At 48.5% G+C, this 288,358-nt stretch overlaps 1 protein-coding gene and 1 long non-coding RNA gene across 5 annotated transcripts; one reads left to right on the top strand and one right to left on the bottom strand.

Moving 5' to 3' along the window:
- The first annotated feature begins 16,976 nt into the window (after nucleotides 1–16,976).
- LOC142576144 (uncharacterized) lies at nucleotides 16,977–163,091 on the top strand. 3 transcript variants are annotated; one of them, XM_075686104.1, is made up of 6 exons: nucleotides 16,977–17,666; nucleotides 72,035–72,302; nucleotides 134,137–134,286; nucleotides 151,338–151,414; nucleotides 159,740–159,960; nucleotides 160,556–163,091. In XM_075686104.1, the coding sequence occupies exons 1-6, from the start codon at nucleotides 17,269–17,271 to the stop codon at nucleotides 161,416–161,418; spliced, it is 1,977 nt and encodes a 658-aa protein (XP_075542219.1). In that variant the 5' UTR covers nucleotides 16,977–17,268; the 3' UTR covers nucleotides 161,419–163,091. The 3 variants fall into 3 exon arrangements, with proteins under 3 accessions (XP_075542219.1, XP_075542221.1, XP_075542220.1); XM_075686106.1 differs by having other exon boundaries at nucleotides 159,743–159,960; XM_075686105.1 differs by having other exon boundaries at nucleotides 134,140–134,286.
- LOC142576143 (uncharacterized) lies at nucleotides 41,520–46,888 on the bottom strand. Of its 2 annotated transcripts, none has more exons than XR_012826794.1 (3): nucleotides 46,508–46,888; nucleotides 45,622–45,748; nucleotides 41,520–43,249 (listed from the first exon to the last, which is right to left on the bottom strand). It is a non-coding gene; the product is annotated as an uncharacterized LOC142576143 (long non-coding RNA). The 2 variants fall into 2 exon arrangements; XR_012826793.1 differs by having other exon boundaries at nucleotides 45,635–45,748; nucleotides 46,508–46,887.
- Nucleotides 163,092–288,358: the final 125,267 nt, after the last annotated feature.

The raw sequence follows: 288,358 nt of genomic DNA on the forward strand, positions 1-288,358 counted from the left end.
ACGCTCTCTGCGATGCCTGTCTTTGCGAGGAGACGCTGGAACACATTCTGTGCGACTGTCCTGAATATAATGCTCAGACACAGTCCATGGCGTCCGTTCTAGCGCAGCTGGACAATAGACCATTGTCAGTTGCAACCATTTTCACATATCGCCGACAGAAGACATCGCAGCTGAAGGCGACGAAGGGACTACTTCGGTTTATGAAGGATACGGGCTTGGACAAGCGGCTGTGACAGAGATGTCGCGTACCGCGCAAGAGTGACGAACTTTAACTGACTATGTGTTTGCTGTGTTATGTGCTCTCTCTCTCTCCTCCCATATTTCATCCCCCCATCCCGCTCCAATGTGTAGGGTAGCAAACCGGTCAGGCTAAACTAGTTAACCTCCCTGCCTTCTTTCTCCACTTTTTCCTTCCTTCCTTCCTTGGAGAAAGCGTAATGGGCTCCTAAAGCGTTACATGTCCTTTGAAGCTGTAGCCAAAGCTTCGCGTGTCGTCCGCCCAATCACCGTCTACGATATCCACCGAAACATAGATTTGCAGAGCCGCACCGGTGTCATGTACATACACTGTAAACACAGAGGCAACGCAGGCAGCTGAGGCAAGCAATGCACGCTGCAACACGTGATCAAACATGGCTGCGCCCACAGGATCGCCGTGAAAAGGGTCAATAGTCGAAAGTATAGAGCGCCTTCGAGTGCTTTGAGCAGTAGCGCGGCGCTCGGAAACAACCATGTTAAATGCGCTCCGAATGCTCGATTTCGACCCTGCAGCCGAATGCATATACAATGCGTGCCGCCGAAGCACTCTGGAACGCTCGAAAACGACCTGCCGAATGCGTACCATGCGGAATCGCGCTGGCCGAATCTGCGTGTTGCGTGCAAGTTCTCATTTGCATCCACAAGAAGATGCGCAAAATGCGCACGTTCGGCGAATGTGACCGTGGCGTAAGGGGGCAGGCTTTGGTTTCCCTCTTGGTGCATGCGTGGCAAGACTTGAAAGCGAGTCAACCGCAGGCAGTCATCAAGAAGATATATGCAAACTCCTCTCCAGGCCCCCCGCAGCAAACTCGGAAGATCTCTCGACTTTGCCTTCAGCTATGAAACGTAAAAATGCACGCACGTGCGTGCGCATGCAATCTGCAGTATGCACGCAGAACCTATTCTTACCTTTCAAAATATGAAGCGCCAACAGAGAAAGCACACTAAGAAAGTGCATGCGTACTGTCTAAGCGTACTGTCTCTGTTGGCGCCTCATCTTTTGAAAGCTACATATGAACCAAGTAGCCCCACAACGTTTTCTATTGCAATACCTATTCTCATCACCACGTAAGATCTATACATACATAGCGCCACTGACGTCAGGGAGCTACAGTAAGCAAGCAGACTGGAACAATGTAGATTATACTTGGATTATACACCTATATAAAAACGCTGCAGGAGTGGAAACGATTGACTGAAAGAAAGAAAGAAAGAAAGAAAGAAAGAAAGAAAGAAAGAAAGAAAGAAAGAAAGAAAGAAAGAAAGAAGGAAAATAGGCTCGAGGAGTGTTCGCGACTAGCTGATGAAGAAACATTTTTGGCAATACATGGCGCGCGCAGGCGTGTGCCGAAGATCCCGTAATATACGGTAATGTCTTTTGCATTATCTTCGTCGCGCTGTTGGAGGATTAAAACGTGTAAGTATTTGGTGGTTCTGCAAATGGTGGTGATTCCGTAACCGTGACGTCAAGCAGATTCATTTCGCAAACGGTCGCGAGCTGTCCGATAGAAAAAAAAAACATAGAAAGAAAGAAAAAATTACGTCAGATCAGCCGATATCACAGCCAAATAACATACATTCGGACATTTATCGGCGAAGGAGTGGACAACGCAGAATTCGTTGCATAGAACTACGCGGATATACAGATGCCTGAAATTAAGTTTCGCTAACAGGTATACCATGTACAAAAAAACAAGAAAAACATGCGTAACCTTATTTGGCAGGAAACGAGAAGGAACTTTCCAAGGTAGCGAGTCACTCAAGAATAAGGTACTCGAAACAAAATTAATTTGCTAGAGAAACAGCAAGACACAAGCGACCTTCGACCAAGATTCGCATTGTTTACTCCTCGCTCATTTAGCGCATAAAAGCGCGCTTCGGGTTCTGAACAGAGTTTGCAGATGCAAATCTAAGGCACGGACTCTACATCGCACTATTAATGTGACCAGCCGTCTCGAAAACGCAGATGCCAAGAAAACATGTGCAGCAAAAGGAAAAGGATCGACACGTGGACGCGGGAATGCGGCGGACACGCATGCGCATATTAAATCACGCTGTTATCAGTGTCGCACGCAGCAAGGAATCTTTTTCCGGGCCCTGGGAAGCACATGTGTTGCCCCTTGCCCCCACCTCCCACCCCCGCAGCCCTCACAGCTTTTACGCTCTGGTTAGTTACAGAGGTTTGTTTCACCCAATACGTAGCAGTTATCGCCAAATATTTGGGAGGTAATAGATTCCTACACCACGTTTATTTCGTTCTCTCTTTTTATTTAGTCTTAGCAAAAGGTTGCAAAGACTGTACACGAGTTTGCAATCTTCGTTAAGGGTACATTACAGAAAAGCTTCATATCAATATAGAGAGCTTTAGTTTCTCTGCACGCATAATACCATTTACGGAATGCCTGAGAGGTATGGAAGCGATAGTGATCTTCATGAGGTATAGAAGTGATGTTGATTATGATGATAGCGAATAGCATCCTCTTTAATAGTCACCTATAGCCTGTGTGAGCTAGTTAGGTTTGCTGTGCGAATATTCATCTCATTGTTTGTAGTATTGAGCGATATTTTTTTATCCCCCCTCCCCCGTTCCTTCAAAAGCTCCGCGGGCCCATTAGTGTACATAAGTAAATAAAATAAAACTCTATAGATTGCAATTCACCATTTTTCCTACATACGTCAATTGACCTTGTAAAGTTACCTACCGTATTTACTCGAAAATAGGTCGAACACGAATCCGTGTTGACCCCTATATACTGAACTCACCGAGAAATAATTTAAAAATAACATTGTAATTCAGGTGTAAGTCTACCAATCGCTTGTTAGGAAAGCAAGAAAATTTGAATATAACATATCTTTATTTACCGTAAGCTCGGCTGCTCAACCTCACCAGTAGATGCCGCCATGCTGCATCATCGTCAGAACTGCCAGAGAATTCGGCCTCTTCGGATGATCCACAGGTATAGTCAGCACCACAAACGACGTCGTCTACAGTGCGGTTGAGTGCGTTAGATGCGCAACATTTCTTAAAGCCAGTTTGGATAATCTCCACCAAAACAGATCCGGCAGGAGTGACGCAGGAACTCCGTTAGCCCGGTACTTATGCTATATCTTTGTTTACGAATATACAAGCCGAGGTTCTTTGGTCGCGAATATAGGTCTATGGCTCTTTTTAGATAAAATTTTCGAAGACGAAAAAGAAAAAAGAAGGAGTCGACCTATGTTGGAATAAATACGGTATGCTTTTGACGAACCAATCACTACCTTTTTTGTTTCCTCTCCCCAAGAACTCAAACCGTCTCTTGCGCAGATCTGCACCACCGAGAAGTTACCCCATTAACTTCGAACCCCATAGCACTTCTGTAAAGCATAGATGTGCCCTTCCGTTCAGGCAGGACAGTGATCATCGACTCTGTTAGAATCGGCTGAGTCGCCTCCACATTTTTCCGATGACACACGGGTCTCAACCGTGTCGCGAGGGTCTCCTACTGAATATGCATATGGCTCTTGTCCGCAGGCAGCCAGCTCGAACCTCAAAAAGCATGCAAGGCTCAGCCTTTTGTCCTGTCGTAAAATTTTCTTTTCATGTTTTCTTGTTTGCCGTCCTTGTAGAGCTCTGTGAACTGTTTGTTTGCTTTCTTTCTTTTCTCTTCTTTTTTTTCATCCTTTACATTCAAGTTTCTCTCACTTTCTTTTTCATGACTCCGGGTTGTCAGCACTTGTACACTGTAAAGAAAAACAGAGCGTAATGGGAGTATACATCGCTCGTCCAGTATCGCACTCCTGTTTCTGGGTTTTTTTATGCTTACGTACCAGTTGGGTAAAAATTTACTCCCATGCCGACCGTGTTTTTTGCATGTAAGAACGGGAGTATTTTTTTCATCCGCGTGAAGGTTGTTCGGGAGCATATAGCGGCACTTTTCCTTTTCTTCACTCCCTTCGTAAAGTTATTGCGGCTATTCTTGAAAGTTATTTCTGAGAGCTCACCGGTTATGCCGCCAATTGTAATGTTTTCGAGAATACGCCGCCTCTTCTTGGATAGGTGGAACCATATATTTCCTGGCAGCGTAGGAAACAAAGATGCCTGGCTTGCTGCGGCATGCTGGAGCTTCAGTGGAATTGAAACAGGCGTACTGATTGCAAGCGCGCGTAAACAAACAAATGCGGCCATGCTCCGACAATTATAAATTGTTCAGTCGTGCGCACTCAAGCAAGCACTTATCCGCACTGGCCTACGCACTTCCCTTGGACCCCCCCCCCCCCCCCGCTAAAGTCAACGCAGAAATATTCTGGCCGATGCACCGCCAGGCATTTTGTCCGATAGCGTGATTGTGCCTGTCGCCTAGTGTAGCCTTGACTGGAAGGAACGGAGCTTGTGAGGGCTTGCGTAGTATAAAGGTAGTATTTACTCACGTGATCTGGAGCAAGGTTCCAGATGACGTGGTTCTAAACTCCCTATAGATGGTTTCTATTCATGTGATCTAAGACACCGTGCGTCGTAAAGTCGGCGAATGACATCCTTTTACTACGTTCTTTACAGGTAGTACTGAAACGATGTAATGTAGCGCATTTTCCTCCAGCATGCCTGAGTAATCTTTTTTTAATACAAGGGAGTTTTCAAAGCGCACGAGAGGCAAAATCTCGGCTAATTTTTTGCTGACAGTGTACTTACAATATACCTTCTGTACTTGCTTGCCAACTTTCTTGACCTCTTCCTCTGTTGCGTGTATACACGCTATTGGGGTACAGATGCCTACGCGTCTCGTATGGTTTGCAATTTCTTACCGTTAATGTTCCCGACTGCTTGCTCAAAATTAATGTCGTTCTACGCTTATCTCATTTCAACGGAGCCCCGCCTGAGCAGGTTGCCGGTGGAGCCACCTTCTGACGTTCAGCTCGTGTCAGCAATCGATCTAAGTGCCTTAAAACAGTCACGAGAGCAACGGATAAAGCTTAAGCAGTTAGATTCGGAAAACAGACACCAGTCTAGTCAATAAAGATCGCAGTCGCATTTTCGGTCTCTTTAGATATGACACAATGCGCCTATGTGGTGCGACAAGTAATGGTAGAAGTACGGTACTCCTGAATAAAACGGACTGTTGGTGACTGTAGCAAAGTACGGGCGTGTACGGGATCATGTGAACACACACACACACACACACACACACACACACATTATATATATATATATATATATATATATATATATATATATATATATATATATATATATATATATATATATATATATTGTTACGGTTAATGTTAAACCGGCTTTATTCAAGGGACGAGATGGATGGTAAAGTCAAGATGGCGTCCTGAGGCTGCACCAGCTCACTTCTTCTTCCTCTTCTTCTCGCCCGGCTCATGCCGTAGCAATCCCCGGTTGCCAGACGAAGCCCGCTGGGCAAGTCCAAATCACTCGGAAAGCGTAGGGTGAAACCGCTTCAGACGGGCAACATGTACTAACTGGGTCCGGCTAGACCGACGACCAGTCGACGTCAAGCGTGCCACTACGTACGTCAAGTCACTCAAGCGATCTACGATGACGAATGGGCCCGTGTACTGAGGTAAAAACTTTTCGCATAAGCCACGTTTACGTTGAGGAGCCCACAACCACACAAAGTCTCCTTTGGCGTACGATACAGACTGGTGTCGGCTGTCATAGCGCTCTTTCGATCGGTCTTGCGATGCCACAGTACGAAGACGAGCGATACGCCGGGCTTCTTCGGCAAGACAAAGCGTCTTGGCAACAGAGTACTCGCTGTGAAAGTCAAACGGTAGTATAGTGTCAATGCAGCTTAGCGGTGAACGTGCGTAAAGGAGATAAAAAGGACTGTAATCGGTCGTCTCATGCTTTGCAGTATTATACGCATAGGTGATGAAGGGGAGTACGTCATCCCAGTCCTTGTGATCGGAAGATACGTACATGGCCAGCATGTTAGTTAGAGTTCTGTTCGTACGTTCTACAAGCCCATTTGTCTGAGGGTGATAAGGCGTTGAATGACGGAATTGCGAACTGCAGAGACGAAGCAGTTCTTCTACGGCGTCCGCAACGAACTGACGACCGCGATCGCTAATGATCACACGGGGGGGACCATGTCGAAGAATAATGAATCGAAGCAAAAACGTTGCAACGGACGCAGCTGTTGAAGATGGCACGGCCGCCGTTTCCGCGTAACGGGTCAGATGGTCGACACATACGATCACCCATCGGTTGTCGTTAGATGATCGGGGAAATGGGCCCAGAAGATCGATACCCACTTGTTCAAATGGCAGGCGAGGCGGCGGCAGAGGTTGGAGAAGACCTGGCGGAGCGGTCGTAGGGCGCTTGTAGCGTTGACATTGTTCGCAACTGGCGACGTAGTGCTTGACCGTGGCCCGCATTCTGGGCCAGTAAAAACGCTCCTGTGTCCGGTTCAAAGTTCTTATGAATCCTAGATGGCCAGAGGTCACATCGTTGTGCATGGCTCTCAGTATGTCCGTTCGCAGACTCTGCGGCACCACCAGAAGGAAGCGTGCGCCTTTAACCGAATAATTGGTCTTGTAAAGCAGGCCGTCACGGACACAAAATCGACCGGTGGCTCCAGGACGCGATGCGGCCACAAATAGAGGTTCCAAACCAATATCATTTTCCTGCTCTGCTTTGAAAGTCATCGAGTCTGGGAATGTAGAAGAAATGGGAGCAAAACATTCATCAAAATTGTCTTCGTCACACTCCGTTGTCGTCAGAGGAAGGCGGGAGAGACAGTCCGCATCTGCGTGGCGACGCCCGGACTTGTAGGAAATAACGAAGTCGTACTCCTGCAGTCGAAGAGCCCAACGTGCCAGTCGTCCACTCGGGTCACGGAGATTCACCAACCAGCACAACGCGTGGTGGTCAGTAATGATAGTGAACGGGCGTCCGTAGATATAAGGTCGAAATTTGTGGACAGCGAAAACAGCTGCCAAGCATTCTTGCTCGGTCACAGTGTAATTGCGTTCCGCCTTAGTCAAAGAGCGACTAGCATAAGCCACAACGTGTTCAGCTCCTTGATGACGTTGCACAAGTACGGCGCCGATGCCGATGCCACTGGCATCAGCGTGCACTTCCGTAGGTGCGCATGCATCGAAGTGACGCAATATGGGCCCTGATGTTAGTAGAAATTTTAGCTGACGGAACGCGTCGTCGCAAGCCGATGTCCAGTTGAAAGGGACGGCTTTTTGGAGAAGACATGTTAGGGGGTACACCACGTCGGCGAATCTTGGGACGAAGCGCCGAAAATACGAGCACAGGCCCAAGAAACTCCTCAACTCCCGCACTGACTTCGGTGCTTCGAAGGAGCTGACTGCCTCAATCTTCCGTGGATCTGGTCTCACACCGTTTTTGTCGACCAGATGCCCAAGTACTAACGTCTCGGTTTCTCCAAAACGACATTTCTTGGAATTTAGGATCAAGCCGGCTTGTTTGACACAATCCAGAACAAGATTGAGACGGCTGTTATGTTCACTCAATGTGCTGCCAAAAATAACCACATCATCGAGGTAGCACAAACAAATTTCCCATTTAAGTCCTCGGAGGATAGTATCCATGAATCGTTCGAATGTTGCTGGCGCGTTACAAAGGCCGAACGGCATAACGTTAAATTCATAAAGACCGTCTGGTGTCACGAAGGCCGTTTTCTCCTTATCGTCTGGGTGCATGGGTATCTGCCAATACCCCGATCGCAAATCCAGTGATGAAAAGTAGGCAGCGGAATGTAGACAGTCGATGACATCATCAATTCTAGGAAGCGGATACACATCCTTTTTGGTGACCGCATTCAGTTTCCTGTAATCAACGCAAAACCGCCACGATCCATCCTTCTTCTTTACTAAGATTACTGGTGCTGCCCACGGACTAGAAGACCCTTGGACAACACTTTTACCCAGCATGTCTTTCACCTGTTCAGCAATAACTGTCCTCTCTGCTGAAGAAACGCGGTAAGGCTTTTGCCGAATGGGGTGCGCAGATCCGGTGTCAATTCTGTGGCGAGCACGAGAACGCGGGAGTGAAGCCTGCTTGTCGCCTTGTGTGAAATCGAACACAGAAAGATGTGCCCACAAAACTTGTGCGAGAGCGCGGCGCTCATGTGAGGGCAGTGCCTTGTTGATCATTCGTAGGATCTGCTCTTCAGAAATGCTTCTTTGGGGATCGCTAGTATGAGACTGCTCCTCCTCGCTTAGAACTGTAATGGAGCTGTAAGTAATCTCGTCAAATTCAGCAAGCTTCATATCACGCGGGAGAACGGCAGGGACGCAAGAACAATTGAAAGCCCATAAATTGGAGGCGCCATTCACTACTCTCACGACAGAGCGTGGTACAAGTACATCTTTCTTTGCGCAGCTCGACGTAAGTGGCTGGACTTGCGCGTCAAACGATGAAAGGTCGGCAGCAGCGAAATTGACAGGGATACGTGACAGCGACCAAGGCGGTAGCAGCAAATCGTTCGAAACAACACAATAATTTTTCACTGGTAAGGATGTGTCGGCAAGGGTGGCGAGAAGCGCGCTATTCAAAGTAATTTCGCCTGTGCCACAGTTAACGGATGCACCACAATCCTGAAGAAAGTCAATCCCGAGAATCACATCATGAGTGCATCGCGGTAGTACGAGAAATTCTGTTTTAAGATCTTCTCCTCCGAATAAAACACTTGCAACACAAATACCAAGGGGAACTAGGCACTCTCCGCTGACACCACGAAACGTCACACCATCATTCCACGGGAACGTAACTTTCCTACCCAGCCTCTCTTTGAAAGTCACACTCATGACGGAAACGGTAGCACCAGTATCCACTAATGCTGTTGCAGGTATACTATCAATTAACACACGCACTTTGTTCTTCACCATCATAATAGGCAGAGGAGTATTTCGCAGATACACAGACTGTCCGGCGACCTTACCTCCATCGGCCGCGCCGGCTAGTTTCCCGACGGCGGTGGAGACGTAGCACGTCGCCGTGGTGACGGTGAACGGCGTTGGCGACTGGTTGGGGGCGTCAGGCTGCGGTCAGAAGCTGGCGAGCCACTCCTTCTACTATACTGACGGAAGGTATTCCGAGGTGGCGCGCCTGTGGTGTTTGCGGGGTCTATCGGCCAACGGTCGTCATAACTATCACGTCCAAAATTAGGCCAAGTTGGTGGTGGGCCATATGTTGTTGTCTGTCGGCGCCGGCGACAAAAACGAGCAATGTGTCCTGAGGCGCCACAGCTGTAACATACAGGAGATGCGCGACCGACGTTGTATGCCTCGGAGTCAACCCTGGGACGCTGCGAATAATAAACGCGATCTTCCGAATTCCGATTCGTGGTGGTAGCTCGACGAGTTCGTTGATCGTGCGTCATGTCGTCGGGAAAGGTACGTCGGTGCTGTCGCAGCTGATCACCTCGACAGTCTGCAACGCCTGGCATGACAGACAATGCTGACACAGCAGATGCATGTTCTTGAGGTTGGTTGGAAGCGCAACCAAGCTGTTCGACATCCGCCCCTTTGGTGTGTCGTTCAAGTTCTTCGCGGACAATTTGCCTTATAGTTGCCGCAAGGTCAAATTGAAAGCTGTAGTTGTCGTTTTCGTCAACGCTTGCCACCGTTGTGACATTTGCTAGCCTGCCAAACTTTGGCGTGATACGGCGCAGCTTCAAGGCCTCAAATGTGCGGCAATGCTTGATGAGGTCGGCGACCGAGGCGAGACTCTCCTTTCCGATTAAATAATTGTAAACATCCTCGGCTATGCCTTTGAGAAGGTGTCCAACCTTGTCCTCTTCGGACATTCGAGGATTGACAGTCTTGCAAAGCTTCAGGATCGCCTCTATGTACGTAGTACAGGTCTCACCTGGGACTTGAGCGCGCTGAAGCAATGTCTGCTCCGCCCGCTTCCGTTTCGTGGTGGAATCGCCAAAGCACTCTGTGAGGTGAGTAACGAAGCTGTCCCACGTTGTGAACGTATCTTCATGGTTCTCGAACCACACTAGCGCCGTGTCTGTGAGGAACAGAACCACATTGTCGAGCTGAGTCGTGGAGTTCCAGCCGTTGTACTTGCTCACACGCTTGTAGTGGGTGAGCCATTCCTCCACGTCTTCGCCGAATTTTCCAGAGAAAGGGCGGGGCTCCATCTGATGCATCCAGGCGCCGGTTGTTCGCACTGGAGCTGCCAGAGAAGGCTGTTCGTCGCTGCTGTGGGACATCGGGATCTCAAGCGGTGTTGGAGGCAGTCGAGCGAGGCGTCGGCTCCGGCGTGGCACTTGCTGCAGCAGCTCCGTCGTCTTGGTCGAAGTACCCAGCACCTCCACCACAAAACTGTTACGGTTAATGTTAAACCGGCTTTATTCAAGGGACGAGATGGATGGTAAAGTCAAGATGGCGTCCTGAGGCTGCACCAGCTCACTTCTTCTTCCTCTTCTTCTCGCCCGGCTCATGCCGTAGCAATATATATATATATATATATATATATATATATATATATATAAGCAGCGAAGGTACTTTTATGCCCTTCATTGTCTCTCCTTTTTCATCGGTGAATGGCCAGAAGCCAAAGACCATCTTCCTAAAGTTGCATTTTATTGACAGCCTAAATAGGCTTTACTTTGACTTCCACATTGTCGTGGAACATGCAGATTAATGATATTTGTTCTTCTGCTTTCCGCAAACTCTGTTTCCTAAAACACAAACTGAAAAATGTCCCTCCTAATGTGAAATTACTGTGTTATTTTTCATTTATTAGACCAAACTTAGAGTATGCATGTATATCATGGGATCCTTACACTAAATCAAATATCGCGCGTCTTGAAGAAAATACAAAGAAAGGCAGTTGGGTTTATATTTCATAAATTCGCAAGACAGGACTCTCCCTCCAAAATTATGACAGAAAATTCCATACCCACTCTTGAATCACGCCGAAGGCTGCTAAGGCTTGAATTCCTTTCCCTTCTTCTCAACAACAGGTTTGAAATGTTAACCGTCGACTTACATAACGCCTGCAATAACACGACACACAAGACAGCATCATCCGGGCTCACTAGCACCCTATTATGCTCGAACTGACACGTTTAAATTTTCTTTTTTTCCCAGAACAATATCAGACTGGAACGACAGTTTACAGACACAGCGTGACTAAAAATTGTATAAATTTGTACTTCCTTGGTCCTAATTTGTTCTCTTTTGTTTGTATGCATTCTATAGCCCCTCCGCTTCGACCGAAAGGTCTGCAGTATGTACTAAATAAATGAATAAATAAATAAATAAATAAATAAATAAATAAATATTAAGCTCTTATTAGACGGTATCTAGGATACGGAGCTCGCGTTGTACCTTGGTACCTGTCCACACACGCGTGAGCGATTGGTTGAGAATCTTTCGTCGAAGCGGACTTTTCTGCAATACGGGATTTAGCGAGGAGAAGCCCTCCTCTCGAATTCACTTCGTTCCGCAGGTCACTCTGATTGGAAGTCTTCGTGCGAGAACGAAAAAAAAGAAAGCCCCACTGTTACCACGGCAACGGTAAGCACAGCGGGCAACCCGTATGCCACATGCTGAGCATTAATTAATTTAAGGATGCGCGAATTTTCGAAATTTTCGAATAGCGAATTGGATGGCGTCCTATTCGATTCGGTCTTCAAATGCAATAGTCGCTATACGAAAGTAGGAATGATTTTCTCGAATAGTTTGTGAATATGTCAGAATGTGACCTGTGCCAAATGGAACATAAGATTGGAGCAAAAGTACGTGAGTTTAATCTCCGCGGCCACATAAGGCATGTAAGCTTACGCAGTGGAGCAGGCTACGCCACTCAGGGATTCAGACTTCTCCGGGTATACACAGCCATCATTATTCTCACATTGCTAAGAGCCCTTTGTATGCGAACGACCAGCTTATTTGTTCCTGATGCTTCATCTTTGCTTTCAATGAGCAATAACTCATAACGCGCAATGTGCCGATGGAAACGTGCTAACGTTACGTCACTGCGTTATACCAGTTACGAAGGCGGCTGCTCATTATTCGAAAACTATTCGATATTCGATGCGGTCTCTAGAATTGCAATTTGCACAGCCGTATGCTAATTGTAGTTGTCGCTTCGAGATACGGGATAGTTGCCCCAGAAATATAAGGCTATCGAAGATATTGCAGGGGTGAACGAGGTGCAGATCGGAGGCGAGGTTGTGTGAAACGCACGAAGGCGAGTGTATAGAGCAACGGGATAATTGTCAGGGGTCGAGTCACAGGCCATTCGGAGGAGGGTGAAGCAGGTCTATCAGAAGCATCCAGAAGTATAGTGTTGCGGCGGCTCGAAGTTTCGAAACCTGTAATGCATTTGCCGGCTACGTCCTCGCACGGCACTATCATAAAATGACTTTTATTGCAGAATGCACCTTTGTCTACATAGTAACGCAACGTATTAGCTTATTCCGTTTGATCTTGACTGTGCTGATTAGGACAAATAATAACAAATAGCGAATGAACAGACGAAGGCAAACGCTAGCTCCCAACTGTTGTTCTTTCACACGTGAGTGTCTTTTTTTTTTTCTTAAAACAACTGAGACATAGACATGTGTTCAATTAAATACAAACCTCTGGGGAAACTACAGAATGGTACAGTGCTCAAGGAATGAAATGGGACATGGAGCATATAGTAGAACCCTACATATGTGCAAAGTACGCGAGAACACCATGCCATGTCACTAGGAATTTGGTCACCAAAGGTGACAAGGACTCCGATGTAAATGTACGCGCCAGAATTACGTCGATGTGACACGAACTGCAGCTGGTTGAAACGAAAGTATGCGCATTACTTAGCCCTAAATTGACCGGTTTCATTCAGTGAGAATTGTACATGTATGTTTGCCCTTGCATGTTGAGAGTGACTGAAGTGAATGTAGAACGGTGTGTCTGAAGTCATGATGCTGAATGAGACCCGTTTTATATGTATTCTCTATGCAAATTGACGGTATTTTATAAGTGCTTAATGACACACGGGTGCAAGTTTCTATCACACGTTCAGTGCGACGTATAGTTCAGATGAAGTTTCAAGCTTATCTTTGCCATCTTTTTCTCTCTCGGTCGAAGGTTTGCTGCACAAATGCGCGTATAAACGACTGAATGTCTGACTAAAGAACCCGTGTATAGTAGTGTTTTAGTTGACGAATTTTCGCGCAAAGAAAGGAAGTTGTGCTTGGTATGTATAAATGTAATTGTGGTCGAGGAGCGTATATCGCAGCAACCAACATTCGCTTTTCATCGATGGACTCAAATGCGTGAAGAGCGGGACTCTCAGATATCGACGTACTCCACCGACGACAGTCAAAAGTTTACCGTTTCTCATATTGCTCAATCGGCCCACAGTGCGGAAGGCGACGCAATGAATCAGCAGCGAGCGAGAAATCAATGATCCCTGCACGTAGTTCGCTACTCCTCTCGTAGATGGCTCCACGCGTCGCAGTGCTCGGCCCTCCGGTCCCAACTATTCCTGCGAGTCCCCTTTTAAATGGCTCATCGATTTCTCACCCCTTAGAAGTAGCATTCGACTCTGGAAGGCAGGGCGCCGAATGAAGCTTTTAAATCTTCGTCTTTGGAAGCGCTATAGTTAAATGTTTAATCGGCAAAGTTCATTAACGCCCGTGACGTATAAATTTAAACAAAACTAGTACGTAAGTTGACCGTGGGAATTTGCTCTAGGAATGACGTAGTTTGGCTCGGTTCGTTCCTTCTTTCTGTGCCTTTTCGTAGCTTTTCTTTTTCTCATTATTATCAGTAAGATGAAAATTAGAAAAATAAATTTAATCATTTTCGAATTACGCTTGCTATTGTATCTTACAATTACGTTTTACAACGCTAGCAACAGCTCTTTTTCACACAGCGGACATAAAATGTGATTACGTGTTAGCGTGTTAATACCATTATTACGTTCCCGAAACGTAGTGAAAGAGCATATGTCAACGTGTTCCTTTTAGCCTCTGCGGGTGGTTCGTCGATAGAAACTGGGTCTGATGCCCGTGCAATGCCAAGCATGGCGTGCTAAAGTACTCGAATTCTTGCTTTAAGAAATAAAAGAAGGGGATTTTAGTGAACATGAAGCTTGCTATATATATAAAACCATGGACATAACCTATGCGTCCTACAAGCGAGCGCCTTAACATTAAGAAGACGCATTCAATTAAGTTAGATCCCTCTCTATTTCGAGAGCGCATCACACTTCTAAAATGCCAGGTGTTTCTATCTCACCATTGGCCGAGACTTGGGGTGGTAGGTGGTGGTGAAGCGGCATAACAATTTCTGCACCAGCAATCCGTGACGTAATGAGTGTCAGTTCGGGGCTAGTTAATAGTACACGACAGTAAAGATTACGTTGTATGACCATACTGTAAGCAAATGTCGAACCTGGAAAATTTGCCAGCCTGATTGCTCAAGTACGAGAAAACGCTGCGCAATCTGCACCGCTTTTATTAAATGCGCCAGACGGGGTTTTCACCAAATTTCACTGCGAATAGAAATTTGCGAAAACAGCCCAACAACATAAATTTATTTAATCGTCGGTATATCGCTTATATTATGTCGTCTGTTGGGGCACTGGGCATAAGCGATGCTCAATTTGTGCCATTTCGCATCTCAGAGCTGCACATCGAAGTATACGCCGCAATGGGGACCTGCCGATTCAGTTATGATCACGTGATGCATTTTCTAGAGGGCGCTCATATTTCTTTCGATGTTCTTTCGACGAATGCGTTCAACCTCGTTCGAGTCGCGGTCACTGTATGCGGCCAGGAAGCGACATTAGTGACAGACAGGCATGAAAGAGTGATTGCATACCTTTATTTGGCGGCTTCATAAAAAATTGGCTGAAGGCTTAGCTTGGTTAAGCCTGGAAGATTGCGAAAGCAATACCTTTGGCTGCGCCTTGGTTCGGCTGATGGTGTGGACATGGTTGCCCTTTGTTAAACTTATGGCTATACATCATCCGACATAGCGCAAGGCAGCGCCGACCACTGCGAGGAGCCGAGCTGTAGCCCCAGTTATCCTCCTAGCGTGACGTCACACCAGCGAGTGCCCTCTGTCGGTAGCGCCGCAGCAGCGGCTCGCAAGGCTTCGCCTCCACCATCGATGCCGCGAGCTGGGGCCCCGTCTCTCGGTCTGGCATGACGTCACATGGTCACGTTACGCGCAGCTGCGTAAGGAGGCGCCACGACCACCGATGGGCCGAAATTGCGAGCAGTATTGCTTTCGCCATAAAAATACGCGGTCACGGCGGTGAGCTGGGAAGCCACAGGCTCCTCAGACGCCATCATCATCCCGAAACAAACACGCGTCTGGTGGTGGCGTGCTGCCTACGGCGCACACGAAGGACGCACAGAAGGCGTTCGGCACGCAAGCGAGATACGTCAGCTGGTTCGCGGAGTGCCTGCGGCGGCGGCCAGTGGATATTTGTAAAGCTGGCGCGCTTCCCGAGTAGGCGTAGCAGGAAAGCTAGCCAACATCGGGCCACAGGATCGCCGCCACCCACGGCGAAAACAATGGACACAGCCAGCCTCGTGAGAGCGGCGAAGGAGAATTTGCGTCTTCGGATTGAGTGAAACAATGGGAAGGCAGCTCGAACGGAACAGCGAGGAGCGTACGGCGGGAGAGGAGGCGGCACCGTTACGAATCGCGTTTGCCGCCGAGCGCGTCGTTTCCCGACGCCGAGCCCGCCCGCTTCGCGGCGAACGAAAGACCATCAGACGATAACGTCGGAGAGCGCGCGCGCGCGTCGCGAAGTGGGTCACGCAAAATCGCCACTCACGATACGTGGATGAAGAAAGGTAGACGGGGGTGAGGTGTTGTGCGGAGCTTCAGCGCACGCGAGTGGAGACGAACAACGGCAAGGCCGAGAACAGCGGGAATGTCCAAACGCCGAAGCACGCCCAAGCGCGGTCACTGCACGAATAATCGCCGGCTCGACGAGAGAAGAGGCAACGCTTCCGGCGAGAGAACGGAGCCACGACTGAAGGCGGCGGTGAGCGGCGGCGCTGCCGACGCCCCCGGATCGCGACGTCACGAGTGACGTAGCCCTTCAGGCACCGCCTACTACAAAGCCCCGCCTCTATCGAGGACGACGGCTGGCGGGGGAGAAGGGGTGATGGGGGTGACAGCGGCGGCAGGTTTCGTGTCGACCGCGGCAGCTTTGCCTTCGAAAAACGCTTCGTTTTAGACCGCTCGAGAAAAAATTTCGAACGCATCAGTTTCGATCGGCTCTTGGCCCGGTGGCCAAAGAGAAAGAAAGCGTATAGTAGACTCTTCGCGGTGTTTGCCCAGGTGTATACCTTCGGCAAGGACAACGGCGGTCTCTTTCGTGCTCTCTGTTCACTAAACGGCGTTGTAGGTTTCAAGATTGACAGAACGAAAATAATAAAGAATGAGAGAGAAGAAGGAGAAAAGAGTGCCGCTCTCAGCACAGCTGGCGTTGCCGCCTAGCTCTTGAGTGGCGCGGCGCGAGAGAGGCGAGGTGGCGTGGTGAGGGGGTGGCTGCCGCGGCGGCGTCGGAGGTGGCGGATTCGACGCCCCTCTCATTATCCGGGCCGGTCCGTTCTCCGGGGCCGGCGAATGGCGGCGTCTTCGGGGCCCACGTCACGGCCCCGGCGCCGCTATGGCGGCGCCGGCGGCGCCCCCGACGCGAGAATAGCTAATCACCACCGGCACCCCCTACCTTCCCGTCACTCTCGCATCGCGCTTCGGCCCCCCCGACTGCGCGCGTGAAGGCCCCCGGCGGCGCTCGGTTGTGTGCGTGCGTGCGTGCGCAGGGGGGCCCGTCATTTTCGCGCGGCGTAGGCACGCCTCCGGCCACCACAGCAGCAGCAGCATCCGCGCGTCGCGTCGGCATCGCTCTCTCACGCGCCTGTGCGAGTGTGTGCGTCTGTGTCGCGGCCGTGTCGCGCCTCCCGGCGCCCCCACAGAGCCGTGGCGGCTGAGCACGGTGACAGAGCGGCGGGCTGCCCCTCGCTGCCTCCTGCGCCGCCGCCGCCGCTGGAAATGCGCTCGTCGCCCGCCGAAGCCGCCGCTGCCGCAGCCGCCGCGATGGCGTTCCAGCCGTTCCTGCGACCGACGCCGCCGGACTTCTCGGTGCACTCCTTGCTCAGCGGCGCCGCCAGTGCCCAGGCCGCGCCGTACTTCGCAGCGGCGGCCGCAGGATTTCCCGCCGCGCTGTTCCCCAAGTTGCACCCGGGGCCGGGACCCCCGCCGCTGTCGGCCGAGGAGTTGCTCGCCGCGGCAGCGGCCCACCGCGGCGGACCTTTGTTGCGACCGCCCCCGGGGCTGGAGCCCGAAGACGATGGTGTGCAGGACGACCCTAAGGTGACGCTCGAGGCTAAGGACCTGTGGGAGAGGTTTCACACGTTCGGCACCGAGATGGTCATCACCAAGTCTGGCCGGTGAGATGACGACGCCCCCTATGTACCGCGTTGCCTACTCTTGTCGCTCTATGTGTGTGACGCCATCTGCCCCGAGTGTGTCTAGCAGTTTTGTTGCCCTGCGAGGACGCGTTGGCAGTGTATGCCGACGGATTGACTGCCTTCGAAGTTTTGCGCTCAATCGTACAGTGAGGTTGGCTCGAGAGTTCTACCGGAGTGTCTATGACCGCTGTTCGAGCAGGTGAAACCAATAATTCGCGATCTACGTTGGTGTAGCTGAAAATGAGAAATTGAGATTGCAGCTGGTACACGTGCCTTGTGAATCACGACAACGTTAGAGCGACCGTATGCATTTGTATTGCCGCCTGTATTGGACACGACACAACTACACAAATACGCAGGGAATTGCATCACAAGTACAATCTTACCCGAGCGATAACTGCCGCTAACTGCAAGTTACTTATAGTTAACGCGACGCGGGCCCATGTATTCGTGTACTCACCATAGAATGAAATATTCTAACTTGCATACGTTTCGCGGTAAACCTCGCTACATATACGTATATATGCGTAGGGTCGATCAGTGGGCAACACCGATGTGTGATGCATTCTATACGTGCTGTGGCAGCAGTGTGTCGGTGACCACAGAAAACTTCCGGTCATTCATTTTCGACATCAAACTAGTCAAAGAAAAAGAAGTATCTTGACTCATTATATTTTGCCATGGGCACATTATTCTTGATGTGTTCAGATATGGGCAATGTTCCCCATGTGTCGAGCTCATGTATGCAGCTTAGCAGTAAAAAATCACTGATCGAACATTGTAACTGAACAGCAAAACTGCTGCTATAGCTGGAGAGCTTTCTATGTGTACATGGACTGTTGTAAATTGGTTTCGGGGAGACGGCTAACCGGAAATCTTTCGTGAACGCCGTTTAAAAGGCTCTCATTGGACCACTCAGACACATGCAAGGAATTGCAAACCTGCCGTAGTTGTAGTTATTTACACTATATGGGAGAACGGTTTTGGTTTTCACGGTAATCTATCCATGCTTATCGCTATATAATGTCGCTCTGCATAGACGAAACACATCCACGTATTTATAGAATGGCGAAGCACTATATAGCATCATATCGATTGTTCTTTCGTTTTCCTGTAATTACGTGCGCACCTGCAAAATCTTTGTACAGCTGCTTCAGCTTACGGTTGGCCTGGTGGAGCAGTATCAACTTGCATCGAAGGATTTGTTGTGCGCATTAATGTGGACTTCGTATTAAGAGACATTTGCTACAGGAAGATGGAGCGGAACATAGCGATGATTGTTGATTTCATAAACGGTGATCATAGATTGCATCAGCTCGCGGGACAGGTCTGTTTTCTTTAACATAGCCTTTTCGAGTTTCAACTGATGTTTCTTAAAGGCTATGAATTCAGACAACCGTGACATACCATCTAAATGGCCGCGAGTTCATGCTCTGGTGCTTGACTGATTGTTTCGGATAAGTTGTGACGGACGATCTCCGACATTTTTGTGTTATCCGTGTACAGCTGCGCGAACTACAGCCAAACGTGCAAACTCGGAAGGCGCTTGCAATGACGTCAGCAGCTCCATGAAAGAGACGAAGAAAAAACACTATTCTTCCGTGCTTCCGTAGGACGTCCTCGATACCGTGCCTCTTGCGTAATTCACCGATTCGATGGGGGCGTGTCACGTGTAACGTACGCTCCCTGTGTTTATCGCAGTGTGTATCGCTCGGAAAGCTAATTTAACTCGTCCGTCACTTTGGCCATTAATGAACCACTGTTGAATGGTACAAAAGACAACGCACAAGAACCTATTTGAAACTTTGGACGCGGCATAAGCTTTATGTAAATTCATTTATTCCAGACGGAAGTGAACACCATAGTAGGCGCAGCACATAACTAAACCGGCAAGCTACATGCTGCGTATAGTCTTTGCTGCTTTTATGACGGCATATTAGATGGTTGTCTATAAAGAACGCGAAATAGATACATATGTATACCTGCGGTCCCGGCGCATCATATTTCTTCTGATATGATGCATCGCTTCCTGTGTTACTTGTGTTCAGCGGTGCTAGAATACAGCGAATTCTGCAGGCTTTTGAGATCGAAACGCACTGCAGACAGCTGCGCAACATACGTGCAAGCACGAAAGTGTACATCTCTTTTACGTTTTACAAAAGAGAGAGATATCGTTATATATGTAATCATTAAAACTGTCGTCCCCGCTTTGAGCTGATGTATCTTAGTCGATCGTGCGCGCATCCTGCAATAGCCGCAGACGAAAATGCAACGAATATTGTTTCTTATATTTTCCTATACGCATTTTTTAAAAAAGCGAGATAAATCTAAAAAGTCCCACCTTAAAGTTTCGTCTTTCTGTCGGTTGAAAGGACACACACGTCTTTAAATTTTCGGGTTGATTCGTTCGGATGAAATTGGAATGTTTGGCGACTATCTTGTCATCGCCTTCTCCTCAAACAATCGATCATTACATGATGAAGAATGATAATAATAAGGTGATACGAGAGTATTCCGGCAATAAAGTAGTTTTCTCAAACGTGCGTGGACGTAGAGAGTCTGTTGAATAATAATAATAATAATAATAATAGAAGCATAGCAGTAAATCGGCGCTTATTACATCAATTCCTGCGACTGGACACAAGTCATTTAGCATCAACAATAGAAGCTCAAAAGCCGGTAAACAATATTTTTCCTTTTCTTTCAATACATTCAAGGAAACTAGCAGTTCAGAGATAAGTACACACGAACAAAGTTCCAGCGCATTCAGCACAAGGCGTCATAACGCCGCCAAGACATATCAACAAGCGAATATCAATATTAATGCCATAGGGCGAACGTTAAAAATAAAAAAAGAAATAGAAAAAGACATTGTTATTAATTATCATGAACATAGTCGCTGTAATGTATAAATGTGAGAACGTACGTAATTGAATTGTTTTTCCATATTTCGTGTTTCTTGTTACCCAGAATATACAACAAGCTGCCGTGGGCTCAGTCACACAACTTAGAAAGCAACTATAACGTAGCACGAGAATTGTAGCCAGCATGTATGCGGTAAATTTCACACATATACTATAATTAATGCGAATACTTTTCAAACTACTATCAGCGTAGCGTGCCCGCAACTTTTCTAAGCTGCGTGTAACTTGCAGGCTGCATGCATGCAGTTGAAGATACGTCGACGATGCCGCTTCCTATGCATGCCGTTTTCGCCTCGAAGTGACTCAAAAATATACTATATTTTTCATACCCTCAAGGTACATAGCTGTGCATCGCAGAGGGGAGGGGCGAAAAATGCAATGCAAGACCGAGAATACGGTATTGAAAACAGTAGCACGCAATAAGGAGGGGGAAAGGAAAAAGAAACAAAGAGAACGGACAGAAAAAGTCGGGTGATAGCACAAAAATAAATGCACAATTTGGTATCACAAGACGCACCAATTTCTAAGCTAACAAACATGCTCTTTAACATAATGGGCACTGCACTGAACTGAGGTATACTTCAGTTTATTTTGACGCGTGCCGTATATGTTATTTCGTGTAAGTAATGTGCTTTACCACTATGTTTACTGATTCGCGTCCTTATTCAAGTGTGGCGTCGACTCTCGCACATTCGTTCAAATATACAGAAGACGATTTCCTTTAAGGTGTCAGAATACAGGACAACATTCCACATGGTGTCGTTCCCTCTAATCCCCTTTTCGTTCACCGCAGTGATGCTTGTGTTTCGGTATACAACTCGTATTTCTTATCTATGTAGCCAGGTGTACGAAGAGGTGCATTTCAGCGAGCTTTTAGGTAAACGCTCCAGCATACTCTCGGTCACCGAAATGTCATTCCTTGACATTGCCCACTGTCGTTTCTCGCTATATAGGCAAGAGTATTTGCGCAGCAGGATAAACCACAGTTCTTTCTATTGACGAGTTCTTAAGACACACTGTTCGTATCGCGGCGGATTGCTCGAAGTACATAAATTACACGCGTGGTGGGCACGTCGTTCCTTCGAAATACGTGCGCGAGCTTTCAGTTAAAGATCGCCGCTGTGGATCGTGTTTGTATACGGCGTTAAGCTGGTACACATATACACGAGGTTGCGGGTTCGTGTTCCCGGCCGTGACGGCAGCACTTCGATGGTATAGCGCGGAATGCGAAAACTCTCGTGCACACCATGGCTTGGGTGCTCGCCAAAGGACACCAGGTGGTCAAAACGTATCCGGAGCCCTTTACTATATTACCGCGCGTCCCTCATAACTCAGTGTGTATAGCTCCAGGACGTTATAAGCCCGACGATTTAACTTTTAAGCTTTCCGTTATCACGCGTTCTTTTGAGATGCATCCGCCCGTTTTCAGGATTACGTAAGTATATAAAAGGGTATAGACCCTACGTTTCCTTCCCAGCACGCAGCGGCTTGATAAACGCCGATGCTTTGGCAGCCTGTAACTTGTGCCGTTGTATACGTGACACTTAGAGACGGGTTATACGCAGCTTGTAAGCTTTAATTGGCTTGTGGGTTCTGCAGGCTTGCAGATTCAAAGCTCCGTGACATTGGTTTGTCCTTTACCTTGTGCAAAACATTGCAGGGCCTGAGCAAATCATCGTTTCACGCTCCCTAAAGCTTAATCAGAGCGCAATACAAAATAGAAACAAAATTATTTCCTTCACTGGGTTTTGGAGAAAAATCGTTTCGGCTCTCCGCTCGTATTGAGATGCGAAAACTGTGAATTGTATAGCTGACCTCGGAGGTAATTTTAGAACCACACGGAATATTGTACACGCTCAGTCGATACACTTTCTTTTCGCCGATCTAGCTCCCGTGTAATGTCCGCTCGTCGCTTTATTGGTCACTTGATGCGTCTGCCAACTGCGTCCTCAATATTTTTATCAAGATTAAATGCGTATATATATATATATATATATATATATATATATATATATATATATATATATATATAGTTGCCAATAAGGCTGCTGTAAATCTGCCAAAATGCCGAGAAACCTTTTCAATCACTGTCGCAACTGTCCCTTTCGGGTTTGATGTATCTGAGAACGACAGGGCACCCGGTCTGCTGTACTCGCTGTCAGTGCTGAACTGCGATTTTCTTGTAAACCCTGATGAACGTCAATCCATTGGTCGAAACTTTAGAAATTAAATACTTGTTCTGTTTACCTTGTAGCATCGCTCAAGTTCTTTTCGTGACAGCCCGAAGAATTTATCTTGACCCACCCATATATATATATATATATATATATATATATATATATATCTGTGTGTGAACTGTTTGTTATTGGCCGGTGGTATTTGTTGATAACGTGTGCGTCATTACGGTTGCTTGGCATCCATTCCTATTTAAACGCTTAGTTCCGGCGTGAGGGCTTGTTTGGGAATATCGCACCTTAGCGAACAATACTGCCGTAGAATTCATTAATAAAGTTTCTTCTCTCTCTCTCGTGATATAAGAATGCTCTATATACATAGTGTTTAGCAAATGGTGATCGAGTAAATGGATGACGTGTGACGACGACAAACTAGCTGTGAGAGCTTGGCTGGAAGCGTCTGCGGTCAAGTCAAGTCAACCCCTTCGTCTATATACGAAGGGGTTGAGGTATACCGGTAATCGAGCGTGGAATGGCAACCCCTGTGGGAGGGGAGAGACGGAGAGGGAGAGGGATGCTTAATGAAAAGTTGGCGATGTCAGCCTGTATAACGGCCTATACCGTCTGTCCCAGCTGACGTTACCCAAGCGGCTCAACGAAACAACAACAACAAAACGATTTACAAAACACGGTGCAAGATATAATTACAAGATCATCCGCCTTGGTGGTTTAGCAGCTATGGAGTTGCGCTGCTAAGCGCGACGAGGTCGCGGGATCGAATCACGACCGCGGCGGCCGCATTTAGATGGGGGCGAAGTGCAAGAACGCCTGTGTATGCCATGCGTTGGGTGTACGTTAAAGAACCCCAGGTGGTCAAAATTAATCCGTAGTCCCTGCACTACGGCGTGCCTCATAATCATATCGTGGTATTGAAACTTAAAGACTTCAGAATTTAATTCATTATTTATAAAGCCTACGATGCTCAGCTGCCACAGGTTGACGACCGAACACCGTATACGTCTTACGAATGTATACATATATATCTCGCACCGCTTGTTTTGTTAATCTGTGTTATTAGTATTATTTTCATTGAAAGTTTGGCTAACGTTAAACGGGGCACCATATATGGAATGATACCGTTATTCAACTAGAATTGTGACGTATATAAAACACCCAAACGACCATACGTTCACACACACACACACACAGAGCGAGAGAGAGAGAGAGAAAGAAAGGCAGAGGAAATACAGGGAGGTTAAGCAGAGGTCGTCTCCGGTTGGCTACCCTGTACCGTGGGAGCGGCAAAGGGGCGCGGTAGGTGAGAGAGTAAAAATTGCAGACGCCCCTCCCCCCCCCTCTCCGCGCATCCCACACACACACATCCACACAGTATAGAGTGCTGTTTCTGTGGGCATTGTCACGCAGTCCGCGAAGGCTTTCCTAGTGTTACACAGCGCCACCGTCCCATCCTAGGTCGCACAATGTACAGTCGTAGTTCGTCACAAAGTTCTGTGTCATTTAAATAACGCAGCAGTGCCATCATAGCGGCTCGCGCTGATGTTTGCGTATAGGCCAGTTTCCAAGGAAGTTGTTTTCCGTTATTACGCGCTTGTCCAGTTGATCTGCGGTGGCGGAGAGGGCTGCTGTTTGCGGTTTCAAACACTGCACCCACCAACAAAGTGCGCGATTGTTTCTTTGCGCCGGCAGGAATTCAGAAAGTGGGCTTCTGGCCATTCCGATAAGGAAGGAGTACGCGCTAAAGCTATTCCCTAAATCCTCAATAATTAAAGTTTGTAGCTCTGAAGAATACGGTATAGCGGCACCTCCTTCGTGCGCAAGGCGCAGGCGATGCTTTCCCAAGGGTCGAGAATGTCCCGCAACTCTAAGCTTCAGTTGCTGCGCATTGGTGGCAAGACTTTAGGCGATTGCCTATCTGGCAAGTAACCATCTATAGCAGCGTCACAGAACGTGCTGAAAGTCCACGAGTACATTGCACACTGAGCACATCGACCAGTACGTACACTAATTTTTTTTTTCATTTTAAAGCTGCTTGATAGATTATAGTTAAGGTATCTGACGTAATAGTTCTGCAGAAATCCGCAAGGTGGATAGGAGTCCCGGGTTCGAGTCCCAGACCAGGACGAATTTTTCCTCAACTGCGAAGCTTTTCTTTCGAGGAACCCGTATAATTTCCCTTTGTAGCCCTTAGCTACGTTTGGGTGGATGTCCGATTTTCCCTTTAGTTAAAGTATCTGTATTCTAAGGTACAGCCCCATTGAGCCTTATATATGCGGTAGCCGGATGCTTTTCTGTATTCTGATGCCTCTCGGCGTGCGATAGTCGGAGGACGGATAAAATTTACGGAAGGATTCTCCGTATGCTCAAGGCTTGCCATCAGGTTATTTGGAGAGATCTCTGTGATGCAGCGAACGCCAAGCGACACTTGATACCCTGCAGGGTCGCCGCGTCTTTTCTCTCAAAGGCGGTGCCTGAATCGATTCCAGCGAACTGCTGTACGCGGCTCTGACACCGCGAGCAACGTGAACGTTGCTTGTATACAACAGTGTATAGGGCGAGCAACCACTGTCACGCAACATAACGCAACACAAACGGACAACCTTTATCCGTACATCTCTTCGAAATAGCGAATCAAGAAAAAAGAAATGTTGAGCGTGAAGTGACTGCATATACGATTCCGTCCGAGTCGTATCCATCTGAATGCGAGTCGAGCGTCGCCTCCACGAGTGTAATCGGAGATGAGGAGATCCTCAATACCTTTGATATCGTGAGTTTTAGTGGGCTGGCCGCAGTGGTCGCGCCGTGCATTCCAAATGCTCTGGCATGTGAGAGTACAGACCGTGACCATAACCAAAGTTGCCCGATGCGAAGGGTGAAGGCACATGGTATTTTAAGTCTAAATCTCTGCATGCTTTACCGTTCTGTAGTTATCCCGTTTATCCTCGGCGTCCTTATATAAGAAAGTATATATTTCCCTTATAGTAGTGTCTGTATAGTGGTTGCAGTTACCGGCCAATACGATCGACTGTGGCAGCTTTGACCAGCGTTTCACCATGCCTCTGAAGCTGAAGGACATAGTACATAACAGCCCCGTTTCTGCCGTAAGACATTGTAGTGATATCGTTGGCGTCGTACTTATAAACACGGACCGAGGTTTCGAGTTTGGCACGCGACAGCGGACATGTTTGTTGGCGGGGATTATTGCTCGTGTAGAATGGATTTATCTCGTGCGACTGACTGGTCACGCGAACAAACCTTATACGCAGAGCTGGATTGGCAAACTAAAAGAACAACATCTGCAGAAGGTTTGTGTTTTCTTTTATGTGCTAAGTAGTCGTGTGGCCGTGGGCACAAGATCCCTTCGTTAGAGTGCTTTTATAAGAAACATTGTCTTATTAGTGCGCCAGTTTCCTGCATCGACGCTCCCGTAATTTGCGCGGCAGGCCAAAAGATGGCGGTTGTTTATTTGCTCGTTAGGCGTTCCGGTAGTGCTTGTGCAGAGAACGCTTTATCACCCCGTGTTTACGCCTCACTGCAGCTAGCGCATCGGACTCAAAAACATCATGTAGATCCAGCGCACATCTTGGGGCCTATATGTGAAGCGAAGCGTTAGTGAAGCGGCTTAGTCAATTTCTTCCCTTTCTTATCTCTTGCGCTATTTAAACTAAGCAGAGGAAGGGGGATGCCGACTGCAGGCGGATCTATAGACCCTTGCAACACATGCCGGCAATTGCTTCGTCCGCGCGCCTCCTTCCAGAAATGTTTTAAGAAACTGGAAAGCTACGGGTATCGAAGACATTGTAAAGAAGGATCAATTTATAGCGGTCTTTACACAGTGCTATTTCAAAAAAAGTAAAAGTCTCAGCATTTTTCGATCAGCGAGAAATAAGACAGGAAGTAATAAGAAAAAAAAAACAGATTACTGGGACGACAGAATAAATATAGCGGCAGATTTGTCACGATTGTGATCACGATTTCTTAACTATAGGTTGCTACTGCTTGTGTGGGTGGATAAAGCTCGTGTGTCGGTAACGAAAACTCCATATACAGAATGAAGGCACTCCTGCGTAATCACACTACACGAGAGACGCGATTTGTTCATTTACGTAGAAAATAAGACAAGTCCACAAACACACACACACACACACACACACACACACACACACACACACACACACACACACACACACACACACACACACGCACACGCACGCACACACGCACACACACACACACACACACACACACACAAAATGAGAATCGGGCCCCTTGGTTAATCCCCGTTCTTCTCGTTCATCACATAACGAGGGTCTCGAATCCGGCAACATTGATGCCTTCAGGTAGCATGTGTGGGTTTATTGACCAGTTGCCTTTACTCAGAGAGTTCACGTATACACGTGACGCCTGCAGCAGAAAGGACGTTCCACATCCGCCGCTGAGGTTTGTGAGTGGTAGCGCTGGCTAACACTCCCAGGGCTAGTTCTAGCACATAAACACAAATATCCCAGAAAGTGGATGAGAAAACGGCAGCGCTGTAGCTCAATTTGTAAGAACATCGCGCGCGTAATGCGAGTACGTGGGTTCGTATCCCACCTGCGGCCAGCTGTTCGCTTCATCCACTTTCATTTACATTTATTTAACATTTATTTATTTAAATTAAGAACTGTGGATAATTTCCCATATGCTGTCCTTGGCTGTCCGAACTATCATGCACCAACGTTTAGAGAGAGAGAGAGAGAGAGAGAGAGAGAGAGAGAGAGGAAAGGGGAAAGGCAGGGAGGTTAACCGGAGAAAAAGATCCGGTTGGCTACCCTACACTGGGGAGAGAGGGAGGGGGAGGTAAAGTGGTAACAAAGTAGAGATAAGGAAAGGAAGGAGCGTAGACACACAATCACCATCGGTGACTGGCACCGAATACTGTCATCGCACAGCACAGTGAAGTATGCGAATATCACGTACCTGAACAGAGCCAAGGTAATGTTGTTTGCTGCAACATTGCCGCGGGATTGGCCGCGCGAAGCACTTTGTTAACCTTTTTTTTATTATTGAAGTGAATGTTAGGAGAGGTTGGCGCCTTTATGGTGGCACCGGCTACTCCTTGTCACTTGGCAAACGAAATAAATTTGCGTAAAAAGGGAAAATAGCGTTGAAAATTTTTGAGTGATGGTGATAGAATAATGATCGAATAATTGATTATTGATCTTATTGTTGATCTTACAATCGATTGTTGATCTTATTCGCTTTGTTCGTTCTCTGCAGGTTATTAGTGGTATTACGTTCTTACTGTTACTCTCTATCTTCTTTAGTCTCCATGTCCTCGATGAACATCGGGATTTTTCCTAAATTGTATTCTTGTGCCGTAACTAAGCAAACTAATATTTGAGTGAACGCATAGCCCACTAAGGAGTACAAGAGCTCCAAAAAAATTGAATACGCTTTCTTGTTTGCCAATTTATCCGCACTTTTCCGCCTGTATGCCTATATCTTTCGTATACAATCGCCTGTTACGGTCCATCCAGACGCAAGAAAACTGCCAGTTAATCTGTGGTTTTCATTTTTATTTCCTTTATTTAATTTGCGTCGCTGGCTATGTATACATAACCGCAGCAGTACGTTCCTTTCATTGCTCACGGACATTTCGCAACTGTCGTTCTCAAGTTATCTTTCGCCTTCTATGAGCTTAGCCAACGCCGTTCCAACGTGTATAGTCGGTACAGCAGCCGTCAGTGGCGCTCATAGTACGCTTGATCGCTATCCGCTCTTTTCCCTCCATAAGGTTATTTCAAAATCACACCGACGTTCTTCGTCCGCCTCTTCTTTCTTTTTTTCTGTTCTTTTTGTCTTGCCGCTGTTTAATCGCACCGCGCATAAATGTGCCGCAGTACAAAAAAGCGTGCCGTCTGACGTTCTCTATCAAGGTGAACTGAAGGATTTTCCGAGCTGCGCGCGTGCCTGACATGAAAAAGAAAACACACACACACACAAAAACACGCATAGAGACAGAAATATTGTGTCGTATATGGCGATCAGCGCGTCCGATACATTTTCGTTGTGCAGGTATAGCTGTCAGCTCGGCTAAGGGAACATGGCTTCGCCCCTAGAGATAGGTATGCTGCGCATGCGCGGTGCGAGAGAAGTGACGGAGAGGATGCGAAACAACGCTGAAATAACAAGCGGCTAAAAAAAAAAAAAAACATGCGCGATGCACCTCGACTCGCTTGATGAATGTGGACACGGTCTCATTCAAGGTTGCGCAAACAGAAGTCAGCGGCACCAATATAGCCGGCGGTTTAGGACGTATAAAGTTACGTCGTCCTGTTCGGCGCTGGCATTAACACATGCCAACGTCTATACAGCACGTGCCAACTCTCGAAGTGACGAAATCGTTCTATTCGCGTGTGAGCGCTGTCAGTATACCTCACGCTTCGGGGGTCTTTTCGGAGCCTATAAGTCCTGACGCTCCCGTTTCTAAAGGTACAGCGACAACTGCTGCCGCGGTGCCTCCTGCATGGTTTGTGCCACGAGAAAGATTTAAATTGCGTGGGCCACACGAGCCGTTTTACATAATGTGGTTGTGTGACATTAGGCGGGATATTCCCTAGATCGGCGTCTCTTTCAAAGCCGTTCGCTTCTAGCTTTCCCTTTTCACTTTGCGTAAACGAGAGGAGGCGAGACGGGCAACTGGACGAAGGGCGGTTAGCCACGTGTTGATCTATCCTTATCTTCTCGATTGCAGAACCTCTGTATGAACATTTGCTGATTCGTCGCGAATGGAGAACAATTACACGGCGCGGCACGTGTGACCATGGCCTCCGAGATCACCCCGCGCGCCTTTGGGGGTGATCTCGAAGGCCACGGTGTGGCGTGCTAGCTACTCCTGATTCATACCAAGGGGCGCTCTGTAGTTATCGTCCTATCACCTGGCCCGGCGGCGAGATCAAAGCCTTTCGCCATCTTTTAAAGATCCGGGGACATTAATAAGCGCCCCCTGGTGGTCGGACAGATTTTATAAGCATCTTCTTTGGAACGGCGTGGTGACTCGTATATGGGCTGCGCCTATACGCATCCCATATACGCAGAGGTGAAGAACAAAGAAGAACACGTGTGCATGTGCACAGGCTGTATATGTGTACGAGTCATGTTTTGGGGCAATAATTACTACAGCTCCGCGGCTGTGTAATACACTGAATGCCAGGAATGATCAGATACTGGCGGGGGGGCTTTTTCTTTGCTAGCATGCGCGACTGAGCGTCTGCCGTCCAGGGATCGATGACGTTGCATGACAGCAAGTATTCGTTTGCGAATGAGTTATTTCAACACATTTCGCCTTTCTGAGTTCGCGTGCCGCGTTATATTCGCCCTTTCTTGATGTACCCAGCTCTTCAGTGACGCGAAGCTTCCTTCGCTAAGTCCTACCGTGGTTTCGCATCGGTCGGTCTGCCGATCGCTATCTCGCATGATACACACAGCTAACCGGCGCATACGTATATGAACTTGGCGTTGACCCACAGCAAAAGACCAGTGAGCCCACTTGTGTTCTGCCTAGTAACACGCTAAATCAGAGCGTAAGGCTTCCACATATAATACTTAATTATAGTAATCTCTAAAGCGCAGAGATCTCGTAATGAAATAGACCATGATATTGTGCAAGTTCCCTGATTTTCTTATGTTTGGGCTGCGTATACCTAATTCCTGCACAGCAGGTTACGCTCTGTTGTATAAATTGTGGGGTTTTACGTGCCAAAACCACGATCTCGTTATGAGGCACGCCGCATAGTGGGGGACTCCGGACGTATTTCGACCACCGGAGATTCTTTAACGTGCGCCCAATGCACGCTACACGAGCGGCTTTTCTTTTTTTTTTTTTCATTTAGTCCTTGCCACAATGCGGCCGCCGTGGCCAGGATTTGATCCCGCAACCTCGTGCTTAGCAACGCAACGCCCTATATAGCCACTAAGTAACTGATTGGATGCTTCGACCTATATATAGTACTGAATTTTTCAGCGACGATGTATCATGAGTTCCAGTGAGCACACTTGTGTTCTGCGTAATCAAGTAATAAATAAATACAGACTTTTCTGGTCTCTCGGGTCTATTATGTGCAACTGTGACAGCTACAGAGCCCTTCGTGTTAATCGAAAAAAGTGTTACGAGCATCTCTATGTATACGTTGCCTAACATAGAAAGAAATAAAAGCACCTGCTTTGGCAAACGCACATAGGGATCGCATACCTGTGTTGATAACGCTCAAATTCCCCTCGCAATACCACTGACGAGTTCTTTTTGCACTGGCTGTCCGTATAGCGCCGATTGAGATATGTCCACTTGACTTGCGCCAACGCTCATGTCGCGGGTCACCTGCAGCTGCTGCTGTCTAGTGCGCATCCATGGCATGAGATGGACGGGAACACCAGAGGCGTGTACACACAATTCACTCCTTCCGCCCTTCACGCGGTCGCATTTCGAAGCTCGCCCAAGTTGCCATTAGCTGCTCGAGCGCACGCAACAGCGCTATACGCATACATGCACTCGCGGACAACTTTCTGTGTCAACGAAGGGATGTATCTACAAATAGGGCGGAGTTCACGTGTGACAGCGCTTCTAACAATAGTCCCTCGGTCTAATTCTCGTTTTCCTTAAGCCGGGGAACACAAAACACAAACATCTTGTTCACTATACAGAAGAGTTGCAATAAAATAAGGCTTGTGACATCGACAAGCGCTTCTCTTCGATGACATTGATCCAGCTTTCTGCGTTTCTCCATCGTCCCCTCCCGTTTTGCTTATTCTACTCTACTTATCGAAACGCAAAAGCATGTTGTACCACATTAGCTATTCCAAATCATTCGTTTCTATATAGCACCCATGCCTGCGAGCGAGCCCAGCTTCAGAGGGCGCGGCGGTCGCGTTCGTTCGAGAAGCCTGGCAACCCTGCCTGGAGGCCATGGAGAGGGACGAACACGGTGCAAGGAAAGGAACTGTGGGAAGGAACATGATATCGCGCTGAAAACTCTCCTTATAGCCGTTCCCTTCGCTTTTGCTCTCTCTCTCACGCTTCCAAAAGTCAGCCCACCACGTGACCTCTGAGTCTCGGGTTCGCTTCACGGACGGTGAGCTTGGTCCTCAGTAGTACATAGGTTTTAATATATGGATGCACGCTTAATCACTGTCCCTTCGACAGACGCGGGCACTTGAGCGATTACGAAATTGAGCGTGCCGTAAGCCCTACCTCCCCTTCCCTCTAAATCACTGCATGTTTTCATCTGACCTCACACCTATCGCCTTTGAGGCTGCCCTGGATCCGGCCCTTCTTCTATAGACCGTTTTTTCGTAGGCGCCGCCATATTGTGAACGCAGTGGCGCCGCCTATGAGCAGTGCCCTACTGGCTTGGGTGAAAGCGGTGTTTTGCATGGCAGGTATACGCTCCGCGGTTGTTTCTGGCGTTTGTTTTCGCGGTCGCGCAGTTTGTTTGGTATGACGTGCATCTTCTACGTGGTAAACGGTTCTGTGACACGTGCTGAAATGGTTTAAGGCGTCATGGCCGGAATTTCTGCTGGCGTTGAGGTGGACGGAATACGCAGCGTGATGTGTGCGCGCATATTCAAGTCTACAATCAGCCTCGGAGATCAATTGTGTATATCTTAATGTTCCAATCACTAATGTGACCTTATTGCAGTACTATCCCCTGTTTCTAAGCTGCGGTTTAGGAGCCATGAAACATACGCGACGATCGTAACACCGTGGGTACCGTTCTCCTACGATAGGAGCTGTGATGTTATACTTTGACAAGCGTTCAAACTGTTCGCTGCAGGTTACATTGCGTGACTGCTCGGTTCGATGGATGAGGATTCCACCCCTGAATAAAATAGTTTGTCAAATAATAGTAGCATACCGTACAGTCTGAGTTACGCTTGTCCAGCAAAGGGACTGTTTACGAACTGCGCGAGAGTCCAAAGTATAGTGGTATAGTTCTGGATTACATATATCTTTGTTTTATATACCGCATGGTCCAAGCATACGGCATCAGCGATTATATATTTATAAACGTTGTGCGGCGTGACTATGCGAGGCCCTATTGCGGCTTTAGCTCGTTTTCTCTTGCTTTTTCGAGAAAGAGGATGATAACCGAATTTTTTTTTTTGGTTGTGTTCGTTCCGTTCTCTACGACGCACTCACACGTATTACGGAAATTTTGTCCTCAAAAATAGGCATCGCATTCTTTTTATGCAATCTCTCATATATTATGGCTGTATGCAGGCCAAAAAGGCAATGCCAAAGCGCACAGCTTACATATGTATCGTGCTGGTTCACCAACCGCAGTGATCGCTGTGTTGAGCAGCGCCATCGGCCTCATGCAGGAAGGCTAGCGTAGACACATGGTAATTTGAAGCCTACTAGACTTGAAATGCGCGAGAACGATGCCGGTGCATCACAAATATTTGATAGCGCCTGCCGCTTAGATGTTTCGTGGTTGCCTTAGGTTGGCCGTGCACGAGCATGCGCTCTTATGCTTTATGTTTTACTCCCTATGCCAAGCGATCAGATATTGGGCAGATTTACCATTTCATGCTGCTAATACAGAGATACCGGTTTTCTTTGTTGAATTAAAACCGATATAAGCAACATAGTTCACAACACATACACACACCGCGACTGATAATGTGCGTACACCGCGGCTGATAAAACGCGTCACATTTTTGCGCCCCCAAGAGATATTTCCGCCTACTGTAGTTACCGATGCACTGAAATGTTTCCCTGACGGCCTTATATGAACGGATATGGCGTAAATTTCACAAAGTACCATCTAAAACATCTTGAAATCGTTCCGCAGCACGCGACAGCAATACTTTCAAGCAGCGCCGCGCCGGATCGCCCAAGCCAGAGAGGAGGAAAGGCTCTCCGCGCGTCCTGTCCTCCTCGCCCGATGAAACCGTCTATAGCGTCTGCTCCGCTTATGATGTCGTGTTGCTCCTTTCGTCTTGTTGCCTAGCACCGCGGACGGCTGCTATATATATGGCCCTTTCGTAAGGCACTATATACCAATAAATCAGTATACGGTGTATATAGGAGAGAAAGATACAAAATGAAAACGTGAAATAGCTGATCCACGACGGTCGTCGTAAAAGCGGCACCGCAGATATTTCCGTAGTGTCTGGCTCTGTCATTACAGCACGCATTTGCCGGACGGAGATAACGCGCCCGAGGTGGTAATTACTTTCGTGACTGAGGAATTTCATCCGCGCTATATACGCGACGTGTCAGGAAGTGTCCGCATTATATAGAGACGCACAGACGTACTTTTGGTCGACAGGCATGCTATACTTTGGGCCGATCGCACAGGCACAGGCATGCTATATATACTATACACGCACAGGCATGCTACTTTGGGGCCGACGGGAGGTATTGCCAAAATGCTCAACCTTCGGAAAAGTTTAACTCCCTCGAAACCTGAGAATGCTATAGCAGAAAGTTGTCACACTGCGCGCGCTTGTGTGTGTGTGTGTGTGTGTGTGTGTGTGTGTGTGTGTGTGTGTGTGTGTGTGTGTGTGTGTGTGTGTGTGTGAGAGAGAGAGAGAGAGAGAGAGAGAGAGAGAGAGAGAGAGAGAGACGAATGTTTGTCATATGAGGGTTTGTCCTTTGTGCAGTGGAACATGAAGAAATGGGAGTTGGGCGTCGAAAACGTCAAAAATGAAAAATGAAGGAAGAGGCAAGAGACGACGCAGCTTGGTAAAGCGGTTACTCAAGTCTGTGCACTGTATGGCACACGTTAGCAACGCTCGCGTAGCTTTCTGGGTTGATGAGAGATAAAGCCACAAGTTTGATTCCTCAAAGGTCAGGCGCTCAGTAGTAGCCTTAGTATGTGCAGCAGACCGCTTACGTTTCTCTGTTGAAGAGCTTTTCGCGCCTCTTTACGCATGCAGTTGTGTTCGTAAAATGTTTACTGCACGTATATAGAGTTCGGAGAACCAGACAAGGTGCCTCCTAAGCAGGTACATATTCGCGTCATCATTCAGTGGTCGCACGCGCAAGAAGGGCCAGCCGTTGCAGTTAAGAGAGAGCATTAATTTGCAGAGCCCCCCCATCCTCTCCCTTTTTCTCTTCCCTACTCATTTACGGCAGTGCTGAATGTCGGCGTGAAAGCGCGAGTGTTATTTGTGACGGTGAAGCATACGCAGTGCACGATCAACTCTCAGATATACGGGCGTTTTCGTGTATATTCCGAAAGCCCCTGTGTAGAAGACACCAGATTCCGGCTCCTAAAATCTTCCCATATACGGCAGAAAACTATGTCGCAGTCAACACTGCATGTGTAGCTACCGGCAATTGCTTGACTCTGATTGTACGTGAATGCTTTTTGTTCAATGTAAATATTTGATGTGTTTACAGGACTTCTTCTACGGTTTCGCACCGCACTGCTTTTGCACTTAATTGTGACAGCCTACTCACGCCTGTGCTCGATATAACAAAACTCATACAGGTTGAATAGGTATATACTCGCTCTTTTCCTTTTCGTTCTTTCGATAGTTAATGCACTGTCTTCTCCGCATATTATTTCAGCATTATTATTTTTGCGTGTGGGAAATCTTTGATTGTTCACGCTTACAGGTATTCGTGGCACTCGTACGAACGGATTTAGTGCAGTCAAGATAGAAGAAGACGATATTATGACACAATAGGACAAATTATGTCAGGCTGTCTCATAGCGCCTTTATCGCGGACTGACGCAGCCCAACACTTAAGCAAGCTAGCGCACCGTATGACATTGGAGAAGCGGCACACATCTGAATTCACCCAACATCGACTGCATCCCCTCGATCCATCTATGCAACTGCGGTTGTTACCATGGCTTCCGCGTAATGAGGAAACAAGGCTGTGCCGCTTACGCTTGGGCGTCGCATTCACCAATGCATATACTTTTTTTTTTATTGGAATGGCTCATAGCGCCGAGTGCAATGCCTGCGGTGTCGAGGAGACAATAGAACATCTACTGTGCTACTGCCGGTCTTTTTAAAATGAAAGACATGACCTCTGCACAGCTCTAAATCAGTTGGATAGAAAACCCTTCACCTTGAACAAGATTTCGGTACCATGGCTTCATATATCGCAGCTACAAAAGGCCACAAAAGCGCTGCTGCGATATTTGAAAGCTACCAGATTGAGTCAGCATCTGTGATCCGAAATGAGTGACCGAACCATATCCCCAGTGGACTCTCTCTTCTTCCTTTAATCTTTCCCACCCCTTTTCCCCCTCCCCAGTGTAGGGTAACCGACCGGGCTCAGTCCTAGTTAACCTCCCTGCCTTTCATTTATCATTTGCTCTCTCTCTCTCTCTCTCTCTCTCTCTCTCTCTCTCTCTCTCTCTCTCTCTCTCTCTATCCATCTATCTATCTATCTATCTATCTATCTATCTATCTATCTATCTATCTATCTATATCTCCCCTGCAGGCCTTATGCAGCATTATTTTATGATATGGCGCAGTGTAGTATAATATTGCCTTGTATAAGGCATGAGAGAGAAAGAAAGAAGAAAGAACTGCGGTCAAGCAGCTATAGACGAATATTCAAATTACTTGAACATGGTGCAGTTAAAAAGATGCAAGCAGCGCCATGGGCACTGCCATCGCTCTGGCTCGAGACCCCTGCCCGTGTCGTGAATGCCAAATAAAAGCTAAGACTGTTCTTTCAGAGGCTCTTTCGCTGCCTTGCAAACGCGTTCTTAGATACCCCTATCGATGGACAATTGCATTTTAGCGTAGCAGTCAACTCTAAAGCTTTGCGATACGTTTGTGTTACGCGGAAGTTAACACTCAAGTTAGGCGAAGCAGTTCATCGGATGTTTATCGAAAGCATAATACACGAGTGAATCTGTTTTCATAATGCGCTCAGTCGTCTGCAACTCGCTCCAGAAGGAGTTGCATACGACTGAACTCATTATGAAAGCATATATATATATGTATACAGGGCGTCCCACATAACTTGAGCCCAGGATTTAAAAATGAAAGGTGCGTCGGAAGCGTATAGAAGCGAAATTATACTATTCGCAATAGCGTGTAGTAGCAGCTCAGTCAATTTTTTCCCCATAGCTCACTAATTAATTAAGTTTAATTACCCAACTTTTTCATTATTGGCTGAGGACCCCAAGTATGATACGCAGATTTGTAGAGCACCTTCAGAAGCCACCGATCGAGTTGTTTCCATTACGATACGTCTCACGTAATCCTTCATTCCGGGTTGCAAAGAAAGCCCGCGAAATACTAAAAAAGCCACGTGACGGAGCGTTAGCGCAGTGGTATTGTGCTGGCCTCAAGCGTGCGTTCGGTGAACAAGCTCGGCCGCATTGTGACGGGCGTCGAGGAAGCGGCAGGGCGTTCTTTATCTCATCGGCAGTGCTCGGCCAGCAGCATGCATTTTCTCCGTCATCTGACGGGAGCCGACCTTGTTCACCGAACGGACGCTTGAGAGCAGCACGATACCGCTGCGCAAGCGCTCTGTCACGTGGCTTTTTTCATATTACGCGGGATTTCTTTGCAACCCGGAAAAAACGACTACGTGAGACGTATCGTAAAGGAAACTGCTCGATCGGTGGTTTCTGAAGCTGCTCTACAAATCTGCGATCATACTTTGGCTGCTGTTTTGGATCGCACCGCTGGTACGATCTGTTGGGAACTCGGCGCTGACGCCCGTGGTTGTACCTGGGTCGCAAGCCCCAAGGGTAGCGTTGACCTGGCGGCCTGGGGTACAACTGGAAGCATCCGAAGGTCCCGGCAAAGCATGAGTCGACTGGTAACAACAAAACAACTTGTTTATTTTAACATCGCAAAGAGTTGGCGGTCAGGTTGACCGAAGTAGAGAGACGGGAGAGCACTTTACTCAACAGAAGAAATCGGAGCCCTCCTTCTTGGCGTCCGGGGGCAGCTGTTTTTATACTCTCGCAGTTGAGGGCAAGAAGGAACCCCTCAAAAGACGAGCACGTGAATGTACAATGGGCTAATGGTGACGCACACTGTCGTAGCGCTGCCGTAGCACCATGTCGAGCACGATCTCGTAGCACCCTGTCGTAGCGCTGCCGTAGCACCATGTCGAGCACGATCTCGTAGCACCCTGTTGTAGCGCTGCCGTAGCACCATGTCGAGCACGATCTCGTAGCACCCTGTTGTAGCGCTGCCGTAGCACCATGTCGAGCACGATCTCGTAGCACCCTGTTGTAGCGCTGCCGGTCGGGCACAATGACTGTAATGAGAGGATGATCCCTGCTTTCGCATCGCCTGGTTCTGGCACAATGACTGGAATGCGAGGGTGATCCTTTGCGGTCGCATCGCCGCAGTCGCGCCTGGAAACACCTGCCGATGAGTGTTGCGGCGACGACGACCGGGCCAAAATGTCTGCCGCCCCGCCGCAGTCGCGCCGGCAAAACCACGTGTCGCAGGCGAAACGCAACAGACCGCCCCGCCGGGGGAAGGAGATCCCGATGGACAGGGGACTGCATCCGCTGTCCGGAGGGATGTCGCTCGATGATGCTCATAACCGAAGTCGGGCGTCCCTCGACGTTTCTTGAGCGCAGCGCACAGAGAAGGCCTCGTTCTCTAGTTCAGGTTCGCACGGGACACTGCAAAGTGACTTCGGGAGAGTTCACATTTTTGTTCTCGTTCCCGGCAAGCGTTAGAACTACGCTGAAACTCAACCGCTCAGTCAGCAAGCACGGCACAACCCTCACTAAGCCCTGCCAGGCTCTTTCCCCTTTTTATACCACTGCCTAGTTCCTTACAGTAGTCTAGCATCACTCAGAACGCGTCCACAAATTGAAAAATTGCACTAGAAAGCATATCATCACTTTGAAACACTAAACAAAAGCAATATGTTAAAAAAAATCCTGCCTCAGGAAGAAAAACATCAGTAACAAACAATTTTGAGGCTGATTCCTACGTTAGGGGCTTCGACTTAAGCCATCGGCGTTACCGTTGAGACTCCCCTTTTTGTAACGCACCTCAAAGGAATATTGTTGTAAAGCGAGGCTCCAGCGCAGGAGGCGGCCATTTTTGGGAGAGATGGTCTGCAGCCATTGGAGAGGGCAGTGATCCGTCTCAATGATAAACCTCGAGCCGGCTAGATAGCATGACAATTTCTGAACGGCCCACACGAGACACGCACACTCTTTCTCGGTGGCGCTATACGCCTGCTCACGACTGGTCAGCTTACGACTAGCATACAGGACGGGGTGTTCTACTTCTCCATTTTCCCGTTGGCACAGTACAACGCCCATGCCTCGCTCACTAGCATCGCACTGAACAATGAACCCTGTTGTATAGTCTGGCGATCGTAGCACAGGCTGGCTTGTTAGGGCACTCTTTAGGGCGCTAAAAGCTCTTTCCTTTGTCTCGTCCCAGACGACTGTTTGAGGCTCTGTCTTTCTTAGAGCATCCGTCAGGGGAGCCGCGATATCAGAGTACCTAGGGATGTACCTCTGATAGTAGCCGGCGACACCTAAGAACGACCGAATATCGGTCTTTGTGCGCGGTTGCGGAAAGTCTCGCACGGCGGCCACTTTTATTTCAGAGGGGCGGCGACGACCCTGACCAATCACGTGACCGAGGTAGACAACCTCGGCCTGTGCTAACTGGCACTTAGGAGCCTTTACTGTCAAGCCCGCTTCGCGCAGGCGGGTTAGCACTGCCCGCAAGTGTGTCATATGCTCAGACCAGGATGCGGAGAATATCGCTACGTCGTCTAGATACGGTAAAGCGAATTCTTGCTGTCCCCGCAACACTTTATCCATGAGGCTTGAAAAACAGTATGGCGCGTTCTTCAAACCAAAACTCAACACTTTAGGACGGAATGTTCCCATTGGTGAAATGAACGCCGCATACCTACTAGCCTCTTCTGTAAGTGGAACCTGCCAATAACCCCTGACAAGATCTAGGGTGGAAATAAACTGAGCGCTACTAACTTTCTCAAGGCGCTCCTCGATGTTAGGGATCGGATAAATTTGATCCTTAGTGATGGAATTAAGCCTGCGGTAGTCGACGCAAGGACGAGGTTCCTTGCCCGGTACCTCAACTAAAATCAAAGGGGAGGTATAATCACTCTCACCTGCCTCAATAACACCGAGCTGTAGCATTTTCTTTACCTCAGCCTCCATAATATCGCTCTGGCGGGGTGACACCCGATACGCCTTGGATCGTACTGGCTCTGTGGAGGTAAGTTCTATATCATGAGTAAGTACAGAAGTCCTACCAGGCCTCTCAGAGAACAGACCTTGAAACTCTTGTAATAGCTGGTGTAGTTCGGTTTTCTGCTCGGGCGACAGCGGTGCTTTACTGATAAGGTCACTAATGACTTGACCGGTGTCTTCCCTGTTCGTCACTGAGCCTAGTCCCGGAAGCTCGACCGGAAGCTCTTCAGGAACGTTTACCATCATGCACACCACTGCTTCCCTTTGTCTATAAGGTTTGAGCAGATTACAGTGGTAAACTTGCTGTGCTTTCCGCTTTCCTGGCAGACTTACCACGTAGTTAACGTCCGACAGTTTCTGAACAATTCGTGCTGGGCCCTCCCACTGCACGTCTAGTTTGTTGTTTAGCGATGTGCGCAATATCATGACCTCATCGCCCACCTCAAAACGACGGGCCCTGGCTGTCCGATCATAATAAACCTTGGCCCTCTGCTGGGCCTTTGTCATTGCTTCACCTGACAACTCCTGTGCCCTTCTTAAGCGTTCGAGGAGCTTAAGTACGTACTCCACCACGACTGGGTCGTCGCCCCTACCTTCCCATGATTCTCGAAGCATGCGAAGCGGAGATCGAAGCGAGCGACCGTACACCAGTTCAGCTGGCGAAAACCCCGTAGCCGCATGCGGCGCGGTTCTTAACGCAAACATCACCCCAGGCAGACACAGCTCCCAGTCAGTTCGATGTTCAAAACACAACGCTCTCAACACGCGCTTCATGACGGAGTGGAGCTTCTCAACGGAATTCGACTGTGGGTGGTACACTGAGCTGTGTAGCAGCTTTACCCCACACCTTTCGAGAAAAGTTGTCGTCAAAGCGCTAGTAACCCTTACAAAAATTTTTAATGTGTTTTTTTAGAAAGTCTTTTGAATGTTCTCTATAGAACTCTATTGGGTTTATTTTGATTGCCTATAGGATTTTCCTATAGAGTTTCAAAAGTTATTTGGCCACCGCATTCTTATAGGAACTCTAAAGACGCATTTCTATGGAACATTTCTATCGAGTTGCTTTAAAGATGCTAAAGACAAATTTCTATAGAATATTTCTATCGAGTTTCTTTAGAGATGCTAAAGACAAATTTCTATAGAATATTTCTATCGAGTTTCTTTAGAGATGCTAAAGACAAATTTCTATAGAATATTTCTATCGAGTTTCTTTAGAGATGCTAAAGGCAAATTTCTGTAGAATATTTCTATCGAGTTTTTTTAGAGATGCTAAAGACAAATTTCTATAGAATATTTCTATCGAGTTGCTTTAGAGATGCTAAAGGCAAATTTCTATAGAATATTTCTATCGAGTTGCTTTAGAGACGCTAAAGACAAAATTCTATGGAATATTTCTATGCAGTTGCTTTCGAGTACCTACAAGCAAATGCCTATAAAAGCTAGGCCGATATGTGTAAAGAACTTGCAATTTACCAAAGTTCTACTGTAGGCAATAAGGACTACAGTAAATGCAGTGGCAAAATAATTGGTGCTACAACCACAAAGTATTCAGTTTGAAATGTTTATTGCACTTCAGACTAGATACATACTTCATATATGTGACATACACGCTTCAGACTAGAACTTGCAACACACAAACTGTAGCTGCCAACATGCTTCTCAGGTCAAGCTGGTGGTGCAAACACACGAAACATGAGGTAAAAGAATCAGTGGCAGACTTGATTACAGTTGACACCTGGCAATAACAGGCTTGACTAGGACAAGAAACCATACCATTAAAACTGCAAAAGGAGTGCCTGTTCCAGCAGTGCACATTGAATGGTTGGATACTAAAGCCTGAAAATAGACTGATATGAATGTGCACTGCAATGTTGTGTCAGCCTGACGAAACGACACAGCATTTTAGTTTGTTTAAGTGCAAAAATAACACTGGCAGTCGCTGCAAAAATGTGGCAAATAATGGCTTTCACAGATAAGTACACCATATACCGAAACCACACAGCATATTAGTCTATGTTTATGTGTAAAATTAGCACTGGCAGGCCCTGCAAAAATGTGGCAAACAGTGGTTTTCATAGAGCAGTACAGCATATATCGTACAAAGTTTAAAAGCTTGTATTTCGTTGTAAGGGAAACAATTTTGAGATCAGAGCCAATATTCTAATTAGGGTGAGAAATACAAACCAGACTGACACACGCAATGAATAAAAAAGAGATTTAGCTCAGGAGCTCCTATGTAATGCACATAAACAGTAAAATAGTTTTTCTCGGCAACTATGGAATCAAATTTGATGAGGTTTGATACATTTAAAAATGTTTAAATCATAGTTTTACATTAAAACCATCAATATTTATTAAAATTTGCTGACAATAGCAAAACTTGAAGGAAAAGGACTTAGTTTGCAACTGTAAAAAAATAAAGAAGAACTAGCACAAGTTCGTTAATTCTGTAAATTTTCCTACTCAAATACATCCAAAATACAGAAATACTTTTGAGACAACCACAGCACTAATTTGAAGTTTGTGGCATTTGAGAATTCAACTTGTTGCAGGAAGAACTATTAGGCAGGTTTAAGAAAAATAACACCACGAAGCTTACTAATCCCCGTCTCTGTGCCAGAAAGAGATATCACAGTTCTGCAGACTCCATCTGCTATGTCTAAAGTCAACAAACTTTATATATGAATTTACAGCTTACATGAAATTGTTGCAATGTTTGAGAGTTTCGCACATCTACTCATAAATTAGTGATTGTATATTAGAGCAGCATATGGTATCTCTAATTTGCCAGATTAAATTATGGTATTAGGTCCAACAGAAATGTGATCTCATTTTTCAGTTATGAGTAAGATTTGTTAACCTTACTGCTCTGTTTCTTCAAAATTTGCAGTTTTCATGAATTCGTATCAAAAGCAGACTAGTTGTCTGAAAATGTTTTATCATGGTACTGTGCTACGTGAAATATGCTTTTTCAAATAACATGTTTACTTTGATGCAATGATATTTCTTTATTTTATCTGATTCCCTGCTGAAAAACTGCACAGTATTCACGAGATATGAATAAATAAATATTAAGTGAATAAGTAAACAAATAAATATTGCGGTTTGTCTTATCATTCCACCACCAGCATGACCTGTATGGAGCTTTGGCTACTGCTCACATGTTGCAAGTTCATTCTTACATGATCACCTGCTATTTCACTTCCCAGGAAAGGAGCGAGGAAAGGCTAGTTTTTGGCCTCATTTGGTCCGTCTAGTAACGGCGACGCTGGAGCCTGGAAAATACAATTGAAATTAATTTTCAAAAGGTGTAATGAACATTCAGCCATAATGTATTAGCAGGCACAAACATGCCACAAATATCTATATAGTTGTACCATTATGCTAAGTTTCATTTCAGTATTTCAGAAAAAAATTATAACAGAGAAGTTGCAGAACATCCTACCTCCCCACCACTCTGCCAAACAGCGGCAGTTCTTTTGAGAATCATTTTTGACAATATCTTTACTTTCCCAAGATACTGTGACATCAGCACTGGGTCAATGTGCCTGGCAGTAGAATATCATTGCTGATGACAAAAAGCATCTCCAAACGACAACAGCCTAGTCACACATTAATCTCATCTTGCAATGACAACACATTCCCCATTTATAAGATAAGCAAGCAGGAACACCCATGAGCTAAGAGTCCTATACAGACGTCACACTGTGCATAGGAAACAAATTTTTTGAAAAGAAGGGAATGACCTACTGGCTTCTATTGCTGAGCGGTAGACAAAATTAATATTCCATCCGCTGTTAGCCATAGTTGGTATGTACTATGCTTAATATGCCAATAATAAATTTCTCACATGGAGCTTGAGCAATCATGATGATGCATGTAAGTATCCATTGTATGGGGAACAATAATGTTTTAAGTTGTTTTCGCAAATTATGATGGATAACTGCCAATTAGTGGTATTTGGAACACAGTCGCAGTGTCACTCTCAGATACAATGGACACAGTATATTCGTGCTTTTTGAGTTATTGAAACAATTAGTTTCTAATCTAGTACAGGTATGTACACTGATATGTATCCTAAACGCAATGATAAGACTTCCCAATTGCAATTGAAAAGTTAATTCAGTTTTAATTAAGAAGGGTCCTTCTTGCAACATGGCATGTGAAAAACAGAAAACAAAAATTATACTAATCATGTCTCTTTGAAAATTGATTGCATAACTGCTCTGTAGGTCAAGCAGAAAAGTTAACAAGAAATAACGTGCCTAAAACTAGTTGCAACAAGCAAATTTGTTCCTACGAAGGTTGCAGACAATTCAGTAAACAGATTGTGACCCAGTCTTTTTATGTGGCATTCCTCAGCGAATTTGTTGGTCAATTGGTTGCCGCAGCTGAACAAAACAGATGAACAGTCTAAATCTGGCGTGCAGCCCCAGTCCCATCGGTGCATGGTCAAGTGGGACGAACATACTGATCCGGGGAGTGAATTATGGTGCTGTGTTAGGCAGGTGTTGAGGCACCGGCCAATCTGCTGCATGTACATTTGACCAAATATACACATGATCACAAGAATAGACTACACTACCTCTGACAGACACAAGACAAATTTAGTGGTATCTAAGCAAGCCTTTCTTGTCGGGGTGCCTATATGCACAGCAGTGTGCAAGAGAATTGAGAAAGGCAAGCAGGCAAGGGAGGCTTGCTCGGTGAAAGATACCACCAAAATTGGCGTGTGTGTCACAGGCAGCGTACTGTATCCCTTTCACATGTGGTCAAGTGTACATAGGGCAAACTGGCCGGTATCGTATGTATGTGTATATATATGTATGTGTATATTTCATTCAAAAGACCAGTATGGTCATCCAACTTGGCCGTACATTTCCACAACGGGGCTTCATGTTGGATTACAATCGTTCATCTGTTTCCATCCACTGTAAAAATTGACAAGTGAAATCGATGAGGCATACCACATATATAGTAAGACATGTGGGTGAGCCGCCATTTTTAATGCAACAAACAAAAAAGACATCCTGTGTAGGTCACAAGGTATCCATATCAGTCTGTGCCTATGTACTACTGAAGTAAATGCAGCATAGTAAATACTGACCATCATATTAATTTTCAAGAAATTAAAGCTCACCAAATGTGTATTTTGCAGTGGCTGTTACTAAGGGAACAGAGAAGTAACTGTAAAGATATCAATGATAAACAAAGGTGTGCACACTATGTGCTTAGACCTGTGACATATTTAGTCCACTACACTTCGAATTCCTACATGCACAGAAAACTGCACGAGATTGTAGCACAACCAGAAAAAAAAAATTATGCAAATAAGGGGTACAGAATAGGAAATAGTTTTCAAAGAATAAAACCACAATAAAAAGGCATAAATACACTACGTACAAAGCAAAAATTATATTTAACTTGCAGGTAAGCAACTTACGCAAAAGAAATACTAAACATCAGGAAAGGTTAGGTATAGTTTTATACCGAACACAATAATGTGGGCATAATGGCTATGAACACAAATAAGTAGCAAGTTCAATAAGGTTGCATAAATATTTAGTCTCTTTAGTAAGCTGCAGTATGGAATGTGTTGACAAAATTCACCATGAATGACACCAAGCCCCCTTTTTGGAACACACACATTTCATACACACCTGACATGACCATCCAGATCACACGCCATGCTGCTGCAGCCATATATCCACAGAGTCTGCATTTCTGGGGGCTCCTCGATCTTGTAGTTTATGTTGTGGGTCACGGCCTCGCCACTACAAAATGAGGTCTATGTTAGCTTATAGCAGTGGCACAATAAAGCTGTGATATCGTGAAAACATGCAATCAGCACCTAAAAGGGTCATGAAAACAATGTCTGCACTAATGTGAAAAGAAAGCAAATGCTTGAAATTATCGAATGTCATGACAATAGGGACCTCTACATCAAATAAAGTTTTGGACGCGCCGCAGCAGCAGATTACAATCTAATCTTAATGTTTTTTTCCATTACTTAGTATAGGCAACGTTCCCCTGTCATGTTTAGTTAAGTCAGTTATGTCAACACATCTTGTCTTGGAAATAAAGCTGTACTAGTAGCAAGCTGTGATTGGCTTACATTTTTTCCCTAGAACTGTTCGTTAGCCAAAAACCTCGTAAGCAGAGATTGTGCACAACGTCGAAGCATTTATAAGTGAGGAAACGTCATTGAAGAAAGAATCGATGAAGAGGTAGACGGGTCGTTACTATGCAACTTTAGCAGACAGGCGGGAGCTCACGCACAGCTGCACAAGGTGAACACGATTTCCGAAACTTTTCTCAGCGGAAGCAAACGCTTATCAGTATTATCAATTCCGCACTGCGGCAATAGAGTTGCGTACACAATTTTTACAACCAGCGCGTAGCAAGTATCAGCACAGGGTTCACTGTTGACGTGGGTGTTCCACTTGCTACGTTCGCAAGGCACTCTATACACACACGGGAAGCACACACAACACGGATGAACGCACGTGTAGTTGGCGAGCACGATTGCTTACCGTTTCAACAGTACGGCGAGGTCGAAAGGCGCTCTCCAAGTTTCCAGTGATGCGTCTGCGATGTTACTTGCAGCAAACAAGCCGCTGGGTAGTGGACGAGCTGAGGCACGCTAATAATACGCATTACTTCTTTGCGCCGTCCACCAAGCTTTCCACGACAACCAGCGGAGACAAAGGGAACGCACTCCACGGCATGAAAATCGTTGGTCCACATTTAGCTGGCGCGCCACGCATACGGCGTGCTTACAGCGAGACTCAAGCCATCTTCTGGCACTTTCGTGCTTGCGAACTACGTCTCATTTCATTACAGCAAACCTAATAACACACGATCAAACAAACACATCGATGCAGCTCGCACAACAACCGTTGAAGACGGAGCAATTACAACACGCCGTACCTTCGTATTCAACCTGTCGCGTTGAATACGAAAATACCGGCGCTGCCAGCGCCGTCTGTAAATAGTGCGGCTGTTGTGGCCTCCGTGATTCCTACAATAATACCCACTACAGCAGGTTTTGTGCCGTTTTGGGCCGAACTACATACATATGTTGCTAGACAAGAAGAAACATTGACATGCTCATATTGTGTGCTATAGTTTAGGGCAGAAATAAATTACATGCAGTATTCTTGCTTTTGAATCGCTTATGCCACGTGTAGTCAGCAAAAAGCATGGCCTTCAAGATCCGGACAATTTACCCTGCGTAAGCTATTGCTGGGGTGTGATTTTAACGATTTCAACCTCGGTCACTGGCCTTAAAACCTTAACTGACTTTATGCGCAGCCGTTACCTGCACTACATGCGCCCTCACTTCGTTTCTCATTGAAGTAACTTCCTGCTGTCGTTTAAATGTAGCCCAGAAATTGTCCACACAACCTCGGAGGTACACATGTGCAGTGTGTGATGTTTCCGTGCGCTTGTGTCCGTCGCACAGCAACATATATACGATGATTTTTAATTTTACCCGTGAGGCACAGGTTACGCTTATGTGTTCCCTATCTTGCTTTCGTGGCGATGTGCTTATTATGCGCGGATCGCGCTCATGTGGTCCGTGACTTTTCAAGATTCCTTGAAAAAAAAAATCGTTTCTGCAGCGTGCATTTGTCGCATTTGAGTAATGTGTGCCAGAAATGTGCGGCGGCGTTCGATGTGTTTCCGCCCCAAGTGCTGCAGTCACTGCATGCCAGCAAATAGATATGACGCGATTGCTAAGGCGCAGTTTTGCTTAGTGTTTCTTGGTATACATCTTTGTGATTTACCTGCATATGCGATATAAACTACAATGCGCGCTTCCGTTATATTTCTTTGGTTTTCCTAATTTCGATTAGTGTGATGTTTGCCTTCGTCAATGAGTGTCTTTTTAACGATGCTCTTACTTCATAGTAAAAAACCTCGGAAATGCCGATTGCAAGAACCAGCGTCTTCCAGTGCCTTTCAGTGTGAAATCAGCGCGTTGTTATTTTTTTTTTTTTTTAAGCACTGGATCGCACTGGGTACGCTGGCGCTCGCTGGGACTCACTCGAGACCAGTGAGAACGCTGGATAGGAGCTGGGCAATGCTGGGTCACACTGGAAGAGACGGTCGCATTGGAAACTGCGCTGGTTGTGTTTGTGCCGCGCTGGCTCCAGTACGCAAGGACGAGCGCTGCTGAATATTAAATGCTTTATACAATTTCATCACTTCATACTAGTCTCTTGTCCTAAATAACACTATATCTTAGGGTCATAGAACTATTTTGTGTCGCAGCATGGAATAAAGGTGCGTGAGCTGCCTTGTTTATTCCTGCACATGTGACAATGAAAATCACTTTCGTTTTTTGCATTTTGCCTTTTGACAAGGCGGATAGCTAAATTCTTGAACGAAACCACGCAAACGCAGAGGACGCCGCTTTTTTAGTAGTTCGCACGTAACATATGATTGGGAGTTATCGCCATTGTCGCAGTGTTGTGGAGTGGACATGAAATCCAGAAGTCGTTCAGACGCGCTCGAATGGACCCCGAGTTCGAAGCCTACCGCTGCTTGATATTATCGCACCGATAACAAGGCTGAGGCGATTCGTGCGCTTCCACTTTCCCTATTGTACTAAAAATAGTTCTGAGGCTCAAATACACACATTTTAGCTTTCGCCAGCTACCCGCGCCGATATCAGTCCCCACCGAAGCTTAGGCATAGCGTATCCGCCGAGTCCGTCTGCACGCTATCGGCGCGTCTAACCTCAAGAATCAAGGAGTCTAACAAGGATAAATTACTTTATATTTCAGATTTAGCATCGGTGCTTTTAAATAAACAATTTTTTCATGTCTACAGTGCCAGCACAAGAAGTGAGGAGCGCCGATGTGACGCGTCATAAACGCAGATATATGTGCTGTCGCCGAAGGCTCCCAGCACTAGCCTGCGCTTCTCTGACGAATATATATGACTAGACAGACGTGTAGACTGAAAGACATCACTGAACTAAGAAAACATAGCATACCCCTCGCGTGAAGAACAAGAAACGGCTATCGAAATCGGCAGTAACAGCCCATTCATGCAGCGTCCCGGGTCGGTGGTTCATTTAGGACTTTTTTCGAAGTTAAAATACCAATCGCAAGTGAAAGTCGATGTTATGGCACTTCCGAGCACACTATTGAATACGGAAAGCAAAATTTTCTTTGTGGTACAGGCGTGAGTTTTAGTTGCTGGGCGATAGCGCATCTACCACGTCTGTGCAAGACTTCTCTCTGTGAAACTAAAAGTGCTTCTCGATTTTGGTATGCTAAATTATCCACCTGTGCTCGTATGCTGGCGTGGCGTAGCGGTAGTGATCCGGGCTGGGGATCTGCAGGTGCGACGATCGAATCCTGGTCGGAGCACTTCTGTTTTTACATGTTCTTTTTTTCGTTTTTCATTGCACTAAAACGCTCTCTGTTGCTTTCTCTATTCAAAAAATACATACGGTGTCTAGGCACCGCGTATTTAACGCGCTACACTCTAAGAAAAAAAGGACTAAAAGGGGTAGGGAGGTTAGTCCTTTTGGGGACTAACTGATTTGCCACAACCATTAGTCCTTTTGGGGACGAACTGACATGGGATGAACTGTTACTCCCCATGCGCTTACTCCTTCGGGGACTAACAGTTGCCCCTGCCCGATGGTCCTCAAGGGAGTAACTGTAATTCGTTCCGATGCTCCGCAAAGGTGTAATTAATTAAAATAGGCATTTATACCCTAATAAAAAAATTAATGAGCTGAAAAAAAAACGTGCCCGAAAGCAGGATTCGAACTCACGTCCTCTCGCTCACAAGTCAGGTACTCTAACCACTTCACCACGCCGCTTGCTTGGCAAGACGGGCTATTTCGACAAGGTTAAGCATGGGAACGCAAGTGCGGCAATATAAAAGTGACTGTATTTTGTGCAAGCTATGCAATCAGAGTCTAACGTTGAGTGTACTTGCAACCATAAGCGACTGCGAAAAGAAATCAGCCCGAGTATTTTTTTAGGGTGATTTAAACTGAGGCACTACGCCATGTATACGTGTAGCGAGCTCAAACGGGGCACCGAAGACGACAGAGAAGGGCAATTTCTCTGTCGCTTAGCGCGTGCCGTTTGAGCTACACATCGCTTCAGTTCGAAACCTCCTTGGAACGGAAGGAATTTAGGTACTATGGACCAAGAAAATCTAGCCGTCTATCAGTGACTTGCGCGTTTAATGTGTATCGCTCACTTATGGGGTGAGCACGAAGGGCATGCCTCTTCACATTCCAGTTTTAAGTTTCACGTAATTTTCTCACGAAGAGGCAAGGTGCTGCTTTGCATGTAGTTCAATAGACAATGCACGAACTTCGAACCATTCACGATTTATAGACAATACCGTTTTCGCCGCATCGCTCCATGACACGGACGAAAACAGCGAAGTGCCTGGGGAGTAACTGTTGCCGTTCGTCCTCCCATTGCTCTCTTTCCGAGCAGGGACTAAACACTTACTCTCCGAAATTTGCACACGGCCCGCACATTCATGCAGTTAGTCCTTTGAGGGACGAAAGCGCCCTTTTTAGGACTAACGGCGCAGTTACTCCCGTTTTCCCCGGGATTTTTCTTAGAGTGTAGAACTGTTTTTCGCACCAGTAACCAGCGCCTCCAAGTACGCCGCGCTTGCCCAGCGCCCCATGCATCCAGCGCGCGGCACTGGACTCATAATCCGGCGATGCACTGGATACTGGGTACTGTTTATAGAGTGAAAATATAGAGCCGTTCTTAGACAGGCCGCACTTTAGCTTCTTTAATGTCCTATAAACGTTCCTTTATAGAACTCAGTACATATGCCATATGATGGCACATTTTTAGAACGGGAATGGAAAGCCAGTCTAGAGACAGGCCGCATTAGAAGTTCCGAAAACGTTCTATAAATTTTTCTATAGAATTGGGTGCATAAGATGTCAACACGACCTCTATAGAATTATTATGGTGGATGTAGAGCCATTCTATAGACAGGCCGCATTAGAAGTTCTGAAAAGGTTCTATAAACATTTTTTCTGTAGAATTTAGCACATAAGATGTTAATACGACCTCTATAGAACGTTTCTGAAAACGTTCAATAAAAATTTTTCTATAGAATTTGGTACATAAAATGTCAATACGACCTCTATAGAACATTTATGGAGGGTGAATGGAGAGTCGGTCTATAGACAAGCCGCATTAGAAGTGTTAAAAACTTTCTATAGACATTATTTTATAGAATATTGTACATATGATGACAATAAACCCTCTATAGACTGCTTATAGAGCGTGAATGGAGAGTCAGTCTATAGAAAAGCCGCATTAGAAGTGTTAAAAACTTTCTATAGACATTATTTTATAGAATTTAGTACATATGATATCAATACACTCTCTATAGAACATTTATAGAGAACGAATGGAGAGCCATTCTATAGACAGGTCGCGTTAGAAGTTTTAAAGACATTCTATAAAAATTACTTTATAGAATTCAGTACATAGGACGTCAATACACCCTCTATTGCACATCTATTGTGTGTGAAATGACTTGTTTCTATAGAAAGGTTTCTATAGACTTCTTATAGAGATTCTATGCAGACGACTCTATAGGTCGCGAGTTCCTATAGAGTCCCTTTTGACTCCATAGGAACTCATTAGGAGTTCTAAAGGAACTCTAAATCCATTTTCATAAGGGAAACACTGTGCCCTGATCTGATTGGATTTCCGCAGGGAAACCAACTCGCGCAAATATGGACAGTAGTGCATTAACTATCTCTACTGAGCTGAGTTCTTTAAGCGGCACTGCTTCAGGGAACTTTGTCGCTGGGCAGATCACAGTCAAAATGTGTCTGTACCCCGTGGCTGTTACCGGCAGAGGTCCCACAGTATCAATAACGAGCCGTCTAAAAGGCTCCGTAATGATAGGTACCAATTTCAACGGCGCCCTCGATTTGTCCCCTGGTTTGCCCACCCGCTGACAAGTGTCACATGTCCTCACGAAATGGTCTGCGTCCCGAAAACACCCTGGCCAATAGTACTCTTGCAAGAGACGGTCCTTAGTTTTCTTAACTCCAAGGTGTCCGGACCACGAACCCCCGTGTGACAAGCGCAACAGATCCTAACGATAGCATTGAGGCACGATCAGCTGATCGAACTCCACTCCTCTGCGGTCTAGATACTTCCGGTACAGGACTCCACCTCTTTCCACAAAACGCGCAGTTTTCCTGGCGATACCTTCTTTGACATTGCAGCGCACGTTTTCCAGGCTGCCATCCTTTTTTTGCTCGGCTATCAAAGCCGTCCGGCTGACTTTTAGCAACCTATCAAGTCCGTCTGACGTAGGCGCGATGAGCAAATCAGTAGATAGCTCTTCTAACTTTCCCGCGTCGGGCGTTTCCTCTCCAGTATCTGGCGCCTTTAACGTTACAGACTCAAGTTTATTCAGTTCGGGCGTGCTCGGAATATCAGCTTGCTGCGCCTCTGACCCTTTTTCGTTGTTTGATAACGTCGGCCCCGCAACTACCGCCTTTGCAGCGAGCTCCCGAACCTTCGATCTGGTTAAGGCCTGAACACTAGCTTCACCAAACAAAAGCCCCTTCTCGCGCAGGAGGTGATCGGACCTGTTTGAAAATAGGTACGGGTACTGGGGGGGCAGCATAGATGACACTGCCGCCTCCGTCTCAAGCGCTCCGAAAGGTCCTTCAATAAGCACTTTTGCTACTGGCAGACACACGCTATGAGCTTCCACGGCTTGCTTGATCCATGCGCACTCGCCCGTGAACATATGGGGTTCTACGTAAGACGGGTGAACTACATCCATCGTAGCTGCGGAATCGCGAAGCACTCGGCACTCTTTCCCGTTCACGAGGAGGTCTCGCATGTAAGGCTCGAGAAGCTTCATGTTCTCGTCAGTGCTGCCGATTGAAAAAAACACAACTTTTGGTGTTGTTTCCGGACACTGCGCCGAAAAGTGACCCGGCTTCTGGCACGTATAACAAACGCCCGCTCGCCTCATCTCGAACCGCTTTCTGCGTTTGGCTGCCGCCGTCTCTTTACGTCTGGTCGGACTGCTTTCACTCGCATCCGCACTACGCGTGTCCCCCTTTAATCTCATGGGCGTGAACCTCGGCCTCTCCAACTTCGAGCCAAATTCACCCTTTTGACCGTCCTTAGCTCCGCGAGCCCGACGCGTCACAAACTCCTCGGCTAGCTCAGCGGCTTTAGCCACCGTACAAACGTCTGGCCTATCCAAGACCCAGTATCGCACGTTCTCCGGTAACCGACTATAAAACTGTTCTAGCCCGAAGCACTGCAGAACTTTATCGTGGTCACCAAACGCTTTTTCTTCTTTGAGCCACTCCTGCATGTTTGACATAAGCCTATACGCAAACTCTGTATATGACTCACTTTTGCCTTTCTCATTTTCCCGAAACTTCCGACGGAACGCCTCCGCAGACAGCCGGTACTTTTTTAGAAGACTCGATTTCACTTTGTCGAAATCCTCTGCTTCCTCTCTATCCAAGCGAGCGACTACGTCGGCCGCCTCGCCGGGTAACAAAGTGAGCAAGCGCTGTGGCCACGTTTCCCGAGAGAACCCCTGCTTCTCGCACGTTCGCTCAAAGTTAACCAGGAACAAACCAATGTCCTCTCCAAGCTTAAACGGCCGCATCAGGTCAGTCATTTTGAACAATACGCGTTCTCCTGCACCGTGTGCCTGACTTCCATTACGAGCGCGTTCCATTTCTACCTCAAGACGCTTCATTTCCAAAGCGTGTTGACGGTCACGCTCTTGTTGCTCTCGCTCTTTCTGTTCTTTACGTTCACGCTCTTCTTTTTCTTTTGCAGTCTCCCTCTCTTCAATGGTCTCAAGGCATTCCGACAGCTCGTCATCCTCAGCCTCTAACTCAAAAATAGCCTTTAGCAGTTCTGGTTTTCTGAGTTTGTCCGAGACATCCAGACCCAACTCTCTTGCAAGCTCCAACAATTTCGGTTTGCGCAACGACTTCAAATCCATGGCTGCTCTGAATGCTGCTTTCTCTACTGCTTACTATTGTCTTGCCGCAAACTAACCCGGCAGCAACGACAACCACAATTACCAGCTCTGTTTCTGACACTAACAAAAAGCCTGGCAAAGCTCAGAAGAAGAAAGTCCCGCACTCACCAAACCTCGCAGCCAAGAGTCCAGCGCAGTCGTTCCGCTGCAGGCAACCAGTCATCACACAGGGCTCGTTGCACTGCTCCCGGATCGTCGATGAGCTGCTCAGCATACAGTCAACTGCATCTCTTCGCTGCTGGCCTCCGTTGTCGCGATCCCACCGCTGCCACCAGATGTTTTGGATCGCACCGCTGGTACGATCTGTTGGGAACTCGGCGCTGACGCCCGTGGTTGTACCTGGGTCGCAAGCCCCAAGGGTAGCGTTGACCTGGCGGCCTGGGGTACAACTGGAAGCATCCGAAGGTCCCGGCAAAGCATGAGTCGACTGGTAACAACAAAACAACTTGTTTATTTTAACATCGCAAAGAGTTGGCGGTCAGGTTGACCGAAGTAGAGAGACGGGAGAGCACTTTACTCAACAGAAGAAATCGGAGCCCTCCTTCTTGGCGTCCGGGGGCAGCTGTTTTTATACTCTCGCAGTTGAGGGCAAGAAGGAACCCCTCAAAAGACGAGCACGTGAATGTACAATGGGCTAATGGTGACGCACACTGTCGTAGCGCTGCCGTAGCACCATGTCGAGCACGATCTCGTAGCACCCTGTCGTAGCGCTGCCGTAGCACCATGTCGAGCACGATCTCGTAGCACCCTGTTGTAGCGCTGCCGTAGCACCATGTCGAGCACGATCTCGTAGCACCCTGTTGTAGCGCTGCCGTAGCACCATGTCGAGCACGATCTCGTAGCACCCTGTTGTAGCGCTGCCGGTCGGGCACAATGACTGTAATGAGAGGATGATCCCTGCTTTCGCATCGCCTGGTTCTGGCACAATGACTGGAATGCGAGGGTGATCCTTTGCGGTCGCATCGCCGCAGTCGCGCCTGGAAACACCTGCCGATGAGTGTTGCGGCGACGACGACCGGGCCAAAATGTCTGCCGCCCCGCCGCAGTCGCGCCGGCAAAACCACGTGTCGCAGGCGAAACGCAACACTGCTCAGCCAATAATGAAAAAGTTGGGTAATTAAACTTAATTAAGTAGTGAGTTATGAGGGAAAATGTCCGAGTTGCTATAGACTACTGCGAATAGTATGCGTTCAGTTCAATTCGCTTCCGACGCGCCTTTCATTCTTAAATTCTTGCCTCAAGTTATGTAGGACACCCTGTATAGTCCAGTGCGTAGGTCAGAGGTCTTGCGTGTTGGCTGTGCCACTACATATAGGCAGGCAAGGACTATCGCTCCAAGAAAGGATATAGCACCGCTGATATATCAGTACTGTATACTGTTCCGCTACGCTGTACTTGCAGCGCAGTATAGACAAACAACAAATGTGCGAACGGCAGCAGATTAGTCGCATCTGCCTCTCGCATCTCCAGGGGCACCTTGCACGAACATTTAGTACCGAAAATAATAACGAATTTAACAACGCCTTCTTAAATGTTCCGTAGACAACGCCTAGACCACACAAGAACGGGTTCTTAAATCTTAAATTCTTTATTATTCGCGTTACTAAATGTTCGTACAAGCCGCCTCAGATCGCTCTGCATACAGTCAAATGTATGCACGCGGGAAAAATATAAAAGCATTCAAATAAATGCGGTCGGAAGCGTGAAAACAACCGAAAGAAGTGAACGGGAAAAACAAATGGCACGGCAGGGTAAAACTCGGTTGTGTGAAACGCGTATACGAGGTTGGCACAAACGCACACACGCGCACCTGGGCGCTTGTGCTGCGCGCCTGCTCAGCACGTGGCTCTCGGCTAGCGCCGCGACAGCGCTCGACGACGCCAAATGCGACAGCTTGCGCGTCGGGCGCGACGCACAGCTGCACGCCGTCAGACCGTGGCTCACACGCACACACACACACACACACACACACGCGCGCACGCACATATAGATAGAAACGTCAAAGTTGAACTCTGTGCCGTGGCTAGGCACAAGCTATAGCGCAGGCCGCCTATAGTTGTTTGTGCGTTTGCACGACACGACGTTCTCCGCGAGCTGCTTTTTTTTTTTTTTTTTTTTTTTTTTTACCGTGTTACCGCGGGGGCCGCAGACTCTGTACACAGCGGCGCGGCGCGTTTGCGCGTCTGGCTTATCTGTTATCGCACCTATTTCCTTTCCTCATTGCCGCGTTATTATATTTCTCTTTTCACTTTCGCCCGACACCGCGCAAGAGCGCGACGCGCGCAAACGCGCACTCCCGCGTCCAACACGCAAGCACACGACGCGACGCGACGGGCCACGCGTCGCTCATAATGAGAGGCCCGTCACTTCTCGTTCGCTCGTCCGGCTTATTTTTTTACGCTGCGGCGCGCTCTCGGGTTGCCTTCTTTCCGTTCTCTTGCTGGCGTGGCTGTGACGGGCAGGACGTTCTTTATTTCGCTCTATTTCAGTTCGGTGGGACCATCGGCTTCACTTGCCATACATCATTGGCGCTTGTGCTATATATATATATATATATATATATATATATATATATATATATATATATATATATATATACGGAAAGTGTTAGAAGTCAGGCGGCATCTGTTTCTGTTCCCGGGTCACGCTAGGTGCCATACACTATATAGTGAGAAAGAATGTTTATTTTGGGAGATATTTAGGTTTGCGTCGGGTCTTTTGGCTTTACGCAAATAGGCAGAAGTGCCGCCTTTTCACTCACTCACTCGCTCACTCACTCACTAACCGGGTCTGACGTAACACTGTGCCAGTATAAAGCGCCTTGCAGGCACCACACAGAAACCACTAGCGCAGAACAGCGTTTGTGCCATTTGTGCACACATAGCGGTTGTGTGTCGTATATGTGCACGCGTGCCTTGTGTAGATGTCATGAGGGTCACTTCTCATGGCTTCGTGTGGCCCGCGCGTTAGCACCGGAAGAATGCAATGATTGTACTTTTTTTTTTTTGAAGGACACTGGCAAGCTCTTGCAGTCAGAATTTGGCAATGCCTGCCATATGCGCTCCAGCCCATTTTTATCGTTCTGTAGATTTCCTTCTCACGACCTGCGGTTCCCCTGAAGCCAAATTGTTCTAGATAAACGTCTATTCTTGCGTACAGATTCCAGAGGCGGGCTGCCAACCATGATATAACAGCCCTTTGTGAAAGCAGTTTCACGCAAGCCGATAGCCCATCGCGAGTGTCGCTTGGTCAATGCAGCCAGCTGTCTTTTATGCCACTGTTGGTTTCGCGTCAAAAGGCAAAAAAAAAAAGGGGGGGGGGATATATGCTATCACAGACTGGCGGTGCGCTTGATGCGGCGCGGTTATGAAGGTGTCCAGCTGGTCCATATATCAAACCTGGTCTCGTTGTCTCAGAGACGCAGTAATAGCCGTAGTCGGAGGACCCAATTTACAGTGTAATTTGCGGCTCAATATCTCGGCCGAGTGCTTGGCATCGTAAATGTCGAACACTGCGTTCAAACCGCTAGCAGCACCGTATACACATAGGCAGCAGTCAGGCGCAGTGTAGATGATATGTGGCCAAAAAGTGATGTGGAGCTATTTTCCGTGTCCTTATTGTTTATGTATTCTTTTAATCGAACAGTCTGCGGCAGATAATAAAATAGGAACAGAGCCAGATATGAAGGATGGCGTTGGGTCAGCATGCCGATGGAATGAGTGAGATAGAGAGAAAGTGTGTATATGTGTTGTGTGTGTGTGTGTGTGTGTGTGTGTGTGTGTGTGTGTGTGTGTGTGTGTGTGTGTGTGTGTGTGTGTGTGTGTGTGTGTGTGTGTGTGTGTGTGTGTGTGTCATGGCATACCATCCTTACTGCCGATCGTAGTATGCGACGAATAATTTGCTTTTTCTTCATAAAATTATGTACACTACTTACGCGGACTTGGATAACATTTTGTTCGTAATTTATCTCTCATCGTAATGCATATCTAAGCGGACAAATTGTAGCCGAATAGACGGCCTGCACGTACCTTCGACAGTATTTAAGGTAGTATTATATATTGTCTATCCGTGGCAGAGTGCGAAAACGTTCCATGTCTAAGCAATCAACCTTGTCTGCCAATAAAACAGGTCGTGTGAATTGGGCCGTAACACCTCAAGGAGTGTCGCAGTATGCATACGAAACGTGGGAACAACCAGGAAACACTGTGTGCTATAGTAGGCACTTAAGTTCAAAATGTAAGCAGACGCTTTACACACCGGGATACTTGTAGAGCCACGCTTGTAGCATTTAACCGAGAGACTGAAAACAGACTTTGACCACATACTGTCGATCGCCGAGCGATTGTTCATATAGATGAGCCCCACCCCCCCTTCCCCTACTCCCCCAACATAAGAGGTGACGAAATTATTTCTGGATGCTCTTTAAGTTGTTACCAGCGTTCATCCCGAAGAAGAATAGTGCGTCGATGAAGGAGCAATGGCAGCGGCAGATTCAAATCCTGTAACTCTAGCCGTGGCTGTAGGACTCCTTGGAAAGTTGCGAGACTTCGTGTCTCAGCAACAAGCTGGGCCAGAGGAAGTACACAAATACTCTGTGCACAACTTTGTTGCATCTTGCGCCTTAAAAGCACCAGTGCAAATGAAAATTACAGAGATTTTCTTTCCTTCAAAATGAGATAGGCAGCAACGTAACTGTTACCACTTCGTATACATTTATGTACATAACTTCATAAATTGCATCTCACACTTTTCACTCTATGTCTGCTGTGCCATGTGTTGTTCTGTATTCTAGTGAATACTCAGTTTAGTGAACTTTCAGTCAAGTGAACTGTTTCCTTGGGTCCCTTGAAGTTCATTCAAGTCAGAGTTCGCTGTAGGGAGTTTCTGAACATGCTCTAGAAATTCGCGTATCACGCTTGCGGTCTTACACCACGAATTAAAAAGTTGCGTAAGTAACTAATTTTCAATTGTTTAATTAATTAAACAAATAGTTATGCGAAAATAATGAATAGCCTCAGGTACTCTAGGGGACTGCCAACGCTATACGTTCAGTTCAGTTTGCGTCCGAAGTTCCTTTCATTTTTGAAGTCTTGGCTCTCAAGTTACGTGGGAGAACCGGCATATACATGACGTATATACACAGACAATGCGCCTGCCAGATTGCTCTTGCATGTAATCCGACGTACAGCGCACGTCGGACTCTCTGTTCTTTACGTCTTCTCGATATACATATTAGAGACGGCTCGTCTCACCATAGATATGTACAGTCACGTGCAATGTGAGCTGCAACACGGCGGCGCCGACATATGAACAACAACAACAAAAAAACATTTGTTTCATAATTAACAGTAATCGGAATGGTGTTTACATATCTGCAATTTATTGTATGTCGACGCCGGACTTGCAGACTCGGGACCCCTTCAACCACGGGCACCGTGTTGCAGCTCATATTGCACGCGACTGTACCTCCAGTCAGAAGCGCGCTTACAATTAAGAGCATGCTGGCTGGCCGTAAAAAGACGCGCGCAGAGGGGGCTTGCTCGCCACTAGATTATGGCGCAACGCGTGCGTGCGTGCGTGCGTGCTTGCTTGCTTGCGTGCGTACGTAAAGTAGTGAAGGTTATTGGTGATGGGAGGGGGGGGGGGGCGACCAGCAAGCGCACGTAAGAGAGAGCACGATAGAAGCTGCTATATACAAGCGCGTCGAGCAAATGCGTTGAAAGCCGATTGAGAAGAGTGCCACACGCGCACGTATGTATGATACACACACACACACGCACACATGCTCAGCTGCTCCTGACACTGCGTCGGTGGCGTCGCCACCGGTACGCGGAGCAGCAGCGGGAGCCATTGACGGGCACCGCAATCCCGTAATGACAGCCGGGTGTCAGCGACGCGCACGACTTCTCTTCGCCCTCGCCGCATCCACGTAGCGAGCCACGTAGCGAGCCGCCCGCGTGCGTGCGCGGGAAGAGCACGGCCGGGTCACCTCTTGCAGGAAAGCGAAGGCAGCTCTTGCGCCGCAGGACGAGAGAGTGCCGCGGGACGTTGAAAGCCTCTATATGGGCCGGCGGCGTTTGACACGTCTTCATTAGCCTGCGCCCCCTCCCCCTTTTCGACCAAGTGGGCCGCTTGGCTGCCGATCACGCCCCGCGGAGCTCTCCTCTTTTTCGGCCCAGGGAGGGGGGGATCTACACGTGCTCCACGCGCTGCCTTTCGATGTGCGGGCACTCTCTATACATATGCGGTGCGTGCCCGTCACATTTGGGAGTATGGTTATCCTTTCGCCGAGAACACCTAACGTCTTGCAATGGTGCGTTCGGTGTCCACAAGGCGCGCTGTAGCCTGAGTTGGGGATTCTTGCAAGAGCAGAGCTTGCGTGGTGGACCTGTTTCCGTCAGTCTGATTAGAATTTTCCGGCTTGCTCACGCCATCTTGCACAATTACGGGGCACACGCATAAACATGCGTGCATTCACGTGCACACATAGGAGCACGTGGACTCGAACATAGTGCACGTACGTTTGTGCGTGCATGTGCATGGTGTGTGTGTGTGTGTGTGGTACGTACGTACGTACGTACGTATGTATGTATGTATGTATGTATGTATGTATGTATGTATGTATGTATGTATGTATGTATGTATGTATGTATGTATGTATGTATGTGACGCACATCAGAGGCTATAGACGAGTTGTTTGCAGCTCTGAAGACGATGGGATAAAAAAAAATATTGCTGCTATATTTCACTTCGAAATCAAACTGCGCGAGCCACTATGCGCTCGTGGACTGTATAGCACTTATCAGCCGGTGAGAAGGGTCTGCGCCACTACAGGACTTCGGTATGCGCGAGTACCGCGGTCACACTGTTTATTCGTTTGTTTCGGAGGCCTTTCAGGTGACTGTCCGCCTGCATGTTCTTCCGGCCGTTCCACCTGGCTCGGTTACAATGCAACTCAAAGATGCTAGCGAAAGGGAAGGCCAGCTAAAATGGAACGAGGACGCTTATCGGAGCGGGTGACGTGCACCTCTCGCCGTAGATTAAACCTCGTCGCCGCCTCTGGCGCGACAAAAGCGCCCCACTACAGATAAGAGCGAAGGCGGAAACGTAAGCAAAACGGAAGTCCACTGGCCTAATAACAGGAAGGAAATCAAGGTATAGTCTTGAACACAATTAGACAATAAATAAAAAAACAAAGAATAACGGTGCTCTCTACACAATCACTCTTAGCAGCTCTTTCAAAACACACGTGCTAAATAGCTGAGTATGTAAAGGTAAGAGGGAGGCGTGTGGAACGGAAAGTAAAGATAACAGCCGCGGAAAAAACGGACTAAGCAACAAAAGAAAGTTCGGAAATACAAAAATAATGAAAGAAAAGCGAATGAAAACTATTCCCAGCACTGCAGTCCTGTCAAACTACGGGGAAAAAAGAAAGAATTGAGCGCGCTTGACGACGGTGAGACGTGAGCGTTGATCCGCGCACACCACCGTGCGGGGCTTCACTCCGGGATCCTCTCGTTATATCATTTCGCCATCAAGGTTGTGGGCGTGTGGTGGTGTTCGTTACTTTTTTTTCTTTTTTTTCGCCGCCTACGTCGGAGGCGTTTGTCAAGCGCCTCTTTTATTTTTCCATGCCGTGTCTGTCTTTTTGATTTTTGTTTCCCTTCCGAAGTTCCGTTCGCAGCTTTCTTTTGTATTTCCCGCCGCCCCCCCACCCACTTTGCCCAGCGTTGCGCACTGCTATCTCGCTGTCCGTGTTCTCGGCCGCGACAGCCGTCACACCGACGAGCTCGCCGGCGCCGCCTTCCACGCTCTCTTGCGCACGCGCGCGTCGCTTAACGTCGTCGCCCGTCTCTCTCTGTGTGTGCCGCTGGGTGGCGCTGGTGGCGGCGGCGGCGACGCGACGTGCACTGTCCGCGTACGTAGCGTGCAATTTCCGACAGCTCCGCCGTGATCTCACGTCCGGCGCTCCGACGGCAGCGTGTCATTTGGACCTAAGTGTTTTTCACTGACGTGACGGTTTCTCCCTCGCGTACGGCTCTGCCACGTAGCGCGGGGATCCATCCCCGTGTACCTCCCTGTTGGGCGCTCTTGCTCGGCGTCGTTTATCCTGTCTCGGCTCTTATTGTGTCGGCTTCCCGTCGCTGACGCGCGGAGCGACAACCACATCGGAGCGTATATCCGACGTATTTGCGGCGCCGTGGGGCCATGTGTGTGGTATACGTTCGCTACGCGTGGTGTCTTGTCTCCCTTTGCGCGTTGACCACGCCGTATAATTTTGGAGCGAGACACGTTCTCTCCGAGCGCTAGGTGGAAACAGCTTACTTCGGCCGTGAGAATAATGCTTTAACGTTTCCGCTGCGCAAAACGTGCATTTGACGATGTCTACGAGGCGCCGGAAATGCGTCGAAAATACGCGCCATCTGGTTGGCGCCTATATATGAGGCGCTTTCGATAGTGTTCGACCCATATCTTCACTGGCGCCAATTTATTGCGCCTTAATGTCTTTCTCGCATTTTGCAGACCAATGCCCACCCGATTATTGGTTGGCGCGCCTTGTAGAGCCAAGGTTTCACAAGTGGGCGCTGCCTGTATAAACACGGAGCGCTGTGCCTGTACCGTTATGCAGTCACGTGTGCGCTTGTTCCTCTCGTTTATATATTATTGCTTCGGTATTTACTCATCACTTTACACTATCCGGACAGCTAGCTCACTAAGCGTTTGAAAAGTATGCAGCCGTGTGATACACTTGACAGTCCACAGGCTCACGAACGTGGCGCCACAATAGGCACAACTGAGAAAACGTTATGCTATAACTTGGTGCGTTACCATTGTCGCCAAGCATCGTCCAAAGCTCAAGTAATATGTGGTGCGAAGAATGACTTGCAGAAGCAACAGTAGCTAAACCGCCACTGTTCCAGAAATTATCCCTGCGATCATTTGGAACTTCTAATTCGTCACAACGCGCGTCCGTTGTTTGCAGTCTTGAACATTTACCGCCCGCCATTTATTCAATTAAAAGAAGATAAAGCCCGAAATGTGAAACACTTGAGCGCAGGTATTAATATATATATATATATATATATATATATATATATATATATATATATATATATATGGTACGTCCGTCATCTATTTTAATTCGTCGGGAGGTAGTAAGATTCAGAAGCAGAAGAATAGTATAATTGAAGCCAACGATTTCTGATTAGCTCAATAAAACTTCTGACAGACCACGTGCCCGTCATCATATATGCCCCTCACACACACTCTCACGAAATTAGAACGAGCGCATTACTGTAACCGCATGAGTATAAAAAACGCAGCTCATGGGCGATGCATGTGGCATTGAAGCAGTTCGATTTGCTGCTTTAAGGCACATATTGCAATTTACGAATTGTAGTCGGTGAGTTTGCTAGGTGTATTCACTTGGAATGAATTTCCAGAATGACGCCAGCTTGAATGTATGCGCCATCAAGCTGTTGTTCGGCTTTCTTTTTATTTTTTAACGCAACGCTCTTTTATGCATTGTAGCACGAAAGCAACTGGTATATACGCCCATATATTTCTTTCCACACCTTGGGAAATAATATCTCAAAAGTGGTGCACGTGCCATCCTGGAAATTCATTTCAAGTGGATACGTCTCGCAAGCTCACCGGCTACAATTCGTGGATTGCAATATGAGCTGTAAATTAATTACTTAATTAATTAGTCGAATGCGCGTTTCGATTTCTCGTGCTTAGTAATGTCCGTGTCTTGGAATAATCCAGCTCTATAGGACATGAATTATGCTATCTGCGACAGGCTATTATTAAAAATTTCGTAAAACTTAAAAATGGTCACCCGGCCCTGCGTGTCGCCCGACAATATCCTTCTCCGTACATTTTCCCAAGGTTCCGAGCTCTACAGTGACTTCGCCTCTCACATTTTGCGCGCGAAGCACTACGAAATATGAATGTAATACGGCGAGAAAAAAAGGCACGCCGCAAAGGGAGCGCACGCGCACACACACACGGCGCACCTTGGTGGATCTCTCTCACGCTTCCGTGCGCGTGCGCGCAGACATGGTCCCGCCCGTTCTGTTTGGCGAGTTTTGGTGGCTGACGGCAAGCTGCAATGTGAGAGAACATTTTTTCTTTTTTTTTTTTTTTTTTTGTTTGGTTGTTGGAGACCATGCTTCGTTCAGATTTGAAATCGAGTGGGATGGTATCGAAAAGGTCTCGAGACTGGCTCTGTTTGGAAAAACACGTAATTCACTTGTACACCTGCATTCAAACAGTGTCACCTTTGAAATAGTCCCCTTGCACGTCAATACAGCGGTATCGGCGTTCCATGCCTCATTGCGGATACATCCCGAACGTCATCTCTCCGTAACTCGAAGGAGTCGAGCATCCTTCTGCGATTCTAGCATTGATTAAAAGCAGTCCAGTCAAAATGGCGATATTGGAACTCGGTTTCTTATTTTGGGAAGAGAGTGAAGTAAGCTGGAGGCATATCTGATGAGTAGGGTATAGAAACCCAGTGCCGGATTAAGAAATGCTGGGGCCCGGGGCTAAATTTTCCTCGGGGCCCCACTGATTATGATGATGATGATGATGATGATGATGATGACGCGACGATAACAATGACGATCACGGTTATCGGTTACTATGCCAAATATTGGACTTTAACAGACCCCGGGGTATTCGCTGTTTTCATGATTATTTTCAGAAGAAAGGTTACATGCCTATGAACACACGCATACGAGGGTTATCTTGCATCTTGATATAACGTTTGCAATATCTCTGCTTGGGGAAAACGTGTTTCTTTATTCTGTTAGGTTATTATGTAGTGCCTATTGTATGACGGGCACGTCGCTATCATTTAATCGTGAAGTTTGTCACAAATCCACCAACTGCTCCATCGCGATCACTCGGGAAGAAAAGAGAGACACGAGTTTAAAACATTCGAGCATTTCAGTTTGTATAGCATATTTCGGCTACCACTGAACCATTTTTGAGTTTTCTTGTGATGGAACGCTCCCTGGGTGACGCTTTACAAGTTTTATTGTATATATAAGGAAGGCTGCCGGCGGTGCCCTGGTGGCGCCCTCTTTAATGTTGCTGAGGGGCCCGTCATGGAAACATTTTTCGTGGGGCCCCTGGCCCTCGAGGCCTCGGGATTGCAGCCGCGCCTTAGCCCATAGGTTAATCCGGCTCCGTTAAGAAATGATGTCGTTTACTGCGAGATACTCGCGTGTCTGAAGTGATCTGTTGTGACAGGGTGCGTTGTCGTCGTGCAGCATCTAGCTCGTCCCGCGATCGGTCCATTTTCCCCGCACGGCGTCCCCCCTCGGGCGCGCCCTAAAACTTGGCAGTAAAGCTTACAGTTTTGCTTTAGGTATGTATGGTCCAGCGCCTGTGTATGTCCTTTCTACGTGTGCGTGTCACATGTAAGTGCGCTGCTTCAATATCACGGCTCAACTAGTCCATCAGTATCTGTTACAGTTGTATGAGTCTGACCATTCGGGAGCGATTCCTCACCGTAAATGCCGAAAAACTATGAGCATGCACTTCGTCGGCCTGCGGATGTGCGTATAGCCTAATTTTTTTTCCCCGCTATTGAAGAGGTTGGGCTTTCCCACTGCGTCGACTGTTGCTTCGTCTCAGTGTCGTCGTATCCCGTATGTACGCCCAAGTTTTCAAGTTTTGGTCCCTTGAAAACTTTCGACGTGAAAGTCTCGTCAGGTTTCGTCTTCGCTTATTGCGCTCTCTCTGTCCCCGAAATTGAAAGCCCAGCTCAAAGGTCGCCATTTTGACACGATTGCTTAAATCGAGCGATAGAATCGCGGAGGGGTGTTTCATCTCGTTCCGGAAAAGAAAGAAAGAAGGCTTCCAGGACATATTCGCGAATAGGTAAACTGGGAGCGCTGTATTGCTGCGCAAGGGGGACTATTTCAAAGGTGACAGGTTGTTAGAACGCACATAAATAAATTACTTTCTTCAAAACGGAACGCGTCTTCGAACGTAGAGGTGGAATCTTGGGTTTTTCACGTCCAGAAATTGCACAGTTGTTTATGAGGGAAGCCGTATATAGTGGAGGGGCGGCGGATTGATTTTGACCACCTGGAGTCACCAAGCGATGACAACTTGAGGTCCATCTCGCTTACATTTTGTGTGGGTAAGGTAGCGGAGCACGCGGTCCTGGATCGACTCTCCCGGTTCTTGGAGAATGGCGACAAATTCTCCCATAGTATGACAGGATTCAGAGCAGGCCTATCCACACAGGATACTATGAAACTAATTAAGCATCAAATCAAAGACAACGACTCTAGCGATACACGGGCCGTTTTGGGACTTGACCTTGAGAAGCCCTTCAACAACGTTCTGCACTCGCATATCCCAGCCTCGATATATCGGCTCAATCTAGGTGAGAGATTTTACAACTATGTTAGATTGTTCCTCTCGGATAGGAAGGCTATCCTCCGGGTGACCGATCTCGAATCAAAAATGCTGGAACTTGGCGAGAGGGGCACGCCACAAGGGACGGTCATTTTCCCCCTCTTTATTCAGTATAGCCATGGTCGGCCTTAGCAGAAAGCTTCTCGAGATTCAAGGCATCAAACACACTATGTATGCTGACGATATAACTATATGGTGTACAGGAGGCAATGATGGTCAGGTCGAGGGAGCCTCACAGGAGGCCGTAGACACTATCGAAACCTATCTCGAACCCACCGGTCTCAGATGCTCCCCCTTGAAGTCGGAACTCTTACTGTATAGTCCCAAGAAACTCTGTCCAAGGCCCAAGGGGTGGACATCGGGTGGACACCCAGAGTCGATTTAAGCAAGGTCTTGGGCATGATCGTTGAGTCAGGGAGTACAAATGGCAAGACTATAGGCAAGCTAATTGCTAAAACTGAAAGTGCCGTTCGTTTAGCTCGGAGGGTATCAAATCGGCATCATGGACTCAAGGAAGATAACCTCATTCGACTATTGCATGCCTTCGTTCTGTGCCAATTTACATACGTGACAGCCATGCATCGATGGAAATAGGCAGAGCGAGATAAATTGAATGCCCATCTTAGGAAGATTACTAAGCGGCTTAACCGTATACACTTGTACAGAGCGTTTAATACAGCTTGGCATTCATAATACTCTCGAAGAGATTGCATAGGCCCAGGAGCGCGCACAGCTAACTCGCCTCACTACAACGAAGGCAGGGAGATCCATCTTGGAGGAACTCGGATATCACCCCGATAGGGTGGTGGAGGAGTTCTATTACGTTCCTCTGTCGATTCGTGAGAACATCAAGGTCGCGCCCATACCTAGGAACATGCACCCCGATCATAATCGCGGTAGAAGGAGGGCAATGGCGGCCAACATCCTTAGGTAAATACACAGTGATCAGCGACAGGTCAGCTTTGTGGGTGCCGCTTCTTGTAAGGGACGTCAGGCGTTCACCATCGTCACTTTCGATGGTCGGCAAGGAATCGCCAATGCTGCCTAGGTTCGGACGAGGGACTCCGAAATTGCTGAACAAATGGCTATTGCACTAGCCCTGCTTGATAACTCACGGGATGCCATATATAGTGGTTCAAGGTCTGCAGTCAGAGCATTTGAAGAACGCACCGTTTCCAAACAGGCCCTCAGACTTCTTGGGGCAAGGCAATCACGCACCACTTCGTTTGTTGGTTTCCCGCACATCAGGGTCAGGTAAAGGGTGCTCCTCCCAACTACAGCGAGTCGTCTCATGGGGCTGCGCGTAAACTTGCCCACCGTGCTATCCCCGACCAATCGGAAGCCGACTCCCCAGAGAACAGGGACACGCCCTCCACCTACAACGAGGCTACTAAACACTACCATCTCAGCTGTAGAAACCTACTTTGTTCCTCATCCGCGGCTCAATAGAGCTCAAGCACTAACGCTCCGTCTACTACAGACGAATGCGTATCCCAATCCGTCGCTCTTACGTAAAATCTATCCGGATACTTAGAGCAATGCTACCTGCCACGATTGTGGAGAAATAGCCACGTTAGACCACATTCTCTGGCGGTGTGCCCGGTCACGCTCTATCATCGATAACAGCTCGGCCAGATGGGAGGCGGTTCTTCGCAGCCCTCATCTGGCTGACCAACTCTGGGCCGTCCAGCAGGCCCACGATGCGGCCGAGAGGTTCGGCCTTCCGGTTCCCACGTGGGAGCGGCCCGCCATATGAAGACGCACGATCTGCAAGACTTCACTGAAGTTTTGCCATACAATACCATAACTGGAGTTCTTTAACGTGCACCAAAAACGTAGTATACACACCGGCGTTTTTTTTTTCCCTTTCTTTCTTCCTTCTGACACCTTCGTAAAGCGGCCCTCGCGGCCGGGGATGGAGCGGCCGCGACCTCGCACTCATGAGCAACTCGACGCCATGGCCACTGATCCATCATTCGGTGGCCAAAGGTGAAGTGTAAAATTAATAGGAGAAATAATTGTCGCGCGCTGATAGATATCGTCGAACGAGTGTTGCCAATCGGGACGTATAATATACGCCACCAACGGCAACGCGCAGAATGAGCGCCGTAGTGCAGCGCGGTCTCTGTTCGTGATTGGGCGAATTAACGGACGATGAAAAAAAAGCCGCAGTATAACGCAATTTAATTGCCATAATGTCTCCGTGTTAAATCAGAGGAGACAGACGAACAGAATTGGGGGAAGAGGACATCTCTGGTCGCGACGTCGTAAACGATCTCCTAATTAAGAAAGGAGAACGACGACGCGGTGCGACGCGATGCGACGCGACGGCAGACGCTCTGCACAAATGGCCTTGTCAACCAGCGGCCTGCGCATGCTTTTGTTTCGAAAACTGCAACTGCCAGTTGTAAGACGTAACTGCTGTGATAAAAATGTTCGCGCCCTTTGAAAGAAGGCAGCATATGCAAAACGAAACCAGGCGCAAACAGAGTCTATATAGTGGATGACTGTTTGCTTTGTGTCAATTCTAGAGAAATCAAACTAGCAGGGACAAAGGCTGCTGCGCGTACGATCAAAACATAGTGCCATAGTCGCCCAAACGGCCACGTTCTCGAGAAATGACGGACCATGTTTGTTCGTGGCTGCTGCAAACAGACGCAACTATTTGCGTACACCCCGTGGCCGCACGCACCCCCCGTATAGTATTGATTGCAGGATAGCGACTTGCGCGATTTGGTCCGAGTTAATTGGCGAGGATGCAGCGCAAAGAACTGAACTGCGGGGAAGAGAGGCGTGTTGCTAGCAGGAAGAGGTACAAACACGAACGCTGACTACCAGCCACGTGGGATGGATCGCAGGTTGCGGGCTCGAGTCCTGTTCCGGCTCGCTGAAGCACGGCGCCTTATTCACCCGTCTCGTGCCGCGCCTTCGAACAGTGCCGAACTTTTCGGAAAGCGGGCGCATTGGGAGGCACTCGGGCGGAGCAGTATAGCCGGCATGTTTTGCAAGGCTGTATATATCCGCCTGTACAGCCTACAACATCCTCTTCCTCTTACTACCAACTGCATTTTATTGCGTGGTCAAAGAACGCATACCGCCACGTGTGTGCGATAACGTGTTCGATAACCCCTCTCACTCTCCATGCTCCTATATATATATTTATACGTTCTACGACCAATAAAATTCAGTTTGTAATCAGCGCTTGCGCTTGTACCTCTTTCCGCTCACCACACACCTACGTTCTCGCACGTTGAGGCTTAGAGCTACATTCACGCAGTGATCCCCATCGAGTTTTCTACAGTAGTTACTAGAGGAAACTCTAGCTGGCGCTGCGATCGTTCCGCCACCATGTGAATGACGGGTGTACGCGGGGTTTGCCTGATCTTCGTGCTTGTGGATTCATGCGTTCGTGTGGATTTGTTTACGATGCCTCTGTTCGCCTTCATTTGCCCAAACTCCGAAGCAGTGCTGTTTCTCCGAAGCGAAGGAGGCAACACTACTCCTCACACACGCCCAGTAAATGCGAACCGCGGCTTCTGCAACGCAGTACCTTTCTCGAAAATGATGACTCTGCAAAGTCACGGGGCCATTTGAAGCCACAAGTACGAAGTACGCGCAGGCAAATTCATGCGCTAACCATCGTTCCGATGTATACTGGCTAGCTGAACAGCCGTGTTTTCCGCTTTCTCCAGAGGCAAGCGCCACGGTTCCCTGCAGGATTCTTTATTTTTCCTTTCTGTAGGAAACTCTATACGGCAGCTCCTTCATCGGTGTCCCTCGTGCAATAACCCCTGAGCACCGCTTCTCCGTACACGGGCAGCTACGACGTGTGTGCGGGTTCTCGGTGGCACAACAGCCGCGCCGAAGCACGCACGATCTTTTCCTTCTCACACAGAGGCGCCTTGACAGGGCTCCTTTGCCAATGGCGGCCGATCTGCTCCAGCGTCCCCGTGCCGTATACGGCGGGGCTTGCAATTACGTGGGTGACTCGATCGCCCCATTGGCGCTCGTGATGTCTTCTTTCTATAGCTCGGCTAATTCGGCACGACGGTTTAATGAGTCGCTTTCGCTCTCGTCCCCCCCCCCCTCCCCCTTTCCACTTGCGGCCCGTGCGACGGCGCGCCGCGTGCCTCTATGATATATACGCTACACAGCCTGTCTAGTCTGTATGCGTGCAGAGAGAGCCCCTCGTATACGTCTACTATACGTGCCTGCCCCGACGTCTCGCGACCCGCCAGAACGCTGACGTGTTTTGACGTGTTTGTTGCGCGTGAAGAGCGCATCCGGTCCTCCTCTTGCAGATCCATATGGACGCGGCCGCCGTGAGTTGTCGGTTTCAACTCGACGTGCGCTGTATACACTCTCTCTGTATATGCGTTCGCGCTCGATTTCGACCATCAAGTCGCTTGACGAACGCCTGTCTCGTCGCGTGTGCAGCCGTGACGGGCCCAGAGACGTTCGCGAGTATTTGAACGAGCGCACGCAGGGGCTCACGAGCGCATCGTTCCTGTCTTTGGCATGTGTGCGTGCGTGCGTGCGTACGCGCGCGTGCGCTTTCTTTCTGGCTGATGCGTTGTCGAACACACTACGTTTTGGCGTGGGAAAGTGTGGAGTCGCTATAGCTGTGACGTATACTATCCGCGCCTCTGCCTGTCTTGAGTACTTGAAGCACAATTAGATACCACTGAAAGCAACCGTCCGAAATTATTAGCGTAATTACCTAAGTCATTAAGCGACCCTACGCTTATCATACTTTATTAAAGTTATATATATATATATATATATATATATATATATATATATATATATATATATATATATATATATATATATATATATAGCCCAAACCACGATGCGATTGCGCGAGGCACGCCGTAGTGAGGGACTCCGGATTTTGCATTTCGCTCAATGTTATATTTTGCCTTTCTCGAACTCATTCGATTACGGAAGTCATCCGATTCTAATGGCATTAAACATCGCTGTGTAGAAACCGAACAACATCATTCGATGCTAATGCCATACGATTCGAATGAAAATAAGACGTCCAGTGTGACAGGTGTATAAGGCAGCCTTTCCAGACTTTCTGTCGAGAATATCGAAGCTCTGTTTCTGTCACAGACATCGAACGTAGCTTTGAAAGCCTGGCGTGTATGCGCGGTTTGTGCATGCTGTTGTTGTTTCACTGAATCAGTCAATTCACGATGAAGTGGTTTTCAGATGCAGCTTCACCGTTGTCGCTGATCGACACTCCCAGGAAGCTCGATCTAGCCGTTACGTGTATCGGAATTGCCTACAAAGCTGCACGTAAACATTCAGACGATCGAACACAGCTAATCACTTGCGGAAGCGGCATGCGGTTTACCCCCGTCACATACGATCAGTTCCGTAGAGATACCGTGCATATGGAAGGCACGCATAACGATTGCCTTATTACATTCCTATTGTCGGACCTGCATGCAGACATTTTATATATTTCTTTAATTTTTTTTTTTTAGCTCGCGCCTTATGTTACCCTATATCCGCTTTGCTGAGCCCTGCGCCGTTTCCGCTTCTCCCTACTCTGACAGGCGGATGTTCCCCGCCTACAAGGTGCGTGTTTCCGGCCTGGACAAGAAGTCCAAGTATATCCTCCTCATGGACATTGTGGCCGCCGACGACTGTCGGTACAAGTTCCACAACAGCCGGTGGATGATCGCCGGCAAGGCCGATCCCGAAATGCCCAAGAGGATGTACATCCACCCGGACTCCCCGTCGACCGGAGAGCAGTGGATGCAGAAGGTGGTCTCCTTCCACAAGCTCAAACTCACCAACAACATCTCCGACAAGCACGGATTTGTGAGTAATTATGTGTACTTTTTCTCTTCCCCATTTGCGTAGATTCCGTGGGCAACAGTATTGTACATAGGCAGTGAATCACTTACGAAACTACCCGCCGTGGTTGCTCAGTGGCTATGGTGTTGGGCTGCTGAGCACGAGGTCGCGGGATCGAATCCCGGCCACGGCGGCCGCATTTCGATGGGGGCGAAATGCGAAAACACCCGTGTGCTTAGATTTAGGTGCACGTTAAAGAACCCCAGGTGGTCAAAATTTCCGGAGTCCTCCACTACGGCGTGCCTCATAATCAGAAAGTGGTTTTGGCACGTAAAACCCCAAATATTATTATTATTACTTACGAAACCGTCGCTATTGGAATCGCGTAGTGCAGAGTTAGAACGTTCTATTTGTATCTCTTGCCGCGTCGTCTGCAGCTCTGTCAGTCCAAGCTACGAGCCTTCGTGCACGGGTTTCCACAAAGCTACGTCACCGGCCCCACGTGTAATAACGACTTGTGCAGAAAGCATATGGTCGAATGTCTTGCGTAGGTGTACCCGCTCTGTGTGAAAGGAGCATCTTTAGTTCAATCAATTCATTCGGCTGCCTCTAAAGGTTGAATCTACGTGCCACGTTCCAATTAAGGTGAACCAAACCGCGTATGCTTTGAATTCACTCTGCCTATAGAAACTGCCCGCGTAAATTTCACCCCGTCATTATAGAGACGCATAAACACGGCAACAGTTGTTGTCAAATGCACCCCACTGAACGTTCCTGGAACGTTTATCGGCCAAGCAAAACGGCGTGTTCGTGACTGAATGTTTCCCTCGAGAATACGAAGCGTCAGGCTACCCGGCCGAGGTGAATGACTGCGTGCAGCAACAAACCCTCGCTTCGATCTGCTTCACTCTCCGGCACAGTTTGCCTGTAACGCAGGCACTAGCTATAGCATTCGCATTCACACGCTTTTGTAGAAGCCACGGATATCACCGCATACATGCTGGCCCGAGACAAAGAGCCCGTCTCATTTGCTGCGTCCGTGTCGAGGAAAACAGAACAGGTTGAGACGCACGAAAAGGCCCGAGAGTCTTGTCCGTGCCTTTTTCTCTGTACGTATATGCCTCGGTGCCGAAATTCCTCGTATGGCGTGCTCGTGAGACTCCCTCGCTCCTTTCGCTGTTCACCTGGCTTCGCGGGGTTCACACACACAGCACTCGAGCAGCGCGCACGCGTATGCACAGGGGCAATGGATTGAAAGCTTGGCTTGTTTGCACGAAACAGAGCATAAAGCGGAGCCGCTGTGCTCGGACCGCCCCGAGGGCCTCGATCGCTCGGCGGGAGGAGGGGAAGTAGGAGTGGAACCGCTGCCTTTATCGTCCATAGAGATTCTCTCTTCTTCAGCCGTGTTTGCTTCGTCATCGCGCCGATGTTGTGCCTGCCTCTTTACGAGTTTGCTTCTGTCTCCCAGACGAGGCTCTCTCTCTCTCTCTCTCTCTCTCTCTCTCTCTCTCTCTCTCTCTCTCTCTCTCTTCGTCTTTCTCAATTGCACGTACGCACGTACGCTTGTATGCACAGGATGGAGCGAAAAACGGCCCTGAGGTGAGCAACTGTGTTGTGCGTTGCTCGCGTTCTCACGAGGTGTCATTCTCCTCCGTGTTTCCAGGTGACTAGTTTTGCCCTCGCAAGGTTTGAGGAACCGGGAGCGTGAAGGTGAGCGGAGACGGGATGGGGGAAGGACGAGGGATTAGCCCTTTCTTCACCCTCGTTCTCGCGACGCTTGTGGTATACCAGAGAACCACCGTATGATGTAAACGTACGCACATACGTAAATTTACGGCACATGTGCGCGGAAAACATCGATGCTCTGCTACTGTCGGCGTTTAACTGCCTGTGTAACACGCGCACTACGTGGCTGGCCGTTTTGGTAAATGTAGATGAACCCGTTTTGGTATCGGATAATGTCCCTTCCCTAAAGTCAGCTGGCTTCCTCCTCTTCCCATCCCCCGATTCTTTGTTCTGAATACATCCCTACTTTCTGAAAGTCCTTTCTTCCCCGCCGCTTCAACCATTCTCGAAGCATCTCCACCGGAAGAAAAGAAATAAAAGGTTTTTGTCTTCGTGTTTACCTTCTCCCTATACCTTTTGTTCCCACGACTCGAGCCGCTGTTTGTCCACCAGATGCGGCCACTTACTTCTCGCAGGATGTTTGCCCTCTGCCACGGAGGTCGCTGGCAGGATAGCTCCTTGTAGATGTGGCGGCACTCTTTCGCGCTCCTCGCACGACTGTCGATGCGCGCCCGCGAATGCCATGCGTGTGTGTCCCAAGCTTTTTTTGGCCTCTTCACAGAGCGCGTTTGTGTTTGCGCGCTCGTGTGGCGGTGCCTGTGAATCGTGGAAGGTCGGAAGTCGTCTAGTGGTCGCTTTCGGAAGCTTTCCGACTCTCTTCGCCGTAGAACCTCTCTATAATCTGCAGCTGTGCTCAAAGGGACGAGTAGGCGCTCAGAGCTCGCAAACAGCCGATGCTGCCTTCGAGGAATTAGGCCGCGTCGCTGTATAGTTTTGTCATCCAAATGAGAAATAACGTTATGGGGCTTTAGCGTAGCGTAGATGTACTAACGCGGAGGTATACCGAGATATCTCAATTTGAAGGCGCGGTAGTCAGCGCCGGCAGTGACATGTTGTGACGATAAGCTTAAGAGGAAGCTTTCGCTCGGGCCCAACTCCGACGCGGCCTATTCAAATACACGTAAAACGCAAAAACGCTTTTCTGAGATAGCCCCTAGATAGATTTTGATAAAGTTTGTTGCATTTGAAAGAGGAAGTTAAATTCTAGTGACTGTTGGAAGCGAAATTTTGATTTAGAGACTCAAATTTGTGAAAGCGATTTTCAAAAATTTGAAAGTTCGAGAAAAATAGACGCATGAAGTTTATTAATTAATAGCACGGCATCAAGAACAGATATCGGGATTCTGTAAACGGCGTCCATTAGATCATTCAAAGCGGACAGATTCGATATGTCAATTTATATTTTACGTGAATTTGTTACGTTGTGCACGAAGGTTCTGCAAAAGCTGTATTTCCATATTACTGAATTTTTTTAGAGTCATGTGTAACATATCAATTTTGTCCACTTTAGATGTACTATCAGATGCAATTCACAGAATTGTGCTACATTTTTCTTTCCTGAGTTAGAGAGTTGTAAACTTGGTAGTTTCGTTTTATGAGAATTTACAACTTTTGCCAATTTTTAATAAATATTGAGTATCTAAATCCAAAATTCGAAACCAACAGTCACTAGATATTAAGGTTTTCTTTTAAATGCAACAAATCTCGTCAATTCTGGTGCAGTGGTTGCCGAGAAAAACGAATTCTCCTTTTGTATGTATTTATATAGGAGCACCCGAGCTAAAGCTTCGTCTTAACCAAACCGTACAGAAGCTTTATGGAAATGATTGACTGCGTTTCACTTGCCTGACGTATATGCAGACATTAACTTTTCACTTTTTCGAAGCCTCTTGCGACAAGAATGTTTTTATCGCTTTATGGTTCATCACGATGACCCAGAGGCCGCTACCGGCGTTGGTGCTCCCGTCCCCGTCTTCCGATATTCCAGTATGTCGACGTTAGCATGCACATTCGGGGCTACGCTAAAACCTGAATTGTCGTTCGAATGAATTCTGACGGTAAATATGGAAGTCAGTCGCGCAAACTTCTGACTTAATGGGCGCACGACATTTGCGCTTTGCGTTTTCTTCCGGATGTTCCCTCCGAATTCTGTGCAGTTATCAAACCAACACGTGCTTGCCACTATCATATATATCTACAGCGTAAAACTGCTCGCAAAAAAGAAAAAGTAGAGCCAGGTGCATTCACTGCAAAGTATATGCAGTACCGAGCCGCGAGCATGTAGCAAAATGCTCGAGTCTTCCATTAACCCCAAGTAGTCGGGGTCTGTGAAATCAGGTGTCCTCTTCGCCACAGTTTAGGCGGCGGTGGCACGACGGCACCGTTTCAAGCACCGCCCTCTCGACGCCGTGAATACACAAACATTCTCCATGCACGTGACGCGGGAAGGCCGACTCTTCCACGCTTTGTTCCTCCGCACCGCAATGCTGTGGTCGGCAAAAGCCGCATCTCCGTCAAAGGGTTGTCTACATACGCCCGGTCACGTGCGTCGACGGTGAGCCGAGAAAGACCTCCTACGACGAGGACGGTGTCGACGCTGCGCGGCACTCGCAGCAAAGCCACGTGGCCCGTTGTGTGGGTCGTGTAATACAAACACGCGCTACGACCGGCACGAGGAAGCCGTGTTTGCCGGCGCCGTTTCGTAAACTGTATACATACGACTTTATAATGCGAACGCGTTCACCGCTGAGCGGTTTCGACTGCGTGTGAGGCCTCTGATGTGAAGGAGCGTGGTTGACTCGCAGTGATCAGCCGAACGGGTCCGCTGTCTTGGCGTTTGGCTTCGGTATTCCGTGACCTCTTCGCACCTGCTGCTGAGCTTGACGTATGTGTATGTACGTTCCCGTACTTGGGGCGTTTGTGAGTGGTACTTTCCTTCTGCTGAAGATGAGAAGCAGGTGTCGATGGACGTTGAGCGCGAGGTGAGTTGAGCAGTTGCTGCAGTCGAGAATGTTCTCTTTTGAATGCGTGCGTCAACTAAGAAGTAGCTTCGGTTCCCTTTTCTCTCGACGGGGCGGCACGTAGTGCATTTGCTCTTGCTCGGGCCGGGTGCGCGGTTTGGGTGTGCACCGACGTTAGTCGTTGAAAGCGTTGTCGTAGTGGCAGTGCGCTGGACCAAGGTGGGACAAAAGGAGGACCACACAAGGCGGAAGCTCTGCAACGCCAGCAGCAAAAGTTTGCGTACAGCTGAGTTCTCATGAAGGCCGTATATACAGGTGACTGTCCCGTTGCACGCGGCAATTGTGAATTTGAGACGTGCGGTCACTCGAGTAAAGCATACCTTCGGTAGCGATTGCTTTTTTTTTTCTTCTCGTTTTTGTTCGTTCTACTTAAAAGAATAAGAGACGTGCAAAGTGCGGTATAAGACAGGACAAACGCTGGGCCTTGATAAAAACGCGCAGCGAAAATAAAGTATAAGATCAAACAAAGTGAAAATAGAAATTTTGATGCAAGCCTCCGCTCGCTTTTCGTGGCAAAACGTTGCGTATAGCCGTGGCACGTATCCTCCTGAAACCTGAAGACAGCTCAGGGAAATAATAAATTCTGAAGGCAGTTCTTTTTTTACTGACCGATGTGTGTTTTAAACATGAAAAACCAATTATTCGATTATAACTGCCACTGTAAGATGCCAGAAGCAGCGTGTTTATGTACACGGACAAAGTGATCAACTCCAAGTTTGGTATGGTAAAGAACTGCTTTTCCTACGCATAAACACAAAGGTGTGAAGATGCGTGTGTTATCCGCCGTGGTGCCTCAGTGGTTATGGCGTTGCTCTGCTATAAGCACGAGGTTGCGGGTTCGACTGCCGGACAGGGCTGCTACGTTTCGATTAATGCGAAACACAATAACGCTCGTGTACCGTGCATTGGGTACATGTCAAAGAGCCCCAGGTGTCCAAATTAATCCTGAGTCTCTCCCCTATCGGTATGCTCCGTAATGACATCATGGTTTTGGCACGTACAAGCTCAGAATTTGTTTTTAAAATTTTTGTAACGTCCTGGTATGTGTTGCCAGGTTGACCCTACCTCGGTTGTCGTGACTCATCGTTCCTTTTTCGACCGAGACACACGGGAACCCTTTCTGCGTAAATTTACGACATGTGCTATACATGAACAGCGGTTAAAGCTTCAAATATTTTTATCCCTTCATCGTTAAGTGACCTTGGAAAGAATGCGCAGCTGAAGTGATTTTTGTTCGACTTTACACAATGTCCACGAAACGATTATAGTGCTGATCGAGCAACAGAGGCCGTGCGAAACGGGAGGAGGACCCGGAATAAGGAATGAAAAAAACGGGGTCAGAAAGCCAAAGGTGTATACGAAGAAGCGCTAGCCGTCATCACGCGAGAAACACCGGCCCTCAGCGGCCTCTGTCGGGGTATCCAATAAACAGAGTGTACATGCGTGCGTGCGAGCGCAAACAAGCCCACCGGCGTCGACAGGTTTACAGCTCAATCGATCCAGACGCCGACCTCTCGCAAGTGCCTGCTTTAAATACTTAACCGCGGCAGGGGCCCATTCTGGGAGGACCGCCGGGGGCGTCGTTGGCCCCATCTCCCGAAACGGGGCCGCGGGGGCCACGACTCCGCCTTGAGCGTTCTGCGATCCGTCGGAGCGAACGGGGTTCTTATACCTTCTGCGCTTTACATATGCTCTGCTGCTGCTGGTGATAGTTGCGGTTGTTGTTTAGTCTGGGAAGCTGTACCGCACAGCCTGCTGTATATTTTCAATGCCTGCCCCGGGATGCCGAAACCGGGCGCCACTTAAGTGCGACGCCACTTTCCAAGTGGTTGGTCACACTCAGTTTGTGGGGCATGGTTAGAGTTATTGTAAACTAGCATTCAACGCTTGTGCGAACGGTACAGCTATACGGCAGCGCAAAGGCGAACGTTGTTCGTCCTACAACTGGAACAGGGCAAATTGTAGTGGAATCTTTGGAATATAATGCCGCCGCTGTCTAACCACTGGTTCCCATGCGCGTTGGAGTGACGGGGCAGGCATTGTAAAACAGATAGGCTTCGGTTGGACCACCGCATTTCTTCTTTTTTATTAAGCGAGTGAGCAAATTACTGTTGCGTAACGACCACACTGCCCTGAAAACGCGCGGACACGGGCAGATACGAAGAATTAAGTATTCCGCATTGGTGTCCCAAATAAAACCTAGTTTGAAACAACCGGCCCAACCCGGTATTACCCCGATGAGAAAAGCATCCGCGATACGCCATTTACGCCTGCAGGACTCCTCCTCAGTGATCTTTAAATGTGCAGTCGCATTCCCCATAGATATCGCGCGGACCTATTCCCTCACACCACTATTTCAAAAGCCGAGCGTAAATTTGCTCTAAACGATTCTTTGTCCCCGTGGATGGCTGCTTACTGTATACCAATACAACACGGTAACACGGAAGGTATATGTGGTCGGGACAGCCACCGAGTTAGTCCGTCTATGTGCGTTACTCAGCGTCTGCGCCACTTGCTTTTGTTTGAGCTCAACGGTTGTCCTTTATTATTAGGTCTATATAACTGTTCTTTCTAATCATTTCATTTATTCGTCGTATCCTATGGCACGTACTCGGATTGCACGACTATAGCCGGCGTTGCGCCCTGTGGAGCCGCCGACTTCCTTGTCCGAGCACAAGATGCACCGAGTATATAGACTCCCGACGTGGACCGATTCCTCCCTCATTGGTGCAGTTAACCCAAATGCAAGCGCCGTTCGCGCACAAGCCTTGTGTAAACTCATTCGTCGGCGCTGACTGCATACCGGCCCAACGCACGCGTTAGTGGCCGTCACTCGACTGGTTATCCAAATTGTACCGCAACGATATATATTTACGAAGCGCAAATGAAAAAAAAGAAAGAAGAATGAGAGAAAGAAGAACAGAAAGAAAAGAAAAGAGTGAGAGGAATGAAAACGGCGAATAAAAAGGCACACTCTGCGCGCTTCGCCACTGTGTGTTGCGCGGTGTACATTTAACGCGTGACGACGTCGTGTGCGTGCCAGCCGGGGAAGTTGGTCGTTACACTCCCCCCGGCCCACCGCACTTCGTATACGATCAACCGCGCGCGCACAATGTTCCAACCCCATAAAACGGGCGTTGCGTGGAACGCCTCGGCACTTACTGATTATCCCTCCCTCGCGTCTTTCTCCTTAAGCTGTATACACCCCGTCCCCCTTCTTCCGCGCTTCTTACTTGTCATCCCTCCTCCTCCTCCTCCTCCTCCTCCTCCTCCTCCTCCTCCTACTCCTTCTTCTTCTTCTGTCCATAGCTCTCTCACAAGGCACAGAGTTAATGCCAAGACAACCGCGGGAACAGCAGAGGAAGTTTCAGGAGCGAAGTAGGTATAGAGTTGTGTGTGGGCGCTCGGCTAATTTGCCTCGGCCTTCCCGGTACGATGGCGGCGAGTGGACGACTGCCTGTTGTCCGCGCGAGTCGGTGTAATGAAATTTGCTCTTTGTGCAAGAAAAACAACAAAAGAAAGGCGTCGCTCGTGGTCTGTCGAGGACGCAGTGTTTATGTAGATGCCCATATAGCTACCTCGCGGACTTTCGTCCCGGATAACCGTCCGCTCAGCGCATATGCGGACCGAGGGAGGAAAGGGCTACAGAGAAGGCTATCATTGCCGAGCGTGCGGAGTAGCGTGCGTGTGGGACACGCAATGTGCTGGAAGGCGTGGAGAAAGTGTCCGCCTACATAATTGCCGGGCCGCACAGTTACGCGCTGCTTCTCTTCGATAAGTCGACGGGCGCTGTTTTCTCTGTTTATTTTTATGCGTATAGACATATATTTGTTTCTCTCTTATATCCGCCCTGTTTCTGGCCGCTCCGGTTCTGCGCGGGGAGGACACGACAGGTCCGATGGACACGGGTGTAATCGAAGGTTGCCTTAATGACGCCTAAGTGCCGTGGCAGCGCCATTGCAGCGCGCGTACCCGTGCGCGCGTGTGTGTGTGACGCGTTGATTTAGGCCCGTGCACATATCGCATTTAGTTCTGCTCGTTTCGGAGGGGTAGAACATCAAGCTGCGTGCATGCATGTCGGTAGAAAGAGGCAGCGGGAGGTGCTTGCGGAGGCGGAGAGATTGATGCGATATTTGCGCCAGAGAGAGAGAGAGAGATGAATATGGAAAGGCAGGGATGTTAACCAGTCAAAAGTAAACAGCGGGCCTATATATACTATAGCGGTGGAAGTGTTAAGGCAAGTGACTGGATGAAACCAGGGCCAGTGGTCCACAAAGCCGTCAATGAGCATTACGTTCAGACTCGCCAACTGTTAGCGCTTGTGATTCAGGACAAAATCAATATTGCGATTCAACTTGTCTGTATATGTATAGAATACGATGGTATATCTTGGAGGTTAAACATGCGAAATTAGGTGGTAAGGTTTTACATTAAACGGCAGAAAGCGGCTCGAGTTGAATATTCACGGTTTGAAAGCCGAAGCGTATAGAACACGGGCGCCATAGGAATGAAGTGAACACAAACGCCGAAGGGCCTTCCATCCTATATGAAGCGGCAGGTTGGCTATGAAGGAGGCCACGTAGTTCGGTTCTCTGGATAAGTCTTGAACGCCTGAAGGTCTTTAACGTGCAGCTAATGCTCGCTCTACTTAAGCGCTTTCTTTTTCATTTCGACTATATCTGAATACGGCCGCTACATTAACAAAGAAAGATGAAGAGAAGGTTTTTCGATGGATAGCTTAACGTTGGTCGATGGATAGGATAATAATAGACGTCACATTACGACGTAAAGTGTTACGGCAAGGCTATGCGACGAACCTGTCACGCATCCGAAAACGACGCCAACTTCTTCAAGCTATCGCTCGGGCAACGGTGACAGTTTCGGATGGTTAAGAAAAACGTCAAAAGCCCCGTGTTTCCAACGGGCGTGTGTAGAACGGGAACAAACGCGACGGCGCGTGTACGCGTCTGGACATGAGCTCGTGCCCCAGTGCGACGCCTTCTACCCTTTGTCTCTGACTCCCATGCCTCTGACTCCCGTGCCTCTGGCTCGCACCGAGCATGTATGTACCGGGACGAACCGGCCGCGCCGGGCCGCGAGCGTATATACAGTGACGATTCCTTCTCTCTCCTGGGCGAGAGCGTTTCCCGTGGAGCCATAAATGACTCCCCTCACCAAGAAGCGGGAACCTTGGCCTTCGTTCTTCGTTACGAGCACCTTGTCGAGCTGACCCCTCTTTAGTAGCGATGTAACTAAACATTTGGTTGTTCGTGACATCGCCTCGTCTCAGCCTGCAGGACTTCTACGCTGATCGAGCTGCATGGACAAGTTTCAAGCCGCTGAGTATAGCACTAAACCGAGGTACAAGAGAGAGAGAGAGAGAGAGAGAGAGAGAGAGAGGTTGACCACATTATTTGTCCGGCTGGCTACTCTGCCCAGGGGGGCGGGGTATAAGAGCAGCGAAGATGAGGAGAAAAGAAAGAAGTTGAAAGAAAGGAAAAGATGTGTCCGCACATTATAGTTTTTGTCAGTCGCGATGATTCAAAAAGTAGAAGGAAAAAGAAAGAAAACGTACTAGTAGTGCCTTTAAAGCAGTTCGGGACGACCTCGGCTGGGACCAGGGTCCAATTGTTCTGGTTTCCGTATAAGGGGACGGTTGTTAGTCGTGTCGAGCGTGGTGCCGAGGACGTTTCTTTGCACACACAAAAGGTGCGTTATACGCCGTGGACTCCGCGAACAACTTGTCGCGAACACGATAGAAATTTGCTCTCGACCAGTCGATAAAGGACGTGACATCGCACTTCGGTCGTTGCCAAGTCACTGTGGCGTTGTCGGAAACCACCAAGCATATATACGGCCGCTCGATATGCTCGTGACAGTATAGCGATGGCGTTGCTATCCCTATGCCAAGAACGCAGGAAGTCGAGAGTCCCTTTGCAACGAAAATGCACGACGGAATGATTACACATCAAAAGCGAGTGATAACATACTCGGGTTGAAAATATGACAAGGTTATGAAAGATATTTCGCAGCTCTATAGCGACGCATATAATAGAAAAACAGTAGTCGATATCAGAGGTATGATGGCTACTCTTCAATTTCCGTGGCACACACACACACACTGTTCCTGGAAGTCGTCCCGCGTGGATAGAATGTATTCGTATTTCGCATAATCGATCAACTGACTAGATTATAAGGGCTTTACTAACGAAAGGTACGGACTCCGGGCTTCAGAGTTCGACTAAGTATCTTAAGGACGGACCAGGGCCGCTATCTTGTACACGCTCGAAAAGCCGACGTTCGATTTCGCCTAGCGCGATTGTCCAGGCTGCGCCGATATCGCGGCCTATAGGTCAACCTAGTCCAATCGCGTGAGGCGAAATCGAACGTCGGTTTTTCGAACGTGTACAAGATAGCGGCCCAGGAAGACTTTTAGCGCGGTCAATAATAGCAGTCTCTAGAAAACTTGCCTATATACTCCGCAGTTGGCGTTTCCTTTGGTAAGCTTTGGTAAGCGAGCGATGTCAAACAGTATGTGTCCCAGCTGCGTACCATACATATCTCGGCTTGGATAAACTACAACAGCAAATGCGAACGCTTTGGTGCATTTACCCACGCTTATGCACTGACCAGAGCATTATAGACGCGCTTGACCAGCTAGCTCTTGGTGCGTAAGCGTGTATCTTCTTTGTTGCTCGGTTATTCTGGACGTTCTATGTCTTAGCGAGCTTCGGTATGAAATTATTTTTCGCATTTACGGTAGACTACCCCTAAGACAATCTGTTTCCACGAATTGTTTACACTCTTACCCCAGATTCAGTTTGTTGCCGTTGATCTCGACTTCTGATAGAGATTCGCCGAGTCCTTTCGTGTTCGTCTCCCTAGGTGCTTGTTTTTCTAAGCGGTCATTGTTGATCGTTTGTCTTTCGGCCTCTCCGATTCAAGAGTCGTGTGCGAATTTCCAACAAATGTTCGGGGAACTCAGATGCTGCACAAAAAAATTTTTTTTTCAACTTAGCTAATGAAGTCGTGGGCTACGATACCCGCGTGAGTATACCTGACCAATGCAGCGCATGTCCCAATTGCATACCGCAATACCGCGCATGAACAAAATTTAAATTTCTGGTTTCTGCCGCGTGATTTCTTGCGACTATTCCTCGCAATCGTACCCGTTGCCATCAGCGCGGTCAGCTGTTATTCGTACATCGTTTTCACAGTGTCAGGTACGTGGCAGATTGAAAGTTGCGTATAGAAGCGCCTTCCTGTATACGTGTTCGACATTGTTCAAACGTATCTAGGCCGTGCGTATGACGCGCATGAAGCGACCTTACATCTGCGTAAAGCTGGTCGTGTGTATATGTGCGCGAAATTTCCTCGGCTCGAGGCGGTTGCGGCACTCGCACGCAGTTGTGCTGACAAGAGAAGCAGGCCGCAGGATGATACCGGGAGCGCGCGAGTCGAAAGCGGTGTCACATGACTCATGTTGGGCTTGCATGCAGCGGCACCGTAGATTACGGTGTCAGACCTCGTAACGAGCGATGACGCAAGAAAGTGATTTGCGTAACGTTACGCACAGGGGAAATGATCGAGCGATGTGGATGGAAGAGCAAACGGGGGTAACCGATACGATATAGAGGTGACGTGAACCCCGCAAAGCCCGAAAACCATTTCACATCTAAGAAAAATCAAAACAACTCGTTCCCATTTATTTCTGGCCATAGAAAGTGTATAAGTTCGAAAAAACAATAGTGAAATTGTATAATTGAGTAAAGGTTAGATAGTACGGTAATTAATTAGTAATTGATTTGCTAAATTATTTACAACTGAGAACTCCCTCCAACATAGGCCTATCGAAATACGCTAGTATAAGCTCTACAGTGGGTGCACAGCGCTTGAATCGAAGTGTTTAGGTATCAAACTCAGCGCATCAAAAAGTATACTCTTGGCTGTGTGGGGTTCAGATGAAAAAAAAAAAAAAAAGAAAGAAAGGAGTTAAGCAAGCCATATGATGTGTGGGGCAGATAAGTGGTGGTGGTCTATGAGAGATTGAAAATGGGTTCCCAAAGCAAGGAAGAGCAGTCGAGGGTGGCAGATGACTGCAGGTGGTGGGATGACGAGAGGAAATTCGTAGTCATAGACTGGAGCCAGCTGACGCAATATAGGGGTCCCGCAATGACCATGAAACGGGATGTTGACAACGACCACGATGATACACAGGTGCACCAAGGTGTCTGTATACGTAAACGCAGTGTGTTTTCAGTTACCAAAATAGCCAAAATGAAAAAAAAAACCTTGTTCCAGTTCGGCAAAACCGCAGAAGAAAAGAAAGCGCTCAACGTGACCATCGATTCATCGAGAATCATCGACCACCCGATTAAGCAACAGGAAACCGCGGCCATGCACTGAGTCACCGTCGTGCGTGCATGCCTATTCCGCTCATTCTAAGCCGACTGACGGGAGGGGAAAACGACAAACCTCCGCGTCTCTGTGTGTCACCATCCCACGACGTAAGCGCTGGTCAGATCACGCACAGTTGGCGATTGACCAGAAACCGCTTTATAATCAACAGTCGGCTATATACTATAAGCTATGCTATAACCTTATACTATATATCAACCGTCGTGTATATATACCATGGCGTCGTCAATGACGACGACCGTTTCATGTATGTGACGATTTCGAAAGCACCACTGTTGTGTGGTCTGTACAGCAGGCGACATGCCATCTATAATGTTGCGCGCTTCACGAAACGAACAGTATATGGCTAGAGACCAACCGCGAGCTCGTACTGCTACACACGACGAGATTCCTTCTTCCGCGCGCTGCCGTCAGTACATGGAAAGCTGGACATCAGGCTGCCTGCACCTGCAGGCTTCTGTTTCGCAACTTCTAAATCTCACCAGGCACGCTCATTTATGAAAAAAAAAAAACAGATGGTGGGACCCACGTTGCCTGCGACCGCCAGGCTGACTATACGGACCGCTTAAACGAGTTCCTGCGATGCGCACCGTATCAGCTCCGACGGCCTGGGGATTCTCCAGCGTACACCGATTAGAGGTCCGGATCATCAGGAGTGCCACGGGAACCACGACACACAACTAAACTGCATGTATGGTGAAGGCAAGGGGTATATGTGTATATATAGCCCGCTTACTTTTGACAAAGTCTGTATACATGCACACCCGCGGTGTTAACTGTAACGCGAGGAGTATATCGCTGTCTGTATACCCGCGCGATTGCCCCGGCGCCCTACATATATTTAGACTGCCGCGTCCGTCACGCGTCACATGTAGGAACTTCACGCATATACTATAATATCGAATATACTGCAGTAAACCACGCACTGGGCACATATATGCACGCACCAGCTGCGCTTGTCCGCTGAAAAAAAAAATATATATATATATATATATATATATATATATATATATATATATATATATATATATATATATATATATATAGGCCTGGCACGTTGGTGGCGCGTGACAGGCGTTAACCAGCGTCAAGATCGCAGACGCAGGAAGACAAAAAGAATAGTAAAAGCGGCTAGCACAGAGCTGATTTGCAGGTACACGACTTGTACAATTTATAGGCGCGCTTTTTCTCGCGTCGCGCTCGAAAGCAAAAAAAGAGAAGCAACCAGATTGTCATTTCCTACATAAAGGCATTAAATTAGACCCTCCCGCGTCTACAGTGCGCGCCGTCAGAAAGCGGGCATACATACCGTGGCCTCCGAGATTGCAACGACGATGCAATTTTACTTGGACCTGCTTATCTGACTTCGGTATACGATGACTGCGTAAGATGAAAAATCCAGCCCCCTGTAAACGGGGAACCGAACCCGGGCCACAGGCACGGTAAGGAAGGAAGGAAAAAGTGGAGAAGGAAAGGCAGGGAGGTTAACCAGTTTAGCGTAACCGGCTTGCTACCCTACACATGGGAGAGGGATGGGTGCGATGAAAGATGGGGAAGGGGGAGAGAGAGAGAGAGCACATAGCACAGCACACAAACATCGTCCGGTAGAGTCTATCAATCTGGCATTGTACGTGATAACACTGTCAGAGCCGCTTGTCCAATCCCGTCTCTTTCAAAAACTGAAGTAGTCCCTTCGTCGCCTTCACCTGCGATGTTTTCTGTCGGCGGCATGTGAAAATCGTGTCGAGGGACAATGGTCTAGTGTCAAGGTGCGCCAGAACGGATGCCAGGGACTGTCGCTGAACATTATATTCAGGACAGTCGCACAGAATGTGTTGCAGCGTCTCCTCGCAAAGACAGGCATTGCAGAGAGCGTTGTCGGCCATTCCAATGCGGAATGAGTAAGATTTCGTGAAAGCCAGCCCTAACCATAAGCGATAAAGCAGAGTCGCCTCGCTTCGGCGGAGTCCAGTTGGCATATAGAGATGCATCAAAGAGGGCAGGTGGTATTGACGGTTGCTCTGGTTGGTCTGGCTGTTTGGTGTGCACCATGAAGAGAGCGTCATCTCCTGTGCAAGCACTCGAAGTCTGCTAGCTGCGTCGGATCGTGAAAGCGGTATGGCCTCTTCTTGTGCGTCTTCAAGAGCTGCCCGAGCTGCATTATCGGCGTCTTCGTTTCCAGTGACGCCGCAGTGACTTGGCAGCCACTGAAACGTCACGTGGTGTCCTTTCTCCTGTGATGTATGGAGTAGGCATCTAATATCGAATACGAGCTGTTCGAATGGCCCGCGACGCAGAGCTGATAGTACAGATTGTAGGGCTGCCTTTGAGTCGCTGAAGATGGACCATTGTCGAGGTGGCTCCCGACTGACGAAACGGAGTGCAGCGCGAAGAGCAGCTAGTTCAGCAGATGTCGATGTTGTCGGGTGGTCAGTCCTAAAGCTAATGGTAATAGCTTTTGCTGGGACAACCACAGCACCGGACGAACACTGGATGTTTGTGGAACCATCAGTATAAATGTGTTCACTGTCCGCGTACCTCTCGTGCAGAAGAAGCAGAGACAGTTGTTTGAGGACAGGTGACGACAGTTCAGACTTTTTTCAGATTCCTGGTACACTGAGATGGACTGTGGGGCTGATAAGACACCAAGGGGGTATCGATGGTTTAGATGCAGCGTTGAAGGCCGAGGGAAGTTTGTCGTTGTACTTGTTGATAGTTTTAGAGAATGATGATTGGTGCCTGTCTGAAGGTAGTGCTGCAAGGTGGTGATAGGGGGCACGTGCAAAATGTCTGATGTGCGTTCTCAGGGCTTCCACCGTAATGTGAGTTCGCATTGGATGGTCCCGAGCAATCGCAAGAGTCGCCTCTGTTGACGTACATCTGGGCAAACCAAGGCAGACTCTGAGTGCTTGAGCTTGTACTGCCTGCAGAACACGAATATTTGTCTTGCAGGTGTTGTTCAGTACAGGTAGACTGTATCTTAAAAAACCGAGAAAGAGAGCTCTGTAGAGTTTAAGCATGGCGTCTACTGACATCCCCCACGTCTTCCCTGTCAAGTATTTGAACAACTGGGAAGTAGCTGTCAGGCGCCGTTTCATGTAGGCCACGTGTGGGCTCCAACAGAGGTCTCGGTCAATAATGACGCCAAGGAATCTGTGGTTTCGGACATAGGAAATGGTCCGCCCATTGATTGAGATGATATAAGGCGTCATCGGTTTCCGAGTAAATGCGACTAGTGCGCATTTTTCAGGTGAAATGCTGAGACCCTGTTTACACAAGTAGTTCGCTGTCAAAGTGGCCGCTCTTTGAAGTCGCGCACGTATCTGAGGACGTGTGACTGCCGATATATAGATGTCGTCAGCGTATGTTGAAATCTTGATGGTAGTTGGCAAGCATTCAGCAAGTCCAACAAGAGCGAGGTTGAATAGCGTCGGGCTGAGAGCACCGCCTTGAGGAACGCCCCTGCTGGTATAGCGTCGCGTAGTTGGGCCATCGTCAGTTAACACATAGAATGATCTTGCAGACAGGTAACTTGCAATTCACAAAAAAACTCGACCACCTAGGCCAACCGTCGCAAGAGCGTCGAGAATGGCCTCATGTAATACGTTATCGTATGCCCCTTTCACATCTAAGAATAAAGCTGCAGATAAACGCTTACGGGACCTTTCGTGCTGGACATATGAAACGAGATCAACTACACTGTCGATGGAAGAGCGGTCACGTCGGAAACCAGCCATGGAAAGCGGATAAATCTTGTAAAATTCAAGGTACCATTCCAGGCGGCCAAGGATCATCCGTTCCATTATCTTTCCTACACAGCTGGCCAGTGCTATTGGGCGGTAAGAGGTGAGTTCTAATGGGGATTTGCCCTGCTTTAAGAGTGGCACCAGGCGGCTTACTTTCCATTCGTCAGGAACATTTCCCTCCTGCCATGAGGAGTTGTAAAGGCTCAACAATTCTATCCGTGCGGACTCTCCGAGATAGCACAAGGCCCGGTATGATATACCATCTGGACCCGGAGATGATGAGCGCCTGCAGAGAGCTAGTGCCGCTTCGAGCTCCTACATTGTAAAAGGAAGGTCCATGCGGCAATCACGGGAATGGGGGACGTCAGCTCGGGCTGGAGGATCTGGACGAGCCGCTTGGTCTGCGATCCGCGCACAAAAGTCTTCTGCGACATCGATGTCTTGCCGCCCTTGGAAAAGCGCTAGCGCCTTGAATGGAAAACGCTGTTCCGGAAGGCAACGCAGACCTTGCACCGTTTTCCAAATGTGAGACAGTGGCTTGCGGGGGTCGAGTGTCTGGCAAAACGTTGCCCACCGTTCCGACGCTAATCTAACCATACGACGCTGAATCTTCTTTTGCATCCTCCTGGCTGCCCTAAGGTCATGGATTGATTTTGTACGTCGATATCGACGTTCCGCCCGGCGACGAAGCGCTCGAAGTCGCTCTAATTCTATGTCGAAGTCATTTCGCGTGGAAGAGATCGTCATCATGCGAGTGGCGTTTTGCATCGTCATTTTAATCGTTTGCTCTAACCCAGAGGGTAGGCCCTCGCGGCAGGCATCTTCCATCTCAGATTTGAAGTTGGCCCATTGAATCGTCCGAATGGTATTCCGTGAGCCTGATGTAGACGACAAGCCTTTGATGTTCAGATAGGTGGGAATGTGGTCACTCCCATGTGTCTCAATGTCTGGAAACCACTTCACACATCTGGCGAGAGAGTTGGAGACGAAAGCAAGGTCGAGGCAGCTGCCGTATGTCACGCCTCGAAGAAAGGTGGGGCTACCATCGTTCAGGAGAGTAAGGCCATAGTTGTGGGCGATACTTGCTAATATTCGTCCTCTTGCATTTGTCCTTGTACTTCCCCATGCTGGATGGTGTGCATTGAAATCTCCTATGATGACCCATGGGGCGGGACAAACACTCAAGATATCCGCAAATCTTTTGGTATCGAAATTGCTGGAAGGCGATATATACACGCCTATGAGAGTAAACAAGAGTTTGTTCTTTTTAACTGTGATGCATATATATTGATTGTCGTCGTGGGGCGCAATTGGTTGCAAAACATAGGTGAGTTCACGACGAACAAAAACGACGATTTTGCTGCATGCACCGTTTGTTGATGAGATGATAAACTCGTATCCTGACAGTCTTATTGGTTTCGACAAGTTGGGCTCACAAATGACGATGAGTGGAAACCCATTGGTGTAGACAAACTGACGAAAATCTGAAATTCGTGATTTTAGCCCTCTGGCGTTCCACTGGATGACGGACGCTGCTTTGACTTCTTTCCGGAAGGATGGGGTAGGAGTAGCCATCTTTCTAGTTGAGGGATGCAAGCACTGGGCTTAAGGCGTCCAAAACTTTAAGTGCGCTTCGAGCAGATGGTGTCCTCATGTCCACTAAAAGCGCTCGAATGGCCTCCATGAGAGAACGTAGCACCGAGATGACTTGACGGTCTGTTTTAGGTGAATCATCCATGGCCGGAGAAGGATCAGGTGGGGCCCCGACCTTCTGAGGTTCTTTCGCAAGGGAGCGGCTCGGTAGCGTAGGCCATTCCTCTAAAGATAGAGTCTTTTCTGCTTCCTTCGTGGAAGTGGTGGGCCCTTTCGCGGCGCGGCTAACTGGCACCGCAGAGGAGTGGGTACTGTCACTTCGCGCATGCGTCTTCTTCGAAGACGTACGATGGTGCCGACGTCGACGCCGACGCCGGACTACTTTGGCTGCCTCCCTGTGGGCCGAATTGTCTCTGGCCATTTGCTTGAGAACCGCGCGTTCCCTCTTGATGCGGGGACAGTCTTTCGACGAGGCCGCGTGAGGGCCGCTACAGTTAGCACACTTCAGGACCGTGGCACCGCAGGTCTGTTCTGCATGAGGTTCAGCGCAACGGGGACACAGAAGCGAGTTGGGACACACGCCCTTGACGTGTCCTAGCCTGAAACACTGATGGCATTGAAGCGGCTTCTGGATGAATGGTCGGACCGGATGTCGAAAATGTCCGACTTTAACGTGGGATGGGATACAATCCCCCTTGAATATTACTTTTACGCAGCGCGTATTCCCAAGGCGGCGCACTTACGTAATGATCGTGCCTTCGTATGCCGGCTTGATGAGGCTAGGTAAGTCATCATTAGGAATGGCTATGTCGATGTCGTAAATCACACCGGCTATGGATGTGTCGTCGATCGGGATAAAGGGGCGCATTTTGATTCCGCCTAGCTCCGTGATCGCTTGAAGTTTTCCAAGCGCACTCGCGTTGTACACGTCTATGGCGAGTATATTCTTGCGTGGATTTATTCTTATATCTTTAATTTGATCCGGCACCGCACGTTCCAGAAAAATGGATAGGGCTTGCCTGTTCAGCAATCGTAGGTTGCTTGATGGCTCTTCCGGCATATAAATGATGACGTGTGGCCAGCGCGCAGGCCTTGACTTCATAGTCGTTGTGCTCGCAGGAGTTGACGGCGCTGTGTTGACGATTTTTCTTCTCGCTCTCTTATTCCGGACGGGTATGAAGCCGTCGTCGGATGAGTCGTCCGACATGGAGTACAGCTCGGTGTCTTCGGTGTCACTGGGGGAGCCAACTCGCTTCCTTGCGGTTGACGGCAGTGATGACGTCTGGCCAGGCGGGCCTCTAGCATGCTCCGCGTCCATGGCTGCAAGACGGGGAGGCGAGGCACCTCGAAAGATTTTACCAAAAATTCACAGAGCACAGAAACAAGTGTTCTGCCAAGAAGACACTTCGTCGTCTTTTCCGAGGTCACAGGCACGGTAAACGAGTGCTTATCCTCGGCGCCACGCTAGTATTGTTGGGAAGAGACACGGAAAATTATGGAGGATGCTTTAGCTTCGTCATTAATAGGGGAACGCGGTGGTATTCAAAGATCACTAAGTGCTTCTCACGCTTTTCCCCAATTGCAGCTTATGTAACCGTAATGTTTACTGGGAAACGCTGACGCCGAACGCTATGCACGAAGGCGAGCTTTCTGGTAGAGACGCGGCCTCTTACGTGGACCACGATGCGGCGGAGACGGGCGCCATCTGGAGGTATTGCAAGGAACCGGGCGCGCCGCTTTATCCCCAGCGCGCCGGCGTGCGCAAATCTCGGAGGCCATGGCCGCTCTGTGAATGGTAGGAACGTTAAAAAAGGGGCTTGCGTTTCTTGAAGTTTCCGCGTGACAGAATTATGTTTTCTCGCATATCCAAATCAAAGTCCGACGCTATCACGTCTATAGCGTGTGTGTAAGTCGTACTTTATGATTTTTGTAACGAATTTTACCTTGGGAAATTCAATTGGTTCAGCAACTTTCTTGCGTTACATGGAGGGCCTGCGTGTTTGGGTACGCGTGGTTCGAAGTTTATTTTTGCCGTAACGACGTCTGACGCTGGACGTCGACTCCGGATTTTCAGCGACGCGGGACCCTTAACGCTATCGCATTAGTGCGTGCGACGGTCGACCGGGTGAGCACCACCGCTGCCATCAACGCGCACTGTCAGTTAGCGACGAAGCTGAACGGACGCACCGGCATGCTCCGCCGAGACGGGCGCAATTGAAGTTAAATAAAAGCACGTGTGCTGTGTCAATGCTCTCGCACAAGTTAGACAGTCATCGTAAATGCGTTCGGGCACATTTATTTTCTTCTTTCCACTGCTGCATGCAGAAAACTGGCAAAAACAAAGTCCCGTACACAAGCGTGTTACACGGCGACTTAAAATGCGATAGCCAGTGACAACCTAAGAGTGAGTGGGAAGTGTATACGCCGCGCTCCAAATCGAAGATAGTTTGTTCGCTTGTACTACTGCAGCGACGTCGCGGCAGAGGCGAGCTATATATACTCCCGATATCGGCGCGGCTCGGAAGAACCATGTTTTTGCATCGCGAATCGGAGTCGCATAGGATATGTGTAATTGTGCTGCTTTCTTTATTTGGGTGCAGCTTCTGCTGGAATTCGTAGGTTGTCATCGAGTATAAGTACGAAGCAGAATAAGCTGGAGACGCAACACTATACCTGGGGAAGTATTCCGGAAAAGCTTCTTGATGCAGTTTTGGTGTTAAAGGTGGCGAAGAGCGTAAATATGGGAGGGGCAGTGTCAATCTGTGAGGCAGTTTTTTTTTTTTTTTTTTCCCACATGACGTGCGTCACGATATCCTCTTATATAGTTTATACGACCGTGCCTTCGTGAGTGCATGTTGCCGCTGCTGGCCAGCCAGACGAAGTGGCGTCCTGGATATATGTGGCCTCCCTAATACAAGAGGCGTTCGGGTTATGAGCGGCGTCCCGCCGTAGTTTGCGCGTGCGTGCAGACATACCAGCCGCGCATTAGCGCAAAGGCATGAGTTCGCGTCTCAGTGGCTGTAATGGACAACGCCTTGGCTTTCTTTCGCGGGTGAATGTGACGATGAGAAGGTGGGCTTGACTTTCACGACACGATTACGAGGACGACTACGACGGCCAGCCGTCACCGGCGTAACGAGAAAAAAAAAAAAAACGAACGGAGCGCCCTGGCAGATCCAATTTCCTTAGTGTTAAGCGCTGTTACAGTAGAAGAGCGCAAAAAACAGCAAACAGGGAAGTGATCACTCGCTAGCTTTTACGCATGCGTAAATTCTCGCACGTCGTGGCATTCATTGTTCAACAGAGCGGACCGTAGCAGTCCCCTTGCTGTGGCGCCTCACCTTCGCAGATCCACTTGCACCTTAATGATTTCCGCGTTCGTCGTCTCTCTCCCGGTGTACGTATTACAAACGCCCTAACGCCACTGGCATTCTCGCTTCATTGTCGCCTACTGTCGGACTTCTCTACAATGGATACGAACCGGTGTGCTCGCGTTTGCCTGCGACCTTCGTATCGCGTTAATAGAGAGTTTTAGAATTGGGGGCACAAGGCACTGGGCCCCCAAGCCGCGTTGCGTCGGTTGCTCTTGGGTTTAGATGAGCAGCAGAGTTCGAGGATTGGGTCGAACGCAGACAGCGTTGGGTTGAGCGCTCGGGGCGCCGCAGTGTGGAAAATAGACAGGTGCTTGAAAGCAAAAAAAAAAAAAAAAAGGAACCTTTTTTCTTACAAGTGAAAACGAACAGAATGCATTTTTGAGCAAAAAGAGCGAACAATGTAAGAAACGTAATCACTGTTTGTACCGGTTAGTATTACAAATTAAGTGTGCGATTCTAAGCCAAGCAAAGCCAATCGAAGCGAAGTGCTCTTAGTTGGTGTTTTCTTGTGTCGCGCTGCGAAAAAACTGAGTTCACTCGCGTGAAATGGCGAAAATCAGTTGAAGTAAATAAAGTTTGCTCTGCGACCATCTGCTGTACGTCATCACTGTCACCCGCGAGGGCGGCCCAAGACGGCTTGGGGGCCCACGCTAGCTTTCGATTCTTGGGTTAACGCGAACGCAAGAACCCAAGACTGGCTTGGGTTCTGCGCATGCGCACTTGTGGCGCGCAATTTTCTTGGGTCCCCAAGACGCTTGGGCCCCCAATTCTAAAACTCTCTAATGTTTCGCGTGCGATGACGCTCCGAACGTAATGCTGTAATGATAAGCACCCTGCTTGGTTTGAGGGAGGAGAGGAACGCAAGTTATCTAGAATGGCAGTCCATGTATCCGGTATACACTCGCCTCCGTAGTCTCGGACGATCCTGGATTAGAAGCTCGTCCATCCACTCCGCCGTGTTGCGCACGAGCGCCTGTCCTCGGCGTCTGTTGAACACGCTGCACTTCTCAAGAACTGTCGTGGATGACCATGAAGGCTGCGATGACCACTTCTGTCGAAGGGCTGGCGCTGCTATATCTACTTCCTTCAGGTGGAGGAATGTCTCAGAATACGGGAGACGGAGGAAGGGGGGGGGGGGGGGGGGGCGCTATAGTCCGATATATCTCCCAATGGATAAAAGTATCCAGCACGCGTATTTACAAAGGAGCCCTTACGCTAGAATCCTTCGCACAGAAGAGAAAGTTTCATCCAATCTTGTCGCTGCCCATATATATCATCAGCGCAAGCGACGGCCCCAAATTACCAAGAATACTCGCAAACGATTTTTTTTTTCTTTTTTCGGATTCGGCCCGCAGCTTACTTGACAGCAAATCGATTTTATGTGTGCATAAGTGGTTGGAAATCGAAGCCGCCGCCGTGCTGCCCGCGAGCCTGCCCGACGGTTATATCTCGGCATAAAGGGTCCACCGTCCGGAAAGTGGACTTCGCGTTCAGGCGGAGTGAATACTGCAGCCTGAGTGAAGGTCGGCGACGTATACGGGACAGGAACCCGGGCCTGCGGCCGTCTGGCATGCGAACCGCGCCGCCGCTGCCGCCGCCACGCGGAGAAGAGAGGCCTTATCCGCTAGATTCCGGCGAACGATAAGTGAGACAAGGGCAATTTACAGCCGCCGCCGTCGCGCTCGGCGGCCTGCACAGCGGCACACCGACGACTGCGACGACGACGACGACGAGCCGCGTCTCCCTTTCCGATCGATTCCCTGAAAACCGGCTGCCCTCTCTCTCTCTCTCTCTCTCTCTCTCTCTCTCTCTCTCTCTCAATGGGCGCATTCGCGGGTGGTTCAGCGCGGTTTGCTAGCAAAGCTGCTGCTATATGCTATGCGTTGATGTTGCCGTCTGCTTGCTGCCTTTCTGTCCCCGCGCGCACCTACACTACAATCGCGAGCAAAAAGCAGCGATGATGCGTGTTGGCAGTCTTATTGCATCCTGCATTCAAAAAAAGAAAGTACAGATCGTTTTGAAATTTAGGGGCGAATGAAGGGAGGCAAATAAAGCTTAATAAGCGAAGCCACAAGAACGTCTCAAGCCACAAGCACGAGGACCAGACGAATCCGTGCGCAAACCGTCATTCCCATGTACGGTGGCTGAACAATCGCAGCGCCGCCAGGTTTCCCTCGAGTAATAATGGTAGGAAACGATATGCATGGCAGTACATATACATTTATGTGCACGGGTGCGCGAATATCCGAAATTTTCGAAGAACGAGTCGAACAGTCTCTCATTAACAAAAAAAAAAAGATGAAAATGAAAGATATCGTAACACTCTAATGGCGACGGCTACTCCTTTTGACATAATTAGGAATAATAACGAGAAAAATATTGCAAGGTGAAATGGAACGTCACAGTTCTATCAATTCTATGGTGCAGAGTAAGCTAAAACGAGTAAGAACGTCCGCACATTGTAGACACGCGGGGCTACATTGCAGTAGTGTCCTATTTGATTCGATTATTCAAATCGAATTAGTCACTATTCGTAAATAAGAATATTTTTCGAATAACTTTTAAAATACTTCGAATCGTCTGCTTAGTGCGATCAGACGTATAATATTGGCAAATTTAACGCTTGTAAATTTAATCCTGGCGGCCATACTTATAGAAGAGGGAAAACACGATGGCGGCTATGCTGTGCAGCACGCTAGACTTTGCCGGCTAAATAACGATTATTCGGAATCTATAAAGAGCCGCCATATATGTGCGAACAAACTGCTTATTTGTTTCTGACGCTGCACTTCTGGCATTTAATAAACTCTACGCTTCGCGAAACGCAACGTAATGGAAGCTAGGAACTTGCACGTCGTGAATATGCTAGGATATGAACGTTGTTTGGTGTAAATGATGGAAATGGCTGTTCGTTATTAAAAAAAAAAGAAAGAGTCGATTTAATTCGCTTCTGTTTCCTATTTGATACGATTCGATTTGCATCGGCCATAGCATGGTGGATCTTCGACATCGGCCACCATGTCCTTGACTGGCTATATTTAGAACGCACTCCCAGGGTATAAGACTTTGTGCCCATATATTACGTGACTACCCAAGAAATTCGCCGGGATGATCTGTATATCTCAATTGGTAGCTCATCCCAACGCTTAATCCTAGAAATGTGGCTTCGCCTCGCATCGGTGGCAAGTTCTTTTTTTTTTTTTTTGCTTGCATTTTTTCTTTCTCTTTTTCACTTATCACTTCTTCGTTTCGATTAAAACCACAGGAAAATTTTTCCTGTGTCGCACGTCGCTCCAGTGATTGTCACTAGGGGAGCTGTTGTCGAGTATCTCGTAACAAAAATGTCCCCTTTCTTCTATGTGCAAGATGATTCGAATTATACCGCACAATTTCACAAATGTCTAATTATTGAAGCAATTATTGAATAATTGAAGTATAATTGAAGTAATAGCAATTATTGAAGGCGCTCACATCCATACGCACTTAATTTTTCTTTTTATTCGTTCGACAGCTGACCCAGTTCGTATTGACTGTGCGAAACAGTATTACTAGAGTAACAGTTATGATCGTACAATAACTGTACACAGTACACTAGCAAATGGATAACGACAGACGAACATATCTGTCACTTTGCTGAAGAGGAACAAACGTGCACGCATATATATATATAGATGGAGATATGAGTGACCGTAGTTGCGTAGATTAGGACATTCCCAGATACGACAGTACATAACATTCGTTGTCACGAACTGTGCCTTTTATGTGCACTATAGCGATTCGCACGTATGCGTTCTACAATATCTCGCTCGACAAAACAACGGACCAGGCGCAACCGCTATTTGCCGAACCCATTCGTTTGTCCCCATCTTATTTTCTTTCCCTCGTCTTCCGTTACCTGCTCCTTAAGCTGTATACCCCGATCTGCAATCTGGAAGCTTAAATTCACAACGCCTGCTTCCATTCGAAATGCTGCATTCGAATCGCCGGCGGGATCTCGCTTGGCGCGCGAACACCGCCATATACCTACACCTCCATATAAGGCCGCACAGCACAATATAAGAAGAGACGAAACGTCTCACACATTCAGTCCGTGTCCACGGGCTCGTGTGTAGCGCGGGATAACGTGGGCTTCCTTCCAATGCGCTTGCAGTGCAAAGCGCGTCGTTCGCAGTGTCTGCACGTGCGTGCGCCAAAGCGCGAAGTATGCGCGAATGCAGACTAAGAGGAAGGGGGGCGACACGCAAAAACACGGAAGATTGCCGTCGCCGTTCGCCTTTGGAGATTAGTCCCAGTAAGCCTTCTTCTATCTTGCTTGGCGAGGAAGAGACCCGCCGGAGCTAACAAAACACCTTTTCGCGTGTGCCGGCCGGTGTAGTAGTATGAAGAAAGAACTTCGCGCCGCGAGGTCGCAGCCACGCGCTGTGTGTATACCAGCTTCCGCGTTCTGCGGGAAGCGCACTTCCTCGGATGTTGCTTGCGAGCGAGCGAAAACGCCCGCGTGCCCGACGCGTCTAACGTAAGCGGCTTTCGAGAAAGCTGCTCCCGCGAGAGTTTCGCGAGAGCGAATCCACGCGCTGTACCCGCTCGAACAGCTCGCTGCGCAGCCGGGTGCGTGATTTGAGCCGTCTTTCCTAAAAGTTTTTTTTTTTTTTTCCTTCTTGCGAAGGTCGGTTCACGATTCGGTGTAGTTCGCGGAGTCGCTCGGCGGATCGATGAATGACACGCGCGGCCGCACGCGTTGACGCGCCTTCGGTCCTGCCTTTCTCGGCTTGCACGTGTGGCGTTGTTAGCGCGTGAATGTGGGTGGGCTATATTTGTTATACGACGAGTGCTATGCGTGATTTGTTTTGTATTTGATAATAAGCCTATTTGCGCCTCTAGTGAGAAGGTGGGGCGGGAGCAGTTTGCTGGCAGCTTGTTTTGAATACCTTGTAAGTATTGGGCTCCCCGTATATATATATATATATATATATGATGTGCTGTTTTGTCAGCACAATATGTGAAGCCGGTTCGGCTTGTGGCCTCAGTCAACTCTATAGTGTCGCTTCTATTATATGCATATAGGGCTTCCTTTTGAACGTCGCCATTGCCTATTGAAAGGTCACTTGGAGAGCGTATTGGTTGCTGCGATTAATTAATCTAGGAGCTGCTCTGCCTTTTTTTTACAGACACCTTTTTTTTTCTCCACATATATAGCATACAGGCTGTCTACACATACAATTCTCTAATGAGTCAATTTATTTCAGTCCTATTGTTGCCCAAGTGGGCAGTTTTTATGGTATGTCAGTAGATAAAAGTCTAAAGAAAGCTCAAGAAGTGGCACAGGCATTGTGTAGACACCTTTTGTACCTTTAGTACGACATCTGTAGATTTCCTGTAACGGATATTCCTGACAGAACGTCAAAGCCTCCCCTCCCTTCCCGTAAATATGTTACTTTTCTCTGTGCAGCTCGTATGGTAACGAAATACTGCTCGGCTTGCAAACTAAACGTTGGCAGACGTTATTGCTCTCTTTTTTCGAAATAACTGTACTTTTATATTACAGCAAGGCACCTTTCCAGTCTTTGAAACGTGTCAGGTGTTCATCATCGCATTTATAACCGGCATTGTTTGCTCGCTCAGTAGTGCCAAGAAAAAAAAAACTCCCTCATCACCCAATATCACACCCCTGATCCGCGACGTTCGCGACTTCGTGCCGGCACGGTGTGTAGGTGTGTAGTCGTGCTATTTCTTGTCGTCGTTACCGTCGCGGCATCAATCGTTGTAGCGGGTATATACGCCTTGAGGCGCTCCTACAAATGTCCCTCTGTACTCCCCTGTTATTTTTTGCTTATTTATTAAGCTCTGCGCCCTTCTCGTCGACATTTGGGCCTCGAGCGCGGACCACCGGAGCCGCCGTCGCTAAACCGATCAAACGCTCCGGCGCCCTGATCCTCGGCACCTGACGTCAGCACCAGGACACAGCGAGTCGCGTGCGAGCGTCAGCGTTCGCTCTCTCTCTGTCGCCTATTATCGAGCTCCAAAGCCAATCTCTCGCGTCGCTTGAAAGAATGACGAACTTGAAACAGCTTGAACTTTCGGCCTCCCCCTTTTCCTTCTCTTTACACTGAGCTGGGGATGCGTGGCGTCAGGCTTGGCGCCGCGTTAGCTGCGTATGCAACTTTGCCTGGATTCGACTTCGCTTTGTGACCTCATTGCGTAACTTATAGTGCATGGTATGCGCAAGCGTCCATGCAACGGGCAAGCCGCCGTGCTGCTCTCGCGTGATTGAGCAGGGTCCTCATAGTTAGGGAAGCAAAGGTGACGGTTCACAGGGGCAGAAAGCGAGAGAGGCGCCTCAACCTGGCACGAGGTTCACAGGGACAGCCGAGGGGAACGAAGTGACGCAAAGAATGCAAGATTCCTTTCGAGGTTCGTGCAGCCTCGGTGTTGGCTCACCGCCTACTATATAAGCCCTTGACTTGATTGGGTGTTGTCGGGGTCCCTGAGAGAATTTGACGCCTGCGTTGCAGCAGAGCAATGGGCACCCTGCGCCTCTTATTCCCCACCCCTTTCATCCCCATCGTCGCGGATGAGAGCAAGGGAGAAAGGGCGAAGGGTTGGTGAAACGACTGCGTTCCGCGGGTGCATTGGGAGACCCGTGGAAAAGGGCACCGCAGCTCTTTCGAATACACAAAGTGCGCTGGCTTACGTATAATGCCGCGACCTGAAGCCCGAGAAGCTGCACGATGACGTTGGCTGCTTGCTGTATGTCGGCTTATATGCGGACACCTCGTGACCTTGTCCTCGTCGCTGAGCTCGCTCTGCGTTGTGATTCTTTGTGATGAAATTCACTCACGTGTATAGATTATTATTAAGTTTCTGGCATTTACATATATATGAGAAACATTTAGCGCGTGTTCTGCCTCTCTGTGGGCATATACTATACACAAAATTACACAGCAGTGCTGCGTTTGCTTTTAGAGGTCGCGGTTTGCATATTTCTTCCGACGAAATATGAACCGGCAGCTTCGAGAAGCGCGGGTACTGTTGGTACTTCGGCTGCCACAATGCCTCAAATGATGGTGATGATCCGCGCGCGCACGCGCGCGCGCGTGCGTGCGTGCGTGCGTGCGTGCGTGCGTGCGTGCGTGCGTGCGTGTGTGTGTGTGTGTGTGTGTGTGTGTGTGTGTGTGTGTGTGTGTGTGTGTGTGTGTGTGTGTGTGTGTGTGTGTGTGTGTGTGTGTGTGTGTGCGTGCGCGTGTGCGGCGTATGCTCACTAATACTTGATCACTGAATAAGCTTGCAACAAACATACGGTCACGCGATCCAGCGGCTGCAGTGGTCCTTAAATCACTGGACATGGACAGACCATTCGTCTGTTTTCACATTCTTATTCACGTCTTTGTTCTTATTGACATGAATAAGAATGTTTTCACATTCTTATTCACGTCTGTTATTCAACAGAAGGCAGCGTTGGTCTAAAATGCCTGTCGAACATTATTGAACCTCATTGTTACAGATTCGAATTCGCCAGCGCCTTCAAGCTTACCGCGCTTGCGTGCGCCCTTCGTGACTGATGTATACATTCTATAACGTGGCGGTCAATGTCCCAGGCTGTCGAGCCTGTCGTCGGCAGTCGTGGCAACGAAGTATTTCATTTCATGTGCTTCGTTTATCTGTGGGCGCTTAGTTCAAAAAATGTCCCGTTATACGTTATCTCGTTATACGTATACGGCCAGCCCTGTATACTCTCGGTCATTTTGTAGACATCCTCGTTGACAAGTGTACGGCGGCTTTGCTCAGCCACTGTCGCGCGCCGCGATCACAGCGCCGCAGCGTCGTGTTGTAGAAGAAGGCCGCCCCGGTGACGACGACGAACGCCGCTCGATCCGTATTACATAGCGAGGCCCGCGATCTTTCTCGGTCGACGAGTCCTGTCCGGGAGACTCTAGCAGGAAAGCAGAGTTCCCATATATATATATATATATATATATATATATATATACACGCACGACGCACACGCTCCTCCGAAAGCTGTCGACCGGCGCAGGATCGGTGCCATAATCCGGGCCAAATCCCATTAAGGCGCCATTTGCGCGTTCCGCCGTGAACCGATAACAACCTGTGTGCGCGTGTCCGGGAGCTGCCGCCCTCGCTTCCCGAACCCCGCGGCCGAAAAAGCGTGAACTGACGCCTTCCGCGCTTGTGCTTCTTGTGCAGGCGGCGGCCGCAGCTTAAGTTGTACAGTGTGCGTTTTACGTGATTACAAAACTTCCGCTTGCCTCCTCTCTTGATAGTTTCAATGGATCCAGTGCAGGCCAGCTCTTATTGATCGATGTGTATACAGGAAGAGAGTGAACATAATTCGTGACGAGGAGAAAAATAAAAATAGGAGCCATTTCACTCTGTTAAGGTGGGTGACTGCTGCGAAGCTGTAGCATATGACACAGGGTTAGAGAAGGGTGCATGCGTATATTTTCATAATTTCGTAATGATAGTGCACGATAGTTTTGTGATTACTGTGATATTCACTGATTGGTTCGGCTACAACCTTAGACGGAATCTTAACCAAAGTGAAATCTGTACACGAACGTTGTTGGGTACTTGAGTAACTTGGATTGGTGTGGCGCTTCGAGCCAAACTCTTCTAGCGCAAACTCAGTGAACCATTTCTTGTCTGGTTTCGATATGACCAAATTGAAGTCTCCAACGATGATCGTAGGGGTATACTGTCATCACGGTAACCCATGCAGAGCGCGGGGTCATGAACACCTCGCTACCACAGTTGGGTGCGCCTGGATATGTATATATACGCAGTAAATATCGAAATTCCGTCTTTAGTTGGTACGGCACAGACATCCCCACAGTCGGGGGCATTGCATCCTCCTGCGAGTAAAAGGTGTATGGTTGTACGGACATTTTCTCCTTTGCGTATATGACAGTGCCTCCTGCTCGTGAGTCCATGTGCTGTTCACAAAGGATTACAGTGTACCCGTGCGTCTTGATGTATTTATTTCATTTATTATGATAGTACGCGTTTAAGGTTAGATGCGCTCGGCGTTTTGTATGAATTGCCAGAGAGACAATGGCCGAGCCGGCCGAGCGCGAGCAACCACAACAACAACCGTCTTCTGCCTCTTCGTCTTCTGCTGGCTCCCGTATTTCGCACTACAATTATTATTATTATTATTATTATTATTATTATTATTATTATTATTATTATTATTATTATTATTATTATTATTATTATTATTATTATTATTAGGGGCGGAATGCTTGAAACCTGCTTCATCTCCGCCGCGGGTCAGTCCGGTATTCACTACCTCCGTTATAACATTTTTCCACACGGAGAGAAAGGACTGGTGCGGTGGTCAGTAGCCGAATACAATTGAGAAGACGGTTGAAGCCGAACGAAAAAGAATTGACAATGAAGAGAGAAACAGTTACTTACTTCGACTGAAAAAGTAATCTTTCAGAACTCTCTTTTTGTTAACCTCGTTGTAATATGTTGAGTGTCGTTCTTTTTTAATTTCGCCCTGGAACCCCAGCGCTGGTGCTTCAGCGTGACGTCATGTATTCCAGTGTATATCCTTCCGTATTTGGGTCGTTCTAGCTCAATAGCAGTCCTTCAAACTTGCCAGGCGCATGGCTCCTTTTGGAAACAATGTAGTTCATTTTTCTCGATATGAAGTTGACTAGGCTCGAACAGGCGATATCGATATCTGTGACGTCACTGCGAGTTGGTCCGGGAAATTTAATGCCGCGTTAGACACACCCATCTTTCGCTCTTGAGTCTTTCCTTGCTTGCCAGGTAAAGAGTGGCTTAATTAATTAATTAATTAATGAGAAAGTTTATTAATCTTAAAAGGGACCACTAAGCTACAGGTAGCCCTCAGTCCAGGGCTTCTCTGGGGAATTTCATGAACTTCTGGGCATAGTTCGCCAGGTGGCTATACCAAGCCTCTGTTATGCATTGCAGAAGCGCAGTCCGCAAACATAGGCAAGCTCTCTCTCTCTCTCTCTCTCTTACTCTCTGTAGTGTTTATATCCCATTTACGCGTATACCGCTGCTCTGTGTCCATTCAGCTGTACATTATATAGGTAACGTGAACGTCCCCTTCCCCCCCGCTCCCCCCCCCAAAAAAAAAGAAAAAGATCATAAAAAGGACAAAGGTACGCGTAAATTAGTCCTACTTCTTAGCTGCGCACACATTTTGCACCGACGCACGCCGTGTGTGCGCTAGTCAGCCACCAGGGGCGCCGTAGTAGCGCACGACCTCGGCAAATCGCGCGCTGCTCGTCACACTGTCTCCGGCGCAGCATCTCTGCGGCCGCCGCTCGTCTCGTATGCATATAATGCAATGCAAGGTCAGCGGAGCGCCTTCGCGGGGGTTTGCGACGCCGTGAACGACGCGCTGACTTCGGTGGTGGCGGTCTCTTTGAATTGCCGCTTTGTTGTCGCCGCGGCGTGTGTGCATATATATATATATATATATATATATATATATATATATATATATATATATATATATATATATATATAGCCACGGCCGCGCTCGAGCTGCTGTGGCGTTCCAGCGCAATTGCGTGGTGTAGCTTGCCCCAGAGAAACTGTATACCTGCGTGCTTTTGTAGTCCGCTAACTTTTGTCCGCCGACGACGGAGAGAGGTGGCGGGGTTCTGAGCGCGTGCGAAGTTCAATATATACGATCTTCCTTCGTTGCTTGACCCCCGTTGATGCAGGGCTTGGCTTGGCCGTATCCTTTTTTTTTTTTTTTTTTTTTTTTACTTCTCGGCTTACGCGGCGTCTCGCACTCTGGTCCGTTCGCGGTCCTCGTTAGGGAATGTCGCGAGAATGTCGTGGCCGCGTGGAGGAAGCGGTTTTAAGTGGCCTCGCGGCTACCTATATATAGGGACTGGCGCATTATGTAAAGTGTCTTTCCTGGAACATTTTGTATCTCTCACTGGGTTTCCTGTCCCCCATGCGTTCACGTCGAGTCACATTCGGGCTACATTGAAATGGTGGGCCCTCTTTTTTTTTTTTTTTTCCCTTCTTCGTGAACTGCCCTTCCATTTTCTCTCTGACAGCGTGCGCGCAGTTCTGAAGGTCATGCCGTGATGGTAAATGTGGCGCACGAGCGTCAGTACATATATATAGAACTCGTTACATTATTATTGTGCATTTTAGTATTTTTAGTAATACATTAGTATATTCGTCATCATTATTCTCATCGCCGTAGCCGCCGTCGTATAGTTGTGTCTGTGTATAGCAGCAGCAGTAGTAACAGCGTAGAAAATAGAGATATAAAGTCTATATCTGTAGTCTTGCCAGAGTATATACATCTTTGAAAGAGTGGAGAGAACAAAAGCTACGAACAGATACCTTTAAATAAAATCATTTCTATGCAACACCGACCCTTTTCATTCTTTCTTTACCCTAAAATGAAACGTGTATATCAGAAACCGCACCGGTTTTCGCGCTCGAGTCATGGGACAGTGCTTCGAAAAAAATAGAAAGGCTCCGAGTGTTTTTGTCTTAGCCGGAGTTTTCCATGTTCGCGGAACGCAGAAGCCCCACAAACTCGACGCCAAACTCTTTCAGAAACGCACACACACGCAGAGAAGAGAAAGAGAGCGATAGGGGGAATGCGAACGGAGGCACGAAAATCACTTTCCGGCGGCTGCTCAAAGGCTTGCGCTGTATACTACATAGTACATTCGCGCGCGAACAGCACCGAAAGCTTAGTTTAGCTCGCGCTCACTTTCTTGTTCTTCGCTTCTTTCTTTTTTTCTTTTTTTTTCTCTACCCACACGCAGATTACGCGCGGCACTGAGCCCGTTCCGAGCCGGGAGATTATCGTGCGCGCATGCGCGGTCGGTTATACTTTCACGAACGCTTTTACAGCCGCGTGTAAGGAACCTAGAGTGGGAGTGAATCCGAGGCGCCGCACTGGTATCTCGCCGTCCTGCTCCGCCGAGCGAGACGTCCGTCGCCTTCGCCACCAAATTCCTTTTTTGTGTGTGACTGTGTGTGACTGTGTGTCTATTTTCATCTCTCTCTCTCTCTCTCTCTCTCTCTCTCTCTCAGGAAAAGTGTTTCTGCAAACGCTTGCGCACTGTGCGGCACCTGTACGTGTATAGTGCGCGAATGCATATGCGCACGCACGCGTGCATCTATGGAAAACGCAATCCTGCGTAGCTCCCAGCTTCCTTGCCGCGTGGCGTGGATCTCCTCTGCCGAGGAAACAATCGCATACGTAGTACATACGTGCACTACACAGGCCACGCTGAGAACGAGTACGGGTTGATTCTACTGTTCCGACCTGGCGGTGATGGTGGCTGAAGCGGAAAGTTGGTCTTGTCGGGAGCTCGACGTGATTGAACATTTCGAGCGCTTTCAAGGTATAGAGGAGGAACGAAACGGGGGAAAAAAAGAAAAAGGAACGCGTCACTTTCGCTGTCACATACAGAATTCTGTTATTTGTGTCGGCGGCAATGTGTCTTCACATGCGTCTGGGCATGTGATGGGCACGTACGGGATCTGACGGTGCGTTTTTCCGTTGTCACATGATCTGAATTATGTTCTTTTTTTTTTCCGGGGTAACATCTGTTGAAGGCAAGCGTTCGTTTTGCTAGTTCTGGTGGCGCTGGCAGTGCTGGCTTAGTCTGGTATATTATGGTCTTCTCGTTGTCACGCAAATCGCTACCGCGAGTGCTCGACGCCCGAATGCCGGTTAATGAGAGAAACGCGTGTAAGACAAGTTTTGTGGATGCTGACACTCGGGTTTCGTGTTCACGAATAACTTTCCTACGAGCAGGCGACGGCCAGTCTGAATACAGCGAGCATGTGACTCGGCGAAGGCAGCTGCGACCAGTGGGGCAGAATTATTACGAACAAAAACTTTTTTTTTTTCAATTCGACCCACACTGTAGTTTCGATTCCGTTGGCGCACATTCAGCTCGTTGCACCCGTATTCGGTTCCCTTCTCCTCTGTTTTAAACGCCTCGGTTCCACTTTCTTTTTTTTTTCTCTCTCCCATATCGCTATCTCAAACACGCCGGAGAAAAGTAAGACATACACGTCCGTGGTAGTTCTCGCCGCTTATCTTCCAGCTCTAGCACGAACACCGCCGGTAACGCCGTCCACCCGGACAACACGTGGGTATCAGCATTTTCTCCTCTGGCCGCGTCTGTAGCTCCGTGTATGCCCGATTTTGCGGCGATAAACGGCGACTGGGATGCTTATCAATTTTAGCAGCCTCGCGCTCATTGATTTCCACAGCACTTCTCTTCTTTTTTTTTTCTCCTTATATATGTGAATATTGGCATGCTTATACTACTGTGCGCACATACAAATAGAAAAAGGGAAACAAAGAAGGAGAGGCAGGGGAGAATGAGGGAGGGAAAGAGGGCTACCGAAGACGTGCACGCTTATATAACTCGTCATGAACGAGCCTTCACAGTGTTTGCGCACGATCTTAGTAGGCATACCTCCTCTTTTCTACTAGTCTTTCCCACCTACTCTTACCCCCTTTTCCAGTGCGGAGGAGCCAACCGAACAGTTAGTCTGGTTAGCCTATCTGCATTTAGTTTATTATTCTCTCTACTTCTACATGCTTCGCGGTTACCGCAGAGTTTTCTACATGCTAAACTCTGCGGCCAGTCGAGGAGCGCTAGAAAAAAGCCGAGCCATTGGACCGCAAGCCAAGCGTTACAAGTGAGCTCACTGGGCAACGCTGGTCGGCGGACCCTTTCAGCGACGTTTTCCCCTTTCTCCCGGCACATTCGCAAAGGGTCACAGCGCGCGGCATACCGAACGGAGCGCGGCGCGGGATCGAGGGCTTCTTTCCTTCCGAATGGCAGCTGGCGTTGCCCGCGGCAGCCTCGGGGATTGCGGGCGCGATCGAAACCGAGGAGGTCTCCAAAAGCGTCCACGCCGCCGCCACCGTCTGCACATGTACGTAGGCCTGGCAGACTCGGAAGCCGACGCCGGTTCGTGCAGGATGCGGGGCTCCAGGCGGCGGCGGCTGCTTGGGCAGCGATGGTCTCTCCCTAGGCCAAAAAAGCTCTCTTTACGAGAGAGCGACGGCGGCATACGTGAGCAGCATGCTTATGGTATACGTGCGGATGAACAGCGGCATATTGAGAGAGCGCGCGAGGAAGAAGAGCAGGCACTCCACCTTTGCCGCTCACTGCGCCGCGGTCAGGTAAACACTAAACGCACGCCCTCTCTCTTCTCACTGCCTGTGGGGGAACTCTCTCCTCCACTTCTTTTTTCCTCCGAGAGCGCTAACGACACACATGCACATACACGGACGCACAACATGCCGCGAAGACAAAAAAGAAGCACGTAGGAGACGGCACTTCTTTCGCCGACGAAGAGACTGTGGGGGGGGGGGGGGGGGGCATGCTCGGAAGGTGGCGGCTGCGGTCGTCGTCTTTATCTCGCCGCCGCCGCAAGCAGCAGCAACCGCAAACGGTCTTAACCTTCGGCTCGCCTCCTCTTCGTCGAGGATCATGTGCCCCGCTGCCGCCACTGCCATCCATATCCGCGCGCTTCGCGAGGCCGAGGTGTATATCGGCGGCCAATCGACGACGACGACGCACTTGCACGCCGAGCCGCGCGGCACAAGGAGCGGCGGCGGAGAACGTAGCACGCAGGTCGTCTTCCTTCCGATTGCCTCTCTCCCCCCTCTTCATCCTCTCCGTTTCGCGTTCGTTTCACGTTTTCTCGCACTTGTGACTTGATTTTTGGACTTGCGTATGTAAGCGGGTCCCGATTGCTCGGCCGGTACTGGCGGCGCGGTCGGTCTCGCCCGGTTTTGTATGTGTGTACACACTCACACGCACGCCCGAAGATGGAGGACAAGAGTGTGTGCGGGCGGCAATAACGACCTCTTTGCGAACATATTTATGTATGAACACGTTAGCACCACTGCCGCCGCCAGCAAGAAGGCAGCGATCGCTCTGTATTGCTTACTTTTCATTTTCGTACGTATTTTTTTCCTCCGGGGTGTTTTCCTTTCTCCTCTCTCTCTCTCTCTGTGTTTCTCCCCCCCCCCCCGCTTTCACCCTCGTAGTCACTGGAGAGGGGGGTGTTTGGCTTCTGCGCCGCCGCGCCGTATCTCCACGACGGCCGCCGTTTTGCGAACTCGCGAAACGAGCGATATGCTTTCCAATTCGGAAGGCAAAAAGAAGACCGATCGGCGATCGGTCCGGACGCGGTGGGGTCCCGCAGGTGAGCTTTCGTTCCGCGCCGCAGTCGATCAATACAAACCCATGCGCCGAGGGAAAGAGGGTATACGTATGCGGCGCTGTTATACTATATCAGAACGATACGCTGCGGGCAGTTGCAGTGTATACTTCAGCAGCTTTGCCGTCCATGTAGTGCTATGGAGTAAGCAAACACTATACCTCCGTGCAGCTATACCTCAGGTACACCGAGAGCTTTCGATCGCGGTCGGGCTCCATCGCGATCGAATGCGCTTCGTGTGACTGGAGAATTACACCAATGCTTGTAGATGTTATTTCCCGGGGACGGTATTGTCTATAGATCGAACAGATTCTGGGATATTTTTACTTTCGTTTGACGTAAGATGCCGTACGTGAACCCGTATTCTCGCTTTTACGTTGCTTGTTTAAATAGCCGCAAGGAGTGTCGTGCCAACTCAGAGATGTGGTGGTGAGGTAAGGCAAGCTGGCGCTTTGTCAGGCATTTTATTGTTCCTTTTTTGTGTGTGTCAGCAAGTTATACAACTATACGCTCTTTTTTTTTGGGGGGGGGGAGGAGTAGTCTATCGACAAACTATCTACAAGCTCAATTTGAGGTCAGCACGTGGCCTCGCTGCAGTGGAACATCTCGCATCGTGCAAGGGCGCTCGATCGCTATATGCAACAACAACAACAACAACAGCAGCAAAAAATGCTTGCTCTCCTCTAATTGAGAGTAGATGTAAGCATGAAATGGGTTGCTGGCAAAGCACATTGTTTGTGAATGATGCTGCCACAATCTTAAGATGGGTGTAGTGCACGTTCGCAACGGCACACCCCACCCCACCACACCGCGTGCACACCACACCGCACCACGCCATACTGCGCACTGGTCCATGCGGACGCTTCCCACCTAGACGAAGAAAACCGGCTGAAGGCGGCGCGATAGGCAGCGACAGACGCCACGGAGACCGAGCGCGCAGTGCCCAGCTGGACGAAGAAAAGCGCCCGAAGGAGGCGCGACGAAATGTCTCAGCATAACTTCAGCAAATTGCTCGATAATTGCTACGCGATCTCGACGCAAGAGGTCGCGTGTTGGGCCGCCACTGAGTAAAGGGCTGTAGCGTTCGCTTGCCGGGACTTGCTACGTGACGTAATGCTCTCTCCTTTTTTTTTTGCCCCCTTCCTCCATGAAGTCAAAGCAGCGCTTCCAGACGCGTCCACGCCACACAGCAGCTCGGCGAGCGCAGCAGATCCGCAGCAAATTCCATTTCCCAGAATTGAAGTGTATATACATGCATGGTGCCCTGTATTTGTCTTATGAAAGGCGCCCCCCCTCCCCCCTATTGGAAATGACAAATAAAACTTCAGCGTACTAGAAGTTACAGCTTGAGTGATAAAGAAGAACTCGGAAGCAATTTTTTTTTTTTTTTTGTAAGCTGTTTGGGCAGTAACTATGCGTATGTAATGCGGTCCTGAACAAAGGTTTGGGGGCCAGAGAGAGCATTTTCTTGAATTGGTTGAATGGATGATATCGTTTTGCCCTCTGAACTTGCCCGGATAATGGCCCCAAGGTTGCTTGATGCTCGCGAACTCTGTTAAGCATTTCATGCTTAATAGAGTGATGATGCCAGGTGCGCGACATAGCCAAGTCAAGCGCAGTAAAGGCGACAAGCGCGAGAGGGGTCGGTCGAAAATTAACCTATATATGTTTCAGCGAAAATTTTCGCTGCGCAGCGTCACAGATATGATCGTCTGGAACGCCTTCTTTGAGCGTCTCAGGTGTCAGGTCTCGAAGGTCCTTGAAGAGTTACAGCGGACACCCTGATAGGTACACTATTGCGGATTCTCGACATCTTCATGAACAAATGCGACGTGATCATTATGACGCCACCGGTTTTCGTACAGCTACCTCGGGAGAATTATACGGGAAGGAGCTGCTACAATGTTTTAGTGTGCGCACTCTGTATGCGGCAGTTTTCTCTTGCTTCTTTTACTTGCCGGGATGACACAATTAATGGTGCATACGTTTCTGAACTGAAGCCTCCGAACAGATTGATCCCCGTAAAACAAGATGGCGTTTGAAGCCCGTTCGTACAAACTGCGGGATAGGCCATAACCGTGATGGTCAAGCAACCTTGTTGTAATGAGACAGAACAGTACATCAGTTATATATATATATATATATATATATATATATATATATAAGCTCTCGTTTTGACCTGCGAACGTTTATACATAGCTTCACTGCTACAGTTCCCAAGCGAACCAACGCGCAGGAATGTCGACGCCGTTTTCCTTCGAAGATGAACATGTATGCACGGAACAGACGCGGCTGAAATTCGCGAGTGTCCGATGCCTCCGGTTAGGTTTGCCCAGCCGAGGACACGGCCGGTATACACAGATATAGTTCGAAGCCGCGTCGTCGCAGCGCTTCCCCGCATTCGCACGCTCGTGCACGGTGTCTGGGACGTATATACGAACACGCGCCTTAACCACCTGCGCGCGGTGGTGTAAACCGGCAAGGCATGTGAAGTTCAGATAGACAGATATCGATAGCTTCGCAAGGCACCCCGCAGCACGCTGTACCGTACGAATTGCTAATTCGGAGAGATTAGGGCAACGTCTAAGCGAATCTTTTAACCGTTCCGTATATGTGGCGTTGGTATATTTGTTAGTTGTGCGAGCGCAGACCGCCGATAACGGGCCGACAGTTCCTGTCCGTCGACTCTGGGAGCAAGGCGCGCATATGCATATTAACCCGCACGCGCTATATATATATACCGGGGGTGGTAAGTGCGACACCTGCGGTGGCGAAGCGACGTATACCGCTTCATCCGCGTCGATGTGTGCATGTGTCCCAGCAGCTCGGCGGTCGCCGGGCTCCCATGTGCATCGAGCGCTCTTATCTCTCCCGCTGTGGCAGATGCGCCTGAAGTCCCGTGACCGCATGCTTCCTTTGCTTTAAAAAGAAATCCAAAAAAGACAGTTGATAATGAAACTTTAGATGGCGCCGTGTGGATGTTGGCGGTCGATCTCACCAACAGCGCGTTGTGTATGCATACTATACCGTGTGTATACGGTGTCCGGACAGCCGCTGTAGTTCACAGCGAGCCAAGCCAAGGCAGGAAAGATAAGGCGCTGCGCGTATGCTTTCCGCGTTAAGCGCCTGAAGAAGCATTCCGCCAGGCGGAAGCACGCTCGCGCGTCGCAGTTCCCGCAGGCTGCGCGTGTTACATTAACGTTGGCGCTTCCGTGGATGGCGGATCGCGGTGTAAGGCAACGCGGAATGCAGGCTTTCGCTGACACCAGCGAAATTATTAATTGTACGGGTTAACAACCTCGAATATCTCGATAGTTACGAGTACGGGGCGCCATACTCTCCGGATTGTAGTTTGATTACGTGGGCCTTTATGTCTTGCAACTCGGAGAACGGTAAGCAAGGTGGTGGGGTTTTCTTTCCTTTTTTTTTTTTTTTTTTTACTGCTAGCATTAAGAGTGCCAGTGTGGAAAAAAGCGAATGCGCGTGAATTGGGAAGGGGGGCTTCATTGGAAGTTGGTCACGCGGTGGAGGCAGATGAGAAATTATTTTATTTTATTTAGCAATACTGTAGGCCTTGGCAGGCCCATACAGGGGTGGCTTACAGGGGTATTCAGAGTTTCGATCACTATATACAGGACGTTTGCGCATCAATGTGCTTTTCCGCAACACATCATTCTGGCCAAGTTTCAAAAGAGCACATGGAAGAGCGAGCGTATGTATAAACTGCAAATTGGCTCGAGCGGCCAGTCGCGCGGCAATTTTGTGTGCATTCGCGGGCTTCGTTCACGCTGGGAAAAACAATTTTAAGTAGGTAGCACGTATTGAGCAACAGACAGCTGTATCCGAAGTTTTTCGTGCTGCTCTACAATTTTCTCATTGGCACTTTTCGTCTAACTATAATATTTGAAAAGTTGAATAATTAAGACTAATTATACAAGTGGGCGGAATGCAAAGAATAATCCGAGTACCTCCAAGCGACGGCAAACAACACCACCTTGGTACTGTCCAGCAGCTACGTGGCATTTACATACTTTTAAATCTTGTGCACGACAGTTGGGACACCCTGCGTACAGTGCAGCTGTCAGTAGTGCAACAGACAGTGTTCCGCTCCGGACCACCGTCAGCTGCAGTTCCCTCCTCGAAGAGTACGGACGTGTTTCGAGTGATCTGCAAAAGAACGCTTTGTAACGGGGTGAGCGCGCTTTAAATCACGGATCCGGGCCCCCCCAAGAGGTGCGACGTTAATGCTAATGGATTTACCGCTAAATCTCCATCTGACTTTTTCTTTCTTTTTTTTTTTTTTGATTCAGCCCCCATCGCAGCCGGGGATCGAACGCGCGACCTCGTAAAATTAAGGTATCAAATTAGTAAAACTAAGGTATCAAGTTTGTAAAATTGAGATTTCAGATTCGTAAAACTAAGGTTTAAGATTTGTAAAGTTAAGGTTTCTAATTCATAAATTTAAGGTTTCAAATTTGTACAATTGAGGTTTCAAATTCGTAAAATAAAGGTTTCAAATTTGTAAAATTAAGGCTTCGAATTTGTTAAAATTTCAAGCTCCTATTATACCAGCCGCGGTGTACTAATCAATTTTATTTCGAGCTTGTTTTTTTTATTAGCTGGGAACTGATTGATCGGATACTGATCGACCGGCTACGTGAAATTCTTAACGAAGAGAAAACGAAAGAAAGAGAAAGAAAGGCCTGAGAGTAGATATTGCGTGCGCGCATTGATATGCTGTGCTTTTTTATCGTGTCAGTGCCTTCGTTTTCCCGTCGGATAAGGTTTAGGCGCTACCTTACAGAATGGTACAAAAGTCAACTAGTTTCGAACATTGCATTACCGAACTGCAATAGCAGCCACAGTCGCTGTGCATAGTTTGAACATCGATAGGCATTGCGGGGCGCCTGCATGGAATTACCTCGCCACTACACTGTTTGAAGTCGGAGGCGATCTCACCGCTGCCAACCAGATGTTTGGGATCGCGACACTTGTACGATCTGTTGGGAACTCGGCGCTGACGCCCGTGGTTGTACCTGGGTCGCAAGCCCCAAGGGTAGCGTTGGCCTGGCGGCCTGGGGTACAACTGGAAGCATCCGAAGGTCCCGGCAAAGCATGAATCGACTGGTAACAACGAAACAACTTGTTTATTTTAACATCGCAAAGAGTAGGTGGTCAGGTTTGACCGAAGTAGAGAGACGGGAGAGCACTTCACTCAACAGAAGAAATCGGAGCCCTCCTTTTGGCGTCCGGGGGCAGCTGTTTTTATACTCTCGCAGTTGAGGGCAAGAAGGAACCCCTCAAAAGACGAGCACGTGAATGTACAATGGGCTAATGGTGACGCACACTGTCGTAGCGATGCCGTAGCACCATGTCGAGCACGATCTCGTAGCACCCTGTCGTGGCGCTGCGCACGATCTCGTAGCACCCTGTCGTGGCGCTGCGCACGATCTCGTAGCACCCTGTCGTGGCGCTGCCGGTCGGACACAATGACTGTAATGAGAGGATGGTCCCTGCTTTGGCATCGCCTGTTTCGGGCACAATGACTGGAACGAGATCCCTGCTTTGGCATCGCCTGTTTCGGGCCCAATAACTGGAATGAGATCCCTGCTTTGGCATCGCCTGTTTCGGGCACAATGACTGGAACGAGATCCCTGCTTTGGCATCGCCTGTTTCGGGCCCAATAACTGGAATGAGATCCCTGCTTTGGCATCGCCTGTTTCGGGCACAATGACTGGAATGCGAGGAGGATCCCTAGGCGGTCGCATCGCCGCAGACGCGCCTGGAAACACCTGGCGATGAGTGTTGCGGCGACGACGATCGGGCCAAAATGTCTGCCGCCCCGCCGCAGTCGCGCCGGCAAAACCACGTGTCGCAGGCGAAACGCAACAGACCGCCCCGCCGGGGGAAGGAGATCCCGATGGACAGGGGACTGCATCCGCTGTCCGGAGGGATGTCGCTCGATGATGCTCATAACCGAAGTCGGGCGTCCCTTGACGTTTCTTGAGCGCAGCGCACAGAGAAGGCCTCGTTCTCTCGTTCAGGTTCGCACGGGACACTGCAAAGTGACTTCGGGAGAGTTCACATTTTTGTTCTCGTTCCCGGCAAGCGTTAGAACTACGCTGAAAACTCAACCGCTCAGTCAGCAAGCACGGCACAACCCTCACTAAGCCCTGCCAGGCTCTTTCCCCTTTTTATACCACTGCCTAGTTCCTTACAGTAGTCTAGCATCACTCAGAACGCGTCCACAAATTGAAAAATTGCACTAGAAAGCATATCATCACTTTGAAACACTAAACAAAAGCAATATGTTAAAAAAAATCCTGCCTCAGGAAGAAAAACATCAGTAACAAACAATTTTGAGGCTGATTCCTACGTTAGGGGCTTCGACTTAAGCCATCGGCGTTACCGTTGAGACTCCCCTTTTTGTAACGCACCTCAAAGGAATATTGTTGTAAAGCGAGGCTCCAGCGCAGGAGGCGGCCATTTTTGGGAGAGATGGTCTGCAGCCATTGGAGAGGGCAGTGATCCGTCTCAATGATAAACCTCGAGCCGGCTAGATAGCATGACAATTTCTGAACGGCCCACACGAGACACGCACACTCTTTCTCGGTGGCGCTATACGCCTGCTCACGACTGGTCAGCTTACGACTAGCATACAGTACGGGGTGTTCTACTTCTCCATTTTCCCGTTGGCACAGTACAACGCCCATGCCTCGCTCACTAGCATCGCACTGAACAATGAACCCTTTTGTATAGTCTGGCGATCGTAGCACAGGCTGGCTTGTTAGGGCACTCTTTAGGGCGCTAAAAGCTCTTTCCTTTGTCTCGTCCCAGACGACTGTTTGAGGCTCTGTCTTTCTTAGAGCATCCGTTAGGGGAGCCGCGATATCAGAGTACCTAGGGATGTACCTCTGATAGTAGCCGGCGACACCCAAGAACGACCGAATATCGGTCTTTGTGCGCGGTTGCGGAAAGTCTCGCACAGCGGCCACTTTTATTTCAGAGGGGCGGCGACGACCCTGACCAATCACGTGACCGAGGTAGACAACCTCGGCCTGTGCTAACTGGCACTTAGGAGCCTTTACTGTCAAGCCTGCTTCGCGCAGGCGGGTTAGCACTGCCCGCAAGTGTGTCATATGCTCAGACCAGGATGCGGAGAATATCGCTACGTCGTCTAGATACGGTAAAGCGAATTCTTGCTGTCCCCGCAACACTTTATCCATGAGGCTTGAAAAACAGTATGGCGCGTTCTTCAAACCAAAACTCAACACTTTAGGACGGAATGTTCCCATTGGTGAAATGAACGCCGCATACTTACTAGCCTCTTCTGTAAGTGGAACCTGCCAATAACCCCTGACAAGATCTAGGGTGGAAATAAACTGAGCGCTACTAACTTTCTCAAGGCGCTCCTCGATGTTAGGGATCGGATAAATTTGATCCTTAGTGATGGAATTAAGCCTGCGGTAGTCGACGCAAGGACGAGGTTCCTTGCCCGGTACCTCAACTAAAATCAAAGGGGAGGTATAATCACTCTCACCTGCCTCAATAACACCGAGCTGTAGCATTTTCTTTACCTCAGCCTCCATAATATCGCTCTGGCGGGGTGACACCCGATACGCCTTGGATCGTACTGGCTCTGGGGAGGTAAGTTCTATATCATGAGTAAGTACAGAAGTCCTACCAGGCCTCTCAGAGAACAGACCTTGAAACTCTTGTAATAGCTGGTGTAGTTCGGTTTTCTGCTCAGGCGACAGCGGTGCTTTACTGATAAGGTCACTAATGACTTGACCGGTGTCTTCCCTGTTCGTCACTGAGCCTAGTCCTGGAAGCTCGACTGGAAGCTCTTCAGGAACGTTTATCATCATGCACACCACTGCTTCCCTTTGTCTATAAGGTTTGAGCAGATTACAGTGGTAAACTTGCTGTGCTTTCCGCTTTCCTGGCAGACTTACCACGTAGTTAACGTCCGACAGTTTCTGAACAATTCGTGCTGGGCCCTCCCACTGCACGTCTAGTTTGTTGTTTAGCGATGTGCGCAATATCATGACCTCATCGCCAACCTCAAAACGACGGGCCCTGGCTGTCCGATCATAATAAACCTTGGCCCTCTGCTGGGCCTTTGCCATTGCTTCACCTGACAACTCCTGTGCCCTTCTTAAGCGTTCGAGGAGCTTAAGTACGTACTCCACCACGACTGGGTCGTCGCCCCTACCTTCCCATGATTCTCGAAGCATGCGAAGCGGAGATCGAAGCGAGCGACCGTACACCAGTTCAGCTGGCGAAAACCCCGTAGCCGCATGCGGCGCGGTCCTTAAAGCAAACATCACCCCAGGCAGACACAGCTCCCAGTCAGTTCGATGTTCAAAACACAACGCTCTCAACACGCGCTTCATGACGGAGTGGAGCTTCTCAACGGAATTCGACTGTGGGTGGTACACTGAGCTGTGTAACAGCTTTACCCCACACCTTTCGAGAAAAGTTGTCGTCAAAGCGCTAGTAAACACTGTGCCCTGATCTGATTGGATTTCCGCAGGAAAACCAACTCGCGCAAATATGGACAGTAGTGCATTAACTATCTCAACTGAGCTGAGTTCTTTAAGCGGCACTGCTTCAGGGAACTTTGTCGCTGGGCAGATCACAGTCAAAATGTGTCTGTACCCCGTGGCTGTTACCGGCAGAGGTCCCACAGTATCAATAACGAGCCGTCTAAAAGGCTCCGTAATGATAGGTACCAATTTCAACGGCGCCCTCGATTTGTCCCCTGGTTTGCCCACCCGCTGACAAGTGTCACATGTCCTCACGAAATGGTCTGCGTCCCGAAAACACCCTGGCCAATAGTACTCTTGCAAGAGACGGTCCTTAGTTTTCTTAACTCCTAGGTGTCCGGACCACGAACCCCCGTGTGACAAGCGCAACAGATCCTGACGATAGCATTGAGGCACGACCAGCTGATCGAACTCCACTCCTCTGCGGTCTAGATACTTCCGGTACAGGACTCCCCCTCTTTCCACAAAACGCGCAGTTTTCCTGGCGATACCTTCTTTGACATTGCAGCGCACGTTTTCCAGGCTGCCATCCTTTTTTTGCTCGGCTATCAAAGCCGACCGGCTGACTTTTAGCAACCTATCAAGTCCGTCTGACGTAGGCGCGATGAGCAAATCTGTAGATAGCTCTTCTAACTTTCCCGTGTCGGGCGGTTCCTCTCCAGTATCTGGCGCCTTCAACGCTACAGACTCAATTTTATTTAGTTCGGGCGTGCTCGGAATATCAGCTTGCTGCGCCTCTGACCCTTTTTCGTTGTTTGATAACGTCGGCCCCGCAACTACCGCCTTTGCAGCGAGCTCCCGAACCTTCGATCTGGTTAAGGCCTGAACACTAGCTTCACCAAACAAAAGCCCCTTCTCGCGCAGGAGGTGATCGGACCTGTTTGAAAATAGGTACGGGTACTGGGGTGGCAGCATAGATGACACTGCGGCCTCCGTCTCAAGCGCTCCGAAAGGTCCTTCAATAAGCACTTTTGCTACCGGCAGACACACGCTATGAGCTTCCACGGCTTGCTTGATCCATGCGCACTCGCCCGTGAACATATGGGGTTCTATGTAAGATGGGTGAACTACATCCATCGTAGCTGCGGAATCGCGAAGCACTCGGCACTCTTTCCCGTTCACGAGGAGGTCTCGCATGTAAGGCTCGAGAAGCTTCATGTTCTCGTCAGTGCTGCCTAATGAAAAAAACACAACTTTTGGTGTTGTTTCCGGACACTGCGCCGAAAAGTGACCCGGCTTCTGGCACGTATAACAAACGCCCGCTCGCCTCATCTCGAACCGCTTTCTGCGTTTGGCTGCCGCGGTCTCTTTACGTTTGGTCGGACTGCTTTCGCTCGCATCCGCACTACGCGTGTCCCCCTTTAATCTCATGGGCGTGAACTTCGGCCTCTCAAATTTCGAGCCAAATTCACCCTTTTGACCGTCCTTAGCTCCGCGAGCTCGACGCGTCACAAACTCCTCGGCTAGCTCAGCGGCTTTAGCTACCGTACAAACGTCTGGCCTATCCAAGACCCAGTATCGCACGTTCTCCGGTAACCGACTATAAAACTGTTCTAGCCCGAAGCACTGCAGAACTTTATCGTGGTCACCAAACGCTTTCTCTTCTTTGAGCCACTCCTGCATGTTTGACATAAGCCTATACGCAAACTCTGTATATGACTCACTTCTGCCTTTCTCATTTTCCCGAAACTTCCGACGGAACGCCTCCGCAGACAGCCGGTACTTTTTTAGAAGACTCGATTTCACTGTGTCGAAATCCTCTGCCTCCTCTCTATCCAAGCGAGCGACTACGTCGGCCGCCTCGCCGGGTAACAAAGTGAGCAAGCGCTGTGGCCACGTTTCCCGAGAGAACCCCTGCTTCTCGCACGTTCGCTCAAAGTTAACCAGGAACAAACCAATGTCCTCTCCAAGCTTAAACGGCCGCATCAGGTCAGTCATTTTGAACAATACTCGTTCTCCTGCACCGTGTGCCTGACTTCCATTACGAGCGCGTTCCATCTCTACCTCAAGACGCTTCATTTCCAAAGCGTGTTGACGGTCACGCTCTTGTTGCTCTCGCTCTTTCTGTTCTTTACGTTCACGCTCTTCTTTTTCTTTTGCAGTCTCCCTCTCTTCAATAGTCTCAAGGCATTCCGACAGCTCGTCATCCTCAGCCTCTAACTCAAGAATAGCCTTTAGCAGTTCTGGTTTTCTGAGTTTGTCTGAGACATCCAGACCCAACTCTCTTGCAAGCTCCAACAATTTCGGTTTGCGCAACGACTTCAAATCCATGGCTGCTCTGAATGCTGCTTTCTCTACTGCTTACTATTGTCTTGCCGCAAACTAACCCGGCAGCAACGACAACCACAATTACCAGCTCTGTTTCTGACACTAACAAAAGCCTGGCAAAGCTCAGAAGAAGAAAGTCCCGCACTCACCAAACCTCGCAGGCAGGAATTCCGCGCAGTCGTTCCGCTGCAGGCAACCAGTCGTCACACAGGGCTCGTTGCACTGCTCCCGGATCGTCGTTGAGCTGCTCAGCATACTGTCAACTGCATCTCTTTGCTGCTGGCCTCCGTTGTCGCGATCTCGCCGCTGGCAGACCGTTGTTTGAAGTCGTAGGCGATCTCACCGCTGCCAACCAGATGTTTGGGATCGCGACACTTGTACGATCTGTTGGGAACTCGGCGCTGACGCCCGTGGTTGTACCTGGGTCGCAAGCCCCAAGGGTAGCGTTGGCCTGGCGGCCTGGGGTACAACTGGAAGCATCCGAAGGTCCCGGCAAAGCATGAATCGACTGGTAACAACGAAACAACTTGTTTATTTTAACATCGCAAAGAGTAGGTGGTCAGGTTTGACCGAAGTAGAGAGACGGGAGAGCACTTCACTCAACAGAAGAAATCGGAGCCCTCCTTTTGGCGTCCGGGGGCAGCTGTTTTTATACTCTCGCAGTTGAGGGCAAGAAGGAACCCCTCAAAAGACGAGCACGTGAATGTACAATGGGCTAATGGTGACGCACACTGTCGTAGCGATGCCGTAGCACCATGTCGAGCACGATCTCGTAGCACCCTGTCGTGGCGCTGCGCACGATCTCGTAGCACCCTGTCGTGGCGCTGCGCACGATCTCGTAGCACCCTGTCGTGGCGCTGCCGGTCGGACACAATGACTGTAATGAGAGGATGGTCCCTGCTTTGGCATCGCCTGTTTCGGGCACAATGACTGGAACGAGATCCCTGCTTTGGCATCGCCTGTTTCGGGCCCAATAACTGGAATGAGATCCCTGCTTTGGCATCGCCTGTTTCGGGCACAATGACTGGAACGAGATCCCTGCTTTGGCATCGCCTGTTTCGGGCCCAATAACTGGAATGAGATCCCTGCTTTGGCATCGCCTGTTTCGGGCACAATGACTGGAATGCGAGGAGGATCCCTAGGCGGTCGCATCGCCGCAGACGCGCCTGGAAACACCTGGCGATGAGTGTTGCGGCGACGACGATCGGGCCAAAATGTCTGCCGCCCCGCCGCAGTCGCGCCGGCAAAACCACGTGTCGCAGGCGAAACGCAACAACACGTATACACTGTAAAATAATTTACACCCTAAAATGTGAAAAAGGGTGTAAATGTGTCTATAACTCACACTCTTCGGGTGTTATCTATATAACGGACACCCTAAGGGTGTGAGTTATAGACACATTTACACCCTTTTTCACTTTTAGGGTGTAAATTATTTTACAGTGTAGGCTTATACGAATGCACCAGCAACGTCCTAACATGGCATCAGGTGCCGCAGGATGAGCACCGCTTACGTGCATATATAGTGTATCACTGCAGCGCTTCCGCATTGACTTGCGCCCTCGTATGTGGCTAGTGCCGGCTACTTCGGAGTCTTCTTGTATTATCCCCTTATATGTTTCTTGTCTACGTACGCTCCCGTAGATGCCATTAAGCACCTCGCAGGCTGCTGGGGCTGCGGTGCCGACAAGAAGCATTTCAGACGCTTGTTCATAATGAGGGCGTATACTTCGGAACCGTTGGCCTCAGTATCGAGATCTGGTTCACGATATTTCGCATTTACACGCGTTTTTCTTGCGCTTCAAACGGCGTCGTCGACTCTCGAAGGAGCTTTCGTAATCACTATAGTCGCGAACAGGTCGAAAAAAACCAGCATGCATGCCTTATCCCGCTTCCGTGGTGGTTAACCTGCGTCCGTAACAAAATCGTCGAGTCGAAGCTCCGACAGATGCACAGATTGATTACTGCGCCGCAGTTACCGAAAGGTTGCGCACTGATTATACATAGATGGCGCATACAGATTGCGGCTACACTGTGTATATAGAAATTTGACAGGCTGTACTGCATAGAGTGCGATTATACTTTGCATATGTGTTGCGAATGTACATAACTCCACATTGATTACATATCCACGCATGTACGCTTTCGGCTCATTGCTCGTATGGAATTTGTTCTGATTATTCTTTTTTTCTTTTCTCGCGTCATTGTCACTTTCTTTATCGTGCTACATTTGCACAAACGCTTATTTGCGTCAATTAGCGTTACATTGGCGTAACACTTGCGTAAACATCAAATAATCGTTCGCTTAACACCGATTCCCGTGCACGCATACTTGGGATCCGCCCGAATATTCTTTTTTTTTTTCCTCTCATTTTCATATTTCAAATTGTGCCGATCGTACAAGAACGACTCGCGTCCAATCCGCTTGCCCACGTATACGTATACTATACATACGCTATCGAGTTTCGGCAGCGAAGCCCTCACCGTCGCGAGTTCGACAGGGTCCAGGGACTCCCTTAGAACGACCGGGCGCACAACACTGATAGATGGGAGGCGGAGGGGGGCGTCGGTGTCCGAGAGATCCCGCGGGCCGCGAGCGGGACCGAAGCCGCGGGATGTGTGCCCGCTTCCAAATTGGTCCTATTATAGCGCTTCTGTCGGAGGAGATGCGTCGCTGCAGGCGCTCGCACGACACACGCGGCCATTACCGGCGCCCGCGCGCTCGCTGCGTGCGCTGTGTAGAACGCGGAGGACCCAGGCGCCGACCCGTGTCTCTGCGGTCGGGCGTGCGAGCCGGCTGCTCGGGTCCCGTGGACCTCTGCGGTGTCGTTACAGTCACGTCCGGCGCTGTCGGCGTCGTCCCCGCGCACCCTCTCTCGCGAGTTGCCGTGGTTCGCGACTCCTGTCCTGGCGTTTCACGCGTTCCAACTGTGAGGCTCTGTTTTTTTTTTTTTTTTTTTTTCTGGGGGAGGGGGGGGATCTCTTTGAACCCCGTCTGCACAGCCGTCTTGTTCCGGCCGTGCTTCGTTTGCGAACGAGCTCCGCCTGCGGTTGGAGTGGACACGTTCAGGTATCGGACTCCGGGTACGTGGCTCGTGCAGGCGCCGTGTAACGAGTCGTTCGTCGAGCGGCTGTAATGTGACTGGCGCCGTTGCGCGTGTGATTTGGGGAAAGAAAACAGGGGTGGTCTTACATTCCACTAATGATTCCGCGTATTTGCTTGTACAGGTCGATATGCACTGTCGAAGGGAACACTCGAATGAGCGACTCACTTTACTGGAGCTCTTTATAGACTTTTGAGTGTGTTCTATATATTCATTATCTTTTCTTTTTGTTCTTGTTGATTTTTCTAGCTATCACATTGGGATATATCTACATCCTTTCTGCGTGAAAGTTTCCCGCATTTTACATTTAATAGTGAAGCTATGCGTCGACGCACTGCGTATGCAGGAGTGTATAGAAGTGCCAGGGCCGCCAAATGCTAGCCATCTGTACTACGCGAAGCTAGATGATTTCACACTTACGAGAGGGCGAAAAAATCGCTCATCCTCTGCACTCGTGTGTTCCCCTTTAACAGCAGATCACACTGTACAGACGAAGGGAGGATGTGAAAGCGATCCTGTTTGCTCGCGTTTCGGCCATCCTGGTGTACTTTAGCTAAGAGCTTGGTCGACGCTGTTGCTTCTTGTCGTTTACTTTTCGAATGGCATTATTGATATACGTCACTGAAAACTCTAAGCAAGAACTTCGGCTTCCTTCAGCGCAGCAACTGGCAAGAGAGCAAGGACAGGAAAGGCAGGGAGGTCAACCAGACAAGCATCCTTAGCGCAGCAACGCTCTTCGAAGTGGCATACGTACGGGGTGGCCCAACAGTGCCCCCTTATCGCGCGTGGTTAGCCAGTCCGATGTCCTCATTTAGTTGCAGTGTATACGTGCAAGGCACGAGGCCCTCTAGCGAGCGAAATGAGGGCTTGGGCAAACACCAAACAAAAAAAGGTCACTGCCTTTACCACTTTGACACTTCTTTCTTTCGCTCTTTGTTTTTGTTTTTTCACAGTGAATTTTCTTTTTTAGAGATCGATTTCCAATCAACCCATTTCTGAACATGGTTTTGAACCCGTGGTATCTAGATCTCCACGACGCGCGCGCGTGCTGTAACTTTACGAGTTATGTAACAGACACCGACCACTTTACACCATCGGAGAACGAGATCGCCACCACGATGTTTCTTTCCGCGTTTTTTTTTTCCTCTTCTTTTTAATGCTCCGTGGTTATGCCCTGCACAACTACCAAGGACGCGAATTCCCTCACGTTACAGAACGCGAAGCTATAAGCGCCACATGAGCGTTTATGCGTGTGGAAACAGCACGCGTTATGTAATAGAACGTGCACTCCTTCCTCCTTTCAAAATATAGCGTCACCTTTTTTATTCATTTCTCTTCTCTCTTGTGTACATTTATCTCCATCTCATACCTTCAGTTTTTGTTTCTTTTTTCTCTTTCTTGCTTCTTTTTTTTTTTTTTTTTTTTTTTTTTTTTATTCGGCGCCACCACTATACCAGTGTATACCACACTTCTGCCGCCGCTCCGAGGCAGCGCTGTCTAGCTATAGCGGTTAAAAAGAAAAAAAAAGAAAATCCGTGGCTCGTTAAATGGGCACTCCTACGATGTAGACGAGGAGGAGCCGATATAAGCGTGGAAAGAAAAAAGAAGGAGTGGCAATAAATGGGTAGCGATTGCGAGAAAGACGGACTTAATGGCTCCTCCTTTGGTCTTCGTTTCCGCTAACGGCGTACACTTCGCTACTTCGGATCGCGTCACCAAAGCGGACGATGGGCAGAGATGAGACACGACGGTGAGGACATTTTCGCTTTGACCGATCCCGGGGCGTTCCTTATCGAATGTATATAGTGTGCGCGCTATCTGCTATATAGCTTCGCCTATACTTGCGACGCGCCACCTTGACATCCTTATGTATAGCTCGCTCTTTGACACTTGCGGCGCTGCGTCGACCATTCCATTCTGTTATCGTGTTTCCAACTCTCGCCAGGAAAAAAAGAAACGCGATATGAGAGTGTCTATTCAGGCTTTCCCCACACATTTAAGTTACTTGCCTTAATCAAGATGGCCAGAAGTCCCGCAGCACGTTTTGAAGCTAAGACATACGTTTTGAAGCATTTGTTGTATTGTGAGGAGGAGGAGGAGGAGGAGGAGGAGGAGGAGGAGGAGGAGGAGGAGGAGGAGGAGGAAAAAAGAAGGAAAAGCAAGGAGATCAACCAGACGCGCGTACGCTTTGCTACCCTACGTGAGAGAAGGGGTTTAAGGGAAGAAAAGAAAGAAATGAGAGGGAGGGAAGAGGGACACTCTCAGTGAACTCGTTCGCTTGTCCGTGACTTCACGCCTACAATCGGTCACTGAGGCCAGTCAATTTCTCGAGGAAGAACGAATGGCAACATGGAGTGAGAGTGCTATAGTGCACACTCTGACGCCAACGTGGATACGATTCTAGCCTGACGTCCGCCATATTGGTTAGGTCAGACTAGGTGTGCGCGGAGAAGCGCGCGCTCGGCAGGTTTTGCGTGTCGCCTTTTACAGCCAGTCTACTTTGACGCATCCAGGAAGACACGTCTCTGGACGTAATAATGTAGTAGCATTGATCGCTTTTGTAACGGATACATACAATATCATAGGTTCTGTCAAATTATGACACGTGGGCGTTCCGAGCCAATCAGAGAGGGCGATAGCCGCCCTCGTCAAGCCACTCGGAGCTGACGCGACGGCGAATTAAACAGTGTCGTGGAATTCGGTGCCTTCCATGCAGAATGGAACCCACGGAGGAAGGAAATAAGCTAATAGAAAAGAGGATCGTATCAGGCAGACAGCCTTTGCGAGTCAGGTCTCCGTCGAGCCGTCGTCTTCACTATTTCTCCCTATCTAAAGAAAAAAGAGGTCGGCCCACCACGTGATCCTGATCTCGGTGGACTCGGCCCAATGTGCTTGCTTCCTGGCGTAGACTTTAATCGACGCGCAGATGCATGGGGTGCTTAGCCAACTGCTCTGCGCACATTTTTCTCCCGATATGCTTGCGCAACGTCGGTCGTTTAGTGAAACGTATATACGCACTTATCGTCTTCATCGTGGTGCCCGCCGCGGTGTATAGCCGACCCAGTGGCTATGGCGCATGCACTGCTGAGATCGAGGTCGCGGGTTTGATCCCCGGCCGCGTCGGCCACATTCCGATGGCGACGAAACGCAAAAAGCAAAAATTAAAAAAAAAAAGGAACGTTCGCGTACATACGCACCGGTGCGTTGGATGCACGTTAAAGGGACACTAAAGGCAAATATTAAGTCAAGCTATAGTGATCGGTTAGTGCTCAAGAATCCCTATGGCGTCAATGTTATCGCGAACGGAGCCTTAATAACCTAGAAATTGAGGTGAATGCAGGTCATAATTAGAGACTAACTACCCCGGGACATGAAAGTACTTGCCCGATGACGAAAGCGCTCCTCAGTTAAACTCTGTCACTAGTACTCAACTACTCGTTGCAAGAAACATCACTGTGTTCTATTAGAAGACGAAATAAAATGCTACTTATCCAGTTGTAATTCATTTTAAGCAACAAGAACTAATTGAAATTTTCCTTCACATCGACGCGGGCGGTCGAAAGGTTTCGTTGTCGCTCGACTATGCGCCGCCCACGCTTTCGCGTTTCAGCAGTTTCGTTATCGCGCAGTCCTGCGCCGGTATGGTTGGCTCGCGAAGCTCGCACAAACTGCAAGTAGCGGAGAATTCAACTTCCATGTGATGTCGCGGGATGGCTGAACGATCTACGCCACTTGACCGAAAAGCAGCTGCATGCGGCGAATCCACCGCTCTGTCTTGGCTCGGTGCCGCCGTCTGTCGGGCGCCGTTTCACTCACCGACGGCATCAAAGGGCGGTGATGGCGTATGCAACGTCACCACTCCCCCGGTTGGGTGGCGGGATATTTGAATTTCGAAAAAAAAAAAGGTCTTCGGACCATGCATTCAGATGCAATTTTCTCGTAAGCTAAGTCCTTTCTTGACACAAAACAAGCGTTGCGAGGTTTCTGAAATGGTATTTAGACAGTCCACGTCGACTTATTGTTTGCCTTCAGTGAACCCAAGGCGGTGAAAATTGCTGCACAGCACCCCACTGTACGGTATGCCTCATTATCAGATCGTGGTTTCGGTATCATAAGATCCAGGCATTTTTTTTTCATTTCTTCGTTGCGACAGTGAGAGGGCAGCTGTCCCACGTGGCTGTGGCACCCGTAGTCTCTCTTTCTTTCTTTCTCTCTTTCTTTTTTTTTTTTCAGAAGAGCGTGCGGTGAGCTCGAACCCCCCCCCCCCCCCTAATGCGGCGGTGGAAGTCACTAAAACTTTTTCTTTTCTGGCTTTAATGTTATCCTGTGACGCGCCCGCCTGTAGTTCTTGCCTTCTTCCATGATAGCATCCCTTTTGTCTCTTCCACTTGACGCCATCCAACTTTGACAAAAAAAATGTTATATTAAGAAAACAGCTGATATTATTGCTATATTATACAGGTTTGCGTGAGAAAACTTAAGGAAAAGGTAACGTGGCATATACTTAAAGCGCGTAAGAAAGCGTGACTCTACGTCATCTTGTGCGCTGGTGAACTTCCATCGGAGCTTCCAGGCAGGCTGGTCAGCCGCCATGTTGTTTGTATATCGAATACTGCCTGCATCGTTTATGACGTTGATGCTACCGTCGCCGAGATAGCTTAACTATCGCGACTTCGTCAGAAATAATACGAGACTTCTGACAACCACAGTCCGCTCTGCTGCCTGTCTAGCCGTCTAGGCGAGTAGAACTCATTCTGTCTTCAGTATACTCGATGAATGGAAATAGCGTATATAGGTGCTTACATAATGTGATTACGCAAACGAAAGCAGGATTTATTCGAAATCGTTTACTTAAGAACTTACATATTTCACTATACAGATATTTCATAACTTTTGTGAGGCTGTGCAGTACGACTTAAAGGCAACTTTCTGCGAGGCATAGCTGCGACATGCGCGATTAACATATTCCGTACGCACACACTGTTGTTCCGCGTTCACGATGTATCAGGAAGCGTCATTTTCTTTACCTTGTATGAGCGTTCTGCATGCATTGTGACTCTGTTTGCTTGCGCAAATTGTCTAACACGCTGTGCGTCCGCTGGAAAGGAAGACAAGAAGGTGGCCTTCACGATCCGCTTCCGCAAAGCTTCTCTTACCTTGCAGCGTTTCCACATTGGCAAACGATCGGGCGTGAGCCACTTAAGGCAGCGATCGGCGTGATAAAAAAAAGAAGCGTCAGGCCCATTTACGATGATTGTCGATGTAAGCGAATGGCCCAAACGAACGAACAAGCGTGCGAACGAACGAGCGAACGAGCGAACGAACGAACGAACGAACGAACGAACGAACGAACGAACGAACGAACGAACGAACGAACGAACGAACGAACGAACGAACGAACGAACGAACGAACGAATGAACGAACGAACGAACGAACGAACTAACGAATGATCGAACGAACTAACGAATGAACGAACGAACCAACGAACGAACCAACGAACGAACCAACGAACGAACCAACGAACGAACGAACGAACGAACGAACGAACGAACGAACGAACGAACGAACGAACGAACGAACGAACCAACGAACGAACGAACGAACCAACGAACGAACCAACGAACGAACCAACGAACGAACCAACGAACGAACCAACGAACGAACGAACGAACGAACGAACGAACGAACGAACGAACGAACGAACGAACGAACCAACCAACCAACGAACGAACGAACCAACCAACCAACGAACGAACGAACGAACGAACCAACGAACCAACGAACGAACGTTTTCCTTGCTGAGCGCTCCACTTACCGTATCTAACCCTTCAGACACCGTCAAAGATAACGCGAAATGGTACGTGCGTATCAAAGCGCCATATAGTTGCCGTTCGGCGACCACCGGCGATAACTGCCGACCACCATCAACGATCAAAACGGGCGTAAAAGGCAAAGAAATATATTCGCCGACAACCGCCGTGGTGACAGTCAATGAAGGATGATAGCTAGGTGAGGGCAGTCTTTTGATATCAACCCATGTCCACTCATAGCCTGGTAAAAAAATCGAAGCGGTCGAAGGAAAAGTCCCGCCTGTAAGCGCATTTCGTTTTTACTTCGATTTTCTGCGCCTTAGACTCGGGCGTATAGTCGTTACTCCAAAGAATTCGCTAGCCACATACGCCCATACCTTGTGCAGTCGTCGAGAACACTCTTTGGCCGTTTGTTTGTAACTTGTACAACTACGTTCAAAGTCAATGTGGCGCGCACACAGAGCTTTTGCAAGGACGATGGAGTTACTGAGAACACACTTTTGTATAGTGATGTTGTATTTTCAGTATTATGACGCAAGCGAGTGCTACATACCATCTTTGAAATGGAGAGTGACCGAGGATTCGCAGTTTCTGCGTTTCTTTCTATAGCCGTTCTTTGCAGTCATCGAGAGAGAAAAAATATTGGCGCATCGAACGGCGCACATCATGTGCTACTAAAGGGAAACAGGGCCCGCAAGTTCCAAGGCACTCAAGCTAGAAGCAGGTCAGAAAAATTTGGGAAGAAACATTATTTTGACGTGAGTCATGTGCGACGCGAAAAGCAGCCTTACAGATTCGAGTCAAGCGCTGAGTCCTTGTAAACGGTGCTGCGGCTACACAGCTGTAAATCACTGTCACTCGTGGCGGCTTCCCGAACACGTGACACGTACATCTCGAACGATGATGCGCGAACCGCCGCCGTGCTGAGCTATTTACAGCTCAAAGCATCTCTTTAGCTAGCAAAATATCATCATCATCATCATCAGCCTAGTTACGCCCACTGCAGGGCAAAGGCCTCTCCCATACTTCTCCAACTACCCGGTCATGTACTAATTGTGGCCATGTTGTCCCTGCAAACGTCTTAATTTCATCCGCCCACCTAACTTTCTGCCGCCCCCTGCTACGCTTCCCTTCCCTTGGAATCCAGTCCGTAACCCTTAATGACCATCGGTTATCTTCCCTCCTCATTACATGTCCTGCCCATGCCTATTTCTTTTTCTTGATTTCAAGTAAGATGTCGTTTACCCGCGTTTGTTGCCTCACCCAATCTGCTCTTTTCTTATCCCTTAACGTTACACCCATCATTCTTCTTTCCATAGCTCGTTGCGTCGTCCTCAATTTCAGCAGAACCCTTTTCGTAAGCCTCCAGGTTTCTGCCCCATATGTGAGTACTGGTAACACACAGCTGTTATACACTTTCCTTTTGAGGGATAGTGGCAACCTGCCGTTCATGATTTGAGAATGCCTGCCAAACGCACCCCAGCCCATTCTTATTCTTCTGGTTATTTCAGTCTCATGATCCGGATCCGTGGTCACTACCTGCCCTAAGTAGATGTATTCCCTTACCACTTCCAGTGCTTCGCTACCTATCGTAAACTGCTGTTCTCTTCCGAGACTGTTAAACAATACTTTAGTTTTCTGCAGATTAATTTTCAGACCCACCCTTCTGCTTTGCCTCTCCAGGTCAGTGAGCATGCATTGCAATTGGTTTCCTGAGTTACTAAGCAAGGCAATATCATCAGCGAATCGCAAGTTGCTAAGGTATTCTCCATCAACTTTTATCCCCAATTCTTCCCACTCCAGGTCTCTGAATACCTCCTGTAAACATGCTGTGAATAGCATTGGAGATATCGTATCTCCCTGTCTGACGCCTTTCTTTATAGGGATTTTGTTGCTTTCTTTGTGGAGGACTACGGTGGCTGTGGAGCCGCTATAGATAACTTCCAGTATTTTTAAATATGGCTCATCTACACCCTGATTCCGTAATGCCTCCATGACTGCTGAGGTTTCGACTGAATCAAACGCTTTCTCGTAATCAATGAAAGCTATATATGAAGGTTGGTTATATTGCGCACATTTCTCTATCACTTGATTGACTTGCTTAATCACTTGACTGTCAATCAAGCAAAATATAATAGCACTTTATTAGTTAACGAGGGATGGGCTGCTATATATATATATATATATATATATATATATATGTATATATATATATATATATATATATATATATATATATATATATATATATATAGAGAGAGAGAGAGAGAGAGAGAGAGAGAGAGAGAGAGAGAGAGAGGGAGGCAACGTATTAGGACGGCATCACGAGCCTTCGCACTTGCGGCAGAGGTTTCGTAATTCACCCGGAGGTCCTAGCCTTCCTTTATTATAATCCCATAATAGGCGCTCGCTCGCTACTGGTACTCGTAATAAGAGCTCAGTGGAATGAAACATGGCACGCGCTTACCAGTTCGCAATTCGCTCCGCTTCGCCGTTTCTCTGGCTCTGTGGCCGGGCGGTTGTCATGCGTCGTTTGAAGTATATTACACTGCCGCGGCAGCTCCCGTGGAGTGTGTATGATATACGAGGTTCGCACACTGGAGATGGTTTGCTGCGTGTCTGAGGCTTGGATAGCATAGGTTCGTCGCAGTGGACACGGGAACAGCTGTGCACTGGTACCGAAGCTGTCGAGACAGTAAATTGTCTCTGCGGTTTCGGAGCCCACAGGCAATACCGCACAAGGGACGAACACCACGTTGTAGGCTTAGCAAAGAACTTGCAATGAAAACAAAACAATATATCACTTTTCTTTCTTATGTTTGTTATGCCCGTGCTCCAACGTAATGCGAAAAGTAATCTTTGAAATTCTGTTTCGCAAGTTCGGCCTGGAACTGGCAATTCCCGTCATCCTTTCGTTCGCGGAGCTTCGACTCACGGGTACAGTCGTGGGGACGTTTGCGCCGCCGTCGCCGAACTTTGTTGTTGACCCCGAGCGATTGCGCAGTTAAATCTAACTATAGTTGTTTCCTTTATTATTGCTTTGTTCTTCTTTTCAGTACATTTCAATTCGGGTCAAGTAAGAAAAAAATGTCTTACATCTGTAACATTGACCGTGTCCTTTTTCGCAAGTTTCTACGGGAAATTTCATTTCTACAGCCATTACCTTTATTCATCCGAGCCTTGGGGCCAATCCCGCGTGATGTGTATAAGGTACGAGTTGAAAGAAAGGCAACAAGAACTTGTCCTTGAGGCGGTGACGTTGTCCTGCTGTCGCAATAAATGAGATCGTAGGTGGAGGAATGGTTGAAGTCCGCGGATTGTTTTATTGTTGTTGCTCTGGGACAACTGAAAAGCACGTAGCGTGGGCCAACATTTATTTTGTATGAGAATTTTCCCAGAATGTCCAATCAAGGGAGGGAGAGGAAGCGAAGAAGAAGTAACGTACACCAGAAATGAATCTTTCTGCTTCATGACATGGTAATATTCAAAATTTAAGAGCAGGAATTCGAGAATTTGGGTTTTAAATGCGTGATGGTCCCATTAACGTATTCCATCCTTGCTCTCCTTTATTTCTTTTATTACTTTCATTTCGTATCTTGTTTCAATAAGGTGGGCTACTGCAGTACACATTTCTATGTTTCACTTCTAATCGGGTTAGTTTGTAGTTTGTATTTTCTTATTTTCATTGATCATACCCTCATCGTACTATACCACTCAACTCCTGGCTTATCGCCCACTGTGCATTTCCTCCATTTCCGTAGCGCATTATCATAGTTATCATTCTCAACAATAACGCCAACAGCAGCAACATAATCATCACCATCATCCCTCGCTTTCTCTACTCTGTTCTACAATGTTTTACATAGCCCCGTCACGGGACAATGTGGAGGGGGGGGGGAGCAAATGATAAAGGAAAGGTAGGGAGGTTAACCAGGACTGAGCCCGGTTGGCTACCCTGCACTGGGGAAAGGGAAAAGGGGACAATGTGGAAAACTGGCAGGCACGTATGTACCAGATGGTAGTGGTGGTGGTAATGTTGATGAAGATGATTATGATTACCATGATGATGATGCTACAGGCGGTGTCAGCCTTACAGTACTTGACCGGGAATCGCTCCGCCTGCGTGTCTCCTTCCGTGTCATGCAAGCGCTTCCGAGTGTCCTGGAAGGAAGAGGCTTCCGAAGACCTAGCCAACATGAGTAGAAGAGGGTTTCCTCGCGAACCTGTAGAACAGATAGTTTTTTCCGGAAGGGTCGCGGATAGTGAGCAAGCAGGCGTCACGCATTCTACGTACATCGCCGCGAAAAACTGAACTGGTCGACTCGCTTGTCGACTATAAGCAAGTCGCAGTTTCCTGAGCGTTGCAACGACGGTAACGCCCGTGGAGCATGCTTGGTCATATGAATGGGATTGGTTGAGATTTTTGGTAGAAATTTGATAGCCTCCCCTCCCTCCCTCTTTCCCCTTACCTTAATTTGATCCGTGACCGTGGAGGAAGCAAAGATTTCTTATGTTAAAGTAGCCATTTTTCTCCTGTCTCACATTTGTCACCGCGTTGCACAAACAGACGTAAATATATATGTTTCTAAATGCCGAAGTTATCGGAGCACAGGATCCGAGAAAATAAATCGCGCTGTTAGCGTATTGTTTTGAGAAGGAAAAATCTTGTGTAATGTACACGTCCTCCGTACAATGCACATCGTGCCACCTATGTGAATTCATGCTTCAGCGGCCAAACGTTTCTTTCTTTTTTTTCTCTCTCGAATTCCGTGCTTCAAAAACTTTTGCAGTCGGCTGTATGCATTCGCGGACAAATTAAGGCACGGAAAGGACATATCTAAAATCACCAGAACAAGAAAAAAGAAGAGTAAGATTTCCGCTGATCGAATTTCACATGATGGCGCAGTCCATCTACCCATACCAGGAATTAACGTCCTGTGGCATCGTGGAAATTCCACGCGCACCACATGCGCGTGCTCTAGCTGTCTCTTTGCTCTAGCGCGTTCTTCCGATTTTCGCGTTCCGACGCGCAGCTTTGGTAACAATTTACGCGGGTCGCACTGAGCTAAAGCACTGACATTTTTCTCTCCCCGCTCCCTTCCACGTCGTTTCAAGCAGACCATCCTGAACTCGATGCACAAGTACCAGCCGCGGTTCCACCTGGTGCGGGCCAACGACATCCTCAAGCTGCCTTACAGCACCTTCAGGACGTACGTGTTCAAGGAGACGGAGTTCATCGCCGTCACTGCTTACCAGAACGAGAAGGTACGTGCCCTATTCTTCCTGGGCCACTGGCCTTCGAAAGTGCCTCGAGCGGCCAGTCGCGCGGCAATAATGCCCGGATATACGCGGGCTTCTTTCATGCTCGGAAAAGCACTTTTATGTAGCACGTATTGAGCAACAGCAAGCTGTATCGGGGGTCTTACAGGGAAGCTGTATGTAGCTACCCTCCGGCGGTTGTTGATGTCCTTCCGTCAATACGCGTCGCGTCGACACGAAAAAATTTTTCGTCCCCAGTCTGTCGCGAATGGTCTGTAGCTCTCAATCTAATCTAAGTATCTTGGAAAAAATTGTACTGAAATTGGCCACTAAGACGACTCTGTCATTACGCCGAGTTTCATTTACTCGTTCACAGTGAAGTTGTGAATATCGTGGAATTCCCGTCTGCCATGCGACGGTATTTGCACACGTCATTACTTCATAAAGGAATAAGAATATATCACTCCACAGCCAAAAAATGATATTCGATGTCTGTGTCCTTCAATAATAATAATAATAATAATAATAATAATAATAATAATAATAATAATAATAATAATAATAATAACACCTATATATACACAGATGCTTCGATTGAGGTAAAATACACCACACCTTCGCTGCTCGTTCTTCACAGAGTGGAAGGGCTGATGAATTTTTTCATGTTGCTCTACAATTTTTACATTGACACGTTTCATCATAATTATATTATCTGAGAATTTATTAATTAACACTAACTCTGTAGTTAGGCGAAATGCAAAAGAAATAATCTTATATCTCCAATCAACGGCAAACAACATTACCTTGGTTCTCTCCAGCTACGTTGCATTTGCGTATTTTTGAATCTTGGTGCATGATAGTTGGGACATCTTGAATATTATCTCTGTCGTGTTCCACAGGATCCCCAGTGCGTTAAGTGTACAGCGATTAGTCAAAATATACGTGCACTTTCTGTAGACTACGTACACTCACAACATTTACCTCAGGAGCGGATTTTGCCGAGGTTTCCCGAAGACCTCCATTGCACGGTTGTAACGGAAATTGCGCCATCGTCTGACTTGGCGGCGCCTGGCCTGCATGCCTAGGCTCAGAACAACTGAAAGTTGAGCAAGTTGATAGGCATTCATGTCTCCGAAAGGGAGGCGCGCAAACACGGACACAAGGAACGAAAACACCGTTCTTCTTAGTGAAAGACGTTTGGGCTGACCATTTTTGTGCTATCCGACCGGGCAACTGTTTTCTAACCCGTTTATGCCCTTCACAATAAGTAGGTGGCGTTGTAGGCTTTTGCTGCGCTTAATATCATCTCGTCAGCAGCGTTCGGGCGTTATCTCGGCGGTGTTCTTGAGTTTGGTATCCGGGGACGAAAGCGTAGCCCATATGGTCCCACACAGGCACCTTGCGATGTCACTACGAAGGAGCATTGGTGCCATCTGTCTCCACTACGGCAAAATAAGGTAAACACGCCACACGTTGACAGATGGCGCCACCGTACCGTTTCAGAGAAATCGCCATCTTTTCAGCCCTGTCTCCGCAGACGAAGTTTCGCATTGCTTAGGCAGCATGTGCTAGCATATATGTTTCCCTCGCTCGTGAATCTCGCTGCTTTGATGAATATTTCATCACCCTATAACGCATCCTACATGCGTGACCTCGCGTCTAAACTACACCTCACTCCGGCAAGAGCGATGGCTTCTGCGACCGAACATCGGATCGCCTCAGCTCGCAGCTGCTACGGTAATCTTCTTTGGTTCATAGGGATGACCGACACCCCAACCTGTGACCACTGCGGCCATGAAGAATCAATTGGCCATATTTTGTGCGCCTGCCCGCAGTACAGTCCACAGAGGGCATGCCTTAGCCACGAACTTGACCAACTGGACGACCAACCGCTATCCGAAAAAAGAATTCCGCAACATCGAAATGACCTACCGTCACAGAAGGCCGTGCAAGCGCTTTTGCGCTTCTTGCGATCTACCGGCCTGTGTGAACGACTTTAACTGGAACGCCTTTTGTGCGTGTGTCTCCATGTGTGCGCGTGCGTTTTTTTTTTTCGTTTTCCTCTCTGTCATCTTTCTAACCCCTATCCCCCATCCCCAGTGTAGGGTAGCAAACCGGAGACTCATATCTGGTTAACCCCCCTGCCTTTCCTCTTCATTCTCTCTCTCTCTCTTCTTTGGTTCAGAAATCAAACAGTTCTAGAACCTTTCTCTCTCTCTCTCTCTCTCTCTCTCTCTCTCTCTCTCTCTCTCTCTCTGTGTGTGTGTGTGTGTGTGTGTGTGTGTGTGTGTGTGTGTGTGTGTGTGTGTGTGTGTGTGTGTGTTTGTGTGTGTGTGTGTGATGGTGACATAAAGCGCGCGGAGACACAGGCATGCGCATTTCCAGCATGTTACTCTCTCATTTCGTGATGTCCTATCTGCCGGATGAGCGACAGGTGCCAGTTGTGTGATATCAGTGGTGTCGAGAACGCCTCGGAAGGTCACCGGATATGCGGTGTGCGCATGTGAACGTCATTCGCGCTGCGCGAGGACCGGTAAAATCTGGCTTGCATGGTCATAGCCGTGCGGCGAAGCTCGCTGGGTTTGTTCACTTAGCACCATTGGACAACTGTCGGAGCGCTTCCTTAGCTTATACGGCTTTTCAGGCTAGGCTGGCTTGATAGGAGAATGCGTGTACCTTACGGCAGGTCATTGCGTCGCTTAAAACTAAGCGAAGGTTGTATGCAGACAAGCGCATCTGTCCGGCTGCTTGAACGGACTTGAGTAGATGCCAGGTCCAGATGTAATACCTCAGATTATTGCATGTTATGGAAAGCCTCGATGCAAAACGGCACTCATGTCCCTCTTTCATTTACGTTCCAGTAGACACACGGTCCGGTGGTTATTTGTGTGATTATTTATGCATTCTTGTTCCAATGGATGGCAAGCTTTAAAGCTGAACACATTGTTCTCTTTCCTGCTACCGGCGTAGGGTAGCAAACCAGGAGCGACCTGGTTGCTATCCTTGGCTTTCCAAATATGCAGTGTGTTGAAAAGGTGGGCTATAGCTGGTATTTTATTCTCGTAAAAAACTTATAGAGCGCAGTAAAGACAAAAGAAAGACTCTCGTCTGCCCCGCGGCCTAAGCTTTTCCATACATCTCACTCTCTGTCTCACTCACATTGTCGTGCAGCAAGTTCTAAATCAAAGTTATATGTAACAGGTATTGCCACTGTCTTTTTTTTTCGTTTCTTATTTTCTTCTGTTGTTGAATGATAGAAAGCGTTGCTTTAACTGGGGCGAACGTCTTCATTTGTAAATGCACTAAAGTGCAAACAGTGACTATCTTTAATCCGCAAGGTTCCAACGTACAAAGAGTAAATGTTCCGTTTCATGCGCTTAGCTATTATACGTATACATGCAGCCCTCTGCAGAGCGCAGTCCGTGAGGCCGGCGTCATTATAGAAGCACGCTATCGCAGGTTATGAAAGCCGCGTGCAGAGCGCCTCAGGTCACTGAATATAGCCACAAAACAGAGTGTCTATTTAGCGCTACGGACGTGTACTTGCAGCGACGGTTAGAGGAAATGCCGCCGAGCATCAGCGAAATTTATAGTAATAGAAAAGGCTGCATATCAAGCGACGCTTAAATCACGTCCTGCCGTCTGCATGCACGACGGGTGCAGTCTCTGTAGGCCACAGCAGGATCATTGCAGTTCGCGTGATGTGGGCACGCGAAGTAATGCGCAGGAAACCCGCGGGACAACCTATAGAAACGAAATGGCATGAATAAGCGTTGCCGAAATGAAATGACTGGCTGCTGCGGAAATGTCGCTTAAAGTATATAACGCGTGGCGCGAAGAGCCGAGCGGTTTGGCAGCACGAGGCTTTATCATTATACTGCTGAAGTGGTGGCCGCTGCGGTTGAAACGAAACTTACTCCATCCTCCTGACACTCGTCATTAGTATAGACGGGGAAAATGAAACTGTGTGTCAGTTAGTTCAAGCGTTTTTTTTTTCTTTCCTTCTTTCTTTCTTTAACTTCTTTCTATTGTTTTCCATATTATTTTTTTGTTTTATCCTGCTCTCAGTGAAGACTCTCAAAAGCATGTGTGTGCGTGTTTGTGCGTGTGTGTGTTACGAGCAAGTAACGGATCTCGACCTCGACGTAATAGATGGTATACAGCGGCTGCCCTGGAAAAGAGGTGGTTCCGGGTGCGAGTTCGCGACCAGGACGAATTTTGCTTCAACAGCGAGGCTTTTTCCTTCGAGGAACCCGTATGTGTTTTCATTGTAGCAATTGCTGCGATTAGTAGGACGTCTCATTTTCCATTTATTAAAGATCTCGACCTCATTTTCTACATTCCTTGCATTCGCGATTTGGCGTCCGTTTAACACATTGCAGTGTTGTGTAGCTCTTTGCGATCTCCACTATAGCCCGACCTCTTCATACCTCTCAAACACATTGCGCGGCTTCGTTCTGGCGCATACCGTCAAACTTAGCGCGCGCAAACACGGTGAGCACTCTATTTCACCTCTCCTGCAGGCGGCGTTAAAATTTGCCCGTTAACGGCGCGGCTCTAAACAATATCATCGGTCGTTCGGTTTCCATCCGCGCCGAGAACACGCGTTTGCGTAAAGTCGCCAAGTAGGATAACAAGAGTGTCCCATGCGTGTTCGATTGAAGTATGTGCAGCAGACGGCTTTGCACTTTGCAGCAGACGGCTTTGCACTTTGCAGCAGACGGCTTTGCACATCTTCTGCCCAGAGGCAGAAGACGTGCCACATCTGCATGGCAACACGCAATATGCCTAAGCGCGCGCCGTAATATTGCGTGCGTAACGCGGCCGACACGGACGTATAGGGGCCCCGTCGTTGGCAACCATTTGACGACTTCGCCGCCGATGAACTCGGCTCTACATGGGCTTCGTCGTTATACGAGCGACGTCACCTCAGGACCCCGCGGCGCGGCGGGTTTCGGAGATGCCGCTTTATGAGACGATGACGAACGACCTGCCCTCGCGTGTACGCATGAATAATTCGCTCTGCACCATGTCGGCGGGTCACCCGCTACCTGCGTGAGCTGGCCGGCCTGACGGCCGTATACGAATGGCCAGAGAGGAGCCGTTTGTTTTCTTGTTTTTATATTTCTGCGCCGGTAATATTGTTTTATTATCTTTTCTTTCCGTTAATTTGCTTACTGCCTCATGCGGCTGCCATGTTAGCCGTAAAGCAACCACGCGTGTTCGCGTACGTATAAAAAATGATAGGCCCGGAGGGTTCCGCCTGCGGGCTTTCCTCGCAATAGTCTACTTGTAGAGCCTATATACGAAATGTTCGGTTATGTATAAAGGCTTCTTCGTTCATTATGTAGCTAGTTCAAGTAGAGTCACAATGAATGCGATTGTAGTCTACTTAGACAGCCTATACGACATGTTCGGTTATATAGATGCTTCTTCGTTCATTATGTAGCTGTAGTTCAAGTACAGCCACAATGAACGAGACTGAGCTGTTCCTGACATTCGCGATATTCGCAGCGCCAAACGGGCCGCATTCAGTACAGCCGAAGTGCTGGAATCGGCGACTTAATATAACCGTCATTCGAGGAGTAGCATCGAGACTTTTAACATAACTGCACGCAACGGGAAAGTGTTCAGTGCACTTCGGGTACCATCTTCACGTCTGCCACATGCGTAGTAAGAGAGCCTGCGGCGAGAAGAAATGAAAGAGAGGACAGAGGGAAAAAAAATTTACAGAAAACACGGTGCACTTTGGATACGCATCAACAAGCTCTTCATGCGTTCACTGAACGCATGGATGGTTGCGGAACAGTTCGAACCTTCGCTTAAACAGCTGTCCTCCCTTCGCGTCGTGCATACTTTATGTTAGCCTGTTATCAAACCTCTACAGGCGTCAGAGTCGTAAACACGAAGTTTATTCTGACCCTTTCACGTCCCTGCTTTCAACACGCCGAGGGCGTCTGCTCTCCGCATCCTTTTGCGAAGATAGTGGGAGAGTGGGGAGGTTGGGGGGGAGGGTACTGATGACAACCGCCCTGAGTGCACGTTAGACGGCCGTTTACTTGCTACGGGCGTTTGCCTTCGTTGCGTTATTCGCTCACTCGTGGTGCTTCAGACGCTGGCATAGCCGTTCGAAAGCCGCATGCACGCGCCATGCTCTCTCGTCAGAGGCACTAAGCTTTATGTTCCGGGTAATTGTGCTGCGTCTACGGGGGTCTGCACCGACGTCTTTGTATACAGCCGCCATAACTTTGCCGATAGAGCGCAGTGGAACCGGCACGTCATACCTAGATCGTCGTATCATCCAGCACCCGTGTGGAAGGTGCGAATTGGACAACAACATGACGCAGACGACGTCAACCTAGTTATACCACTGCGTTGTCGTTATATCGCAATTAGGCAATAGAAAACAGTTGCCACTGTGTCGCAATAGCTACGGATTTATTATTTATGCTCTCTGAGCCGGCACAGAGCTCGCTGAATCGAATCCCAGCCGCAACAGTCGAATTCCGAACGTGATATACGGCAAGAGTGATCTTAAACTTGCAATTATAGACAAACACCATTAATTTGACCTGCGTGACAAAAATTATTGCTCCGAGCCTGCCACGGGGTCCCTCATACGGACAAGCGCGCAGATGCTGGACGTTAAACTGTAGGGCCAGTATTCACAAAAGAGGCCTTACGATAAACCTGATCGTAAGAACAGAGGTCAGGCAGTGGTGAAGCTCGAGCACTTACAAACGGGAAACTCCATGGTGGTGGTGAGTCTTAGCAACAGGCGAGTTTAGCCTTGCGATCAAGGTCGGTAACTGCCCCGCTCGAGCGTCTCTCACTATATCACTGTGGTGTTTGTCCAGCAGACAACTGTCTCTTAAGAATGCGATAAGGAGACGTGAAGTTTCTTTGCAAGCTATAACTGGTCCTACGGGGAACGCAAGGTGTCGTAGGCGAGCATGCGGATGGCCCTTTTGTTGAAGATTTTCCAGAGGAGCGTCCCTTTCAGCTTGTAATTTTGGGGGCACGACCACAGAGAGTGTTCAATGTCTCCTGTCTCGTCGAATGTCGTACAGTTCGGCGAATTTGTAAATTCGGCCCTTGGGGCCGAATTAACAAGTGTTCTGGTTCGTAAGTGGTCATTGGCGCAGGCTGGTCGCCTTCGCTGATATGTCCAGCATCTAGATTGGCCGAAATTAGCTCTTGCGAACAATGCTGGCGCTAGATTCTTTTGCGAATATGAGTCCGGTATTTTTGTATAGCGAGGATAATTATCGGGGCTAACTATTTGCAGTCAAATTCCCTCGTATTCTGAAGCCCCGCTCCAAGAAAAAAAAAAACAAGGAAAGGTCGACTTTGTATTATAGGCCGTCTCTGTGCCACATGTTGTCCATTCATTTCAATTTCACAACTGTTCACAAAAGATCGAGAAAGGTTTCGAGCACCCTGATCGGTCGGCCGCAGTGCTTTTTGTCCGAACGACATCCACGCTCCATCTACGGCATGTATGCAGAAGACGGCGCGGCCACCGCCTCAAGCACGGCCCCCTCGCAGGATCGCGTGAGAGCACTGACTTGTGCTTCACACCTGCCACGAAGCTCCACGGGAGATCACGGCAGGAGAGCGTCTACCGTCTCTGCGTCCCCGATGCAAATAAAGACTCAAAAGAAAAAGGCGATGAAGAGGTCCCGGGGCGTGTCTCTGAGGGAGAGGAGGATGCCGATGTAGGCAGCGGGAACAACTCCATTCCCAGCGAGGAAGCCGCGCGTGCATCTGCGTATGCGGGATGAAGAAGACGCTGACGTGCCGGGGTCCGTCAGCGCAGGGCCGCTTCCGCTGGGCGCGCGTTCATTACCGGCGCAGGGCCAACGGCAAACACGGCCGGCGATTAGGGCGGTTGTTTGCCCTCCAAAAGCTCCTTCTTCTTCCGCTGCTGCTGCTCGAGACACAACAAGCTGCCCCGTAAGCGCACGGCATCTGCTCAGCGTCAACGTCGTGACTGCAACCTCGGAAAAAAAAAGAAGGCGCATATACATGAGCGCTGCTCGGCTGTGGATTCTCCCGGAGGTGGCGTGCAGGGACGTCTTATAAGCGAACACGGACGTCTTATAAGGTCATTGCTGCGCCGGGGCTCTTGATTGCGGGTTATGCCATAAGCACCCGACTACTCTTAAGATTAACTTTTCTTTTTCTCTCGTACGTGTACTCGGCCTGTGCGAAGTTTATGCGAAGCCTGCAGGTACTTCGCTCTATATCTATAACAAGCGATGCATCTGAAAGCAACATTTCGAATGGGAAATTTGTCTCTGTCAGGGCCACTATGGACTGCTGTCGATCTCTTCGGCTCCATCTTCCTGCAAACCTGTGTGTTGTTTGAATTTATAGTTTGCCATATATATATGGCGTATAACCGAAATTTACGTGAAAAAGGGCGCAAGTGTCTGAAAGACGAAATCATTTAAGCTTATGCAACTTTGAGCGTGGACAGACGATGCGTGTAGAAATACTGATTCTGTGGGCCTGCCAACATTTCGCAAAGCTGTACCTTGCCCATCTTAGGACATGTCCGTTCAGCTATCAACAAAAACAGCGCACAATTCAGAGTAAATGTACCATCTCTTTACTCTGACGTTTCATTGCTTTTGAGTCCTGCATTGTGCGCATACGCAGATGAAATCTAGTTGATTGCCAGTGAGGTGTCCGTGCCGTCTGAATACGCCCGGTGAGCTAGCACGATAAACTCGCGGGCACTTTTTAAGCAAACGAAAGAATAGAAATGCATCGTTCACGTTCATTCAACGAGCGGTTAGATTGACGCGTGGCATACCGTGACACCCAATTTGTATCACAGACGCTGCTCAGCACCTCACGCCGCGTGTGTCAGCTGTCGTGCGAGAAGTTGATCGATCACTTCGAGAATTTCTCGTCTGCTATTTAGAGTGCGTGTTCCCGATGATGGATCTGGTTGTCACATCTATATAGAGCTAGCGGCGTATAATGTTGCGAAAGTGTTCTGGGACTACTTTACAGCCGCAGTTGAGTCTGTTCACCGCTATAGTTAGACTTAAGTAATGTCCTTGGAGGTACCTTTACTCCCTGTGTCTGCTCTGGTTGGAAAACCCAAGGGAGTTCCTTCTGATGTTTCCGTTATACGTATATATCCTCAAGGATAAAAATGTTGGGATGCGCCCACTGCATGCGGTCGACCGAGCCTACCCTTACAAGAGTAGTTGTATAGAAGTGTTGTAGCGTTTCCACTGACATTCTTCTTTTTCTTTCTTTTTCCATTCTGTAGACTCTGCTGAAGTACACTTAATAATAATAATAATAATAATAATAATAATAATAATAATAATAATAATAATAATAATAATAATAATACTTTATTGATGACTTGAGAATCATACAACGGAAGAATCGGGCCTGCCAAAGCCGCAGTGGGCTTGAACGGCAGTGCCTGGCAGACAGCGACAGAGCCATCAGTAACACGTTATATTAGTTTGTAGACAATAGTGCGAAGAAAAAAAAAACACACACACACACACACGACAGGCTTCCGATCACGCATTAATGTGTCTAAGAGCCTTTCTGAGACCATATTTCGTCTTCACATCTTGGATGCTTTGGGGAAGTAAATTAAACATTGCTGGGACATAATAGTTACGGAGTATTCGACCATATCTCGTCTTACAGCGGGGTGTAACATACGGATTCTTTGGTCTCAGGCAACGAACAGGCACACAAGGAATTTTATACCGGTTTATCCGAATAATGCTTTAAGGCAACTGTTTCTAGCAGCAAAGAATTGAAATCAGGTAAAGCCAAAGTTTTGAACACAGCAGATTTGGGGGGAGGGGATAGGGGGGACATCATAAGCAACATGCTTCAGAATGCCACGAAGGACGGAGTTGACCCGGTTTACCAAATGTTGAGCGCCATGACCATATGTAGATATCCCGTACCGGATTACACTGTAGCATAAGGCATGTACTACAAGCTTTCGGACAGACAATGGCATGTACAATTCAATATTATACAAAACACAAGACATTGCGCGAAGTTTTTGACAAATATATGCGAAATGAAAGTTCCAGGATAAATCACTGTCAAAAAAAAAAAAAACACCAAGGTATTTAATTGAACAAGCGTATTGCACAGGGTCACACGAACAGGGATTGCAATGTGATGTGTGCAAATATAATGGGGACGATAGGGTAACTTGCTTGACAGGTTTGTGTAACCAGATTAGTTGAGTTTTGGACGCATTGATGTGAACTACATAATTCCGAAACCAGTCCATCACTTTTGTTGTTGCCATTTGTAAAGAAGAGATGGCATCAGTGTAACTTCAAGTGTGTGAAACAGGGACAGTGTCATCCGCATACTGATATAATTTGACGTTCACAACATTAGATAAATCGTTAAAATATTAATTAAATAATAACGGACTTAAAATTGAACCTTGGGGGACGCCAGCTTTAATTTCGGTCAGGTTGCTACGAAATTTTCCAATAGACACAAGTTGGTGCCTGTGAGATAAAAAAGTTTTTCAGAAGCCGCAAAAACGCACCCCGAAAGCCTAGCAAAGAAAGTTTGGTTAGCAGTATACTATGGCAGACGCTGTCAAACGCTTTGCGGACGTCGAGAGACAGTGCACAAGCAATCTGATTGTGTTCAAACGCAGAGTTTAGTGTATCGGAAAAATCTTCAAGCAGCAACTGCGTACACCGTAAAATAATTTACACCCGTAAAAGTGAAAATGGGTGTAAATGTGTCTATAACTCACACCCTTAGGGTGCCCGTTACATAATAAACATCCTAAGGGTGTGAGTTATAGACACATTTACACCCTTTTCCATTTACACCCTTTTCCACCTTTAAAGGTGTAAATTATTTTACAGTGTACCCCGATTCGGCACAAAGCCATACTGGCTAGGCGATAACATACCATGATTGTTTAAAAACTGCTCATTGTCTTGGCAATGATGATGCTTTTCAATATCTGCCCAATGCATGAAAGGATTGAAATAGGCCGGTAGTTTTCGATATTGTTGCGTTCGCCACTTATAAAGAGAGGAATGACCAGCGCATTTTTCAGATTATCGGGAATGATACCAGTGGTAATATAATAGTGTTTAAAATGAGTAGTAGCACATCTTTTATTGCTTCGAAAGTTCTACGCAGCTCTAATATTGAAATACCATCAATTCCTGCAGACTTATTTGGTTTTAGACTGAAAAGGATTGATTTCAGATCATGTTCCGAAAACATGGGGAGAAAGGCGGATTCTGAAATACTAGTTTGCAATGTGCAAATATCTGGATGAGGTCTCGTTACACCAGACACTTTTGAAAAGAATGAGTTAAAATCATTAGTGGTAGTAGTACCATTCGAAGAAAAACGGGACATCAGATCAACATGGCGATTAGCGTTTACATCACCACCTCTAAGATTGTTAATTAGGGACCATGTTTTCCTGCTGTCACAACGAGCGTCCGTGAATTTTGCTCGTATGTTATTACGTTTTGCTAGGCGTATCATAGCATTGACCTTATTTCGATGCTCTTTGAACCGAAGCCGCAAAACAGTACAATTAGGACTTCTCTTTGTTTGAACCCATAAAAAGTCTTTTGCTTTTAGTGCCCTCGAGTATTTCTGTCGACATCCATTTTTGGTCCAAGTTACGTTGTTTAATTTTACAGACCCGTGTAGCTGCAAGCCGGAAATCGGTGAACAGTGTTACAAAGTTGTCATAGGCGTCGCCTGGAGGAACTGTCATCAAAAAGTTATGGCAGTCGTGATTCATTACAAATTTGTCGAAAGCCAAGGGGTCAACAATTGAGATTTGTTTGACTTCGTTTGGAGCGACCAGGTGAGTAGTGTCATCTGTTAGAGAGCAGCAGACCATGTAATGATCAGCAAGTTTCGCTGTAATAACGGCAGATTTGACACTCAAGTTACGTGCACGTATATTTGTATGATCTATGCAAAATGTGACAAGATGACCAGCAAGGAATTCTTCGCGCGTAGGTTCACAGATCGTGTTTTGTAAGCCCCATTTGGAAATGACGTCCAAATAATTACTAACTGTCGTCGCTGAAGGGCGTAGCGTATCTATGTCGACATCCGCAATTAGGCAAACATGGTCCATTGATGACATCGAGGCCAGGGCGACATCCAGTTCATCCAGGAATATACGACCGTTGCAACACGGTGGGCGATAAACCGCAAGCAGAATTAGTGACACGGAAGGTGCGCAAAGACGCACTGCCACAATTTCAGCTTGGGAAAACGAGAAAGTCAGCTCAGCTGTCGCCCATGTGTCTCGGATGAAAACTGCCACGCCTCCTCCCTTCTTAATTGGCCTAGTGTATGAAAAAACTTGGTATCCAATTATCTGATGCCGATTGATGCAGGCGGACGGAATGTTAATCTCGGTAAGCACGATCGCATCGAAATAGGAGTTCAAAGGGGTAATTAAGGCCTGAAAATGGTCCCAATGTTTTCTAACACTGCGAATGTTGACGTGAACAGCACGGAAGGCGCAACCATTAGAATTTGGAAAGAAACTACAAACGTCGTTCAGATTAGTACATGTTTTGAAGGCATCTTTGTTCATGCTCATGCAATACTCTCGAGATCAGATGCCTTATTGATATACAGAATATGTGCATGAAGTATCAGAAGTATGCGCTTTAGAATAATTCGTTCGGTTACCACCGATTGTCACCGAACAAATGCTTCTGTGATGACGAACGAACAAGGCACACTTCAGCACCTCCAGAGCAGTCATCTGCATCTTCATCCCTCTTAGCCAGTATCTTGCCGTTTTTGGTCCAAACGAATTTATATTTTGTTTCTTTGCCTTTCTGCCTTGCCAGCCGATACAGCTACCGTTGGGAACGCGAAAGATTGTCGTTGAAGTAAAGCCGCGGAAAGGAACTATCATGAGCAAGTTCACATAGGATTCCTCGTGCAGCGAGCCATTGCTGTTTGGCCGAGACAGTGTGCATCTGCACAAGGATTACAGGAATGGTATTGCTGCGTGCGGGAAGCCGGTGAACGGCAGGAACATCGGTCGGTTTGAATTCGGAAATGTTTAGCTTCGCCGCCAGTCCTGACAAGAAGGAAGGCAAATCCTCGTGTGAGTTATATTGCACGCCATGAGTCTCAAAATTGCAGCGACGGCTATATTGCTCTAATTTGCTAAATTCAGAGCCAACCTTCTCAAGCAGCTCAGCCTGAGCAACAATCTTAGAGGGGAGTGTCTATACTTGCGTGCCAAGCTCGCCGACTGCTATCTGGTTCGCAATCACAGTGGACGACACCGATTCATATTTAACGACAAGGAAATCGAGCGACCCCCTGTATCTGCAGAACAGTTCGTGCAGTTTTTTTCTCCGATAGCTTTGAAGGTCGGTAGTTCTTCCACTCGACTAGCCAACATTTCGACTGTAGTCGTCAGCCGGTCCAGTTTGCATGCCGGGCATACCCAAGATCCCCGTTTTGCTGCCGACATTTTCGGAAAGGTGGATTCAGCAACCGTCGAACAGTTTTTACCCAGGTGAAAAGCTTCGTTGGAAACAGAGCACGTCAGAAACTTATCGTCTCGCGGCAATGGCTCAGCACAAGTGGTACAATCAGGCATTGTGGTGCAGTCGGCGGCAGAGAGCAAAATACAAAAAGGAAATGCAGGCAGGTGGTCGTTTGAACTCTCCTGTCGACAGAAAAATAACGGATCAATACATGGTACAGCCTTACCGCCGACTGCGACGGGAGTCAGCGAGAGCAGTGCTTTCGTAGTCGGTAGTCAGACTTGATTGGGCTGCCGAGATCAGGTGGCAAAGGCGATGGGAGCGACGGTGGACGACAGGGAACGAAGCCGACGTTGGTCCTTCGGTATCTTGATGCGAAAATCGGTGGATCCAGGCAGCCAACACGCGTCGATGCGTGTTCCCTGATAACCTGATTGGTAGCTTCGAGTGCGTGCGCTAACCGGACAGCCTGTCGACAGCAAAATAACGGATCAATACATGGTACAGCCTTGCCATCGACTGCATTAAGGCTGTACTTGAATGTCGTGTCGTAGTACAGCCTTGCCGCCGACTTGAATGTCGTGTCTGATTCTTACGACGGCGTAGCATTCCGGAGCTCTCGGAATCGTGTCGTGGGATCGGATACGACGCTGTTAGGATCGGCTTGCAGCTATTTCAGCCCGCTGCACGTGTTCCGATCAACGGAGACGGTGGCGCACTTCAGAGAACTGCGGATAACCGGCAGCCACGTGGTGAGGGGTCAGCTCAGGGGAGTTCTCGAGGGGAGGTAATTGGCAGAACCTCCCCATGCGCTTTTCGAGACACCAGACAATGTGCTACCAGAGCGCGCCACCCGGGACGGCTCCGAGTTCGACGAAACAGGCTTTGTGCGCAACACGACAACGCCGCCCTGTTCTGCTATGAGTGGGGGAGTTGCCGCTGGAACGCCGACGAAGGCTCCTTCCCATGCGCCGACCAAGACGCAAGACAATGTGCTACCCGAGCGTGCTACCCAGGGCGGCTCAGAGTTCTACGAAGCCCCTCTGACGTCGGCTCCGGACTATTACACCTGTGTGTGTGTGCGGCACGTGTATGTGAGCCCTCCTCCTCCAAAAGGGCGGGTCATCTTCAATGACGTCGAACTATGACGTCGAGCGGAGTGCTTATAAGCAGCGATTGTTGGCTGCTAGTGTGTGCTCGTCGTCGTGCTCGTTGTCGTGCTCGAAATGTACTCGTCAGCTGTGTGCTCGTAAGCTGTTTGCTGTATGCTCGTCTTGCGCGCTCCATTTGGGAGTCACACTAGACTGTCGATGTATCTCATGTTCAGCTGTAAATAACATGTAAATAAATCCTGCTATCCTAAGTCCCAACGAAGAGTCAAGCTCCTTCCTACAGCCACGACTGCCAAATCTTACATCTGAATGGCAGCGGTGAGATCGGCCTACAGCTCGTAGATCGTCCGAGAACTCTAGCAAATGGTGGCGGCGGCGAGATCGTCCGACGAATCCTATAACGCGCGATGGGGTCGCCACAGCACTGATACACCGATTTCTGATGCGAATCAGAACGATGTCGTTGTGCCGCTGTTTACATCGGTGAACATAAAGCAAACGTTTCCGATAGGAGAACGCGTGGAACCGGATGTGAATTATGACATCCTGTGCATCGTTTTGAGGCACGATACAGGATCCGGAAATCTCTACTAACACACACACACACACACACACACACACAGCGATATCTCCTTTGTACGCTCCACTTTTTCTTTAGTACCGCAAAGAGCTGCACAAAGATCGGCCCTTGCACGACTGTCGGCACCGCGCCCAGGCAGGAAGCTCAAGAGGGACTTCGCGGCCAAGGCATCAGCGCTTCTATGCGGGAGCAACGCAGCACATATATAAGCGACACGCGTCGGGGGGGGGGGGGGGGGGGGAGAAACAAAGATATAATCGAAGCGGGAAAAAAAAGAAGCAACGGGCAAGAAGATCTCATGTGCTACCGCTCGCTCTGCTGTTCCGTCATTAGGCCTCGGGTTCAGGCGCCGCGCCAAATGACCGTGGAGGCTCACGCGATGGCGCCGCGACACGACACCTCGGCGGAGAAGCGAGCCTTGGACGAGGAGTCAGCAACTGTCGCGCGGGAAGAGACGCACGGCGCGGGCACGGCACCATCCTGTCGGGGACCTGTCGTATCTCCCGCACGATCCTCCACCTCCTCCTCCCGTGCGCTGTCGCCTCCTTTTTTTTTTTTTTTTTTTTTTTGTTGTTTGCGTAACACGACGTTCTTTGCTTCCGTTGAACGCGTGTTGAACAGCGAAGATGTCCGCAGGGATACGCAAGCGCCGTCCAAAGTGCACGGTGTGCGGAGTTTCTCGCTGGGGCGTCTGCAGGAGCTCGATAGAAGGGTGCTGTGTCTCGGACCACGTGGCACGCACGGAAGGGGACAAACGTGCAAGTGCGAACTGAGGTAGCGAAGACAGAAAGAAAGAAGAGCAAGCTGATGAACGATGTGAGAAAGAGAGAGAGAGATAAATGAAAGAGACGAGAAAGGCAGGGAGGCTAGCCGGAAGATAGATATCCAGTTTGCTACCCTGAACTGGGGAAGGGGTAAGGGGAGACAGAGCTTCAAAAAGAAGTGCACACACATAAAAAGGGTGAGAGAGCGGAAAGAAAAATGTGTGAAATGTGGGAAAAGTGTTTAGGGGATACGCGACAGAAAAAAGCTAATAATAAGCGCACTGATTCACACGCACCAAACACACCATAGCAGAGCTGTTGTATGCTGTAGGAATGTATACTATACCGCCGCTATAGGAATGTGACGCAGGACAACAAAATTTTGCACTTAGTTGTATGTCAGCATGCATATGACATTTCAGACTTTAGCCAACACGTCACGAGCTTGTGGTCGCCTTAAAGCAAATTTGGCGTTGTTTGTCCTGTTGCTCACGCGTGCACCCTCTATAGCGTAATATATATATATATATATATATATATATATATATATATATATATATATATATATATATATATATATATATATATATATATGACGAAACCCGAAGCCCGAACTCTCCCTCTATACCGTACACTGGGTAGCTGACGCTTCAGGTCCCACTACACAAATGTTCACGGGACGTCGTTCTTTTTTTCTTCTTTTTTATCCCTCGCACTGCGATCCTTTCTTCGTCATTCAGTAATCGGTGCAAGATGGGTGTAAAGACGTCGTATATATGCTGTGAGCCTATTGTTATATAGCCCCGTCTATTGCAGAACTTGGAATTCCTTAGATCACGGAAAGCGGCGCATAATCTGTTTGCGTGTATATATGTGTGCGAGAATCCCAAAGGTGGGGGTCTGAGGCTAATGCTGTACATACAGTGGCACACATGACGCGAATACTTCCTGCGGTTTCGTCTGACCAGAACGTCACGCGTCCGTAGAGAGCCGTCCAGTTGCAACTCTTGAATGCTTTCGTTCGCCTGATGATGACTTGCATTCTTCTTACACGTTCGTTTCTTTGTCGCAGATAACCCAGCTGAAGATCGACAACAACCCGTTCGCCAAGGGATTCCGGGACACTGGCGCCGGCAAGCGGGAAAAGAAGTGAGTGTCGCGCGATCCCTCGTAATAAAAATAAGATACGTTAGCCCGCGCTCTATAGAAAGTCTATTAGGTTTTTTGCTTTAAGGTCTATGCAATGTTTTTAGACAACCTGTGAGTCCTGGTAGTGCACGATTGGCTAATGCCATTATATGCAGTATATATGCTCTTTCTGCTAACAGCCAGTTTGGTAGCCTATATGGACAACAATAGACGAAAGGAAATAGACCTGTTAAGGTCTTCTATCGAAGGATAATCCGTACATTTTTCTTATCTTTTACAGCTTAAATGGAATTTATTTATTTATTTATTTATTTATTTATTTATTTATTTATTTACTTACTTATTTATTTATTTAATATCTCGTGGGTCCTGATAATTGGAACGATACATGAAGGGTGGGCACAAAAACACATGACCTATCAGATTATAAGCTGGCTTGTCTTGACAGACAGTCTTCTTTAATAGCAGTCCTGCATTGAAAAGGGAAATGTCGGTAACGAGGGCGATGCAAATGACCGTGTGCTGTGTTTATACTAAGTCTGTTTGCTCTGCTCGGCCGTCTCTGTCTGGACATCGCGCTGAGAGTTCCAACTTCTAATACGCCGGCGACTCCAGTGCTCGTCAACTCATTTAACGTTCCCTGCTTTTCTTAATACGTTTCTTTTTTTTTCTTTATTTATTTCCCACTCTTTCGTCAGGGCATGTAGCCATCGTAAGGCTCACTTCTGTTTACGTCCCTGCCTTTTACGTATTCTTTTCTCGTATATTTTTATCTGCGTTATCTAAGAGATTCCGGGCTGTGTCACAAGTTCTGACTGCGCACTGCGTGACGTTGAATGCATTAGTGGAACGTCGACACTGCGTATGACTATGTGACGCCTTCGCAGAACAGTTCTGTATTGTTTTCTCCTTTCTCCTTTCTTCTCTCATCTTTCGCACCCCTTACCCGGTACAGGGTAGCCAACCGAAGATATTCTCTGGTTAACCTTCTTGTCATTCCTTTTATCTCTCTATCTTTGTCTCATTTCTCTTTCTGAAAAATCATGTTTTTCAGCTTGCCGCTTTAAAACACACCATAGTTATCGTCCTTATAATAGCGGAGCTAAAGTGCACCGCAGTTAACACTATAGTTGAAGATTGCGCGACTGCACCAACGACGCACTATTTTGACCGGCAGGTGAATTTGAAACATATACATCGAGATTACGTCTGGAGTCACTGGGCTGTCTATAGCGTCATAAAGCCCCGCCCAGGCTTCCTTTGAACTTAGTTGGTCATTGCCATATAGTCCTCGTGTTCACTTCCTTTCTTCATTACCTTTGTCGCTTACACATCCGGACCCGCCTGCTCCTTCTCTTGAGCGCGAACGCAACATAAACCTACTGACTTCTGTTGGCTGCCGACGACTCTAATAAAACAAAGTGCCGCGATGGCTCAGCGGAGTAGAGCGTACACGCATGGCGGGGGTCGTAGAGGGCAATTATCCGCTGGGCTTTAAGCTGGGAGTTTGTCATTGTAGCGAAAGTCACGTAACAACAAAACCGCGTGCTTTCGGGCTCCATTTACACCCCGTGACTCTCGGTTTCCCCGTATACGTGGTCGTTACCATGGCGATCGAGACGAGTGCGGTCAGCATTTTAACTCGGTGAACCGTTGCGCGCAGCACGCTCACTCCTCGGCGGAGCTGCAGCAGTGCGCATGCGCGTTTCCCGTCGAATACTGTACCGTCAATTTAGAAGCCGAGTACTTAGTTGTATTTGTTGGATTGGGTCGTTACTGTCGTTATCCATATCCATTTGCTTCCAAGCGGTCAGTCAGTGTCAAACCGCCGCGAACCTGTAAGCCGATTAATGGCGTTCAGACGCGCTGCGCCGTAGAGCCGACCAGTGCCCTCTGTGACTCAGCCCTTTTGCTGCAGCATCCGGTACACTTCACAACTGGCTGTTGTTCCTCCGGTTACTGCTCTAAATGATGATCGTATCCCATAAACAGTTAAGCTTTGTGCCGCTTGAAACCAAACAGAATAACGACGCTGAAAAAGTATAAGAAAGCTTCGGGATGTATGCTACCTTCTGTAACTGTGCGCGTGTGCGTGCGTATGTATGTGTGTGCGTGGGCGGAGGGGGGGGGGGTTAGATAACGACAGAGTTGACAGGAGAAACATGCCACAGAATTTCGAATGTCGTTGGGCACATCGCGTGCATAGAAGCCGAGCTCTGATTGGCATATGCACTTGCGCACTGACTGCCGGTGACCTCCGCGACGCGGCGCATTGTCGCGTGCGGAGTGGTGGGCGGTTTCCATTTTTCCACGCCCTATCGCGCTCCCGAGCTTTCTTCCGTCGAAGCGGCTGCCGTTATCGCGTACGCACGTATGAGGTTCTGCGTCCTTGCGGGAGACGTACTACTACACCGCGTGTACACGCGACGGGCGCGTGTTTCACCGCGCGCGATAGGTCTTGCATCGACATTAGTTTCGACAGTGGTCGCCAAGCGATTCGTCGCCTGTTTCGACACGCCGTCGCTGCATGTGTGTCAAAACGGGCACGCGGTGCGTTGCCTCGCCTGCTGCAACTGTAATGGCGCCAGAGAGAGATGGAAAGAGAGAGAGAGAATGTGTGCTTCGGCAGAACTGTCGCGCCGTTTAAGCGCGCTCTCCGATCACGTACGTCTGTCGCCGCGGTGTGCGTGTGTGTGTGTGTGCGCACGCGCGACGCATGTCGTGTGATTACACGCCGCGCTCGGCACCTCTGCACTGCACGACGTTCGCGGCGCCGCCGTTGCGGGATCGCCGATGAATATGCGATCAGATGCGCACGCAATGCTCCGCGAATCCCGTTAGCGCCCAGTAGTGCGCGCGCGCGACGCGGTTATGTATACCCGACCGCGCCCATTAAGCTTTAAAAGGCACCCGCGACGCGTCGTTAATTAGCTATAGCGCCGGTACCTAGACATATATGCGCTTCGTTCCGTACGAGTGTCACGTATATTCATTACGAGCTGTTAACGTCTGGCGCGTAGGCGTACATTATACGAGCACTGCGCTGCATACGCACGGGTGTGCGATATATGGGCCGTTCTTTCTCCGCGGGCGCATGCATCCGCGGGGGCGGCGGCCATTATTGAAATCGCGCCTCGCCTCCTCCTCGCGGCTTCCTGCCACTCGCGGGTCGTTATTCTTCTCCTTGTTCTATAAAGTTGCTTCTGCGTTCTAGTTGTTGCCAGATTTCCCTTCTTTGCTTGTGTCTGCTTATCTCCTCGTCTTTACGTACTTTAAAGCACGCGCGCGTCGCTTTGGCGCGCACTATAAACTAGATGGTTGCGGAACCCTGCAAGCCGTGCCGTTAATCAACACCCCACCCCTCTTGCGCGACCTCCGGGGTCGTTCGTTCTGCTGCGGGGGGTGACGCCCCCTAACGACGCCGACGTGCGCGGCTTGCCTCGTTCGAAGCGTAGACGCGCAGCTGCTTCGCCTGCACGCATTATGCGCAGACGCGCGCGCATTATCGCCGTGGCGCTCCGCGACGCTTCGTCCCGTATACTGATCTCGCACTGTGCAGCTCTAAGGGACGGGTGAATCGTGACCCCGTTGTACCTTCAAGCTTTTGAAAAGGCACGTGAAGAAATGTGGGAGGAGCAACGCAAGAAGCATATGTGAGAAGTTTCGGCCCACGAAGAAGCAAATCTTCGTAGCCTGAATTCGCAAAGCGTTTCGCTTATAAGTTAGTTTTGCTGTTAGCCGGTCACCTTTGCTAAAGATATGTCCAATTTCAGTATTGGCTCTGACTGGCTCTTACGAACAACTCTAGCGTAGGAGCCTTCTGTTAATACGCGCTCATAAAATTGGGGTGGGGAGTATTATTATTATTATTATTATTATTTGTTTTGAACACATATACACATATATACAGGTAACAGGAAAGGGAAGGCGAGGAGCAGGCTGGCAACTGCCACCGGAAGGGGCACAACGCCTGCCTACTCTTCTGAAGGGAGGTGACAGCAACACAGAAATGGAAGATAGGAAGGAAGGGAGGAAAGAGGAAAGGAAGAGCAACAGGACAAATCTAAAGACTAAAGTAGAACACAGTACACTAGCACGTTGTTCCGCCGAGTTTCGACTCTGCAGCCGGAATTAAAGTGACGCCGCATCGAACAGCCTCCACAATTATCAATCACATCCATGGCTAGTTTGCTACGCGGCTAATTGTGCGCTCCACGATGAGACGCCAAGTATAGCTGCACGCAATCACCGTTTCACTGGTAGTCGGTTCACAATATACACTACAAGGTGTTTGAACCCGCCACTTCCCATCTTCGAGGGAAGAAGCGTTAGGACACTGTACAGATCACACACAGTAGGGCCGGTCACTGAAGGTCACGCTACTACAGAATGTTCAACGTTCACGCTACAAACGTGAACTTAAGTTAGTTAGCTCTAGAAAGGTTAGTAGGGCGCGATGGGCCTGATCACGTTTAGATGCACAACCACTGGGGTATAAGCATTCCTCGAGTGTCGCACACCGCAGGCCAAGGAGGTGATAGTTTCTCACTAGCGACATGCGCTGCGCACTGAAAGCGGGACACTCAAATATAAGGTGCTGAAGTGTCTCGTAGCAGCCACAAGACGCACAGAATGGACTTGCCACACGCCCTTGTCTGTAGGGTGGGGGAACGGCGACTTTCACACAGGGTGACAAGTCGGTCAGCATTGTCCGCAAACAACGGCGAGCTGTCACCGTTTCTGTTGTTACAGCGAGGCAGCACTTGTTAGGATCACTGGCAACGACGTGTTCTCGATTTTCGTGCGACAGGACCGCCTATACAGTACGCTGTTTGCGGACAACGTCGTTGACCAGCTTGTTTGCCGTGTAGTGTGACAAGCTATGCGATAAAAAACTAAGCTTTAGGTAAAAGTAAGAACGCCCGCAGTTTGTCGGTCACAGAGAGTCGCAAGCGTATACATGCGCCGCACATCTACAGCTCCAACTGTTTTTCTCCATACTCGTTTATAACTGCCGTGTACCCTGTTAATGGCAGTTATGCTGCGCCGCAACGTCCACGTGACCTACGCCGCAGTCATCCTGCTTGACGAACGTATAGCGTACTTTCTTTTCCCTCGTCGCCTTCACTCCCTGCCCCGCTCCCACCCAATTAAGCAGGCTGGTTAGTATACTTCCTGGCCTGCATGCAGACCCTTTTCATAACTGTAAAGCTAGCTTTCCCGCGAGCCAGTCTGGCAAGCTAATTGCGGTGGAGTCGTTTTTGTAGTTGTGCTTCTCTCGGGATAAGGTAGACCCGGCTCTCGTGGTGATAACCGTTAGCGAGCGAGATACAAGCCGCCGCACGTGCTGCCACATCACTTTCGTCTTTGTTTGAGACTGCGAGTGGTTGGATGGATGGATGCAAAACTTTAATAAGGTCCTGAGGTACGCGACTCAGCGCGCTGCGGGCCGCTCCCACGTTGGGACAGTCAGGCCTTGCCCGACCGCCGCATCGTGGGCCCTCTGGACAGCCCATAGTTGCGCCCCGGCATCGGGGCTCTTGATAGCGGAGAGCCACTTGTCCACATTGATTTGTTCCGTGCCTCGTAACGAGGGGCAACGCCAGAGCATATGGTCTAGGCTAGCGATGTCATTGCAATGCCTGCAAGAACTAGTGGCATAGGTGTCGGGATAAATTTTGTGGAATAAAGCCGGGTTGGGATATGAACCTGTTTGCAATAATCTGAGGGTCAATGCCTGCGCTCTATTTAACTTCTTGTGGGGAAGGGGAAAGTCTGCCACACCATTACTTGGGCAAACGTGTAATGCGGAGAAGCGCGCTCGCGAATTTCCTGCATTCGCGCGCACGACTTCGCAGGGCCTCTTCCAGAGAGCGAGGGAACGTGTACACGCTATTATACAGAAACGGATTTGCCGCATACACGCCCTGGAGGTTGTTCCTCGCCGTAACCGCTCCATCTGGTGTAACGAGGCGCGGCTTTGCTAAACCCTTTTATACGACTATTAGACGCGCTCGTACGCACCGTACGTCAAGCAGTGCCAGAATTGATGGAGCTGGCGTGAGCGAGCGCTTTAAGCGTACACATATATATAGTTCGCCGCTCTTGTTCATGCGCCGTACATCTTTCGTTGCTCTTTCTTTCGCGCTCCATTGTTCTCCGAGTCTAGCGCTGGCAAACCGTCATCACGTCGCCCGAACCATCAGCGCGCGTAGGCGGTGTGTGTTTACGTACGCGTTCGTTAAAGGTCCGGAGCCTCGCTAACCCAACGTACATACACGGACTCATACACATGCACGTCCCACATAGCTTCTTCCCTGCCATCGGTTTTTCTTTCTTTTCTCGCTACGGTTACGCGTGGTTCTATTAATAAGCGGTCTGGTTTTGGGGGGCTGCATGCCGCGTCACGTTCGCGTGGCTTCGCTGGTGGCCTCTCTCTCTCTCTCTCTCTCTCTCTCTCTCTCTCTCTCTCTCTCTCTCTCTCTCTCTCTCTCTCAGCGTGCGCGGGCGCGCGGCGTCTCGACTCCGGAGCTATAAAACCGACGCGCTCCTGTCGTCGCCGTCGTTCATGACTCAAAGGGGTAACCATTAACGAGGGCGTTCCCATGGAAATGAGGTTTATACGTACGTGCTGCTGCCCTGACGAGTGGTTCGTTCTTTCTTTTTCTTTCTTTCTTTCCTTATATTCGGGTTTCCGGGTGCCCATTGACTTCCTCAACTGCGTGCGTTATACGGGGAGATCGAAAAGCAAGCGCTTTAACGGTCCTCGTTAATGCCGCTGTCTCGTCAGACGCCGTCTTTCGGTTCTCTGATAAATGAGTTGCTGCGGAGAGATCGAAGTGGGAAACGCCTGGGCTATATATATATATATATATATATATATATATATATATATATATATATATATATATATATATATATATATATATATATATATATATATATATATATATACTCCAGTTTGTTTTGTTTGAAAGCGGAAAAGAAAATAAAACACTCGAAAAATGTCGGGGCTTTCTAAAAAGTTTCTTGTAAGGCGCATCTGTACATTGATACAATCGGGAGCCTAAAATTGTTCGAGCCATTTCTGCAATTCGAATGCGTATTTGCACGAGTCAGAAAAGCTTCACTCGGTAATCTGGAGGCTTTCACTGAAGCAAATATTGCAATCTGAAATAACTAAAAGAAGGAAGGTCATGCAATATTACTAAATGCGATTGTTATAGTGCGCATGGGATGCAGAGCCGAATTCGAATCACATTTGGCATAATAGTGAAAGGGATCAAATTACTACTCACCTATGTATAGCTACTATATTTTTTATTATCTTTTAGCGGGTGATGCGCGTATTCGGGAGAAAAAGGAAACCTGATTACGCTTGGTTTCATAAACCTGACGCGTGAGTAACACGACGGCACCATTCCAATGTGGGCGCTTCTACAAAGCGCCGGACAGCAGGTTTATTTATTCACTAGGATCAAATTGAAAGCGTTCTCAACGTTCTTCTACGTCCCTGTGAAACAGCAAATCGCCGCGTCTTTACTTTAAACCATTGCTTTTTGGTTGGGACCGTTCCGAATTCTTGTCATGTAAATGAGATGACCTCACCCTTGAATGAAGGTAACGTGGGACGAAGGCATACCCCAGTTCAGCATTAAAACCACAAAGCGTACCTGAGATGTTGCAAGCGCCCCGTTTCTCTGCAATGAGTTTTCTCTAAGCATAGCAGTGGGGTGGGCTTGTTTTCGACGGGCAGTTGTAGCTGCGCGGTTTAATGCGTTCTTTGACTTAGAGCACCGCAAGTGTTCAAGTCGCTCAAAACCATCTTTGACGTGCACCGACCTTCTCAGAGGTCAACCCTATTCGACGCCATTATTGACGGTGGCGTCACTTGCCCGTTCCTCTCGATCAGGTCAGTTTCCCATCGATCCGCCCGCGTCCAGACTAGATAGCGTGTTCTTGAAACCTCCGTCGATTTCGCGTTTCTTTTTTTCAATTTTTGTTTTACCTTCCTGGTCGATGTTCCTCTGGTGCCGTGCAGTTATAATGTGTGCTGTAGATGGCAATGAAAGATTCAAGTCATGTCTAATGGTGACGTCAGCTCCGTTTCAGATTCTGGCCGGAAGTTGTTTGGCGGCTGAGCCTGAACATGCACTACTGCTTTGCGATTATTATTATTATTATTATTATTATTATTATGTTGTTGTTGTTGTTGTTGTTGTAGCAGCATGGCTCGCTGTGTCGAGGGAAAGGCTCGCGTTGTTTGCACACGGCCAGTGGCTATAGGAAGACCCTCGTCGGGTTCGCCCTTGTGCTTTGTCGCAGGAGACAGGCGATGCTGCTGCAGCAGGCGCCGTCTTCCCTGCACGGGGGTTCCCAGGGGTCGTCGATGGGCGGCCGCATGTCGGCCACCAACCACCACCACCACGCGACGCTGGTGTCCGGCCAGGAGGACTCGAGCGACGACGACGATAAGCTGGACGTCGGCGAGGCATCGGACCTCAGGCCGGACGGCGTGCTCGGCTCCAGCCCCGGTCGTGACTCCGGTATGGAATCTCTCTCTGTCTCTGCACGATGCGCACATTCGCCGTCTTGCGCAAACTTTTGCGTCTGGCGTGCCCGTAGCTTGCGAAAGGCGCCTTAGCATATAGTTACAAGCTGGAAGCCGAGACTCTGAGCGCACTCTTTTGCGCGTATACGAGTACGCCGACACCATCTATATATATATTACTCGTTATGATTTCAAGAAAGCATATTTATACGTAAACAGTCGGCGTAATTAAAGAGGGGAACACAGCTATATGCTTTGACACAATATGTAGCTTTCGTATACAATATACAACATCCCACGCTGTATATATCTCGGACCCAAAGTCAGAGTACAGCGGAACCGATGGAGTTCTACAACAGTGGTGGCGCTATACATCGTTGAGACAGCTGCTCAAGTCGTATGCGTGAGTACATCAGAGCAACTCAATCGAATAAGGGGATTTTTTAAAGTTGTCATAATTCATGGAGCTAACGTATTCAAGCGTTTCTTTTTCTTAGTATAAAAAATGCAATATATGATACCACGGCGGAAATAGCGAGGCTTTTGTTTTCGTGATCGCAATTCCGTTCCTCTGTACTCCGCCACCGCAGAAGACCGGCGCGACGACCGCCTCGACGGCCGCTCGCCCCTGAGCAGCACCGGCTCCGTCGACCTGCACGACCGAGGCGGCAAGCTGTCCTCGAGCGCCGCGGCCTCGGGACTGCCGCAGCCGTCGCCCCTGCTGCCGTACTTCTACCCGCCGTCGCTGTACCCGCCGGGGCTGACGCTGCCGCAGCTGTTCTTCCCGGGCGCGGCCGCGGCCGCCGCAGCGGCAGCCAACCCCGCCGCGCTCTCCTTTCTGATGGCGGCCAACCACCCGCTGCTGAACCCGGCCGGCTACTCCGAGGTAGCCGCCAGGCTGAAGCAGCACCGCTTCTCGCCCTACGCAGTGCCGGGCAGTCCGTTCGGGGCGCCGCAGTCTCCTTTCCGGTTCCGGACGGGCGGAGGCTTCCTCGACGAAGACGGCTCCCCGCCGCCGCCGCCCGCCCCGCGGTCGCCGCTCGAGACGGCCTTTCCGAGTCGGCTACTCCAGCGGCACCCGACGCCCCCTTCCTCGTCGACCTCTCCGCCTCCCCTCATACCGGACTGCGGGACGTCGTCCGCCGCTCCGTCGTGCTCGAGCAAACCCGGCACGCCCGCGAACTCGGACGACGGCTGCAACTCGTCCTCGGAGGGTTCGCCCTGCCGGAGCACCTCCGGGGGGTTCCCCTGCGGCGTCTCGCTGGCTGCCGCGTCGGTGTCGTCGACGAGGAAGCGCGCTTCGTCCCCGCTCTCCTCGCGGTCCACCTCGAGCGACCTGAGGAGCATCGAGAACATTGTGAACGGACTCGAGCAGCGTCGCAGGGACTCGATGGCCGCCGCGGCCGCGGCTGCCATAGCGGCCGCGCAGCAGGACAGCAAGGCCGGCTGCTAGTTGACAAGATCGTGTGCAATGCGCGTTGTGCTTAGACGCTCGGCTGTGTGCGCCTCTACTGCACCGCTACCCTCCGTGTCGCGGTGGCTTCGCGGAGCACCTCGTGGAAAGCTTCTGGCTTAGGTCTCGCCGTTACATGTACTGGTGAATGTCCTACACGCGTGCGTGAACGTCGCTTGATCTGTTTGTTGGCGCTGCGACAGAAGCCAACAAAGGTGTTGGACGTCGTTATGTAACAGTTCAGGGGCGGTAGAGGTTATTAACGGCGTAAGAAGAGAAGAAGGAAGACAGGGAAGTTCACGATGCATGTCAGGGCGTGTTTACGTCAAACGTTTACGTCATTTTGTGAAGCAAAACGTAAACGAAGCAACCGCAGGCTCCCCCAGACTTCTTCTTTTATCCCACCCTTTTTCCTCGTACCCAGCGAGGTGATGCGAACGAAAGGCATTATCATTATCCACATAGCGCCTCGATGAAACTCGGTTTTAACCAGTGATGCTTACTGCCGCGCAGACGCGAGCATGCATAGGGTGCTTCGCGAAGCCAGTGAGGGCGGAGTGTGCGAGTGTGCATTGTTCGCGTCTGCAGGATGTTCTATAGAATTTTCTTTTTGTGTTTGTACGTCTCTGTGCGTGTGTTTGTGCGCGACGACGCACGTCCGCAAGCATCGACGGACCGCAAAGCTTTGCTGGTCAAACTTTCTGCCCGTGTGCCGATGATGTGCGTGAAACTGTTGCTGTGGACTCGGGACGAGTTTGTGTGCCGTATACGTGAACGTCATTCGTACGTGTGCCCTGTGTTATTATTATTATTATTTTTTGAGGATGTTTCAACTGCTGGGAGCGCTTGTCATCTCTCAGCTCCGCTACGAAAGGAACGTATGTATACGTAACTGTATAATGTGACGATGATGGACTCGAACGTGGTGCGTGACTTGCCTTAAGAAGGTTTTGTTTACGAAACCGCGCGTATACTGAACGGAAAACGGATTTATTGCGAGTGCGTAACTAGAAGCTGCGCTTCCTTTACTCGCTCGTAGTGTGGGAGTTGGCAAGTTTGCTGGCCTTGTGTTACCGAGATAGCACAGAGCATTTCAGCGCGTAAAGCTGAGGTTGGTTGACGTAAGTGTGTTGCAAAAGCTAAAAGGGCCACGCCGACTTGCGTGGACAGCAATTCGAATGACGGAAAGAATGGTCGGTAGTCGTTGCATTCCGCTCGCGACAAGAATTCGGTGTTGTCCTCGCGACCAAACTCACGCCAAATGTCTTTTCTCGGTGAAAATTGTGAAAAAAAAAGCGACGTGTTTACGTTTGAAATTCTGAAACCATTCTTCTACACTCGGAGCAATGCAGTCATTGAAGTAGTTCAATGCTATATCACACCGCAATTTATTTCTTATAGAAGAAAAGGTCTGTGGTGGTAATTCGTAATAATTTGTAGCCATTGCGACCCGTCTCTTTCCGCTGGCACTCGCATCGCCTAAATTCAAGAGAACGTACTGATTAGCTATAGAATCATTGTGTTTTGGTGTGCACTGACGTCCTGTTGCTTTCTCTCTTATCTAAAGCAAATGTCGTCTAGTTGTTGCGCGAAGCATACGTTGCGTGACCACACATGTGCGCCACAAGTAGGCGCGTTGCCTGGAAGGCTGCGCACGTATTTCTGAACAACAATTTAAAAAAAGCCGGTTGGCGATGGTTAAGGCTTGTTGCCGCAGGTCGCGACGCTATTTCCAGCCTCAAACCTAGATATCTTTTTTTTTTTTTCTTTTTTTCTTTCCTTGTCTCCAGACAACGCTGCAATCGAGTGAAACGAAGACGAAGTGAGGCCTGCTATGTGCGTTTGCTGTAATGCTTACAACGCCAGTGTCAACAGTATCGCTGCGACTTTTCTCCCACAGTCAAGGCCCCGAGAGAACTTAAGAAGGAACCGTGGGCACACCGCCAATAGTTGATATGTACATAGATATAACTATATATAAAGTATAAATATATAAATATGTATACAGATGACACAAAACAGCTGCAATATCTGCGCATATGCTTCAGCTGCATGTGACGCTAGAAACTCGCCAGGCCATGTTGTGTGCATTTTACAGCACCCTTCCAGAGCGGTTCTTTCTTTTTCTTTCTTTTTTTTTTTTTGTAGGGATCCGAAGATTGCAGGAATGAGAGCTAGTTTTTAAACTTGCTGCGCAATCTTATCCTTGTCTTCAACTTAATAGAATTACCTGTGCGCCCAGAACAGTGCTTCGCGTTTGCGAGAGCGTTGTATTTATTCCCCGAAGTTTCGCCAATCTGAAACAGCATGTGATCGTCTGCGGTCGTTATTCAGGTGCAAGCAGTAGTATACAGAACAATTCAGCGCTTACGCGTCAGCTGACCTTGTCTGGTCTTGAATGCATACCCCACTCGGGACACTTTACACCTTGCATATATAAAAAACAAAAAAAAAAATACGTCGTTTCCTTCTTCACCCGAAGCAAGCCACAAGTATAATTCTCTCTCTTTTTTTTTTTTTAAGAAGTCCTGACTAAATTTCAGTGCGCGCTGCATCGCCAAATCCGCAATAAAGCTGTGCAACAGAAACGAAACAAGCTCGATGCGAAAGTGTGCTCACCTTGTCGATTCCCATGCAAGTGTTTACGCAGCAGCGATCACTGAATTTTGCTCGCGCGGCGCGTGAATCGTGTATTCATCCGCGCCTAAATGTGTGGTCTCGCCGGGCGGCCGACACCGTCTACAGGTTTTTTTGTTTTGTTTTACTGCTGTGGGATATAAATAGGTGTAATGCGCGGCCGTAAAGACCAAGATACTATGTGGGAAAGCTGAAAGAACCTCGAAAGTGATTTCCTTACGCTTTGTTCGAAAGATATACGACAGGCGCGAATGTGCGCTCACGTATGGCTGTCAGCAGTGAACGCCCATTTGTGTCTTACCAAAGACGGTCCCTTGACTGCAAGGGATCGGAGACATCACAATTTCGATTGCGTCTTCTATGTACCTTTTATATATATTGCGCTTCCACTGACTGATTGCAAATGAGGGACAAAAAAAAAAAAAAAACTCGTCAAGCGTGCGATAATTATTTATGAGCTAGCTTTTTCTTGCTTTTCTGACCAGACAAGCTTACCGTCAGTGAAAACCTAAGAATTCACTACACAAGCTTCCGCCCAGAAAGCCGCACTGCACCGCGCCTCTGTGTCTGCGCGCTCCAAAACATAGTTCCCGAGAGACGCCGGCATCGATCGACGTATGCATCCTCCGCTGTGACGTCACCGAAATGAGTGATTGCAATTGAATGGAGCACCTACACAAATATTCCTTGTTTTGAAGAGCGGTTCATTCACCGCTGCATTCTTTGATTTGAACTTGTCGCCTATTATTGTGCAGTCGACGGCAACGTGACGTCACGGAGTGGGCGTGTGTAACGTTATGACGTAAACGAAATCGACTGTCGTTACGCACTCACAAGGTGCTGGGCGGAGAAGAAATGTATATCGAGCAGTGCAAAACATCATTGCTTTTCGAGACTGCGCAATCTACGCTGTTTTGCGAACTGATAGAAGCTTACAGAGCGCAGGATCAGGCGAAAACACTGGAACGAATGGACATGTAGACAGAGCACAGTCTTTCGACTTTATTCGCTGTATAGCGTTCGCACACACAGATAGACATTCGTGGCCTTTTCAAGACTAACCAAATTTGCCCTACCAAAGGACTACGAGCCGTGACACGTGACGAAGCAACGTGAAACCAACATCACGTAGGACGCCCGACTCATGAGCGTGAGCGGCCGTTCTACATATCAGAGAAAAAACTTTCATTCCGGTTACGGCCGCGTGTACATGCACGACGTATATACATACAGGGTGTGTCAGGTGATGTTCGTTTCACTGTTCTTCGTCCCGTGTCGCTGCTCTATTTATTCTTTGCGTCTGCTTGAGTTCTTGGTTTTTGCATCGACTAAAACATTGCCTGACAAGGTCGTAGCATGCATGCTTGTGAATAAATTTGGAGGAAAGCGCCCAGTGGGACGTTTTCTTGTTCCAGTGTTTTTCTGAGATTCCGCGTTTAAAGCTAGCCATAGATCTCGTTCTATATGTTTTTGTTTTAATTATTGTTGCTTATCAGCAGTGAAGTGACATCTGACGGAAGCTAAAATTCTGATGTCTCCGCTCCTTTGTTCCTTTCCTTTGTATGTTCTTTTCTTTGTTTTACTTTTTTATTTTATTTTATTTGTATGTGTGAATACGCACTTTCCCGTGTGTTCGTGTCACTGTGTGAGCGGGTGCAAATCCAGGAAGGGGAAAAACAAACATTTCTGTGGCTCGCTCTCGCCTCCATTGCTCCATGCAGGAGAGACCCGCATCGCTGTACATAGATCCACCTGCATGCGCTATTGTTCAAAGCGGAGCGAGAAAACAAGGGACAGAACACTTCTGGATGAGCGGAGTGATGCGTGTCTGAACAATAAAATGAACTACGACTGTACAATGAAACCAAGAACGATTCTACATGCCTGGTTATTTCTTTTGCCTTTCTCTCACTCTGCCTTGCTCTTCGGAGCTACGACGTTTCTCTTTGCGTGCGACGGACACGTCATGGTGCACAATGGGCATTAGCCAAAAGAAATTTGCGGGACTTTTTAATATAGTGCCGCTGAGAAGCCTCAAGAAGGCTCAGCGGAAGTACGGCTCGCGTGTGTCGTGCGGCCATTATTTCACGTCGGCAAGGTAGGAATAAGAACATTTTTACTCTTAGAAGAAAAACAAACAAACAAAATGTTGCGTGGAAGAAAATATACGTATTTGCAATATACACAGTTACGAGGTTGTAGCTCAGTAGTCAGGGTACCACCATCTACCGATCGTCGAGACACTTCAACCTCCTCTTCCCCTCACAAAGTCCTCTTGTCCACAGCGGCACAAACTCGTATGCGTGACAATATATACGTTTTTCATGCTCAATCCGCATAAGTTTGTACGGCTTGTGTGAGTGACTGGGTAGTCCACAGGCAAATAAACCCTTCACACATACTGCCCGGTCTTGGCAAAGTGTGCAATAAACATGGCCTTCTGCCGTGCGTTTATTGTAATCGTGTGGGAACAATAGAAAAAAAAATTGCAACGGAAAACCAAACATCCTGTTGTTGTGTTCGGAGCAGTGTTTTCGGGAAAAAATGTTTCGCAGATCCAGCGCTAATGTTGGAATCTATATGTGAAGCGAAGCTTTGGCGAATGGGTCAATTAAATGCTCACTGATTCAGTGCGACGCGTACAACTGACGTTTCATTGTGCTTAGATTTAGGTGCAAGTTAAGGAACCCCAGGTGGTCGAAATTTCCGGAGTCCTCCGCTACGGCGTGCCTCATAATCAGAAAGTGATTTTGGCACATAAAACCCCGCAATTAAAAAAAAACTGACCTTTCATTCTAACCAGCGTATAACCTCAAGCAACGCGTGTGTCAAGCAAAGAATCTCAGAGGGGAAAAAAAGGGGCTTTGCTTTAAAAAATACAGTATTTGAATTGTCGCTCTTAATTCGGTCTTGACTGTAGTATAGCTCCAATAACGACTACGAACTGCAGGAGCGTCGCAGTGCCAGCCACGTCGCACTTTCCAAAGCGACTCTGTGTACGCTATATAAAGACGTCGACGACAGCTAGGACAACCTAATTATAGTGGAGATACAAAACAAAAACACACAGAAAACAGGAGGCAGTGAGAGAGCATATATTTTCGAGGCAGGCGCCAGGCAAAATCGGATTGCTCGCCGAAACTGGAAGTTCACGGGACGTCCCAAGGGAAGGAAACACGATCCCACCAGAAATCTCGGTCCAGGGACTCGGTTCGCGCGACAACATCGCACAGCCGTGCCCACATGTGCGCGCAGCGCCGTCGGTGGCGTGAAAGTTGACGCCGAAATGTGCGTCCTTTCGTCGAAGGTCATAAGGGGAAAGACAATCTGCGACAAATCTTTCCTCGTCGTCCGGCCTCTCGCTGTAGCCGGCTTCTCGCGTATAAGTACACTGCGCGCTGGTACGCGCACCAAGCGTTGCCTGCGTCGGTACGGGCGGCGCGCGGTTGTACAGCCACGGCCCAGACAGGCTACGCGTTCTGTCTTTCGAGACGAAAATGAGGCGCGTCGACTTCCTTCCGGGACTGCGCGTATCATTCTCGCACGCCCGGATGTTGCCTTCTGCCGTCCGACACACACACACACACACACACACACAACGCACACACATGGAGACGCGCACGGGCGCTGCAGCTCGGCGGCGCCGCGTCCACGCACGCTGCAGACGACAGTTCATGCGTGGCGCAAGCGCGTAACGCGCGTGTCCAATCGCGACCGCCATTTCACGCCGCCGCTGGGAGGAGCGCCGGCTGCGCGCCGCGCCTCCGCGCGCTCTTGGCGAGACGCCGCCGCGGTGGAGAGGGGGAGAGGCGAGGCTCTGACTGCGCGCCGCCGTGGGTTTGAACTTGCGGCAGCGCGAACTTCTGCGGATGTAAGCGAGCGTCGCTGTTTAACCGAGTCTGAGGAGCATTGTGAGATCGCGTGCAGCGGTGGGCCCTCAGCGCGACCACGTCGGTCTTATTAAATATACGATAGATTTCTGGCGGATCTCGGGTATCGGCAACTATATCATACTACAACAAAGCGCACTAGAATAAGTGGTTTGTGCGTGTGTTTGTGTGTAGGCTACTTGAGTTTAGTGATAAATCTCTTTCCTTTTTGCACTCTTTTCGTTCTTCGCAGTTACTTCTGGCGCATCGGCCGACCTTCTGTTCTTCTATATCGAATTAGTCGCTCCAGACACTGATGCACTTGCTGGAGCTATGGCGATGGTAGTGCACCTACTGCCGCGGTCGCACTTGTTGGGCAGCATATGTCATAGTGGTTGAGCCAGACTTAACCGCAATAGTCTATGTGCCAGTGTTGAGTGTAGGCGGCGCTACCGTTATTGAGGTCAAGTTTGAAACCTAGCTTATAGTCGATATGTTCACAGGCAAGGTAGTTCAACGCTGTTACCTGTGACACTGTGAGGAAGAAAGCAGCGGAAAGCAACGCTTTCTTGCTTCGTGGCAAGCAAACCGCTGTTCTTGAAGCCTTCGCAGTTTTACCCCCTCCCTCTTCCCACCCCCAGCTCTACAGCAACTCCACTTTAGCTAACTACTATGCAGTTTCGCGAGATAACTTTGCCATACTGCTAAACTAACAGCAAAGTTGAAAATTGCAGAGCATCAACAGACGTGCTACGAAAGCGTGCACATTGAATCTACTTGTTGCCGGATATTATATACTTTCTCGGAGAATATTGGCACGCCGCCTCTTCTGTAGGCTGCCCACGCTGCTTTCACGATCAAAGAAAGCAGCGGCAGTTTCTTCGGTTGCGCATTTCTTTTGTTCATTCGTCTTTCTTTATCCACCAGGCAGGCACGAGAGGGTAAGAAATGTACGGCGAGAGGAAAGGGGAGGGCCGGTTGGACAAAGTGACAAATGGTTTTCTCCGCGCGCAAGATGTCTACAGCCTCAGCGGTTGTACTAAAAACAACACTCCCGAGAAAAGGCGCCGTTCGTTACACGGTGACAGAACGCGAAAAGAGAAAACACGATAAAAAAAAAGAGCGACACAGAGACGAGACCAACTTTCAGGAGAAGCACAGGAGGGGAAGCTTTTCTAATTGCAACCGGCTGCTGCTGCTGCTGCTGCTGGCTGCATGCGTCGGCTTCGCAGTTTCGGGGCTGACGCTGCGACTTATTCGGGTGCGGAAACAGCGGGCAAAAAAAAAAAAAAAAAAAACGAGACACGCATGTTTCAAGCCAAAGAGAAAAACGGCGGCGTAAGTGAACCGGAGACGCGAAAGTTCTCGCGCAGATAGCAGCGACATCTCGACCACGCGATAGCGCCGCGCGGGACGTGATGGAGGGACCGCGACAACGCGAATTAGCGCCGCGCAGCGCGGCGCGTGTTCTTTGTGCGCGTCTGGTCTCGCACGTTTTTTCTGGTCGCATCTGCCTTCAATGTAGAACACGCACCAAAATCTCTCTCTCCCTCTCTCTCCCCCCCCTCTCTCTCTCTCTCTCTCATTCTGCATGTCGTTTTAGCGCTGCGTACATAAAGAACACCATATAATTTCCTACTAAAGTTCCCCCAGGGAACTGCAGCGTAACTATCGTCCAGCAGCTGGTATTTAATTTAATTCTCTCTATTTACTAGAAGATATCCTGGCTGAGCACTTGGTCTAAAAGCTGCAAGAAAACAGCTTCTACACATACATGGCGACATGTGACAGGTAGAATGATAAAAGATATTTATAGAGATATACATATATACATATAGAGATATACGCGTAAGTTATTTACACCGATAGTAGAATATCATTATGCATGAATTAAAAACGTGCACTATTACTCAAAAAAAAAAAGAAGAACAATGCATTTGCGTTGCAATGCACAACAAACATAAATTGAAGAAACTTACAAAGCACAATCAATGCTACCGTAATACGTAACACTAATTTTACTAACAGAAAGATACGGTAACACCACTAATACAAGAACAAAGAGCAATAGTATAATATAACATCAGTGATATCAATACCAATTAACAAGAATAAAGCAATAATACATAAGGCATCAGAAACCAGAGTAACCTGTTTTGTAGAATAAAGTCCATTACTAATGAAGACCCTATATTAATAGACAATTGAATGAATAAATAAATTAGTAGTTCATAAATATTTCACGTAACATATATACTGTGTCTTTGTCCAAGTCATTATGTTTATTTAGAATAAACGGAAGGTTATGTTTCAAAGACTGGTGTATATAGTCGGTACGAAAACGGGGTATACATAAGCCCCTCACTATGTCATGTACTAACCATTGATGGTTAGTACATGAATGTGTGTCATAAGACTGCGCACGCGTGACTATAATCATTATGAATCGTTGCATATATAACGTAATATTTTGTATATTATTGCGCTCGAGTAGTTTATATACGATCAGTTTGCAAAGTCACCAGATCATTCGAAGCCAGAAAATGGAAGGCAACTCCAGTTACAGCGCACATATTTCCCTGCATGCCGGCTGAGCCAGCATGCTTACAACTCTTGTAGACACTAAATCGCCAGAGATCTATCTATCTATCTATCTATCTATCTATCTATCTATCTATCTATCTATCTATCTATCTATCTATCTATCTATCTATCTATCTATCTATCTATCTATCTATCTATCTATCTATCTAGCTATCTATCTATCTATCAACGATATCTCTTTATTGCTCTCGCCCCCGTGTTAAGTATGCCGAGCATGGACTTGTTTCTTCGGTAGGAAGCGTACATTCAGACTTGCATCCAGAGCTCGGGGCCGTAAGCCGGCCAAGCCTGCCAAGTACGAAACAAGTCATGCGAGAAAGCCATCAGGTGCTCCCATGGAGCGACCCTGCGCGATCTCTCCGTGGCTCCAACGGGCGCGCTGTAATCCAGGAAAACCTGCGACCCATTTCGCTGACCTCCTGCTTGGGAAAAGTATACGAGAGAGTTGTGCTTCAGAGGTTGGAGACCCACCTGGAGGATAACGAGCTCATGCCACACACTATGTTTGGATTCAGAAAATGCCTCTCAACACAAGACATCCTCCTGCAGGTTAAGGAGGAGGTGCTTACTATCATCCCGAAATACGGAGAAAATATCTCGCGTGCACTCGATCTCAAGGCGGCCTTCGACAATGTAAGTCATAAGGTTGTGCTGGAGGGTCTCAGCAACATTGGTTGCGGGCAGAGAATACACATCTACGTCAAAGCTTTCCTCAGCGACAGAACCGCCACCATTGGTATAGGAGGCATCAGGACTGACACCTTCAACGTGCCCAAGAAGGGAACACCGCAAGGCTCTGTGATATCCCCTACGCTTTTTAACATTCTTATGATCGGGTTAGCACGGAAGCTCGAAAAAAATTGAAGGGCTCAGGCATGCCATATACACCGACGAAGTCACAATCTGGGTCACCAAGGTCACAATCTGGGTCACCAGAGAAAAGCAAGGCCTTGTGCAGAGTGCAGCAGATACAGTCCATGCATACACTGAACACTGTGGACTTGTCTGCTCCCCGGAGAAATCCGAGGTGCTCAGAGTCTACAGAAGAGGATACAATCTGCAAAACTCCATAGACATCTTCATAGGGGGGAAGAAGAGTCCGGAGGTATCCCAAGTTAAGATCCTTGGCATGTGGATTCAAAGCAACTGTCGTGTGGATCACAAAATCAGACAGCTGGCAAACACTACAGCTCAGATCACGAGGATGATCGCAAGAATATCAAACAGACGACGAGGTATAAAGGAAGAGGGCACATGTAGGCTAATACAGGCCCTCGTGGTCGGTAGGATTGTATACAGTGTCCCCTACCAAACACCGCTCGAGCAGGAAAAAGAAGAATTAGAGGCAATCCTTAGGAAAGCTTACGAATGCGCTCTCGGACTGCCGGTCATCACCTCGACAGAGAAATTATTTCAATTGGGCATAAACAACACATTGCAAGAACACATCGAAGCTCACCTTCTCGCGCAGAAAATGAGACTCATGCTGACCCCAGCGGGCAGGAACACGCTAAAGATACTGGGTAAAAGGGATGCTTGCAGAGAAATTAACCGCACGCAAAGCATACCTAAAGAGATTCGAGAGATCATTGAGATCAGCCCGATCCCGAGAAACATGCACCTTAAATTACACAAGGCCACAAGGCAAGATCAGAAGCACACAACAGATATTTGGCGGCGAGAAAAGACGTGTTATACGTCGACGCGACCACATACAAAGAGCACTCCGGGGCGGTAGTCAGCGTTGTTGATCACCAGCTTAGAGAAATAAATTTCGCTTCGATCAAAGGCAACAACATCCTCGAGGCTGAGGAAGCGGCAATCGCACTCGGCATCACCCACCAGGGGCGAAGAGGCCACTACAGCAATACTTACGGACTCGCAAGATGCGTGCAGAAGGTACAGCAGTGCACGAATATCCACTGCGGCCATCCGCATACTCAAGACCAGAAAAATAATCTTTTCGAGTTGCTTCATTACGTGGACACCAGGTGATGAGACTGTGACAGAGAACCAGCGTGCCGACGACAACGCCCGAGCATACGCCAACCGGAGGGCGCACCACGACGGGGAACCGGACACAGTCACCAGACGCTATGGAGCAATTTTAGAAAACCAAAGAGCCCTAAGGAGTATCTACCCACCTCCCCACAAAGACCTTAGTAGAGAGCAGTCGGTTGTCTGGAGACTACTGCAGACTGATACACACCCCAATCTGAGCCTACTCAGCAAAATCTATCCGTCAACATATGACAATAAATACCCGCTATGAGGGGAACACGCAACGCTCTACCACGTTACATGGGCCTGCCAAAAGCCATAGGTAGCGCCAGTACACGAAACACCAACACCGGACCAGTGGGAGGCTGCGCTTCCCTGCTCGAAGCCTGAAGAACAGCTCAAGCTGATCGACAGGGCTAGTAAGATGGCAAAGGCCACAGGGGTCCTGGACTGAGGGCTCCACCTTCGCCGGTATACCTCCTTTGGGAAAATAAAGTTTTTCATCGATTCATTGATTCTGCATATCCAAGCCACTTCGACAGACTGTGTCGCTAAGCATTTGCGGCAGAATTATGGCCACTAGCGGAACATGGTCCATCAAGAAGGCACCCTCGACGCGAGCACATCATGCACCACCCACCGCAGGCATTATAACGGTCTGCGACGTCCCGCCGTCCAGCCTGGCACCTCCCTTTGCTTGAGTGACTGTTATGTATTGTTTGCATGTTTGTTGCTTAGTTGGTATGTCTGTTTGTTTACTTGCTTGTTTGTTTGTTTTGTCTTCTAATCGATGGGGCATTTTGGAAGTATATGTTAGCGCGTTTCATTAACCACACGGCAAAATATAAGACAGCTAAGCAGTTGAGTTCACCAAATCATACATACCTAGGAACCGGAACAGTGCTTTTGACGTCTTGTGAGCAAACAAGTGCCAAGGTATACACCATCCTTAGTCTGTAGACTGTCGCGCTTGAACTGCTAAGCATCCAGGAGCGATCCTTCCTGTACTCTTATTGGCCACACTGGTACAAAAGGTTCTCGTGCACCATACATGCATGTGTCCCACCTAACGTTAGCCAAGCTGTTCAAAAAAAAAAGAAGAAAAGAAAAAAAGAAATTAAAAATCACCAAGCAAGGCACGATCATAAAACCTACGGTGTTCGGTTGTCAGAGGTCTTACGACTGATTATCGCTGGTTTTATTATCGTATCTTGCACTGTGATATATTTTTTTTCTTCTATGAACAGCTTCGCTAACGTTAGCTGGGGCACACGGTATATGTCCTTACATGTAGCTGCGGACGTCGCTGACGGAGCTATCAGCCGATATGATGAAGGCGAAATACCATTTCCTAAAGGCTCTATAACTTGTAGGTCCAAAAGTAATATTTTAGTAAATTGTAACGCAGCGGTCACTCATATCGGCTATGCTGGGTTTTGGCGCCGCCGCTACAGCAACTGCGTCGACAGTGATGTCATCTTCGCGGTGGCCTTTTAAAACAAATAGCTTTCTTTGGTTGTTTTCGTCCGTTCTCGCGGCGATCGGTAATGGTCGAACTTTCACCGCTGATGCCACGGCACCGATGCAAATAGCGCGTGCTCCCACGTAACCGAGCTGTGCCACGCGTTCGTCATCGACCGACAACTGTATTGGAGCTCTTTTATATGCATGTTGTTACGTTTCGCCTACGACGCGCGGTTTAGCCGGCGCGACTGCAAAGAAGCGGCAAACATTTTGGCCCGTTCGGCGTCGCCGCTACGCTCCCCGCCAAGCGCGTCCAGGCATGTTCCGATGCCACGTGTCTTCATGTGCGTGTGTGAGTGTATGTACCATTGTGCCCGACCGGCGGCGATACGACAGCAGGGGTCACCTTCTCCTCCCAGCCATTGTGCCCGACCGGAGGCGATACGACAGTAGAAGTCACCTTCTCCTCCCAGCCATTGTGCCCGACCGGAGGCGATACGACAGCAGGGGTCACCTTCTCCTCCCGGCCATTGTGCCCGACCGGAGGCGATACGACAGTAGGAGTTACCTTCTCCTCTTTGTGCCCGACCGGCGGCGCCACGACAGTATGCGTCACCTTATCTCATTGTACAATCACGTGCTCGTCTATTGAGGGGTTCCTTCTTGCCCTCAACTGCGAGAGTATAAAAACAGCTGCCCCCGGACGCAAAAGGAGGGCTCCGATTTCTTCTGTTGAGTAAAGTGCACTCCCGTCTCTCTACTTCGGTCAACCTGACCGCCAACTCTTTGCGATGTTAAAATAAACAAGTTGTTTTGTTGTTACCAGTCGACTCATGCTTTGCCGGGACCTTCGGATGCTTCCAGTTGTACCCCAGGCCGCCAGGCCAACGCTACCCTTGGGGCTTGCGACCCAGGTGCAACAACGGGCGTCAGCGCCGAGTTCCCAACAGGTCGTACCATCGGTGCGACCACAACAACCGTTGCCATCGGTGGGATTCAAACAACTGGTGGCAGCGGTGGGATCGCGACAACGGAGGCCAGCAGCGAAGAGATGCAGTTGACTGTATGCTGAGCAGCTCAACAACGATCCGGGAGCAGTGCAACGAGCCCTGTGTGATGACTGGTTGCCTGCAGCGGAACGACTGCGCTGAACTCTTGGCTGCGAGGTTTGGTGAGTGCGGGACTTTCTTCTTCTGAGCTTTGCCAGGCTTTTGTTAGTGTCAGAAACAGAGCTGGTAATTGTGGTTGTCGTTGCTGCCGGGTTAGTTTGCGGCAAGACAAAATTAGGCAGTAGAGAAAGCAGCATTCAGAGCAGCCATGGATTTGAAGTCGTTGCGCAAACCGAAATTGTTGGAGCTTGCAAGAGAGTTGGGTCTGGATGTCTCGGACAAACTCAGAAAACCAGAACTGCTAAAGGCTATTCTTGAGTTAGAAGCTGAGGATGACGAGCTGTCGGAATGCCTTGAGACCATTGAGGAGAGGGAGACTGCAAAAAGACAGGAGAGCGAACTTAAAGAACAAAAAGAGCGAGAGCAACAAGAGAAAAAAGAAGAGCGCGACCGTCAACACGCGTTGGAAATGAAGCGTCTCGAGATTGAGATGGAACGCGCTCGTAATGGAAGTCAGGCACACGGTGCAGGAGAACGAGTATTGTTCAAAATGACTGACCTGATGCGGCCGTTTAAGCTTGGAGAGGACATTGGTTTGTTCCTGGTTAACTTTGAGCGAACGTGCGAGAAGCAGGGGTTCTCTCGGGAAACGTGGCCACAGCGCTTGCTCACTTTGTTACCCGGCGAGGCGGCCGACGTAGTCGCTCGCTTGGATAGAGAGGAGGCAGAGGATTTCGACAAAGTGAAATCGAGTCTGCTAAAAAAGTACAGGCTGTCAGCGGAGGCGTTCCGTCGGAAGTTTCGGTAAAGTGAGAAAGGCAAGAGTGAGTCATATACAGAGTTTGCCTACAAGCTTATGTCAAACATGCAGGAGTGGCTCAAAGAAGAGAAAGCGTTCGGTGACCACGATAAAGTTCTGCAGTGTTTCGGGCTAGAACAGTTTTATAGTCGGTTACCTGAGAACGTGCGGTACTGGGTCTTGGATAGGCCAGACGTTTGTACGGTGGCTAAAGCCGCTGAGCTAGCCGAGGAGTTTGTGACGCGTCGGGCTCGCGGAGCTAAGGACGGTCAAAAGGGTGAATTTGGCTCGAAGTTTGAGAGGCCGAAGTTCACACCCATGAGAGCAAAGGGGAACACGCGTAGTGAGGATGCGAGTGAAAGCAGTCCGACCAAACGTAAAGAGACGGCGGCAGCCGAAGCCGAACGCAGAAAGCGGTTCGAGATGAGGCAAGCGCGCGTGTGTTATACGTGCCAGAAGCCGGGTCACTTTTCGGCGCAGTGGCCGGAAACAACACCAAAGGTTGTGTTTTTTTCATTATGCAGCACTAACGAGAACATGAAGCTTCTCGAGCCTTACATGCGAGACCTCCTCGTGAACGGGAAAGAGTGCCGAGTGCTTCGCGATTCCGCAGCTACGATGGATGTAGTTCACCCGTCTTACGTAGAACCCCATATGTTCACGGGCGAGTGCGCATGGATCAAGCAAGCCGTGGAAGCTCATAGCGTGTGTCTGCCGGTAGCAAAAGTGCTTATTGAAGGACCTTTCGGAGCGCTTGAGACGGAGGCCGCAGTGTCATCTATGCTGCCCCCCCAGTACCCGTACCTATTTTCGAACAGGTCCGATCACCTCCTGCGCGAGAAGGGGCTTTTGTTTGGTGAGGCTAGCGTTCAGGCATTAACCAGATCGAAGGCTCGGGAGCTCGCTGCAAAGGCGGTAGTTGCGGGGCCGACGTTATCGAACAATGAAAAAGGGTCAGAGGCGCAGCAAGCTGATATTCGGAGCACGCCCGAACTGAATAAACTTGAGTCTGTAACGTTAAAGGCACCAGATACTGGAGAGGAAAATCCCGATGCGGGAAAGTTAGAAGAGCTATCTGCAGATTTGCTCATCGCGCCTGCGTCAGATGGACTTAATAGGTTGCTAAAAGTCAGCCGGTCGGCTTTGATAGCCGAGCAAAAAAAGGATGGCAGCCTAGAAAACGTACGCTGCATTGTCAAGGAAGGTATCGCCAAGAAAAATGCTCGCTTTGTGGAAAGAGGTGGAGTCCTGTACCGGAAGTATCTAGACCGCAGAGGAGTGGAGTTCGATCAGCTGATCGTGCCTCAATGCTATCGTGAGGATCTGTTGCGCTTGTCGCACGGGGGTTCGTGGTCCGGACACCTTGGAGTTAAGAAAACTAAGGACCGTCTCTTGCAAGAGTACTATTGGCCAGGGTGTTTTCGGGACGCAGACCACTTCGTGAGGTCATGTGACACCTGTCAGCGGGTGGGCAAACCAGGGGACAAATCGAGGGCGCCGTTGAGTTGGTACCTATCATTACGGAGCCTTTTAGACGGCTCGTTATTGATACAGTGGGACCTCTGCCGGTAACAGCCACGGGGTACAGACACATTTTGACTGTGATCTGCCCAGCGACAAAGTTCCCTGAAGCAGTGCCGCTTAAAGAACTCAGCTCAGTTGAGATAGTCAATGCACTACTGTCCATATTTGCGCGAGTTGGTTTTCCTGCGGAAATCCAATCAGATCAGGGCACAGTGTTTACTAGCGCTTTGACAACTTTTCTCGAAAGGTGTGGGGTAAAGCTGTTACACAGCTCAGTGTACCACCCACAGTCGAATTCCGTTGAGAAGCTCCACTCCGTCATGAAGCGCGTGTTGAGAGCATTGTGTTTTGAACATCAAACTGACTGGGAGCTGTGTCTGCCTGGGGTGATGTTTGCATTACGGACCGCGCCGCATGCGGCTACGGGGTTTTCGCCAGCTGAGCTGGTGTACGGTCGCTCGCTTCGGTCTCCGCTTCGCATGCTTCGAGAATCGTGGGAAGGCAGGGGCGACGACCCAGTCGTGGTGGAGTACGTGCTTAAGCTCCTCGAACGCTTAAGAAGGGCACAGGAGTTGTCAGGTGAAGCAATGGCAAAGGCCCAGCAGAGGGCCAAGGTTTATTATGATCGGACAGCCAGGGCCCGTCGTTTTGAGGTGGGCGATGAGGTCATGATATTGCGCACATCGCTAAACAACAAACTAGACGTGCAATGGGAGGGCCCAGCACGAATTGTTCAGAAACTGTCGGACGTTAACTACGTGGTAAGTCTGCCAGGAAAACGGAAAGCACAGCAAGTTTACCACTGTAATCTGCTCAAACCTTATAAACAAAGGGAAGCAGTGGTGTGCATGATGGTAAACGTTCCTGAAGAGCTTCCGGTCGAGATTCCGGGGCTAGGCTCAGTGACGAACAGGGAAGACACTGGTCAAGTCATTAGTGACTTAGTCAGTGGAGCATCGCTGTCGCGTGAACAGAAAACCGAACTACACCAGCTATTACAAGAGTTTCAAGGTCTGTTCTCTGAGAGGCCTGGTAGGACTTCTGTCCTTACTCATGACATAGAACTTACCTCCCCAGAGCCAGTACGATCCAAGGCGTATCGGGTGTCACCCCTCCAGAACGATATTATGGAGGCTGAGGTAAAGAAAATGCTACAGCTCGGTGTTATTGAGGCAGGTGAGAGTGATTATACCTCCCCTTTGATTTTAGTTGAGGTACCGGGCAAGGAACCTCGTCCTTGCGTCGACTACCGCAGGCTTAATTCCATCACTAAGGATCAAATTTATCCGATCCCTAACATCGAGGAGCGCCTTGAGAAAGTTAGTAGCGCTCAGTTTATTTCCACCCTAGATCTTGTCAGGGGTTATTGGCAGGTTCCACTTACAGAAGAGGCTAGTAGGTATGCGGCGTTCATTTCACCAATGGGAACATTCCGTCCTAAAGTGTTGAGTTTTGGTTTGAAGAAAGCGCCATACTTTTTGTCAAGCCTCATGGATAAAGTGTTGCGGGGACAGCAAGAATTCGCTTTACCGTATCTAGACGACGTAGCGATATTCTCCGCATCCTGGTCTGAGCATATGGCACACTTGCGGGCAGTGCTAACCCGCCTGCGCGAAGCGGGCTTGACAGTCAAGGCTCCCAAGTGCCAGTTAGCACAGGCCGAGGTTGTCTACCTCGGTCACGTGATTGGTCAGGGTCGTCGCCGCCCCTCTGAAATAAAGGTGGCCGCTGTGCGAGACTTCCCGCAACCGCGCACGAAGACCGATATTCGGTCGTTCTTAGGTGTCGCCGGCTACTATCAGAGGTACATCCCCAGGTACTCTGATATCGCGGCTCCCCTGACGGATGCTCTAAGAAAGACAGAGCCTCAAACAGTCGTCTGGGACGAGACAAAGGAAAGAGCTTTTAGAGCCCTAAAGAGTGCCCTAACAAGCCAGCCTGTGCTACGATCGCCAGACTATACAAAAGGGTTCGTTGTTCAGTGCGATGCTAGTGAGCGAGGCATGGGCGTTGTACTGTGCCAACGGGAAAATGGAGAAGTAGAACACCCCGTCCTGTATGCTAGTCGTAAGCTGACCAGTCGTGAGCAGGCGTATAGCGCCACCGAGAAAGAGTGTGCATGTCTCGTGTGGGCCGTTCAGAAATTGTCATGCTATCTAGCCGGCTCGAGGTTTATCATTGAGACGGATCACTGCCCTCTCCAATGGCTGCAGACCATCTCTCCCAAAAATGGCCGCCTCCTGCGCTGGAGCCTCGCTTTGCAACAATATTCCTTTGAGGTGCGTTACAAAAAGGGGAGTCTCAACGGTAACGCCGATGGCTTAAGTCGAAGCCCCTAACGTAGGAATCAGCCTCAAAATTGTTTGTTACTGATGTTTTTCTTCCTGAGGCAGGATTTTTTTTAACATATTGCTTTTGTTTAGTGTTTCAAAGTGATGATATGCTTTCTAGTGCAATTTTCCAATTTGTGGACGCGTTCTGAGTGATGCTAGACTACTGTAAGGAACTAGGCAGTGGTATAAAAAGGGGAAAGAGCCTGGCAGGGCTTAGTGAGGGTTGTGCCGTGCTTGCTGACTGAGCGGTTGAGTTTCAGCGTAGTTCTAACGCTTGCCGGGAACGAGAACAAAAATGTGAACTCTCCCGAAGCCACTTTGCAGTGTCCTGTGCGAACCTGAACGAGAGAACGAGGCCTTCTCTGTGCGGTGCGCTCAAGAAACGTCGAGGGACGCCCGACTTCGGTTATGAGCATCATCGAGCGACATCCCTCCGGACAGCGGATGCAGTCCCCTGTCCATCGGGATCTCCTTCCCCCGGCGGGGCGGTCTGTTACGTTTCGCCTACGACGCGCGGTTTAGCCGGCGCGACTGCAACAAAGCGGCAAACATTTTGGCCCGTTCGGCGTCGCCGCTACGCTCCCCGCCAAGCGCGTCCAGGCATGTTCCGATGCCACGTGTCTTCATGTGCGTGTGTGAATGTATGTACCATTGTGCCCGACCGGCGGCGATACGACAGCAGGGGTCACCTTCTCCTCCCAGCCATTGTGCCCGACCGTAGGCGATACGACAGTAGAAGTCACCTTCTCCTCCCAGCCATTGTGCCCGACCGGAGGCGATACGACAGCAGGGGTCACCTTCTCCTCCCGGCCATTGTGCCCGACCGGAGGCGATACGACAGTAGGAGTTACCTTCTCCTCTTTGTGCCCGACCGGCGGCGCCACGACAGTATGCGTCACCTTATCTCATTGTACAATCACGTGCACGTCTATTGAGGGGTTCCTTCTTGCCCTCAACTGCGAGAGTATAAAAACAGCTGCCCCCGGACGCAAAAGGAGGGCTCCGATTTCTTCTGTTGAGTAAATTGCACTCCCGTCTCTCTACTTCGGTCAACCTGACCGCCAACTCTTTGCGATGTTAAAATAAACAAGTTGTTTTGTTGTTACCAGTCGACTCATGCTTTGCCGGGACCTTCGGATGCTTCCAGTTGTACCCCAGGCCGCCAGGCCAACGCTACCCTTGGGGCTTGCGACCCAGGTGCAACAACGGGCGTCAGCGCCGAGTTCCCAACAGGTCGTACCATCGGTGCGACCACAACAACCGTTGCCATCGGTGGGATTCAAACAATGTGATGATGTCACGCGAGAGCTTTGGATGGGGTCTGCAGGTTTAGGTGTGTGCTGTGGTGGAGCGCTCGGGGAGGAGAGGTCTGCCTACGCCCGCCGCATTTCCCCCCTCCCCCCTTTTGGCGGTTGCGGGGAAGGACCCTGGCGCTAGCCAGTGATGCGTCTGCACCAGTGAATGCCCACATCAACATGATGATGATGATGATGATGATGATGATCTTCTGTCATGGCTCGTACCCACTAAGGGGGATAGCCCAAAAATCGGGCGGCAGGAGGTAGCTCAATGAAATTCTTATATGAAAAGGACAAACGCAAAGCAAAGAAAAAAAGAAGGAAAGAAGGTATTGGAATAACTAGACTAGTATGCGAGCTAGCAGTCGAACTAACTGAAAGGTGAATTTTAAAGGAGGTTAGAAATTGAAATTAAATCATGGGGTTTTTGCGTGCAAAATACTGATTATGAGGCACGCGCGAGGCACTCCGGAAATTTCGACCACCTGGGGTTCTTTAACGTGCACTTAAATCTAAGTACGCGGGTGCTTTCGCATTTTGCCCCCCATCGAAATGCGGCCGCCGTGGCCGGGATTCGATCCCGCGACCTCGTGCTTAGCAGCCCAACACCATAGCCACTAAGCAACCACGGCGGGTGGAGCTTAGAAATCAAGGAGAGTAAATACAATATTAAAAAGAAACAGAGTTTGGAGAAACAAATTTTAGCGAAATAAATGATCCTTTGATAGGTAGAAAAAAGTTGCAATAATCGCAGCTCATCTGTCTTCTCCTTCTTCTTCTCCTCCTCTTTCCTCGCGCTTGACGTGCCTTCTCTTCGGGTTATTTCATCTTCGCCTTCCCTTTTCTCGTTTACATTCACACATTCCTTCTCTTTTACGACCGGCGTCGTCATTTTCTTCACCCGAGACGCACGCGGCTCTCTTGTCGCTCATGACAATTGTCCATGAGCGGAGTGCCGACCAGAAAGTGGACTGGTGGGGAGACGCGAGTGGAACTGGGCGGGCGAGGTGGCACTGTCAGTACCAAGGTGGGCTCGCTTCAAACGATCCACGGAAACTGTCTCTCGCTGTGCATTGACTATAGAATAGAGAAGTGCTCATAGGGTCGCGCTTGAGGACCTTGAAAGGACCGTCGTATGCTGTTTGCAACGGTGTGCGGATAGCGTCGTGGTGGAAGAATAAGTGGAAGGCATGCAGCAAATGTGGTCTCACGTAAGTATAGCTTTGGGGTCGTGGCGAAGAGGTGGCGGTGGAACGACGGTAACCGTCGCAGTTCGCGGGCGACTAGCGGCAGGAACTCCACGTCAGCAGCTGTTGGTCCCGAGTCGGACAACTGGCCAGTGTTTGGATCGGACTGCTGGTACGATCTGTTGGGAACTCGGCGCTGACGCCCGTGGTTGTACCTGGGTCGCAAGCCCCAAGGGTAGCGTTGGCCTGGCGGCCTGGGGTACAACTGGAAGCATCCGAAGGTCCCGGCAAAGCATGAGTCGACTGGTAACAACAAAACAACTTGTTTATTTTAACATCGCAAAGAGTTGGCGGTCAGGTTGACCGAAGTAGAGAGACGGGAGAGCACTTCACTCAACAGAAGAAATCGGAGCCCCTCCTTTTGGCGTCCGGGGGCAGCTGTTTTTATACTCTCGCAGTTGAGGGCAAGAAGGAACCCCTCAAAAGACGAGCACGTGAATGTACAATGGGCTAATGGTGACGCACACTGTCGTAGCGATGCCGTAGCACCATGTCGAGCACGATCTCGTAGCACCCTGTCGTGGCGCTGCCGGTCGGACACAATGACTGTAATGAGAGGATGGTCCCTGCTTTGGCATCGCCTGTTTCGGGCACAATGACTGGAACGAGATCCCTGCTTTGGCATCGCCTGTTTCGGGCACAATGACTGGAATGCGAGGATGATCCCTAGGCGGTCGCATCGCCGCAGTCGCGCCTGGAAACACCTGGCGATGAGTGTTGCGGCGACGACGATCGGGCCAAAATTGTCTGCCGCCCCGCCGCAGTCGCGCCGGCAAAACCACGTGTCGCAGGCGAAACGCAACAGACCGCCCCGCCGGGGGAAGGAGATCCCGATGGACAGGGGACTGCATCCGCTGTCCGGAGGGATGTCGCTCGATGATGCTCATAACCGAAGTCGGGCGTCCCTCGACGTTTCTTGAGCGCAGCGCACAGAGAAGGCCTCGTTCTCTCGTTCAGGTTCGCACGGGACACTGCAAAGTGACTTCGGGAGAGTTCACATTTTTGTTCTCGTTCCCGGCAAGCGTTAGAACTACGCTGAAACTCAACCGCTCAGTCAGCAAGCACGGCACAACCCTCACTAAGCCCCGCCAGGCTCTTTCCCCTTTTTATACCACTGCCTAGTTCCTTACAGTAGTCTAGCATCACTCAGAACGCGTCCACAAATTGAAAAATTGCACTAGAAAGCATATCATCACTTTGAAACACTAAACAAAAGCAATATGTTAAAAAAAATCCTGCCTCAGGAAGAAAAACATCAGTAACCAACAATTTTGAGGCTGATTCCTACGTTAGGGGCTTCGACTTAAGCCATCGGCGTTACCGTTGAGACTCCCCTTTTTGTAACGTACCTCAAAGGAATATTGTTGTAAAGCGAGGCTCCAGCGCAGGAGGCGGCCATTTTTGGGAGAGATGGTCTGCAGCCATTGGAGAGGGCAGTGATCCGTCTCAATGATAAACCTCGAGCCGGCTAGATAGCATGACAATTTCTGAACGGCCCACACGAGACACGCACACTCTTTCTCGGTGGCGCTATACGCCTGCTCACGACTGGTCAGCTTACGACTAGCATACAGGACGGGGTGTTCTACTTCTCCATTTTCCCGTTGGCACAGTACAACGCCCATGCCTCGCTCACTAGCATCACACTGAACAATGAACCCTTTTGTATAGTCTGGCGATCGTAGCACAGGCTGGCTTGTTAGGGCACTCTTTAGGGCGCTAAAAGCTCTTTCCTTTGTCTCGTCCCAGACGACTGTTTGAGGCTCTGTCTTTCTTAGAGCATCCGTCAGGGGAGCCGCGATATCAGAGTACCTAGGGATGTACCTCTGATAGTAGCCGGCGACACCCAAGAACGACCGAATATCGGTCTTTGTGCGCGGTTGCGGAAAGTCTCGCACAGCGGCCACTTTTATTTCAGAGGGGCGGCGACGACCCTGACCAATCACGTGACCGAGGTAGACAACCTCGGCCTGTGCTAACTGGCACTTAGGAGCCTTGACTGTCAAGCCCGCTTCGCGCAGGCGGGTTAGCACTGCCCGCAAGTGTGCCATATGCTCAGACCAGGATGCGGAGAATATCGCTACGTCGTCTAGATACGGTAAAGCGAATTCTTGCTGTCCCCGCAACACTTTATCCATGAGGCTTGAAAAACAGTATGGCGCGTTCTTCAAACCAAAACTCAACACTTTAGGACGGAATGTTCCCATTGGTGAAATGAACGCCGCATACCTACTAGCCTCTTCTGTAAGTGGAACCTGCCAATAACCCCTGACAAGATCTAGGGTGGAAATAAACTGAGCGCTACTAACTTTCTCAAGGCGCTCCTCGATGTTAGGGATCGGATAAATTTGATCCTTAGTGATGGAATTAAGCCTGCGGTAGTCGACGCAAGGACGAGGTTCCTTGCCCGGTACCTCAACTAAAATCAAAGGGGAGGTATAATCACTCTCACCTGCCTCAATAACACCGAGCTGTAGCATTTTCTTTACCTCAGCCTCCATAATATCGCTCTAGCGGGGTGACACCCGATACGCCTTGGATCGTACTGGCTCTGTGGAGGTAAGTTCTATATCATGAGTAAGTACAGAAGTCCTACCAGGCCTCTCAGAGAACAGACCTTGAAACTCTTGTAATAGCTGGTGTAGTTCGGTTTTCTGCTCGGGCGACAGCGGTGCTTTACTGATAAGGTCACTAATGACTTGACCGGTGTCTTCCCTGTTCGTCACTGAGCCTAGTCCCGGAAGCTCGACCGGAAGCTCTTCAGGAACGTTTACCATCATGCACACCACTGCTTCCCTTTGTCTATAAGGTTTGAGCAGATTACAGTGGTAAACTTGCTGTGCTTTCCGCTTTCCTGGCAGACTTACCACGTAGTTAACGTCCGACAGTTTCTGAACAATTCGTGCTGGGCCCTCCCACTGCACGTCTAGTTTGTTGTTTAGCGATGTGCGTAATATCATGACCTCATCGCCAACCTCAAAACGACGGGCCCTGGCTGTCCGATCATAATAAACCTTGGCCCTCTGCTGGGCCTTTGTCATTGCTTCACCTGACAACTCCTGTGCCCTTCTTAAGCGTTCGAGGAGCTTAAGCACGTACTCCACCACGACTGGGTCGTCGCCCCTACCTTCCCATGATTCTCGAAGCATGCGAAGCGGAGATCGAAGCGAGCGACCGTACACCAGTTCAGCTGGCGAAAACCCCGTAGCCGCATGCGGCGCGGTCCTTAAAGCAAACATCACCCCAGGCAGACACAGCTCCCAGTCAGTTCGATGTTCAAAACACAACGCTCTCAACACGCGCTTCATGACGGAGTGGAGCTTCTCAACGGAATTCGACTGTGGGTGGTACACTGAGCTGTGTAACAGCTTTACCCCACACCTTTCGAGAAAAGTTGTCGTCAAAGCGCTAGTAAACACTGTGCCCTGATCTGATTGAATTTCTGCAGGAAAACCAACTCGCGCAAATATGGACAGTAGAGCATTGACTATCTCCACTGAGCTGAGTTCTTTAAGCGGCACTGCTTCAGGGAACTTTGTCGCTGGGCAGATCACAGTCAAAATGTGTCTGTACCCTGTGGCTGTTACCGGCAGAGGTCCCACAGTATCAATAACGAGCCGTCTAAAAGGCTCCGTAATGATAGGTACCAATTTCAACGGCGCCCTCGATTTGTCCCCTGGTTTGCCCACCCGCTGACAAGTGTCACATGTCCTCACGAAATTGTCTGCGTCCCGAAAACACCCTGGCCAATAGTACTCTTGCAAGAGACGGTCCTTAGTTTTCTTAACTCCTAGGTGTCCGGACCACGAACCCCCGTGTGACAAGCGCAACAGATCCTGACGATAGCATTGAGGCACGACCAGCTGATCGAACTCCACTCCTCTGCGGTCTAGATACTTCCGGTACAGGACTCCACCTCTTTCCACAAAACGCGCAGTTTTCCTGGCGATACCTTCTTTGACATTGCAGCGTACGTTTTCCAGGCTGCCATCCTTTTTTTGCTCGGCTATCAAAGCCGTCCGGCTGACTTTTAGCAACCTATCAAGTCCGTCTGACGTAGGCGCGATGAGCAAATCAGTAGATAGCTCTTCTAACTTTCCCGTGTCGGGCGTTTCCTCTCCAGTATCTGGCGCCTTTAACGTTACAGACTCAAGTTTATTCAGTTCGGGCGTGCTCTGAATATAAGCTTGCTGCGCCTCTGACCCTTTTTCGTTGTTTGATAACGTCGGCCCCGCAACTACCGCCTTTGCAGCGAGCTCCCGAACCTTCGATCTGGTTAAGGCCTGAACACTAGCTTCACCAAACAAAAGCCCCTTCTCGCGCAGGAGGTGATCGGACCTGTTTGAAAATAGGTACGGGTACTGGGGTGGCAGCATAGATGACACTGCCGCCTCTGTCTCAAGCGCTCCGAAAGGTCCTTCAATAAGTACCCTTGCTACTGGCAGACACACGCTATGAGCTTCCACGGCTTGCTTGATCCACGCGCACTCGCCCGTGAACATATGGGGTTCTACGTAAGATGGGTGAACTACATCCATCGTAGCTGCGGAATCGCGAAGCACTCGGCACTCTTTCCCGTTCACGAGGAGGTCTCGCATGTAAGGCTCGAGAAGCTTCATGTTCTCGTCAGTGCTGCCTATTGAAAAAAAGACAACTTTTGGTGTTGTTTCCGGACACTGCGCCGAAAAGTGACCCGGCTTCTGGCACGTATAACAAACGCGCGCTCGCCTCATCTCGAACCGCTTTCTGCGTTTGGCTGCCGCCGTCTCTTTACGTTTGGTCGGACTGCTTTCACTCGCATCCTCACTACGCGTGTCCCCCTTTGCTCTCATGGGTGTGAATTTCGGCCTCTCAAACTTCGAGCCAAATTCACCCTTTTGACCGTCCTTAGCTCCGCGAGCCCGACGCGTCACAAACTCCTCGGCTAGCTCAGCGGCTTTAGCCACCGTACAAACGTCTGGCCTATCCAAGACCCAGTATCGCACGTTCTCCGGTAACCGACTATAAAACTGTTCTAGCCCGAAACACTGCAGAACTTTATCGTGGTCACCAAACGCTTTCTCTTCTTTGAGCCACTCCTGCATGTTCGACATAAGCCTATACGCAAACTCTGTATATGACTCACTTTTGCCTTTCTCATTTTCCCGAAACTTCCGACGGAACGCCTCCGCAGACAGCCGGTACTTTTTTAGAAGACTCGATTTCACTGTGTCGAAATCCTCTGCCTCCTCTCTATCCAAGCGAGCGACTACGTCGGCCGCCTCGCCGGGTAACAAAGTGAGCAAGCGCTGTGGCCACGTTTCCCGAGAGAACCCCTGCTTCTCGCACGTTCGCTCAAAGTTAACCAGGAACAAACCAATGTCCTCTCCAAGCTTAAACGGCCGCATCAGGTCAGTCATTTTGAACAATACGCGTTCTCCTGCACCGTGTGCCTGACTTCCATTACGAGCGCGTTCCATCTCTACCTCGAGACGCTTCATTTCCAAAGCGTGTTCGCGCTCTTCTTTTTCTTTCTGCTCTTTAAGTTCGCGCTCCTGTTTCTCTTTTTGCTCTTTGAGTTCGCGCTCATATTTCTCTTTTTGCTCTTTAAGTTCGCGCTCCTGTCTTTTTGACCTCTCCTCAATAGTCTCAAGGCATTCCGACAGCTCGTCATCCTCAGCCTCTAACTCAAGAATAGCCTTTAGCAGTTCAGGTTTTCTTAGTTTGTCTGAGACATCCAGACCCAACTCTCTTGCAAGCTCCAACAATTTCGGTTTGCGCAACGACTTCAAATCCATGGCTGCTCTGAATGCTGCTTTCTCTACTGCTTACTATTGTCTTGCCGCAAACTAACCCGGCAGCAACGACAACCACAATTACCAGCTCTGTTTCTGACACTAACAAAAGCCTGGCAAAGCTCAGAAGAAGAAAGTCCCGCACTCACCAAACCTCGCAGGCAGGAATTCCGCGCAGTCGTTCCGCTGCAGGCAACCAGTCGTCACACAGGGCTCGTTGCACTGCTCCCGGATCGTCGTTGAGCTGCTCAGCATACTGTCAACTGCATCTCTTTGCTGCTGGCCTCCGTTGTCGCGATCTCACCGCTGGCAGACAGTTGTTTGAAGTCGGAGGCGATCTCACCGCTGCCAACCAGATGTTTGGATCGGACTGCTGGTACGATCTGTTGGGAACTCGGCGCTGACGCCCGTGGTTGTACCTGGGTCGCAAGCCCCAAGGGTAGCGTTGGCCTGGCGGCCTGGGGTACAACTGGAAGCATCCGAAGGTCCCGGCAAAGCATGAGTCGACTGGTAACAACAAAACAACTTGTTTATTTTAACATCGCAAAGAGTTGGCGGTCAGGTTGACCGAAGTAGAGAGACGGGAGAGCACTTCACTCAACAGAAGAAATCGGAGCCCCTCCTTTTGGCGTCCGGGGGCAGCTGTTTTTATACTCTCGCAGTTGAGGGCAAGAAGGAACCCCTCAAAAGACGAGCACGTGAATGTACAATGGGCTAATGGTGACGCACACTGTCGTAGCGATGCCGTAGCACCATGTCGAGCACGATCTCGTAGCACCCTGTCGTGGCGCTGCCGGTCGGACACAATGACTGTAATGAGAGGATGGTCCCTGCTTTGGCATCGCCTGTTTCGGGCACAATGACTGGAACGAGATCCCTGCTTTGGCATCGCCTGTTTCGGGCACAATGACTGGAATGCGAGGATGATCCCTAGGCGGTCGCATCGCCGCAGTCGCGCCTGGAAACACCTGGCGATGAGTGTTGCGGCGACGACGATCGGGCCAAAATTGTCTGCCGCCCCGCCGCAGTCGCGCCGGCAAAACCACGTGTCGCAGGCGAAACGCAACACCAGGTACGCGAAGCATCGTACCGAGAAGTAGTTCTGTTGACGAGCACTGCGCGCCTTCATTGACAGAGGTGAGAAGACAAAGGAGAACCATATAGGAAAGAAGGTGAGGCATGCAGACAGGACACAAGAGTAGAGAAGTGGACAACACGAACACCTTTTCGCATAGTGAATCCTTACCACTTAGCTCAGCTTTCTGTCATTCTAACAATATAGGAAGTCGCTCCGCCCGTGGAACAGGCGAGTCTTGCGCCTGTTCTTGGCGGTGAAAAACGTTCTACCAGGCCGCTGGAACGTGGATGCATGGTAGGCTGCAGTTCGTATAGTGCGTCACCTCGAGGAGGCGAGACAGATTTCGAAAGAGCGACGATTGAAATTGCCTCTTTTTTATATTATTAAATCTATTTAAGGAGATGTTAGTGCCTATGTGTCGCGCCGGCTATACTCCTCTTCCCTTGCGTGATAGTTATCGTCGGAAAGTTGCCAACAATCACCAAACTGGACAAATAAAAACATGAACGAACATTCACGTACTAAGTCTCGGTGCTGCAATATAAATAAATGTTTATATGGTGCGGGCCACGCCGTAACGAGCAATTCGAACATCTACAAAGGCCTGGGCCACATGGTTGTTGGCAACGTTAGCGAGAGACACTGCTTCATGCTAACGGGTACATCAGTCGGTGCAAGTGAGAGTGCATCGCTGGTTTCGAAGACTGTGGTAGCGGACTCACGATGGTCGACGTGAACCGGGCTGAAACGGACGTCCATTGGAAGAGCGCGCAGAATGTCGTGTGCCAGAGGTGCGACGCACTCTCATCGTTGTCGGCGGCAGTCTGGCATCACGCTGATCACTAGCCAAGTAGATCACTAGAATTGCAAGTAGATCACTACTTGCAATTCTTGCTGCACCTCGACACCAACGGCGTCCCGGTAATTTATAATAGCAATAGTGCATTCTGGGGTTTTACGTAGCAAAAACACGATGCGATTTAAGAGGCCCACCGTAGATCGAAGGCTCCGGATTAATTTTGACCACTTTGGGTTCTGTGACGCGCACACAAATCAAACTGTACAGAAGTGTGTTTGCATTTAGCCCCCCATCGCAGTGCGGGCGCGCCGCGGCCGGGATCGAACCCGCGCCCTCGAGTTTAGCAGCGCCATGCCATAGCTACTAAGCTGTGTATATATATATATATATATATATATATATATATATATATATATATATATATATATATATATATATATATATATATATATATATATATACCGTGGCGGGGCTCTCGGTATTGAGAGCGTGACGTAAGCCGCAGAAAAGTTTCACGTCCTCTGATATATTTCTCTTTCTTCTTTCTATCCCAAACAGGCGGGCTGTCTAAAATGCCAAGGTATCTAAGGCGTCTTGACACGCTAGCCGTGAGTGCTGCACTTTTCGTTCATGCCTCCGCAAATAAAGCAAGTCGCTTACAAAGAAACAACGGCAGCGACCCCCACACGACTGGACCTTCGACATGGCAGCCGTAATGTAACGGTTTGCAACAAGGGGTTTCTCTAACGAAGGAGACACGTCCGCGACCAAGTCGACGAGTGCGCGAACGTGCGTGGTGCCCGCCAGGAGGAGGCGAGCGGAAGGGAAAGGGGGGGGGGGGTCGTCACGCTCGCCTGCCAAGTTTATTCCGAGCGGCGGCGAGACAGCAGCAGCATGAACGGGAGGGGGGGGGGGGGGTCGTCTCGCCTCGCGCCCGCACCGCTAATACCTGCGAATTAAGATGCGAGCGGCCAGCGCGACTTCCTCCGCCCAGAAGTCGCTTGTCTACCGATGCGGGGTTAAATGTTGCGGCACGAATGAGCGTGCGCTGTATGCGAGTGAGGGGAGGAGGGGGGGGGGGGAGGGGAGCATGTTTATGTTTTCGTCGTTCTTATTTTTTTTTTCTTCTTCTACATGTGACCGTATAAGGCGACGTTGGCATCTCTCTGTACATTATCTGGATTGCGGGGCCGGGACAATTTAACGAACAATTCTATTCCTATACCCTCTCTCTCGCTCTCTTTTCGCTCTACACCAGCGACATGACGAGCGACAGACGAACAGACGTTCGCATGAAACTACATGTTCTTCTGGTGCCAAACAAAAAACCAGGCAGCTGCGTCAGCACCGTACAGTTGTAAAGACGGGCTTCCGCCAGAGGTCTAAACGGCAACAAAGGCACCGTTACTGAAGAATGATCGAAGCGTCGTACTTTTATTTTAACGATGGGCATGCGTACTTTGTCCTTTGGCAACACGATTAACAGCATTTCAACCCAGACTCGCAAGCTGTCGTCGTCGTCGTCGTCGTCGTCATCATCATCATCATCATCATCATCGTCATCATCATCACACCATTATTATTATTATTATTATTATTATTATTATTATTATTATTATTATTATTATTATTATTATTATTATTATTATTAATCATATGTCGGCGAAGTGTCTTCAGAGCACCCCTAAAGACGAACCGCGCAAGAAATACACACTAAAAAAAAACTCTCGCCATCTGGCGTGGTCCCAAAACAATAATCGAGATCTATTTTGCTTGCGTTTTCTTTCTTGAAAACCGTGTGCTCGCTACTTTCGTGTTAACACCGCTAATCCCCACCGCTAACGCCTGTGCCGTTCGTGACCTGTAGGTAGCAGGTGCTCAGCGTTAGAGGCAGGAAAGGCACGCAAGATATAGATGACGCTTAATGTTTGGGGACACGTATGGTAAGCCTCGAGGGATGCAAACTTTTCTTTAGTGTGATAACGTTATGAAAAGATGAGTCTGAGGTGTTTCTGAGCAAGTTCGACAATTTACGGAATGCAACTTAACGCGTAAAACTGGCATATATATAGTTAGCTACAAAAGAGATAGACTGAGTAATCTCGCAGCGACCATACAAAGAATATGCCGTTTGTGTTATAGATATGCCGCTCTCCTTTTTCTTTCTTTAAAGAAGAACATAAGAAATGCTCAAGTTACGTAAAGTAGCCTCAGTCTCGCTATCTCGCTTGAAGCTGTAATAATAATAATAATAATAATAATAATAATAATAATAATAATAATAATAATAATAATAATAATAATAATAATAAGAAGAAGAAGAAGAAGAAGAAGAAGAAGAAGAAGAAGAAGAAGAAAAGAAGGGCGACTGGCGAGAAATGGTTTCATAACAAGGGCGAACTTCCTCACCGAACTCAATCGTTCGGTTAGAACAGGCGCTGCGTGAGTGCCGTTACGAATGGACACTAGTGACGCTTGTTCGATGATTAGAAACTTTTCGTAGAAAGCGATAGTTCTTATTATGCGGGGTCGCTAAGTGGCTTCCACCGTTCGCACGTATGTGCGATCAATCCAATATGTCCGTTACACTGTACGCGCCGACATAAAACACGGCGTATATAAAGTCAGCGCTTTTAGTGCAAGGTATACTGTACATCTGCCATGCTGGAACAGTGTATCCTTTTTTTAAAAATTCAGTTAACGAGAGAAGAAGACAGTCCTGCATGCACGGTGCCAGCCTGCCGGTTCCACCGAGCCGCGTTTCACCGTACGAACGGCGACATGATTAACGATGCACGGATAGGCGCAGAGACCTATAAACGCCGTTACACGCGTCGTGCCTCAAATTAGCATGCACCCCGTGGAGCGAAAAAACGCAGCTGCATGTCCGAAAAGCGTGAATGGGAAAGCCTTTCGATGCACTTGACCTTGGAGATGAAGGATGGGGCAAGAGGAAAGTGTGACTGTAACGTCGCGTAACCTAACGACGGCCCCGGCGCGTTGGCACCACCAAGGTACATCCATCTCTATATACATACTAGCCTGCATGCGGTGTACGTACGCCGCTGTAGTTAGCGATGCAGAGTGGTGTTTACATAAAACTGTCGAGGCAGTCCAAACACCTGTGCGTTCTGTAATTAATCGTTGTCGACTTTCGTTTTTTTCCCTTTCTTATTCTATTTTTCTATTCTTTTCTTCCTTCTTTCTTTCTTTATATCTTTCTTTGTTTTTTTTTCTCAATACGCCTTTCTTTTAAAGCTCTATTTGTTTTCCTCGACACGTCTAGGTCTATTAAGCGCCATGCGCGTTAACTGATCACTCCAGGCGAATCGTCTATGCGGACACGCGGGACTATGCCTTGCGCATTTGCGCAGTTTTTTATTGTATGCGCAAGCGGAGTTTTTAACTTTCTTGCATTAGCATAAGTACACGGATGTTCGCATTTGCGAAATCGCATTTACTGCGGCTTCAGGCTCGCGCGCATTGCAAGCAGGTCCAAAAATTTTCGAATGGAACTTCCTATGGACTGAAGAGCTTATACCTTTGTTATCGTGGAATAGCCGCTGTTTCTCGACCCCGACCGCCCAAGAAAGCGACCGGTTGGCACTCTGCTCTCAGACTTTATCAGAGTTGTCGCATTTTCATCGACATTTCGCCCCTACATAACCGGTCGACCAAAAAGCGCCCTTCTTATATATAAATTACTGCTTAGATCGCAGGGCTAGTCTCCTAAATGTACTTCCTACAGCTTTTGCTGTTGTTGCTGTGTGTGGCCTGTAACATCCTCATCATCATCTTGGTCACAGTCGTATTTGTCGACAAGAGCAGTCACTTCGGAAAAGAAAACTGTCCTTCCCTGAAGCCCAATCATTCGATTCTGGGTTCGCGACATCTATGCTAGCCCTACTGCTGTCGTCGTTGCCGTCCTGTCGTTTGTCATCGGCGTGTCACCGCCTTTCCGTTTTAGGCGTTCTCGTTGACGGGCCGTTGAGTTGGCATTGAAGCGAGAGGCAGCACGAAGGTCAATTCGCTCGCTGCTGCTGCCGCGCTTCCTCACGCCAGCGTTTTGACAGCGAGTGTGCGCGCGGTCATCGGGTGAGATGTTTTCACGCTTGCTTGTGCGCGCGTGACGCCGTACTTGTTAATTTAGTTAGTAAGCGAACGCTTACGAGCTTATACCGCCTATAAGACTAATTTCCTGTCGCAATCGACGCTTCGTCTTTCTGGCTAAACTGCGACTTTCTTTTCTTTTTTTCCTTTTTTTTTTTTTGTTGCCTGAGCAGCGCGCCAAGACGGCGAGGAACGAGAAAGCGACCTTCCGCTCGTAGAGTTGGAAGTATACACACGTGCGCGCTCAGTTGGGAGGAACGGAGAAAAGCAAAGGGGGAAAGGGTTATGAAAGAGGGGGAGAGGCGCTGTGTACACAAACAGAAACAGCGTCGGGAACACCGCCGCCGTGTACTAGCGAATGACTAATGAACTACGTGCCGAGTCCCGCCTGCCAACAAGCAGGAGAGCAGTGCCATCACAGACCGCGAGCAGCGTCGTCGCCCTCGCCGGAGAGATCCGAATCAGACCTGTTGGTCGGTTTCGCAACTCGGCTCCCTCAAGACGAGTTTTCGCGCCGCTCACATGGCGCGCGGGCGCGCTATGCGAGTGGTGCATGTGGCTTTGCTATTATTGTTTTAGATTCCGAAGAATGGGAAGATAGAATAGGCTTCCCAAAAATCCCGTATTCGTTACTTAGGCAAGAATATGTAACGGCAGAAAAAGCTCAGCATCAGCGTCACAAGCTATCAGGAGTGAGACATTTATTATGATAGAGACGGGGATAGGTCGGCCTGAATGAAGGTTCTTATCTGCTGCTCAGCTTTGGGTAAGGGAAACAGGAGTAAAAGAAGAGAGGCAATGTATTGGAAGTGGTCCCCCCATTAAAAAAAAAGATAATTACGTATTATATAGACAGTCAATAGACATTTGTCTATAAGTTCAATGAATTGCCTAAAGGCAAACTTTATAGACTGCTTTATCTAGTCAAATGATGTTTTACGACGCTTTTTATCAATTATACTGTCTATATAATGTTTATGGAAGGATCATCTAGATAGGTCTATGCTCATAGACAGTCGAAGGACTTGTAGTCTCGCACTTTTTATCGACTACCGGTAATACAATGTTTATCGACAAATTCTACAGAATGGTCTAGGGACGACCTATAGACCGTCTAAATACATTTTTGCAAAGGACTGAAAAATGGCAGTGCGTAATTTACATTCATAACTGGTTGGGCCCGAATCGTTTTCGAACACAGTGATAGATCACTGCCATCATGGATGTATCCAGAGCTACGAGTTTTAGGTAAGCATCGAGAGAATGTAGAAAAAATATGAAGCCTCACCAATAGTTGCGGTACGATTAGTGTTGTTTCGAGTGAACAGCCAGTATTCGTTCGCAATACAGGTGCACACAGATGGCTCGCGCACCAAAGACAGTCCGGCGTTTGCTTTTGCTATACCGAAATAAAGCGACGCAGCGCGTGTTTACAAGCCCTGTTGCGGCATGCATACCACCCAACGACAGCCGAAGTCTACACGCTTTTCGAAGCGGCAAGGCTCATCGGGGAGTAGTCAGCCCTTCAGATAAATGGCTATAGTGTGCCCAGATTCGCGGTTGAGCATGTTTTTGCAACCGTTAACGCTAATGAGTACACACAACAAAATTATCGCGAAAATTGCTCAGTCGACTGATGTTTGCGGGATCTCGCGGTGAAGAAATTGTTTTTCAGTATAGGTTCCCAGTGGTAGCGGTTGTAAATGAACTGTACATGTAAATGTAAACGTAAATCTAAATGTAAATGAACGAGCGTACAAATCCGCGAAACGTACACACGAACATGGAGAAGAATACACCATTTGACGGTTCAGCAATGAGGGGAGAGAGAGAGAGAGAAGTTGTAAGGGAAAGGCAGGGAGGTTAACCAGGCTGAGCCCGGCGAGCAACCCTGCACTGGACAAGGGGAAATGGAATTGAAAGAGGAGAAGGAAGAAAAAAGTTAGAAACATAGTAGATACGAAAACTCTCAGGGAGGAGGTCATGAGCGGCACGGTTTGATGTCCAAAAGGTCAATTTTGTATGCGGTAGATCTTAATTATAGGCTTGAAATTCAGTGCAGGTGAGACGATAGCGGGGCGAAGTGGGGAAATGTCGTTTCCCCGCTTTCGCCTTTTTTTTTTTGTCTACCGCACCTGTCCTCTCTGTACCTTTTGTCTCGCGTATTACTTTGAAGCGCACCATGTACAAAGGCTCCGTAGCTGTTCCTGGACACTATAACAAACATTATTATTATTATTATTATTATTATTATTATTATTATTATTATTATTATTATTATTATTATTATTATTATTATTATTATTATTATTATTATTATTCTAACTATTGTTATTTGAAATAAACGATAAAATAAAAAAGTGAGCTTGTCCAGTTAAATCCCAACTAACCATACCTAAGAAAAGGAGAACCAAGAAAAAAGAAAGAAGCAGTATCAACAAGCACTATACACTTGCACGATTTCGAACAAGTCACCCGTAACACAGAGTGCGTCACACAGATAGCGGCACCATACGCGCACCTAGGACCGATAGGAAGCTCAGTCTGGTGTACCCGGGATGATCACTCATCACACAGCGATGGTCTTGTCCGCAGACGTTCTCTCATGCGCGTTCCACAAGCACATACTTAAATAGGTGTGTGTTCAAGCAAGTATTTCGTGTGCGCGTAACAGTGATCGTCTAATCACGTGTGCGTAAACGTGTTTCGTCTCTCTCTATCTCTCTCTCTCTCGCTCGCTCGCTCACTCGCTCCCATAGCGCGCGTACCCGCCGCAGTTGCCCTGTGACGTTGCGCTGCTCAGCCAAAGGTCGCGAGTTTGCTCCCGGCCGCAGCGGCTGCATTTCGACGAGGGCGAAATGCCAAGACGCTCGTGTATACTCAAAATTTTGGTGAACGTTAAAGAATCCCAGATGGTCAAACTTAATCCGGAGGAATCCCAGATTAGGACCTCCAAGGTTGCCGGACCTTTCAAAGCACTGTTTGGTAACTGCATGGTAGCATGAATAGCGATCGCGCTCGTTACTATTGGCCCTCGCCACCTGTATGCTCTCCGCTCTTGCTTTTACCCATGTTCTGTGGTCACGCTCGGCGGCTATAAGTTAGCGCTTGCCTATCACATGGCGAGGGCGTATTTCCGCGGACGAAAGAAAGACGAAGGAGAGAGCGTTGTGCAACACGATTGATGCCAAACGTGTCGGTCCAACACGCGTGATCGTCACATCTGAGCACGCGGTAGGTTTTATTGTTCCCACTCCGGGGTGGGGGGGGGGGGGGGCAGTCGGACCTACATGGCAGAAGAACCGAATTGTTGCACATTGATTAGTGCGCATTGATTAAAAACCACCGGGGCCCAAGCATTCCCGGCCAATACGCCGAGCATGGAGGAAGGAAAAAGTTAGGAGGGAACATCGTGCAACGCGATATAAGCCGAACCTGTCGGCCCAACACGTGATCGCGCGTGAAAGTGCGTCGTTAGTTTTAGTGTTCCCGCTGTGCAGGCAGAGCCATGGCAGGGCAGCCTAATTCAAGCGCGAACCGAATAAAAGCTAGTGGCATATAACTAGTGTGCACCAAATGTCTCGGCAAATCTCGATTCTTGCTCCGTGATCTCGGCACAAGAGGTCACGTGCTGGGCCACCACTAATCAAAGGGCCAGGTTTCACGGCGCGTGCACTTCCGAAGGAAGGCTGCGTGGCGTAATGCCCTCTTCTAACTTTTTCCCTCCTCCATGACGCCGAATCTCAGACGCCTCATGTTGGGCCAATGTTGCGAGGGAGAAGACGAAGTAAATAGCTTCACGAAGAATTCGCGTGTCAAGGCTTGCTGTGTGGCAGAATCAGTGGCGTAGCTAGGTCGTCTGGCACCCGGGGCCCATAGGTCTTCTGTCACCCCCCTCCCCGGTAGTAGCCGGCGGAAAGAGGGGTGTCTTCAGACGTATCTGACACCCCCCCCCCCCCCTCACTGGCCCCTTGCACCCGGGGCCCACGGCCCCACGGCCCCCCGGCGCCCCCTGTTGCTACGCCACTGGGCAGAATGCTTTCTCCTATAGTTTATTTCCTTCCGTACGTATTCCGCCATCAGACGAGTTTCTTTTGGGCCATTGGCCTAATGCAAACAGCGCAGCTCTGGTAACAAGTGCCGCTACAACCTTTCTCCAAGCCACTGGGCTGGACGCACGGCTTTAGAGATGCCACAACGCTGTGAGCTTGTATACACGCACCTCCTTTTCCTATCATGATCATCATTCATCAGCCCCTTTCGTCCCGGTCCCTTTTCTCCAGTGTAGAGCAGCAGGCCACAGCAAGCTACCAGCTCAAGCCGATTTCTCTGCTAAAAACGACGCAGTGTCTGTCGTCTCTCGCAGTCCTTGTCTTTCGCGCTGGACGTCGTCTTCATCGTGACTTACGGCCTAGCCAATAGCACCAACCCTAGTTCACTTGATTTATCTGCCTTTCCGTAAATAAACTCTCTCTGTCTCTCTCTCTCTCTCTCTCTCTATGCACATAGCCACGCCTATATCGCACGAGCATTTACGTTGTACATTTTATGACTATATAGGCTTCGAAAAATTGCCACCTGCTGCTCCCTCCTACAATTTTTTTTTTCTTTCCTCCGCGCTCACAGCTAGCGCCAAACGTTCTTTCCTCTGGGGAAGGGGGCCACCTTCGAGGTCGAGACAAAAAAGCGACAGCCGGTGGGAGAAGCGCTCGCGAAGAAACGGTGTCGCAAGCGCCGCGCGACGACCGACCGCCGGCTGCCTCGCCCGCCTAATCGGTGCTGGCCATCGCGAACAGCGCTTCGCGCGCGGGGCGGCCGTGGGCGGCCACAAACACACGCGCGCGCGCGGTCGCTTTCTAAAAGTGTCGCAGGGTCGCCTCGTGCTCACAGTGGCGTGTCATTCGTTGTCGGCGCCGTGCTATGGTGGCTCGAATCTAGCCACCGTAGCCGTGCCGCCGCGGTTGTGGCGGTCGCTTTCTCTCGACACTCCGCGGAGGCCCGACAGGTCACTTTCGTTCCTCCCCCCCCCCCCCCCCTGTGTTACCCACTTCTTCGCCGTCAGCTGCCGACCTGACGCTGACTTTTGTTATTTTTTTCGTCTCTCTGGGATTCGTGAACGACCGCACGAAGTCCGCGACTGATGGCACTTCTTTTACGCCATATCGCCGCTCACCTAACGTGCGCGTTACACTCTACATATTTTTTTTTTTTTTGCTGCCGCCTCCGAGGATTCCACCGCGAACGCTGAAATGTGTTTTATCTAATCGTCTATACTGGTGCTGCCGTTCATTTTTTTTTTTTTTGTAACACCAAAAATGTAGTTGTTTGTCTTACTTCCATTTTATTTACATTTACTTTATTTTATTTACCTTTATTTCGCACTTTAATTCAACGAGGAGTTCATTCTCTCTTTTTTCTTTGGGCTCCTGCGATCTCATTTTTGGGGCAGCTCACACCTCCGGGCTCTGAAAAGCCGAATAACGGCCGGAAACGAAAGATAAAAAGAGAGAGAGAGACAAAAAAAGAAGAGCGAAGAACGTGATTTCTCGCATTGGCGTTCTCATACGTGACTTCTCTTGTACGACGCGGCGAGTGACCACCACTAAGGGACGATGAAAGAGAGACCCGAGCAGAATACTTGGCAACCTGCTTCTCCAATCTTGCGGTTATCTGTAACGCCACACCACCACCCGCCCCTCTCTTTCTCCTCCCTCTTCCCTTCCTATCCAGTAACACACACCAACTTGCGCACGCTGATACGCTTGGTGTGTAGGTAAGTCTCTCTCTAATAGCCGCGCGCTGGTCTGACCTGGCCTTGAAGGCAGCGGCGCGTCTTTTTGGAAAGGGAAGATAGGAGCGGCAGATAAGGCGGAGAGACGCCACGCCGCACTTAGCGCGACGCGGCGTGTCGCTGTAAAGTCCCCACTGTAGCGACCTGTCTCACCGATTCCGCCGCATTTCGATATCGCGGGAGGAGGAGGAGGAGGAGGAGGAGAAGAAGGAGGACTGATCGTGCCGTCCGATGCGCGCGGTTATTTCCTCGCTCCATCATCATCGAGGAGAATGTCTTTTAGGCTCGGGGGAGGGGGGGGAGGAAGGATCAAACTGATTGATTGATTGATTGAATTGATCGATCGAGCGATTTTCTCGATCAGGGAGAAGGTCTGCGGGTTCGAGATTGACACTGCAACCGGGAATAAAAGAAAACGAAAGATATTACAAATAAAGAACCAAAACCAATATGGACTGGTACATCAGAAGTGGAAAGGGGATTTACGTGTGAATGGATAGGTGGATGCACGCATTCGTCTACCAATGAATGAATGTGAAGACGAATGGATGGATGGATGTATCAACTGATCAACTCAGAGAAGAATAGACTATTGGAGGTACATTCATAGATTTCCTTTTGTAGCTGGATGATATCGTTTTTACATGTCGTTGTCACCTAGCCGGTTAACACCACCACTGGATATGCATAGTGTTTCAGTCGAATTATGGCAAACCTTAAATAAGAGAGAGAGACACACATCGTGGCAGCCGCCCAACATCAGAGTTACCGCGATAGCTTCAGGGCTTACAGCTCCTCTATCTATACCTTCTACGCACTTCCTGCACACGGACTTACTGATTCCACCTAAGAATATTGTCTGAGCGCATCGCTGCCGGAGGTTAAATTCGCAGTCTCACGTGGAGACTGCGCGGACCGCATAAAAATGAAACGCGCGATGACGTCGCTCACACGGCGACTATAACGTTACCGAAAGCGCCCGCCTACACACGGCGCCCGAGATCGCAACCGCAGGCGCCGGTGCAATCTCGGAGTCCACGGATCACCAACAACAGGATCAAAGAGACGGACGAGCAGGCCCCTCGGCCCCAACGAGACATAACGTGTAAACCTAATGAGGGACAGCGGGTCGGATAAGGTTTCGAGAAACGGCGTGTCATGATCGCTCGGCGAGCCGCCCGTAAGCGTCTAGTATAGAAGTCAGAGTAAAATAAACAAAAGAAAGAAGGGAAAGGCCCTTGTGATCGGAGAGAGGGATAAAAAAAAGCCGCGCGGCCGTGCGTGTGCGTTGCATTTGCTTTCGCCTTCGGGGCAGCCGACCGCAGCCTCGAAGCGGCAGATCGCGTTGGAGGATGAGAGTTATGAACACAGTTCGGCGACTTACAGAGAGAGAGAGAAAGAGAGAGACCAACAGTCCTTGCGAAACCCGCAGTGGCGGGGCGGTTTTCGAGGCCGGTTTAAAGCGCCGGGGCCCGAAAGGCGGCTCTCCTTTTTTTCCGCACTCACGCCGGATGGGTTCGCAAACTGCGCGTTGAACCACCACAGCGGGCGTTGAACAAACAGAGCCAGGAGCTGGGCGACCAATCAAGAGCACCCCCTAGGCGCCGCGGTGCATTCGCGCCGCAACACACACACACACATACCGAATTGCCTTCCAGCAAACGACGAGACAGGAGAGGGCAGGAAGAGACATACCAAGCGCGCGCGCGCGCTAGCGAGGAGCTTATATGGAAGGAATCAGAGAAGGCCGGCGAGATTTCGGCAGAGATGTGAAGCCGGCCGCCGAGACTCCTCCCTCTCTCTTCTCCCTTTCATGAGAGCAGCATCGCGGGGGCACATGCGCGATCCGCGGTTATATACGACGATCCATATCGTCGTGGTCTGCATTAACCGCGATGTGCGTCTGTTTGCATTTCTTTCCGTGTCTGTCTGTCTGTCCGTAGCTGGCGGCGCTGTTCTCAGGGATGTATGCTATGGCTTCCCAGATTTTGCGCTTACGTCTCTGTTGAATGAGCGTGCCCTCTCTCTCTCTCTCTCTCTCTCTCTCTCTCTCTCTGTGTGGGTGCTCGCTTGTTCGCTGGCAGCGGCGGCCGGGTCAAGCCCTCGGCTGCCCAAAGTCGGGCGGCGGCAACGTCGCGTTAACGAGCGGCTTGCTTTAAAAAAAATTGCTTTCACGCAGGTGTTGCATCCCCCCCCCCTCCCCTCCCTCCTCTCGCACGGTTACAGATGGAGTCAGAACGGACGCTGATCGCGTCGCGCGATGCCGGCGCCCCTTGTATTCGCCGCCGGGGCTGACGTCTTCGCGGGCGGATTATGCATGCGTAACCATTAACGAAGGAATCTGCGAGGCCTAGGTATTATATACTGTATACGGGGCCACCGTATTTATATGAGGAGAGCTCTAGCAGACTGTGCGTTCTAATCCCGGAGGCAAGAAGAACAGCGTGCAGCGCTCCAAACCGGTTTTGTGCGGAGTTCGAACCGGCGACAAGGATTTTTTTTTTTTTCGCTAACCGCTAGGAATAGCTGAACTGAACACTTTATTGTCGAACAACCATGAGTATTTATTTATTTATTTATTTATTTATTTATTTATTTATATAGATATACCTTAGAGGCCTCAAAATGAGGCATTGAGTAAGGGGGACAGTACATAGAAAATATATAGAATATATGACACCTATAAACTGTATCAGTTTACAAACTACAACAGCAAGTGCAACCAAGATGAAAAAGAATTATTTAGTTCACGATTCACTAGGGAAACAAAGAAAAGATAATATAATAACAAGGAATAAATCACACAGATTGTTTTCAGTGAAATCGTGCAATTAACAAGACCAGAGTGTTAAACAGTATTAATAATTCTAAAAAAGGGTAGAAGAGATACTAACGCGACATTCCAACCGAACGGTAAGCATAACGACATAACGGTAATAATGCGACAATAAGCTGTAAAAGACAGTGCAAGCACAAGAAAGCATTGTGCGACAAACGTAAAACTTCACATTTCTTTAGTGATGTATTCAGTCAAAAAAAAATTTAAATTATGGCGTTTTACGTGCCAAAACCACTTTCTGATTATGAGGCACGCCGTAGTGGAGGACTCCGGAGATTTGGACCGGGTTTGGGTTCTTTAACGTGCACCTAAATGTAATTACACGGGTGTTTTCGCATTTCGCCCCATCGAAATGCGGCCGCCGTGGCCGGGATACGATCCCGCGACCTTGTGCTCAGCAGCCTAACACCATAGCCACTGAGCAACCACGGCGGGTGTATTCAGTCAAGGCATCACGTCATGGCATTTAGTAACACACTTTTTGTGGTATTTTACGTAACCACATAATTAGTTACCGTTAATTAATTATCTTCTCAAATATTATCATCAGAGCAAAATTGTCTGTCAGCAAATTGTGGGCCATCATGAAAAATTCCCGGTCCACCTTTGGGTCGAATCACACACGAATGCCCGGGGGGCCCGGCACACACAGTCTCGCTGCTAATTACGGACTCACTCGCTAACTGGTCATGGCAGGCGCGAATCACCGATCTGGACTTTGCGAAGCCAGCTGGCGACCCTCGACCAAGCATGGCGAGCCGCAGAAGCCAGTGGGGCCCTGGAATAGGGGCTCCAACTATATACACCACTCAGATTTATCACTATCACCACTAGATATCATCGGATATACCTGGGGCTACACTTCGACGACACGTTGTCATGGAATGTCCACATTGAAGAGCTAGCTAGCAAGGCGCATACGTTGCTGTGTGCGCTCATTTGTATGCCCTAAAATCTTTGTGTGATGTAAATGTTCGCAAAATGGTTTACAACGCCCTTGGTGAATCGTCCATAAGGTACGGAATAACAGTTTGTGGCTTTGCTTCTTCTAGTAGACTTAAGATAATTAACCGCATCCTAAAAAAAAGTTGCCTATAGCCTCTCGTATGGCACACTTGGTCATGGGGAAGATGTCTTGCTGATCATGTACAAGTCAGGCATGTTGTTTGTCGAGCAACAAGTTTTCTTTGACTCCGTGTGTAACGGTTGTTTTTCCACTAACTTTAAAAACTTGAACGTGAAATCTCGCAGCTTACGTAAGACAGAAAGACACGTGGTACCTCGTGTGCACACAAACTACGGCAAGAGGACTCGTGCTTTCTACGTGCCGGCTAATTTTTAATAATTTGAATGAGAATGATATCGCAGGAACATTGAAACAAATAAAAATCACATTTAAGGTCATGGCTGATAAGTCATGCCCATATTTGCTAAACTTCTTCTTCAGGATATTGAAGCATGTATACAAGGACGGAGCAATTCAGAAGGCTTTATACTATGTACCATTTTTTCCCCGTTTTGTTAACTATCCCAACGTGTTTGTGCGAGCCTGATTGTGAAGTAACTTTAATGCTTTTTATATATTTCTTTTCTGCAATATTGTTATTATTTTTTAGTGTGTCATCATTTTTGTTGTCTACACATATCAGTACTACCCGTTGACTGCCCAACCTCGCACGCAAGCAATGTTGCTTATGCGAGCTGGATTTGTAACTGCAACCTGATTGGATGTAATAATAATAATTATTATTATTATTATTATTATTATTATTATTATTATTATTATTATTATTATTATTATTATTATTATTATTATTATTATTATTATTATTATTATTATTATTATTATTATTGAATATTATGAATATTATGATACCGATATTCAAAGGCGGAGATGCCTCGAAGCTAGAGAACTATCGCCCCATCTCTGTTCTTCCTTTCTTAGCGCAACTGTTGGAAAGACACGTGCTTGAAGCGATTGAGGGGTTCGTTTTAAAACATACCATCTTATCACCTTCCCAGTATGGCTTCATTTCTGGTAGAAGCACGCATGCGCTTTTCGAAGAACTGTCGGATCTTCTATATCAAACATTTGAACTTAACCAGGTAGCCTGTGGCCTTTTTTTAGATATATCAAAGGTTTTCGATTCGGTAAGCCACAGCATTCTATGTGCTAAACTACATAATTACGGTTTTCGGGGGCATTTCCATACATTTATACAAAACTACCTGTTAAATCGGTCCCAGATCGTATGTATTGGCGACCAAAAGAGTTCTTTGCGGTTTCTTAACGCAGGGGTTCCGCAGGGTTCCGTTTTGTCTCCGCTTCTTTTTAATTTGTACGTTTGTGACTTGGCACAGGTAACAACTTCATGTACTATTTTCCAGTATGCAGATGATACGTTGCTTGTATCTAAACACATGCAGTACGAAGCAGCTGTCGCTTTACTTCAAAGCGACATAAAAAATGTGATGAACTGGTTTAAAAAAAACCGTATAAAAGTCAGTGCTAAGAAAACTCGATTAGTATGTTTTAGAAATCCGTTAATGGCTCTTGTAACAAATCAACATGTTTTCCTTCACGGTTCTGATTGCTTAGACTGTGTTTGTGCCCCAATACAATATGCGGACAGTGTCAAGTACCTTGGAGTATACTTTGAGGCTGACTTATCATGGAATATTCAAATGGCTCGAATATGTGCGCGATTACGTAATGTTGCGTGTGTCCTTTACCGTATAAGGAGTTATGCACCTACCAAGATTAAAAAAGTGATAGTGCATGCTTTAGGCTACTCACATATAAGGTACGGCATTCCCTGTTTTTTTAATTGCAGCGGATTTTGGAAACATAAAATTGACAACCTATTAAAAAGCATACTAAAAAGTGTTGCGTACAACCAAACCACAGATAACTTATTTCGAGATTTAGAAATGCCCGATTTCGAGTCTCTGTTTCGTTCAACAATTGTGATGCGTTATTTCTGGTGCAATGATTTCCGAGAACCTGTCCATAAAAGTGTTGCTTTGCGTAGTCATCCCAGATATGTAGTTCCTCGGACAAGAACTCGTTATGGAAAAGGACAAAGAAGGTACTACATCCCCCACCTGTTTAATAACCTTCCCAGTGCTGTACTGAATCAGACAACTTTGTCGGGATTAAAAAAGGCCCTCAAGGCAATGATAGAATAGTTCACACTTGTATAAAGTCTCTTTTGTTGTGTGATCTTTACCAAAATGAATGTCAGACTGTTTCCGCTGTTTTCATATTTTTTTTTCTTTTTTCGATCTAGATAGGTTGTGACTTTGTTTACATATTGTGCCATGTTTACTCAATTGTAATGGTTGTTGAGTGCTACGTGTTTTCATTTGAACATTAAGTGTTGTTTCCTGGGCATGTTTACCAGAAAAACCTGTGAAACGGTCTTTCTTATTTTTTTTTTAGTTTGACATTTAGTTTGTCTGTAATAGGGTTCATAATGCATCGCCCTGACTGCCAGGCTTCTGCCATACAAGCCCACAGAAGGCTTCGGCAGACCTAGCAAAATCATATGTACAATTTCATTATTTGTAATAAAGATTATTATTATTATTATTATTATTATTATTATTATTATTATTATTATTATTATTATTATTATTATTATTATTATTATTATTATTATTATTATTATTATTATTATTATTATTATTATGTCGCTGCGAAAGATGCTTCTTCGATTGACACTGGTTAAGGAAATGCGCTGCAACTTAACTGAAATACTGTGGTTGGTGAGACATGTGCAGAGATTCTGGACGGATGGCCCCTTCAGCCATTAATTCGAGAATCGCAATGCAGTGTCAGCTGCATGTTCAAAAATAATATTTCAGAAAGTCAGATGAGTTCAGGAAGATTGGGAGCGCACTCCCTTCTAATAACGTACGCATTTCCGGCACTTAATGGCAAGTTCCATGCTGCGTTAGAGGAATGTCTCAGTCCTGAAAAAAGCATTGCTGTAACACAGCAGGCAAGTTACAACTAACTGCCGTAAATGCGTATGTTATTAGAAATGGTACTCTCGCGACTGCCAACATAAAGATGTCGAAATTCGGCCCATCTTTTGAAATATCATCATATATTTTTTTAATTGCTGCCCATTGAATTACGCTGTGCATTGCGGTAAAGTTCGAGAGATGGTCGAAGGGACAATGTCCACAATTTCTGGGTATGCGAGTATATCGACGATGAACAATTATTCTAATCTATTTACGTTGCAAAAAAAGATGCGTGTTGACAATTTTCGAAAACATTCGTGGCGTACCCGCGAGCTGCGAACACATGAGTGCCATATGATAAAAGGCCATCAAATCTACAATTTCAATATGCTCCATGGAATATATAAAAAGACAATACGCTTTTCTGCTTGCAGAATTGTATGGATCTTCCGTGTCATTTCCGCACCCACGTTAGAAAGACTCCTAAGATTTGAACGGACGACGGCAACACCACATAACAGGTGCTTATTTTGCTAAATAAAATAAACTGCTTTTTAGACGTAGAAAGCACCAGTCCGCCCCCCAAAAAAGTGCTTAATATGGTTTTGGTTGACGATAACATTGAATTTTTGTAAATTTCCTAACGCGCTTATATTTTGACTTGACAACGTTTAGCAAGAAAGAACCGTGTGGCTCTATATACTGACCTACATTTTCATTTTTGTTTTATATGCTCGTGGAATATTTCTTCATGAACAATGGATGATGAGATACTATATCATATATATATACATATATATATATATATATATATATTGCCCACTCTTATAAACTACCAGCAATGTTTTCTGTGGTGCTGCTATTGTTTGTTTCTTGTAGTGCTATGCATAAAACGACGCTTTGTTCACAAAGCAACTGGAACGCCAATGCATTTCTTCGCAAAGTTCGGGAATTAATATCTCTAAACTGGTGTCATCCTGAGAATCTGTTTGAAGTGGATCAGCCTTGCGAACTCCACGGCTAGAGTTTGTGCGTGTGTGTGTGTGTGTGTGTGTGTGTGTGTGTGTGTGTGTGTGTGTGTGTGTGTGTGTGTGTGTGTGTGTGTGTGTGTGTGTGTGTGTGTGTGTGTGTGTGTGTGTGTGTGTGTGTGTGTGCGTGCGTGCGTGCGTGCGTGTGTGTGCGTGTGTGTGTGCGTGAGTGTGCGTGTTTGTGTGTGTGTGTGTGTGTGAGAGCGAGAGAGAGCAAATGATAAATGAATGGTAGGGAGGTTAGCCAGGACTGATTTCGGTTGGCTATCCTACACTGGGGAAAGGGAAAAGGGACGCAAAGATTATAAGTAGAAGAGAAAGTCCACTGGGGATATCGTTCGGTCACTCATTCCGGATTACAGACGCTGACCCGATCCGGTGGCTTTCAAATATCGCAGCAGCGCTTTTGTGAATTGCAATATGAGCCATAAGGTAACAAATTAGAGATGCAATTAGCGAAGTTTTTGTTAATTACTCAATTAGACATGTCAATTTTTGTGCAAGTATATCCGCCTCTTCGACTAGACGAACTCATGAACTAGAATTGTGCTATCTGCCACAAGCGACCTTTAAAAATTTTTGAAATTGTTCGCTGAAACATCCTGTATAGGAGAAGAGGTACCGAGACCTAGGCACCACTCTAGTGCCAGTATTATGGTAGTAGTAGTAGTAGTAGTAGTAGTAGTAGTAGTAGTAGTAGTAGTAGTAGAAGTAGTAGTAGTAGTAGTAGTAGTAGTAGTAGTAGTAGTAGTAGTAGAATAATCTGAGAACGTGGTAAGCAGCGCACATTATACATGACGCAAAAGGAGAAGAAACGGACAGCTATTGGGTGTTGCAACTACGCTTTATTTCGAAAAAAGCACTGTCATATACATACGCACCAGCGCACCATTGCGCTACAAAGAATCGCATTATTTAACAAAACGAAAAAAGGTATAGTTGTCAGAAAAATTCTGCTATCCCGTTTTCCGCTGCCCTTCCAGAACGACTCGTTTAGCACGACGGATGGCTAGCTGATACACGTGTCGTTTCGTTTTGCGATGTGAAATGCCATAATCATTTCTCTGGTTAGCTGATCCCTCTGACTAAGAAACCTCATGGTTTCCCTGAAAAACGGCAAGCTAGCGCATTTACAGCAATCTCCTTCCATGTGAGAGGGAATGTCAGTTTTCAGTGACTTTCTGTTTTTCTGACATTATTGCGTGCACGCAGCAACCAGTTTGGCCAGTGTACATCTAATCTTACCGCACGACAGAGGCAAGCACTAAGCGACGGACCTCCTCAAGCTGACAAAAGTAGACGAATGTTTGAGCTTCCCTTTCCCATGGTCAAGTCTATCGGCTTTTGCTGGTAGCCCACAATCTATAGCCTGACACATACCTTCCAGAGCAAGTATACCGAATATATATTAAAAAATAAAGCCAGTACAACTTCCAAAGAAAAAAAAGGCTGCCGACAGTCTTCAGGTTATGCGCTGTCCAGTATAGTCATAGTAGTAGTGGCAGTGGTAGTAGTAGTAGTATTTGTGGCAGCAGTAGTGGTAGCAGCGATAGGCAGTAGCAGGACATATCCCGTTCCATGGTAACAATATATATAGTTGTAGTACTTGTATAGAGAGGGAACAGAGAGAGGAGGGAAGAAGGAAAGGCAGGGAGGTTAACCAGACGGAGCCCAGTTTGCTCCCCTACATGTGGGGAGGGGAAGTACTTGTAGCACCTTATTGCCAATAGGAAGTGAGAGTTCTGCAATGTTGCCCATAATAAGAAGCAGTGACGCGATAGCTTGCTAAATATCACGCACTTTAAGCTTTGCAGTGTTTCATGCTATATACATAACCCCTCGGCTCCCCCTTCTTCTCGTATGTGTGTGTGTGTGTGTGTGTGTGTGTGTGTGTGTGTGTGTGTGTGTGTGTGTGTGTGTGTGTGTGTGTGTGTGTGTGTGTGTGTGTGTGTGTGTGTGTGTGTGTGTGTGTGTGTGTGTGTGTGTGTGTGTGTGTGTGTGTGTGTGTGTGTGCGTGTGTGCGCGCGTGTGCTTTCTGCAGAGTAGTGCGTGCAGAACCAGGCGTAGTATATTGTTATCTGTTGCAGCACCGATGAAGCGGCTGAGAAGTAAAATGTTCGACCGGCAATTTGTGGATCTGGAGTTCGAACTGTGCGACCGTCACCGGCGGACATCAAAAAAGACTACTAAAGGAGGGTAAACCCACAGCCGCTGACGCAGTAAAGAAAGGCCGCGGGCGTCGTAACTGTCTGTATTCACAAATGAAAATCATAACTCTCTTATGGTGGCGAAAAAAAAGATGCACGAGTCTAAATCCCAACGCTTCTTTGACCGGCAATTCCTTTCTTAAAAATTAAAAAAAAAAAGCCCGCTGTCAACCGCAATGTTATGGAGGTCATTGGTTCGACATCGGTTTCGACCGTCTATTGATTATACACGCCACGCGTATAGATTTTCCGTCAGTACGCGGATGCAACGACTGAATTCGCAAGGGCGAAAAAGATAAAGAAAACAGAAGAAAGAAAGAAAAAGAAAAGCTTAGCATACGGTTACCGAGGGAGATATCACAGAGCCATTTCACAATTCCAGCTGAGAGGAGATAAACAAGTCCGCGCGTCGTAATGCAGGCGCGCAGCGACGGCTGCCCGGACGTCGCCACCAAACAAACCGCGGACCGAACGAGAGCTGTCGCCACCTGCGACTCATTGTCACGCGCCCCGCGACGCTTCCCCTATTCCCCTTATCAACACACACACACGCACATGTAGCAGAGTTGTATAATGCAGCAAGCAGCAAGCGATATGGGCACCACTCAACGCCCCGCAGGCGCGCCACGGGAGGACGGCGTCCGGCGCTGAATTCAGCATAAGAGTTGGCACGGAGGGTTGCGGGGGTGAGCGAACGCTGGCGATTCAACAGGATGGGAAGTAGTAAAAAAGAGCAGGAGAGAGCGCACCAGCGATCATGGCGGCCGCGCAAAGCGCGCGGGGGTCCACGGGAACAGGCGTCGTCTAGTCTTCATTAGGGCTTCGGGACACGTTGCAGGAAGCGCTCGGCTTCTCGGCACGTTCCGAGCATCCGGACGACGAGGTGGCGACCGCGCACGCCGCGGCGACTGGGGCCCGTGTGCGTACGCGCACGCACGCACGCACACACGCACGGACACAGAACCACCGCGAGCGCTGGCGTTCCGCGCTGTATATACAGATTGTGCGCAGGTGCGCGACGCCTAAACGCCGCTGATAAGAGAGTTCGCGCGCGGGACCGGGCGTGTACTCGCTAGAGGAGGCTCTCGCAGCGTGAAGGAAAGAAAGAAAGAAGGAAGAAACAGACACAGCTCGTGTTTTTTATTTTTTTTATTTATTTATTTATTTTGCAGCGGCGTGTGACTGGCGACACCACTTACCGCAGCGGTCGCACACGCTCTTGTTTCCCCTGTCAACGCCTGCTATAGCCGGCGGGAAACTAGCTGCCTCTGCTGCTTGCCGATCTTGCACGCCGCGAATATGTGCGTATAGAGTCACAGGGTCGGCGCGAATGGAGTGGCCCCGGGGCTCTGTATATCTTCTATCCTCTGTACTTGGGCATGTGCGCCAGCGCGGACACGTTGGGTGTCGAGATGTACTACGTATACTGCGTCACCGATATCAATGCAGAGCCCCAACACCATCCTATACACACAAAGGGTAAAATCAGAACTTGCCTTTATTTGTGGCCACGAAGAGTAGTACATTTGTAAAAAAGAAAGGCAAACAAGAAAACGGTGAAGTGATTGCTATTTGAGCGAGAAATATTTAGTATATTACCAAATGAGTCGGTAGCCTGTTTGCTGAATTATGCTCGACCTAAAGCTCGCTCCAGCGTACACCAAGAACACTACTATGGGTTTTACGTTAAGTTTTGAATTATCAAGCTCGACGCAGCACAAGAAACGATACGTTCGGCTTCCTTGGTATAAACTGCGACGTATCCGCGTAGCTGTACGTTATGTTCTATTTACCATATGCTTTCTTTCTTTCCTTTCTACAGGTCATGAAACAGAAAATACGCTTCTATTAGTGGCAAACGATCCCTACTGCTATGTCTCCAGGTGGAATCTCTCTTTTCAGGAAATTCGATGATTCTCATTTACGGCGGGGAGAGGCCCACACGCCTTTCATCAGAACTTTCGCTCGGATGGCTGCTCTCTCTCTCTCTCTCTCTCTCTCTCTCTCTCTCTCTCTCTGCCCAAGGTACGAAGAGCACGCGTGATTAAGTATTCCAATGTTCCCCAAAGCCGAACGGATGCCCCTTTCTCCCTCTCCACATACGCCAGCAAACTGCATGCCTATAGCAACGTCATACGCGACCTATAAGCGACCCTTCAATCTCCGGGTCCTTAATATACGACCACCTAGCACTTCGCTCGGATTGCTGGTGTAGCTCTGGCTTTTCGCGCCTTAAACAGTCAGCCCCCCCCCCATCCCTTTTCCCCCCTTTTAGACATGTCCTCGCACGCCTCGCCATATACGTGCTATCAGACAGATCGCGGCGACGAAACGTGCGACTTTCAACACCACCTTTAGTAGCATGCACCCGCGAAGCGACTGGCGTGACCGTTTTTATTAACGCGCAATTTTTTTGTTCTTTCCCCCGCCACCGCAATTCGGGGCATTCAGATGAGGCCTCGAGATAGCGGGAGGCGCCAACGTGACCCTCGTCTATATGATCGGTGGCGTGCTTCTTTCAGTGCGATTCGCGTACGTCCTGTTTAAAACTGTGCAGCATATACTGAGAAAAAAAGCTTCTTTTTTCCCCAGAGTCTATATAGAAAAGCTGTGGGGGCATTACTACAAATATAAGAAAGGACTACATAATGACTGAGGTCCTATGACCTTACGCTTTTTTGTAGACTAACGCGTATTCACTTTTTGAGCTTAAAACGCTTTGAAAACAAGAATTTGAATTTGAAAAGCGCGGCCTTTTTTAAAGCAATGTCGTATTTATGAAATCAACATAGAGCAGAAAAAAAGAATGTATGGTAGCTTGACCAGGACAAAGTCACGAAACTGGCAGTTCTCGACTGGACAGTACCCAAGCTATTCTTCCCAGTCACGATATATGAAGCGAAGTCAATAGCAGACAAGCCCGCTAATGGCAGCTCTACCGATGACAGAAGCTTATGCATCCCTGAAGAAATGATTTCACAAGCTGATCAGATTGTTTGCACTGACTGCACGTCGACTGTCATCCCTCTCTATAGAGATTCGTATTTTTTGCCTGTATATGTCCGCAAGCTGCATGCATTACGGATATGGTTTACAAGCCAATGTCTCTTTTCTATATGTAGTCAGAAGACCATGCCAAGTTCCGAACAGGCTGTCTAAGGAAATTAACAAACATTGGTCGACCGTGTAAGGCCATCAGGCCACAACCATTGCAATGACATCTCTCCTTCTTATCGTTCTTCGCCCTTCCCGACGGGTAGGGTAGCAAACCGAGTGAGACCGTGGTTAACCTCCCTTCCCTTTGCTTATTACCTGTTACTCTCTCTCTCTCGCTACAGCAAGGCACCTAAATATGCTTTGCTGCCTGTCTATACATTTCATTTCTGAGCAACCTGCCAACAACGCTCTGGATTGCACCACCCAACGCGAGGACGCGTTATACCGTTCGCAGCGCTGAACAGAACTAACTTCAGCGACACCAAGTGTAGAGTATATATAGCTTCTCGCTGTGCATCTGGTTTTGTATGTCCCCCGCAGTCACCTCACTTCTAGGGGGAAAAAAATGAGGCAACAGAAACAATAAAAAAGAGGATAATGGGCGAATACTTCACGGCGGAGATTTTCAAGCGTGAAGTGTTTCAAAGTTTCGTTAACTGCATGGCGATATAAGTCGGGAGTGTTGCCAGGTGCGTCACTTCGCGACGCTGGATCATCCGATCGCTCCTTAATGTGTCATCATTTGCGGCCCTGCGGTACGCGCATTGAACACATGATTAAGGCCGGGCCTTCGCTATGCAGTGTGATTCTTTCTTCCTTTTTATTTTTTAGCTCGCACCAACTTTATTCAATATCACACAAGGTGCTGACAGCGCAATTCGGCTTGCTCAGGTGGATTACCTAGAGGCAGATAATACTTTCCCTCAGACTTTCTTTGTCGTGATGGCTGATAAAAAAATTCACTAATTAAATTTTTTAATGGTTCGATTGAAGGCACACGGTGCAACTGCGAAATTGAAAACGAGACGTAGTGAACACTTTTCCGCTTAACAGAACTCCAACGACTAGCGATACTATTTGGGATATAATTCCCCGAAACGTGCTCAAAAATGCCTCAGCGTTGCAGTTAAGATCGCCCCGCATTGCTAGAGGCACGCTTTGGGGAAACTGTTAGCTGGAAAACCCACGTATTTCACAGCGCACTTTGCGGCCGCATAACTCGATCGTGGGGCTATATATAGTCTTATAATTTATGCTACATAAGCCAACGTCACTTCACTACTGCTCTGCTCCAATCTCGCAATTGCAACTTGCGGCCTAAAGTGAATGATTGTAAAGGTCATCAATTTAATTAGTTACATGGCCATTTCGATTCCTCATGCAGGTAATTTGCGCCTCTTCCGCAAACGCACCTATGAAGGCGGCGTACGACGCTATACCTGTCGTGAGTGGTTCGCTTGTTTTTAAATCTGTTCGAAATAAATTTTCAAAATACGGTGGCAGAAATGACTACAGGCGCAAGGAGAGATCAAGTTTTCAAAATACCCACACACGATGTATACCTGCTTCCTTTTAACTGGAGCCCAGCGAGTTATTAAGCATTTAGGATGTCCAGTCAAACCGCAGCTCGCAGTTTTGAGAGCGGCAAATGTCCGGTTCTGACGGCGCTGTACGTTGTTGCGTTTCGCCTGCGACACGTGGTTTTGCCGGCGCGACTGCGGCGGGGCGGCAGACATTTTGGCCCGATCGTCGTCGCCGCAACACTCATCGCCAGGTGTTTCCAGGCGCGACTGCGGCGATGCGACCGCCTAGGGATCATCCTCGCATTCCAGTCATTGTGCCCGAAACAGGCGATGCCAAAGCAGGGATCTCATTCCAGTAATTGTGCCCGAAACAGGCGATGCCAAAGCAGGGATCTCGTTCCAGTCATTATGCCCGAAACAGGCGATGCCAAAGCAGGGACCATCCTCTCATTACAGTCATTGTGTCCGACCGGCAGCGCCACGACAGGGTGCTACGAGATCGTGCTCGACATGGTGCTACGGCATCGCTACGACAGTGTGCGTCACCATTAGCCCATTGTACATTCACGTGCTCGTCTTTTGAGGGGTTCCTTCTTGCCCTCAACTGCGAGAGTATAAAAACAGCTGCCCCCGGACGCCAAAAGGAGGGCTCCGATTTCTTCTGTTGAGTGAAGTGCTCTCCCGTCTCTCTACTTCGGTCAAACCTGACCGCCAACTCTTTGCGATGTTAAAATAAACAAGTTGTTTTGTTGTTACCAGTCGACTCATGCTTTGCCGGGACCTTCGGATGCTTCCAGTTGTACCCCAGGCCGCCAGGCCAACGCTACCCTTGGGGCTTGCGACCCAGGTACAACCACGGGCGTCAGCGCCGAGTTCCCAACAGATCGTACCAGCAGTCGGATCCAAACATCTGGTTGCCAGCGGTGAGATCGCCTCCGACTTCAAACAACTGTCTGCCAGCGGTGAGATCGCGACAACGGAGGCCAGCAGCGAAGAGATGCAGTTGACGGTATGCTGAGCAGCTCAACGACGATCCGGGAGCAGTGCAACGAGCCCTGTGTGACGACTGGTTGCCTGCAGCGGAACGACTGCGCGGAATTCCTGCCTGCGAGGTTTGGTGAGTGCGGGACTTTCTTCTTCTGAGCTTTGCCAGGCTTTTGTTAGTGTTAGAAACAGAGCTGGTAATTGTGGTTGTCGTTGCTGCCGGGTTAGTTTGCGGCAAGACAATAGTAAGCAGTAGAGAAAGCAGCATTCAGAGCAGCCATGGATTTGAAGTCGTTGCGCAAACCGAAATTGTTGGAGCTTGCAAGAGAGTTGGGTCTGGATGTCTCAGACAAACTAAGAAAACCTGAACTGCTAAAGGCTATTCTTGAGTTAGAGGCTGAGGATGACGAGCTGTCGGAATGCCTTGAGACTATTGAAGAGAGGGAGACTGCAAAAAGACAGGAGCGCGAACTTAAAGAACAAAAAGAGAAAGAAAAAGAAGAGCGTGACCATCAACACGCTTTGGAAATGAAGCGTCTCGAGATAGAGATGGAACGCGCTCGTAATGGAAGTCAGGCACACGGTGCAGGAGAACGCGTATTGTTCAAAATGACTGACCTAATGCGGCCGTTTAAGCTTGGAGAGGACATTGGTTTGTTCCTGGTTAACTTTGAGCGAACGTGCGAGAAGCAGGGGTTCTCTCGGGAAACGTGGCCACAGCGCTTGCTCACTTTGTTACCCGGTGTTTGGATCGCGACACTGGAGCGATCGGATGGGAACTCGGCGCTGACGCCCGTGGTTGTACCTGGGTCGCAAGCCCCAAGGGTAGCGTTGGCCTGGCGGCCTGGGGTACAACTGCAAGCATCCGAAGGTCCCGGCAAAGCATGAGTCGACAGGTAACAACGAAACAACTTGTTTAATTTAACATCGCAAAGAGTTGGCGGTCAGGTTTGACCGAAGTAGAGAGACGGGAGAGCACTTCACTCAACAGAAGAAATCGGAGCCCTCCTCTGGCGTCCGGGGGCAGCTGTTTTTATACTCTCGCAGTTGAGGGCAAGAAGGAACCCCTCAAAAGACGAGCACGTGAATGTACAATGGGCTAATGGTGACGCACACTGTCGTAGCGATGCCGTAGCACCATGTCGTGGCGCTGCGCACGATCTCGTAGCACCTGGTCGTGGCGCTGCGCAGCACACTGTCGTGGCGCTGCCGGTCGGACACAATGACTGTAACGAGAAGATGGTCCCTGCTTTGGCATCGCCTGTTTCGGGCATAATGACTGGAACGAGATCCCTGCTTTGGCATCGCCTGTTTCGGGCCCAATAACTGGAATGAGATCCCTGCTTTGGCATCGCCTGTTTCGGGCACAATGACTGGAATGCGAGGAGGATCCCTAGGCGGTCGCATCGCCGCAGACGCGCCTGGAAACACCTGGCGATGAGTGTTGCGGCGACGACGATCGGGCCAAAATGTCTGCCGCCCCGCCGCAGTCGCGCCGGCAAAACCACGTGTCGCAGGCGAAACGCAACAGACCGCCCCGCCGGGGGAAGGAGATCCCGATGGACAGGGGACTGCATCCGCTGTCCGGAGGGATGTCGCTCGATGATGCTCATAACCGAAGTCGGGCGTCCCTTGACGTTTCTTGAGCGCAGCGCACAGAGAAGGCCTCGTTCTCTCGTTCAGGTTCGCACGGGACACTGCAAAGTGACTTCGGGAGAGTTCACATTTTTGTTCTCGTTCCCGGCAAGCGTTAGAACTACGCTGAAAACACAACCGCTCAGTCAGCAAGCACGGCACAACCCTCACTAAGCCCTGCCAGGCTCTTTCCCCTTTTTATACCACTGCCTAGTTCCTTACAGTAGTCTAGCATCACTCAGAACGCGTCCACAAATTGAAAAATTGCACTAGAAAGCATATCATCACTTTGAAACACTAAACAAAAGCAATATGTTAAAAAAAATCCTGCCTCAGGAAGAAAAACATCAGTAACAAACAATTTTGAGGCTGATTCCTACGTTAGGGGCTTCGACTTAAGCCATCGGCGTTACCGTTGAGACTCCCCTTTTTGTAACGCACCTCAAAGGAATATTGTTGTAAAGCGAGGCTCCAGCGCAGGAGGCGGCCATTTTTGGGAGAGATGGTCTGCAGCCATTGGAGAGGGCAGTGATCTGTCTCAATGATAAACCTCGAGCCGGCTAGATAGCATGACAATTTCTGAACGGCCCACACGAGACATGCACACTCTTTCTCGGTGGCGCTATACGCCTGCTCACGACTGGTCAGCTTACGACTAGCATACAGGACGGGGTGTTCTACTTCTCCATTTTCCCGTTGGCACAGTACAACGCCCATGCCTCGCTCACTAGCATCGCACTGAACAATGAACCCTTTTGTATAGTCTGGCGATCGTAGCACAGGCTGGCTTGTTAGGGCACTCTTTAGGGCGCTAAAAGCTCTTTCCTTTGTCTCGTCCCAGACGACTGTTTGAGGCTCTGTCTTTCTTAGAGCATCCGTCAGGGGAGCCGCGATATCAGAGTACCTAGGGATGTACCTCTGATAGTAGCCGGCGACACCTAAGAACGACCGAATATCGGTCTTTGTGCGCGGTTGCGGAAAGTCTCGCACAGCGGCCACTTTTATTTCAGAGGGGCGGCGACGACCCTGACCAATCACGTGACCGAGGTAGACAACCTCGGCCTGTGCTAACTGGCACTTAGGAGCCTTTACTGTCAAGCCTGCTTCGCGCAGGCGGGTTAGCACTGCCCGCAAGTGTGTCAGATGCTCAGACCAGGATGCGGAGAATATCGCTACGTCGTCTAGATACGGTAAAGCGAATTCTTGCTGTCCCCGCAACACTTTATCCATGAGACTTGAAAAACAGTATGGCGCGTTCTTCAAACCAAAACTCAACACTTTAGGACGGAATGTTCCCATTGGTGAAATGAACGCCGCATACCTACTAGCCTCTTCTGTAAGTGGAACCTGCCAATAACCCCTGACAAGATCTAGGGTGGAAATAAACTGAGCGCTACTAACTTTCTCAAGGCGCTCCTCGATGTTAGGGATCGGATAAATTTGATCCTTAGTGATGGAATTAAGCCTGCGGTAGTTGACGCAAGGACGAGGTTCCTTGCCCGGTACCTCAACTAAAATCAAAGGGGAGGTATAATCACTCTCACCTGCCTCAATAACACCGAGCTGTAGCATTTTCTTTACCTCAGCCTCCATAATATCGCTCTGGCGGGGTGACACCCGATACGCCTTGGATCGTACTGGCTCTGTGGAGGTAAGTTCTATATCATGAGTAAGTACAGAAGTCCTACCAGGCCTCTCAGAGAACAGACCTTGAAACTCTTGTAATAGCTGGTGTAGTTCGGTTTTCTGCTCAGGCGACAGCGGTGCTTTACTGATAAGGTCACTAATGACTTGACCGGTGTCTTCCCTGTTCGTCACTGAGCCTAGTCCCGGAAGCTCGACTGGAAGCTCTTCAGGAACGTTTATCATCATGCACACCACTGCTTCCCGTTGTCTATAAGGTTTGAGCAGATTACAGTGGTAAACTTGCTGTGCTTTCCGCTTTCCTGGCAGACTTACCACGTAGTTAACGTCCGACAGTTTCTGAACAATTCGCGCTGGGCCCTCCCACTGCACGTCTAGTTTGTTGTTTAGCGATGTGCGCAATATCATGACCTCATCGCCAACCTCAAAACGACGGGCCCTGGCTGTCCGATCATAATAAACCTTGGCCCTCTGCTGGGCCTTTGTCATTGCTTCACCTGACAACTCCTGTGCCCTTCTTAAGCGTTCGAGGAGCTTAAGCACGTACTCCACCACGACTGGGTCGTCGCCCCTACCTTCCCACGATTCTCGAAGCATGCGAAGCGGAGATCGAAGCGAGCGACCGTACACCAGTTCAGCTGGCGAAAATCCCGTAGCCGCATGCGGCGCGGTCCTTAAAGCAAACATCACCCCAGGCAGACACAGCTCCCAGTCAGTTCGATGTTCAAAACACAACGCTCTCAACACGCGCTTCATGACGGAGTGGAGCTTCTCAACGGAATTCGACTGTGGGTGGTACACTGAGCTGTGTAGCAGCTTTACCCCACACCTTTCGAGAAAAGTTGTCGTCAAAGCGCTAGTAAACACTGTGCCCTGATCTGATTGAATTTCTGCAGGAAAACCAACTCGCGCAAATATGGACAGTAGTGCATTAACTATCTCAACTGAGCTGAGTTCTTTAAGCGGCACTGCTTCAGGGAACTTTGTCGCTGGGCAGATCACAGTCAAAATGTGTCTGTACCCCGTGGCTGTTACCGGCAGAGGTCCCACTGTATCAATAACGAGCCGTCTAAAAGGCTCCGTAATGATAGGTACCAATTTCAACGGCGCCCTCGATTTGTCCCCTGGTTTGCCCACCCGCTGACAAGTGTCACATGTCCTCACGAAATGGTCTGCGTCCCGAAAACACCCTGGCCAATAGTACTCTTGCAAGAGACGGTCCTTAGTTTTCTTAACTCCTAGGTGTCCGGACCACGAACCCCCATGTGACAAGCGCAACAGATCCTGACGATAGCATTGAGGCACGACCAGCTGATCGAACTCCACTCCTCGGCGGTCTAGATACTTCCGGTACAGGACTCCACCTCTTTCCACAAAACGCGCAGTTTTCCTGGCGATACCTTCTTTGACATTGCAGCGCACGTTTTCCAGGCTGCCATCCTTTTTTTGCTCGGCTATCAAAGCCGTCCGGCTGACTTTTAGCAACCTATCAAGTCCGTCTGACGTAGGCGCGATGAGCAAATCAGTAGATAGCTCTTCTAACTTTCCCGCGTCGGGATTTTCCTCTCCAGTATCTGGCGCCTTCAACGCTACAGACTCAATTTTATTCTGTTCGGGCGTGCTCTGAATATCAGCTTGCTGCGCCTCTGACCCTTTTTCGTTGTTTGATAACGTCGGCCCCGCAACTACCGCCTTTGCAGCGAGCTCCCGAACCTTCGATCTGGTTAAGGCCTGAACACTAGCTTCACCAAACAAAAGCCCCTTCTCGCGCAGGAGGTGATCGGACCTGTTTGAAAATAGGTACGGGTACTGGGGTGGCAGCATAGATGACACTGCGGCCTCCGTCTCAAGCGCTCCGAAAGGTCCTTCAATAAGCACTTTTGCTACCGGCAGACACACGCTATGAGCTTCCACGGCTTGCTTGATCCACGCGCACTCGCCCGTGAACATATGGGGTTCTACGTAGGAGGGGTGAACTACATCCATCGTAGCTGCGGAATCGCGAAGCACTCGGCACTCTTTCCCGTTCACGAGGAGGTCTCGCATGTAAGGCTCGAGAAGCTTCATGTTCTCGTCAGTGCTGCCTAATGAAAAAAACACAACTTTTGGTGTTGTTTCCGGACACTGCGCCGAAAAGTGACCCGGCTTCTGGCACGTATAACAAACGCCCGCTCGCCTCATCTCGAACCGCTTTCTGCGTTCGGCTTCGGCTGCCGTCTCTTTACGTTTGGTCGGATTGCTTTCACTCGCATCCTCACTACGCGTGTCCCCCTTAAATCTCATGGGCGTGAACTTCGGCCTCTCAGACTTGGAGCCAAATTCACCCTTTTGACCGTCCTTAGCTCCGCGAGCTCGACGCGTCACAAACTCCTCGGCTAGCTCAGCGGCTCTAGCCACCGTACTCACGTCTGGCCTATCCAAGACCCAGTATCGCACGTTCTCCGGTAACCGACTATAAAACTGTTCTAGCCCGAAGCACTGCAGAACTTTATCGTGGTCACCAAACGCTTTCTCTTCTTTGAGCCACTCCTGCATGTTCGACATAAGCCTATACGCAAACTCTGTATATGACTCACTTTTGCCTTTCTCATTTTCCCGAAACTTCCGACGGAACGCTTCCGCAGACAGCCGGTACTTTTTTAGCAGACTCGATTTTACTTTGTCGAAATCCTCTGCTTCCTCTCTATCCAAGCGAGCGACTACGTCGGCCGCCTCGCCGGGTAACAAAGTGAGCAAGCGCTGTGGCCACGTTTCCCGAGAGAACCCCTGCTTCTCGCACGTTCGCTCAAAGTTAACCAGGAACAAACCAATGTCCTCTCCAAGCTTAAACGGCCGCATTAGGTCAGTCATTTTGAACAATACGCGTTCTCCTGCACCGTGTGCCTGACTTCCATTACGAGCGCGTTCCATCTCTATCTCGAGACGCTTCATTTCCAAAGCGTGTTCGCGCTCTTCTTTTTCTTTCTGCTCTTTAAGTTCGCGCTCCCGTTTCTCTTTTTGCTCTTTAAGTTCGCGCTCATATTTCTCTTTTTGCTCTTTAAGTTCGCGCTCATGTTTCTCTTTTTGCTCTTTAAGTTCGCGCTCCTGTCTTTTTGACCTCTCCTCAATAGTCTCAAGGCATTCCGACAGCTCGTCATCCTCAGCCTCTAACTCAAGAATAGCCTTTAGCAGTTCAGGTTTTCTTAGTTTGTCTGAGACATCCAGACCCAACTCTCTTGCAAGCTCCAACAATTTCGGTTTGCGCAACGACTTCAAATCCATGGCTGCTCTGAATGCTGCTTTCTCTACTGCTTACTATTGTCTTGCCGCAAACTAACCCGGCAGCAACGACAACCACAATTACCAGCTCTGTTTCTGACACTAACAAAAGCCTGGCCAAGCTCAGAAGAAGAAAGTCCCGCACTCACCTAACCTCGCAGGCAGGAATTCCGCGCAGTCGTTCCGCTGCAGGCAACCAGTCGTCACACAGGGCTCGTTGCACTGCTCCCGGATCGTCGTTGAGCTGCTCAGCATACTGTCAACTGCATCTCTTTGCTGCTGGCCTCCGTTGTCGCGATCTCGCCGCTGGCAGACAGTTGTTTGAAGTCGTAGGCGATCTCACCGCTGGCAACCAGATGTTTGGATCGCGACACTGGAGCGATCGGATGGGAACTCGGCGCTGACGCCCGTGGTTGTACCTGGGTCGCAAGCCCCAAGGGTAGCGTTGGCCTGGCGGCCTGGGGTACAACTGCAAGCATCCGAAGGTCCCGGCAAAGCATGAGTCGACAGGTAACAACGAAACAACTTGTTTAATTTAACATCGCAAAGAGTTGGCGGTCAGGTTTGACCGAAGTAGAGAGACGGGAGAGCACTTCACTCAACAGAAGAAATCGGAGCCCTCCTCTGGCGTCCGGGGGCAGCTGTTTTTATACTCTCGCAGTTGAGGGCAAGAAGGAACCCCTCAAAAGACGAGCACGTGAATGTACAATGGGCTAATGGTGACGCACACTGTCGTAGCGATGCCGTAGCACCATGTCGTGGCGCTGCGCACGATCTCGTAGCACCTGGTCGTGGCGCTGCGCAGCACACTGTCGTGGCGCTGCCGGTCGGACACAATGACTGTAACGAGAAGATGGTCCCTGCTTTGGCATCGCCTGTTTCGGGCATAATGACTGGAACGAGATCCCTGCTTTGGCATCGCCTGTTTCGGGCCCAATAACTGGAATGAGATCCCTGCTTTGGCATCGCCTGTTTCGGGCACAATGACTGGAATGCGAGGAGGATCCCTAGGCGGTCGCATCGCCGCAGACGCGCCTGGAAACACCTGGCGATGAGTGTTGCGGCGACGACGATCGGGCCAAAATGTCTGCCGCCCCGCCGCAGTCGCGCCGGCAAAACCACGTGTCGCAGGCGAAACGCAACACCGGCGAGGCGGCCGACGTAGTCGCTCGCTTGGATAGAGAGGAGGCAGAGGATTTCGACACAGTGAAATCGAGTCTTCTAAAAAAGTACCGGCTGTCTGCGGAGGCGTTCCGTCGGAAGTTTCGGGAAAATGAGAAAGGCAGAAGTGAGTCATATACAGAGTTTGCGTATAGGCTTATGTCGAACATGCAGGAGTGGCTCAAAGAAGAGAAAGCGTTTGGTGACCACGATAAAGTTCTGCAGTGTTTCGGGCTAGAACAGTTTTATAGTCGGTTACCGGAGAACGTGCGATACTGGGTCTTGGATAGGCCAGACGTGAGTACGGTGGCTAGAGCCGCTGAGCTAGCCGAGGAGTTTGTGACGCGTCGAGCTCGCGGAGCTAAGGACGGTCAAAAGGGTGAATTTGGCTCGAAGTTTGAGAGGCCGAAGTTCACACCCATGAGAGCAAAGGGGAACACGCGTAGTGCGGATGCGAGTGGAAGCAGTGCGACCGAACCTAAGGAGACGGCGGCAGCCGAAGCCGAACGCAGAAAGCGGTTCGAGATGAGGCGAGCGGGCGTTTGTTATACGTGCCAGAAGCCGGGTCACTTTTCGGCGCAGTGTCCGGAAACAACACCAAAAGTTGTGGTTTTTTCAATAGGCAGCACTGACGAGAACATGAAGCTTCTCGAGCCTTACATGCGAGACCTCCTCGTAAACGGGAAAGAGTGCCGAGTGCTTCGCGATTCCGCAGCTACGATGGATGTAGTTCACCCGTCTTACGTAGAACCCCATATGTTCACGGGCGAGTGCGCATGGATCAAGCAAGCCGTGGAAGCTCATAGCGTGTGTCTGCCAGTAGCAAAGGTGCTTATTGAAGGACCTTTCGGAGCGCTTGAGACGGAGGCGGCAGTGTCATCTATGCTGCCACCCCAGTACCCGTACCTATTTTCAAACAGGTCCGATCACCTCCTGCGCGAGAAGGGGCTTTTGTTTGGTGAAGCTAGTGTTCAGGCCTTAACCAGATCGAAGGTTCGGGAGCTCGCTGCAAAGGCGGTAGTTGCGGGGCCGACGTTATCAAACAACGAAAAAGGGTCAGAGGCGCAGCAAGCTGATATTCAGAGCACGCCCGAACTGAATAAAATTGAGTCTGTAGCGTTGAAGGCGCCAGATACTGGAGAGGAAAATCCCGACGCGGGAAAGTTAGAAGAGCTATCTACTGATTTGCTCATCGCGCCTACGTCAGACGGACTTGATAGGTTGCTAAAAGTCAGCCGGACGGCTTTGATAGCCGAGCAAAAAAAGGATGGCAGCCTGGAAAACGTGCGCTGCAATGTCAAAGAAGGTATCGCCAGGAAAACTGCGCGTTTTGTGGAAAGAGGTGGAGTCCTGTACCGGAAGTATCTAGACCGCCGAGGAGTGGAGTTCGATCAGCTGATCGTGCCTCAATGCTATCGTCAAGATCTGTTGCGCTTGTCACACGGGGGTTCGTGGTCCGGACACCTAGGAGTTAAGAAAACTAAGGACCGTCTCTTGCAAGAGTACTATTGGCCAGGGTGTTTTCGGGACGCAGACCATTTCGTGAGGACATGTGACACTTGTCAGCGGGTGGGCAAACCAGGGGACAAATCAAGGGCGCCGTTGAAATTGGTACCTATCATTACGGAGCCTTTTAGACGGCTCGTTATTGATACAGTGGGACCTCTGCCGGTAACAGCCACGGGGTACAGACACATTTTGACTGTGATCTGCCCAGCGACAAAGTTCCCTGAAGCAGTGCCGCTTAAAGAACTCAGCTCAGTTGAGATAGTCAATGCACTACTGTCCATATTTGCGCGAGTTGGTTTTCCTGCAGAAATTCAATCAGATCAGGGCACAGTGTTTACTAGCGCTTTGACGACAACTTTTCTCGAAAGGTGTGGGGTAAAGCTGCTACACAGCTCAGTGTACCACCCACAGTCGAATTCCGTTGAGAAGCTCCACTCCGTCATGAAGCGCGTGTTGAGAGCGTTGTGTTTTGAACATCGAACTGACTGGGAGCTGTGTCTGCCTGGGGTGATGTTTGCTTTAAGGACCGCGCCGCATGCGGCTACGGGGTTTTCGCCAGCTGAACTGGTGTACGGTCGCTCGCTTCGATCTCCGCTTCGCATGCTTCGAGAATCATGGGAAGGTAGGGGCGACGACCCAGTCGTGGTGGAGTACGTGCTTAAGCTCCTCGAACGCTTAAGAAGGGCACAGGAGTTGTCAGGTGAAGCAATGACAAAGGCCCAGCAGAGGGCCAAGGTTTATTATGATCAGACAGCCAGGGCCCGTCGTTTTGAGGTTGGCGATGAGGTCATGATATTGCGCACATCGCTAAACAACAAACTAGACGTGCAGTGGGAGGGCCCAGCACGAATTGTTCAGAAACTGTCGGACGTTAACTACGTGGTAAGTCTGCCAGGAAAGCGGAAAGCACAGCAAGTTTACCACTGTAATCTGCTCAAACCTTATAGACAAAGGGAAGCAGTGGTGTGCATGATGGTAAACGTTCCTGAAGAGCTTCCGGTCGAGCTTCCGGGACTAGGCTCAGTGACGAACAGGGAAGACACCGGTCAAGTCATTAGTGACCTTATCAGTAAAGCACCGCTGTCGCCCGAGCAGAAAACCGAACTACACCAGCTATTACAAGAGTTTCAAGGTCTGTTCTCTGAGAGGCCTGGTAGGACTTCTGTACTTACTCATGATATAGAACTTACCTCCACAGAGCCAGTACGATCCAAGGCGTATCGGGTGTCACCCCGCCAGAGCGATATTATGGAGGCTGAGGTAAAGAAAATGCTACAGCTCGGTGTTATTGAGGCAGGTGAGAGTGATTATACCTCCCCTTTGATTTTAGTTGAGGTACCGGGCAAGGAACCTCGTCCTTGCGTCGACTACCACAGGCTTAATTCCATCACTAAGGATCAAATTTATCCGATCCCTAACATCGAGGAGCGCCTTGAGAAAGTTAGTAGCGCTCAGTTTATTTCCACCCTAGATCTTGTCAGGGGTTATTGGCAGGTTCCACTTACAGAAGAGGCTAGTAGGTATGCGGCGTTCATTTCACCAATGGGAACATTCCGTCCTAAAGTGTTGAGTTTTGGTTTGAAGAACGCGCCATACTGTTTTTCAAGCCTCATGGATAAAGTGTTGCGGGGACAGCAAGAATTCGCTTTACCGTATCTAGACGACGTAGCGATATTCTCCGCATCCTGGTCTGAGCATATGACACACTTGCGGGCAGTGCTAACCCGCCTGCGCGAAGCAGGCTTGACAGTCAAGGCTCCTAAGTGCCAGTTAGCACAGGCCGAGGTTGTCTACCTCGGTCACGTGATTGGTCAGGGTCGTCGCCGCCCCTCTGAAATAAAAGTGGCCGCTGTGCGAGACTTTCCGCAACCGCGCACCAAGACCGATATTCGGTCGTTCTTGGGTGTCGCCGGCTACTATCAGAGGTACATCCCTAGGTACTCTGATATCGCGGCTCCCCTGACGGATGCTCTAAGAAAAACAGAGCCTCAAACAGTCGTCTGGGACGAGACAAAGGAAAGAGCTTTTAGCGCCCTAAAGAGTGCCCTAACAAGCCAGCCTGTGCTACGATCGCCAGACTATACAAAAGGGTTCATTGTTCAGTGCGATGCTAGTGAGCGAGGCATGGGCGTTGTACTGTGCCAACGGGAAAAGGGAGAAGTAGAACACCCCGTCCTGTATGCTAGTCGTAAGCTGACCAGTCGTGAGCAGGCGTATAGCGCCACCGAGAAAGAGTGTGCATGTCTCGTGTGGGCCGTTCAGAAATTGTCATGCTATCTAGCCGGCTCGAGGTTTATCATTGAGACGGATCACTGCCCTCTCCAATGGCTGCAGACCATCTCTCCCAAAAATGGCCGCCTCCTGCGCTGGAGCCTTGCTTTACAACAATATTCCTTTGAGGTGCGTTACAAAAAGGGGAGTCTCAACGGTAACGCCGATGGCTTAAGTCGAAGCCCCTAACGTAGGAATCAGCCTCAAAATTGTTTGTTACTGATGTTTTTTTTCCTGAGGCAGGATTTTTTTTAACATATTGCTTTTGTTTAGTGTTTCAAAGTGATGATATGCTTTCTAGTGCAAGTTTTCAATTTGTGGACGCGTTCTGAGTGATGCTAGACTACTGTAAGGAACTAGGCAGTGGTATAAAAAGGGGAAAGAGCCTGGCAGGGCTTAGTGAGGGTTGTGCCGTGCTTGCTGACTGAGCGGTTGAGTTTCAGCGTAGTTCTAACGCTTGCCGGGAACAAGAACAAAAATGTGAACTCTCCCGAAGTCACTTTGCAGTGTCCCGTGCGAACCTGAACAAGAGAACAAGGCCTTCTCTGTGCGCTGCGCTCAAGAAACGTCGAGGGACGCCCGACTTCGGTTATGAGCATCATCGAGCGACATCCCTCCGGACAGCGGATGCAGTCCCCTGTCCATCGGGATCTCCTTCCCCCGGCGGGGCGGTCTGTTGCGTTTCGCCTGCGACACGTGGTTTTGCCGGCGCGACTGCGGCGGGGCGGCAGACATTTTGGCCCGATCGTCGTCGCCGCAACACTCATCGCCAGGTGTTTCCAGGCGCGACTGCGGCGATGCGACCGCCTAGGGATCATCCTCGCATTCCAGTCATTGTGCCCGAAACAGGCGATGCCAAAGCAGGGATCTCATTCCAGTAATTGTGCCCGAAACAGGCGATGCCAAAGCAGGGATCTCGTTCCAGTCATTATGCCCGAAACAGGCGATGCCAAAGCAGGGACCATCCTCTCATTACAGTCATTGTGTCCGACCGGCAGCGCCACGACAGGGTGCTACGAGATCGTGCTCGACATGGTGCTACGGCATCGCTACGACAGTGTGCGTCACCATTAGCCCATTGTACATTCACGTGCTCGTCTTTTGAGGGGTTCCTTCTTGCCCTCAACTGCGAGAGTATAAAAACAGCTGCCCCCGGACGCCAAAAGGAGGGCTCCGATTTCTTCTGTTGAGTGAAGTGCTCTCCCGTCTCTCTACTTCGGTCAAACCTGACCGCCAACTCTTTGCGATGTTAAAATAAACAAGTTGTTTTGTTGTTACCAGTCGACTCATGCTTTGCCGGGACCTTCGGATGCTTCCAGTTGTACCCCAGGCCGCCAGGCCAACGCTACCCTTGGGGCTTGCGACCCAGGTACAACCACGGGCGTCAGCGCCGAGTTCCCAACAGATCGTACCAGCGGTCCGATCCAAACAACGTCCAAATACGTGAATTTGTCGATCGCCTAACCACAGTGTTTCACGCTAATCGTTTCCGATTGAGCCCCCAAGGAAACGCTTAAGTACGTTAAACCTCGTCAACTGCCTACATATGAAAACGATATGGACTGAAATAAATAAATAAATAAATAAGGAAAGAGAGAAAGAAAGGAAGGAAAGCAGGAGGGAAGGAAGCAAGAACGAAAGAACGAAAGAAAGAAAGAAAGAAAGAAAGAAAGAAAGAAAGAAAGAAAGAAAGAAAGAAAAGCGAGAACAGTAATGGGGTAAACTCTGTCTACACCCAGGCTCGGTTACTTAAGCATGCACGGATGATCCGCTTTGCCTCTTCGTCCCTTACGTGGCCAGCGCGGTGTTGGGAAACATTTCGTCCGCTTGATCCAGCATAAGAAAAGACGTTGTGCGCAAGACAGACACGGACGAGAGGGTATACCCACACGTACAAGCGCAAAGCATGGCGAACCAACTCGCCCAACAAAGAGTTTTGTTCCCGCAGTTTGAATGGCGGGAGAAAGGCGCTGCTTCACAGCATACAAAGGAAAGGTGTTCCAGACGCGAGCTTTGAAGATGCAATAATAGATGAATGGTCCGCAGTAATCGCGAAGATAATGCCATCGGTCACGCCGGATGGACTGACGACGCCTGTGCATTTAGCTGAGGTGCTCGTTTTTTTTATGTTTGCTTACGCTGACTGCTTGTGGCATTGAGGCCAGGCGCCGCGGATCGAAGGCGGCATGATGCGGCTGTGGTGATCGTGTGCGTGTTACGTATACAGCGACACTATATATGGTGCTATCCTCCTGTACGCGCGCACAATGTTGAACGATGCACACACGCTGATATACCGGGTGTCTTTCCTTTTGTTCTTTTTCTTTTAACCATACCGATTTTATATTTTTTTTTATCGCCTGCGGCAAATAGCATAATTCCGGTCATTCAGCTCCGGGACTACTCAAACAGGAGGACATGCGCGAGAAATCGGAGCGCGTTATCGGCTAATCAGCAAACATTTACTAATTAATTTTCTAATTGTTTACTGCACAGCAAATGTTCGAATTTATTAATCGTAGCCGGTGAGTTCACAAGGGGTGTCAACTTGGAACGAATTTTTCAGGATGACACCAGTCTTGGACATACTAATTCCCGAGATTGGCGACGAAGTAAACTGGTGTTCGAGTTTCTGTTTCGCTTCAATGCATAAAACCATGGTTTCCTCAAAGAAAAAAAAAATGTAATTCTGGAACAAGGGTGTATTCTTCCGTGATTTCTGAAAACCGATGCCATCCTCAGTAATCGCTCGAAGTGGATATGCCTTGCAAACCCCGCGCCTTCAACTCATAAAGTGCGATATGCGCCGTAAGATAATTAATTAAACGGTCAGTTAGTAAATGTTCGTTAATTCGTCGATAATGCGTGTCGATTTCTCGTGTGAGTAATGTCCGCCACTTCGAGTGATCAAATTAAAGGACTGCAATTACGCTATCTGCCAAGGGTGGCATAAAAAAAGATTCGGTACGACCAAACAGAAGAAGCCGTATATTAGTATCGGTGTATACGCTCGTACACTATGTTCACGGTCCATCCACAGACGCTGATACAGAATATATATATATATATATATATATATATATATATATATATATATATATATATATATATATATATATATATATATATATATATATATATATATATATATATAAAACGAAGCCAAAACCGACAAGTAATAAATCAACGATAACTTTAGCGCACCACTGCGTTCTCGCTCGATGCCTGTTATACATATAAGGGGTCATTGCACTATACCTAAAGCGAAACCCCGGCGGCACCGTTAATGAGAGTTTTCTTGGGAGCGACAGTATACACTTAAAACTTCGACTGAACTAACTCGATGGGAGGCGCAAATAGTCGCAATAAATCGAGAATGAAAATAGTTAAGTGCAAAAGCTTTAGAGTCCCTTATGTGGTTAATATTATATTTATTCAAGGGCGCAATACATCTAATATTATCTAGCTGCGCAGGCTTTTACCGCAGACGGCGAGCCCCTTGAGCGGATCTGCTCTTTCTTCAGGGCAGCGACAAACCTTAACGGTTCAATGGACGGCGTACGGCTGAAATCCGGCGCGCGCATACACACACACACACACACACACACACACACACACACACACACACACACACACACACACACACACACACACACACACACACACACACACACACACACACACACACGCACGCACGCACGCACGCACGCACACACACACACACACACACACACACACTTTTCCCGCATTTTCACCCCGGATTTGGTTAAATCGAGCGAGATGTTGAAGTCACTGCGTTACATTGAGGATTTCAACGAATCGAAAGCAATTCCTAATGTTAAATAAAAAGCTAAAATTCGTGAAAGCGGTTTCCGTTAAATTGAGGTCCGACTGTACATGGGGCAAGGCTCGACTATCCACGTAGAGCCTGTAAAGCTATAGAAGCTTGTACCTACTCGCCAAGCAGTTGTTATTTTTTTTTCTTTCTTTTTATACGGAGATGTACATCACGCGTTTTTTTATATATATATATTTCGTCTACAAGCGCCACGCGTTGGCGGCGGGAGGGATGGTGGTGGCGGTGGTGAGTCGTAGCAACAGGCGGTGTCTTCAGCCTGGCGATCAAGGCCGGCAACTGCTCCGCCCGAGCGTGTCTTATAATGATCCCTGCGGTGTTTCGCCACGTGTCCATCAGACCAGTCTCACTCTAAAGAATGCGATAAGGAGACGCGAAGTTCCTTTGCGGGCCATGACCAGTCCTTCGGGAAACGCAAGGTGTTGCAGGCGCGCACGCGTGCGGGAGGCCATATTGTTGCAGGTTTTTTTTTTACAGGACAGTGTTTCTTTCCTCTCGGAATTCGGGCAAGCGGGACTCTAGCATCATATGCAACGGCCCGCGTTTGCAGCCTCACAGGTAGCGTGCGAAAAGTGTCGAATCAGCGCATTCGTTGAAGTAGAAAGCTATAGACGTGTACTCTTAAACGTCCGGGGCGGAGGAACCACTGCTTAATTCTAATTCCAGACGCGTGCACTGCTAGGTATACAGACAAGGTCTTGCCTCGCTCTCTTCCTTGCCTCACTCTTCCTCGAGCGTTTATGGAATGTGCACCGGATGCGCGTCGTACTGGGGCAGACCGACGAGGCACGGCAAGTATACCGCCTCGAACATGCAAAGCCTCAGGGCTCAAGCCAGTGACGTCATGCTTGGAGGGCGACGTTCCCATTGCAAACGACCGAGTGATGGAAAGATGTACGCGATAAGCGTTGCCGGTGGCTTGCAGGACTTCCCTTTGTATAGTAAGTATGGGACAGGCAGGTTCCTACAAAAAAAAAACATATTTGCGGAAATTGTGGCGCTAATTGTCATTACGGGAGCTGCGAGTAAGGCGGTTTAGCCAGCGTGTTAATTATACAGTAGTATACGTAGGTAATTGCTTAAACTTGGTCCTTCTCGCTTCAGACTATACTTTGTGACTTCGCGAGTTGATATTTCTAAGCAATATATTGCGGTATAAGTGCAACTACATGCTAGGATTATGCATGGGCACAGAGGCTTATTGCTTGGCTTTGCTTAGAAAACAATTATTGCTCCGAAATTTAGAAACGCAATTAAAAGACGTAATATATACTACCACAAGGACGCCTGAAGCCATAAGCCCAAAGATTAGAAAAATCCATGTACTAAACATGATTGCCATGTTAACTGAACGATCATACATTTCTCTCCAGGAATTTTTGCTGGAAGTTCTACATATGGCATAAGAAACTGGCGTCGAATGGTACGTACGTAAAAGCAGCGGAATAATTCTACACTGACCTGTACAGTACCCAGATCAGCCACAATACCACAATTCGAAGTGAAGATGGTGCAGACATAATGCTTGGAAATCTAGCGGCCCTTTATACGAACTGTCTACCGACTTCAAGGGTCTCAGATAACTGGAAGAATGCCAACGTTATATTAATCCACAAAAAGGGAGACGTTAAAGAATTGAAAAGTTATAGGCCCATTAGCTTACTTCCAATAATATATAATATATTCACCAAGGTAATCTCCAATAGAATAAGGGCAACACTGGACTTTAGTCAACCAAGGGAACAGGCACGTTTCAGGAAGGGATACCCTCCTATGGATCATATCTATATCATCAGTCAGGTAATCGAGAAATCCGCACAGTACAATCAGCCTCTCTATATGGCTTTCATAGATAACGAAAAGGCATTTCCTTCAGTCGAGATAACAGCAGTCATAGAGGCATTGCGTAATCAAGGAGTACAGGATGGTTACCTAAATATCTTGGAAACTATCGACATAGTTTCCACAGCTACCTTTATTCACCACAAGAAAAATAGGAAGATACCGATAAAGAAATGGGTCAGACAAGGAGACACAATCTCTCCAATGCTGTTCACTGCGTACCTGGGAGAAGTATTCAAGCTATTAAACTGGGAAGGCTTAGGAGCCTGCAGAAGAGCCCGATCTGGTAGCGGCGAGAGCTCCGTCATGACTACGCCTGACCTGACACCGGGCCAGAGGCCACCGACTGACCCTGAGAGCAACCGTGACTGTAAGCGATACAAGGCTACAGAGACAGACGACGAGTCTACGCTTCTTGACGATTGTGACATAGCTGACATCACAGATCTGGACGATGAAGGCTTCAGGCTTGTGCGCCACCGCAAGAAGAGGACCGTCGGAATCCCGGTGATTGTTACGCCTGCCACAGAAGGAGCCGACCTGAAAAAAGTAAATCCCATTATTCTGTCTATGGAAATTGAAAAAATTCTTGGCGCATCGCCAGTTAGGAGCCGATTTACTGCTCAAGGAGCCCTGCTTCTAGATGTACAGACAGAAGAGCATGTGAATTCCCTTCTCAGCTGCAAGTCAATCTCAGGGACTGCGATCTCAGCACGAGTGCCCAATTCGTACCTGCAAAACACGTGCATTATTAGAGGAGTACCGAAGTGGTACACTGACGAGGAACTGTTGCTATACCTAAAGCCACAAGGGATTTACCATGCAAGGCGAGTCACGCGACGCGTCCAAATTTCCGGAACCGAGTGGGAGTCCAGGCGAACCAGCTCCGTGGTTCTTACGTTCGCTCCAAATACAGACCGTCCAGACAAGATCAACTTGGGCTTCACAAGACACGAGACCATTGACTACGTTGAGACACCACCTCGGTGCTTCAAGTGTCAGCGCTATGGACATGTGGCCAAGTACTGCCGTGGTGAGCCGCGGTGTAAGAGATGTGGAGGACCGCACGATTTCAAAACATGCGCGTGCAGCCAGAACTTTCTATGTGCAAACTGCAGGGGTTGTCATCCAGCTAGTTATAGCAAGTGTCCTACGCGGGCAGCGGCAATAAAGCGTAAGAAAACGTTTATCATGGGGCCAAGAGGAAACGACGAGAAAAATACGACGAAGAAAAAGACAGAAAGTCACAGAGAGTCAGACGAAATCAAATGGAGCTCAAAGAGTGAAACTGATTTTCCAAGCCTGAAGCCTTCTCCAGGAATCCAGGACACAGTGGTGCCATCGCGCAGCGGACCGGCTAAAGCAGTCCAATCAATGAACAGAGGCCCCGTAGCAGCGAAGACTGCTGCACAACCGGAACAGCGAAGTTATGTGTCTGTACTGCAGCGACCCCAACCACGTTGCGATGAAACAACACCACAGGAGGACTGTCAGCAGGTGCTACGTGCTCTCTTCAAGGCCTTGCGATCACACATAGAGAAGATGCCGGCGAGCTCGATGAAAGAAATGCTCGAAGTAGTCCTGGCTCTCGAGTCAGTGATTCTAAGCTCTACCTCTTTTTAAAGCACCCAGCAATATGGATGCGGTCAGGACACAATGTTCACCATCTCGTCCACAGGTGCCACTTATTATGCAATGGAACTGTGCGGGTCTTGCGTGTGTTTGAATCCCACCGATGGCAACGGTTGTTGTGGTCGCACCGATGGTACGACCTGTTGGGAACTCGGCGCTGACGCCCGTTGTTGCACCTGGGTCGCAAGCCCCAAGGGTAGCGTTGGCCTGGCGGCCTGGGGTACAACTGGAAGCATCCGAAGGTCCCGGCAAAGCATGAGTCGACTGGTAACAACAAAACAACTTGTTTATTCTAACATCGCAAAGAGTTGGCGGTCAGGTTGACCGAAGTAGAGAGACGGGAGTGCACTTTACTCAACAGAAGAAATCGGAGCCCTCCTTTTGCGTCCGGGGGCAGCTGTTTTTATACTCTCGCAGTTGAGGGCAAGAAGGAACCCCTCAATAGACGAGCACGTGATTGTACAATGAGATAAGGTGACGCATACTGTCGTGGCGCCGCCGGTCGGGCACAAAGAGGAGAAGGTAACTCCTACTGTCGTATCGCCGCCGGTCGGGCACAATGGCTGGGAGGAGAAGGTGACTCCTACTGTCGTATCGCCTCCGGTCGGGCACAATGGCTGGGAGGAGAAGGTAACTCCTACTGTCGTATCGCCTCCGGCCGGGCACAATGGCTGGGAGGAGAAGGTGACCCCTGCTGTCGTATCGCCTCCGGTCGGGCACAATGGCTGGGAGGAGAAGGTGACCCCTGCTGTCGTATCGCCGCCGGTCGGGCACAATGGCACATACACTCACACACGCACATGAAGACACGTGGCATCGGAACATGCCTGGATGCGCTTGGCGGGGAGCGTAGCGGCGACGCCGAACGGGCCAAAATGTCTGCCGCTTTGTTGCAGTCACGCCGGCTAAACCGCGCGTCGTAGGCGAAACGTAACACGTGCCATCTACCTGAACTGTCGCTTTTCTTACGCAACATGCCTGTGCCAATATTGGCCCTGTCCGAGGCTGGTCTTCCAAGTTCCAGATCAATTGCTGGTCATGTCGCACATGGAAACCAAAGTATTCCGACATTTCCGAACGGAAGCGCCATGCTGTATGTGAGACGTGAAATACCACATTACGTTCTACCAGTTCAAGACCTTTGCAGCAGTGCTTTGGAAGTCACTGCTGTACAAGTGCGGCTGGGAAACCGAAGCCTCAGCGTGGCCTCCGTGTATGTGAGCTCTCGCCTGAAGGTCTCGATGGGAGAAATTATAAGAGACCTCTGCAGCCGCTGCCCAGCTCCGAGGATTATATGTGGGAACTTCAACGCGCACCATACTCTCTGGGGCGACAAGGCGGCTGATGCACGTGGAAAGCAAATTGTTAGTGCTTTAAACACCGAGGGACTCTGCGTGGCAAATGACAAACAGGCAACGTTTTTTCGCCCACCGGCCTCCTACAGTATCATTGACTTGACGTTACACTCAACGGACATCCTCGCATCGGCAACGACTAGTAAAGATAGAATGGGCAACGATCATTTTCCTGTCTTCGTTAACATTGCTGGATATCGAACCAACGGCCGAAGATCCTGTCCTGTGACGCATTGGGATATGTACAGGGACGGCCTAAGCGAATCATCTGGAGACCTGTTCGCGGACATGCTACGTAGCAAGAGATTGGCTACCGCTGAGCTGAAGCTACCCGACCACTTCCCCGCTCCGGATCTAAAGCTCAAAAATCTATGCGCTGCCCGTAGAAGAGCGGAACGGAGGCTGATGAGGACGAAGGGCGACCCACCAATGAAGACTATATATAACAGGATTAACGCAGTGATGCGACGTTATACAAGGAAACTAAGAAGACATCAATGGGCAACATTTTGTGCAAGCCTATCGGTCTTCACGCCAGTTCCAAGGATATGGTGGGTCGTTAATAACCTTGCTGGAAACTTTCGACCAAACAAGCCATTCGAAGCCCTAGCATTGAAGTTAGGCAAGACACTGTCTTGTCTTGCGAATGCCTTCGCTGAAATCTACTCTTCCGGCAGGTCAGCCGGCACAACCAACCCGCCTCCGTGGCTATCGTCGTCTCTAATGGATGCTCCTTTCACACTCAGAGAGCTGGAACTAGCTATGAGCAGCCTCCGACGTCGCTGTGCGGTGGGTCCTGACCTTGTCAGTAATCAGATGCTGACTAACCTACCGGTTGAGAGACGGCGTGATTTGCTGGCATTTTTTAACCAAATCTGGGCCAGTGGGGCTATCCCACATTTATGGAAGGTAGCATGGGTGGTACCGGTTCTGAAGCCTGGAAAGAATCCTGCAGCTCTGGACTCATACAGACCGGTATCGCTGACCTCGTGTGCAGCGAAGCTAATGGAGAAGATGGCGTGCACAAGACTCACTTGGTATGTCGAGCAGGGTCGTAAACTACCATCGTGCATGACTGGGTTTCGGCAGCGTCTAAGCGCTCAAGACAATGTGCTAGACCTGCTAAGCCACATAGAACATTACAGTGCGGATGGCCTATCGACACTTGCTGTTTTCATGGATGTTTCTAAGGCTTACGACTACGTGTCTCAAAGAGCCATCATCAGCCAGCTACAAGTTATAGGCGTCACGGGTCATCTTTTGCAGTTCATACATACGTTCCTTAATGATTGTCGCATCAGAGTTCGTCTTGGCGACACTTTGAGCGATGAAATACGTATATTTCGTGGTGTGCCACAGGGGAGTGTTTTATCTCCCTTACTATTTAACATTGCCATGAGTAGCCTCCCAAGAGTACTAAACTATCGAACACCAGTGAAGATATCTATATATGCCGATGACATCTGCATATGGGTCTCCGGCTACCAGCATCGCCGCCTCGCACGAATAGCCCAGGGAGCAGTAAAAGCCATTCAGGGCCACTTGGCCACGATTGGATTATCACTATCAGCAGAGAAATCATCATTCGTTCTATTTCCTGGAGTGAAAAGAAAATCTACACGCTTGACGCTGAATTTGGACGGATACCAGATTCGACAAGTCACCAACGTCCGATTTCTGGGCGTCACCTTAGACCACAGGCTGCTCTGGCGCCGCGGTGTTGACCACGTTGTGGCGTCATCGTCACCCAGGCTACATGTGCTCAAGCGAGTCGCTGGCATACGCTGGGGCAACCACCCGACGTCGATGCTACGGCTACATACAGCGTTGGTTACCAGTCGAATCCTGTATCAGCTACCTCTGATGTCACCCTCAGACAGCCAATACGAGCGCTTAGAAGCCATCCACAGAAAAGGTATCCGACTTTGCCTTGGAGTCCCTCAGCCAGCGTCAAACAAGAAAGTGCTCTACGAAGCTGAGTCACGCCCTCTACGACTTCAGGCTTCCCAGGCTCTGATGATCCAGCTACTACGATTGAGTGAGTCTACGCCCGGCAGAGCCCTCTTACGACGTATAGGTAACAGGCCGCGCTCACATTTTTATGCAGCATTGAACACGCTTCGCGTATTAGGATTGCGCTGCTCCAGACAGAGGGAGAGGATAGAACCACCCTGGACATTCGAGGACATCACATGCAACTTAAGTGTACCACGATTGCAATCAAAGAGCTGCATCCCATCTGCAGAAGCCAAGTCATTAGTCCTGGAACACCTAAACACGACTTACCCGAATCACCTACAAGTATACACAGATGGCTCTGTCAAGGCAGACGAAGACCGCTGCGCAGCTGCATTCTGTATTGCCTCTCTAAGTTATACGTGGTCTGGCCGTCTGGACTGTATAGCCTCGTCGACAGCTGTTGAAGGCGTCGCAATAGCTTCTGCTCTGCGCAAATTAAAGACTTTGCCTCCGCAGAATGTTGTTGTCCTTACGGACTCAAAGGCTGCATTACAACAAGTATACCGTGGTTTGCCATCCCTCAAGTTCCCACGCAAATCGCTAGCCATCGTGAAAGAACTGAACAACAAAGGTTTCACAGTAAAGTTTCAGTGGATTCCCTCCCACATTGGTATCTCAGGAAACGAAAAAGCTGATGCGCTTGCATACGCAGCGCTCTATCATCCTCCCAAAATCAAGGCCCCGAAGAGTGATCAAGTGCAAAAATCTGACATTCGAAATCACTTTGCGTCGCTTTGGGTTCCACCGCATATGCCCTGCGTAACCAAGAGATTGCACCGAGAGGAAGCGGCACTTCTATATCGAATAAGGACAGGATCTGCTAATACACCGGCCTGGTTATTTAAAACGGGGCGAATCAATTCTCCGAACTGTACGGCATGCAATGAGACAGGAGACATTGAGCACTTTTTGTGGTCCTGCCAGCAATTCCAAAATGAAAGAGACACTCTCCTGAAGAATCTGCAAAACAAGGACCTTCCGCATGCGTGCCTGCACAACCTTATATTTCCAGAGGGATCAGTTATAGTCCGCAAAGAAACTTCACGTCTACTCATCGAATTCTTAAGAGCGACTGGCTTGATAGACCTATGGTGAAACCCTTCAGCGGTATTGTGCGAGACGCTCGGGCGGAGCAATTGCCGGCCTTGTTCGCCAGGCTAAACCCGCCTGTTGCTACAATTCACCACCACCACCACCACAAGGATCAACGGCGAATATCTCAGCAACCTTCCCTTTGCAGATGATATTGTCCAGTTCAGCAATACTGGGGACGAGTTACAACAAATGATTGAGGACCTTAACAGAGAGAGTATAAGAGTGGAGTTGAAGATTAATATGCAGAAGACAAAGATAATGATCAATAGACGGACATGACAACAAGGGTTCAGGATCGCCAGTCAGTCTAGTCTGTGAAGGAGTACGTTTACCTAGGTCAATTACTCATAGGGGACGCTGATCCATGAGAAGCAAATTTACAGAAGAATAAAAATGGGTTGGAGCGCATTCGGCATACATTGTCAGATCCTGACTGGAAGCTTACCATAATCATTAAAAAGAAAGGTGTACAATCAATGGATTCTACCAGTGCTGACATATGAGGTAGAAACTTGGAGACTGACAAAGAAGCTCGAAAACAAGTTAAAAGCCCCCGCAAAGAGCGATGGAACGAAGAATGTTAGGCATAACGTTCAGAGACAGGAAGACAGCGGTTTGGATCAGAGAGCAAACAGGATAGCCGATATTCTAATTGACATTCAGAGAAAGAAATGGAGCTGGGCAGGTCATGTAATGCGCGGGTTAGACAAACGTTGGACCATAAGGGTTACAGAATGGGTGCCGAGAGAAGGGAAGCGCAGTCGAGGGCGGCAGAAGTCTAGGTGAAGTGATGAAAGTAAGAAATTCGCAGGCGCTAGCTGCATTCGGTTAGAGCAGGACAGGGGTAATTGGAGACCGCAGGGAGCGGTCTTCGTCCTGCCGTGGGCATAAAATAAGATGATGATTATGATGATGATGATGATGATGATGATGATGATGATGATGATGATGACGACGACGACGACGACGACGACGTAACTTGTATGAGCGGTAAGTCTTAATACCTCGTCTGGATGGTACGAACTTCCGGCCGAGAAAAAATAGCAAAGTGGTCCCAATAGCCTAGCTGAAGAGCATAACGGGTCGGGTTGGTGCCCAATGATTAATGCCAGTGCCACACATGCACTTCTTATCGCGTTCGGGGTGATTCGGATTAATCTCGATACGGAACCGTGTGCTACTACATGGTCACTTTCATATCGGTATCGCGATCCGTGAATCGCGATGATGTTTTTTGATCGCGATCGCAGGCTGAAAACCGCGCCCTCCAGCGCTCTCTTCTGAAAACACTAAAACAAAATGTGAAGGCAGCTGAACCAAAACCTTTAGGAACCTTGTTATCAGGTGTAAAATTGAATTATTGTCCAAATTTAACCGCATTTTGCAAATCTTCATTCGTAGCCATATCACTATGCAGTTGTGAGAGTTGCAGACGATCATAAGACGATAACTCGATCAGGATCATTAAACCGTGTAGCGGTGACCATTGTTGATCGCGATAAAGAATTCGATCCGATCGCGATCAGAAGTGCACGCGACAGCAAACGGAGACGCAAAGCCCGACCACGATGGACACATGCCGCAACTTTACGCTTCGGCAACTTTTTCAGTAACAATGAAGCGCACTCAAACGATATCGTGTGTGCAGAGCCCGGTCATAGAGATAAAACTGTTCCGTACAGCACCGACATCAAAACGTTTCCCCGACGCAATCTGGCTAGACCTATAGCTTTACTGAAAGTCTCTGAGGTGACAGTGATATGAATTCGTTTCCCCGACGGATGTGCTTTTTATATGGCTAGGCCTTCAGCCGTTTTCCCCGTCAGAACCTCACGAGGAACTTGCTTACGTTGTCGCCGATAAACATTTGAATGGGGCTGGTTTACTGGGAATGCCTCAAGAGGGGAAAAACAATGCTTATGTCTTCAAACAATAATTCTCGTGTGCTAAGCATTACTATACCTAAAGCTCAAGTATGACACAATACAAAATACATGGACATGAAGGACGGGACGCTGGTACTCGTCCCGGCTTCCATGCTGGTGTATTTTAACACGACAGCGTTAAGGGCCCCGTGTCGCAAATCATCCGATGTCGGCGACGGACGTCGCTTGGCGAAAAATCATTCCGAACCAAAACCACGCAGGCCATCTGAGTGGCGCAGAGTCGTACTGAACTAATTCATAAAAGTAATGGGTCAGAAAAATCGAAAAGTACAATCTAAACAGAATCTAAACAGAATCTAAACAGACAGGAAGCCTCGGAGTGCAATTTGAGAATACGAGAAAACATAATTCTGTTACGCGAAACTCAAACACAAAACCCCTTTTCCAGCATTTTTACCATTCATAATGCAGTTTGCGCGCGCCAATCTCGGAGGCCATGGAGTGGCGAGCCCGTTTCCTTGCAACACCTCCAGATGGCGCTCGCATCCATCCATCCATCCATACATCGCGCGGAGGCGAGCGCCATCTTGCTGCTGCGGTAAAGTTAGGGAACCGATGGAGCATGTTTTATTAGAATGTGAAGACATCTGCCCAGCGGTCGCTTTAGGCACCACTGGCCTCCTTGAAGCCCTTGGGAGCAGTGAGAGCAGGGGAGGAGTAAACATGTTCGCAATAGAGATTAGTAAGAGGTGATTGGAAGATTGGTGGAAGAAAAGTAGGGAAACGACAAAAAACGGAGACGTACAAAAGCAAAGTTCGCAACAGGGGGTCAGAAAATGTGGTTGTGGGAATTCACAGTGGTACTTTTTTCTTTTTTGTTTCTTTTTTAACTTGGCCAGGACATTAGGCAGTGTAATAGCAAGAGCTTGGTGGTGCAACCCACCTCCCCGTTCCAATGGGGACGCTCATAACATCCATCCATATCCGTCCACCCATTAATCCATCGCGCAACCAGCATGCCAACACGTATGCGACCGGTATGTTGAGCAACATGGCAACAAAGAACGTCAAGTGGTAACTCAGAGAGGCTGAGATAATCTGATTGGCGGTGGCAACGAAAACAAAATAACGAAAGAAACAATTTATGATAACTCAAAAGGAAGCTCATTAGTTTTCGAAGCGAGGTCAGGAAGCCTTAGAACCCGCACTTATGAAGCGAGATATAAGGAAGAATAAGCATATGTTTGCTGCGGTAAACCTAGGGAAATGATGGAGCACGTTTTATCAGAATGTGAAGATATCTGCCCAGCGGTCGATTTAGACACCTCTCACCACCTTGAAGCCCTTGGGTTAAGCTAGAGCAGGGGGAAAGTAAACACGTCCGAATAGAGATTGGAAGATTGGTGGAAGAAAAGTATGGAAACGACAAACAACGAAGGCGTACAAAAACAAAGTTCCCTATATGGGATCATCATCATCATCATTCTATTTTATGTCCACTGCAGGACGAAGGCCTCTCCCTGCAATCTCCAATTAAACCTGTCTTGCGCCAACCGATTCCAACAAGCGCCCGCGAATTTCCTAATTTCATCGCTCCACCCAGTCTTCTGCCGTCATCGACTGCGTTTCCCTTCTCTTGGTATCCATTCTGTAACCCTAATGGTTCAACGTTTGTCTAATCTGCGCATTACATGACCTGCCCAGCTCCATTTTTTTTCTCTTAATGTCAATTAGAATTTCGGCTATACCCGTTTGCAATCTGATCCAAACCGCTCTCTTTCTGTCTCTTAACGCTATGCCTAGCATTCTTCGTTTCATCGCTCTCCGCGCGGTCCTTAAAGGGACACTAAAGGTTACCAGAAAGTTAAGTTAAAGTGATCAAGCAATGCTCTAGAACGTCTAAGGCGTCAATATAATCGCGAACAGAGCTTCCCAGGTAGCACACAAAGTCTTGAAAACGTCGTATTAAGGGATTCAACGTCTGAAACGGATTTTTGACCAAAATCGACGCATCAAAGACGTTCCAAACAAGATAGCTTAAAAACGAGGGGTGAATACGTTTTGATAACGTTGGAAGCCAGACAGCTTAAAAACGAGGGGTGAATACGTTTTGCAAACGACTCAAAACGCCACCGCCACGCCACGGCGCGTCAGCCTCTTTAGTGGCTTCTACAATATTCAACAACCCATCAACGCGATCCAACCTTGCGCAAGGTGGCGATACCGTCGTCAAATCATGTGACCAAGGTGGCCATGCGATTCGTGATGCCGGGCAGCCGGGCGAGCCGGGCACAGTCGCGTCGTCATGGCGTCGTCGCGTCACCGCACTCGCATTGCACTGTGGTGTGTTTGCGGCTGTTCTGAACGTGCTGCCGCTGCCCTTTGCTATGTAAGTGTTGCAGTGTTTTGCTGTCAAGAAAACGATATTCTGTGATCAGTTTGGGTTGTGCGATGTGTTTGTGTGGTTTTAATTTGGAAATCAGTAGTGTTTTCGATTGTTATGTGATCAAGGCGGCCACGTTATTCGTGAAGCCGGGCATAGTTACGTTATCGCACTCGCATGGCATTATGGTCTGTTTGCGACTGTTCTGAATGTGCTGCCGCTGCCCTTTGTCATGTAAGTGTTGCAGTGCTTTGCTGTCAAGAAAACGATATTCTGTGATCAGTTTGGGTTGTGCGATGTATTTGAGCCGGGCATAATAACGTTATCGCACTTGCATGGCGCTGTGGTATGATAGCGGCTGTTCTGAATGTGCTGCCGCTGCCCTTTGTCATGTAAGTGTTGCAGGGTTTTGCCGTCAAGAAAATGACGTTCTGTGATTAGTTTGGGTTGTGCTATCTGTTTGTGTAGTTTAATTTGGAAATCAGTAGTGTTTTCAATTGGAGGGCGCGGAGTGGAGGGCACTAATCAGCTCTTCAAGTTCATTGTCACGTTATGTGAGGTGCCTTTTCACTGACGCTGTAATTAAGGCGTTAAGGGCAGTATAAGGACGAAAGTTAGAGGGACGAAATCGTGCCTGTGTGTCCCTAGCGTCGGGGTCGGCCGCTATGCGTGATCCTAACAAGAAAGCATTTTGCAGTATGCGAAGAAAGGCGGCAAAATATCTGTCTGTGCGTACCTTGCCGATCTCCGCAATAGAGCCATCATCGTGGTATTTTAGTCTCCCGTTTAGCAAGAGTGTTGCAGACAACGGAACTGGTTCAAACAGGCTTTTTTTTAATGATTAACTACTAGTGCGGTATCCCAAAAGGTGAGGTCAAGTGCTCGCCCTATTTTCTTCCCTCGCGCTACAGCGCACTGACAGAATTTTGCGTGCACCATACCGTGCTTTTATCGTTTGCGCTTCAGGTTCTCGATTGTGTTTTCGCCCCCTTTACCAACGTGATGGGTATTTCATGGTATTACCTGGTACCACATGTGTCCATATATTGTGTCCAATATATGAAACGGCCAAATTCGATTTTATGTGACGCCTCAAATGGTAGTAATGTATTGAGTCCCTTGTAGCTTTGTGCTTGTTATCAATTTTACTATTTGGCGACTGGATACAGCATGTACGCTGCATAACTCGCTTGTGCATACTGCATACGTGAGTCGAGTATGCCCTTGGTATAAGCTAACTTGTATGCTTTAGGTAGTACGATTGTTTGCAGTTTGGGACATGTGTCGCAATGTACGCTGTGCGCCCTTCGCGCTTTACGGCGGCCTGCCGAGTTCGTGCGGGTGCCATGTGTGCGCATGGAGTTCGCGAAGCGCTCTCGCAGTTTTTTTTAATATATATATACATGTGTTCTGTTCGCGCGCTTCGCACAACAGGGCATGTCGCAGTTCTTTGTCCTTGTGCAACACATTTTCCTAGCGTACGTCTGTGCATTATTTGATACCGGTTTCACACGGGGCTCTTTTAGCCGCTATCCAGTCCGTTACAAATCGAATTTCTCGGTCGTGATGGCTCCTCTGCGCAAGCTACGAGAGTGAGCCAGTCGCATCGATAATTTCGATCCGGATCCGGCTTGATCGCGATCGAGAGTGGTCGTGTGACACCGGTTTTACACATGGCTCCCACATAGGGAACACTTTAAGTTCAATGCTACTGATTGAAGAGCAAGTGCATATATATGCCAGTGGTGGTATGTGGGCAAGTCTTTCTGGTGAAGCCAATACTTGTGCATTCAAAACATTTCAATTACCAGCGTAGTGCATCAATGTGTCTACTTCGACAAAATGGAGCACCAGTGCAGATATCTGAACATACCTGTCCAGGGCAGCAAGTGTGTCTAGATTGAAACCACTACCAGCATGTGCGGCAGTTCTATTTCCAGCAGCGGGACTGCACAATAATCAGTAGGGTGCTCTCAAGCTGTTTATCTATGAAGCTCTGCCTGGACTGTGTGCCAAATATTTTTGGACGTGAAAGTGGGGGTGAATTGGTAAACATCAGTGGAACTGTGCCTGGACTTTGTGGCAAATGTTTTTGGATGTGAAAGTGTGAGTGAACTGGCAAAGAATTTGCTCTGGGCTACATGTGTTAAACGTTTTTCTCATTCAGAGTGCTTTTTTTTTACTTTAGGAGACTGGAGATGTGCGCAAAGTGTGACATATCAGTGTGCTAATTAATGTATTTGCTGGTTTGCAAATTATTCGTTGCAACTTTATTTTTGCCAGAGAGGTACAACTTTGCCTCTTGTAAAGGGCTTTTTAGATAAAACACTTACTATTTATTATGACCATTCCTTCCTTTGTTACACAAATGCAGCTTCCAGTGCATTCCAGTTTATTTCCATGTTTATGTAAGTTTCTAATATGAGGCTTGCATATTCATTTCTCACGTTCTGGAGTGGCAAGATGCAGCATTACTGTCTCATCGTTCGCTGTACTACAGTAGTGTTCACCTGTTACACTGAATCCCCCGTTTAAGTATTCTGTACTAATTTCGCTTTATTGCTTTTTTGTTGTATGGTTATTTTTTCTCGCCATTACCTTCTTTGATATATCCTAAAGACAATATTTCCAATTTTGCATTGTTCCCATTTATTTCTGTCACAGGATTGTTTTATGATGGTATGCGGTGGTATTTCTTTTGTGGTCTTTTCAAGCTTCTAGATAATTGGTAACATTGCTTGGAGGCAGTTACCATCCAATTCATACCCTTGCATTTTTCAGTCTACTTCTTCCATTCGCTCCGATGTCACTTCTGCATAACTCTAGTCCATCTAATAGCACGCGCACGTTACTGTGATAAATTAGACACTTTAGTACACTCCAGGTTTTTCTGTTCATTTTTGTATGTGTACTTGGAATTTTGTTTATGTGCTAGTGAATGTTCACTTTGGAGTTCATTACGAATCCTTTCTGCGACTTTTGTCATTGTTGATGTACTTTTATTTCTATTTGCATTTTTCACACAGTTTGTTCGAACCTTGCATAAGCATTACATTTTAATAAAGTGTTCTTGCTTTGTCACAATGTTCTCATTTCATGCACTCTTGGCATGAAGGGCTTGGTCTGGCCACCTGCCAAGACGTGGCCATTTGTTCTTTGCAGGATGTCATTTCCATTGTGGTTGTAAGCATAGTAGCTTACTAAAGGCGGTATTAAGGATTTATTATTCCTAACAGGCTCATTCTCGTGCGACTTGATAGAGGATGCGCCGGCCATGCGGGGAACAGTGCTTGGCACTGCGCCATGGCTCTTAATTACAGTCAACACCGACGCTTCTACTCATCTGGGGCGCGATTGGAGATCGTTGTTCGAAACGCCCGATCAGTTTCACCTCACGCGATTGGCCTAGGCCGTGCCAACGGGTGCGGCTGACGAACGTCTGCGCGGCATAGGCCAGTCGCGTGAGGCGAAACTAAACGCGTGTTTTGAACAACGATGTCGGATCGCGCCCGTCACCCGCGAAAATTAGCTTCAGATGATCGTAAACCTTTCAAGACCGCTTCGAGACCAGCTTTTTGATAACGTCCTAAAAACGTTTAGAAATTGGTTACGAATAGTTTTGGCAAAGGGATTACTTGTGTCTTTCCCAATCCTATTTCTAGACCAGCTTTTCGAATACGTCTTGCAGACCTGTTCTAGATCGTCTCAAGAAAGTAATTAAGCCGGACATTAGCAGAGATATACGACGTTTTCCCGCCGAAGTTCTCTCATTCGTGTCTTCTTTAACCCGTTTTTATCGTCTTGGATAAACGCTACGAAAACGTTACGTATCTCTTTTGTGCTACCTGGGTTTAGTAACCGAGAAATTGAGGTAAATGCATGACACGATTTGGGACCCTCCAGCGACATTCCGGTACTAGCCCGATGACGAAAGCACTCCTCATCATAATTTATGTCACTAGTACACAACTACTCGTGTTAAAAAGATCATTTCATTAGATTATAAGACGAAAGAAAATGCTACTTGTCTACTTTTATTCGACTGAAAGAAAAAATAGCATTTTGACGTTACCTTTCAGTAGTATGGGTGATCGAAAGGTTTCGTTTTCGCTCGACTCTGCGCGCTCGACTTTGCGCCGCGCGCGCTTTGTGAGTTTCAGTTGTTTCCTTATCGCGTCGTGCTGTGGTTCTCCTGTTGGCTCGCGAAACTTGCATTTGGAACAAGCAGCGAGAATGCCACGTCCATGTGATGTCGTGAGATGCGCGAACGGTCCGCGGAACTTGGCCAAGGGCAGTTGCAGCGGCGAATCCAACATTACTTATCACTGTGTGCCAACGAGTGAACCTCGCCATTAGAAGTGGTTAAGTTCCGCACCTCTGCCACAGCGCGCTGGCAAAGAGCCGAAAAATCACGTAGTATGCTCGCTGCACTTTCGCCCAGAGGATTACGAGTTCAGCGCCGACTTACTGAAATCGCGTGGAGTGCCTTTCAAAGCACGCCGTCGTCGTAGTAGTACGCAACGACGCCGGCAGCGCGAGCCCTCAACAGCAGGTCACATTCATCAGTGCTTAAATCGCTGAACTCGAGCCAAGCATCGCGAGCTAATGTGTCGTTGTCAGGGTCATCCATTGCAACGAGCGTCGAAGTTGGCGTCATAAAATAAAGAACCAGCTTATCGTCGTGCGCTTTCCCTTCCGCTAGCCACCATAGTTCCGCTTTCGCGCTGCTGTCGGCTCTGTCTTGGCTCTTTCTGGCCGCTCGTTTGCGTTTTGTGCAGAAAAGCCGTAGCGCTGTCTGCGGGAGCCGTTTTACTCACCGATGGCGCAACGTCACTATGAGACCATGACGTCACTACTCCTCGATCGGAGGGCGGGTGATTTGAACTGCGCTAGAGGTACGCGGCCGCTTCAGAACGCATTTTCTCTTAAAATAAGTCTCTTCTTCGCACGAAACAAGCGTTTCGAGGTTTCTGGGATGGTATTTCAACAGTCCACACTGACTTAATATTAATCTTTAGTGACCCTTTAACTTGTTCTCGAGCTTCCTTGTCAGTCTCCAAGTCTCTGCCCCATTTGTCAGCACCGGTAAAATGCACTGATTGTACACCTTCCTTTTCAATGATAATGACAAGCTTCCAGTAAGGAACTGACAAGGTTTGCCGTATGTGATCCAACCAATTTTATTCTTCTGTAAATTTCCTTCTTATGATTAGGGTTCCCTGTGAGTAATTAACCTAGGTATAACGTACTTGTTCACAGACTCTAGAGATTGACTGGCGATCCCGAACTCTTGTTCCCTTGTCCGCCTATTGATCATTATCTTTGTCTTCTGCATATTAATCTTCAACCCCACTCTTATACTCTCTCTGTTAAGGTCCTCAATCATTTGTTGTAACTCGTCCCCAGTGTTGCTGAACTGGACAATATCATCTGCAAAGGGAAGGTTGCTGAGATATTCGCCGTTGATCCTTACTCCTAAGCCTTCCCAGTTTAATAGCTTGAATACTTCTCCCAGGCACGCAGTGAACAGCATTGGAGAGATTGTGTCTCCTTGTCTGACCCATTTCTTTATCGGTATCTTCCTATTTTTCTTGTGGTGAATTAATCTACCTGCGGAAGCTTTGTAGAAAGTTTCCAAGATATTTACGTAGGCATCCTGTACTCTTTGATTCCGTAATGCCTGTATGACTGCTGTTATCGCGACTAAATGAAATGCCTTTTCATTATCTATGAAAGCCAAATAGAGAGGCTGATTGAAGTCTGCGGATTTCTCGATTACCTGATTAATGGCATGGATGGGATCCACAGTAGAGCCTCCCTTCCTGAAGCCAGCCTGTTCCTTTGGTTGACTAAAGTCCAGTATTGCCCCGATTCTATTCGAGATTATTTTGGTGAATATTTTATATAATACTGGGAGTAAGCTAATGGGCGTATATTTTTTCAATTCTTTAACGTCTCCCTTTTTGTGGATTAGTATAATGTTTGCATTCTTCCAGTTTTCTGGTACCTTAGCAGTCGACAGATAGTTCCTATAAGGAGCCGCCACTTTTCCAAGCATTATATCTCCTCTTTCTTTGATTAAAATCTGCTGTTATTTCAGCTTTTCCTGCCGATTTCCCCGTTTCGTGTTTGCAAGGCCCTTCTTACCTCAGCGCCAGTTGTAGGAGGATTTTCTTCAACCAGTTTATTACTGATTCGAATGGACGTATCGTGGCTCTTCTGGGTACTGTACAGGTCGGTATAGAATTCTTCCGCTGCTTCGAGGTTGCTATACCTTCGCGGTTGCTGATGATATTACCCTGCTTGTCTTTCAGTGCATACATATTTGTTTGACCCATGCCAAGTTTCCTTCTCAGTGATTTCAGGCTGCGTCCATTTTTACGGCTTCTTCAGTCTTTCTCACGTTATAGTTTCGAATATCACTTATTTTCGCCTTGTTGATCAGTTTTGACAGTTCCGCGTATTCTATCTTATGTCTTGAGTTGGACAATTTTATTCTTTGTCGTTTCTTTATTAGGTCATATGTTAGTTGGGAGAGCATGCCTACTGGTTGCCTTGGTGCCTTGCCTCCCACTTCAACTGCTGCCTCTGAAACTAGTCTAGTTACGGTTTCACCATTACCTCTATGTCATCGTCATCTCTCTGTTCTAAGGCTGCATATTTGTTGGCAAGTGCCAGCCTGAATTTGTCTGCTTTTACCCTTACGGCCTCTAGGCTGACTTGTTTCTTCTTGACCAATTTACTCTTTCTGTCTTCAAATTTAGGTAAACCCTAGCCCTCACTAATCTATGATCACTGAACTTTACCCTACCTATCACTTCTGCATCCTGCACTATGCTGGGATCGGCAGAAAAATATGATATTTATTTCTTTTCTTTTTTTCACCAGTATAGGGCTTTTCCAGGTCCGCTTTTGGTTGCCACACTTCCTGAAAAAAGGTATTCATTATTCGAAGCTTATTTCTCTCTGCGAATTCTATCAACATCTCTCCTTTAGCATTCCTAGAATCGACGCCGTAGTTGCCAATTGCTTGTTCCCCAGCCTGCTTTTCCCCCACTTTTGCATTGAAGTCGCCCATTACTATAGTATACTGAGTTCGCACTTTTCTCATCGCTAATTCAACATCTTCATAAAACTTATGTACTTCATCATCATCGTGACTGGATGCTGGAGTGTAGGCTTGAACTATATTTAATCTATACCTATTATTAAGTTTGATTACGACTCAGAAGGTTTGATTACGGGTATTCTTCGTGGGTTCTTCCCCTTTTCTTTTTGATTTCTTTTTTAACAAAGGTATGGCATTAGGCACGTAACCAGGAAGAGGGGAGGGGCGAGGGCCCCCACCCCCCGAAATTTAGTGGGATACCATTCCCCCCCCCCCCCCCGTTCATGCCACCACTCCTCACACACATTCCTAAAGCGCCGCCAAATCAATCTTGAGGCTTGACAGCTATCAGGTGGTCAACATTATGCTGCCTTTTTCACTCCTTTTGGATGGCGTTAGCTATCGGCATCTCCTGGAGTGTGAAGGCCAGTTTTCTCATCGATTCGGTGCCCGAGCGATTAACTAGAGATGCTTTAAGTTGTCACCATCTATTCAACGGTCACGCGCACCGCTGTTGCTTCGTTAGTTCAACCTTCTTTGTTTAGACTGATCCAGGGACCAGGAAAGGGATTCGGTTCATAGTCAGCTCGTCTGTATGCTCGTGGAACGAGCTGCGGCCGGAGAAACCGCCAGTTGCGTTTACCTTTTCCTTCGTTATTTCTTCGTGTGACGGGTAGCCGCGACGCTGACAGATCACTGGAACCTCATACCCGCGATGGTTAGATAAGGTGGAAACTAAAATAATACGAAACAGCTTCCATGAGCAAGCCCTTGACCAACCGCGCAAAAAGAATGTCGAATGAAGTTCCGAACCACGCATACCGTGCAACTCATCTACCGCCAAAGTTGCTCTTACCTTGTCTTCCATTCTTTACAAAGTTATTCCTCTAAATTTTAAGAATGGCAGCCCACAATCAAATGTAAAGAAAGAAAAACGCCGACAGCGCTTATCTTTTATGTTAGTCCTTCCTAGACTGAAGTATTAAAAGTGCGAAACAATAAAAGAAGATCGACCCACGCCAGAGGCCGCGTTTCTACCAGGAAGCTTGCCTTCGTGCATAGCGTTCGCCACCAGCGTTTCCCAGTAAACATTACGGTTACATAAGCTGCAGTTGCCGGGAAGCATGAAGAACGGTCAGGGAGGGGTCTTTGAATGCTATCGCGTTCCACTCTTAAGAGGAAGCTTTAGCTTGGGTGCTCCTATCTAAATACATGTAAAAAGAGAATTCGTTTTTCTCGGCAACCACTGCACCAATTTTGACGAGGTTTGTTGCATTTAAAAGAAAAACTTAAAGTCTAGTGACTGTTGGTTTCGAATTTCTGAGTTAGGGCGTCAATTCTTTATTAAAAACTGGCGAAAATCTGAAATTTCCAAAAAACAAAACTGCCAAGTTTAAGTTTATAGCTGAGACGAGCGTACAACGAACGTTCTACGCCGCAGGTCGCATTTCAGTGCCATCGATAATTAGAGCAACAGCCGATTCCGTGCATCGCATGGGAGACTGCGTGACGCTTATTTGAAGGCGATGTCACCTGCTTTTTAATACGCAGACCTTTCTTCAAAGCGTTTAATCACAATGAGCGCTTCGCAGCTTCGCCGTGTTCGCCATTCGTCATGTTCTATGCCAGTGCCTGCAGTCGGATGAAAGAATTTTACATCTACGCGACTTAACATCGCATCAGAAGGCCGTGCAAGCGCTACTGCGCTTCTTGAGATCGAGCGCCCTGTGTGAACGCCTGTGACTGGAACGCCTCTTTCTGTTACCTGTTCTCTTTTTTACTTCCTTTTTTTTACTTTTTTCTTTCTCCTCTCGCTTTTTGTAGTTTGTATAAACCCTATATGACCAACCCCAGGGAAGGGTAGAAAACCGGAAACTCGCCCCTGGTTAACCTCTCTGCATTTCCTTTCTCTCTCTCTCTCTCTCCACAGCTTCGCTCCGCACTCTCTGGCTTAGCTTTCCGCATCATTTCTTTTTTCTTTTCTTAAGGGGGGCATCCCGTCTCAGCAGTAACAACAACCCAATGTTTATTGTATCTTCTGGACTGTAAACGAGGCGACCAAGTTTAACCGACCCGCCGTGGTTGCTTAGTGGCTATACAGTGTTGGGCTACTACGCACGAGGTCGCAGGATCAAATCTTGGCCACGGCGGCCGCATTTCGCTGGGGACGAAATGCAAAGGCACCCGTGTACATAGATTTAGGTGCACCTGAAGCACCCCAGGTGGCCCAACTTTTCGAAGTCCACCACTACGACGTGCCTCATAATCAGATCGTGGTTTTGATTTTGCCACTAGAATTAATTATTTTCTTCCTTGCGTCACGATGGGGAGAGTGTCAGTTTGTCCCATTTTCGCTTCGTGGCAATTAAGGCTTTGGGACACTGCGTTAAACTGCATCCCCGCCTTCGGGGACGGCTCTCATTCCCTAGACCTTTCCGCGTAGATGAACACTATAAAAATTCTCCGAGACATTGTACCGCCTTCGGCTTCGGCCTGGGTTGTGTACCATTTCCTTCTGGAGTAAAAAAATTCGCCGACGATTACGACATCCCCTAAAGGCGAAATCTATATGCATTTTCATCTTGCGATATATTGGCTGGCGTGGACAATCTGTCTCGTGTGGCCGTTTGCAAACGGAGCGGACTGGGGGGCGATGCATTGCTAATCGAGAGATCGCGGCAGGCAGCGGGTGGCGCGTCGGCGCGATTAACAGCAGCCGCCGCAGACGGACCTCCGCTCATGCAGCGCTTTTTTTTTCTTCCATATATGGTATGGGTCGACGCGCTCTCCGCATCCCCATCGGTGAACAGACGACGGCGCACTGCTCTGGCATCATCTCGTAGCGGTCGTCGGCGCAGAGCCCGTCTTGCTCGGCACTACGCTTTTCTTCTCAAGCTCTCGCCATACCCTCCTCCTCCGCTTTCCTCCGTGCGCTCTCTTCGCTATCGCCGTCTTTCATGCCCCGCTGCGCTCCGCGTTCGCTCATTCATCCTTCGCTGTGCGCCTTCGCTCGGTTGCGCCAACGCCGACAGTTAATGCAGGAACGGTCGCTAAGAGTTGCGCTCTAAGATTATGTACAAGAAACGGAGACGTGTGTCTCCCTTCTTGAGCTGCTTCGCCGATCGCACGTGTGTCGGTAAGTTCCCGTTATCTTTCAGTTGAAATTATATTTATCTTTGCACCTCGCACCCAAGGCTGAGTCGAGTGGAGGCGGTACTACTGAGACAGCTCCAGACCGGATCGCTAACGAGCCCGGGACTGATGCATCGCATGTACCCAGAGACATATCCGACTGATAAGTGCAGAGTCTGTCGGAGGGAGACGACAGATTACGCGCACATTTTGTGGGACTGCGTTAAAAATCCAGAAGAAACAAAATCAAGAACGATATCCCACCACGGTTCGAGGCAGCCGCGAAGAGCTACGACCAAGACGAACAGCTCTGGGCCATCCAGCAGGTCCTCGGGGCGCTCGAAAGACGGGGACCCAGCGAGCCGGCAACGTCGAGCGCAGACACGCGCCGTGTAACGGCGACTTCGTAGATGACGTAGGCTCTCGTCGGGGCGCGCGAGCGCCCAACTGCAGGCACAAATAAAGTTGGGTCCAATCCAATCTATTTTTGCAATGCTTCGTCATTCTTAATGCCTTAGAAACTAGCCCAATCTCCAGTCATGGTTCATTTCACTCAGCTTAGCGCGACGAGAGTTGCCGTGGCGGTAAGTGTGAACACGCGGGTGCGTTTGCGTTCGCCGCCGATGCAAAGCAAAGTCATGGACTGGACGCAACTAGAGTTGGGAAGCGCCAGGAAGGAAACTATACCTTGAAAGGAAGGCTGACGCACTAATAAAACGGCAAAATGGCGACATACCCAAGCTCCTTCGTACCCAAGCGTCGGAGCCGTTACTGCTGCGGAGTCGAAGTCAGGCACTTCCCATGGGATACAAAGTTCTTGCGTATTAACGGCTCCTTTATTAATATTAGAACTACACGACCATAACAGAGCAGCGCCGGAAATATGCAGTGCTCAGCGACTGAAACGCAATATTCGGATCCCGCGGCTGCTATACCGTCTTTTTCCTTTTTTCTGCGCTACAGGTGAGCTCTAGGTGATCGCCGTGGGAACAAATGCCGTCACAATGCATCACAAAGATTCTCGCTCTCACTGTATACCACGATGCGTCAGCTCGGTTTTCCCAGCGGTCGGTGCAAAAATGCGCCGGCGACCATCCGCTTCGAGGAATTGCGTCTCACTTGCTCAGCACTGTAGTACGTAGGTACCGTTGCCTACAGACCGTGCTTATCCAGTGTGTCCACCGTTCCATGTAATGCGGACGCAAGGAAAAACGATTGAAGTGAATGGCCTAACCAGCTTCAGTCATGTTTCAGTAACTGTTCGTGCACCCAAAAACTAGTTTCATCAGATTTGGTTTCACGTGGTATTTCGGCAACGCGAAACAGAAAAAGAAATCAGCATAGCAGCGCCTGCTGAGTCCGGCCCAGCCGTCACATGCAATATATTACTACACACGGGCCGGGCCCTACACCGCCCCTCCCCCCCCCCCCCCGACGCATGCTGCTCCACGAAAATTCATCCCACACGCCAGTGCCGGGCCTTCACCTATTCTAAACAGGAGAGGGGCAAAAAAAGTGTGAGGGTGAGGGGGAGGGATGTAAGGGAAAGAGGCCCCGCTTCTTATCTCCGCGTCCAATCGCGTCGCGGCGCATTTTGTCCTTCCTTGCGGGGTCCCGCCACGAAGGGTGGTAAGGAGGGCGCCGGCCGCGTCAAGAACACGAGGTCTCTGCGGGATATGCCCCGCGAACGCAGCGCAAACATTCGCGAATGCAAGCACCCAAACGCCTCGCCTGCCCCCACGGGCGTCAGGGGCCGGACGGGAGGCGCTAATTCTGAGCTCTTGGCGCGGGCTTCCTACCTCCCCCCCTCTCTCTCTCTCTGAATAGACAAGCGCGAGGAGCAGCAACGCGAAGAACCCTTTGCTCAACGAGCCACCCTTGTTGTGCGGTGCAGGCAGTGGGAGAGGGAAGGCATTTTGCGCCGCCGGCGTTTTGGCCGCGGCGGCTGCAGCGCGGAGCACCGTGCTTGCGCTCGACGTTCTAAATGCAGCGCGCCGCCGCGCCTGGTCGCGGCACTTAGAAGCGTCGCCTAATCTGCGTCGAATCAAGACGCGACGCCAGATTTTCGCGCTCTCCTTTTCCGAGCAGCCGCTGTCGCAGCAGCAACAGCGGCGGTGAGCAAGCTGTGCAAGCAGTGGCACGCGGTGCTTCCACGGGCGTTGAGCAAGCGAGCCAGGGAGGAGGAGTGTTCGCGATGGCGAGGGGCGACTGTGCGCTTGTTGCTCCTTCGTCGCGGCCAGCGTGTGATGAGCCTCGCTGGCGTTTCTTGCCTGTCGCACTCACTGCGCCTCGCCACTATTGTGCAGGGCAGCGGAAGCTTGAGTGTGATGGAGCTAATTCCGTGCCGAATTTACAGGGGTGCTCCGAGGTGTGTGCGTGAATACATACATACATACATACATACATACATACATACATACATACATACATACATACATACATACATACATACATACATACATACATACATACATACATACATACATAGAGTTTCTCACTATAACACCTAGAGGGTAATCTGGCGCCACCGTCTATGGGAGTTTCTTAAGGGGGCACCGTGCCGTCATGGGAATGACGGTATATGTGTCTGCGAGGCTCGTGTTGGCTGGTGTTGTAAGAGGCTTCGTCTAGAACGTGGATATGGCTACGCAAATAACGCGTTCTCAAAGTAAAACCTTCATAAAATATTTCCATTCACGCATATTACATCTGTACTCACCCACAATGCATGACCAAGCGAAGAAAAGCAAGAACAGACGACCAACTGTTTCAAAGCGAGCGCGAACCTTGTCGTCTGTCTTCCAACTTTAGCGGCCTGCTGATACCTTTTACGTAACATGTAGTCGTACACACAATAACAAGTTCTCATAGTTAAACAAAACATGCTTTCGCGTGATAATATAACTAAAACAGCTTTTCACGTGCTGTTTTAGTAGAAAATGAATCATTGTGACAGACGGAACGGTACTTGCCAAGCGCGTCTTCAAGGTGTCCTGTCTCTACGAGAACGATGCCAATCCGAAGTCACAATATACCGGCATTCCCATGCATACCACAGCGCAGCAGCGCCAGATTTCCCTCTAGGTAATGTAGTGAGAAACTCTATGCATACATACATACATACATACATACATACATACATATAGAAAGAGATAGAATGGTATGCGCTGATGTCAACGCAGCCGCCATGATGATGTGCGCACATCAAGGGGGGAGGGTCGCAGAGCGATATCTCAACCTGCTTGTCTCCGGCATCGCTGTGAAAGTTGGGATTAGGATTAAGGCGTCAGTGACGTCATAAGAATACTTATTATAGGAAGTCACGTTACAGACATCGTGGCAAAGTATCCTCTGCAGAGGTTCCAAGGACAAGCTGGGCACTTCAATACCGATTGACCACTTTAAGCAGTTTTAATTCACGTTGATCGGTCAAGCCTACACGAAAATGAATACCACGAAAGTAATCACGGACGTCTACACCCTAAAAAAAAAGAAAAAAGTCTTCACCCTTTGAGCAGCATCTTGACGACGAGCAATAATCATTCTTTAAAACTGATGGTAGCGCTAACGTTCCCCCGTCGTCGTGTCGCCTCTTCACCGTATTTTCGTCCGTTTCAGCCCTACCACCACTTTTAAAGAATGCATGACCAACTAGCCCAGCACCAAGTTTTATTGGAACAATAATCGTCTGTCTTGATTGCGTTTCGTTTCTTGAAAACTGTGCCTGCTCCTTTGCTATCGAGAATACTATATGTCACGCTGACAACGCGTACGCCATTCATGGCCTGAGAGTACCGGGCTCGTACCGTTAATGAAAGCAAAGGCACACAAGATATACGACGATTATTTTTTAAGGATAAGGTAAGCCCCGAAAGGTGGGAAACCTTTTTCAATGTGATAGAATTATTTTGGCGTCACACGCTACGGTCGGGCGCAGCACCGACCGTTACGTCACGCCAAAGGCAAAGGTATCCATTAAGATTTGCACGGCCCGCAAATAATCATGGTAGGTATGGGCGCAGATTTTTTAACCGCATTGGTGGTCCTCCAACATGGCCCCCGTTAACAACGTCGTGCAGCGCATGTCACCTCGTCGTTGCTCGGCGCCTGTATACACCTGCTGTCCAATCAAAAATAAACAACGTTACGACAACCATACGAAAGAAGATCGTTAACTGCTCGTTCGTTGTGGACGCCCTTGTAAACTGCGATTCCGATTGCGTAACAATAGCCTACAGCCTCCGCCACACTGCACGATTTTAACGAAACCGAGTTGAGAACTCGCGCGTTGTTTTCTACTTCGTTCGTTCCGAGAATTTCACGCTCCCCTTCCTCTGCGTCAAAAGCTTGTGTGCCTGTTTTACACGGGGCGCGCGTTCTGTGGCCGCGCTACATCGCTTCTATGTTTGTTTGTTTTCGCGTCGGCATTCTTGGCTTCGTCTCGGAGGCGCGAGTGAATCCATCACGCCGGAGTCGTGGACCGCTCTCGGTCTTTCGGGAGCCTCGTCCGTTCTGACGCAAGTCAGCGGGTACGCGTCTACGACGTCGACGGCTGCCTTTGGTTCGCGGCGCCTTGAGGACACATTGTGCCGTTTCGGGGTGAAAGGGACCGCGGGGCACGCGGCCTGACTAAGCGGGATGCGGCGTGCCCGGCCAGGTCTTGGCTGCTGCTGCTGCTGCCGAAGCCCTTCCTCCCTCCTCGTCGTTTCGCTAATTACTTTTTTTTTTTCTATTCTCGAAAAGAGAGGGCGCAATGAGGATGTGGATGGGAGGGCAGGTGGATAAATAAAGCTCATACGAATTATGCAAGGGAGAAATTGTAATCTACTTATACTGAAGCTACCAAATACGGATTCCTCAGAAATAAAGTTTCGCAGTTGAAGCAAAATTTGTTCGGGTCCGGGATTCGAACCAGAGATCGACGCCTTTCAGGCGTCGTCGCTCTCTACACCATCTCAGCTAATCAAGAGGTTAGCAGATCTGTCCTGGTCCGGAAACCAGAATCGGGACCAACGCCTTTATGGAGTGGTCGCTCTTATGTGTATACCATCTGAGCTAACCAGGAGGCTGCCAGAGGCAGATCTGCGAGCATGATGCATCAGACGGGTGGATAGAAATTTCCCCCGCCCGGGATTAAGTAGTTTTAATTTGCCAACAATTAAGTAAAAAGTATCATTCCCATCCTGCCGAACGAACAAGTATCATGATTCTTTTTTACCCCGCGCAAGTGTCGACTAGAACTATACCTTCCTGCTTCCATCATTCAGATCACAGATATACCTTCATTCAAAACAGCAGTCTACCACGCTATAGCTTAACCTTGTCTGCATACCATTCTGTGCATATTACATTGCTTTGTTATGTGCCACTCCTTTCTGTAGTTCCTTAGGGCCTTGAACATATGTATAAATAAATAAATAAATAAATAAATAAATAAATAAATAAATAAATAAATAAATAAATAAATACGGGCCATTGTATGGTGATAAGGATACCATGGTATATCGCACCACAGCCTGGATGCATGTACGTAATGCTCGAGTATTCACATGATGTCACGCATGCCATACTTATCGTTGTCCTGTTCATGGCTTCCATAGTGCTTCTAAGTGTAAGTGGATCGAGTTAGCGTGCAGTTTTTCACCGTGCCAGCTGTAGGTACAACACTATATGGCGGCCTCGATGGCGCTCGCATCGCTTAACTTCGAGCACCAGAAAGCATCTCATGTTAGTCAATGTCCCGTACTCCACAGAATCACTCGCAGTACCAGCTTGTGCCAACCTGTGCACGGGTCCCCTGTGTAGTACTTTCCATGACGCTGCGAATATTACAGGGATTTAACCTGCGGCGAAAATCTCGTCGCAGAGCGATATCGCCGTAAACTGTAAATGTAATTTTTCCCTTTACTTATAAGTAGCTGCTTGTATACTGATTGCTATTATATATTAGCGTCAAGTCAATTAGCTGTCGCATCTGAATGATGACACAAAAGACGTTCCGCAGGTTTCCTTCCTGGGCCCTGTATTCATTTTTCTTTCCTTCATGAACAAAGTTACAACATCAATATAGCACTTGTCATTTCTGTCACATGCTGACAGTACGCGAACGCATTTAAAGTCGCTACGGAGAAGCCCGTGATTGTATACTGTTCTTGAAAACGACGTTACCGCTTCTGTGCAAGGGTGCCTTATAAACGAACTCGCCCTAAGCGCATCAATTACAAAAGTGAAATTGGGAGCGAAAACGTGCACGTGTCTTATCCCCAAACATCGTTAACGTATTTGTATATACTGCCAAGAATGCAGAAGAAAAGCGAACAATGAGAGGGACTGCGAACACGGACGACAATAGCGACAGGAATGACGACGACAGCACGGCAGCGGGTGACCACGCGGTCATGACGACGACGACGACGACATAACTCCGAAGTTGACACGACGGCTCGGTCGTTTGGCTCAGACTATCGAATCAAGGGCGGCGACAGCGCGGCTTTCCTTTTCTGGCGACTTTACCCTCAAGAAAACGCGATGATAACGACGGTAAATTATGGTGCTGTAGTAAACGGAAGCCGCAGTAAAATCGATGCCCACTCTCTCACAAAAACGACATGGGCAGTGAAGAAAAAGAAGAAGAAAGAAAGCGGGAGGAAAGAACGCGCGAGGCGAGAAGGAACGGGATATCCGTGCACGGGAGACGCTCATTCGTCGATGCATCATCGCATCGTGAATCAAATAACCGCGAAGCGACAGCTGGGGCCAAGAGGTCAAATCCTGCAGTAGCAGCAGCATCAGCGGCAATCCACGCTGCAGGAAAAAAAATACCGTATAATGGAGACGTTACAGCGGAGTCGTTCGCTGTGGCAATATCCGCGTACATAAAGTGGCGCGTCGTTCTGTCGAAGAAACGACTCGGAGGTGCACTTTTCGCGTCAACGCCGACTCGTCGGCGGGAGCGGGTAATTTTCTCCCAAATTTGTGCGCGGAACGGGAGGCGGGCAGGCACGCTCTTACACAGTAGCCGGGGGCGGTGGTATGTAATGACAGCATGAAAGATGCATGGGCAGGCAGCGCGGGCGTTCAGGAAAAGCGGTATATACGTGCAAACGTGCAGGCGGAGGTATGCAGCCCACTGGAGGGGCAGTTTCGCTAACATTTGTCACGCTGATTACACTGCACGTGGAGAAACGGCCCCAGAAAGAAAGAAAGAAAGAAAGAAAGAAAGATAAGCCGTACAAGATAAGCAATTACGGGACCTGGCAGAGCATTATACGTATGTAGTCCAGTGTGTTATTCTCTCGCGCCGGCTTTGCGAGCACGTTCGGGTGAGAGCAGAGAATGCGGAAGTGAGACTGAAACTTTCCGTTTCAGGGGAGTTTCTTTTTTGTTACATCAGTGGCAGTGTTCACGTAGCGGATTAACGAAAACGGTCAGCCAGAAACAACTCTCTCGAGGACTCGAAAGGCTTTTGGTAGCACGGGTTAGCTATACATATGGTCAATTTGCAAGCCGGCTGGCCGACTACGTATATGAGGACTATTAATAAACGCACCGCAGTATAGGCACGCGTCTTCACACAGAAACAAACCAACAAAAGAAAAGAGAGAAACGGTTGGTGTTATTTCGTCCGTATGGCTTTGTTCTCTTCCCCAAGCATTGCCTCATATTAAGGCGAAAGCCTTATCTGGCTCCCGGGACGAAAATGTGACCGTCCGGCGTTACGGCAGCAACATTCAACGGCACAGAAATTGGGGGTCGAACCCACGACCTTTGGTGTTGGTAAATGAAATTGAGGCACAGTTGATTAAGATAGAGGTAATTAACACACTTGAACCGCCGACCTTTGGTGGTAGTCGAGTCCACAGCCTGTGGTGTTAATTGGGGCACAGTTAATTGGGGTAGAGCTTTTAATTAAGGCACTCGTGCCCACGACCTTTGGCGGGAGTCGAACCCACTTGGAGATATGGGCGAACCGGCCATATCTCCAAGCTGGATTCCAATTGACATCGTGAAGGTCGAGAGTCCAACACCCTACCTTGCATACATTCTTTTTTTTTAAGTTTGGCTCAAGTTACGTGGTACGCCCGCTATGTATATGAGGCGCATAGACCTGATTCTGTGATTGCGAGACACTAACAATAGTCTTTAGGGCTGAATGGCATGCAGCTTTATATTAAATTATATTACAGGCTTGACCATCTTTTTCAAGAAACTTCAAAGTCAAAGAACGCGACACGTTCGTTACAGTTAGTCGTTTAAGTCGAAATGGCGAACGAGTGAAGGGCGCCGGGAGGAGGAGCACCACATGTTGGCCGACAAATTGAAACGGTGCTTTTATGGCTCCGTGTAGACGGTAAGTTCGGACCATTATTCCAAAGAATTAATTACCCATTGACAATTTTTCAGTTTTCCGCTGACCCTGTCGGCAGATAGAATAGCCGGAAGATAGAAACATATGCGTTTAGTGGCCGAAAACTTTTGTCTATATAGGAGAAGACATAGACTGTACTAAGGGCAACAAGGACAGAGCAGCAGCTGTTATTATTTTTGAAGGCTACCTAAAAGTGCTTCCACCAGAGCCAGAGAGCTCGAGAGAGAACGATAAATTTATTACAGTAAAATTTCGATAAATGAAAACTGTTGTAACCGGAACTGCCGCTTACACGATGCAGCCTCGTTGCTGATTGACTATGCAAGAAGGCAAAAAGAAATTCAAAAAACTAGGAAGGCCCGTTAAGCGGTGCCACATATTTTTTTTCCAACTCCGGGTAGCGGAACTACAAATATTACCGACAGTGGAACTGTGTGGACAATCTCAGCGGCATGGCGGCAGGCTATAGTATACGCTGTTCGCGCCTTTTCGAGCTTCCTCGCCATTTCTCTACCTTATCGCCAAGGCGAGTTTCACAGGCTTTCGTTAGCGTCTTGGTTAGTGTGGCTCTACCGTGGCCACGTGACTAGCTGTGGTTTTCTGTGTCGGAAATGTTGGCGAGCTGCGGATCAGCTTAGTTTCCGATGGCGACAGAGTAACACGCCCGCACAATGAGCTCACGCCGGAGACGAGTTGCTGCTTCATCTAAAACGGCTATTTATTTTATTGAATGACGCTTTTTTTGTCGTTTTGTAATTATGGTTTGCGCTACTAGCTCTAGTCAGCGGCTGCGATCAATCTGCTGCAGCCTGCTGACAATAAAGTGTCTGCCCCTTTCGAGAGAACACATCCTGTACGCTCTTGATCTCAGTGTCTCGGTTAATGAAACTCCTGATGGAAGGAACTTATTTGCTTGGGGTTCCGTTTAACGAGAGTCCAAAGTATCAGAGAAAAGACAAATCTGCAGGCCTGTCATGTTCTGGGGATTGAGGCGTACATACTTCAGAACGTTGATCATGGGGAAAACAAGTAACACATTTGCACACTTTGATCTCTTTGGGCTTAGTAATTCCCGGCAAGCTTAATCGTCCAAGGCGGCGTTGCCTGTTGCAGCTTGTTTCGGCAAAAATATAACAGGTTACATGTAATTAATTCATTTAAAAAGTAAATGAATTACAGAAAAGTTTACCGAGTAAAACGAAGTAATCGTGAAATTACAAGATTACCAGCAGTCGTAATTGTTTACAAGTAATTAATTAAATGTAATTCGTTTCATACGTCTGCTTCAGACGAGATTATTTTTATTGCTTTTGCACGGGTAACGCGCACGGCAGCGGTGTGACGAAGCGGTAATTATTCGAGGAGTTAAAATGCTTCGTTTGTTTTACTTCAGCTAATAGTGGCCGCTGTCTTGTGTCAAGCTAACAACGCCACAATGAAGGGCGAAAGGAAATTATATTAGCTGCCTTTCCAATCGGTGTTATGGCGTCCTGCGTATATATATACACACATGATCATATTATAATACCCTATCTACGCTTTCATTTGGTTGCAGCGAATGAAAGCAAGAAACGCCAGCGATTTAATTGCGAGGCAAAAAGGACCTCACCATAATGGCATTAGAGCCACGTAATAAACTTGGTTAAAACACGTTGGCGGGCTAGTTGGTTAGAATCCATGGCAGAGTGCATAAGCGCGACTGTACGAGGACGTAGGAAGAAACAGATACACTGACACAGCGTTGTGTCTGTGTATCTGTTTCTTCTTACGTCCTCGTACAGTCGCGCCTATACACTCTACCACGTAATAAAAGAGCACCTCTGGTCGCGTAACCACTATAAGGCGAGAGTTACGCAATCACTGCAGTTATCATAATGCAATTATCGTAATACAAAGTGTACGGCGCGATATGGCATAAGTGCATGCTTGGTATTCTTTTTTTGTTTTCTAGTGTCGAGCGATGTTCACGCCACTTTGTTCATGTTTCATGGTATTGCAAAGATTGCGGAGTGATCAAAACATAGGGCAAATCACTAAAGCGCGGCATTCACGTGTAGCTGCTAGCACTTCATTTGTTTAAAAGAAGGCAAAATACGTTTTGGGATGTACCCGGAAGAATAAGCGATAATAAAATCGATATGCTTGTAGCAAGCGAAGGTCGCGCGATCGCCGATCATTACCACATCGCAAAATAGGACAGTGAAAGGCCCCTAAGTGATTTTGTATACAGTCAAAAGAAAAAAATAACATTACGAAAGCTGTGCCACGCCCATGGAAGAAACGGTCTTTAGAAAAGTGCACGCGGTACACACGCGTGTTCACATGTATACTGCCTAGCAGACGACGCGCGGCGTAATCCGCACTATCCGTAGTTCAGCTTCGTGCTGTCCATGCACCGCCGACCAAAAGAACCCCCGGCGCCAGCAATCATTCTGGATTTTTCTCTAGAGTGTCTTTTTCACACTCGAAAAGACATCTGAGCGCGTACATTGCGAACTCGGGCTGAATTTCGCGGCAACGCCCATGCACCGGGTGTCACATAAGGCGAGGAGCACCATCCGAGCACAAAGTTTCAAGGTAGTTTTGATGGTCAGCGGGCTCGTCGCGGACTCTCGCGGAGGCCGCGGAATCTACGGAGCGCATGGATTTCAATTCCGAAACTTTATGGGTATAAAGTTCTCATAAAATTTTGACGCCAAAGGTGCATTGACTTTTCTAAAGTCGTGCATCGCAACATACCCCGAGAGAAGCCAAATCAACACACTACCAGAAAAGTTGGCAAAGCATGCAGCGAGCTCCGATGAGACGAAGTGTTGTGGTGGTTCATTTGTGTCGTCAAGTCACAGCAAAAAATATCAACATTTTTTTCACCTGAATGTCATGTCAAGACACTAAAGACAGCAAAAGTAACTACGTTCTTATTTATTTTTCAACCTTTACTTTTATTCGCGAGGACACATTGACTCTCTTCAATTGTCTTGTTCTCGCTACCCGCGGGCTGCCGGAATCAGCCAGAGCGCATGCGCTTTTCTCGTGTTGCCCCGACCACCGCGCGACGCACTTCGGTGCGCGTTCGTTTTTCTCTCGCCGAGTGGATTTTCGCCTGGCAGTCTTAGATGCCTTCTGGCTAGCAGACGAGAAAAAGAAACAAGGGTCGCTCGCCGCCATCACTCTGGGGGAACCGACGTATTGCAACGCGTTCGCTTGAGCCCAATCTCTCTGGAAGGTCTTTTCTCTACGGTGTAGGATACCGAGCAGTATGCATATGGTTCTCTGTGGACCAAGCGTCTCACGTTTTAACGCGACAGCGTCAAGAAGCTCGTGTCGCGGAAAAGCCGGTATCGTTGGCGTCGGTGGCGTTGGCCGTGAGCGAAAAATCCCGGAAGGCAATTCATAAATAAAAACAACTTGCAAGATGGGCTCGGTGGGAATCGTACCAGGGTCTCCGGAGTGTGAGACGGAGACGCAACCACTCAGCCATGAGTTTTTTTCTTTATTGCCTGGCTTTGACAAAGAAAGAACAGCAATAGCAATACACAAAACAAAACATAAAAGATACAATGAACACGTCGTATTGACATAAACAGCCTGGTAGGGGGCTGGCTTCGACACATTAAAATTCATTTAGAGCCATCAATGGCTCCATCCTTGACAGCCACTCGGGGGTATCGCCACCGGCCTTCAAAATCTCAACAAACCGATGGACAGTCTCACGGAAATAATTTCGCGTAGGTCGTGCGTCGGTATCGCAGTAGTATCCTGCCATTCGAGAGCGCCAAATACTGTGGAGGCCAATTAACATTATTAAATCAAGCGGAAAACGATCCTCGTTAGTAATGGGTAGATACCGTATTCCATGAGGGTCGAGGGGAAATTGTTTCTTTAACGTTCTTTGTAGTACATCCCAAAAAAATACCCCTCCCCAACAACGAATAAAAACGTGATCTATTGTTTCTGGTTGTTTGCAGATAAGGCAGTGAGATCCCCATGGAAGAAATAAGCCCTTTTCCTGTAAAAACATTTTTACTGGCAACGTTCCAGTGTGTACCTTAAAAAAAAAGGTTTTAACCCCTGGCGCAACTTGCATCTTTTTTACTCTCTTTAACACGTCCCTACCAGGGCCTCCACTGTACAAGGCTCTGTACATTGGCTCCGGCAGAACAACGTCACACCCATGAACAACGTCAGCCATGAGTTCGATGGTTCAAAGCGGGACAAAAGCGCCTCTAGTGAATGCGGTGTTGCCTTAGAAACGTGCCGTAGAAGGCTATAATGCGGTGTATATTGGTAATTATGATCATGTAAATTACAGAAGTCGCAGTTAAGCGAGTAGCGAAGTACGTTTCCGCTACATTTCTTCTGCGCTTGGCGCACACGCAGAGCCATCTTGCGGCAAACACAGAAGACCCCCTCCACGCAATGTACGGCGCTGCCCCGACAGGTGGCGCGCCACTCGCCCACTTTTCCCCTTCGTCTCGTCAAGAGCATGCCGAGCGAATGAGTGGACGGTGCGATAACGCTATCGCGTTCCACTCTAGAAGGCGAAGCTTAAGCGTCCTCCCATTTTTCTTCGATATTTATTTATTTAAAAGACTTTCAAGGCCCGAAGGCATTACAGAAAGGAATAGCCTTCGGTTCCTTCGTTAGCCACATTAGGTGCCAAAGTAGGAATTCGATTGTGGCCAAAGTTCTTTCTTTCGCGTTTTTTACGTTTCGGTGCCCCCACTCCACAAAAGAAAAAACACACAAGCGCACACACATTGTTGAGGCGCAGCGAATTGTCGCACGGTGAAAGTTCGATTTTGTTACTTTTTCTTTTCAGGAAAGTAATGGGCCACAGGATGCTTCAATTGCCGGGTATTCTTATGATGAGTTATGATGATCTGAGATGAGTCGCCCTCATCTTCTGTATCAAGTCAAAGGACAATGACATCGTGACTGCGCGCCGCATGCTGTATGTACGAGTGAAAGGGGGAGGGAGTGTGGGTGGCATGGATGAGCTGCCGATGGTGGCTCAGTCTTGTGTGCGCAAGGGAGAAAAGCGAGGAGGAAGCGCGCCGCCTTCCGTCGCGCGCGATACGTCAGGGGGAGTGGAGGGAAAGGGGGGAGCGGCCTTAGGATTCTTTGATCTGTGAATCTGTGATTGCGCAACATGTTTATGCCTTGTTTGACGCATCATATACCGTGACTTTTTTCTTAGATACGTAGATTTATTGGAGACTCATACGTATATTTAAGTATCTTCTTGCGGGGGTTCGTGTGTACGTGCAGTGAACTTTGTTTCCAGTGATACTTTTTTGGTATTTATCAAGCTGTATCTCCGCATTTGTATATTTCATTGTATCTTCGCATTAATAATGCACGATGGGGAGTCAAATGAAAGTCAGCCAACCAACCCTGCGCAATAATGGTTCTGTTCATTATCTGCGAAGTATACGCGTAGCACACAGGTATCTCTCATTTACAGAAGGTGTGAGGATAGAGGTCCTTTAATGCTCTCATACACTGGATTGAAGATGTTTGCGTGACATAACGGACACTCCAAAAGTTGAACAGCGTGGTGTCGTCAGGTCTTTTGATAGCTGAAGTTGTTTCCCAAAAAGAAATTAGTCGCCGTATGGCTGCCGTGTACGTTGAACATTGCATTTCATTGGTCACTGTGAAGCGTTGGAGCAAACAGTTCAAAGAAGGACTTGAAAGCTGCAATGACGATCCAAGACTGGGCCAAACTCACCGTGCAATCACCGAAAACACGACAGCAAAGGTTGATGAACTGATTAGACAATAACGGAGGATAAGCATCGATTAACTGGCAGACCATCTGCAACATCAGTCACGGTTCGCTTCACACCATAATTCATTAACATCTCGGTTATCGGCGCAATGGATGCCAAAGATTTTTAACCACCGACAGAAAACGGAGAAGTTCGGCGTTGCCTTGACTCATCTGATCCGGTATCACAATGAGGGTGACGCCTTTTTGTCTGCGATTGTGACCGGGAACGAATCATGGTGCCACTGCTATGAGCCTGAAACAAGACGGCATAGCTTACAGTGGAACCGGTTCATTCGAGTTTCCGCCGGAAAGGTGTCGTTGTTTATCGATCGTCAGGCGCCATTACTGATAGAATTTGCTAAGCCTGGAGAGGCTATCAATCGTTTCCGATGTTGTGAAACGCCGGATCGGCTGCGTGTCGCAATCAAGAACAAACGACGTGGAAAATTGACGAATGGGGCCATACTGCTCCATGACAATGCCCGTGCCCACGCCGCTGATGTGGTTAATACAAAACTGGCAAAGTTCAAGCGGGAAACGCTGTAACATCCGCCATACAGCCCAGACCTGTCGCCTTGCGACTTCCCTATTTTGGGGTAATTGGAGAAACAGTTCAAGGGAACCAGATTCTTGTCGGACGATGACGTGAAAGAGACAGTTAAAGAATTTTTCAAGCAGCAACCCAAGGAGGTTTATAAGACGGGAATTCCGCGACTCGTTAGTCAGTGGGACAAATGTCTAAATGCTCATGGAGACTGCTTTTAAATAAAGTACCACGTTTGTCATATATTGGCATTGGCTCACCTTCATTTTACTCGCCCTCATATATTTTGCAGAACTCCTGCTTTTTGTATGAGCTCTCTGTTGCGACTTTCGGTGCAATTGCTCACAGTACACGACCGGTGACAGCTGCTCCTGAGCAATAAATTGGAACAATTGACAGCGTCAGTGCGATTTTTACCTGGCCGTTGTATATGTACAAAAATGTAAACAAGGTTCTTGACTGATAAAGTTTCGTTAAAACATTTGTCCTGAATTTGTTCTTTTCAGGGCCTTTACATTTTTTCTATCAGCGGCATGCACTGCTTCGCTGGGTTTCGAATTTATATAGTTCGAAAGTTCGTGTGATATTTTCTTTACTTATTGAATAGACCAGAAAAGAACATGGAAGCATTGATATCAGTTATTTTGGGCACAATTTTTGGCACATACGGGTATATTATTTTATGAAAAAATACATGTTTTACTTGTTTTGATATTGCGTAGCATTCAAGGATTCATTTGCAGCGTCTTCCGTAATGGCAATGCAGTTATTATTCATGTATTTGATGCCTCGACAAATTCTATGAGGAGGAGGCCGAGCTGTAATTCTCAATTCTCAATTATGTCGCAAAAAAAAGAAAAGAATGATATCTATCCCAAAGGTTACAGACAACAGTGCTACAAACTGCAGCCCAACTCGCAATACCTTTTTCATTATGTAGTTCTCAGCACGCGCCTAATAATCACATTAGTCATTACTAGAACGTTTCCATGTTCTTCACATCGACATGGTTGCCTGCAGCAGCCGAGAATAAAACGCTCGAACTCAAGCATGCACACTTCTCAGCACGGGGTCACAGCCGCGCTTACTGTGGCTACGGTTTCGACTATAACTATGGCGTACAAGGCCATACCTGAGCCAGCGGCATGCATCTGAAAGCTATGGTTCCATCCACGCACTTACAGAATTAACAAAAAAGGAAGAAACGAAAAAAAAAAAAGAACAGCTCGCAAAGAAAAAGGGGCTTCTTTCGCGAAGTTCCGCATTTCTTTCTGATCAATAGCACCGCTGACGGACGCCCTTTCTTTCATTGGTGGCTGCGGCCTCCTATAAATGGTGACGATCCGAGCACTGCAACTTGCGCTTCATGGCCTTCCTGGCTTCCCCTTCTAGGCAACCGCCATCACGAAGCAACGGCCTGGCCGCTCACCGCGCCGATCAACGAGGTCGTCAACGGGGGACTCACCACAACGCCACCTGTTGCGCGAGCACTCGTCATCACGCGGCATTAGACATCATAAATAACTTCCCAGGAATCGTCGCCCGCTCTAGAGTTGCTTACACCAGCGGGTCGGTCCAACGACGCGATCGCTAAGCTGAAGAAAGATGATCCGAATCATCTCGTTTCGATTTCAAATCTACTCGCTCGCGACGGTCTCGTTACACCGTTATACTAATTAGCCGAAGTCACCGAGTCTCCTTTTTTTTACACGCATGACTATGCGGGGTTGCAAGTGCGCCGAACCATTGGCGGATGTGCGCCAGTGCGAGCAAGTATATTGAGTCCTCCCGCCAGCTGCCGTAACTACAACTTCCCCTGCATCAAAACAGCCGGTTCGATAACCGATTCATTTCTGTCGCAGACGCGGCGCTACACGAGACAGTTGTTGTCGATGCCGATTAGGATGTCAACCCCCGTTGAATCCGCGAGCCTGTTAGTTGTATACGCGTGTCTGTTTATTTATATATATATATATATACGGTCCGGCGCAATCGGTGAGCTATACGTGCGGTCCTTGATTGATGGCCCCGAATCACCCACGGCGCCTTTCTTGAATGCTTTATGCGTTGCGCACTTGCAAACGGCGGATGTTAGAACCGCTCATCGCGGAACACTTACTCTGCAGCTGCTATGTATGGCTTAATAGAAAAAAAAACAATCTGTTCGACGCGGTCACAGAGACGCACAGCGGAAAGCCGTGTATAGGGTTTCCAGTGAGAAACGTCTATGGCAGGCCACCGTAGGCGCAAGGTGTGGATGGTGAAAACCGGCGTGAGAGGGAAAAAAAAAGATACGATAGAAGTTTGAGTAAAAAAAAAAAAAAACGCTTTCCGTGAAGATTAATGCTAGCCAGGTGGTCCGCTGAAAACTGCTGCGCCACCGCGATTTGCAAGAAAGGATTCTGTCCCCATGCACTCATCCTCCTGTCCCGACGGGAGACTTGTTTATTATTACTATAATTATTATAGGTTCGAGACGACCACCGCCGCGTCGCGCTGAAGCGGACAGAGATGCATCATGGGAATCGAAAGGATTGGCCAGGTGGATAGTCGTTTTGTATAAGGGTCCGTGTAAGTGCAAGGGCTTCGGTTACGCCTGGAACGTGCGGCGTTGTATACCTTCTCGGAGACGCGTATATGTAATACTCGAGGTATTGGCGCAAGCCGATGCATTTACGCATTCCTTCCACCTCCCTCAAGAGAAGGGGAAAAAAAGAAAAATGTGAGAGATAAGTAACGAAAGAAACCGACATATAGTCGGTGCCTGCATCACTCGCTTACTTGTGAAAACACGGGTAAATTGCGATGCAAGCGATAAGGAAAAGGTCCATATCCTTGTCACGTCGCTTTCATCTCTTTAGGGTCGTATATCACTACGGCTTCCAAACGAGAAAAAAAAATTAACTGCTCTCTTGAAAAATATTTTAACTGCGCTATCGAAACACTGTAGCCGTCACCCTGCTGCCATTCAGCGTAGCTCTATAGCTACGCCGAAGGCTGCACGCTTTCGTGACCAGGGGCTAAATATCTTCCAACAGGTTGAGACGCACTGTGTCGAACCGTTTCAGCACGTGGGCTCCCTCATTGACATGCTTAGAGAGACGACATAGAGGGCGCGCATTGCATCACAATGGGCCACTCTTTTGGCCATTGGCATCATTATATCCCATAGCAGAGGCCTTGTTACGTCGCTTTCATGTCGTTAGGGTAATACATTACTCCGGCTTCCAAATCAGAAAGAAATATTAACGGCTCTCCTGAAAAATAAGTTAACTGCGCTTGCCGAACGCTGTGGCTGTCACTGAGCTACCACTGAGCGCAGCTCTACACCGAAGGCTGCAGGCTAAATATCTGCCAGCAGGTCGACGCGCATTGATTGCGTCGAACAGTTTCGGCACGCGAGCTCCCTCATTGACATGCTTGTCGAGACGACATCGTATGGGTGCATTGCATCACAATGGGCTACTCCGTTGCCTGTCGGTATCCATATTTCCCGTAGCAGAGGCCGACTTTCTTTTTTAATGCGAAAGCATTATATGCCCCATTGCGTGAAAATCCGTCGGTGTCGGACAGATGGTACCAAAAATGGCCAACGGCACAAAAAAAAAAAAAAGCTTGGATTCACGTCAAATTTCTCAGGGAGGTTCCTGAAAATAAAGTGAATAAATGGCTTTGAAAATAAAACTTCGCGGTCAGGATGGGAATCGAACCCGGGCCACCGGGATCGGAGGCAAGCACGCTTCCCCGACGAAACTTCGGCTCCACGGCTCTGGCTGACTAACAGAGTGCCTAGATCGCGCGTCATTGCACACGCCACGTCGCAGCAATCTAGCTGACTAAAGGTGTGGCCTAGTGCGGCGTGCGTCACTGGGCATGTGACGGCGCAGCCAATGGGGAGGAGGTGGCGCCACGTCACTAGTGTACAACATTAGTGCCTTGAAGGCGTCCCGAGCTCTGCAAACGGTATAATGCTTTCGCGTTTCCACAGGTAAATAGCCCTATGTATCGCGATGCATCGCCATGTGTCGTTTTTATGTTCTCTTCAGCTGTCCCCGTCTTTATTTCCGGTCGATATGATATGCAGTAAACACCAACTAGGCCAAACTGAAGTTCTTCTGAAGTAGTCTTAAGTGTTTTTTTTGTTTCTTTTTCTCGAAAACTACCTTGAGGTCATTAATTAGGATTGAATGTCGATAAGATTCAACAAGCGCGCGCAAATCAGATACAATACAGGTGCGATGGTCTCTACTTCGGACCTCGATGAAACGGAACAAATAAACCGCTAAACTTTTGGAATGCATAAATAATTTGTTTAGCGCAAAACAACGGACACAAGAAAGACGATAGGACAAGGCGCTACTCTCAAGTAACATAATTTTATTGCGTCACTCCTTTATAGACAGCAGAAACTAGAGGAACTAGATCGCTAAACAAATTATTTATGGATTCGCACCAACTACAGCCCGCCAACGCATTGTGCTAAACTTTTGGAAACATACTTAGATATTTGTCTTCCTTGAACTTTTGTTATCGTGTTCTGTGCAAGCGTATCACTCCACCATCGGACTGTGGTCTAGGAGCGATGCTATATAGTTAGGCGGCCGCCGGCTGCCGTAGAGCTCTCAGCAGAAGACGCGATGTAGACGAATTTAGCTAGCTTCGTCAACAGGAGCCCATTTGTATAGGTTTGTCATGCTATTCCCCTTAATTGCAGGAAACGCTGAGGATCGCACATAGCATAGTTTGAATTGCACGCTATGCGGCTACTGCCTTCCAAATTGTAGCAAGTATACTGCGCCAATAACCGCACGGATGGTCCGCAGTTCCCACCGGCAATGTCGCCCTCCTCGTGTAGACAAGTGTGACAGCGGTTCCTTCCGTATACATGCTTTACAGTGCACGCAAGGTGTACAAATATGCTTAGTCCGAAGTTTTCTTGCTTATTAATTGTGTCGTGTCTTGAAACGCAAAGTACTGAGCGGGCTAGATGGACACAACTCTACAACAAATACTGACATTTTAATCCGCCATTCTAGTGCGATTAGCATACATTTGGAACTATACGCACATTTAGTGGACTATATCTTTCTGTACGTCTGTCTGTCTGGGTCTCTAATCGTTTCTCACGCTAAATCGAGCCGCTGGTCTAACGGGCACAGCATACCGACGCTTTGCTGAAGGAACAGGGTTCGAAGCAAACCGTCGGACCAACTTGGGTCACTGCGTGTGTGCCGCTCTCCGATGACAAAGAGAGAGAGAGAGAGAGAGAGAGAGAGAGAGAAACGTTTATTGCTCGAAACAGTGTCCCGAGCGAAGCCCGGTGTCCCCCTAAGGTGGGAAGGCTCCTTAGTCCAGGAACTCTCTGGCTTCGACTGCCCTCTTGGCCCTGGCGACGAGTTGTCGTTGGTCTTCCAGCTCCCCGAGGGCGAGCTTGGCCTCCCACGTTTCGAACAGGTGATCTTCGTTTGCTTGTTGTGCTCGTTCTGGACCCGTTTCCGGTTGCACTTCACTGCTTCCTGCCACAGGCATTCCAGGAGCAAGTGTGCTAGGGTGTCGGATACGTGGCAGAGTGGGCAGAGGTAGCCGTGGAGCGTCAGGTAGAGGTGGTGCATTATAATCCCGTGAGCGTACGTGTTACTTTGCAGGCGTCTGAGGATAATGCTTTCTTCTCTTTCGAGTTCCAATGACAAAAAAAAAGAAAAAAATATTCGAAACTAATCCGATGCTGCGCGGAATCGAAGCTGCGACATATGTATTGAGACAATCTTGTCTGAACATATATTCTCACGGGCGCGATGCACGGAGTTCGCGGCGACACCGCTAGATGGCACAGCGTGTTCAGTGGGAAGCGCGAGAGAGGAACCTTGCTGCATGCATACACGACGACTCGTACAGGACGCGTTTTTGGTGGTTGTAATACGGTGTGTAAAGATATTGCCTCGATGTTACAGTCGCATTAACGTCGACATTCATCGTGTGAGATGAGTTCTGCAGCACGAGTGTTTTTCTCTCTACATATTTGCCAACTACATGTACAGACCCGGTTAAATATAGTGAATATAAAATCAAGTTCACTGTACATAGTTACCAATTGGCTGTAGAGGCTCGACTGTATATGTAGCGAATATAAGACAGACAGTACATTACCCCCCCTCCTTTCTTTCTTTCTTTCTTTCTTTCGGGAAAAATTATTGTAAAGCAGTGCTTTATTGACAGTGGGAGGACTAGAGAGAGCAAAACGGTGGGGGGAAGAAAGAATGGAGTAACCGGGCGCGCGCGCCAGGCTACACCAAGCTTGGCTATAGTGTGACAAAATGCTGTGATTTAGCCAGAACGTCCTGTTGTAATGTCTCGACATCCGTGGGTTCGAAGTTGTTTCGTTGGTGCTCAACTGTCGAGCGCTTGAAAAATGAATAAAGGCCAAGAGAGTCGACCCAGTAAAATCTGGCAAACGCCTTGAATGTCTGCGGTCTCGCACAGATCACTGCCGGATATATAGTTGAGAATTTGTCCGCCATGTACACACAAGCGAACCGAGGCAGCTTGTAGACGTGGCTGTAGTGTATGTTTAGGTGTTGCTGTTCATGCAGACAAGGCGATGGCGGGTTCTCGACGCATGTCTGATGCTTTTCTCGAGGTGTCCATTGGGCATTTGATGCATGCGTCTTTAAACATAAACTGGAGTTCAGTTGTAGCGTCCCATGTTCAGTATATCTCTAGGTTGCAGTCGACGCGCAGTTTTTCGGCTGTTTTGCCGACCGCTCTCTGCACGTTTTCTACCTATATGCTTGTGCGACCTTGAACGTTTATTGGGAGGTACACCTTTATCGTCTTCATACGCACCCGTCCTCTTTTCGGAATAGCACACGCTGTCCGTGTCCTAGCGCGGCGATGGAAGACAATAAAGTTTGCCATGACATGATCACTTGATGGGCGTGGACATATAGTGGCTTAAACTTATGTTGCATAACGCCCCCTTTCTTTCCCTCCTCCATGGCGCGTATTCATCGAAATATAAATTAGGCTATTTCGCAGCATATCACTGACTGCACGGGGAATCGCATCTGAACACCGCGCCACCAGCGAATCTCGTCAACACGCCGAGCGCCCGACGACCTGTAGCGGCGATAACAATGCCACGTGTACGGTCTAAATAATTAATAGAAAAAAAGACGAGCAATAAAATTTAAAAGAAAATACGCCGGCGGGCTAGGAAACGTGTGAACCTTCCTATCTCACGCCGTATACGCTGCCGGCTGCGGCAGCGGAGCTGAACTGCTTTCATTGCACCGAGCGACGGCGACAAGTGCGGTTGCTTTCGACCTCGTGTCCTGTCGCGCACGCACGCACGAACATACATACATACATACGTACATACATACGTACATACATACATACATACATACATACATACATACATACATACATACATACATACATACATACATACATACATACATACATACATACATACATACATACATACATACATACATACACACACATACAACGCACGCGAGGAAGCCCGCCTGGATACAGCTTCCACGGATGTGTACGGGCATACGAGTGTACGACAACACTTGCAGCTAGGTGCTTGGGTAGATAGACTCATGCGCGCACACGCAGACGTGGCATGGACACAACGACGGAAGCGTCGGTGCGCACAAGTGGCCCATAACGCTCAACAGCCACGATCATCCATCACGACACGTCGGCAGCGCCGACGTCGGACTGAAAACCTGCGGCCGCCCACTGTCGCTCTCGTTGCAGTGGCGAAGCATGAGCGAAAAAAAAAAGAGAGAGAGAAGGCTGCACTGCGATCGTTAGTGCAATGCACACGGGGACCTTCAATGTGCCGACACAAGGTGCCGGCCTGTAATTGTATAAATTAATGTGTGTGCGCGCGTGTGCGTGTGTGCGCGTGTGTCGAGGAATCTCTATTGTTCACGCTACAAAAGATGGATATTTCTTTCGGAATTACAAACTAAAGCCCTAGTATTGCAAACTAGAGGCAACAGAGGTATTGGCTGACGAACGTCTGTCGTCAGCCAATGGCTGTATGTCCCGTGGCACACTGCCACGGGCCTTAGAGGTATCCATCAAAACTGCAAGAGTTGAGAGACCATCTTCTCTGTGGCGGTCAATATTGCTTTCCAATCTAATAAACTGTCTTGAGTGCATAGCCTTTGTCTAAAAGGAGCCATGCGTACTGGAAGAATTCTTTCCTGTTCCAGTAACAAATTTAACCATGATGTAGACAAATGTTTCATCGTCAACATCAAAGCATATATGATGTGCCCGAAGTAAAGCAAGAGGACAGCAAAGCGTGAAATTGCTGCCGTTTCTATGTTGTAAAACCTGTCTTGCATATACTACGTACATACGCTTATTCGTCAAAAGAACGAGATTAAAAAAAAATAAATGAGGATTATAGCTCCCCGCGGGCACTCCAAACGTAATTGTTTTGTAGAACACAAAATTGTTGGAATTGGAAGCCTATATATTGTGGCCTAGATACCTTTCGACAGACAGACAGACAGACAGACAGACAGACAGACAGACAGACAGACAGACAGACAGACAGACATTAAATGTGTAATGTATTTGTATTACACCTAATTATCAAAATAATAGCTAATTAACATTTAATTAATTGATGGCACATATGGCAAATTACGAATTGTAGCCGGTGATTTCACAAAGAGTATCTATCCACTGTCCACGAATTCCGAGTATGACACCACGTTTCAAAGTACCCATTCCCAAATTGGGCAAAGAAATACATTGGCGTCCCAATTGTTTTGTGTTTCAGTGCATAAAACGACGTTTTGTTTAAATAAAGTAAGTGGAACTAGAGCACACTTTTACCGCACTAGTTTGACGGCGCCTGTATCTCGAAACCACTGCCATCCTCAGAATACGCTTCAAGTGGACATGCCTTGCAAGCTCCCCGGCTAGAATTCGTAAATTGCAATGCATGCCATAAAGTAAATAGTAAAAAAAAGGGGTAATCGCTGAATTTTTTTAATCAGCCAATTATGCATCTTGATTTCTCGTGAAAGTAATGTCCGGCTCTTCGAGCAATCCAGTTCAATGATTAGAATTGTGCTATGCCTGCTGTAGATACAAAGAAGAAAAGGAAGACACCTGGTATTGTCGATGAGAACGTAAGCGTGCAGTGGCAAATACACACCGCTGACCAAATCGAGAGTTTGTGTAAACTCAGCCTCCAATTCCATGGGCTTGTTCACGTGACGTTGCTACAAAGACTAAATGTATCGGCGTCGCTCTGGAACTACGTTTTGGAGCGCAGAGGCACAAGTCGGTATAAGAGTTCTGTTGCACGTCCATTGACATTTTATTACATCTAATAGACCTTTTGTTGAGATTAAATATAGTGGCAAGAATAATTTTTGTTAGGGACAAGGGGCGGCTGCCGTGCGTCTCGGAGCTTGCACAACAATCTGAGGTTGTTACCTACAACAGTGCAAAAGGATGGCCAGTTGGGCGAGTTGGTAAACGACAGCATATTCTTAGTTTGTAGCGCGAATGGACAAAGACGAAGACTATAGAAGAAGAAGACTTTCGTCCTGTCTTGTTATAGTCTTGTTCTGTGTACCTTCGCGCTACAAACCAAGAATATGACACCTACAATAGGATATAGTAGAAACTGAAGTACAGGATCCAGCATTGCAAAAGCAGCATACGGAAACTGATAGACGCCGTTGTGGGGGAGGTTCGAAATCGATTTTGAACATCTGCGGTCGAAAGTCGTTATAGAAAATATTTTGGCTTTCCATTGACCTTCTTCTTTTTTTTTGCTCTTAGTAGGTCACTCTAGTAAGTTGCAACAAAACAGCATGTATGGCATTTTCAAGGGCGTGCTCCTAAATCTAAGTACACGGGTGTTTTTTTTTATTCCAGCGCGATCTGGATGCGGTCGCCGGGAGTCAACCGCAAGAATAACAACCGCGATACAGAACGAGAAGAAAAGGGGTTAACCAAGGGACCCGAGTTTTATTAATCATATCATGAGAAGCCAACAAACAAGGACACCAAGAAACAACATAGGGGAAATTACTTGTACTTACTAATGAATTAAAGAAATGATAAATTTCTTTAATTCAATTAAAGTGCGATGCTTATCACGCGTGCGATGCTCTAGAGCTTCACACGCGTGATGCGAAGACGTGGGATCGTTCCCCACCTGCGGAAACTTGTTTTTTCATCCACTTTCATTGCCATTAATTTATCATTTCTTTAATTCAATTGTAAGTACAAGTAATTTCCCTTGTGTTTTCCTTGGTGTCCTTGTTTGTTGGCTTCTCATGATATGTTTAACCGCGATACAGAGGCACTTGCTACGGTAATCGGCGGGTGAATAAGGAAAGAAAATAAATTTGTTTCAGGCAAAAAAGAAATGGTCGCAATCACGCGCCAAATATCATCTGTTTGCTTTGACTGCATTCAAGAGTTTGCTTCACAACTTCGCAGCTTTTTTAAATGTACTCCGAAATGTTAAAAATTCCACAATAAAGATATCTAATTGAACAACATTCTTCAGCTAAATGACAAGCTTCAATTCCCGTGCAGCCACTCAGCTTCGCAACACGAACATTACCCGGTTTCCTAAGTCAGCTACCAAGAGCAGTGCCTGCCAACACCAACGGCCGCCAACGGCGAATGCCGAACAAAAGCAATTGTGCTGCCATCTGTCGATGAGTCAGGGAAGTAGGCTGTCGTCGGCGCTAAAGGGACCGCGATTGGAAACGGGAAAGATTCCCGGGAGCGAGCATTCGGCGTCTCGCTCGCAGTTCCTGTGCTGGCTTTAATTGGTGCCGCCAAGATGCGATTCAATGAAACACTACGGCAGCGGTTGCAACCAAGATCAGCTAAACCAGTGGAGGACAAGACAGTGGTGTATTTCCCAGTCCTAACACGTGCAATTCTCTCAATTCCATCCGATGTACACCGTAGAAAATCTATGCCAACTTGTGCATGTTTGTTAACGAGTGTCGGCAATATGTAAAACAATTAATCTTTTGTATAATTAAATTGTTTTCGGGATTACCACTTTCTACAGTTCGTTGTGCCGCGTATTTAGCGATGTAATACTTTACTGTAGATAAGAAAGGTCATGCAAAAGAAATAAAAAAAAATGAAGATTTACTTTCATTTTGCGCCCGATCGCTACAGTTAACTCAATATTGTAGAGGTTAAGAACAGGTAAAATTCCAAAATTAAAATTAGATAATGGGGTTTTACGGGCGAAAACCACGAGCTGATTTATCAGGCACGCCCTATAGTGAGGGACTCCGGAATAATTTCGACTACCTGGGGCTCTTTAACGTGCAGCTAAATCTAAGTACACGGGTGATATCGCCCCCATCGAAATGCGGCCGCCGTGGGCGGGGTTCGATCCCGCGACCTCCTTCTCAGTAGCCCAACAGCATAGCAGGTAAAGTTCAAGCCTGTTGAAACAACTCACCTGCGTCCTATAGCAAATTAAAAAGTATTCTGATATACCTTTATTATTTGTATTTGTATGTTTACGAAACCCCCTGTCGAACACGGACTTATCGTACGTTTTGGGAGGATACTGGAGGCGTAGTTGCAGAGCGAGAAGAGGCTATATGCCCTGAAACCGTATGATGTCACCTTCTACATCTTACATCGCAAAGCAGCGCCGCAGGTTATGTAGCAAAGGTTGCTCGGCTCGGCGTCGATCACGCGGCACTCGGAAAAACAGTCGACGGTCGCTACCACAGGCGCACAGTCACTGCTTGTGCTCCGCCATTCTGGAGCGATATTATACTTTTCGCGCCACTCCTGTGAAACACTATGAAACGATTAGTCGGACATGTCTAATCGATTAAGTCGATTAACTGAAAGGTACACATCGATGAACATTAATCGATTTGCGGGATACGTTTAATCGATCAACCGATTAATCGTTCACGGATATTACCGACGCTGGTCTGAAATGGAGAACGTGCTACTGGAAGCAACGATGTTGCAGCATCCGAAGGATTTATTCTTCCCACCATCTTTCAGCTCATCCCGTATATTATCGCCCTAATTAAGGAAGCCACGACACAAAGCGCGGAAGTCGTTCACGAGCACGCGTCGTTTCAATGCTGCCTTATTTCTACTACTACTACGAAACTATACCACAAAAGATCGACCGCGAAGTGCACACCAAAAGGTAACGCCAGCGGACGCGCACGGCCACCATTTGGCAACCTGCCTGCCAGGACGTCGGAAATGTCGTGGTCCCATACTTCAAACGACAGTAACCATCGACCTAATTGCGAGGACTATTATAGCTGCCGATATACCTTCAGATAAACGGGGAGCTATGGCGGAGCGCGGCACTTTGGGCAATGTGTCGGGATAGCGTCTGACGTATTCGGACAGGAGCCATGTTATCGATGGATCGATCACTTTCGTCGATGACAATCCCGCTCAGTCACGTGTCCACATTTGTGTATACGCGAATTCTTTTCACTGATTGTGTCCAGTTAGCGGCAAGAAGAAAAAAAACAAACGTGAAAACTGAGGGCTGTATGTCAATTGATCCCTCTGGTTAGTCTTACTACAGTATTGGCGGCAAGGAGCTACGGAGTCGCCATCTGTCGGAAGCGTCTCACTTGCGTAGCATGAGGGATCACGCGGCGCGCTCCTCATAGGTTTCGCTTACGGCACTCAATAAAAACACCACGCGGAAGCCCTCCTGGAAACTTATGCAGGTACTCTCAAAGGAGGGAAGTTTTTGACTGTCGATTAATAATCTTGCGCAAACTGAAAGCACAGAATCGTCTACAGACGCTATCTCTTTACCGAATACGTACAGTACGTGAACGCCACTACGCGGTCGCCGCGATGGAGTCTCCCGAACCGGCTTCATGCGTGAAAGGTAGGCAAACGCTGAGAGTATGTGTGTACAAACAAATGGGGCATAACAGAATGTAGCCTCAATCCAGCGATCGCACGGTTTCGCAGTGACCGACTGCGCGTCTGCATGCATGTCCGCGCACAATGTTTTGCTTTCGCTGTGAGCGCGTTTTCGCACCATGCCGGGAGCTTTAGGCCGCAGCATATGAGCATTTGACAGTACACTCGCAACCATTGTTGCGTGGACGCTATCAGAACTGTTCAAAAATAATTCCGTTATAGAGATTTCGACGTCTAGCTACGGCGACTGTGGTGTGCCGTTGCGACGATTCAATCTTCTTTTGTCTTCTAAATTCTTGGATATTTCAATATTATTTCTCAAGTTGCGTCGCACTGTATGTTTATCGGTCTTCTCAGCGTGCGATTTCCCTCTGCTTGATTTTTGTAATCCAGTGCATTAATTCATAACACGAACATGACCATATAACGTGCCTTTTTATAATGCGCGTCTTACCACTCCCCGTCTTACCTGTGCGCACATCTATATTAATTGGGGCCCTATAAGGTAAAACTATTCCAATATGGTTTTATTCCAATCTCCTGGCGTCAAATTTGCGTAACCGCCGACGCAAGCATCGGACGGTCACCCACGTTGTTGTCAGTACAGACCAATCAAACGCTCTCCTCGTTCATAGGAGGTCAATATCGTTTGCTTGATAAACGAATAACATTGCCTACACTGAGCGGCTTGTCATATCTAATTGGCTCACAAGAGGCGAGGAGCACGCTCAAGTGGAGAGGGATTCGACGGGGCCGAGCCACTGCACTGAAAATCGATAACCGGAAGAAGAGGGTGGTGCCGGCGTCTGCGATTGTTCCGCTTTCCCTTACTTAGCTTGCGATGGCTGGTCGAAAATCGCGGCGGCATGCAACATAAGCTCAAGAATGACGCTAAAACGAATCCTCAGCGAAGAAGAGTTGGCAGAACGAGGATGTAAACGTGCCGAAAGTCCTCGAAAACGTTACACGTCCTCACAAAAAGATTTATTACATGCAAATAAACTCATGCTCTCCGGCAGGTGCGAGTAGCCAGTGCCTGAGCGATCGGCGGCAGCCATCTTTTATTCGTTTCGGAACGGCGAAGCCTGCGGCTATTCAGAAGAAAATTCAGTTTTGTTCGGCATATTAATGCATCTTTGACGCGTACACGTCACTTTGACGTGGTGTGTTCTTGCGGTTTTGTGACGTCGTGTGAGAGGCAGGTGAAGTGGGTGCAGCCCGAAAACTTTTGACCAATAGGCGAGTTCTAACGGTGAAAAGGCGTCGAATCTGAAATAACTGTTTTTGATTTGTTCGGTTAAATCATGCATAATCAATGTGTACATGTCATATCAGATGGGGAGCTTTCGCGGTTTTCGTGACGTCGCGTGACAGACAGGTGAAGTGGGGGTGGTCCAAAAAAGTTTTTGGCCAATTGCGGAGGGCTGATTGCAGAATTGGAATAGAAAAGTTTGGAATAGTTTTACATTATAGCGCCCCTGCTTTTTCTCTCTCCTTCATTCTCCCTCTCTTCGTCCAAGGATCCCCTTAGAAGTGCATCAACGGAGGGTTTCATGTTCGTCTTTTGGTTTTTCGTGTTAGTGTTCCTGTGTGTACCAGCCTTCCAGCGCAGCCATAGTTCATACAGCGAATCCCCTTCTTTCAGTGCGGGGTTGCAAACCAACTTACGTTTGATTAACCTGCCTGCCTCCCTTTCTTTGCATCTGCCTGGCTCTCCGTTTTCTTTAGAGAGGTCACCCTTTCCCCCTCAGCGATTGGATAAGCTAGCGAAAATGGATGCGAGAGACAAGGTGGCTTAAACGTGTCTATTTATTGGGATAGCAGTTCTATGGAAATTCCAGCAGGACTGCCGTCGTCGTCCGTGTCAGCGTCATCGTCGCCGTGACGTTTCTTGTAAAGTCCAATTGCCGTATCCTGTAGATGTGAGGGAAAGCGTGCGAGGCTGAGCCGAGAAGGAGGGTACCTTGGTGCGCGACCTTTTCTGGCGCGCAAAGTACGGGGATGGTGGGGGAAGGGCGGATGAGCGCCGTCTTCTTGAGCCCGCAATGGCGGTGGGGGGAGAGGGGGGGTTAGCACACGTCTCCTCTTCTAGTGCGGTCGCGTGTGCCCTATCTTGGAAGCTGTTTGCGGTGGGTGCAAAGTTAGGCGAGCAGATATGACTGACGGCTTCGTGTGCGATGTGCTATCAAGCGCCTATAGTTCGCGTTGAAGTGAGAGACAGCGCGAAGGGGAATTCCCTCGTCGCTGCCGTCGCTCTTCATCATGCCAGTGTTGCGACAGCGAGTGTTTGCGGTCATCGAGTGAGATGCGTTCATGTCTGCCCTTTCGGCGCGTGGCACCATGCTTGTTAATTAATTTACCAAAACCAATACTTGGCTATGGCTATCAATGCTTCACCTTTAGGGTGAAACTGTGATTTCTGTAATGTTTTTTTTTCTATTTGCTTTCTTTTTCCACCTCGGGGCAATTTTTCAGTGTATTTACAGCTTGGCCCCCGTCCTTCCTTGTGACTTGCCGTGCTGGACGCTGCGCCAAGCAGAAGTAAAAGCGATCGACTGAGAATACCGAGCCCCTACACACATCCTTGATTCCGGGCCCCATATAACTTTAGAAGCTATACATTCATAATGCGGCAGCCGCGCTGCTATATACGGGGAAAAGGGCATTCCTGCAATGGACAGCTGGGCACACACGTTCCGTGATGTCTGAATACTGTTTGGCCGTTGACTTTTAACGAATTCCGATACATTTCTGCAGTGATGACTGGTGTTATAGTTGATGAGGACTTCCAGCACTGGATTTTTGCCTTGGTATACACGGAGGCACCCAAATCGGAGTGAATTTTCGGTTTCAATAGGCGCTGCGTTACGTTTGGCTTTCGACTATAGAGCGTTGACCTCCGCCATTGACAGCAAGCGATATTTTCTTTTCAGCTTGCGGTCGACTGTGCGGACAGTGTCGACTTTGAATTTAAGGAAACAAACAAAGAAGAAGAAACGGATAAAATTATGCAGACTCGGCACACACACACACACACACACACACACACACACACACACACACACACACACACACACACACACACACACACACACATATATATATATATATATATATATATATATATATATATATATATATATATATATATATATATATATATATAATAAAGTTCCGAAAGTGCGGCGCTGCTTTCTTTAAGTTCGTTTAAAGCGAGCGAAATATTTCGTCCAACGACATCTTCGGGAATGCTGCTGCGCGAGTTTACAAGCCTGCGCTTTATATACTCGCGCTATCTTTACACATCAAGAAAGATGGCCAGATTTGTTCAAAAATACGTTAAAAAGCAAGAAAAGTGTAATGCTCCCGATTACGGCTTTATAGAATGCCGTCGTGCGTCGAGCAAAGATAGTCTCGGCTCTTATATATTGCAAGCTTGTGTTCCGGCTCACAATAACGACTCCGCACATAAGCCAGTGTCCGATTCCAGGTGACGTACAAATTCGAGGAAGCCCAACGGGCTCCCTTAGAACGTAGATAACTACTAAATCTCCGCTTTTACTTACGCGAATGACGCTAACAAATACAAGCCCACGAAACCGCTAAGAGCGACCGGATACGACAGGCGGAAATCCGTGTATATGATAAGCGCCAGTGGATAGCTGGCCGATCCGGATCCTCAGTTCAAGCGTCAAAACCACTGCTAACTTTTTTTATTGCCTCGTTTATTGAATGCAACGCCACTTACTAGCAGATTATAATTGTACTGCGACCGCTATCCCGTCACTCCTTCCTTGGTTTTTTTTTATTTTATTTTATTTTATCTCCGTCATCCTTCAAATCCTAACGTCTGCTTACAGAGGCAGAGTAAGCAGCATGATTTTTTCCTTTCTTTTTTTTTTTCTCGTTAATCTCCGAGCCATTTCCTTATTCCTGTTTTCCCTTCCTCTCTTCCTCCTGCATTACTATATTTTACTCAACCGCATCGTATATCTCCTCACCGCGACCTTCCCGCTGCACAGGTTACAACAGCCCTCAATATCCGGTCTAACAAAGATAATTAGAAAAAAAAAACGATTCTAACCACGGCACCGTTTCTTCTACTTCTTGATACAAAACGAAAACGACGACGACGACGCCCTACGACGCGTACGAGATCCTGGCGAAGCGCTGCACCGATGCGGCTGCGTCGCGATTTCCCGGACGGCCCAGCATACCGCACCACATCAAGTACGATACGTGACATGCGAGCGCCCGCGTTTCGACATCGCGGCGCTGTCGCCGCTGCGCGACACGATCTTAATTTTCTTTTCATTTTTTTTTTGGCCTTCACTAAATAAAGTTTGTACCACCACCACGCGATGCGATGCGCCCGTCAACTCTGGCCCCCGGCTCCACGTCGCTGTCGTCTTTGCCTCGCGGTCGGACACTTCGATACACCAGAGCTTCCGCCTGCTTGCTTGCTCGCTCGCTCGTTCGCTGGCTTTGGTCAGGGCAGGGGGGGTGCTGAGCGTAGGAACACAGGGTAGCGTATTCTGCGGTGAGGTTCGTTCAGGGGGGGGGGGGGGTGAGAGCGCGGAGGGGGAGGGGAAGGGGAAGGGAGAGAGCCGCTCTTCGTTTTACGACCCCGAAGTTGAAGATGGCCGCATCGCCACCTCGCAAGCCGTAAAAGAAGCGGAGCTCGGGGGAAGCGCTGACGACTCGAGACACGCTCGCTGAATGCGTCATGAGACAGACAGCGCGGCCAAGTAACGCGCTTCCTTCCACGCGGAGACAGATACGCACACGCGTTCTCCACGGAGAATAATCTCCGACTCTCTTGTCTATACCTGTGTGGCTGCTCTCCGCCACAGGTATGCCGCCTGCGGTACCGTGCGTCTGCACGTATAACCTGTTCCGTTTGTCTCTATAATCGGTCGCGCCTGTACGGCGACACAGTCGCGCGCGCGCGCTCAGTTCCGTATAGTAAGATAGCTCTCGGAAGAAAATCCGGTGCAGCAGTCGCTCGAGAAGCGTGGGAATCGTTTTTGTAGCGCGTATAAACTTATAATGCGATGCATTCTTAGCCGGAACGCGCTGGGGTATCTCTCTGGCTATGTCGTCACGCGGCTGAGCTCGAGGCCGTAGGTTCGAATCCCATTCGGGGCAACGGCATCGCGATGAGAACAGCAAGCAAAAAAAAAAAAGAAAAAAAAATGGTCGTGAAGCCTGCATTGAGTGCGCGTTAACGAAACCCCAGGTGGTCAGAATTAGTCCGCAGTCCCCCACGTATATAGTATGGCAGACCTCATAATCAGATGATCGTGGTTTTGGCACGTGAAACCCCAGAATTCAAACATCCTTTCTTTTTTGTGCGTATACTATATAGGCTAGTTTGGATAGCTACACTTTGTCCAATCTCCTTTAGCCTCACTCGCGTCCCCAAATAGGCCTCCAGCCATCATTTAAATATTTAAATGTAAGAATTATCTCGCTATATCTGGCAACTTCCCCAGATGGCACCGCCTTTGGGATATAGGCACGAGTTGCAAGGAGAGTCAAAGAAAGCTTTAATTTTATAAGGGACGAAGAAATATAGGCACGAGTTGCAAGGAGAGTCAAAGCTTTAATTTTAAAAAGGACGAAGAAGCTCCCGGCAGCTGCCCCCGAAATGAGTGCAACTCCTGCCTACTTTAAGAAAGGAGGGAAGAGAAACACAGACACAACCGATACGCGGAAGGGAAGGAAAGAGGGAAGAAAGGAACAGAAAACGACCAGAGAAAGAACAACGACGAAGATTACGCCACTGGAAACAGAAAAAATGATCACCACAGGTTGCACTAAATACAAAAGTACACCCCCTTCCCCCTCCATTCCCCCCAAAATAATGATAATTCCTAGGTATCGTCACTCATAAATAAAGGGCAAACAAAGTCAGTTTCTTCCAGAGAAGTATAAGGAGGGCGCCGCGATGATCCTGGTGGCGTCGATCCACACAACCGCTCGGATGCCGGCGTTCAACGAGGGTAGTGTATGCACCGCATGGTACAGAAGACGGCAGTATATCTCAGTAGTGACGTGCGTTGCACAAGAAGCAGCATATATATATATATATATATATATATATATATATATATAGACTGGAATATCAGAGGCTGAGACGGCTAACAGGAACAACGTGTACAGCACACGAACGTCCTCGTCTGCGGACGCACCAGGACACATGCAAACCGGTAGCTACTATGTGCATGCTACAAACCCATGTCATAACACAATGCGCAAGCACGTGCACAAGCGTGCGCTCGCGTGCGCGCACAAACGTGCAAATAATCGTAGCTAGAAGTCACGCAGTGAACTGACAGCACGAAAGAACACTCATATTTATTGGCAAAAAAAAAAAGATAATAAGAAAACTTATGGGTATAGAAAGAAGGAACCGCCTTGCGAGTTCTCATGACCACGCCTGGCCGACTCTACCGAATTTTTTTTTTTTCGTAAGCTTTACGAATTCGTCAAGCGCTGGCGTAAATCCTTGTTGTTGGTATGATATACCTAAGAATATTTTTGAGCGCATTGACGAAGAGAACAAGCGAGTGGACACACACAAGTGCACGGGCTTGTTCTACGGATGTTTGCATCAAGTTTTACGAAAACTAATTTGAAAGGAAGCTAAAAGTGACGTCCACCCCTGTGTAGCACGAGGCTGCAAAGGAAACCCGCACGGGTTCCTCGGAAACAAAAAAAAGTTTCGTAGGTGAAGAAAGAATTTGCCTTGGTGTGGGATTCAAACCCGAGACCAACGCCTTTCCGGGGCGGTGGCACTATACCATCTGAGCTAACCAGTAGCCCACCCGATGGCAGCGCGAGGGCGAATTAATCGACAACACGAAACACAAGGCCAATGACTATAGCTAAATTATGTTAGCGAAAAAGGTTTCAAAGCTGGTGGAAGATATGGGAATCGTCAATGCCCTCACGTAGCTGTTGTATGTACACGACCAACGATTCATGTTCTCGTACCGGAATCGCCTGCTATGCGTACATTAAGCCTGAAAGGCTCATGGGGATAACTAGTGTTACCGACGCCGATAATCTTCTGACTACATGGGAATTGGCAAATTACCGGGGTTGCAAAGCATTTGAGGCCACGCCTTCGAATTGCCGCCAGGCGTTAACATTCTCATACTACTTGTCGACGCGCTTAACGAGCTCCTCCCTCATTTGTATCTAGCTCATTTATTCCAACGTATACGCAGGCTTCCAGTCTGGTACAGGTAATAAAGCCGTATACGCTGTCCCATAGGCGCCTAGCTTACACTTAGACCAGAGCTATCCTTGGAGATCACCGCCTTTTTTTGTTGTCGCCAAATCCTACCTCGTTAAGGTGCGACAACAGTTTATGACCAATTACCACGAGAGACAAGGAGAAACAAGCGGTGTTAGTAGGCAGACGCCATTAATGCGGTCGAGTTTTATTCTTCAGCAGGAGGTAGTCACGATGAGCGAGAACCCTTAAAAACCAATTACGACCACTGTCGAACAGTAG

Source organism: Dermacentor variabilis, chromosome 3 (assembly GCF_050947875.1).
Source record: "Dermacentor variabilis isolate Ectoservices chromosome 3, ASM5094787v1, whole genome shotgun sequence".
NCBI classification, from domain to species: Eukaryota; Metazoa; Arthropoda; class Arachnida; order Ixodida; family Ixodidae; genus Dermacentor; species Dermacentor variabilis.

Coding starts and splice junctions, on each gene's coding strand:
- LOC142576144 (XM_075686104.1), top strand. CDS start 17,269: ATGCGCTCGTCGCCCGCCGAAGCCGCCGCTGCCGCAGCCGCCGCGATG. Junction 17,667..72,034: donor GTCATCACCAAGTCTGGCCG/GTGAGATGACGA, acceptor CTACTCTGACAG/GCGGATGTTCCCCGCCTACA. Junction 151,415..159,739: donor GCCGGCAAGCGGGAAAAGAA/GTGAGTGTCGCG, acceptor GCTTTGTCGCAG/GAGACAGGCGATGCTGCTGC.